The 288,358-nt window shown below is 41.8% G+C and overlaps 7 protein-coding genes and 1 long non-coding RNA gene across 19 annotated transcripts in view; 4 read left to right on the top strand and 4 right to left on the bottom strand.

Moving 5' to 3' along the window:
* The window catches only part of CAST (calpastatin), a 56,560-nt gene extending 12,110 nt beyond the window's left edge, over positions 1–44,450 (top strand). For 2 of the 7 annotated variants that reach the window (XM_081212375.1, XM_081212378.1), the window contains exons 2-33: positions 507–566; positions 5,103–5,174; positions 14,491–14,550; positions 18,336–18,401; positions 19,507–19,557; positions 20,716–20,772; positions 20,862–20,975; positions 21,518–21,619; positions 21,698–21,760; positions 22,086–22,184; positions 23,550–23,630; positions 23,718–23,771; positions 24,438–24,536; positions 24,638–24,733; positions 25,990–26,091; positions 27,215–27,298; positions 28,753–28,800; positions 30,041–30,145; positions 30,694–30,795; positions 31,849–31,950; positions 33,053–33,154; positions 33,567–33,650; positions 34,331–34,378; positions 34,613–34,708; positions 35,398–35,508; positions 36,312–36,413; positions 37,261–37,353; positions 37,942–37,986; positions 38,589–38,678; positions 40,285–40,356; positions 41,620–41,680; positions 43,150–44,450. In XM_081212375.1, coding sequence (XP_081068501.1) covers positions 507–566; positions 5,103–5,174; positions 14,491–14,550; positions 18,336–18,401; positions 19,507–19,557; positions 20,716–20,772; positions 20,862–20,975; positions 21,518–21,619; positions 21,698–21,760; positions 22,086–22,184; positions 23,550–23,630; positions 23,718–23,771; positions 24,438–24,536; positions 24,638–24,733; positions 25,990–26,091; positions 27,215–27,298; positions 28,753–28,800; positions 30,041–30,145; positions 30,694–30,795; positions 31,849–31,950; positions 33,053–33,154; positions 33,567–33,650; positions 34,331–34,378; positions 34,613–34,708; positions 35,398–35,508; positions 36,312–36,413; positions 37,261–37,353; positions 37,942–37,986; positions 38,589–38,678; positions 40,285–40,356; positions 41,620–41,670 — 2,511 coding nt within the window. In that variant the 3' untranslated portion in view covers positions 41,671–41,680; positions 43,150–44,450. Of the gene's footprint in view, positions 1–506; positions 567–5,102; positions 5,175–8,316; positions 8,502–14,490; positions 14,551–18,335; positions 18,402–19,506; positions 19,558–20,715; positions 20,773–20,861; positions 20,976–21,517; positions 21,620–21,697; positions 21,761–22,085; positions 22,185–23,549; positions 23,631–23,717; positions 23,772–24,437; positions 24,537–24,637; positions 24,734–25,989; positions 26,092–27,214; positions 27,299–28,752; positions 28,801–30,040; positions 30,146–30,693; positions 30,796–31,848; positions 31,951–33,052; positions 33,155–33,566; positions 33,651–34,330; positions 34,379–34,612; positions 34,709–35,397; positions 35,509–36,311; positions 36,414–37,260; positions 37,354–37,941; positions 37,987–38,588; positions 38,679–40,284; positions 40,357–41,619; positions 41,681–43,149 lie in introns of those variants that run through there. The other 5 variants (XM_081212377.1, XM_081212376.1, XM_081212379.1 and 2 more) reach the window with 5 other exon arrangements.
* ERAP1 (endoplasmic reticulum aminopeptidase 1) lies at positions 41,511–64,456 on the bottom strand. Of its 3 annotated transcripts, none has more exons than XM_081212374.1 (20): positions 64,326–64,456; positions 62,051–62,614; positions 61,506–61,644; positions 60,928–61,062; positions 59,391–59,511; positions 59,076–59,230; positions 58,830–58,943; positions 56,363–56,494; positions 55,831–55,962; positions 55,605–55,682; positions 53,766–53,923; positions 53,000–53,079; positions 52,509–52,692; positions 50,400–50,556; positions 49,513–49,697; positions 48,245–48,406; positions 46,734–46,874; positions 46,560–46,641; positions 45,559–45,744; positions 41,511–41,647 (listed from the first exon to the last, which is right to left on the bottom strand). In XM_081212374.1, exons 2-19 carry the CDS (start codon positions 62,533–62,535, stop codon positions 45,589–45,591), a joined length of 2,796 nt encoding a protein of 931 aa, XP_081068500.1. In that variant the 5' UTR covers positions 62,536–62,614; positions 64,326–64,456; the 3' UTR covers positions 41,511–41,647; positions 45,559–45,588. The 3 variants fall into 3 exon arrangements, with proteins under 3 accessions (XP_081068500.1, XP_081068498.1, XP_081068499.1); XM_081212372.1 differs by lacking the exon at positions 64,326–64,456 and adding an exon at positions 63,996–64,297; XM_081212373.1 differs by lacking the exon at positions 64,326–64,456 and adding an exon at positions 64,041–64,297.
* A 9,339-nt stretch (positions 64,457–73,795) lies between these two features.
* On the bottom strand, positions 73,796–78,192 carry LOC308597011. Its single transcript, XR_014012796.1, has 2 exons — positions 76,735–78,192; positions 73,796–76,160 (listed from the first exon to the last, which is right to left on the bottom strand). It is a non-coding gene; the product is annotated as an uncharacterized lncRNA (long non-coding RNA).
* Positions 78,193–80,750: 2,558 nt separating this feature from the next.
* Positions 80,751–125,023, top strand: LOC308596963 (leucyl-cystinyl aminopeptidase-like). Of its 3 annotated transcripts, none has more exons than XM_081212351.1 (18): positions 80,751–81,112; positions 90,972–91,818; positions 92,865–93,003; positions 95,596–95,727; positions 97,090–97,210; positions 98,117–98,271; positions 99,819–99,932; positions 102,067–102,198; positions 104,108–104,239; positions 106,074–106,237; positions 107,979–108,067; positions 111,851–112,034; positions 113,360–113,516; positions 114,461–114,645; positions 116,465–116,626; positions 117,452–117,592; positions 118,997–119,078; positions 119,677–125,023. In XM_081212351.1, the coding sequence occupies exons 1-18, from the start codon at positions 81,091–81,093 to the stop codon at positions 119,806–119,808; spliced, it is 3,090 nt and encodes a 1,029-aa protein (XP_081068477.1). In that variant the 5' UTR covers positions 80,751–81,090; the 3' UTR covers positions 119,809–125,023. The 3 variants fall into 3 exon arrangements, with proteins under 3 accessions (XP_081068477.1, XP_081068478.1, XP_081068479.1); XM_081212352.1 differs by lacking the exon at positions 80,751–81,112 and adding an exon at positions 81,231–81,347; XM_081212353.1 differs by lacking the exon at positions 80,751–81,112 and adding an exon at positions 81,428–81,566.
* An 8,230-nt stretch (positions 125,024–133,253) lies between these two features.
* Positions 133,254–157,242, top strand: LOC308596997 (2'-5'-oligoadenylate synthase 1-like). Its single transcript, XM_081212451.1, has 10 exons — positions 133,254–133,297; positions 135,047–135,188; positions 137,156–137,342; positions 137,477–137,667; positions 139,720–139,880; positions 140,071–140,195; positions 140,380–140,569; positions 141,666–141,875; positions 143,440–143,643; positions 157,126–157,242. The coding sequence occupies exons 2-9, from the start codon at positions 135,048–135,050 to the stop codon at positions 143,594–143,596; spliced, it is 1,362 nt and encodes a 453-aa protein (XP_081068577.1). The 5' UTR covers positions 133,254–133,297; position 135,047; the 3' UTR covers positions 143,597–143,643; positions 157,126–157,242.
* On the bottom strand, positions 145,151–179,340 carry LIX1 (limb and CNS expressed 1). The gene is made up of 6 exons (XM_081212436.1): positions 178,659–179,340; positions 167,699–167,862; positions 157,179–157,319; positions 151,193–151,288; positions 149,404–149,481; positions 145,151–147,353 (listed from the first exon to the last, which is right to left on the bottom strand). The coding sequence occupies exons 1-6, from the start codon at positions 178,765–178,767 to the stop codon at positions 147,069–147,071; spliced, it is 873 nt and encodes a 290-aa protein (XP_081068562.1). The 5' UTR covers positions 178,768–179,340; the 3' UTR covers positions 145,151–147,068.
* Positions 179,341–185,222: 5,882 nt separating this feature from the next.
* Positions 185,223–196,646, bottom strand: RIOK2 (RIO kinase 2). Of its 2 annotated transcripts, none has more exons than XM_081212394.1 (10): positions 196,402–196,646; positions 195,576–195,714; positions 194,679–194,795; positions 194,352–194,527; positions 193,135–193,223; positions 190,451–190,642; positions 190,094–190,186; positions 188,586–189,113; positions 187,565–187,661; positions 185,223–185,455 (listed from the first exon to the last, which is right to left on the bottom strand). In XM_081212394.1, the coding sequence occupies exons 1-10, from the start codon at positions 196,465–196,467 to the stop codon at positions 185,294–185,296; spliced, it is 1,659 nt and encodes a 552-aa protein (XP_081068520.1). In that variant the 5' UTR covers positions 196,468–196,646; the 3' UTR covers positions 185,223–185,293. The 2 variants fall into 2 exon arrangements, with proteins under 2 accessions (XP_081068520.1, XP_081068521.1); XM_081212395.1 differs by lacking the exon at positions 196,402–196,646 and adding an exon at positions 196,206–196,353.
* Positions 196,647–196,976: 330 nt separating this feature from the next.
* On the top strand, positions 196,977–265,408 carry LOC308596978 (uncharacterized protein). Its single transcript, XM_081212417.1, has 15 exons — positions 196,977–197,013; positions 203,675–203,749; positions 205,902–206,026; positions 208,288–208,425; positions 209,447–209,496; positions 210,053–210,152; positions 211,187–211,275; positions 218,909–219,023; positions 225,545–225,664; positions 233,664–233,894; positions 249,499–249,657; positions 256,139–256,286; positions 256,479–256,622; positions 257,440–259,295; positions 265,033–265,408. The coding sequence occupies exons 4-14, from the start codon at positions 208,300–208,302 to the stop codon at positions 257,907–257,909; spliced, it is 1,752 nt and encodes a 583-aa protein (XP_081068543.1). The 5' UTR covers positions 196,977–197,013; positions 203,675–203,749; positions 205,902–206,026; positions 208,288–208,299; the 3' UTR covers positions 257,910–259,295; positions 265,033–265,408.
* The last annotated feature ends 22,950 nt before the right edge of the window (positions 265,409–288,358 follow it).

The raw sequence follows: 288,358 nt of genomic DNA, 5'->3' as shown, positions 1-288,358 counted from the left end.
CAGTGATCAGGGATGATGGGGAGTTGTGGCTCAACAATTTTTGGAGACATACAACTGTCATCATTCCTGACCTCTGGCCATGCAGAACTACAATTCCCCATCATCACTGATGTAAGCCTCTAGGGGTCAAGACCAGTGGTTTGTGCAGTGCCTTCACACCATCCCTGCACTCCTTCCTTTTTGGCACACCATGACTGAATAATTTAAAACTAACTACAGTTTCCTGTTATTTCCCACCTAGGAGACTAGGAGTACCAGGATTTTTAGTGAATTTGGATCTTAAACAAATTAAAAACTGTATTTTCAGATCCTGACCTGTTCAAAACATAGTGATCATAGGCTTTGGATTCACATGGTATAGAAAGGGATATTTCTCTGCAAGAAATAGAAGTCCAAAGTTTTAGTGGGTGTGGAGAGAAATAGGTTTGTACTTCATGGGTCACGGCCAATATCTTGGCTGTATCATTTGTTTGCTTTAATTTACAGTTTGTCTTTGTTTCCTACAGCGTGGGCCTAAAAATGCAAGTGGATCATCGGGAGATAAAAAAGGAGCAGAAGCAGTGGAGGTAACTATAAAGCATTATGTTTTTATTACTAGGATTATGTTACAGTAATGAATTTTGACCAAAATTATTGTGCTAGTCAAGGCAGCTAACAAACTCAAAATGCATAAATAATTCCTATTTTTCTGTGTGCAATGACTTCTAATTGCTATTTTATAAAATGTTTACTGGTGAAGGCTCTCACAACGTACTGTTTGCTTAGATTTCATGATTTGAAAATAGCAACAAGTAATATTGCTTTGTTTGCCATAATTTAGAAGATCAAAAGAGCAATGAAGCGCTACATAAATATTTGCAGCCCAATATCTGTAACTGAACCCAGTTGTAATTTCAATAGTGTGGGAAGGAAACATAGTGTGGGGGAGAGCGAGGAAGCTGAGAGGTACAACAGAGCAAACTGCTTTGTTTAATGATTCCTACCTAGAGCACTGTAACAGGATTCTCTCAGTTCAGAAGAGCAGCAATCTGACATTTCAGCCACACCAGCCATCATGTCACCTAAATCTCTGAGACTTCCTGACTAAATGGCAATTTGCTTGTAACGTGATCTCTTCTGCCTTTCATTAGACAGATGAGTAGATATTGTATTGCCTGAAGAACAAGGGCTGCTGTAATGCATCTCCTCTGACTTTGTCAACTCAATCCTTTCATCGTCTAAGTTTTTTTTCTGCTTACCTGCATAAAGCAGGGTGTTGTGCTGTGTTGAATTCCGAGTTCCTGAAGACACAGAAACTGGAAATGCATGAATAACTGTTTATAGACAGTGGGTGGAATTGAATGTAGGGCTATGGCAACATTTCCGTCAGTGTAAGCATTTTAGCTTGCCAAGCAGAAATCCCATTGCACGATTGGAAGTCCTTGTGTGGACTTTTGTTGGCAGTACTCATTAGCTGAGTCCGGCGTAAATAGGTTCTATGTTTCCAGCTAAGTCATGCTCACAGTAGACCTGCAAGCCCACTAATTTCAATGGTTCTACCCGGTGTACGACTTAGGTGGATATGACTATTATGTTGGTATATCATGGATCAGCCATTGTATTGTACTTTCAAAGAAGAAAATCCTGAGAGCTTAATTATGAAAAAAAACTTGACACACTTGCATTTCCATTGTATTGAACATACATAAGTATAAGAAAGTTATCAAACATTACTAGGAATCATTACTGGCCCCAGTCCAGGGAGGAGAGACAACAGTAAGAGGCTACACAGCCACTGGAGACCTTCCACTCCCTGCTCTAAGTTGAGATTAGTGTTCTCGGTTAAGGAATGGGCACATTCAGCATCTTTCTAACTTAGCCATTTCTGTCTACCTTTTCTATCTCCTCATTCTGCACTGTCAAAGTGGATAATCCACTGGTAGGTGGTATGTGCACAGAGTAGCAGTAATATACATGCACTGTAGATACTTCCTTTTCTGTGTCAAGTTTGGAATGCTTTGCCTTGTACACTGCTTACTTTCAAGGAGGAGTTGGGCACTATCTACTTGTCTGAATAACATTGGCAGTGCTATGTTTTTGCCTCCTGAACCAATCTTCTCTGCTTCATGCCAATTTTTACTCCTTGATTTGGAAACTGCACAATTTGTGGTAATGGTGGTGGGAGTAAAAGGGCAAAACAATTCTGGTTGGAACATTTCTATTCCAGGGCCCTTGCTGAAAGGCCAGCACGAGTGCTCCTATTTCAAAAGAAGTTTGAGCCCAATTCTTCTAGGAAGGTGTGCAATCATAATATTATTTCTATGCAATTTGCTATTCTCTTAAAATGTCAAACTTTGAATGAATGACTAGCATCCCAAGCTAACATTTACAGGCAGGAGTGCCAGTTGGCCCTGAGACTGTGCGTGCCCGGGGCCGTGGGTGCCATGCAGTGTGCATGGCCCTGGCACTGAAATTTCTGGGTGCCTAGCCTCTTCATGGGGAATTCTGTGGGTGTTCGGGCACCCAGGTCCCCAGGGAGCTGGCACCTATGTTTGCAGGGTTATGTATCCATGGCATCACTCTCAGCAGTCTCCTGAACAGGGCAACTGGTTCAGCCTGTATGCTTCACTGGCCTGGCATCTTCCCCTCATACTCCCAAAATTGGCTAAATTCTACCCCATTACTAAATTTAGGATTATGGGGAGTCTGCCCCCCCAAAAAATCATAACAGTATTATAGCAGTTAATATACCACCTTTCAGTAGAAATGCACAGAGCGGCTTGCATAAGAGATGTCTTTTTGGAGTTAGCATCTGTTGATTATCAGATAGTTAGTTTATTTTGTTTATATCCCACCATTTCATCCAAGGAACTCAAGGTTGCCTACATGGATCTATCTCCTCATTTAATTCCAATCGCCCTGTGTGGTAGGTTAGGTTGAGACCTTGTCTGGCCCAAGGTTACCCAGCGAGCTTCATATTGTTGTGGCACCATCCATCACATCATTAATAGACACAGTCCTCAAATTGATCATTAACTATAAGATGCTAGGAGAATGGGTGCTACATCATTTCTGTGACGCTGTTTGTAGTGTGTTAGATGTTTTTTTCTGATATATGCAATCTTACAGGGAAGTCCGTGCAGCAATGAATTTTTATATATCTAAATAATTTATGTAATGCATAGTATATGGTCCAGCCAGTGCTAAACACTTGTAAGCTGGGAACCTGCACTGGTTAAAGAGATCATTAATGCCTCTTTGAGTGAGTGGTGCTATCTTTACTGAAGGAGGCCATGGGTGATGTGCTGTCTACAGTCTCACTTGACCAGAGCAGCTTGGAAAATCTCCAATTCAGATTGGAAGCACAAGTCACGGACATGTGTCAGCTGTTTTTGTTACACTCTAAAACATCATCTGGGATGTTTGATGTTGTTTCAGTGTTAGTATATTATTTACTATTCTTGGGAAAAGCTCCAAGCATTGCTGGGTTAAGTAGATTTCTTAAGGCTGTTTCACACTAGGTTTGGATGGAAATTGTTTGGCAGGTATTATTATTATTAATACCCCGCCCATCTGGCTGGGTTTCCTGAGCCATTCTGGGAGGCTTACAGCATATCTAAAAACATAAAACATCAAGCATTAAAAACTTCCTGATACAGGGTTGCCTTGTTATTAATTTGATTTATTCACCCTAAGGTCCCAGGATGGGTCACAACAGTTTGAAATAGAACATTAAAAACAATTTAAAGCAACTTACAACCACAAAAATAGGGGTGTGTCTTAAAAATATGCATCTTAAGGAGACTCTTCATGAGCTAGGCACCAGTGTGAATATCATGGAAATGTTTGGAGAAGGGCAACTCTGTATGTTAACTTGACACCCAGTGTGAAAAACCACCAGCTCAGCCTGGTCTCATTGACATGTTTGAGTTCTTGAATGAGATAGTAATTAAGTGACTCCAAGGTTTTCATGCAGGTTGGATGAGAGTGGGAGAGAAGGGTTTAAAAAATATTGTGATCAGAGGATAAATTGCCTACATGTGTGTCTGCAGATCTGCCTGCCTGTTTTCATATTAAGATGCTGGAACTTTGACAGAGAAGGGCAATTAATTAATTATGTTTGCATTGACTTTTTGCACCATTCTTAGTTTTAATCTTTCAATCCATCCTGTGTTATTAATATAGGAGAAAATATGTATTTATAATAAAAGGCTAAAAGCCAGGAGAAGCTCCTTGTACTTGATTGTCAAGGCAATGTCCTGTTTATAGAGACCTACTTATTTATAGAGCTGGCCCATTTGAGAACATTTCACGTGTAGTATTAACAGTGGTGGACTTTTGGTTCTCTGTGCCCCCCACCACTTGTGTTCCATTCTACGCCACCCTAAAACTGCCTCTGGTATCAACTATTATTTGCCATGATGGCGGGTATCATTTGCTGATGCAATCATTTCCCCTTTAGTTGTAAATTGGAAACCTGCTTCCAACCATGGTTTTCAATCCGTCACCAGAAGTCCCTGCCATGGTTTGCTGATTTTTTCCAATTATGACAAACCCTTGGTTAGTACTGAGAAGGAAATTGAAAGGGGAAGACATAGCTCGTTCACAGTCTTGAATTGAGTCTGTGCACCAGACTCTAAGCTGACTATATGGTGAGCAGAGCACAAATTTTTGCATCCCTTCCCAGGGAAAGTATTTATCCAGGATAACAGCAGAGTTGTTATTCAGGAAGGGACATAGCTCAGTGGTAGAGCGTCTGCTTTGCCTATAGAAGGTCCCATGTTCAATCCCTAGTATCTCCTGGTAGGACTGGGAATGTTCCCTGCCTGGAAAGTCACTATCAGTTGGTGTAGTGATACTTAACTAGAAGGACCAATGGTCTGATTCAGTTTAAGGCAGTTTTCTATGTTCCTATTCATATTCATACTTTCACATAGTACCCAAAGTTTGCTAGTGAGTGAATTAAAGTAATTGCACTTTAGTAAAATGCTGACTGCAAATCAGTATATCATCAACATGGCAAGGAAAAAAGCTCTGAAAATAGGATGCAACATCTATCTTTATTGAAGATTTTCCCTACAGCATTAGTGTTTTACTTTTCAATATTTTTTTTTGTCTTGTAGAAGAAACCTGAAAGTGCTAGCCTTACTGAATCTCCTAAAACACAAACAAGTGGGACATCTTCCATCAGTAAGGTAACTTGAGTGGTTATAGAACTGTTCGTCATATTCCTGGAAGCATGACCGGCAAATGCTTTACTAATTATCTAATCTTGAATGTTTATGCTGGTGTCATCTGTCTTTAAATTGACCGTGGGTTATTATATTGTTGACAGATTGTTGGAAGCTGCCTTTGGAGGGTTTGAACCTAAAATGTGGCTCATACATATTTTAAATTAATAATATAGATGAGTGGTATATCAGTCAACTGAAACTTCAATGTTCTCAGTGATTCAGCCACTTTAAGTGTGCGTTTTAAGGCTATGTGCATTGGATTCATATGAATCCTGAAGTGTAATGAAATGCATCAGATGGATCTTCTGCCTCCTTGAGGTGAATCAGGATCTGTACAAGTCCATCCAACGATGATTTAAAAATGCTGTAGTCAAGTTACTAAAATCAGTGCCCTATTCAACAGAATGAGTAGGAGGGCCTTGTGGATATTTGGCATATCAGAGGCAAAGCAGAATCTCTGGAAGGGAGCACAGAAGCTAAAACAGTGGCCCCTGAAGTGAGTTGTGATGCCTTGACAATACAGGTGTCACCCCTCCCCCACTCCCCACAAAAGGCTACAGACAGGCTTCTGCTGAAAACAAAAGTAATGTCTCTTAAATTTGCCATAATGATGGTGAAGCAATGGGAGAAGGGCGAGCAAACACCAGAGTGGAGATTTTCTGTCAAATTGCCCATGAAACACTAGAGAAGATTAAGCAAGTATTTTTCTTTTTTTCTTTTTTACCCCTTCCAAAACTGTAATGGCTGTCCCTGTGGGAAAATGACAAATTACAGAATGATGTCTGCCGTGAGGATTTATGCCTCTGGAAGGTGTGACCTTACCTGCAAATTTCATCAAAATTCACCCCAAAATAAAAAGGGTTTTAGACATTTCCTTAAAAAATAAAATAAATCAAAGGTATCTAGCACAAAAGTGCCTTGATCTATCTGTCTGTAACTTGGTAGGCTTTATTGACTCTGGAGGGGAAAATATGCCTGCAGATTTAATGCATGCATGCCAGACGAAAAAAATGGTTATAACCATTGCTGAGTTTCCCAATAGCAAAGTGGCCAGCAGGTTGGGAGACAGCGTGGACTTGGACAGACCCTGAGATGAATCGGGCACCTAGAAAGTGCTTTGACGAAAGCTCCAAATCAGGGTCCAAATGAAATCATGTGGTTGACATACACCAATATTGCGTACATGTATAAAATATCTGAATGAAAACTGCAGACTTTAGTGTTAAATTTTGAGGTGCTATGATGGGTTCTGGGTATTTCACAGCACTGTGAGGAAGCTAGCATCATGTTAATCCCTTGAAAATGTCCTGCATTGAGATCATGCATGCATGTGAAGCTATGTTTTACCAACTGGTTTCCAGGCACAGTTCAAAGCCTTGGTAGTACGCCTCCTCCTATGTCTGCTTACCTGTTCACTAAACTCAAGGAGGAAGGTCATAGTGGAAGCACTGTTGGGTGGGCCAAGGAAAGTGGCTTTCTCAGTGACTGCACCAGCATTGTAGAATGGTTTGCCCAATGAGGTTCAAATGGCCTCCTTCTGAGTGTTTTCTTGTAATTCATGAAGACTTTTTTAATTTGCCAGAATGAAGTGATTTCTACTGAAGGCTATGTTCTGTTTTGAGTTTTTATTATCTCTGAGTTGTGCTCCTCTGATTTCAATTAATGTGAGTTGACTTGGTTGGGAGGGGTTGGTGAAGCAGACTGGTAATGCAGAGCTGCCACAATGGCATCACTGCCATTTACCTGGATGGTGTCGGGGCACGGTGGGGGCAAGTCTGGGGTTATGTGGACAAATTGGTGTCAACACCAGTTGGCACTTTCCTAATGGATGAGATTTCCAGAAGTTTAGCTGAGCCATTAATGCAGCTTGTTCAGTGTTTATCTATTTCACATATATTGTGTTATAAGAGGAAATATTTATTTTTAGAGTGGTGGCGAAATACCTGTAGGAAACTATCATATTGGATCTACTTTTTCTGTTATTTTCCACCCTGACTGCTAGCAGCTCTCCAGATTGCGGTTTTTGCCTGCTCTTCTAGCTAGGATTATTTTAAGTGGAATGTCTGGGGTGGACCACGGAAGCTTCTGCACATGACGCATGCACTCTGCAAGTGTGCTATGGTTTGTCCCCATCTATATATTATGCATATAGTAAGGAAAACCTGAAGCACTTCAGCTCCTATAAGCTGATGTTCTTTTTAATTTGTTCCCTGGCTCTAACAGTTTTATGTGCAGCAGTAAAATATTGTCTGATAAAGAGAATGTTACATGTTCTATACAGTGCACACTAAAATGGCTTTATTGCTATATAGAATTCAAAAGCAACATTTTGAAAATATAGTTCTCTTCCTCTCTGTATTCTGGATTAAGAGAAGTTGCCAAACAAATTTCAATATGCAAATAATTTGTTTTTTAAAAATATTCAGAATAGTTTCAAAAGATATGTGGTACATTGTTGTTGATGTTTTCATATAACAGTGTTAACATGCTGAATATTTATTTAGAAATCAAGCTAGAGTCATATTATGAAGAGTTTCAAATATTTTTCTGCCCACAGATTCTTCCTGGTGAATAAACAAGAGCAGTGAAAGGGCTGCCTTAACTGGTTTTTGTAATGCATTTATACGTTATAGAGCGGTCTTCAGGCTATATATCCCCAAACTCAGCCCTCCAGATGTTTTGAGACTACAACTCCCATCATCCCTAGCTAACAGGACCAGTGATCAGGGATAATGGGAGTTGTAGTCCCAGATATCTAGAGGGCTGAGTTTGGGGGGTGCCTGCTATATGCCTTTCCAAATTTGGTTAAACAAAATCCCCTGCCAGTAGGTTATTAGTACTCCCACTTCAAGCTTCCTTGTGCCTTTGGTAAATCAGAAAATTCAGAAGCCTCAATAAAACTTGGTACAGTAATTCATTTTTGTCTACTGTCTTCTCTTAACTACAAGCCACATAAGTAAAACACCCGCGTTTGACTTTGGCAGCAATTCCTGTTCCATTTTGGCAAAGCTAGCTGCTGCCTGTCCCCACCTTCCTTGTGAGGATCTCTCAAGTTTATTTGAATATTCATAGAAGGTGGAGCAACTGAGCCTGCAGACTGAGTGTGTCTGCTTGTGCTGTTCGGATTGGTCGTGCCATCTTCACTGCCATGGGTTTGTTCCAGGGGCTGCGTTAAAACTGAAACCATGGCTAGAACTGATACAAACTGAAATGAAAGCAAGCTTGCGATAAGGATCCCGTGTGTTCTGTTTACTTAGAGCTTGGGAAGGAACATACCAGCTGCCTGGAGTGAGTACTGTTTTTCCGGGATGTTTTTTTGCTACTGTCAGTACTGCGGTCTAACTGTGTTACGTACTTCCTGCTTTCTTTTGCTTCTCCAACCCTGCAGTGCTCTTTACTGCAGAACATGAACTGCTGAATTAGTTAGTGTTGTGCTTAGTAAGTGGGCTGGAGCATTTTATTTCTGGAGTTGCAGAGTTTTACAGCTCTTACTTTTGCTTTCTAGCCCTGAGAAGAATAAGCTTTTCTGCAAGGGGCTGCTGACTATCTGGTGCGTTTTTATCAGAAAGGTTGTTGTGAAAGAAGTGACTTGTAAGATCTCAGCAAAATCTCGAGAGCAAGATCTTCATGGCTATAGATCTAATGATTCATAATCTTTTTTTATTAAAAAAAAAACTGAACTGACTGTCATAAGCTCACAATGGTGTCTTACAAATTTGGTGTGTCATTGCTGACTGTCTATTCAGTGTATATTTGGAACCTGTGTAATTCAGGGTGTGGTGATCTGTACAGGATATCTCTCTCTCTGTTCAGGCATGTCCAGGTAACTATTGTCTCTTCCAACCCAAAGGTGGTGTTTACTTAATATTATATGTATATTATTCCATAACAATGAAGCTGAATGACTAAAGCTGTTGCTAAGCTAACAATAGTAGGGATATGTTTCCGCCCGACCCCCAAAATTATAAACAATTTCCCCCCTTTAATGTTTTAGAAAACAATTATTTTCAGTTATGGGGTTTGGAGTTAATTGGCTAAGTTAAACTTCAGTCCTAAGCATTCTTACCTGGGAATAGGTCCCGCTCAACTCAGTAGAATGTTGAAGCTGAAACTTTCTATATGATGTCTCTGCTCCAGGAAGTGACTTCTTCCATGACGTTGAAGGTTGAAATTGGGAGGCTTGTAATGGCAGGCTTCAGTATGCCCATTTATGTATTATGAACCAACCCCGTCCAAGCTGGGATCTAGCTTATCATGTACTCTACTAATCATTACTACCACTGCTCTTTCACTCAAATCACACCTGGCAATGTGTGTGGCAACAAGGATGGCAAGGCATCCATTGAAATGGCATCATTTTCTGTGGTCTCCACAGTTTCACCACCATCTTTAGCAGTGGAAAAGCTCTCTTGTTTAAGGAAAGGCAGCAGGGAAGAAAACACACTGCTGCCACCTCTTATAATCATAGAACTGTAGAGATGGAAGGGATCCCAAGTGTCATCTAGTCCAGCCTTCTGTAATGCAGTATACCAGAAGGAATCTCCCCCCCCCCCATGTTCAGCCCAGATGCTGAGGTCCAGCTTCTGAGGATTTCCTCACTGCGAGAAGTGAGGTTACAAGGAACCAGGCAGAGGGCCTTCTTGGTAGTGGCCTCCCATCAGATACCAAGGAAATAAACAACTATCTGACTTTTAAAAGACATCTGAAGGCATCCCTGTTTAGGGAAGTTGTAAATGTTTGATGCTATATCGTGTTTTTAATGTTCTGTTGGGAGCCGCCCAGATTGGCTGGGAAGGCCCAGCCAGATGGGTGGGTATAAGTAATACATTATTATTATTACTTTGTTGTTGTTGATGATGATGATGATGCAGGAGTCTGAACTAAATCCATGACCAATGACCACCCAACTTCTGTTTAAAAACTTCCCATGAAGGAAAGCCCACAACCTCATGAGGGAGTCCGTTCTACTGTCGAACACCTCCCACCGTCAGAAAGTACTTCCTGATGTTTAGTCAGAATCTCCCTTCTTGTAACTTGAATCCATCGGTTCAGGTCTTACCTTCTGGAGTAAGAGAAAACAAGTTTGCTCCATCTTCCATGTGACAGCCCTTTGGATATTTGAATATGGCTATCATATCTCTCTTATAAATGTTACGCCCCTGCCCTCCTTCAAAAATGACTTGTTTTAGTTTCCCCCTCATCTTCCTACACCAAGTTATGGGAAATGCCCATTTTCCTGTGAGCCAAATAGCTTCATGAAACTTGGAGGTTTTGGATATGTGCTTTTTGGATAACTAGCTCCAGAGCATGGGTAGAGGGCAAACCCAAAGTTCTTCAGTGACAATTAGGCTATTTCCTCCAGTTATCTTTGTGGTGATGACCTTGACACCACATGGTAGCTGTCATTTGCCTGAATCTTTGCGTGCATGTTGATTATGCACTTTGGGTGTTTAGCAAATAGGATTTGTTAGGGAGTTGATGGCCTGAACTGGGAACCACACTACTTTTATGCTGGGCCATAGTCCATGGTCTGTGTACCACGCTCTTGGGCCCCTCTTCAGACATAGTAGACATATTTAATCTGGGGCATTGCCCCAAAGACTGACAGGCAGTAATCCTCTGAATTGGTCAGGTTTGGTTTAAATAGTAGGAGCCTGATCTTCTCCTGCCTCTTGATCAACACAGTAATACCTTTTGCTTGCTACTCTTTAGGCTCCTACTTCCAGCTCAAGACTCTGATCTCTAGGCAGTGTTCAAAATTAGCCAGGTGCCAGGCACATTTTGCACCTGCTTTTCAACTGCTTCTAATCAAGTGAAGATGCCTGGGTGCCAGGGTGGCACCTAACATCTTCACCATCTGGTGATCATTGAATCTGGACTGTTTTCACACACCAGTACCCCATCCTGTAGAATTCTATATTTTATCTGCACAATTAGAATGAATTTCTGGAACCAAAATGGTTTTTCTGTGCAGCCTGAGCAGGAGCAGTCACCATTAAGAAAAAGAGGTCAGAATAGGCCATTATATATGTGGACTGTCCCTGGATCAAGTGACTTTTCTTCTTTAACTTCTCAAAGCTCTTAAGCAGTGGCGTAGCGTGGGGGGTGCAGGGGGGCCCGGCCGCACCGGGCGCAACATCTGGGGGTTAGGGTTAGGGGGCGCAAATCCATGGGTTAGGGGGCGCAAACCCACAGGTTAGGGGGCGCAAATTACTTGCCTTGCCCCGGGTGCTGATAACCCACGCTACGCCACTGCTCTTAAGCTAGCTCAAGGTTGCCATCTGAACTCACCAGATGTTTAACTGAGAATCAATCACGGTCAGTCCCCCATTTGAAAAATAAGACTTTAGAGCCATCTTGCCAAAAAATGCAACTAGACATTCCATTTTGGCGCCTTCAACCTTGGCGCCTAGCTTATATATCTAAGTATATAATACTGTCTCTAGGAAGCTAAGGTAGAGAGAAACCCCCCAGGTCTAGATTCAGGTCTGACTTATGCCTGCCCTACCTATATTTTGAAGATTCACTGTGAAGCATTTTTTATTCTTTACTACAGCTATTTTAATATTCTATAGTGGTGCTCTGATTGTATCATGAAAATATCCACACTGTGGTTTTGTTCCTGCTGTGTTTTTGAAATCTGAAATTTCTCTCTCTTCCTTTTTCAGTAGAGCCAGATTTATTCAGTGCACCAGGCAGTTCACAAATCTTGTATTATAAACTGGGTGTGCCTCTGGTCAAACACGCTACAATCTCTCCCAAGTTCTGTTTAGCTATGAATCATACAGTTATTACCGGTTACCAGGCAACTCTTTTCATATTTGTTTCCAAGGCCAACATATATATTCACATGGTTCATCAGTGGCAAAACTTTGCTTGTTTATGAACTCAGTGGTAAAAAGCTTTTTATTTTTTAATAGCTGCTTGATAAATATTTGAAAGGAAAATAGCAGAGGAAACAAATAACATTCTGTAGAGTTGCGATGAAGAAAGACATCACTGCCCCATTAGATGTGTACAATGTAAATGTTATTATTGTCTCCTTGCAGTCTTTGTGACAGATTAAATTTCCCTTGGCCCACACTCTTGCCATTTCTTCCTAAGGGTTTTATTACACGTGGTGCTGAAAATCTAAATTGTGATCGTTCTCAGTTTAAATAAAAAGCTCCCTCTAGTTTCATGTTCAGTTTCAAACCTGCTCTGTTTATAGTCCAGTTAAAGAACTGATACATAATCAATATAGCTGCTGATCCCATCTAACCATCCTCCTGTGAGTCTTTACAGGTGTGTGCAAGCGTAAGAGAGATTGTTATGTAGACCACCACACCAGTGGCGTAGCGTGGGGGGTGCAGGGGGGCCCGGCCGCACCGGGCGCAACATCTGGGAGTTAGGGTTAGGGGGCGCAAATCCACGGGTTAGGGGGCGCAAATTACTTGCCTTGCCCTGGGTGCTGACAACCCACGCTACGCCACTGCACCACACACATAGAGGGGAAGGTTTATCCTTTCTCCCCCAGTCATGACTGGGATTAAAATTGTCCTCCTCCATGCTTAAGAAACCTTGGCTTAATATATTGTTCTCCCTGAGTATCTCATCTCCAGTCTAAAGAGTTTGCCATGAGCTGCTGTTCTCTTTCCATGATTACTGCTTTGATCTCAACTCCTCACTGGCTCTTTTTAAATTTTTACTTCACACTTGCCTATGGTCCCTCTGATGTTTATTTGCTGCTCTGGAAGCACAGGGCTGTTTCTCACCCACTTGGGGACTGACAATTTGCTTCCCCAAGTCCTGGAATCCAATTGCCTCAAATCTGGCAGTTTGAGTAGGGTAGGTATGGGACTTGCTTTATAAGGCAAGGGTGGTGGCAGCCTCTTCCAGATGCATGTTTACTCCATGACAATAATGAATGTGACTCATTTTAGGGAGGCTTGGAACAAATACTTGTGCTGTATCCAGGAGGAGGAAGACTCTGTACAAGTAACTTGATTATGTGAAGGTGGCTTACTGTAGAATGAAAGTATGACTTCATTGCCTAGCATTTACTTGTTGGAAAAATATAGGTGGATAATATAGTCAAATTACACAGTGAAAGCCTTTTGGCATGCCATTCAGAAGCTATTGAAGTTGAGTCTGTCACTGAAGACATGTACTTAACAGTAGAATATCTGCTTGCCACATTTTATGCAACGAGGGTGCAAAAGAAAATGGTTTTTCGAATTTGGTAAAACAGAAAATTTAAATAAGGGACCTGTTCCATGTGGCTCCTATGTAAATGTAAAACTCTTAGTTTGGACTTGCCAGAGCCTACAACCACTTATTTCAAATGATAGCTCAGTTGGTAGAGCATGAGCCCCATGTTAGGTAAAAGATTCTGGCACTGCCGGGGTTTGGACTAGATGATGTTCGTGGTTCCTTCCAACTCTACAGTTCTGTAATTCTGAGTTTTAATGTTTTCTTCAGGCCAGCTCTGGAAAGCTTGGATTAAGATGGGATTGTTAGCCTGGTTGTTTTCAATAAATAATTTTGGCAGTATAATGACTCTTAAAGAGATAATTATAAGCACAAATACATATTTGGTTTCAGTACATCATTAACCTTCATATTGAAGAAAGGTGGGAGGAAAGGTTAATATCTTAACATTAATTGGTTTTGTAAGCAGCCTGTAATAATTGCTGTTCTGTGCCCTTTCATTTCTCCTGTGTCCTTGCATTTTTCTTAACTCTAGCAATGTTGGTTTGCCCCTATTAAGAGATTATCAAAACGTAATCCACCCTTGAACAACTCGTTTAGTATTATCAATTTCATTTCATTTCATTCTATTGGTTATCTGTAACCCACTTTTCATTCCAGAAGGAAACCAAACATGGCTAATAAAAAACATCTGTGTCTGATATAAGCACTCCAGGTTATTCTGACTATTCAAGCTTCTACTTGTTTATAGCACATTCCCCCCCCCCCAAAAAAAAACACCTTTGCACTTTAGCTCAGTCCTACCACTAATGAATGAGTATGTTACATCTTGTTTAATCTTGTAATAAGTCTATGGAATTTTGGTTATTTGTGTATTTAAACACAACTCCCCATTCATTATATGCTCTGTGCAATTTGTGGGGAAAAGGATCAGCGTTCACATCTATCAATGAACATCCAAGATCAATGAGAGCTTCGGGATATAGATTTGCAACTTGCTGTATTGGGATGGAATTCTAAAATATATAAAAATAGTTAACTCCTATTGGTGGGCAATTAATTCACATCCTTTTTTTGCACATTGTAGGCTCAGTCTTCTTCCACGGTTTCCTCAAAGGCACCCACTATGAAGCCTTCTGAAACAAAGGTATGTCTTCTGAAAAAGGATAAGTAAGTGTCCATTTATACCAGTCTGATTCTGGGCTGCTTTTACAGCAGCTGTTATTATAAGAAATTGCTATGTGATCTTTTTCCATCTCTGAGCACACAAGTGAGTGCAAGTTGCTGATTGACCCAAGAAGTAGGGTTTAACAAGAGTTTAACACTACTGGTATACTATCAGTGTTAACCCCTATCAAAATGGTTTATGTGAGCAAGTAATAAATGTTAACAGAGCTTAAGAACTGTTGTGGAGAGCAATTCTGTTGTGATCACATATCACTGGCTGTATGGAAATTGCACCACTTATTCAACCAATTCCTACTGATATGGTTTCAGTGCTTGGATTTGAATGGAATGTCCACAGCCAGTTTCTCTAAAACAATAACAGCATAAAGGTGATGCTAATCTTTGTTTTATGTGTCAGGTGAAATTATATGTCTCAATTTGCTCATATGTGCATATCTGATAGGCAATCTTTATTCCTTTGCAATTAATAGTGTTTAGTCATATATGCAACTCCCTAGACAACATTCCTTCTTTCGAGAGAGGATAGTAGTGAGTTGAAATTGTCATTGCTTAAGGTGGGGGGGACTTTCCTAGGTAGGTCAGTAATTGACCATGTAAAATTGCATGTTCTATTTTACCTCCTCATCCCCATAACCTTGATTCCTAAATTTCTCATTTTCTGACTTCATCAAATCCTTCAGTAGGCTAACCACAAAAAAACAAGTCTATCTCATTCTGCCTGTTATGTAATCAGTCCCATTGTTGCAGAATTCAGCCAGGCTCAAATACTGCCTCTACTAGCACACAGAACAATTCACAATAAAATAAAAACTTATAAAGGTTTTTAAAACATCCAATTGCCTCAATCAATTTTTAAAATACAGTAATGAACTCCACATAACTGAGAGACATCAACTGATACATAGTGTGGACTGGGGTTGGGAACCTGAGACCCAGGGCCTCCAGCTCTCTCTGTCTGGAGCTTAAGACTTTCTCCAGGCTACACCTGCCATGGGAGCTTTTGCCTGACTGGAATATGTCCTGAGCTGTGATAGCACCCTTTGCTTGCCTGGATGGGAGAGATGTATGTAGAAAACTTGTGTGTGGTAGGAATATACCGTATTTTTCGCTCTATAAGACACACCCGACTATAAGACGCACCTAGTTTTTAGAGGAGGAAAACAAGAAAAGCCAGCAAGAGCCACAGACACGCTCGCTCGGCATGGGTCTTTAAAGGTAGAGCGGCTCTTGCTGGCTTTTCTGGGAGGTGGGAGAAGGGACTGACTGGCTGCCCTGTTTTTGCACACAATTTAGATCAGACTAGAAATGTTCTGCTCTTCTCTTGTGAACAAAATAAAGGATCAATCTTCCTCTTTCCTATGTGTGAATTGTACCTGTGTGATACCTTTGCTTTGTAGAAGTTGCTTAATGTAGCAAGAAGAGAAGTCACAGAGGAATATTGTGGTGGCTGAGTCAGGCCTTCAAAGCGCCTATTAATAATCATTTCTGCAAAATTTAAATCACCCAGTCACCTTTGAAATTACATGGTAAACTAAAGTTCTGTGCATTCTGCTTAGGGTAGTGTTGCAATTTGGAATGAGGGATATCTGCTTACTTCTTAGATCTCTGTCTTTCATATCTCCGAAACTTGTTGAAACAAAAAAAGGGGTGTGCCTTTTCCTCATATTCCTTTTGCCTTGATCTACCTGATGGGGAGTTGCCTTACTAAAGAGCAGGACTTTAGATTAGGAGGTTATCAATGCTTGTTGGAGAAGAAGTGGTTGAAAATCATTCTTAACTGCTCTAGCTTTCTTGATTGCAGGAAGAGAGAGCATTAATCCTTTTGCTTCCCTATATGTTTCAGTAATTGCTTTTCTGCCTAACCCAGAAGTGGGTCTCTCTTACAGTGAAGTGGTACATAAATGGCATGAAGAAAATGTATAGGAAGCTGCCATTTGCTATTATCAAACAGCAGCTTCCCATGCCATAAAACTACTTTGAAAACTGAAGGGAAACATTGATATGGCAATAGTGGTCTCCTTTTCAAAAGGAAAAAAAAAAGTCATTGATCCTACTGGAAATCTTCTAGTCCCTTAGGTGTACTTAAAAGAGATCTCTTAATCTGAGCCACTATATATATATAATTTTCAGGTATATTTTCCATTTTTATCTTCATGGCTCAGGTACAGAAGCACATAAAATTGTGAGCAGATTTTGTGTTAAAATGGGACCCTTTCTGTCCTCAGACTGCAAGTACCACTGGCCTATTCCCAGTCCTATTCTTCTTCTGTCTTTCCCATGCAACCCATTTCTTTTGTCCATGAGCTGGATTCTTTCTGAATTTTAAACTTGAGTTCCATCCACAATTATATTGACAATCTCTTAGCATTACTTACACAACACAACAAGGGCTGGAAAAATAATAGACTCGGTTTCCAGGACAGCTACTTTGGATAAAGCAAGGGGATCTCTCCCATCCTCTTCAAATGGGTGCTACCCTTTGCAGCAATGCCCACATGGCCTCCGGCGATGAAGAAAGGGTACCCCCAACTCCACCCCACCGCCTCTGCTTCTGTAGCTTTAAGGTGGGATTTGTGCTGGTTGGCTAAGAAGTGAAGGCCATCAGTGCAACTGAGTTCAGAAAGAGGCAGCTTAGTAGAAAAGAGAATGAGGATGGGAATCAACAAGAAGAAGCTGCAAATGCAGCTGAAGGATCATCTATTGAATATATTTTCACAGCTCAGCTCTTGCAATGCATAATATTACATAAAACAATCAGTCAGTATATGCCCGGTTCTCTAACAGTATTATCCTGTTTACCCAGAAGTCCTGTTTAGTTTCCTGGAACATAGTCTCTTTTTAGTAAGTGCACAGAGCATTGCAACCTAATAACTCAAGCCAGTGATGCAGCATAAATGCTGCAGGAAAGGCTATGCTCAATTCAGTTCTATTGTTTTCTTCTCTTGCTTTGATGTGTTTTATGGCTGTAAACCTTCTGTGCAGAATAGGAAGCTGGAAAAGACATTGTTCTAATTGGTACCTAAATTCAGTGTTACTTTTAACGCAAGCGCAACACTTACTTGACCTTCACAACTGTTGGCAGTTGTTAATTTTTTGGATGCTGGTTACCTGTATATTCTGGGGGGAAAGAGAGTTGGGGAGAGGGGAACAGAGGCAGAGCCCTGCCACGTGTTTCCATACCTTTCCAAGACAAGTCTCTCTAGGTCAGTGTGACTTTTAAAGAATATGGCTAAAGCTGCGTAGGAAGCTGACTCAGACAATTAGTCCATCTAGCTCAGTATTGTCAACACAGATCGGCAGTAGCTTTCCAGGATTTTAGGCAGGAGTCTCTTCCAACCCTCTCTACAGATGCCAGTAACTGAATCTGGGAATTTTTGTATGGCAAGGCTGTGTCCTACCAATAAGCCTTTCACCAAAGGGGAAAGTTTTCACCATTACAAGGAATACATGGGTACATATGGTGTTCAGACATGCACCTGCTAATTCCTGTAACGTGCACCTGTGCTGGAAACGAGGGTGGATCACATGTTGGCATGGAAGCTCTTATTACTGAAAATGTCGTGTTTAAAAATTCAACCTTTCGTAAAATAAAACGCTTCCTCAGAAAGCCTTTAAAAAGGGAAAGGCAATTTTCTTTTCAGTGCTTTATGCTCTAAAATGGCCTCCCCTGTTTTTGAAACACATTTCCTTGGCATGCCTTACACAATTTCTTTAAGCACCCTGAGTTTGTGCTCTCAATATTAGGCTTCTTCAAGCCAGCAAAAGGCCAGTGGAGTGGAATCCCACAAAAGAAAACGAAACAAGAAGCAGGTGAAAAGAGATTGGTTTTTGTGTGTGCGTTTGAAAATAACACCAGCTACAGCAGCAGCATGTGCACATTCATCAGTCTTGAACTAATAAACTTCATTTTATGTCTGTCTTTAGTTGCATATAGTCACGCTGCAATCTTTTCCAAAGCATACAGTCCGCCATGGAAATAAACCACCAAACGTAATTTCATTTGTGTCCTTGTTCTTGTGGCGTGACAGTACGCAAACTACTAGCTAGAGATGCGTGGTGGCTAATATCCATGTAGTGGTCGAACTTCACTATTGGAGAACTATATGGATACAGCTATAGCAGACTTGTTTGGGCTACAAGACAAACAGAAAACCTAGGATTTCCTGCTCTTCCTTTGTGTTTATAATGGAGGTCTTGCGTACTTATAAAATGTGTGCCTGTGTGGCTTGTGTGTGTGTATATATATATATATATATATAGGCACTAGAGAATGCTTCAGGTCAAATTTTAGAATGATGGCTAATCCAGAGTAAAACATGTAACACTTGAGTTGAAGTGAGCAATTTACAGCTGTGTTGCTTGTGTTCTTTGAGAGCTTTAAAAAGCGCTTGTTGGTTTAATGATAGTAAAGCTCCCGAGGTCTCACTTGCTATAAATTCTCTCTCCTGACTGGGAATTCTCTCCCCTCTCTTTCCATTCTAATCCACCATTTAAATTGCTCTTCCCACATAATTCCTCAACACTTGGATTTTATAATTCCTTAACTGTCTGCCTGTGTTTATGCTCTGCTTCATTTCATTCTGCTAGCTTCACGGTTAATAAGCAATCTTGTGCCACACAAGAGTTAAGAATTCATTGGTCAATTAAAATACGGCTTTCAAAAAAGCCTCATGGGAGTCATAGTTTTATTTTTTTTTACTCCTTAGCTATCGGTTCAAAATATTGCAATCACTATCAGTAACAGCTCTCAGGGGTTTGTTCTGCTGTAGCCAATGAATGTTCCCGAGGAGGAAAGTCCATTTCATCAACTTTGTTCATGCTGTTTCTGCTTGTAAATATCGTTGCATTCTAAGGAATATCAATTTATTTTTAATATAATAATTGGCTTTTTCGTTTGACATTGTTCATATTGTAGGCAGCCCAAAAAGCCAAAGCAGAAGCTGAAAAAGCTGCACAGTTAGCTAAGGTAAGGTAACATACATTTATCTTTTGAATTGTTGTGCCCTGAACTAATATCTCATAAGCATTTACATATGTGATGAAGCTCGCTTGTTTGACTAATCATTATTTGTTTTAAACAAAAGTTCTGGGTTTCATAATCTATAAGGTTTAATTCAGGGCCTTCTGAATGTGTTATCAGTCTTTTAGGTTGCTTCCAATGGGGTGTTGTAATGCCTATTCTGCAGCTTACAATAACTCTGAAAAAGAAAATAGTGGCTTTCTGACAGTAGCAGCTTGCCCAGTTGACTGTCCCTGACCATTTCCCATTTCCGCACAGTGTCAAAGGAAAGCAGCCTGGAATTAAGTTGCACTGAAATCAGTGGAGATTACACTTAGTTCCTAGATGCATTTTAATAAGAGTAAATGAGCTCTTAGGGAAAAGCAGGATATAAAACAAGAGGAATAAATAGCTTCCATTATGCACTTAATCTGGTATAAACAAAAATGGTTTGTAAACTATGTATCAGAAAATGAGCTTGCATTAGCACAGTGGCTGTTAGTTTTTAGGAACATTGCCTGTGCAAATGCATGTCCACAAGGATGTCAGTAAGGGGGGAAGACAGCAGCACCAGGAGAGCAAATGATGCAAAGACCCTCCCCACACTCGGGGAATTAAGAGTTAGAATACAAGTCCCATAGTTACTGGGCACAAAATGAGTTGCACAGTATCACTTAAAACCATGACGAAACCTGCACATATCACTTCTACCTAGAAATAATGAGGCAGAGGCAGCCCATCCTATGATTCCCGTGAGTGTATTTTGATCCTTCAGGAAGACTTGTCAGATGAAGGAGAGGTGGGCTGCAAGTCAGTGCAGCTTCAGTCGAAGGCTTGCTTGCAGGGTCTGTGCCCGTCCCGGATTCATTCAGATTTTGACATTCAGACGGGGTGTTTACTTCACCAAGCACCCCTAATTTTAATGCAGTTCTGCTCATAGACATGTGATACAAATACAACTTTTGGATTTTTGGACAACGTTCAGGCTTGTATTGTTCCGTCACAGCGAAAATACTTTTGACTATTACTTTCTTCATTGTGCAGACTAGTTTATTTACATTTTATCTGTAACTGTTTGTTTACATTTAAATGTGATCAATTATATTCCTATCTCTTTTCACACAGCCAGATGATTCTCAGTCTAAACGTTCATCAGAAGAGAAGCAAAAAGAGCCTGGAGGGGTAATTTTTATTTTACTTACTAGGAGAGATAATTCTTTACAATGCAAATTTATGTAAGGTCATTCATCTTTTTATGTGTGTACATGTAGGCAAAAAGCCAAAGCAAACCTGTAGTGGAACCTAAGCAGCCAAGTACTGGAAAAGTACCCTCTGGTCAGATTGACAAGACAACAACACAGCTGACATCCAAAGAAGAACCAAAGGTAAAATAGAAGCAGAAAAACCTTCCGAAAGCTTTTGAGTGGCACTCCCAAGGTTAGGTATCTAAAGTGTTTGCCCCAAAGGATGGGACAAAAATTGAATAAAACCCAACTTTAACTGGACCAATGCATGGCTTAATACCATTTTATCATCATAAATAAGTTGAATAAATGATTTGCATTTTTCCTGCTTTTTTCTAGTTATAAATTAATATACTGTAATACATAAATACACTTGGATGTTTTTGTTTTTCTTTGCAGTAAAATAATCACAGAACATTAATATAGTTCCCTGTAAGTGTTGAATAAAATGTGATTTCTTATAGATCTTTTTTTTTTTTTTTTTGCAAGGCTGACTTCATAATGTCTGGCTATATGTGTGCTTTCCCATGTTCAGCTTCCCAGCTGTCATGCAATTGAAACCCCAGAAAGGGAAAACATTATGTCCATGCTGCAACTTAGTTTTGTGTAGGTTGTAGTTGGGCTGCCTTAAAATATTAATGGCAAAGTTTCACCTGGACCTCTCTAATTTTTCTCCACTTAAGGCTAAACCTGATGACAAGTCATTGCCCACCAAGGCAGCTGTTGCAGCTGCTGGCACAGCTGGAGCAGTAGCAGCTGCAGGCTTGACTGTTGCAGCTGCAGAGGTAAGTTTAGTGTTTGGCATTAATTGGATGCAAATGTAATCCTATGCTTAGTTCTCAGAAATGCATTCTTATTTGCAGACTAAAGAAGGCAAATTGCCAGCCCCAGCGCCAGCTGCTGCAGAAAGTAAACCAGCTGAAAAGGTAAGCAACAGTTCATTTGCTGTCTAATTAGATCAGTGATGGCCAAACTTGGCCCTCCAGCTGTTTTGGGACTACAATTCCCATCATCCCTGACCACTGGTCCTGTTAGCTAGGGGTGATGGGAGTTGTAGTCCCAAAACAGCTGGAGGGCCAAGTTTGGCCATCACTGAGTTAGATCATTTCACAGAATCATAGAGTTGGGAGGGACCACAAGTGTCATCTAACCGAACCTCTTGCAATGCAGGAATATTTTTTGCTGAATTTGGGAGGGAAATCTATAAGTTATCTGAAGTGCCATGTACTTCATAAAAATCTTTTTTTCTAGTCTGACATAGATGCTGCCTTAGATGATTTAATTGATACCCTTGGAGGTCCTGAAGAAAACGAGCCACCTACTCCTGAATATACTGGACCAACAGTTTCGGTATAAGATCTCCTGTATTTAAAGAGCCTTATTTATTAGGCCTGTGTTTGTAAGCTTATTTGTTTTGGTAGCAGTAGCCTTTTTTGTATATGAATTTGTACTTCAAATCATTAGTGAACTTGATCTGAATAGTACATTATAGGATTAGACAGATTCATGGAGGACAAGGCTACAAGTGGCTATTAGCCGCTGCTATTTTTTTTAGAAAAAGAGGTGCTGGAGCTCACCATGAATTTCTCCCTTGTTCTCTTAGAATGGTAATGGCACCCACCTGAGAGGTGTTGGAACTGAGTTCTGGTGAGCTCTGGCTGGAAACAAAGCCCTGCTGCTAGCCATGATGTCTTACATTCAACCTCCACTGTTGGGAGGCAGAGGATGCCTAAGAATGAACAACAGCTCTGAGCTTATCCTTAGCAGGGAACTGCAATTTGTTCTAAAATGAAAGCAGAAGCTCTCTTCCTCTCCTTCTCACACACATGGAAAAGTGGTGAAGGAGGCGCATACAAGCCTGAGGCTCATGCCGTCTTATTCGAAAACATCTAAAACACAGTTTAGAATGGATGGATGGTTGCCTGGACTGGACCTCTCCCTTTCTTTTCCTGTTGTTGAGAATTATGTTATCTTCATCCTCACCATAAACTGGGCTCGAAGCCTAGATTGATTGTCGTTGGATCTCTCCATTTTCCAACTTCTAAATTTAGAAAAATACATAATGTGTTTGCAAAAACAGCAAGATTTGTAGAAGTCATTTCAGCAATTTTTTAAAAAGCACCTGAATCAGTTAGGGCCAAACTTGAAAACACATATTGGGATTTAACATGCAGTTGTTGTTGTTGTTTGTTTTTTAAAATACACTAGCAGTAGCTGGCTTGGGACCTGATAATTTTCCAGATTGGGTATAGAGGGGAAGTGTAACTCTTTATTCCCACTGAGGAGGGAATGTGTGAGCTTGAGACTCCTGCAATCTTGTTCATGGTAATCTAAACCAGTCACCCCCATCCTTGTGCTTCCCAGATGTTTTGGATTATAATTCCCATCATCCTCAACCAGCATGGCCAATGGTCAGGCATGACTGGGAGTTCTAATCCAAAACTTCTTGAGGGCACCAGCTTGGGGAAAGCTGATCTAAACTATGGTTCACTGCTTGTGAACCTGCATGGTTTATATTTTTAACCATGTTTTTGAATGAATTGTTGTTGTTTTTTGCAGCAACTAGAAAGTTTAGGTGGTTAACAAATATTAAATATTTGAATGTTATTGCTCTCTGTTTTTTGTAGTAAATCATAATCTTATATGAATGAATTGTATATATTTATACATTAGTCACTGATTTAAAGAGTCAACAATATTTTTTACATGATGCAGGACCCAATGTCTTCCTTATATATAGAAGAGCTGGGTAAACGGGAGAGCACAATTCCTCCAGAGTACAGAAAACTCCTAGAGGTAAGTAGTAAAACCAAAACTGTGCCTTGGATGCTTTCTCTACTGCACGTTAGTTGCAGTACTCATTCACAAAACTTTGTTTTTCAGGGTAAAGGAGATGGCAAAGCAGTTCCCCCGCCAGTGGCAGAAGGAGAATCTCAGGTATGGTTTATTTATTTGTCACAAAGTGTGAAAATGGAAAATTTATTACTGGTTTTTGAAGATATGCCTAGTCCTTTATAAACTTTGCATTGTAATCAATGGATGGTGGTTTTACTCACCCCATCGGTCCCTGAATCAAAGGATCAATATCTGGATCCAGATCATAATCTGATATTTGTCCATTGCTGATGCAGACTGCCACAGGGCAGAATTGCAAACAACTGATAGAGTCAGTTTAGAATAGTCATTCAGAATAGTTTGTAATTCTGCAGTTCCCTTAGCAGATTGTGGGTTGCAGACACAAATCATCTGCAAAATCCTCCTGTTTCTATCCCCATCAAGAGGTAGATTGTCAGCTCTTGACCGGAGATGGCAACCTGTTTTTCTAAAAACTCCAGGGCATAAATATATTTATGTGAGGAGAGTGATTCTCACTCCAGTGTCTGTTCTTCTGCCCCATTTCCCTTTCTGCCGCTACTTCAGGACTGGGAAAATAAGCCACTGTAACTTCCACAGAGTTGCCAAAGTAAGAGGTGGTGTATTTAGCTCAGGATTTGACAACACTACAGCACAGCTCTGCTTCCATAAATGTGCAAATGCCCGCAAACTGTAAGCTGCTGTTGGGCAAATGGTTAAAAGTGTAACCCAGTTTGTGTTTTCATTTAGCCAACAATGACAGATGATGACCTTGCAGATGCTCTGTCATCTGATTTTACTTGCAGTGCTGTAACATCTGCTGGAGAGAAGAAAGACTTGCCAAAAGAGGTACCGATTTTCCTATCTTTTTGAAAGGGCCTCTTTATTAGACACACAATCTGACTCCTGTGAAAAACTCAACACATTTAAATTGTTTCATGTTTTAAAAGAAGCCTGCAGAAGAAGGTGAACTCCTACAAGCGCAGTCTGCAAGTTCGATCAGCAGTTCAGCTCCTCCGAAAGAAAAGAAAGCCAGAGTGGAAGAGGTATAAATTAAGTACTCTGATCCTCTACCCCACTGAAATAACCACACAGAACCTGCTATCCTAAAATAGTATTACAAAGTTATAGAGAGAGAAAGGGTGAGCATGCAAAGACTCCCTGGGCTCCACATAAATTATATATGCTCAAACTGTAATATAAGAGTCAGTGCTAAATCTTGTTGTTTAGTAAAAAGGTATTTAAGCTTTTGAAGACTGGGCTGCAACCTATTGGAGGAAGGTACATTTCTATTAAGAAACCACCTGCCTGCCTGTGTCCCCCTTCTTTACTTCAGCATCCCCCTTTGTCCAATGGCCAAGATGCCTTTAAAATCTGGGGGATGATGATGGTGCGTTTGCGCACAAGATTCCAGGTGTGCACATTCTTGTGGATTGGAAACAGTTATTGATTTAAAAGTTTCACCTTTTTACGAATCAATTACTCATTCTGAAATAACTTCAGTTTGGCTGCTGTTGTGAAATTATTTGGAACAGTACAGATTAGAAGCTTTTGAACCTTTGGGTACGCAGCCTGAATCTGTAGTAAAAAGGTTCCAAACTAAAATATACTGCAAACATGAAATATAGCCCTCATTGTGGTCATAAGTAGCCTTTTAAACAAATGAGGTGGTTTGAGGAAGCCAAACAAACAAAATACGGTACATTTTATTTCTCATATATGCATTAAAAAAAGCCACATTCACCTGCTGCGTCCAGATATTGGAGAATAATAAGCATTAAGTAGCTGGAAATAACACCCAGTCATTTTATTTACCTGAAGTTAGATAGCAGTCCAACAACCTATAGGTGATTTAGTTAAATGGGAATTTATATCAGTGGACTTTCTCCATATAGTGTCATTTTCTTTGTCTGAGTTCACCACTCTTGGACCACAAATAAAATACTTGGATCAAGTTTCAAGACCCAGAGATGGATTTAGTAGTGGCAAAATGCACAAGCCTCAGCCGTTCTGGTTCACTTACATTTTAGCTTCTGCTACAGAAAAGCTAGATTCCTACAGATATGGCGCTTGAAGTGGCTTGACATGTTGCCCAATAGCTGAAGAATACACAGCTTACCCTCCTACACTGCAATGTTTTAGACAGAGTGTCTAGATTACAGTATCCTGCTGTTTAAGGATGCCAGATTCATCAGTGTACTGCCGTAACTGGAGTCCTAATGATCTCAGTATATATTGCATCTATTGTGAGACATATGCTGTTTTTATAGCCCATGGTCATTTTTATCACTTTGCAATGCAGGCAGCCCTTAGTGACAGCGCCTTGGATGCTCTTGTGGATACGCTTGGCATGCCCGAACCGGAACCGGAAGTAGACCTTAGCTCCATTGTGGAAGTGGAAGAGGTATTATTTACACTGCAAAATCTTGCAAAACATGCCAGGAAAAAATACTGCTTTGTCTGCTGCTAGCAGAAACCTTTGAAAGCACTTTGAATTCTATGGTAGTAGTAGCTAGTGGCCTGCTTCTTTTCTGAACTACAATGTAGCTTCATCAATGTGGGAATGTGTGAGAATGACTGGGAAGACTTCTGTTAACAAGCAGTTTTGCAGTACTGTATGACCTTTTTTAAAAAATAAAACACTCCCAAGGCTGCAATCTTGTGCACATCTAATTGGGAATGAGCCCAGCTGGGCAAGGCAAGACTTGCTCCTGAGTAAATATAATAGGATTGGATTGCAAGTGAATCAATTGCTGTATAAATAATTAGTACATGATTGATACCACTTAAAGTCTTGAAACTATGTAGACATGCATAAATTGTGGATGACCTTTGGGGTCCTTTCCAATGCTACAATTCTAGGATTCTGTGCCCCATTGACTTCAATGTGTTAAATGCATAATGAAAATGTTGCTTGTGATAGTAATTCAGCTGAAAAATGCTTACTTTTGGCTGGATTACTCTCTTCAGATGTGTAGCAAAAGCAACAGGAAATATGCAAAAAGTGCTATAAAGGAATACTTTAATTCACAGAAAATGCCCAATGCATTTTAAGTTTTGCCTAGTTATTTCTTCAAGCTTTTATAGTTCCTATAAAAGAAATAAGAGTTCTTTCTTAGTTAATCTTGAGAAACAAAGCTGACAAGGCTAGAAATGTATTGGGCCACTTCAGATAAAATGTGTTTTTTATTAGTACTTTCAGGATCCTCCATCTCGGCCCCCGAATAAATGTTACAGATACAGTACCTATAACAGTTCTTTTGCATCTGTAATATGTATGCATGCTATTTTTTTTAGTTTAGGAAAAAGGAAAAATATAGATTCAAAGATTATGAGTTGCCTGCAGGAGAAATGGGGGTTGGAGGAAGCAGAAATATGCCAAATATGAGGGGTGTGTGTGTATGCATAGAAATATGTTTAAAATTTAACACATTTCTATGGCACAATCACCCTGACTTCCAGCTTGCTTTACAAAATATCCAGCAATGCAATTCAAGTGTTGACACGTTGTGATTCTTTCTATTCAGCCAAAGGCCAAAGAAAGGAAGGAGAAGAAACCTGGTGAACGCGACGATACAATCCCTCCTGAGTACAGATTAAAACCAGAATTGGTAAAGTTCTCATCTCTACTTTTCATTGCATGTGCTATAAAATCCTAGATTTTACCATACTGAGCTCATGTTAAGAAAAATCGAAAAACAACAGCTCTTTCAGCACTCTGTACTCCCTGCTGGCTATGATCCAGCAGCAGCAAGCTAGAGCTAGAAAGCCCCCTCCTCCAATTATTTAAATGTATCTTCTGTTGTCCACCTGCAGATCAGAGTATTGCAAGCGAATGCTTTTGAAGGCAGTTTAGAAACTGCAACTAATGCAGAATCCCATGTGCAGATGGTTGACTGGGACCAGATAGTCTGAATGCATAAAACTGATTCTATCCCAGTTAATTCAGCTATCAGTTTCTGCTATCAATTCACAGTGCTGATTTCTACAGCCTTCTACAGCTTAGGACCCAAATACCTTAGGGCAGAGATTTTCAACCTTTTTAAGTCCACGGCTCCCTTGATAAACTACATTCTTTCTGCAGCACCCTTGTGGGGCTCAGGAGCCCAGTTACGTCACCCCTTGCCTGCAGAGCTGGCAGCCTCTCACCCTTTTTCAAACACCCTCCCTTGTGGAGTGTTCCTTCAGCCGCCGCCTCCTCTCCCCTCTCCTTGGGAGCCCTCGGGGCAGCCATTGCTGCTACCCCTGGTCTCTGAGCTGCCCCTCTGCCCCAAAGAGAGGTGCCTCCTCACACTGCCCCACAAGGGCCTGGGACTTATCAGTCTATTTCCAACAGCAAGGGCTGGTGGACAGGTGGACAGGGCCCCCTTACCTACTTGGTTGTTTACTCCAAGGTTGCCTCAGCTCCTGGCTGACCAGCCCAGAGGCACCATTTTGCCTGGGTAGCTTGTAGCCACGGCTGCTGCAACAAACAGCTGTGCGAGCCTTTGGGAGGCAGAGATGCGAGAGGGCATCAGAGGAGGGAGGGAAGGAAAGAAGGACAGAGGCCACGGTTGCCAGTGGGCCTCCATGGCCATCATCCAAGGATGCCATGGCACACTGGTTGAAAACCACTGCCTTAGAGAGTGCTTTCCCCCATATGAACCTACCTGGACCCTGCAATTGTGTGTGTCTGAGGGAGGTGACGATAGAAGCATCTGATCATTTTCACATCAGAAGAGTGATGATTTCTTAGCTACTCCTTACAGTTATTTTCAAAAGGTAGCCAAGGAAATGTGAAACCAGAAATAATCACTAGTGTATGTAGTTTCTTCTTTTCCTTCAGCCTGAATTATTCTTTTGGCTCTGCATTCTTAGCTAGTCTTATAAGTGGAATTCCAAAATGAAATATGCTCAGTGGAGAAACTCTGGGGATATTTCCCCCCCATTGCGGGGACTATTTGGATCCCTCTGGAGTAAATCTATATATTGAGAATTTAAATAAAACAACAACAATGTAGAGTATCTTAAATTTGGTGCAGTGTAAATGGCAAAGTTAACCATAATTCTGCCTGTTTATTTTTAGGATAAAGATGGGAAGCCCCTGTTGCCAAAGCCTGAAGAAAAACCAAAGGTTCTTAAGTGTTTCTATTAGTTTTACTTTCCTTCACCTGTATTGTAAATAAATGATGAAGCTGAACTTTTACATATTATTTTTCTGTGATTTCGTAATGCCTGAGATGTTTTAGAAGGAAGCATAGTAAACTTCAAAAGGCAGTTTCTAACACAGATGGTTTACTTAATATTTGGGATCAGTGCAAAATGAATATTTGAATTCAGAGGCACATTTTGTGTTGGTTTAAATTGATTCCTCTTTTGCTATTTTAGCATTGTGGCACAAATGCCTATTGCTCAATTACTGAAGACAATTCAGCCATTTATCTTTGTCTCAGTGTTTAAACACTTACTTTGCTTTATGGCAGGAGTATCCAATGCAGTGTCCTTAAGATGTTGTTAGACTACAACTCCCATCATCCTTTGCCATTGGCTATGTTGGCTGCAGCTGATCGGAATTTGAGTCCCAACAACATCTGAAGGGTTCCATGTTGGTGACTCCTGTTTTGCGGTATAATTATGCAGGCATACTCCTGTTTTGTGTTTCATAGATATAAAATAGTTCTAATACAGCTGAGTCAAATCAAAGTTTGGGTGCTTTTTCTGCAAACATTATATACATGCACACATGCTGCAGCAGCCTTTATGCTCCTAACTTTATCAGGTGATCTTTTCTGCCATCTTGTGCAGTGTTAGCTAACCTGTTTAGGGGGTGGACTGAATCCCCAGAGAGAGGAGAGCCAAGATTCCCTCTTTCTTCCTACAATTACAGGTGGTCAGTATCACACTGACCTCCTACTATTTCTGCTGTGTATGCAGATTCAAATCCATTGTAAAAGAAGTGTAAGCATGCCATGGAGGCCCTGTAAGCTGAGTTCCAGCTGCTCAACCACCATTTTCTTCATCTCAAGTTTCCTCTATTGTATTCTAACAACAACAACAAATAATTTATTATTTATGTCCCATCCATCTGGTTGGGTTTCCCAAGCCACTCTGGGTGGCTCCCAACAGAATAGTAAAAACACAATAAAATATCAAACATTAAAAAATTCCCTAAACAGGGCTGTCTCCAGATGTCTTCTAAAAGTCAGATAGTTGTTTATTTCCTTGACATCTGATGGGAGGCCATTCCACAGAGTGGGTGCCACTACCGAGAAGGCCCTCTGATAATTGATAAATTCCACTTCTTATGTCTGTTCTTTATTTTATCAGCAACACAGTTCTGGTCTTCCTCTCATTTTTTGTTTTTGTTTTTACAGCCTCTTAGCGATTCTGACCTAGCTGATGAATTTTCAAAAGATTTTGCCTGTCCCACTCCTCCCGCAGAAATACCCAAGTCATCTACACCTGCTGATGTGCCTAAGGTGAGTTTAACTTTGCCTAGGAAACCTGCTTTAAAATTCAGAATCTTTCATTGCATTGGATGCAGAGAATTAAAGGGGAAATCAGCTTAATTCAGGTATAGCATTTCCGTTCTTCCTCTCCTCCCTCATATTCCTCCCCATGTGTCACTTGTGTACTTAGCGTGAGGGCAAGGTGAAAATGTGGGTTGGGAACATACCAGGGGCCAGGGCTGGTGGTGTGCAAAGCCACACAAGGGCTGAGAGTTATTTGTTGTTTAGTCGTTTAGTCGTGTCCGACTCTTTGTGGCCCCATGGACCAGAGCACGCCAGGCACTCCTGTCTTCCACTGCCTCCCGCAGTTTGGTCAGACTCATGTTTGTAGCTTCGAGAACAAGAGAGATATATCAGCTGCTTAATATAAGGCCATGGGGTGTGCACACAAAAATGGCAGCTCCTGTGAAGTCCACCTACTCATTGGGAACAGAGGTTTAGGTGCTACAATTTTGGCTGTTCTCAAGCTAATATTAGATACCAGTTTTCAAAATCCATTAGTTGCTGTTTTCTTTCAGAAGCCAGAAGCTGCTGAGCCCCCCAAAACTCCCAAAGAAAATGTGGCCACATCCCCTGCAGTTCCTTCAGTGCAACCTTCAGCTCCACCAGGAGTTTCTACAGTGAGTAGCTTCTTATTGATCCAAAGCCAAACCCATATTTTGGGGGCACCAGTCATACCTGTGTATGTCACTCTGTAGCACTGAATGACTCTGTGTCTGCCTCGTGGAAGTTATGTTTTGAGGTGCTACAGAGCACTGTTTGGTCCCCAATGCTTTTTAACAGCTAAACGAACCTGTTGGGAGATTTGAAGCATGATATCTACAGTATACTGATGACACTTGGCTTGATTTCCATGTAACAGGCCTGGATGTGCAAGTCCTGAGCTGTCATCTGGATGCAGTTTTGGGCTAGCCGGGGGCCATTAAACTGGAACTGAATCCTACCAAGACAGATGCCCTGTGGCTTTCAGGTCCAGGAAACTGACCACTTGCCTGTTCTGAAGTCACACTCCCTTTGAAGGAGAAAGTTCATAGTCTAGGGCAGGTTTTCCCAAACTTGGGTCACTAGCTGTTCTTGGACTACAACTCCCCTCATCCCTAGCTAGCAGGACCCAATAGTCAGGGATGATGGGAATTGTAGTCCAAAACCAACTAGTGACCCAGTTTTGGAAAACCCTGAGCTAGGGATACTTAGTGAGGAAGCTGGTAAAATGTGGGTTGAACAAAGTAACTGTTAGGTGGATTTGTAGCTGGTTGACTGACCGAACCCATAGAGTACTCGTTAATGGGGTTCTTCATCATCCTGGAAAAATGTGACTAGTGGGATGGCACATGGTTCTGTCCTGGGCCTGTTGTTGTTCAACATCTTTATAAACAGCTTGAATGAAGGAACTGAGGGGATGTTTATCAAATTTGTGCAGCCCTCTAGCAGCTATGGTGGCTCATGTACCAGAAGTAACATATTTAGCAGTAACTCTGGCAGTATATACTTGATTCTGACCAATCTGACCAGTATATACTTTATTCTGATGTATATTTTGCTTTAGGAGGCTTAGTTTGGTTAACGCTAAATACATCACTTCTGGTAAATGAGCTACCATAGCCACTAGAGGGCTGTGCAAATATGTGTCCTGGGCTTTTTAGACTCATCTTGTTCCTGCTATCTTATTTCAGAAGCCCTCAGCAGCTGAATCCAAAAAGATTTCTACAGAAGAAGTAGTGTCTGCTGCTGCTGCTCCTTCTGTGGCATCTTCAGCTCCCTCAGTAACTTCTCCAGTGAGTAACCAGTTGTGAAGGTCAACAAGTAAAGGTTCAAGTGCCACTTATAGAAAAATTAGAATGGCTGATTTTGCAGGGGTTTCTTAATACATATGCACTGCACATTGCTTCAAACTGTTGGTACAAAATTGTTTGCCATTACTTACTTTTCTTTGGGATATTTAGATTGTAGATTTTCTCTCCCTTTGCTCATTAACTGTTGGATGTGTTTAACTATGAGTGCAGCCTGCTAATGGGAACGTTTAAAGTCCCATTGAACTTAAGAGAACCTTGTGTGAAAGTAGATCTTCATTTTAAGTGGGCCAAGCTAGCAAAGATTCCATGTGGATTTTGCCAGTGCACATAACAGAAAACTAATTTATAATTATGAAAAAGTTCTGCGCTAAGGTACTTAGGCTATCCTAAGCAGACAGTTGCTCAATAGCAGTCCGTGCTGTCAGGCAAAGCCACCCTGTTGACATCAGGGTGACTGCAGCTTCCTTGGATGGTGCTGGGACAGGGGGAATATGATGACAAGGGTAGAGATCTGTCAGTCCAATGGAGAGGGAAAACTGGTCTGGCTCTACTGGTGTGCTTGTGCGGTTCCAACCCAGTCCTGTCCCATGTAAGCTGGTATCAAGAAGGTGGTTCTGGGCTCCACCCAACCACATGGGCCACTCCTGCAGTCAGTTAATCATATTAATACTGCTTTGTAGAATGCTGTCCCCAGGGAAGTTCAGCTGGTGCCTTCACTATACACCTTTGGGTGCCAGGTGAAGACATTCCTCTTTAACCAGGCCTTTGGCTGATTGGCATCCAATGCACTTTAAAATGTGTTGTGGAAGGGGGGAAATTATTGGTTTGTTCTTGTTTGTATTATGCACTTTGTGGTTTTTATATTGTAATTTTATGGTGTGATCTGCCCTAAGATCTATGGGCATAGGATGGTATACAAATAAATAAATAAATAAGTGAATCACCTCCCATAAAACTAATACTTGGGTAGTTAAGTTTTAATAAATGTATTTGTTAGCCGCTCCATCGTTTGCACTCTTAAGAATATTGCTTCAAACATTGTTTTCCAAAGCACTAAGCTGATTTAAAATAATATTATTTCTAGACTTCACAGGTACCTGATGAAGCCCTGGAAGCCTTATCTGGAAGTCTAGGAAAAGTGGAGCCTCACCCAGAAGAAAAGAAGCCTGCTGTCGATAAAGTGAAGGTATGCAAAAGTCCAGGGGGCATATCAAACATCTATCTGTGTGTAACTATCGGGTCCTCTCTTACTCTCTCTTGGGGGAGGGTACCAAATTGTTAAAGAACCATGGATTTCTGGCACTCCTGGGGGTCCGAGCTCATAGGAGGCAGCCATTTCTCACGGCAGGAAACTGGAAGTCCACAGAATGCAAACTGGACTTAAAACTAATTTTTTGGAATACCAGTAAGTAGAGTAAGTGGGCAGTTCCAATAAGCTGTGTTTTAGTTGATTGAAACTTTAATTATACATAAATAAATAAATTGGCGTATACACTTTCATATGCTTCTATGCTACATGTACTATTATGAAACCAAATGACTGGGGACAGTCTCTCTTTATACATGTTGAGAGCTTTCATTTCCCCCTGCTCATCCAGGAGAAAGCAAAACAAGAGGAACGTGAGAAACTTGGAGAAGATGAAGAAACCATTCCTCCTGATTATAGATTAACTGAAGCAAAGGTGATTGATTTTCACTTGTTGCATGATCTTTTAAGTCAAATTAATTGGATGAGTAGCATCTCTAATAATTGTATGTAATTGTACACCTTAGGTACAAGATAGAAAACATTTTGTGTCAATGAGTGAGAGAGGGTGGGGGCGAGTGTGGTGTTCAGTTTTTCAGGAAATTGTTCATAGAATAATCAGCAAAGTCCCAGCCCTACTCTAGTCTATTCTCTTAGCAATAGAGATTGTCTTACTTGGATGAAGCAGGAATTAAATATACAGCCCTAGGCCATGGAGGGCACACCCATGATTGGGGGCAGTGCAGTTGATCCATTCTAATACTCATAAGTCAGCAGACAGCTGCATTTTACTGTAACTGAAGCTCTGCCGTCAACTTCAGAGGCAGCACTGAGTAAATCACACACCATATGAGTCCTGCTTGGAGGTTACAAAAGCATGGAGCAGTGTAGCAAGAACCCCTCTATTCATGATGAGTAGGTCCTATCTAGGACAGGCAGTTGGTTAAAAGTGCAGGAACGTGCTTATCAAAAAACATAGAGTCCAAAAACACTTTCAAGCTTTCTACTGTTCTGATCGGTTAGCATTGCATTTTATACATAATGATACTGTGGCAAATTCGGTCACCTGTCATAGCTCATTTGTAGCAGTTAACCAGTGTCATATTTTCTCTGCAGGATAAAGATGGGAAGCCACTTTTACCAAAACCTCAAGAAAAACCTCAGGTTGGTGAAAAAATGCTTCTAGCAGGCTGTTTTACATTTTTTAAAATAAAGTTTACGAAGCACAAAATTTATTACAACCAGGGACTGGACAAATGGTTGGCATATTCCTTCTACATTTCCAACACAAAACTGAGAAAAAGTAATAAAGTGTTTGGTTTCCAATTAGTTTTCAAGAATAAGACGGAACATTTGTTGTGTTCTAATATATATATATATATATTTATTTATTTCTAGCCCTTGAGTGAAAGCGAACTTATTGATGCTCTGTCAGAAGGGTTTTCTAGTTCTTCAGCACCAACATCAAAGGCTGCCCCAACAGCTGCACCTCAGGTAAGGTGTGTGTGTGTGTGTGTGTGTGTGTGTGTGTGTGTGTGTAAAAAAGACTTTATTTAACTTTTAGACGTAGTGAAAGACAGTTACATACAAAGAATCATAGAACTGTAGAATTGTAAGGGACCTCAAGGGTCATCTAGTCCAACCCCCTGCAATGCAGGGATCTAAACTAAAGCATCCATGACAGATGGCCATCCACCCTCTGTTTAAAAACCTCCAAGGAAGGAGAGTCCACCATCTTCTGAGTCCCTTCCAAACAGGTCTTACTGTCAGAAAGTTCTTGCTGATACTCTGTGTGAGCAATGTACACTCATTCTTGATTTGCTGTTATTTAATTATGCTTGTCAAAACCACCAGTGGTAGATATTTTCACAAAGTGGCTTTGACTATCCTGGAAGGTCTCTTCTCTTCACACCCAATACTTAGGAGGTTGGTGACGCCTGTAAGAAGAAGAAACACACCCGACACTTGGCAGGCTTCTATGAAGGTGTGCTGTAGACGCAGTGCAGAGTGGTTTCAGAATACCGATCTGAACAAACTTTATGGGATGCAGGGCACATGGCAGTGAGCTGACTGTAGCCCAAACTGATATGGACACAGTGTGAAACAGATACTTGGTTCCTGCCACCTGATTATCCTTCACTGTCTTCTGGCACATGTTTATGAACCCATTGTTTTTATTGTAGAAAGCTACAGGTGCTGGCAAACCTGCTGTTGCACCTACTGAAGAAGTTATCTCTTCTGCTTCTGCTTCTGCAGTCCATTCATCGGCTCCTCCGCCACCAGCAGCTACCCCAGTAAGCAGAATAATATTTCCTACCTGCATTAGTTTCTGTGATTGCAGTTTATTTTCCCTTTAAAAACGCTTAGCCTCCTTATCGCTTAAAGGCTTGTTGATTATAGGAATGTAGGAGCTGCCTTATTCCAAGTCAGACCATTGGTCCAGCAAGTTCAGTGTGGTCTACAGTAGCCTTAACCAACTTGGTGCCTTTAAGATGTTTTGGACTACAGTCATGGGAGTTGTGGTCCAAAATCGCTGGAAAGCACCAGGTTGTTGGAGACCAATCTTCAGTGACAGATAGCAACTATCCAGGGATTGAGACAGTCTTTCCTAGCCCTACCTGGAGATGTCAAGGATTGAATCTGAGACCTTGTGCATGTAAAGGTGCAGCCCTGTCCCTCAATTGTATTTTGGAGTTCAAAATGTCTTTGGAAAGATCTGTGCATATAACCATCTTTGGAACAAAAAATGTCATTTTTATATGGGATGCTCTTTTTCCATTTTAAGGTAGAGTGGCTAGCCTCTTAACTGCTTTTAGTAATGTTGAATCATAGTTTGAGGCTAATCAAATTTGTTTTACAGAGAGTTATAAAACAGTTATGGGTTGAGGTACACTGGAAGCCAAAGTTGCTTGCTTGCAGTTGAATGGTTTGGTTTTTTTGCCTGGCTATGCATATTTTGTAACTTTACGAAGTTTTTTGAGCGCTCTGAAGTTACCTTTCTATCATGCTGACTAAAGCAACTCTGATACCTTTGACGTTTTTTATTTCTGAGATTGCATGTGGCATATTTTGTTTTCGCTCTTCTCAAATCTCTTAGGGTAGGAAAGAACTCGATGACGCTGCAGATCTTCTTGCAGATTCATTGGGGCAAAGAGAACCTGACCCGGATGAAAACAAGCCACTTGTTGATAAAATAAAGGTGAGAAAAGTGTTTGTTTCCCCCCCCGCAGTACAGCTGACTTGACATGGTTGTGGGTACCATATTCATCTCCCAAATCTGCATAGGAATCTGAAAGAACTGAGCCGGCTGCTGGTGGTGGTTTTGGTTTGTTTGCTTTGGGGGCTAGGGGTTCAGTCTATGGCTTTCAATGTCACCCCATCACCATTGCTAGCCCACCATACTACCTCCCTTGTCTTTTGCAACACTTGAGGGTAGAGTGAGGGTCTTCAGATTGTACAAGGTATATTTAGCTACGAAAGCAGGGGTCTATGCAGGGTATTTTTGCATTTCAGGAGGTCCCCTTTCATGGAAAGTGTTTCAGTGCTTCAGTTGAACTGAATTTGCTTTCTGTGATTGCGACAAGTATTTTTTTAATTGCCAAAGGACGTATGTAGATATAATAAACCTCTGTTTTTGCAGCGTTCTTTCTGTCTTTGGATTGTTTTTCGTAAAGTGCAGCCTGTTCACAAATAAACAGGGGGAATCATTATTATGTATTCAATTTGTATCAGCCCTTCCTTCTGAGGTAGCCCATGGCAGCAAATATTGCAATGATAAAATGTTAAAAATAAGTTGTTACTACACAAATTGCTATTTTGTGCTTAGTTGTCATAGGAAAGCTCTAATGGACTATGTTACTTTTTACAATATTTGGTGTGATAATTGTGTTCATTTGGGGTTTTGTTTCATGGTTGGTTTTTTTCAAAATTTATGGCAACTTTTTTTTGTATTTTCTACAATTTGAGGTCAAGTTTAGATAGTGTGTTCTTTGGGTTGAGCTTTCCAGAAAAATTAAGAACATGACCTCCTGTTGTTGCTTTTACAGGAAAAGGCTAAATCTGAGCATAGAGACAAACTTGGAGAGAAAGATGAAACAATCCCTCCTGATTATAGGCATCTTCTTGACTCGGATGAGAAGGTAAGCTAATCCTTTCTGAATCCAAATTCATCTATACCAGGGTGGGGGACCTGTGGTCCTCCTGACGGTTTTGAGTCTTATCTCCCACCAGCCCTGACCTTTGGCCATTCTTGTTCGAGGTGATGGGAGATGGAGTCCAGCAACTTCTGGAGAGTCAGCGGTTCCCCACCCTTAATCTATATTGATAGATTTTGCACATATATATTTATCATGTCATGTCATATATCATATCATAGTTCATCTATGCTCTTCATTCGAAGAACCCAGGGTGGTTTACAATATAAAATATATGTTGAGGGCCACATTTTACCATAACAGAAGTGAGGAACCAATGGATCTTATGTAGTCAAGTCCCCATGTTCTTTTAATGTGCCTTATAAAATAAATGTGCCTTATAAAATAAAGTCAGTAAAATAAACAATGATACATTTTATAATGCACATTTTAAAAACTGTCTTTATTTTGAAAAGGTTTAGGCTAACTGGTTTAACGTAAGATGCTTATCTCATTTTATGGGTAATTTTAAATTTTGTAGGATGCAAATCCTTAAATAAATAAATAAATAAATGCTGCTTTTTGTTGTCGAAGGGGAAGCCAACAGGCAAGGATGCTGAGAAACCCAAAGAACAAAAGGTAAGAAGGACCTGCTCTTAGCTAAATGCTATTACTTGGCTGTGGGTTGCATTTACGTAGCTATTTGGAAGAGGGCTGTTCCGCTATAAAGGCTCCCAGAGTGGCTTACATAAAATGAGTATCAAACAAGATAATCCCCACAAGCAGGATTACCAACTAAAAGGCAAAACACAAAAGGAAAGAAGAATGGGAGAGGAGAGGAAAGAAAACTTGAGCACCAATTTTTAAAGTTACAAATTTATTATAATGGCAACTTGAATAAAAACCAAATGAAATGGTTTTTCAGAAAAGCAGATGAAGTAGCCCACCTTTATACGTGTCCCTCTGCTCCACGCTGTTGTTCTAACTCAAATCATTCTACTTGTGGCCAATGAGGGACTAACACAGACCTCAAAAAGAGAGAGCTGTACAATGATAATTCAGGTTCCTTATTTTAATGGCACCTGCTGATTTGGCGGCACTTATAGTAGAAGCTTAAAATTCTTTTTTGGGTGTAGAACCAACAATTTAAACATTGGAAATGGGAGGCTATGTGTAAGTAAGGCGTTTATTTTCCATATCACTTAATACTCACATTTTTAAACTATTATTTTTTATTGGAGAAGCCAGCTGATGACTCGGCAGCTATTGATGCCCTTTCAGGGGACTTTGATAATTGTGGGAAACCTCCTGTTTCTCAGCCTTCAACAAAGGTAAGGACACCCATTTTTAAGATGCTCCTTAAATCACCAAGTAAACATAAGTGAAGGCAAAGATTGCAGCAACTGGTTGTAAATAGGCAACTGACAAATGAGATTCCTGCTTTTTCATTTGCAGTTCAATTGCTCTGGGCAAAATAGTGCTGGTGCCGCTCTGAAGATGCACAATATTGATTAGCCTGGTTAATACATTGGTTTTTAAAAATATAGAGTCACCCCTCCTCGTTTCCTCTTTCTGCATATGACTTTGCTCAAGAGTGACATCTACCTGTAGATGCTCTTGCATTTTCTTTTCTGTCTTGCAGAATTTTACTTTCCCACTGCCTTGTTGTTTCAGGAGTTTGGGCTTTGGCCTCCTTTAGGGAGGAAGACTTTATTACACTTTAAAACTGGTCTGTGTTTCTACAGGCAAAAACTCTTTTGACTCATTCAGCATTGCTGCTTCTGTTGGCAGCCTTGCCCTTAACAGGACTGCCACAAAGAGGTTGTTCTGAGGTTGATTCCACTTGGGTTTATAAGGCTTTGAATGTAATGTAAAGAGTTTCTCTAGAAAAGGGAGACTTTATGCTGCTTTTATCCAAAGATTTCAGAAATAATCAGTTTATTCATTTCATGGAGGTTACCCTTCTTGGAACATTAGCTGGAGTTTCTTAATGGCCAATATAATGAAAGTGTTAAATACCCCTTAATTACATCCATGCAGATAATTGAGCTTTATTGGCAATCATTAACCACTTGAATGTGAATCCTAGAACTCCTCCTGTTGGAAGTTTCCATCTCTCCATTGGACCCCAAAAAATAATGGTTGGCTCCATTTCACATTTCCCTCTACCCTTTTTGGCACATATCTTATGCTTGCTAAAACTGTAAACTCTTGTGACATTTAAAGACCTTTTCTCACAATAAAGCTGTCTCAAGCACGGGCATATTTATGGAGCTGCCTCTCTTACAACTCAAAGGGCCAGTTGTTGTTTTTTTTGTAGAAGGCAGCCTGTTTGTCTCCAACACAATGGTGAATATGCATAATTCCTCCAGGTGTCTTTTTCTGAGCCCATCCATTGAAGCGACTGGAGCTTATTCCAGAGTGTAAGATGAGTTTATCCCATGAACAGTATATATGAAATGGTATCATCTACCTACTCTATATTTTGAACTGGCAGAAAGTCTCATCTTTTTTGGCAGGAATAAAACCAGCTTTGGTGTGATGGGCAATTTTAATTGGGAAACAGTATGCAGGGTACAAGGGGGGGGGGAGAAGAAGTTGCTTCCTCCTCAGACTGTTTTCCCCTTCTGATTACAGCTTCAGTAGTTGTATAAAAGAAAGATGGTGTCTCCTTAAAAGAACCATGGAACTATATGGAACTCAGAGTTTTGCCCTTAGACTGTGGCTAGTTTTAGGGTGTTTACCCCACCTTGCAAACTGCTGCCTGGGTGTGCAGCCTTTCCAGATTATTCATGTCAGCATTCCAGACTCCCAATTGATCCACTTTGTGTGGCTCTCGCGGAAGTAACACTTTCCTCAAAAAATCTTTTACCAAACTCTTCCAGACTCAGGTGTGTTTTAATCCAAATACTCAGGAGGTTTTTCTCTCTGGTATAGGATGAAAAAACAAAAGATGCTGCCACATCAAAACCAGCTAGAAAAGATGAAAAGAAATCCAAATCCAGAAAGGTAAGAAATTGTTGATTAGAAAGATGAAATTTTGCAGAGTGTAGTTAGACCAGCCACGGCCCATTTTATAAATTTCAGGCAGTTCTGAGACACTCTGCACAATTCAACACTTGTCTTCCACATCTACTGCAAGCCAGGAGGCTTGTCCTCCTTTTCCACCATCACTGGAATAGAAATCTTCACAAAGCTGTTGTTGTGCACTCTTGGAAGGATTTGAGAATAGGGGAAGGAATTAAGAGAGGTGGGAACATTGGTAGAATTCTGGGTAGGCATGTTCTGTCTTAAGAGGTATAGTGCACATACCCTCATGGTATATTCCAACCCTCTCACTGTATGTTGTGCGAGTGCCAAACTGAGGACCAAGATTTCTAATACTTCCCCCTAATCTGTGGCATTTTAGCCACAAAACATCTGTTTTGCAGGACCTTAGATCCACTGTTATTTCACTGTAAATGTAAACTGCCTGCTGTCCTTGTGTTAGGCTCTTGTACAGTGATGTACAACATGATTATGCACCCTGTTTCACCTTTAATTGTTAAATCCTAACTGATTAATGATCAGAGCTGTGTTCAAGTGTAAAAAAATTGTGATTGGTGAAAATAAACACCTAATTTGAAGGCCAGTTACACATGCAGTTGTACTCGAGGCTACGCTGAACGATGTATGCCACAAATAGCAATCACAGATCATGTAAGTCATCTTATGACTATAATCACTGCGCAGTGATCATGAATGTAGCCATTCGTTTTAAGTGCCAAACTATGTGTTACATAGGATGTCCAACATTTGTGGCACAGAAGAAGATTGGGATGCTCAACTCTTTCTTCCTCCCTGCATTTTCCCCAATCTAGGATTGTGGGCCTCCTGGTGGTGGTTAGTGTGCATTTGTGTGTAGAAAACGAATACCTGTATTCCCCACTCTCTCTCAAACTGACAGCATCTTTCACAAAGAACTAGTGCTTTAATCAGAAACAATTGAAGGAAGGGAGCGTTCAGCTCCCCTGTGCCACTGTTATGACCAAATGCTGGCTCTCTCCAGGGATGCATGAAAATAAAAACAAAACTTCAGAAAAGCCATTCATGTGTAGTTTTTAGCCCTCTCAAATGTGTGTCTCTCCACTTCCTTATTCATGACAAACACTTTGATTTCAAGCTTTGTTTTACTTAAATGGCTGTGTTTTATTTCAAATATTTATTCACGGTGTTTGCTACGTGACCTCAGCATTCCAGCCAATAACATGGTTGTTGCTTTTTCCTGTTAAGGCAAAGGAGCAGTCTTCCAGCGCAAAATCTGAGAAACAGAAAAAGAGTTAAATGTTACCAGGTAAGAACTGTTAGACTTAATAATGCAAATTTGTGTGCATCCTTTATGCATGAAGAATGAATTGATTTTTCTGAAAATACGTGTTTCCACTCCCTTCCATTGTGCACCCAGCAGAGATTTGTGCATTTTGGTTCCTCCACCTTTGAGTTCTCCCCCAGACCCACTGGCAACACTGCCCTGTAAGAGGGTTAGAAGCTGTTTCAGGTTACAGTTGCCTGTTTAGCTCTAAGGTACCCCATCCCTTATTCCTGGAGTCAGTATAGGCCGAGATAGCTTGTTTGTGAGGCTTCACATCTACCAAACTCCTAATGTGTGGACTGACCCACAATATTTATATACTGCATGTGCAGAGCTGTTTTCTACATAGAATATTCTAAGTGCAGTTCAACCAAGAAACTGACTGACTATTGGTTGGTTGCACTTTAGATTAGTAAAAGCTCTGAGTATGCTTGTGTTTCACACTGCACCTGGCATGCTAAATTGTCTTTCAAACAGTATATTCAAAATTACTTTTGCATTTAGCAAATAGCAAAACGTGAGAAACATGCATCTTTAATGTGAAATATGCATTATATATGGGTAAAGCATCTTTGTAAAGTACCTTTAAAATGCTGGAATGGCTCCAGAAAAAGGACACCAGCATTTATTATTGAAATACTTTTTGAAAAATAAATGCATGAGATTTCACATGCTGTTAAGTAGCAGGAATTCTATCAATTGGTATTAATTTCCCCAAGAGCTCTGAAAATTAAAATACCTGCTCTAAAAAACAAGGGTCTAAAAATGTAAGTTTTATTGCATTTCACGGTCATGTCAAGAGAGTTGAATCTGGATCAAAGTTGGCTTTGGATCCTGCACATCCCTCTCTTTTCCTCTTACTGCTGCAGAGGCTTCCATGGCAGCTCTGAGGGGCTTTGAGACCTCTCTCAGAGAACATCCTATGGGTCCTTGGAAGATCCTTCACCTATTTCATGCTTGTATACAGAATTGCTGCTGTATGCTTCAGTTGCAGCCTCTAGTGCCTCTCCTTTTTTTGAGAGAGAGAGAAGTTTCTTGCTTTGGCAGCACCTGTTTTCTGCTTGAGGCAAGCAACCACCATCAGAGTGAGCAAATTACATTGAATAGGGCAGGCAAGGGGATCTGATACTTGTACAGCCTCACAAACACCAACACACAGGGCTCATCCAAACTTCCTTTTGCAATGTGCTTTCCAGGCACGAGTCTGCACTTTCTAAGTCTGCGCCTGAGTGGGGTTTTTTTGTCCTACTGCTTTCCCAGGAAAATCTGCCAATTACCACTGAATCAGAACAAATTGCAAGGAAGTTTGCATGAGCCCACAGATAGACCATGCTGGTGGTTTCAACTTGCATATTTATTTTTTGTTGGGAACCTGCTGAATTCTGTTTTATGAGATAACGTTTCTTCCCCTTACTGGCTAAATAATGTGCTCTCTTTTCCTCTCTGTCTAGGCTTTTCAGCGCTAATGCAAAAAAGTCTTCGTTTTGCTGGTGGATAGCTGCACTTGAACAAAGAAGAAGAAGAAGAAGCTATTTTGCAGAAGCAAGATAGTCTCCCGGGTGGTTTTTGTATAATGGTATTTGGATATAATGGCATGGGAGGCATGAATCTTACTATTTTCAAGGATGACCTTTTTCCATTTATTTTACTGTCTCTTATTTTGTAATTTTCTTCAGTTATGAGAGGGAACGGATGCTTTATATTTGTAAGAAAAGTATTTCTACGGATTTAATAGCAATGCAAAAAGAAAAAAAAGTCTGCAAATTTTGCACATAATCTACACATAGTGCCTGCAAATCTCAGCAGAGTTCAGAAAAGCTGTGGTTTGGTTTTTGGTTTTTTAGTATAATGAATGCTCTAAATATTCTGGAATATAATGCGTTTTGGCTATCATCTGCCTGCGGGTATTCCTTTTGAAGAATAGTTAGTGAGAAGTGAGTAATCAGTTGCTAAGATTTAAACGTGGGAGAAGAGTAGAAGCGATTGTTTCTCAGTCCTTGGCTTCTAATAACATAGTATTCAATATGAACAGTGCCGCTAGTATTTTCATTTGAAACCTTGAGTTCTGATTGTGACCGCCTGTCAGTGGCTTGCAGAAAGGGCGTAATATTGCATCTGAATTGCTATTGCATAGGGGTACTCCAGAAAGGATGCACATAGGACTCCAATATGTTCCTATAAGTTACACTGGTATAGCTCCCCCCACCCCACCCCCAGAATCCAGATTACACAGCTAGTTTCTGATGTATAAATTCACATCACAGCTGAATACAGAGGTGCTTTGTGAACTAATTTGGATGCAATGCTTGCTCAACTTCCATGTTTTATTCCCCACCCCCCTTTTTGGTATTCCTTGCAGTGAGAAAAGCTATGGCTCCAACAGCAGGTTCTGATATGCTTTGCATTATGAGTAGCAATTTTTTTATTGACTTTTGGAGTAAGGTGCTACTCCTGGTTTGGTCAAGTCTGCTTCCAGGTAGCTAGTTCTCTAGACTACCATGGTCAAATATACAAGCCGCAGCCTGCGAGGAATATCAGCTGTGCAAGCCCTTTTGAACTGCATGGGAGTTACACAGGAGCGTGGCCACTTTCTGCCATCGCTCTTACTTACTTCAAAAGGAGCAAGTGCAGGAGATGTTCCTCTGGGGACATCAGAATTTTGACTGTCCTTGACAATCTAATGTTAATACCGGACTGTTTTTGAAAGTCTGTATTAAGATTGCCTGTCACACTAATAAAGTTTTAGAATGTATTACCTTGTAAATTGTGTTTGTGAACTGTGTCCTTAATACATGGTTATTATTGCCATTGTTAGACAAGAACACTGGCTGTGTCTAGAAGAAGGTACCTTTTACAGGTTTCAACCAAACCGAAATACCTCCTCTATCCCAATGCAGCAGTGCTGCACACTCAGTTATTGGATCAGACCCTTGATACAGGATTGTAGAGTTGGAAGGGGCTACAAGGGGCATCTGGTTCAACCTCCTGCAATGCAGGGATCTTTCACCCAACAGGGGGCTCAAACCCACGACGCTCTTTTCTCGATCGCTGAACTATTGGGTGCTTTAAAATTTCACATATGTTCAGCAGAGCTGGGAATGGGCTCTCGAACATAGTGCAACTTATTTTACTGGATATTGTAGTTTATGGCTGCGTCTGGAAGAATGGCTTCTCATTAAGGGGGCAAGCCTTAGGCTTGCATGCTCCCACTCCCACCCACTGTCTCCTCTGGGGGCAGTCATCAGATCAGAAGTACTTGTTTCAGTTAAATACTGTTCAGTATTATCTGAGACTGTGGTCTGAAACGGACAGCTGCATAAACTGCAGTTAAGAGTTAACCATACCTTATCTGAGTTCAGAAATAATGCAAAAGTGGACCTATGGAATCAAAAGCTCCTGATCCTCTGCAGGTGAAGTAATGGATGTTACTTGCTACAGTATAATTGGCAATATTCCAGCTATGGAAAAGTCAGATTTTCTACATCCCAACACACAGATATCTCTCCTTCCTCCATCCACGCAAGCAAGAGGCATAATCAGTTCTAGGACATGTTTCAGTCACACACAAGCATTTGAGAAGGGAATGGCCTAGGAGGAGTCCCAGACTCTAGTTAGAGAGGCATAAAGACCTGGTCTAAGAGAGGTCCAATTTTCACCACTCCGGTTGTAAATGCATAACTTGACATGCATGCAAGGCCTTAATGCTATTTCCTCCACTTTGGAAGTATATTTCATATTTTCCAACCTCTGTCATTAGAATAAGCTCAAATATATGTACTGATCAGCATTCCAGTTTTTAGAATTTTATAAAAACTTGCGTTTACGAAAGTAGCATTTTTCATATCTTTTCAAGAACTTACCATTCTTCATTCTGAAATCGTGCTTCATGCTTAGATGCTTGTTCTGCTACTGGTGTGTAACCATTCCTTGATTTTTTCAAGGTTCTTATCCATCCACTGAATATTTTCTTCAATGGTTTCTATTGCTTGGTAGACAGCACGGAGCTCTGAAACTTTTTTGCCTTGGGAGTTGAAGAAACTTTTTACCTGTTGAGTAAAAATAAATAAATACCACAATAAATTTTTGTACTATTCCCATTATCTTCAATGGGATTTGAAAAAAGAAAAAACGTTGTAGGAGACTGCATCCTAATCTTCCTGTACCAATGCCACTAACTGTACAGCCTGGATTTAGTCATAAGAGAGTCTCAGTCATGGAGGCATAAAGAAAAGAAACGTGCCTGTCGTTCAAATTGTACATGAATTACAAGTGTTTTCAAATGCCTTTTGCTTCAGATTTACAAATAGATCCAGTGGTACCTCACAAGACGAAAAACGCGCAAGACGAAAGAGTTTTCCGTTTTTTGAGTCGTTCCGCAAGACGAATTTCCCTATGGGCTTGCTTCGCAAGACGAAACGTCTTGCGAGTTCTTGCGAGTTTGTTTCCTTTTTCTTAAAGCCGCTAAGCTGTTAATAGCCGCTAAGCCGCTAATAGCCGCTAAGCCGCTAATAGCCGCTAAGCCGCTAATAGCCATGCTTCGCAAGACGAAAAAACCGCAAGACGAAGAGACTCGCGGAACGGATTAATTTCGTCTTGCGAGGCACCACTGTAATATAAATGGAAGCAGAACAGCATATGAGCAGTTAAGTATCATAAATGTCTCATGCATTTATATGTTGGGTTCCAAGAACCTATAATAATACAACTTGTCAGTTTGCCATGGATGTCCATTTTGCTTTAAACAACAACTGCTGCTGCTGCACTTTGCCTTGAGATGCATGTGTGAAAAGCAATTAATTAAAAAAAAAATGAAATCATGGAGTCTCACGGACATATAATGCAGGTTGCGAGATATGCTTACTTCTTCAAGTTGTTCCTTTGTGGAATATTTATTTGTCAATCCAGTAACCAGGTGTGCAATGGTATTCGAGCCAAGTTCAAACCTATGCAAACAGAAGAAGTGCATGAAGTAAATATATTTATATTAGAAAGAAAATAAACAGGAGTACAAGGAGCGATAATATTTAAAACTTACTTTTTTACAAATGTCTGCCAATTCTGCTTTAGAAACTTCCAGGCTAACTGATAACCCTCAGGGTTCCTTCCAACGGAGAGAACAATATACGGAAGATCCTGCATTTTTATTATGTCATCCTGTAAACCTTGCTCCATTAACCTAAACAAAGAAAAGAAACCTCAGTGTGAGGAAACAAGGAAATAATATTATTACCTTAATAGGAACAGGAAAACCCGAATACGAATAAATGGTACACAGTGTAATGGCTATTTGATTTCATACCCTTAGCTTTCGCTGCAGAGAGATTATTCTTCATTTCCCCCAAGCATCCTCTCATATAGTCAGCATGGAAAGAAGAAAAGGTGCTGAAAGGGGGTACTGTGCCACACGCAGGAATAATAATGATAATAATGATAATGATAATAATAATAATAATAATAATAATAATAATAATAATAATAATAATTTCTATATGTCGCTCATCTGACTGGGTTGCCTCGGCCACTCTGGGTGGCTTCCAACAAATTATAAAACCACAATAAAACATCAAACATAAAAAACCTCCAGATACAGGGCTGCCTTCAGATGTTTATTTCCTTGACATCTGACAAGGCAGGCACAATTACTGAGAAGGCTCTCTGCCTGGTTCCCTGTAACCTCACTTCTTGCAATGAGGGAACCACCAGAAGGCCTTAGATTTTGGGCTGAAAGATGGGGGTATACTGGGCTGAGGCTGTTTCTTCCCTAGTTACAAAATGTGGAAGAGCCTATGGGCCACAGCGAAGTTTGATTGAAAAGCTGAAATGGGGAAAATCTATATCAAAGGGGAAAATTAACTATTCAGATTAATCTCTTCTGTGCTGTGGGGAAGGGTTCTTTCTCTTTGAAATCTTTGGCGAAGACGAGCAGTGGGAGACAGAACGCTCAGAACGCACCCAGACCTAAAAGAATGAAAAAGCTGGCCTGCAGCTGAAGATCAGACACCACTTGTTCACCTTTGTCTCCTGCACCTCACCTAAAAATCTGATCTGCCCTGCCTTACCCCGTTCCAGCTTCTAATTCCATAGGAACAGCCACAATGTGAAACAGCATTTATATGTTTCAAGCCAGTGCAGATGAACAAAATGTGCAATTGGTGTGTGCACTGACCTTTTAACTGTGAGACACTTCGTTCCAATCCAATGTTACAATGTTGTTGTTTTTTGTTGCATTGCAATGGTTAAGAGATGATGAAAATACGGGTGGCTGTGGCCTTGCATTTACAACATCTCTCTTTTAATTTAAAGCCGTTCATGTTTCCAGAGAATACAGTCATACCTCATGTTGCGTCCGCTTCAGGTTACGTCTTTTCAAGTTGCATCCTGCAGCAACCTGGAAGTACCAGAATGGTTACTTCCGGGTTTCGCCACTCGCACAGGCACAAAAGCGCTAAATTGTGCTGCGTGCAGACGCAGCACTTCTGGATGCGAACACTTTGATGTGCCTCCGGGACAGATTATGTCCGCAACTCGAGGTTCCACTGTACTCACCATTCAAGCTTCTCCTTATTTGGGCTTAGGCTGAGAACAGATTCAATTATCCTTTTCTCAGTATTAAATTTGGGCAGCTTGTGTTTGCTGAAAAGGAAGTCCCAGCCTTCGTCCGTCTGTGCTCCAACAGCATATACCGCAAACTTGATGTCATTGGGCAAACTGCAACAAATGGAGGCTTCAGGTTAGTTCTGACATGCGTCTCTTGGTGTTGGTTTCTTATGTGGAATGGACTCTCTCAGGAGGTTGTGGACTCTCCTTCAATGGAGGCTTTTAAGCAGAGGTTGGAGGACCATCTCTTTTGGATGCTTTAGCTGAGATTCCTGCATTGCAGGGGGTTGGACTAGATGCCCCTGTGACGTTAACGTATGAGAGTGCTGGAGGTGAAATAGTTAAACAGGTTAACCAATCAGAACCCAGGGGGTGGAGTCAGAGGGACTATAAAACCAGCTCTGGGAGGGGCAAAGGGGGAGTTCATTGGGAGTTGGATGGTTGGTTGGAGTGGGAGTGAATTGGGATAGAGTCTGTGGGTAGGTTGAGTTAGTGTAGAGAAATAAGCTGAGTCAGGAACAGTTAGGACCTGGGAAGACAATTAAATATCTGAGAGGTGGTTTAGTGAGTGAGAGCAAGTAGCGGAAGATATAGGTCTGGCTAGGCACCCCATGATTGTAATTGACTGAGATCATTTATGAAACCACATGCTTGTTAAACTGCAATAAATAAACAGAAGTTTATGTTCCAATTTAACCCTGACTGGACTCAGTATTTTACCAGGTAGGGCCTGGGTGGTGGCAGCGAGAAATAAAGTGGTGGCACAGAGATCAATAGACGGTGAAACATCCGGGAACCCTGTGTGATTGCCACAGAACCCTTGCAATCCCTCCCAACTCTGCGATTCTATTATTCCATGTCTGGATTCAATTGCAAATTACTACTCAAGTCAGACTGCCTCATCTCAAGAATCACTGAAAAGGCAAATTCACAGGTAATAGCAAATTTCCTCTATCCAGTGATTTCATGCTCTCCCACCCAACTGGACTGAGCAGCCACAACACAGCGACTTCCCTGGTTTTAGTTACAGGTAGGTAGCTGTGTTGGTCTGTCGTAGTCAAAATAAAATTAAAAAAATGACTGGAAGGATTTTTTTTATTTCCCTGGTTTTGCATGCTAAATTGGGGTGGCGTTACAGCATTTAAGTTGCCACGATGCATGTTTTTGCCCTGTGACGCCTGAAGATGCTATGCTGCTTACAAAAGAGAAACACCTACTGGAAATTTCCATCGGAGTCCTTCCACTTTGTATAGAACTCTTTTGCTTTGTCCACACACGGTTGGTACTTTCGTACGCAAGCAAACCCCAGAAGACTGCTCCGAAGTAGTCGCTCAGACACTGTCCCAGCATCGTCCCAAGACTGTTTGTCAATCATGTTTTTCATTAGATTGATTATGTATCCCTAGAGTGATTTCACAAACATACAAAAAAACATACACTTGAAATCAATTTTTTAACCAAATCTGTTAAAAGGTGTATATATAAGCAGAATGGGGAAGGCAATTACACACACACACACACACACACACACACAAAATGTACTTCCATGGCTGAAGGAAGCAGTTGTTTAATAACCAAACTGAAACACAATGGAACAATAAATGATTTAAGTAGGTATCATAATTAACCACCTGAAATTCTGATTATAAAACACATGCACACAGGAGCTAATGTTTCAAGGCAGCTTCATATCTATGTTCCAGAAAAACAACAACCTACATAAATGGGAACCCTGCTCCCTTGCATCATGATGAACTTTTTCTTTAAAAAAAGAAGCATGCATCATATTAAAATAAAATCATAACATATTAACCTTGTCTAATTTCCAATTGCTTTAAACAGGTAGTGTTTGCTGTTTCTTTAAATACTAACAGTTATTGTTTGGCTTCTTTCCATTAATGACATGCTGATCGTACACTCTATATTGTGATGGATGCTGCCCCTACTGACTCTCGCATCCTGTGAGAATCAAAATAATAAAGCAGCTTCCTTTCATTCTACAGTACAACACATATACATTCATAAAATTATTGCCAATAACCTCAGTATGTGAGCTGACAGCCTGCAAGTATTGACGGCTATTTTTCAGTCTTCCCCTTCTTACCTTTAATTGATTATCTATGTCTCTCATGTCCCTCTTCTCCGTAAGTTTGTACAAAGGTATCAGCTCATCCAATCCTTCAAGCACGGGAGTAATTTCAGTTTCACGTTGTAGGTATATTGTTAAATCAAGAGCTTTAGTAATCGACAGCTTTTCGGCACTGTGGGAAACAAAGTGTCAGTAATAACACATTAAAATATTTGTTAAAGGGGCTGAACCATTCAGCGTATAGATTTTTTTTCATTTTTAATACATATTAGCAACACTAATCTTAGTGTTTTCCTTTTTAACAGCTAATGTTATGAATGAAACCTTCCTGAATTTTTCCACCCCGCAATGGCAAATTGTGCAAAAGCAAAACATGGTTTGGAGTGTTGGACTTCTGCAGCTGTCCGCATGTTGTGTTATATGCACTGAGTTCAGGAAAGTGTAGCAATATGATAATACATTAAAACTGCCAGCAGCTGATCCACTGTTGAGTGTATCATGAAGAGACTTCAGCAGCAACGTTGCTTATTATCTGTCTTGCCAGGCTTCTCTGTCTTGCATACTTCCTACTCTATCCTATATTTCCTAGATTTATTCGTGCTTTTTACCAGGTTTTGTGGCCTTCCTGAATTAACCCAGCTTTGCAATCCTGCCCACAAGTCATCAGAACAGTACTGATCTGCATGCATGCGCTCTCTCTCATGAAGGCCAGCCCCCTTCTTAACCAACAATAGTTCCTGTCTCTGGCTATGTATTTTTTTAGTACATTTATACCCCACTATTCTTCCAACATGGAACTGAAGTTGGTATACATGGGGCTCTCAAGACAGTCTCCCATCCAGACACTGACTAGACCCAGCCCTGCTTAGCAAAGCAAGTTGGCTGTATCAGATATCCTCAGCTCTGGGACCTCAACCAAGGGCTGCCGCCAGAATAGGGACCAAATTACATTGCTAAATAGGCACTGTCCCTGTTGCCATTCATTACAATGTGCTGTCTCAGAGATGTACATCAGCTACGTACATTAGCTGACACAACATATTCATTACAAGATGTATACAGTAAGCCTACAACTTGTGCACATTGAACTTGTGTGCATTCAAGCTTTACGCACAAGGAAAAAAAATAGAAAGGGGGCAGAAGAGGGGTGGCGCTCCAGGGAAAATGACTTTGGAAATGCCACCTGCCATTGAACCCAATGCATTTTGACTACACACAATTTCGGCTTTAGGAATGTAACCACCACAAATGTGAGCTTGCTGTATTTCTCCAATATACTCCCCCTCCCCAATGTGGATCAAGGGAAAGCATCAACAGATACTTTGTTGCAGGTATTGTTTCTACTCGGAAGAAATATTTTCGTTATAAAGTAGGATGGGAGCATCCTATAAATCTCTTGTAATGGCTGTGCCAAATATCATGAGGCCAATTTCTAGGGGAAAGGCCGGTGTCTAAGAAGGCTATAAACACGTATGTGCTCATTCCTTATGCTAGCAAAAAGTGTAGTGACATCTGTAAAAGATTGGTTCAAGACGACATTGTGTCAATGGGCAAGAACTAGGAGAGCTATTATATTTTATTGGAACAGGAAGCAGTATTGAATTCTGAGATGATGATGATGATGATGATGATGATGATATAATAATAATAATAATAATAATAATAATAATAATAATAATAATAATAATAATAATAGTTATTATTATTTATACCCCGCCCATCTGGCTGGGCTTCCCCAGCCACTCTGGGCAGCTTCCAAAAAAATATTAAAATACTGTAATACATCAAACATTAAAAGCTTCCCTAAACTGGGCTGCCTTCAGATGTCTTCTAAAAGTCTGGTAGTTGTTGTTCTCTTTGACATCTGGTGGGATATCTCAAGCTCTTATCTTTTCTAACTCTTATCTAGTCTTAGTACTACCACAACTCTCCCATTATTCACGCAGGAATGGCCTAAGCAACGTCACTGGGGAAGTTCTGGATTTCTAATTTTGCAAATGATACAGGAGTGTCTCTCTCATTTTATTATGCGATGAAGTAGTGTTATCTGTATTACTGTTGTATAGAACGAAAATGGCACGTTGCTTACCAAAGAGCTATTTAGTGAGTACTATCATACTTTACCTCACCATCTGGAATACACTATTGATGAGACTTGCTCTGTCATTGCTGCTAATTGCTTTATGGTTTTCTTTCAAAAGATGAATTAGGGCATCCCATCCGTCATCTCCATAGTGCACAATATAATAACCATTCATTCCAACATTAAATTTTATCCACTCCACTTCTTCTGGGAGAATGATGTCATCTACAGACAAAATATATCACAACCTTGTATTTTTCTGCCCAGCAGTACTTGACTCATTTCATTTACAGTTATCAGCCACAGATAAATAACTGACTAGTAATAGTTAAAATTGCTTCAAAACCTAGCCTTAATGTCTACTACACAGCTGCTTTGTGGATAAAAACTTCTGTGTGTCTTACAGGGACTAAAGAAATGGATAGCTTGGAACATCTGTATCTTCTTAATTCTTATAATCTTCCATAATAAAATTATTTAAGCTTGAAAACATAATTGTGCTTCTTACCCATTTGAATTCAGTCAAACATACCTGTTTTAGTTGTCAGCAAAAACTTCTGAACTTCAGTACATTTACTGGTAATATACGTTAATGGAACATGCCACAGATTCCTACAGTAAAATCGATGATGATTAGCTGATTGTTTCAACAGCCTGTATGAACACATATCTAAGCTGACCACTGAGCTGCATGACTGGGAGGATGTAAAGAGGGGTTCTTGTTGAGAGTTCTATGGCTGCAAGGTCTGTTTTCACACACTTAAAAGCAAACCTGCATTTCCAGAGATGGTTAATGATTCCTGCCATACTAACTCTCTACTATGAGTACCTATCTTTACGAAAATGCTTTTGTTTCCTTAAGGCTTTGCCATCACTCACATGTGCTCTCAAAGAAATGTAACAAGTGAAATTCCCTACAGGACAGAATTCAACCAGTCTCCAGTTTAGAGATTGTAACTTTTTCTCACTTAGAAAGTCTAGCATGCCCTCAGCTGATTTATTTGTATGATGTAAAAGAATATTCAATATGATTTTTCAAATTATTATTATTATTATTATTATTATTATTATTATTATTATTATTATTATTATTTATACCCTGCCCATCTGGCTGGGTTACCCCAGCCACTCAGGGCGGTTTCCAACAAAAGATTTAAAAATACATTAAAATGTCAGACATTAAAAACTTCCCTAAATACTAACTAGTTAAGAAATCACAGTGCAATCTGCATTATTTATTTATTTTTATAATTAAATGTTAGCCAGTGGTGGAGCTTCACTTGCTCCTTTGCCATTACCCGGTTGGTGCAGAAGAACTAGAAGCCTTCACATAGTGCTCTTGGTGTACATGGACTTTCTTCCCTTCTAATGTCACAGTTACCACTGGGAATCCTTTCTGCAGTGTCCAAGTGTCCATCATGGTCTTCACATCATGAAGCCCATTTTGGGTCCAGTGCTATAAATCAGGGACAAAAATATGAACTGAGATGCTAGGAGATGCTGCTCATTGGGCAGTAGCAGCAAAGAGATAAAAATTACAAATCTGTCTTATCTGTATGACTTTCCATAGTTAACAATAGTGTGGGGTGACATTTTTGACGTATGGCAGAGAAACATTTAAGAATGAAAGTATATGGTTTCCTGTAACATTAAAATGGTGACAAAAACCAGTTCCATTTTTGCATCAATGCTAACCACACAAAGAATAAAGCTGGTTGGAGGTGGGATCTGATTTCCACTGAAGTACAGGTTTCTAACAATTCAGAAAGATTGCAAGGTTCAGCTATGATAAGAAACCATAGTTTCTGGCTACATCTATGAGTTGCAGAGACCCTTTCCCCTCTTTCACATGTGCAGGATCATGGAGAACTCTCACTTCCGGTTTTAAACTAAGCAGTTCTGCATGACGTCTGAAGCTGATGAACTGTGGTTTGTTTAAAGCAGTAGTGGCCAAACTTGGCTCTCCAGCTGTTTTTGGACTACAACTCCCATCATCCCTAGCTAACAGGAACAGTGGTCAGGGATGATGGGAACTGTAGTCCCAAAACAGCTGGAGAGCCAAGTTTGGCCACCACTGGTTTAAAGTATGGTTTTAGAACAACCTATCTCAAACCAGTGTTCAATCATGTCTTCTTCCTAACCACAGTTTACTGTATTTTTCGCCCTATAGAACGCACTTTCCCCCTCCAAAAATGAAGGGGAAATGTGTGTGCGTCCTATGGGACGAATGCAGGCTTTCGCTGAAGCCTGGAGAGCAAGAGGGGTCGGTGCGCACCGACCCCCTCTCACTCTCCAGGCTTCAGGAAGCTATCCGCAAGCCGTGGGAGAGCTGTGCGAAGTCGCGCAGCTCTCCCACCACTTTGCGGAGAGCTGCCTGGACCCAGAAGCCTGGGGGGCGCTGAGCTCAGTGCCCTCCAGGCTTTGGGCTTTGTGCAGCTCTGCGCAAGCACTGGGAGAGCTGCGCGAAGTTGCGCAGCTCTCCCACCTCTTGCGGAGAGCTGCCTTTTCTGGGGGCTGGGGGGAAAATAATTTCCCCCCCTTATTCCCCCCCCCCCAAAAAAAACAACTAGGTGCGTCCTTTGGGACAAAAAATACGGTAAATAAACTACAGCTCACTGTCTCTGGATTTAACTGAGAATTGCAGATTGCTTAAAATCAGCATAAAAAAATTCCTTCCTGTATTTTTATCAGCATAAAAAAATTCCTTCCTGCATGCACACTTCTTCAGATACACAGATGTGTATCTGAAGAAGTGTGCATGCACACGAAAGCTTATACCAAGAACTAACTTAGTTGGTCTTTAAGGTGCTACAGGAAGGAATTTTTTTATTTGGACTATGGCAGACCAACACGGCTACCCATCTGTAACTTAAAATCAGCAGAAAGAGATTCCAATCTCTTCCTCACAGGCATGAAAGGGAGCCAGAGGCTCATCATAACTTGTTCATGTAGAAGGAAACCATTAATGTAGAGCATGAGGTGCTGATGCTTTCCCCTAAGTAACAGATTCCTTGGTCGCTGAATATCAGCTAAGTGTTATGCACCCTCACTTGTGGAAAGGGTGGCTACTCCCTCTTTAGTAAGAAATTTATAAATTTCTAAACAGAAATACAGTACGCAATAAAACACAAACTCACGGAAGTTGAGACTGTCTCCTGGCTTCTGCTACAAACCCCATCATTTTGTCCTCGACCTGCTTCTTTTGCAGGGCAAACCTAGCAACAAAACTCAGAAATTAGGTACCTAAGGCTTCAAAACACGTGCAACAATACCGCTCAAAGAGCAATTCTGGCTAGCAATGCTTTGATAATTATGACATTGCTCACTAGGTATGCTGGTAGAAAATGTGCAAGAAATACTTACACCTGACAAGCTGTTCCACAAATCTTTGTTTTCTGTGTTCTGATAGCTGAATTGTGACAGATATTTTATAATTCCAGCTCTAAACACTTCTGGGCTGATATAATGCAGTAGCATATTTAGAAGACAAGCACCCTGAAAAGAGGGGAGTGAAACGATAAATTCTACACTTGCTTTTTCAATGTCTGCTTCTTTACATCTAGAGCAAAAAGATGTTCAGGTGCTCTGATTAGGACACTCCTAAGCCCTAATCTTTCATAAAGTTCTCATCTTTGGGTTCTGGCTTTTACATTAGATTTTTGTCCATATGAATTAAAACAAATGCTACAGAACATATTTATTATGTGTTTGATGGTTGAGGGAAGGAGTGCATTTACACAGAATAAAATAAATAGTGTAATGAACTGTGCATAAGGGCAAAAAGATGGGTCGATATCCTCAAAATATTAGGACACATGGAGCCCCTGAGAGCTTATAAGAATCTCATCAGAACTAAGGAAAGAATACATAAATAAGAAAAAATTTAAAATTTTACCTTCTCATAGGAAACACTATCAAACATTTCTAGAATCTGAGATGGATCTTCAACAGGGGTCGATATAGGATGTGAAGAATTTAAGGCATCTACCTCCATAGCAGAGAAATAATTGTTTAAAAAATGATCTTCCTAATAAAAGAAAAACAAAGTATTTGTTTAATAGGGTTTGAAGGTCACTTTTAAAAATTACTTATTGTCATTTTTCAGAGGTTTTACATAAAGTTAACAAAACCAAAGAACTACAATTATCAACTCAGGAGATAACATCACCTTTGTAATAATAACAATTCACACATTATAATGGTAGTCATTTGTATAAATTTGGGGTAGAGGGAGAATGGGTATCATGAAAGACTTAGGAACTGGTCTTCTGTTTTCTGGTGAATTTGTAAAGGCAATTAAGTTCCACCACTCTCTAGCAAGTGTCCTTGTGTTTTACTGTTCTTGCAAGTCTTAACTTGTGTGTTAGCTGTTTTAGTGTGTCATTTAAAAGTATAGCTGAAAAGCTATCAGTGTTTTTACTTAATTTCTATGACAAAATATTTGTACTCTTTATTAATTAATTAGCAGATTGATATCCTGCCTCTCCATCATTTGGCGACTGCTTTTTGATTTTGAAACATAGCATGTACCTAAGCATGCAAGAAGGGACGCGGGTGGCGCTGTGGGTAAAACCTCAGTGCCTAGGGCTTGCCGATCGCATGGTCGGCGGTTCGAATCCCCGCGGCGGGGTGAGTTCCCGTCGTTCGGTCCCAGCTCCTGCCCACCTAGCAGTTCGAAAACACGTCAAAGTGCAAGTAGATAAATAGGTACCGCTTTATAGTGGGAAGGTAAATGGCGTTTCCGTGTGCTGCGCTGGTGCAGGCTCACCAGAGCAGCTTCGTCACGCTGGCCACGTGACCCGAAAGTGTCTCCGGACAGCGCTGGCTCCCGGCCTCTTAAGTGAGATGGGCGCACAACCCTAGAGTCGGACACGACTGGCCCATATGGGCAGGGGTACCTTTACCTTTACCTAAGCATGCAAGTTTGTGAATTAAAAGAAAAATAAATTTTGAAACCCCCCCCCCCAAATTACCTGACTGATTTTCAGAGGGGGTAAACTTGTTAGTCTGTTTCACAAAAAAGGAGGAGTTTTGTGGCACCTTAAAGATTAATACTTATTATACCATAGGCTTTTTTTGTGCTAGAGTTCCCTTTATAACGGGGTCCTCAAACTTTTTAAACAGGGGGCCAGTTCACGGTCCCTCAGACACTGTTGGGGGGAAGGCTATAGTTTGAAAAAAATATGAATGAATTCCTATGCACACTGCACATATTTTATTTGTGGTGCACAAAAAACAGGAAAAACAATACAATATTTAAAATGAAGAATGATTTTAATCAACATAAACTTATAAGTATTTCAATGGGAAGTATGGGCCTGCTTTTGGCTAATGAGATGGTCATTAGATGGATATCTAAATAAGGGAATGTGCAGCGCCGGATATCGCATCGACACAGATGCAGAAAATGATCCAACCCACGGAGGAGGCTCTGAGGCAGTGAACCAGCCCAGCCCAGGCAAGGTAAGCCTTGCCAGCTCCTGGCCTAGAGCGAGTAAGGGAGCGCTGAACAGGGAAGAGGGCCAAGGAGACCCTCACACCCTTTCCCCCGCCTCCTCTGTGCTAGAGGTGGTGGTGGTGCTGCCGCCCTCTGAGGCCATGGACCCGTTAAGACAGCGGTGGATTCTGCAACTGCCGGGTTGGGCCGGGTTCAGGACCCTGGCAGCCGGATCTGGCCCGCGAACCATAGTTTGAGGACCCCTGCTTTATAAGTGCATGAAGTGTTATCCTAAATTGGCAGGAATATACACATACACGTGTAATATATATATAGAGAGAGGAAAAATGTAAGCAGTGAAATCAGGGGAAAATGAAATGTGAAAAATACTCACAGTGACAATTATGTTAAAGTGGATGTAAAACCATTACAGTGATGTATTTTTGTTAAACAATTATAGGCCGTTCACACATCAGCGTTGATGACAGCACACACATCCTGACATTGGCAAGCTAATTGTCACTTGTAGTGGGATAATTACATGTTATCTCAATTCTGGTGACTGAAGTGCTACCCTATTAAGAATGTTATTTCACCTGTCACCTGAAACAAGGTAGCAGCTTTTATCTCAAATTAGCTTGCCAATGCCAGGATGCTTATTTGCCCAAGAGGGACATGTCCTTTATCAGTCTCCCAGCCCTGAAACTCATGCTGCCCCCATGCCCCACCCCATATACATGAATAGCAGTATACGACTTGTGGTCCAGGGTGTCTGGAGTTATGGACAATAATCTTTTCAGGTGATTGTTGCTGGTTTGACTTATTTCCAATAATAATAATAATAATTCTATAATCTTCAGCGAGCAATCAACATTGATTTTAAGAAACATTTTAGTATTATAAAAACTGGAATGTTAATACTCACAACTTTCAGTTCTGGGTGGGTAACATTTACAGACACAAATTCCATAAAATTTGCAAATCCTTCATTGAGCCAGAGATCATTCCACCATTCCATGGTGACTAGATTTCCAAACCACTGCAAGAGAAAACATCTGATAGCAGAGATTTTCAACTGTTTTAAATTAATCCTCTGGTGCCTTCATTACACTGAAGAATCCACTGACTAGCGCAGCTATCAAGTTCATGTATAAAATTAGTGATAACTTACCTGGTGAGCAAGTTCATGGGCTATAACCAAGGTAATTCCAAGTCTACTTGACGCTGAGGATTTTTCAGGATCGTATAACAAAGCAGATTCCCTGTATGTAATCAATCCCCAATTTTCCATTGCACCAGACTGAAAATCAGGAATAGCTGCAAGGTCTGCAAATACATTTTGAAAAAGTTGTCCCTCATACTTGCTCACTCCATTTATAAATTCACAAGTCAACTTTGAAAGTAAACATATACATAGGTATGTTTCGTTTGCATGTATGTGTAACTTAGACCAACATTTCTATCAAAAGTAAAGTAGCGAGTTTACCTTGCTTAGGCAGAGGATATGGAATGCTAAAATATCCCTCATAGAAGTCTAACAGTTTTACTGCTGCATCCAAGGCATAATCCAGTTGGTTGATCACATGTGGTACAGCATATACTGAAACCTAAAATCATCACCAACAACAAAACACAAACATTGATGAATTCTGAACTCCAACTTAAGAAAATATAAAAGATAATTAATTTGTTAACACCTTAAAATGAGAGTAAAGTTGAAAGGTATCCAACATTTGATTTAGCTTTTCCTACCTTCTGTGCATAGGTAAACTCCTGTAAAAACCAATGGCAGAGGATATGTTTCTTAGGAAGACATAGTCCTGATCCATTCAAATTAAAGGACTCCGAAGGTGGATCTTAATTTAGCAAAAAATACACTAACAATGGCAGTGAAAGTATCTAAATCTTATATTTATATAATTTTAACCTTGTCAAACCCTGGAATCAAGAAAATTTTATTTTGTGGAGGTTGCTTGTGGAGATTCTGACTAAGGATCAGGCAGAACTTTCTGACGGTAAGAGCTGTTCAACAGTGGAATGGTCTCCCTCGGGAGGTGATGCTCTCTCCTTCCTTAGAGGTTTTTAAGCATAGGTTGGGTGGCTATCAACTGCAGAAAGTTGAGCTAGATGACCCTCAGGCATGGCCGTGGCCAAGTGGGGGCAGGGGAGCAGTTGGCTCCCCTAGATCAAGTAAAACAATAGAAATACTGACCAATCATATTGGTTCTAACCTGCCCCCCAAGTCCTGCCCCCCTAACAAAGTCGTGCCACTCCCTAACAAAATTCTTGTCTATGCCCATGCTCTCAGGGCACTTTCCAAATCAACAATTCCATGATTCTATAGGGAAGAGCCACTGTGGTGGGTAGAGAGTTGAATTTGGACAGGGACCAAGTTCAAATGTTTGCTTAGAAATGAAGTACACAGGATTACCCTGGGGCAGTGGCTGTATGTATCTCATACTAAGCTACCTCATGGTGTTTTAGCGCAGATAAACTGAAAGTCTAACTAGGAAAGATGAAGTGCCCTGTGACTGCCTTTATTATTATTTTTTAATTTAAAGGGACATTACCTCATTATCCAGATGCTCAGTCTTTTTTGCAACTGCATGTACTCAAGCTTTTTAATTTTTATCCCAGCAGTTTAGAAAATTAAGCATTACTGCTACACATTTCTACCAACAAATGTAAACAGCTGTGCAATGGCTGCTATCCATATAACTGATGCTTAACAAATGGAGCACGACCACTGCAAGTCTAAACTTTTGCTTCTTATAGTATTGTAATAGAAGTTTTGAGAACTACTGAAAAAATATTTCAAATTCTATAGGGTTGGATCCAGAGTTAGTCACAACCAATTTAAGCACCATTGATTTCAATGGATCTACTCTAAGTATGACTAAGTCTAGCTCTAACCCATAATAATTTCTTTAAAACCTTTCTAGGCTCTAATTACTTTAAAAACTGAAACTGCTACAGTTTTAAAATATCAATATGCAACACTTCAGTTGATATGAAAAGTTTACCTTAATTCCACGGGAAGTCATCTTGGAAACGGATTTGAAATCTGAAACAATGAAGGCCACTAGGTAAGTGCTCATCTTTACACTGACATCAAAACGGTCTTCAATGAGCTGCCCTCCAATGTTTACGGATTCCACCTAAAAAATGTAAAAACTATTACATTTCAGCTCTAGCTCTGAAGTACATTCATTACTTCTGGTCTTGCGCGCGCACACACATACACTATATATTATCTCCCTCATAGCTCTTTTAAGGCTTAAATGCTATGATCTCCATTTCACAGTTGCAAACCTACATCTAAGAAGAAGCTAGAAACAGATCAGTTAAGAAGGGCAACCTAGCAGGAGGGAATTGCCCCCTATTTCTAGCCCTACTCAACAGATTTACACTTTTCCAGCACATGAATATATTCATTTTTAAATTCTGCTTTGCTTTCTTATGTGAGCACCAAAAGTGAACACAACATGAGCATAAACTCCTATGAGATGTGGTTTATAGTGTACAACGGTAATGTTTTCTATGTTACTCTGCTTTATTTTGCTCAACTAGGCAGATCAAAGAATACAAAGTATACACCTACAATGGGCATATTGGATAGTGCAAGATGTTTCGGTTCTCTTATGATCTTAATAGAAAATTTAGCTTTGAATGCAGGCTCATCAAAGCAAGGGAAAGCCATACGTGCAGCTGTTGGTTCAAACTGTGTTGCTGCAAGCACCCTGGAATTAAGAAAAAGAATACATGACATATATGCTTTGTTAGTAGTACAGTACATAGTAGTACAGTAAAAATATTCAAAGATGAACATTTCACCTAATGAATAGAAATCAGCTTGCATTTCTTCATTGAAGAAAGAGATATTTAAAAAACTTTTAACAGTGTATTAAGAAGCAGATTCCATTATGCTAATGAAATTTACTTTGATATAAATATGCATATGACTGCAACCTAAAGGTGCTTCCAGACAGGTATTTAATGTGGGATTGGAGCTCCTCACATATGCAAGTTTTTTGCGTGTGTTTTGCAATTCTATATGACACGAACTTTATAAACACAGAAGCAATGAATCATAGGAAACAGGAAGGTCAAAAAGATACATACAAATCTAAATGAAAATAGACTTACCTTACTTCTCCTTCTGGAGTTCTATATGAGCTTTTATAGAATCCATGAAAACTGTCTGAGAGATTAGCAGAATACTCAATGCTAATAATGTACTTGTGCTCAATTTGCAGTGGTTCAGTAGCAACGAGTGCAATCTGTTCACGTGGTGGGTATTCTAAAACAGTCACTTCTTTATCAGCATCAGGGGATCCTGCTGCTCCTTGGATGGTAGCTTTGGTGATCTGGAGATATTTGCTGTGCAGGATGACTGAGCTAGTTTGTTCAATTACCATAATCTCTATTTTGGCCAATCCAGTAAAAGTTAAAGTGGTGAGATTTGGATGAATAAGAAGATCATAATGAACTGGGACGACATGCTTGGGAAGCCTACTTTTATTCCAAGGAAATTGATTACTTCCACCTCCAGTGCATGACTCTGTTGTTTGGCTATTGAGATTACAGCTCAAAAATGGAACAAGACTTAAAATGACTAGCAATAGAAACATTTTCAGCTTCTTCAAGGCAACTGTATAATCTGGAAGCAGCAATCTCAGTGCCAGGTTGTTATTGTATCCAGTGACAAATCTAATAAAGAAACATTATTAAATTAATAGAAAAACCTTTTAAAACCTCTTTGACTACCACCTATGGCTTTCCCTATCAATGCAATCTTTTGTGTCAGAAAAACAACATCAACAGTGCAGAATTCCATGCACTTTGGATTTATAAAGTGGAGACTGAAGGAGCACTTCCATTGCATCATACATGTCTTATTCAACTGCTCTGATCTGCAGAACTTGCCCTTCTACAAATGCCATGGTGATGTCTGTTCTGCATTTGCAAGGAACTGAACTTCTAGTGTGGCGGCACCTATACTTTGATACTCCCTGCCTATTGATAGTAGAGGCAGGTGCCTTTGCTACATTATTTCAGATGTCTAAGAAAAACTTTTCATTTTAGCAAGCCTACCCAGATATGCAACTAGCACTGTGTATACCCTATACTGTACATTTAAGAAACAATAATGGAAAGCACCACTGCACCCCAAATTCTAAGAACTGTAGTTTGCTAAGCTGCTGGGAATTGCAGCTTTGAGGGGTAAACAACAATTCCCAAGATTCTTTGGGGGAAGACATGGGCTATGAATTTGCTTTCAAAGTTTGGTGTGTGCACAGTCTAAGTCATCTTATGTTCGTTAAAAAAAAGTTTTTACAGATTTTCACACAGACCACACAGAGCATTGTGATAATCTGTAAAACTTTCAAAATAAATAAAATATGCACAGCAGGTAGGTGCACAAGTCTAAGGCTTGTTTCTGCAGCCCCATATGCCAAGCACTCAGTCCCAGGGATACACATGGAACCCCTTGGGGCAGGCTAGCAGCCAGTAGTTCTTGGTCTGTCCTCATTTAACTGCCAACTAATTCCACCAAAGCGAGCTTTTAGCACGATGGGGGGTGGGGTGGAGGAGAAGCAACTTTTCCTCAACTCCAGGTAGAGTTTTAATTTTCGGCCATTTTTGTCGTTGCGGCTGCCTACTTATTCCACAGCTCAAGCACCCTGACCACCCCCCCAAGATTCCTGGGAACTGTAGTTTCAAGGTGCTGGGAAAACATGGCACCCTGTGAAGGGGTAAACTACAATTCCCATGATTCCGTGGGGGAGAAAACCTGTGTTGCGGGCTGCGGGCGAATCCCTGGACTGACTATGACGGTGAAAGGTACAGGGGTGGGGTAGGGGCGACGCACGCTGCCAGGCCCCTCCGACACCTTGCCCCCAAACCCGGCCTGGGCCTCCTGCGCTGCGCCTCAAAAAAGGGGGCGAGGCGGCGGCCTGCTGAGGGTGAGCATGCGCAGTGGAGCGTTCTTGCTCCTACTGCGAAAAGAGGTGCGCGCCAAAGCTAGGCCCCTTCGGCGGAGAGGCCTCCGCCTCCCCTGCGCTCCCTTCCCTTATCCCGCGAGCGGTACCTGCTCTGCCGGCTCCCGCAGCGCTGGCACGCCCCCCCCCCGTACCTTTTCGGAGGAAGGGAGCGTGAGGAGGCCTCCGCCGCCGCAGCCCCTGCCTCTTCTTCTCCCTCAGAGCCGGGGGAGCGAAAGCGAAAGCGAATTTCTCCCCTCGCTACGCGTCTCGGTGTCGCGGGGACTTTTGTGGATCTCCGCCTTTTGCGCCCTTTTGCCCAGCGGCAGGAGCCTTTGCACCAGGGCGAGGAAGCGGCGTTTGCAAGCCCCGTTGTATACCGTTAATTTATATAGATTACTAACTACGACGTCGAGGAAGCAAATCTATTTTATCCGCACCTGCTTCTGAAGCATATCGTCCCAACGTTACAACCTTGGCTGGCGGAAGATCAGCTTCCTGCTCGAGCAGGTTTTGAGTTTCAAAAAAAGAAAAGAAAAAGGGGAAATGTACCCAAGCAAAGCGCTTGTTGCTGCTTTTCTCTCTCTCCCCCCCCCCCTTTTTGCGTTCACAGCTGCAGCCTTAAGATAGTCCCTTATTTGTAGAGAGCCTATGATTAGTTTTGTCGTGGTCCAGTGGTGGACGTACAGTATGTTCCTTAAGCAGTAAGCAGTTCCTTGAGCAGTTTGAAATGGTTCAATTGTATTGCATGGTTTTATGATCAGGCTGTTTGCCCTGGATACATTTGGGAGAAAAGTAAGCTATAAGCAGTGTTTTTAGGGAAAAAAGGGAAAGGTTTTGGTACTTACCATGAAGTTGTTACATAATATAACAACAACAACTTATAACAACAACTACTACTACTACTACTACAACTTATTATTTAGACACAAGCTAATACATCATACTGGCTCTTTAGCACCCATTATTTTTAAATTGGCTCTGGCACAATTAAAATGTTAGGGAGTCTGCAAATGGACAAAAGGCTATTTTCCTTCTTCAAACCAAGTTAATGCCGCCCAGAGTGGCTGGGGAAAACCAGCCGGATTGGTGGGGTATAAATAATGAAATAATAATGATAATTATTATTATTATTCCAACATTTGAAGGGGGTAGGCTAAGTGCAGAGAGAGAAACAAAGAGCATTTGAACCGTCTCCGTCCCTCCTAGTGTTTTTCACTGGCACTGGGAGCTGAAATGGGGTGTATCTGCGGTACAGAGCCATAAACTCCTATGCTCCAGCTTCTTGCATGACTGCAAACTCTTTTCAGAAGCTGAGAAGTCAGCAAAGGCTGCTTTGAGACTGTTACTATTTTGTGGGTAGCATTTAAAGTGGATTTGACGTTCTTGCACAACAAATCTGCTCCCCATCTCTCTCCAAAAGCAGATTTTTATTTTTTATTTTTGGTAAGAATGAATCTTCAAAAAGCAGTGAACATAAAAAACTCCTGAAAACTTTGAGCAAACAAATTGGGATGAATGCTCAATGAATAGGACATTTGGAAGCACACTTCCTCTTGTGTGTTGAAATATCTGTCAGGATTCCACAAGATACCCAAACAAGAAATTTATTTATTTATTAAATTTCTATATCACCCTTCATCCAAGAATCACAGGGCGCTTTACAACATAAAAAAACACAAAAATACATAACATGGTAACAAACAAATACAGCTTTCCCGCCCTCGCCTCCACAGTTTAAAAGGTCCCAGATTGTTTAATTAGACAACGGCCAGGAGGAAAAGGAATGTTTTTGTAATGTACTGTAATTCCTTTCTGAGATAGTAATGAGGTGTACATTTGAATAGCCATACAGATTAGTTTCTGTATTGTAGGATATTCACATAGTACATTTCAGCTCGTTGCCACCAGAGGTAGCTCTTTTCCTATTCCTACGATGGAGCCATGAACTTAATGAATTAGGAAGAAAATGTACAGTAGCGTGAAAGAAAAAAACAGCCAGCTATTCTTTCACTTCCTGCTATTGTAACTGAAATAGGCAGTCATATATTACAAGTTAAGGAAATAAATGCATGATTTCAAAAATTAAAGATGCTGCAGTATCAGTAAACTAATTATTAAATGGAAACAGCAGGCTCTTACATTCACAGTTGTTTCCCTCGTCCCAAGTATCTGTTCTTATCCTATAATACTAACACATCATAAGGCTTCCAGGCAAGGACAGTACAGTGTTACCTTGGTTCTCGAACTTAATCCGTTCCGGAAGTCCGTTCCAAAACCAAAACATTCCAAAACCAAGGCATGCTTTCCCATAGAAAGTAATGCAAAACAGATTAATCCATTCCAGGCTGTTGAAAAACCACCCCTAAAATGCTTCCCCCACCACTCCAATCAGTGCAATCTTTCAATCTCTCTCGATCTCTCATCAAAGCGGCTCAGCTGGCGCAACACTAAAAATGGAAGCTCGGGACTCAGGACACATTTGACTTCCAAAAAAATTTCGAGAACCGAAACGCTCACTTCTGGAACCAAGGTACCACTGTATAATATTGGCACCAAATAAATGTTTGATAGCAGTGATGGTGATGAAGTAGGTACATGAATAATTTAAAACTGGTTTTAACTGAGCTGGAATACAGTATCTGCGTAGTGCTAAATCAGAAACCAGAAAAGGGGGATGGAAGAGTTCAAATATTTTAAATTTTACAGTTTTAATCTTAAGATCCAGTCTTATAATGAATGCGCTCGGGGGTGGTGGTGGTCAGGACTGTGACTTAGACCAGGCATAGGCAAACTTGGCCCTCCAGTTGTTTTGGGACTGCAGCTCCTATCATCCCTAGCTAACAGAACCAGTGGTCAGGGATGGTGGGAATTGTAGTCTCAAAACATCTGGAGGGCCAAGTTTGCCTATGCCTGACACTAGCTGATGCATCTGAAGTAGGCTGATACCAGATGGATGGATGGATAGATAGATTATGCTACAAAAATGCATGCTACCCTGTATAGAATGGATGCTGTAGCTGAGATTCCTGTATTGCAGAGACTCTTGGAGTCCCTTCCAACTTTACTATTCTATTATTCTAGTGCTACTACACCCTGCCAAGCAAATGATTGGTGCTTTTGCGGATAGTGGCAGGGGATATATTTGCGTGTAGCAGTAGTCACACAGCCTGCTGTTTCCACAAGGGTCTCTAGATCAAGGCAAGATATGTCATTTGGTGTTTTCATTGTTTTCAAGAGACGTCATTCTCCATCCATTTGTACAATGTGTATGCATCTCTGGGAGGCCAAGATCAGAGATTCTTATAAAGTCAAGGAATATTGTCTTCTTCTGTACGGGTGTTTTTCATTTAAAATGTGTGCAATGAAGTACAGAGATTAAAGTACCTTTTCCAGAGAACTATTTCCTGAAGTGAGAAGGTCAGAACGTTCATGAATTTCAAAGGGGATCACTCATGCACCAAGGCTTCATTAAACATTATTATTCTGAAATAGCTTTATAGTGTGGGCCTGTCAATTACCTGACATTAATCTTTTCCAGGGAAGAAGGCAAAATATGTTCAGAGCTCTCAAGAGCCTTCCATCTGGGAGCTGTCTGTCTGTCTGTCACCACTTGAAAGCAATTATGATTGTTCCAAAGGAATGAGTAGAATCAGAGTACCCTTTGGTTAAACCTTGCAGCCATTTGGACTTGATTACTGATTTAAATACTTTCACCTCTGGCTGTCTGCTTACAGGTTATTTGGAAGGATCAAAAAAGGCTTCTGTGGCAGTAAGGCATTATTAAATTGTAAATCTAGTTAAAATGTTTTAACTTTATAGCATCAGTGTGATAGTAAGCATACTGCCCCGTGCCCATGGTCCTTTTGTAGTTTCTGGGATCTTCAGATAAAACCTTTATATGGAAGCACTTAAAAAAAATACTCTAGAAGAATTGCTGCAATTGCTTTTAAATCAGATGCTATCTCGGAACCTAAATAAGTGGTCGTACCTGAAAGATAATCTCACACCTTGAGATTCACTCGATCACTGTGCTCTGCATGGTCAGGATATCCTTTCTGCACAGTGTAGAAACAAATTTCAATGGGAACAAATGTAAGGCTGTATCCAGTTCTGGGTGCCACAGTTTAAGGATACAGTGGTACCTCGGGTTGCAGATGCTTCAGGTTACAGATGCTTCAACTGACAGACTCCACTAACCCAGAAATAGTACCTCAGGTTAAGAACTTTGCTTCAGGATGAGAACAGAAATCGCGTGGCGGCGGCACGGTGGTAGCAGGAGGCCCCATTAGCTAAAGTGGTACCTCAGGTTAAGAACACTTTCCGGTTAAGAGCAGATCTCCAGAACAAATTAAGTTCTTAACCCGAGGTACCACTGTATTGATAAGCTGGAACTTTTGTAACTTACGGCACCCAAGATGATCAAGGGTCTGAAAACCAAACTTTATGAGGAATGGTTGAGAGAGTTGGGTGTGTTTATCCTAGATAAGAGGAGGCTGAGAGCAGATATGGTAGCCATCTTCAAATATCTAAAGGACTGTCACATGGAAGATGGAGCAAGCTTGTTTTCTCCTGCTGCAGAGGCTAGGCTTCAAGCTACAAGAAAAGGGATTCTGATTCAACATTAGGAGGAACTTTCTGACAGTAGGAGCTGTTTGACAGTGGAACATTCTCCCTCAGGAGATTGTGGACTTTCCATCACTGCAAGTTTTTCAGCAGGGTTTGGATGGCCATCTGTCATGGATGCTTTCGTTGAGATTCCTGCATTGCAGTGGGTTGAATTAGATAATACTTGAGGTCCCTTCCAACTCTGATTCTATGATTTGGGCCTTTATTATTTATTAAATTTATATACCTCCCTTCCTCAAGAGACCACAAGGCAGGTGGCAACATAAAACACAAAATGCATAATAGTAAAAGGGAGGGGGACTACAATAACCCCCCCAATAGATTAACAGCTGAAGGCCTGGTTGAAAGAGGAATATTTTAACATGGCACCTAAAGATATAACGAAGGCGCCAGGCAAATCTCCCTGAGGAGAACATTCCACAAATGGGGAACGACCACAGAAAAGGCCCGTTCTTGTGTTAGCACCCTCTGGACCTCTTTTGGAGGTGGGGGCTTTAGTATTATGGAATCTGCCCTGAGGAATTCCCTTCATTTGAATATGAGAGATAGACACTATCTCGCTTTTCTTTTCAGTTCCTGCTGAATACCTCCATCTTTCAACAAACAGTTTAAGTTGAGATCTTCCCCAGTACAGTCTGCATCTGTATTGGAAATGTTTTTAAGATGTTTTTGTTGCTTTAACTCTTGTTGTTTGCCACCCTTTGGGAGGAAGTGCAGGATATAAATTTAATAAATAAACCCTTTCTAACTGAATGGCCAATGGTGGCAGCTCAGACAAGTTCTAGGAGAGAATGCTATAAATGCCTCCTCATCCACAACCTTGCCTGATAACCTTGAATGACTTGTTGTCTCTCATCCTTCATTCCCTATCAGTGTAATTGAGATAACTGCCGGCTTATTCACAGAAAGTCATTCTGTATTCTTCTGAAGCACAATAAACTAAAGTAACAAAATCTTACCATCTTGAAATTATATCTTGCATTGTTGAAGTACTTCTCACCCGTTAAGATCATTGTGTTAGTGGTGGTTGTGGACAGTTTTGCCCTAGCCACAGCTTATTTATATTCTGAAATATGTCCAACTGAATTGTCTTCAAGGGCAGCTCTGCAGACAATCTGGAAACTTTGGTTAGTATAAAATGTATACTTTGGACACCTCAAATCGGAACTGCTCTGCGACATATCAGAAACATATCACGTGTTTAAATCCTCAAGTTGCATTCTTAATAAAATTTGAAGCAAGTGTAAAATAAGCAGATACATCATAATATTTCTGTGCAAGGTTAATTTTTATATACCATTTCCTTGCACATCTTTCCTGTGCCAGGGTGTTTACAATAAAGATGCAATAAATTTCACGGCTGAAGTGAAGTTTTATTCATTTTCATACCCATTTACTTGTATGTTGTTGTCACTGAGTCGAGTCTGACTCTTCGTGACCCCATGGACCAGAGCACGCCAGGCACTCCTGTCTTCCACTGCCTCCCGCAGTTTGGTCAAACTCATGTTAGTAGCTTCGAGAACAGTAGCACTCAAATGCTTTACTAAAATACAGCAAGTCAGAGCATGTCCCCGAAGGCCTGTTGTCTTGGGAAAAGAAGACAAAACAAAATTGTACTACTTATATTGGTAGAAGTGCTGCTTGGGGGGGAAAATGCCCCTTTTAAGTTTGGTGACAGTAGCTTCAGAAAACAGTTTGTCAAAATGGTTTTTAGAAAACATTCTAAATGGATTGGGTGTGATTTATTTTTCAGAACTTAGGTACTGTGAATTCATGCGAAGCTTTTTGGGGGGGACTGTTTCAGAATATTATAGGGCAACAGTCATTAAGGATCATAGAATTGTAGAGTTGGAAGGGACCCCAAGGGTCATCTATTCCAACCCCCTGCAGGAATCTGAAGCATCCATGGCAGATGGCCATCCAAACTCTGCTTATAAACCTCCAAGGAAGGCTGACTGAATTCACCATGAGAATGAGAAATTGGTGGGGGCAGTAGGTTCAATGGCTTACAGTCAGAAAATGGGTTAAACAGACTGATTTTAAACTTGGTAGTGCAGGAGAGTAAGTTTGAGGATGGGTCCATGTATTATCTGGAGTCAAAGGATAAGAAATGTTGAACTAGTTAAATGTGTGGTGTGACTGGGGGAAATGGAGTGGTGTGCATTTTCTTCTTCTTCCATACACTTTGCTAGGGTGATTTTGGGGAAAATATTTCCCCGTACTATGGCTTTGGGGAAATGGTTTGTTGTGTTGGGTTAAGGGAAACATCTAATTGAAATAATTAAGCAATGTAAAGACTACATTTTGAACCTGGAAATAGCTTGGTTTAAGCAATTAATAATAAAATTGTGTAAGCCACCGAAAGGATGCTTTGAATCTGGAAATGGTATGGTTCTGATCCAAAGGTGTGTGTAGCAGCATGCTGGGTTTTGCAGACACGTGCAGCTGCCCAACAGATGGCCGGCATGGCCAGCTCTGACAATGCCACTTACTTGTCAGAAAGTGGAGCAAAGTACTGGGACCTGCATTTAATCCCCATCGCACTTCCAAACAGATGGTCGGCGCTGTCAAAGCTGACAGAATTGACAGCCTTTTAAGTACTGCAAGTGCAATCCCTATCCAGCAGCTATTTCTTTATTAATTGAACATTTATTAGTCAGCTTTGCAGCTTTAAAAGTACAAACCAAATTTGAAAAAGAGAAACCTTTAGAAAACAGAATTTCAAAACATTGTAAATGAAGACAAACAACAGCAAAATGTTAAGACCAGCAAGGCACAATAAGTTATCAAGGATCATGTGAATACTTGGGAGTGGGGTATGTGGGTTTCTGATTTTCTAAGAACATTTAAGTTCCTGTGCTTATAGTCACTTTGTCCATAATAGGGAAGTGACTGTAGTCTACAGTTTATCCCAAAGCATCATACCTAAGAAGTCCAGCTGCTGCTGTAGGGAACACTTTGACCTGTTGTTATCAATGGGATGATCAAAGAAGCTTAAAGCTAAAGGAAAGGGACCCATGACCATTAGGTCCAGTCGTGACCGACTCTGGGGTTGCGGCGCTCATCTCGCTTTCTTGGCCAAGGGAGCTGGCGTACAGCTTCTGGGTCATGTGGCCAGCATGACTAAGCCGCTTCTGGCGAAACAGAGCAGCGCACGGAAACGTTGTTTACCTTCCTGCTGGAGGAGTACCTATTTACCTACTTGCACTTTGAAATGCTTTCGAACTGCTAGGTTGTCAGGAGCAGGGACCGAACAACGGGAGCTCACCCCATCGCGAGGATTCAAACCGCCGACCTTCTGATCGGCAAGTCCTAGGCTCTGGTTTAACCCACAGCCCCACCCGCGTAGTATGTAGTTTAAAAGAGATACAGAGAAATCATTGGTGGGTCTTTACTGAGATTTCAAAATCCTGAGGGTGGGCAAGATAATATTGTTAGGCATTTCAAGATCATGTTGTTTGGCATAGAATTGTAGAGTTGGAGGGGACCCCATGCAATGCAAGAATCTCAGCTAAAACATCCATGACAGAACTAAAAAACTACCAAGGAAGGGGAGTCTATCACCTCCCATGTGAGACCATTCCTGTTGAGCAGCTCTTACTGTCAGAAAGTTCTTCCTGGTGTTTTGTCAGAACCACCTTTCTTGTAACTTGAATCCATTGTTTTGGGACCTAGTGTCTGAAAACAAGCTTGCTCCATCTTCCATGTGATAGGCCTTTAGATATTTGAAGATGGTTAAGTGCTTTAGGTCTGTATTGTTGGCATCATGCTTTCGAAGCCTATGTTGATAAGAGCTGTTACTTCACAATTATCTGCCTGTACATCAGAAATATGATGTAGATGGTAAATTTAGCTATTTGCAAACAGAAACAATTATTTGCCAGGGCTTTTTACTGTCACAGTATGAATATTGGAAGCCTCCTCTTGGTCTGCAGAGGGCAGCAGAGTGGGGGAGAAGAGGGTAAATTCTGAACATTGGCTATCATCCAGATATTTTACATTCTTTTTGATGGCTGAGAAGAACCCATGAAAAACAGTAGCTTGGTCTACCTTTCATCAAACACCACCGGGTATATTTTCAATGCAAATTTTGAGGATTAGCCGTGATCTTCTTGCTCACTTTTGACTACAGTCGGATTTCAAGCTACCGTGTTGAATTCCATTTCAGTTTCATTCTCTCTTATTTTCCAGTGCTTCTATAACGCATGGTGGTTGTTTTCCTCCTTTGTGAAATGAACGCCAAAAAGAAGCACTCTTTTATCATCTGAGGTACATTGTGCTCATTTGTCGACTGTCAAGAGTTGTCTCCATAAACTACATCCTATTAATTTCTAAAAGCCACGGATCTTATGATCCAAATTCTCTGTTGAATGCAGCCATGTAGTGGTTGTCCCTATGACCGTAATCTGTCATGACTATTTAGTTCTATACAGTTCAGAACAGCATTTTTCAAGGCTACCTGTCAGTTCCTGTAGGATTGTACTGGTGCTTGCAGCAGACGTAAGCTTTCCTACTCTTGCGTTTTCCTCTCCCTGACAAGGGCTGAGCGAGTTTCAGCAGCTTAGCTGCACTCCCTTGCCTAGGAGGGCCTTAGTGAATTGCACTTCCTGGTTGGCAGAGGCCAAATAAAGAACCAGGAGGAAGGCAGGAAATACCACCTAAATAATCTTGTAGATCAGAGCTTTACAAACTGTGTCATGACACCTTGTCATCTGCAGTGTGTAGGTTTGCCCGGGGCTGGGAAGGGGTTAATTTAACCTGCGGTTTGCTAGTAAAACTGAATTACTGTGTAGCAAAATGATGCATATCTAAAACGTGTGTCACCAGCAGGAAAAGTTTGGAAAGCTCTGCTGTAGAGACATTTCTATTTAAAAATTACAATAGTTTCCAATGATCTAGTGAAATTTATGTTGGAAGCAGAACTGTAAGGATGCTATGGGCCTAACTGGATGAATCGTATGCGAGATTATGAATGATTATTAGATGATAGTAACACCATGTAAGTTTTTAACTATTTGGCATGATTTTATTACTATGCAAATAAAGAGCACCCCCAGACAGAAACTGCTGGCACAACATAAAATATTTTTGTATGTATTGTGAGGCTCCACTCAAATTCCTCTCTTCTTTTCCTCTTCCATTTGTTCATTTTTGAATGGTGCTAATTTCCTAATGTCTTGTGTATACTTTGCAATGAGGAAAAACATGATTGGATAAATGTTCTGAAAACTGATGCATATTTGGGATGGTTCTTTTTCTGATGCCAGACTTAAATGTTGAGTTTAGCATATTTTGTAAGCCACTTTGGGAATGGTTATAAAACAGAATATGATAAATAATACCCACTCACACCATGTGGGGAGCCACTTACACAAAATTGCCACAAGATGCTCCACTCATGTGGTTGAACTACAGTACAAGTTGTACAAGCAGTACAAGCTGCCCGTGCAGCCTGCTGCATATATAAATTGGGCCACTAAATAGGTAACAGTTAAATTTCCATTAACCATATATTTACAGAAACCGCTGCCTGGTTTTACTACCAGTTGGTAACGTTAGCATGCAGATTTGCAGCAAGTGACAATTTCTCTCTGCTTTATTCCACAATCTTTAGCCTTCATAAAATATTTGATGTTAAAATTTTATCATCCTAAAATCCCTCTTGGGTTTTAAATAATCCATTTTCTCACTGCTTAGTAGGGATACTGTTACAGTCAGTGTAACTAGAGGAAATATGATGCCAAGAAAGAGTGTGATTGTATGCACACTGGTGCACAGACATAAAGTAGTGCTTCCTGGGAGTTGTATATGGGATGAAGGGTTGCTGTACTCCTTAAATCATTTAAATCAGGAACAGTATTGTTGGGATGCACTGGCAGGTGCCAACATCATTCCAGACATAGTGTACACCCCAACCTCACAACTGCACCAGCAATTGGTCCAGTCTGTACCGTGGGTTGCTATCTGGTCACATATTAGCATGAATTTCCTGTGAAATCAGTCTCCAGAATGGTGAAGATAGCATGGGATTGGTTTACAGACTGAAATGTATAGATTATTTTGATAGGAATAATATTTCTCCTTCCTCCTCAATCTCCGATGTTGTGGCTTTTCGTCGCATCTATTATCATCTCCATGCTCTGTTCAAGCAGGGCAGAATTATCTACACATGCGGTAGGTAGATGGGCAGCCCAGAGAAGAACAAAATCATGTTTGCTCTAACATGTTAATCCTGCAAGCATAGATGGGGTGGTGGTGTCTGGAACCGGCAGTTGCCTTTCCTGGATTGCTAAATGCCAAACCAAGACCAAAGCATTTATGCAAAGTGCCATGAAAGCTCAAAATCCCCCAAATCAGTCCTGAAGCTATAAATGAAGAAGTAATTGTCATTACTGTAGTTACTTCCAAATATTTAGCTACAGCTAAAACGTTTGTGACTTTCTTAAGGCAGATATCCAAAGCGCCATGCTTGCTGTTCTAACTTGCTCATGGCAGTAGCTCTCTTCAACTTCCTTTATCTATTAGAAGCCCTTCATAGCCTGTTCTAGTCAGGAGGGCACCAGAGGGCCACCCTGTGAGGCACAATACTGCTTCTGCCCCCAGGTATGTGTGACATGCTTCCTGTTTCTGCATGAAGGACTTTGGATCCCCGGCACAACATGCTATCTTCACTTGTTTGTAAAGCAAACAAGATCACTGTGAAACTAGTTATCTATTGTATTTGTGTTAACTATCTTCTTGGTGAAATTGTTTGCCTTCCTTGCAATATTTGTTCTTCTACTGTGCTAGTACTACAGATTCTTGTTTCACTCATGGGCATAGCTTCGGGTTGCAAGGGGGCAACTGCCCCTCCTAAATGAAGTAAATAAATAAAAACGCTTAACTAACTGACCAATTGCATTACAGATTACTTGGTTCTGTCTCCACAACATAAAGCCTGCCCACCCTAAAATAAATGCTAGCTACGCCCATGGTTTCACTGTGTATATTTTTTACCATGAACATGAGTTACACATTATACCCTACATAAAAAGTTTCCTTGTCTGTCACTGGTGATCTTGGGGTACTGAAGAAATTCAGAGTTAAAAACTGGCAGCTGATAAGACAAGGTTTGATACAATAGCACCAAACTAATTCGGTATCAATTAACCAGTTCTGTTGTGTACCATCTCATTCTTTTTAAAAAATTTATTTAGATTTTTAGGTTTACAAACAATCATAATCATAGACAGACAATTTCCATAAGTTCCCTTTGACTTCCCTCCTCCCCTTTTGTGGTTCCTTATGTTAACTTTTCCTCTTGCCTCTTCTCTGTTAATCCAGTTCTATTAAATCTTCAATAAAACCATAGTCCAACTTTTAACAACAAGCGTCATTCCAATCCTAAAAACAATTTTAATTGTTTACAATTATTTTTTAAGCAGCCTCACGTTACTACACTGGACTGGCCATTTTCTTGCTCATTTCTTGTGATCCAGTTAAACACCTCTTATAAAAGGATGATCATTGATTATCAGTTGATGGGACACAAGTGGGGAGAATACAACCATACATTGGAAGTCGAACAGAATCCATTCAGGAAGTCCATTCGACTTCCAAAGTTTTCGAAAATCACATTGCGGCTTCTGATTGGCTGCAGGAAGCTCCTGCAGCCAAACAGAAGCCAAGGAAGCCCCGCTGGACGTTCGGGTTCCAAAAGAACATTTGCAAACTGGAATAATTGCTTCCGGGTTTGTAGCGTTTGGGAGCTAGAATGTCCGAGTTCCAGGGCGTTCGGGATCCAAGGTATGACTGTACTGTTGTGTCCTGGTTGCAGGCTTCACATGGACATCTGGTTGGCAATTGTAAGAACAGAATGCTGGACTAGATAGGCCTTCAGCAGGGCTCTTCTTAAGGTTATGATTCATGATTCATCATGATTCATGGATAAGTCTTATCAATGGCTACTAGCCATTATGGCTGTGTATTATCCATGGGGGAGCCCACAGGAGAAGGTCAACGGTTCACTTACATTACAATAAAGAATACATTTAGTAGTAAGCACACTCACATCCTGAGGCTTAGAGTGATCTCTGAGACCGCTCTTATTGAGGATGGATGCCACGCCAGGACAGCACTTTTACGGAAAAGAGCTTTCCTGGTCCAGCAGACAGCTCATCTCCATGCTGCTTGTTCTGATGTAGTGATGCTGCTTCTGTAAATGTTACAAGATTTGGAAACCCTAGAAATACAATGACAATATAAACAGAGGTATTGTGGTACTTGGTGGTGAGTTTGGGGTGTTCCTGGTTTTTGAGAGGTAGGTGGGGACAGTGGCCAAAAACAGAAATGAAAAGTGCTGCATGGTTCTCAGGAAATGGGTAGCAAAAATTGCTTTCTTGGGAAACAGAAACTTACTTGCTACAGGATTGATCAGTTGAAAGTAGAAAGGAAAAGTAGTGTTTTCCTGTATTAGGTTGTTAGAGAAAGCAAAGAAGCAGAGCTGTTGCTCTTTTTTTAGCTATGGATATCTGCAACTACTTCAAGAAGCAGAAGATAGCTAGAAGGCCTCAGACACATACCTGAGGACTGCGCATGGCACCAGAATTTTGGTTCGTCTCAAGAGACCGATGTGGGTATCATCCATAATGCAGTCTGGGACATATTCCCCTTTGCCTTCCTCCTCCCTGCTCTGGCCCTCTTTTCACCACTGAATGCTACATGACATGAACGCAAGCATCCTGGCTTTAATTGCAGCAGAACAGCAAGGGAAGACGGCATATTCAAACCTCAAAAAGGAGTCCTTGATACAGGCCTGTTGCTAAAGCGCACTGCCTAGCTAGAGGTTAATATCTTCCCATTATTTATCATTCATAGCAAGCCTATGATCAAGAGTTGTTTATCTAAAAATTGTTATGTCAGCACAAGTCGTGCTGCACATCTTCCCTGGGGCAAGGAGAAGAGCCATAAAAAATTGGGGCCCTACCATTTTCTCAGGTAAGCAAGGAAACATGCTCACCTTTCATTTGGATGTCATTAAAACCACTCCCGCACACTCCCACAGGTAGACACATCTGTGAGAGGTAAAAGCATATCCAGGAAATTTGTTTTTGAAATGTTAATTAGCCTTTTTGAGCTCCACCTGGTGCCTCTTTCTAGGTGCTCTCACAAAGGCAGCTTTCATTGGACTGAAGGCCCCAAAGTTCAGGAGGAGGTCCTGGTGCCTCAGGTTTGGAGCATATCCCAGATGGATGAACCTTGCAGACATGAGGCATCCCACTCCTGCTTTTAATCAAGAGCTCCTCCACATCTTTTCATCCCCCCGGCAGCTAGGCGTTTCCCAATCTGAGCCAAGAGAAGTATATCTTTACAACCCATTTCTGTCTCTGGGAATTTGTATGACACTTGGTTGTACTCCAAACCTTCCATTTTTCCTGTATGGAATTCTTAAATTCTTCCACTTAGAGTTATGAATGTGTTAGAGCGATAATCAAATGCACCTGCTTAGGCTGCTGTACATAAATTAGTCCTCAACTGCACTGTGATTTATACGCTTTCATATCCTTTTTTACTTTACAATAAACGGAAGTTTCCTTTTGAAAATGTTGCCTGGCTCTGCATTCTTGGTTGCACACCACACTTAGGCACATTCAAAACAGTGCCTATTTGCCTTTCAGCAAAAAGGAAAGAGGGGGGAAAGTCACCCCTCTCTAAGAGGTGGGTGGAAAGGGACAGTTACAGGTAGGTAGCCGTGTTGGTCTGCCACAGTCAAAACAAAAAAAAAAAAAAAGGATTTTTTTATTTTGGAAAGGGACTGTACAACTTGAACAGGAAAACCTGGATATGGGGAACTACATAGAAAGCAGATTCTCCACCAGATGTGTTAAAAGGGGGGCTTCTAACTGAATGCTGGACCCCTACAGAAAGGTATGCAGTCATGGATTTTGCCATGCATGGCTTTTGAAATATTCTCCCCGATTAGCATACTTAGATTTTAAAAAAGAACTTGTATGTCCTTTTTGCATTTTATTCCCCTAACCAGTAGTACAAGGGATACAGGGCACATGCATTACCAAATTTGTACCAAGTACAAAGACTACAATGAAACTGCAAGAGAGCACTCAAAATGGATGGTACAGTAGATCAGATGAAGATGCTTCTAACATCCTGTCATGAACAGGAAAAAGGTGCTAATTGCACAGCAGCTTATTGAGTTTTCTGCAAAAGCATTTGAGGAAAATAAACAGAAGCTGTACAATATAATAACCATTGTGAGTCACATAACCTCGGTCTTCATAACAAGACCAGTATATGAAGCAGTTGACATGATAGACCTCTTACAGCTTTGTGTTGAGACAGAGTATGAATTGTTTGGTGTTGGTTTTTTTAATGGGAACTGGGTCAGGCAACTGTAACAACACAGAATGCATTAATAAAGTTGTGTAGCCAGATTATGAGGGAGATCCTGTAGTGAAGGCTAACACATCTATGAGATTTTCAGTTTTAGCCAAGAAAACAGCATATATTTCTGGCATAGGGCAACTGTCTAATGCATCTATACATGGGGCAATTTCTTGGGGGACTCTCCACTGCAAACACAGCAATAATTTTCACCAATCCAAATTGCCATGCTTGCGAAACGCTCAAAATGCAAGATGATATCCTAGGATCATAACAAATCAAGAACTGAGGTGCCACCAGCAAAATACGCTTTGAGCCACCACACATCATGCACCCACGCATCCAGGTGAGGGTCTTCTACAAGATGGCATTGGATCCCACCTGGCCCAGAGCCCCCTCCAAGTGCATGGCACGGTCAAGCGCACTAATGCTCACCAGCAGCAGCCAAAACATGTATGTGGTGGGGGAATCAAGAACTGGGGGTCTCAATCACAGAACATGCTTTGGGCCACCACAAATCAGACACACAACTGGAAGGATGTAATCTGCGATACAGCATTTTAATCCACCACTCATGGGTGCACCACAGTCAAGTGCATCTAGACACACCAACAATAGCCAAAATTGGGGCAGGGCAAGGAACTGGGGAAATGGGAACCCAAAGTATAGGTCTTGGCCAAAAGATGGATCCTATGACTCAACAGAAGAGGGCAGAGCTTGCATTTGATCTTAATTGGCAATGCCCGTGACATTAACTTGGAGGTGGATTGGGTCAACATGCATAGTCAAATCTTAGCTGAGTATATGGCCAGCTGGTTTTCCATAGCCATTTTTGTTTCTTTTAAAAGCTGCTTGGCCAACACGCATCAGGTTACCATTTGGTGACAAACCATGAAACTACTGCACTGTCATTTCCCTTACGGGTCATCCTCACATTTATTTCCCTCCAAAATGACCAGGTTCCAGTTCGAAAATGATACTGATATCACACCACCTTTACCAGCTGTGGGAGGAAGATAATTTATCAGTTGATGTGGGGAAGAAGCATCGCTTGCCAAATTCCTACTTGCTACGCAGTTGTCACGCAGAGGTGCCCCGTCAGAATTTTTACCCAATAGGAACAGTATGCGGAGAAAATCTTACGCCCTGTTTGATTCAGTGAAACGTGGAAAGGTTAAAGATGGGAGGGGGAAAGCCCTAGAAGCGGCAAATGCATACTCAAAATAATTTTACTCGCCTCCACCCCCGATCTCTTAAAACAGACTATTACTTGTGCTCACAACCAAGGGCTGGGGAAATGGTAGCTCCTGTCTTTATTGCATGTTTATGGCTAGCAACCCGATCCTAAGCGTGTTTACTCTGAGCTCACGTCTACTTGGCTCATAGGGATTTATGCTTGGGTTTAGGATCGCAGCCGGATCCGATTCTAATCCGGTTATGGGTGGGGTGGGCGTGCAAATCAATGGCCATATAGGAAACAACGATGGCGAATTATTCCAGATTAATACACACACCCATACCATAGCTGTCAACGTTTGCCTTTTTTAAAGGCAAATTCCCTTATTCCGAATAGGATTCCTCGCAAGAAAAGGGAAAAGTTGACAGCTATGACACACACGCAACTACAGGAACAGATACTGCAAGTGCTGCGAAACGGCGCGTCGACCTCTCCTCCTGGATGTGGCGCCGATGGCCGTGGAGCAAGGCGCCTAGCCAGACAAGCTGCGAGCTTCCTCTCCCACCGCCTGCTCTTGCAGCCGAGGCGGCAGGCGCTGCTCCGTCTGAAGCAGCCCAGCCCAGGCAGGGGGAGGGATTGCACAAGCCCCGGAGCAGAAAATGGTCGGGCGGGGTTGGTGCGAGAGGCGAAGCTAGCCGGGGACGCCGCCGTGCCGAGAAGAAGGGGAAGCGCAGCAACGCCGGAGACCCTCTTTTTTTTCTTTTCTGTTTTTGGCCTTCGTCGTCATCCGGGCTGTTGTTTTCCCTGCTGTCGACCGATATTATTGCATGCATGCAGCGGATTTAAGCACCGGCCGCCGCAGCCGCCCGGGCAACATGCAGCTGTCTCCCTGCGGGGCGGAGGAAGCGGAGTGAGGAGGAGCCGCAGCGGCGGGTTTCTGCTTTCTTCTTCTTCATTTGCGTGCGTCTTTCTCCTCCTCCCGCCACCCCGCCTTGTTTGGGCTTTTTGCTCGCGGGAAAATGGAGCCTTTCCCCAGTAACGGTGAGTACGACAGCTCCTTCCTCCCCTCTGTCTCTCTGTCTGGCCTTTCGGCTCGCCAGCTGTAACCAGACTCCTCCTCGCCCCTCATGCTGTTGCTGCTGCTGGAGGAGAGCTCCGAGGGTGGCAGAAAGCACCCGGCCCCGAGGCGGCAACAAGAGAGAGGCCGTGCGCCCCGGCGGCTGTGCCGGGAAAGGGAGACTTGCTGCATCCGCGCAAGGCCGCGCGCAGCCTGAAGGTCAGGGGGTCGCCTCCCCAAAAGGAAAGCGCCGGGGTGAAGGAGCCATGCGCGCGCGCCCACCCTCCGCCTCGCCTCCACCCGCAACTTGAAGCTCTGAGCTAAGCGAGTTCGGACGACCCCCGAGGCTCCTGGAAAGGAAAGTTTGGCGGGAGGAAGCCTCCTCGTGGCCTGAAGCGAGGCGCTTCTGAGGCGCACCAGCGCCTCTGGATTGGAAAAGTAGGAGCGCCCAGCTAGGCGACCCTTCCAGGGAGGAAGAGCTTTCAGTGGGGCTGGAGTGGCCTGTCCGTGTGGACAAGAGCCCTTCTTTGGAAGGGTACCTGCGAAGAGCTACAACCTTGGCCTTGGGGCAGCAGCCCCATCTTGAATGAGGCAAACGCTCCCCAACCTGTTGTAACTTGCTCTCTTGGTTTATTGACTTTTCCATTTCCAAAGCTCCTTCGAACTATGCGCCGGTTTGCTCAAATGTCCCCGCTGTGTCGGTTTTGTTTTCAGCCCAAAGGCTCAATGCTAGGATGGAAGATGGCGACAAACTTTAGACATGCTGACTGTTGTTCAGTAGGCCGACAAACTTGACTTTAGTGGGGCTTGTTGTGGGCAGGGGACACCTAGCGAACCACTTCAGTGTCTGGGACAAGAAGCATTGCCTTCTCTACCCATGAACTCTAAATAATTGACCATTATTTTTGTTTAATAAACTTGCATACAGTATCTCCTTTTTTAAAAGTTACTGCTATTTAGAGAAAATCCACAAACCACATCTCGCCTAAACAAAAGGAGAACCAAGACTACTACTTGAGTTTTTAGTGCAAGGATTGTTAGCAGCTGTGGGGGGGGGGGGTGTTATAAAAAGTTAAAACCTTTGAAGCCATTCAGTGTAACTGCAAAATTGTTTGTTTGTTTTACTCCCATACTATTTACATGATGATTGCGGCAGTGAGTCTTGTGGCTCCCTTCAAGACTTAATAAACATGGTGTGAGGTTTCATAGACTAGTTTATTTCAGGAGATGAATGAAGTGTTGCCCTGTGTTACATGTGTATATATATGCATATAGTTGAGGCGGGGGATTGTAAACTGAAGTCAGAAGATAATTGTGTTCTTACTTAGGAGGACAACATTTCATGCACCTAATGAAGTGAAATGTAGTCCATGAAATCTTATGGCATAAAACATTTGTTTGCCTGTAAGGTGTCATAAGATTCGCTCCTGTTTTTACCAACTGTGTTGTTTTTCACATATAAGATTTCATTCCCTGCCAGAATTTAGCTGTAAAATGCAAGGGGTGCTCTCAAATCTCCAAACTACATGACAGTTTGGAGTGGCAAACATTATCTGGCACCATCAAATTGATGATGTCAGGGAAACTTGTTAGGCAGAATGCAAGAGTAACAGTTCACAGGTGTGAAAATGTCTTCAAGCTGTTTAAAATAGATAGAATGCTAATATTATGGAAGAATCTCTGTGATCTTTTCCTACATTTTAAAAAAGCTTTATGAAGCAGTAGCACACACATACCAAAAAAAAAAAAACCCCAACAAAAAAACCCAGAATCAATATTGGAACCTGGGAATTTCCCCCTATATAGAGGCCTTGTGTGTGGCTTTAGTCTGTAAAACTTTGTACTGCTTAAATTGAATTCATGCACGTTGCGCAAAACACTCACAAGAGTTTATCACAAGAAATAAGAGATGCGTGGGACAACATGTTACCTTCATAAAGGCATGATTCCAAATCCAGATTTGCCAGCATAACCAGAGGCAGATGTTGCAAATATGATGCCCTCTGGTTGGATTAAACTCCCATTAATCCTGACCTTTGGCCATGCTGGCTGGGACTGATGGGAGTTGTAGTCCAACAACAGCTGGAGGGCACAGCTTGCTTTCTCTGATCTAGGGACAGGAGCATTTGAAGTGTGGGAAGGACTAATGACCTTCCAGGTGTGGGAAGGACTAATGATACATCCCACCCACCAACCCCACCTCCCCTTAAGTGACTCCAAGGCTGTTTGTTTCTCACTAACTGGGCAAGGCTTTTGGTTTTAAAAACTTGCTGTGGCAGGAAGTGAGAGAGTGGAACTTGCTTAAAGGGGCTGGGGGCCATTTGCAGACGAGAGAGGTGGATGGATTAAAAGTAAACCCTTTCCCCCACCTAACAAATGGTTTCCTGCCTTTGATTAGTGTTTTGAGAAAGTATAGTGAGTAACTATTATTATTATTATTATTATTATTATTATTATTATTATTATTATTATTACATTTCTATAGGATCCTTCATCTAAGGATCACAGGGCAGTTTACAATATAAAAACAGATAGATAGATAGATAGATAGAACAGACAGTACTCCTTTGCTTTGGTATAATTCTTAGTTGCCTGTACATGAGAATGTTCCTCAAGCATTCGTCTGAGACATGTCAAGGTTTCATTTATGGAGCATGTTATTGCATTTTTAACCACTGGCACCTGCAGCAGGTCCTTTTCCTGAGACAGGAGATACTATAGTAAGACCATACAAATGTCCTCCAAAGTGTCCTAAAACCCTTTTCCTTAAATGATATAGATTAGGAAGAAATGGGCTACTGGGCCAATGCCACTTTGGTTCAATTCACATGGTCTCTTATCCTGGGATATTTTATCTTGCGTCTTATTAACCCCGTCCGTTGGATGGCTGCTGCTGCTGCTTCATTTTGTTGCATTTATATATAGCTTTTATGATGAGGCACCCAAGGCAGTTTACAATTTTAAATGTCTAAAACACAGGGTCCCAACTCTATGATTTTTTAAAATGATATAACATTTGTTTGGTAGAGGGAAGGAGACGGGCTCTGATGTTGCCTGTGCCTTCCTGCTCCCTCATCTTTCTTCCTCCTAACAGGTGGTGTCTTTCGGCCCTGTAGGCCTTGTGAATCATGATTGTGTTTTAAAGAATTCATATGTTATAGCAAGCGTCATTCAGGTAGAGTATATTGGCATTTAAATTCTTTGCTTGCTTCTAAGCCACAGCACTTGAACAGGGAAAGGAGACACATAATTTGATCTGCCAAAGCTTACTCTTGTTCTGGCAGAACAGGAAATATAAGTATTTCTGTTTCAGAGGGTAATCACATATTATGTTTGGGGTTTTTTCTTACTCAGTTACATCTGTCTTGTATCCATTTCTGCTATTTCTCCCCGTTAAAACTTAAAAAAACACACCACATCTCAGTGCCCTTCCATCTGGGCTCTAGTCAAACCTCTTCCATTGTTTAAAACCACCATGTTCCTTTCAGTGTCTTTTCATCTTTGCTTTACTCAAACTTCTCCCTTTTTTAAAAAAACCACCACTTTCCCTATCTCAGTGGGGAAGTGCTCTCTCTCTCTCTCTCTCTCTCTCTCTCTCTCTCTCTTTCACACCCCCACCAATGCCTTCCATTAACCTGCCCCCACAAGTCATTTACTGTACTACAGACATGAGTTTCCTTCTTTTTCTTCCTCCTTCCCCTGCCTATAGAATCACAGAAACAGACTGAAGACAAAGTAGTGTAAATGCAGTATAGACAGAAAAATCATTATCAGTCAGATGCAAATGTGTTCCGGTCTCTAGTCAAGATTTATCTTCTTCTCAGTACTGCTTTGTTTTGTTGACTGTGAATCTCAGGGGCCTGAGGAGAACCTCTAGTTTCTGGCTGACTCATGTTGTTGTTTAGTCGTGTCCGACTCTTCGTGACCCCATGGACCAGAGCACGCCAGGCACTCCTGTCTTCCACTGCCTCCCGCAGTTTGGTCAGACTCATGTTTGTAGCTTCGAGAACACTGTCCAACCATCTCGTCCTCTGTCGTCCCTTCTCCTTGTGCCCTCCATCTTTCCCAACATCAGGGTCTTTTCCAGGGAGTCTTCTCTTCTCATGAGGTGGCCAAAGTATTGGAGCCTCAGCTTCACGATCTGTCCTTCCAGTGAGCATTCAGGGCTGATTTCCTTAAAAACATTTAAATACATGATTCCTTATACCTTTTTTTGTAAACGTGCATTGTGTTTGCTAGCACCCAGGCTGTCACAGAAATGGATGGAATTATTTGTTAGTAAGCTATTACTTGACACCAGTAGTATAACCATATGAAACTGAATTTGCCAGAGATAAAATTGCGAGAATGGAATGGCTAAAGTTGGCTAGCTTAAGCCCATAAAGCAATATCCTTTGTACATTACACCTGCAATGTAACCAATTGATCCAAGAGATAATGATTATGTCCAGTCATACCTCGGGTTGAAGTAGCTTAGGGTTGAGCATTTTCGGGTTGCGCTCTGCGGTGACCCGAAAGTGACGGAACACGTTACTTCCAGGTTTCGCCGCATGCGCAGACACTCAAAATGATGTCACGCACATGCGCAGAAGCGGCGAATCGCAACCCACGCAGATGCAGGTTGCGTTCGCTTCAGGATGTGAACAGGGCTGTGGAACGGATCCCGTTCACATCCAGATGTACCACTGTATGGTGTTTTATAGTCTTGTTTTCAGTTCTCAATTTAAGTCTTTTATTTCTTCAGTGTGACTAAGTCTATGTGCATATGTGCATATGTGGTTGTGTTCTTGGTTTACCTTAACCATTATTTGAACTGTGTGCTATTTCCATAAGAAACAGTTTGAGGTGTTCCAACATTTGTTGCTTTGGTTTGGCATCTCTGGAATTGAGAGTTTAATGTGCTAAGACAAGGTATTCGTCAAAGGTAGGTCAAGGAATCATTAGGTTTAAATGGAGGTACTGGAGTAAAAGTTGACTTGCGTTCTTGTAGAAGAGACTTCGATTCTTGTTACAGAATGACAGGTGTTTTCTCATACCACTATGTTCAGAAAACATAATGTTATGCGCAATGTTCAAAACTCCCATTGTTCTAAGGCGCATTTTGCTCTAGGTGCTAAAAAGCAAGCAATTTCTGAGCTCTGGACTCAGCACTGTGCCTAAGATTTCAGATTAAAATCTCCACTCCTAACACTGAGGGTGTGGGAGGAGAAATTCCTGCCTGCTCGACTTCCAAGAAATCACAGCATCAGGCAAGCTGATGGGTTTTGCCTCTCAGCTGGCCTTACAGAAAGGCACCGTTTTGAGGGACCCTCATAAGAATATTAAGGGGGCAGGCAGGGGACGCATGACTTTGTTTTTTGCAGTCTTAAGATGACTAGACCATGTGAAAAATGAACGTAAATTCATTAATTTTCAGCTTTGTGTGCTTGTTATAAAAAAGTGTGCCTAGACATTCCATTGTTGCGCCCATAACCTAGGTTTAAGGTGCCATTTACGTAGCTCCTAGTTTTCATATCTCAGTTTCTAACACTGGTTATGTGGTTGTCGTATCAGATTTAGGGATGTGTTTATACTTAGCCTTTCCCCCCTTCCAGGCAAGCTGATTAAGCTTTAATGAGTACATTGAAAGGATGTGATAAGAGCATGCAACTAAACTAATTTTAATTACTAAATTTTTTAAAGATGCTTTGGAAGAAAGAATTAGAAATAAACTAGGATTGGTATAGGATTGAATGAAAATGAGCATAGCATTTTGGCCATTTTCCACTACATTAGTAGTTTTTATTTCTGTTGACACTTTCTGATGGAATATTAAAGTCAGCCAGGTTAAGAAAGCAGAAGGCCACAATCCAAATCTCATTTGTTAAGACCCTTATCTGCTCTGCTGACATTTGTATGTTACCCTGTTTTGGCTTACCCGGCCGGAAGTGTACTAGTCTTAGTATCACATCATTGAAGAGAGGCTATAATCATATGATAACTCTACGCTGCAATAAAATACTCCCCACAGATTCAAACAATTATTACATTACAGTCAAATACTGACAGAGAGATGAATTGCATACAGGAAAACAACAGGTAATTCTTCAAGGGCAAAGGGGACTCTAGTCTGCTGATGAAACCTTTTACAGAAACACATGACTAACAGGGTGAATTAATTTGAACATTTGATTTAAGTTGCCAAGGGGGCGAAAGACAAATTTAAGTTTAATGTTATAAATACACAGCCATATGATGGGAGTTGATCACATAAGTCCCAACCATGGAAGTGGTAGTCTGCTGCATGTGTGTGTTGATTCTTTGGAAAGACCCATGTGATTGGCCCCCATCATGTTATAAAAAAATGGCTGCCAGACTGCTAGTGCAATCCTTAAAGGAACCACCAATGGAAGATATTGTGGAGAACAAGCAGTTTGTCCTTCAGCACCATTTTGTGTGTGTGTCTTAAAAACTTTATTTTGGGTTTCCTTTTTGACAAGCGTGCAGAAAAGTTGGAGTGTGCATGTTCCTTTTGGAGTCTTATGAAGTCCAGTTTATAAAGAGACCTGGATTCCAAATTGATTTCTAAGATTTCCTGAGTGCAGAGGACAGATAAAGAGAGGGGGAGGATTTTTGACAAGTGCAGCCTTTGGAGAGGTTCTGATTGTACCCTCTGTGTTCCATTTGTTTCATTGAGATACAGCTTTTGACTTTGCCTTCTTGTTAGGTTTTTAGGTTGAATTCCTAAGGATTGTGTTGCTCAACGTATCTCAGCAATTTTGTTCTTTAGAATTTAGTCAAGTGTTTCTGAAATTCTTGCTGTTCACATGCTACTTATATTTGGGAGTTCATAACCCATTTCTCCCCTCCCTCACCAAGGAGGAACAAGTTCATTGAAATAATATGGCTTCTCCTGTCTTCCCTATATTCCTGCAATACCTCACAATTCCACCATTAACTACATGTTCATGGAGTTGTTTCCTAGCGAGAGCAATGAGCAATGTAAATAATTTTAAGTGACCCTGATAGGGATGGAAAGAGCTATGCTTTCATTTTAGAGGAAAAGAGTTGAGTAGGATTTGTACTCATTTGTTCCTTTCACTGGTTAAAATGTTGAAATATTGAAAACTATTTTTAAAGCGCATTAGACTAAAGATGCGGGAAACATGGCCTATGCAGATGTCAGCTGTGGGTAGTTCTCTAGGTAAACGAAAGTTGTACAACAATACAGGATGCAACTAACTTCTTACATCTACTCCCAGTTTTCAGGAACCATGAAAATGTGGGTGAGTCAGTTGCATGTAATTAAATATACAGCTTTAACCACACAGAGTAGCAGTGAACTTGTTAACTTTAAATATGAAAGGCGTGGTTTTTCAATTCACATATGACACGTGTAACTTTTACTTTCTGGCACATCAGAGTTGGAGTTTTGATGTTGCAGACAGTCTCTATTGATCCCCCTCTCCCAGTTCATGTTCATAAGTTAATATATGAAAAGTTTCCCTTAAACTGGTGCAGGGTAACCATCTGCCGGGTATTTCAGCAGAACAAGTTGTTCAGCATACCTTTCTCTGCAAAGGACTTGAACCAAAGTTGCCTGAAGGGTTTTGTAGCAAATCTTTATAAGTAAGCCCAGGTGAGAAACTCTTAAAACAGATGTTAAGTTTCAGAAGCTGCTGTTACTGCAGTTATATGTGGGCATTTCACAGTTCTCCAGTTTTTATCATTTACAGAAACTTGTAGCAACAAAGGATCTAGAAAAACCTGATCAGATTCCCTGTTCGCGTGCAACACAGGTCAATATTAACTAAAGTATAGGAATTTGGACACCAATTAATGTATAGTCCTTTTGCTTCAGCTAGAGGCATGTTCTATGCCATTTCTCCCTTCCTCTAATGCACATCAATGAGAGATGGTATGGTGAGCATTTGCTACTCAGTGTCCTACCGTTTTGAATGTTGATTTAAATGCCTACTATCTTTTAAATGGGTCTTAATAGTCTACCAGTCATTGCCAATGGGTTGGGGGAAAGAAGTGCTATGAAAACATCTGTGATACAGCTATCATAATAGCAGCAATTGTACTGTGCTCTCTAAGGTAGCCTTCACCAAACTAGTGTCCTCCATATGTTTTGGACTACAATTTAAATATTTTTTCTTGGTTTTACTGTTTTATCATTTGTACATCGCTTTGAGGTTTGTTTGTTTGGTTGGTTGGTTGGTTGGTTGGTTTTCTTTTTACAATTAAGCGGTGTAAAAAATTTTGTTAAACAAATAAAGCAATTCCGATCAGCTTCAGGCAGCTAGCTTGGGAAGTACAATTTTCTGCAGCGAAATAATTTGCATAATAATGAAAATAGTGCTGGTTATACTTGGCAAGTTATTGGCATAATGTTGCTTGCTAATGCTTTTTTCCTTTTTTAATGAGTTTGCTTTGAAGGGTAGGGTGGGGGAGAATTTTATTATTGGACTCAAATGGTCTTTATTGAAGCTTTGCTTTAAAAAAAAGTCAGGTGAGGTTTTATATGACATAGTTGTTATAAAGTTGTGTGCCGCCTCAATTGCCTTTGAGCATAGAAAGGCAAGAAAGATGAATAAATGTAAATGTGAGCCATAGTTTGGGAAAGTCTTTAACCAAATGCATATGATGATGATGATGTCAATGATTTAGTTGTGGTGCATGTTATGTTCTGGTAAAAGTCACAGATAGAAGCCAGTGTTATGCTGACTTTGTCGGTCCGACTTGGTAAAAATCCTTATGCATGAACTAACGGAGGCACTTCAATCCTTCTTGGAGGTTTTCGATAAAAGATTGAGCTGGAATCTTGTCACAGGTGCTCAGAGCACAGGCTATTCTGTATTACATGATTTCCATTTCATGGCTTGCTCTGAACTGCTGCTTGTCCAGATTTAAAACAGTTAGTATTACATTAATACTCTTTATAAAAGTCTAGATCTATTGCATTTTAATTAAGGCATTTCTAATACACAGTGTTTGGTGGTGAAAGTATAGCATAAAACTGTTATATGTGGTACAGGTTTCATGTAAGAAGTATTACTTTGTGGTGTTGGTAGTTTCATTCAGGCGCCCCTTGCGTAAGAGCCCCTTGCCAAGTAGATAGCCCCAATTTCCATACTATCATGTGTTGGGTTGAAATAAACGACAGACGAATGACAAGTGTCATATGGGAGGCATCTCTCGAGCAAGTCTCGGGGAGACCCTTTTATTGAATATTACAGCATTGCCACGTATGTGCTTGTTGCTGATTGGTTAACACAAATACATTGCAAGGGTTGCATATAAGACATTAATCATCAATAGATTAAAGGTTGGGAAAAGGAACACAGAGTTGGACAGGCGTGAAGACCTCGTAATTAAACAATTACTAATGATTGATATAGCAAGACTTAAACTATAACTAGTGATCGATATAGCAAAACTTAACAGGGCATAACTATTGTATTCCATAGATGTGGTCAACCATGCTTTAAGAACAGGTCAGGGTATGTTTCATGAACTCAATGTGAACTGAACATTCTAGGAAGGAATGTCTCAGCTCAGAGCAGTTTGCCGGACTCATGTGCAGAAGCAAATGTGCAGAAGCAAAACTTCCCATCAATCATGGCACATTGTTGGCTACAGCTAGCATAGAAATGGACTCATCCACTTGTTAAGTAACTTTTGCTAATTAAATCTTCTGCATAAAGCTGTCCCTGCATGAACACATGTCCACTGTGTTCCTTCATGGGTACCATAATGAGAGACACAACCATCCACATACATGCAAACTATGCTTGAAAAGCCCCAAAGCCCCAACCACCCAACAATTCAAACAGCTGATATGCTTCTTTTGTGTTTCAGATCGAATTCCATTACCTAGGAATATGATTGAAAACAGCATGTTTGAAGAAGAACCTGATGTGGTTGACCTGGCTAAAGAGCCCTGTTTGCATCCCTTGGAGCCTGACGAAGTGGAGTATGAGCCAAGGAGTTCTCGGCTCCTTGTCCGTGGTCTGGGAGATCACGAAATGGATGAGGATGAAGAGGACTATGAATCGTCAGCCAAACTTCTGGGAATGTCTTTTATGAATAGAAGCACAGGCCTGCGTGGTAACACAGTGGGCTACAGGCAGAATTCAGACGGATCGTGTTCTGCACCGTCTGTAAGGACCACAGTGATTTGTGCTGTTGTTCTTGTGATTGCTGTCTCCGTAATAATGGCAATCTACCTTCTTCCCAAATGTACCTTTACCAAAGAAGGCTGTCATAAGCAAAACCACACAATGGACGATATATATCCTTTGGCAACAAACGGAAAGCCCTTTCCATGGGCAAATTTCAGGCTACCAAGTGCTGTTGTGCCAGTACATTATGATATTGTCTTGCAGCCAAACTTAACCACTATGAAGTTTTGGGGTTCAGTCCAGATAACTGTGAAAGTCCTCCAGGTGACCTGGCATATCATTCTTCACAGCTCAAAACTTAACATTACCAAGGTAACTCTTTCTTCATCAGGCTCAAGCCAGCCAAAGCAAGCCGAACTTCGGGAATATCCACTGAATGACCAGATTGCAATTTTTGCCCCCGAGGCTCTCCTTGTAGGACAACAATATAACATCAACATGGAGTATTCCTCTAATTTATCAGAAAGTTACTCTGGCTTTTACCGAATCGCTTATAACAATGACAACAGAAATTCAACAAAAAGGTAAAGTTGGGAAATAATGTATTTCTACCTCATTTGTAATACATTATGGGAGTTGAAGTATAGCAGTATCTGGAAGCTCACAGGATTCTCACTCATAATTTAAGGAACCTGCCACCTCCTCCTTGAATTTTTTCAAGTGATCTACATGAAGTGTACTGCCCAAGACAAAATTATAAACCTAGTTCAAATCTCTTTGTTACCATAAACCTAGTAGATAGATTTGGGCAAGCTACATTCAGTTTTAGACCATGTGCAACATGGAGATGATAACATTGCTTTCCTTAACTGGATTGTTCTAAGAATTACTGAGAGTGTATGCAAAGTGTTTTGAATATTCAAGGCACTCCATAAAATGTTAAGTATGTGTTGAAAAGTTCAAGCATTCTGAACAAGGAAAACTTCTTTTGTAATCTTTTGATGTTGCAGTTGTTGACTGTGCCTTTGGGTCTGGGAATTAAACCTGCTAAAATGTTCTTCAGGAGTAAAAAGGAAAGTGTTCATCCTCTCCACTAGTTTTTGTTCCTTTAGTTAGAATGCAGGCATATATGTAGACTGTAAACTAAGTTTGGTTTTTGTTATCAAGCCTTGATCAAAACCAAATTCTAGAATTCAATCTAGAATTTTTGTTTGAGCCAGATCTTTGTGTAGCTTAATCTGTTGGGATACAGCAGATCTTTTGTAAGGTACATTAAGCTAGGGCTAGTATAAGGAACCTAAAAGGTACAGTGGTAGACATCTCAGAGCTTGTTTACAGGTGGCCTGAGAAACTATTTTTAAGACTCATATGAAATTATGAAGTAATAAATATACATCATAATAAATATGCAAATTCCAAGCAGGAGCTGCATTGCCAAATATTCATGTGATCCTAATGTCATAGTAATAAATTTTGCAATTTTTTTGGTACAGTTTTTGACAGGGTAGCAGTATTACCTTTCCTGAACAAATGCATAGAGCTATACAATTTTCCTTTTAAGTATATTTTTCTCAACAGCTAATGGCTGATAATGATAACAGCAAATGGATTTTCTTTTGATTTTCATCAGGTGGCTTGCAGCAACCCAGTTTGAACCCTTGTCAGCAAGGTCAGCTTTTCCGTGCTTTGATGAACCAGCATTCAAAGCCACTTTCCAAGTCTCTGTCAAGAGAGATAATCAGCATTCTGCTTTGTCAAATATGCCAAAGGTAAAATCCTGCCATATTATTGTTCGTGGGAGATGGGTACCTATGCTGCTATGCTCCACTGGATATATAGCATGGGCACCTCTGGCTGAAGGTGGCCCTCAAGGCCTCTCTTCCCGCCCTTGGAATTATCCTGAGGTCATGCCTTACACTGCCTCTGCTCCTTAAGTGCTTTAAACCTGGCTGGAATGTGACCTTGAACTGTGGTGATGCCTCTTATTCACCTGTATGGAGAGGGAGGGGTGTGTGTGTGTGTGTGTGAGAGAGAGAGAGAGAGAGAGAGACCTCTGACTCTTGCATGGTTGTAATGTAGCCCTACTGTAGAAAGTTAAGAGTTGGAACCACTGTCCTGCCCATGTCTGTCTGTGGCCGACTTACCTGCAACCCCCAGAATGTTGTCTATCAGAGGATCTGTTTCACAAGCTGAAAAAAGCATCGAACCACTGGTATATAATATATGCCTCGGAATACCAGTGGCTGGCAATCACAAGCTGGAGAACACCTTTGTGTTTTCTTTGTGGTATTCCCATAAGCATCTCATTGCCCACTATGGTAACAGAATTCCCGACTAGATGGGACTTTGCTCTTACATTCTTAATAATGTGCTCATGGTTGTTGGCACAAAACAGCTGTTTAGTTCATCACATGACATGGCATTCTGTGCTTTGCCTTTGCTTTTATGATGCAGAAAAATGTGAATATGTTGGCATTGTGTGGCTATAGGGAACTTGGAAACAAAAGAGCCATACAAAAAGTCCTGTTTCCCACAAAGGCCAGCTGGATGCCTCTGAGAAGTCCACAAGCTGGTTATGAAGGCAATAGCCTTCTCCTGCTTGCTCCCAGAATCTGGTGTTGCATTTGGTAACCCTTTCACTTTCCACTGGAAGGTTAAATGCAGTAAGGTCTATGATTTTCCAGCTGGGAAATGTGGTACTTGGTTCTCTGTGCTGTTATGGTAGCTGTGTATTGGTTGCTATTTATGGCGCTGGTTGGGGTGAAATGGAAAGCACGGCAGCACCATTTTGCCCATGTTCTTTAAGATCCAGGAGGCCCAAAAGGTGAAGAACCTGTGGCAGAAAGATGATGTTGGACATCCAATTCTTATCAGGCCCAGCCAGTCCAGCAGCATCTGGAGAGCTGCAGGTTCTCCACCCCTGCTTGAGACAAATGGAGTTGGGGAGGAAGCATCTATGAAATTGATGGAACAGGGAACAGGACTCAGCCATAGCAATCAACAAGTCAGTTAAATCTCAGACAGGTGTTGGTGCTCTCTATATAAAAGGTAAAGGGACCCCTGACCGTTGGGTTCAGTCATGGACGACTCTGGGGTTGCGGCGCTCATCTCGCTTTATTGGGTGAGGGAGCTTCCGGGTCATGTGGCCAGCATGACTAAGCTGCTTCTGGCAAACCAGAACGCTCACGGAAACACCGTTTACCTTCCTGCCGGAGCGGCACCTATTTATCTATTTGCACTTTGACGTGCTTTCAAACTGCAAGGTTGGCAGGAGCTGGGACCAAGCAACGGGAGCTCACCCTGTTGCGGGGATTTGAACCACCGACCTTCTGATCGGCAAGCCCTAGGCTCTGTGGTTTAGACCACAGTGCCACCCGTGTGGTGTTGGTGTTCTCTATATACCCTATACCAAGTTTTTTGTCTTCTGGTTCTGGCCATTTTAAAAAATGTGGTTTGACAAGCAATCCGCAGATAGGATATCTCTCTGCAGTGTGTCTTCTAGGGAGGCCCAACTGATGAGATATGAATCCGGGATTCATTATATTTGTTTTAGTCTGTTAGATATAATGTCTGTGTGTATCAGTAAATTAGCCTCATTCTATGTATATGTGGTGATAGGACTGCCACATCAAAACTGTAGGGGCAAAAGTGGGAGTTGAGCGCGTATGAGTTTTTCCTAATCCTTTGCTTATCTTTTTATCTTTTTTTTTGCAAGCTATTCATGGCCCGTTTGCCACTGCTTCTTGGTCCATTCTGTAGCTTCGGCACAGTTTTTCTTAAAAAATAAGAGCAGCTTGCTTAGGCAGCAGAGGTCATACAAGGAGTGTAATGTCATGGAGTGTAATGTCATGTAGCCATGAAGCTATTCAGGTTTGACTAAAGGATATTATGAAACCACATCAGAGTAAGCTCAGGAAGCATTGCCTTCTGTCCGAATCGACTTTGTGGTGATATCACAGAGCTAAATTAATTGTGTGACATCACTACAGAGCCAAAACTGAGAGAGTGTCCTAACTCTTCTGGTGAACATTTCTCCCCTGTTTCAACTACTTTTCATGGAACAGACGGAAAAAAGGGTGCCTTACCCTGGGGGTGAAGTTTTTCATAAAACATGTTGCCAACTATTTAGTTTCAGTCATCATAATACTAATTGCAAACCATTGGGCAATACAGGCCTAGGGAAATATCGATATGCAACACTTAACATTTTGCATATTAATTCCAGTTCTAGCCTGTATATATTTTGCATCACTCTATTTCTTTTTTACTGTGTCAACACAGGGTAAGCATCTTTGAGCTTTACTCTTGCCCCAGGGCCTCTAGGTTTCTATTAAACACTTACATTTTGTTTGTGTTTCCAGAAAGCAACCAAATCTCTGGCAGATGGATTGGTTCAAGATGAGTTCTATCCAAGTGTGAAAATGAGCACTTACCTAGTAGCTATCATCGTTGGAAACTTGGCAAATCGCACTAAGGAAACAAATGGGATTCAGGTATGCGTTCCGTTAGCTCTTGAGCATAAGCTTTTTCATTCTCAGAATTTTTCAGGAAGTACCCTTTCTGTGAATTGAAGAAAGCTGTGTCCCCTCCCTTCTGCCAGCATACACTGTCTGAAGTAGGTTGTGGTTTTCTGGCCTAGACCCACCAGAACCAGCCAGCTCTGCTGCTGCTTGCTTGTTTCAAATTACTATGAAGGAATCTCAAAGTTCAGCTAAACCAAATAAGCCACATAGGTATATATTTGTGAACTGCCGCAGGTGGGGCAGTGGTATTACAAATAACCTTGCAGAAGGAAGGGTAGCTTCTTCCTTGGGTTGTTTTTCCTGGGTGTGGCCACAAACTCGCTGCTGACCCAAATATGAAGTTTTGTGTGTCGGAGCCATAAACTCATATTTAGCTCTGTAGAGTCTCAGTTGGTAGTAGCAGCCTATGGTGTATAGCATAGTCGTGGAGCTGCACTCCTGACACCTGCTTCACTGCAGCGTATCTGGGAGGCAGCAAGGTCAGGGCTGCGCTGGTACCCTGGTCTCTACTTGGTCCACACATGCAATGCAGGCCTCTACTGCTTTGCCTTGCCTCAGCCCTATCCAGGTAAGCTAATGTGATGCTACTGTCAGGAAGGCAGCTCTGCCTTACCACAGAAGCTGCTACTGCCAATTGTGAAGGCAGCTTTTGATTTCCCGTGTATTCTCTTTTTTTAATCTCTGGAATAATAACCACTTCTGGTGGTAGTTAGTGGTGGCTCATGGGGGGGGGGATAGAAGCACATGCCACCCCCCTGGGCTCATTGAGAAGACGATGGGGATGAGGTCAGGGGTCCTCTAGGAGGCCAGTATCCATCCAGGGGGTGTGCACACCTGTAGGGCAGCCACAACCAGATCAAAGGTTCCCCAAGGACACGCAGCCACATCCCTGTCCCAGTAAACCCAGTACAACCACTGGGAGGATGCCGCTGCCTCCCCCCTCTCTCCCTCCGATCATGAGCCACCAGTGTTGCTGGTGGAGTTACTCAGAAAGTAGCATAAAGCTAAAACATGAACAAGGTTGTATTTACACAGTAGAAGCTGTTCAGAACTTCGGAACTCTTAAGAAATGTCCCGATGTTGTTTGCATTATGTTTTACTGCCTTGTTTAACAAGAAAGCGCTAAGGTGGTTCTCAGCCATAAAACACAGAAATGGGTTCTTTGAGCTGCCTTGCAAATGCTGCCTTTGCCAACTGTTTTAGTAAAACTGTGTTCATAAGAGCAGTTTCCTCACTTAAAAACTATCAGTGAAGCATATGCGTCTCGTGGGATTTTCAGTTACATATTCTTTCCCTCCACCCCCACCCCTTTCCTTTCTTCCACTGTGATAGGTATCTGTCTATTCTATGCCACAAAAGTTGAACCATACTGAATATGCCTTAGACACAGCAGTGGAGCTCCTCAAGTTTTATCAGAAGTATTTTAATATAACATACCCGCTTCAAAAATTAGGTGAGATGCTTTATATTCTTGTGAGTTTGCATCTGTTGTTCATATATTCTTATGAGTTTGTTTTTAACCTGGTTTAACAGTATAAAGGTAGAGGAGAATTAATCACTGTAACATGGGAAAATAATTAATTACATAACTAAAATTAAGCGGAGTCCTTGTTACATTGTTCGAGAAAGTGCATGTTTCCTATGTTCATTGAGATTTGTGGGACTCATTAAATGTACCATATTTTTCGCTCTATAGGACGCACTTTTTTCCCCTCCAAAAATGAAGGGGAAATGTGTGTGCGTCCTATGGAGCGAATGCAGGCTTTCGCTGAAGCCTGGAGAGCGAGAGGGGTCGGATCACACAGACCCTTCTTGCTCTTCAGGCTTCAGGAAGCTATCTGCAAGCCTTCGGAGCCCTTGCGGATAGCAGCCTGCAGCCCGAAGCCCGGGGAGTGCTCCCGGACCTGTTCTGGGGGCTGGGGTCGGGGGAAGCTCGGGTTTCCCCCACCCCAGCCCCGTGGCTAAAAACGAAGCCGCGTGCAGCCTCTCCCGGCTGGAGAGGTTGTGCGTGGCTAAAGAGGAAGCCAAGACAGCCAGTGGGATGGATCCCGCTGGCTGTCTTGGCTTGTTTGCTCTTTGGGGCTGGGGGGGAAAAATATTTTTTTCCCCTTTATTTCCCCCCCCTAAAAACTAGGTGCGCCCTATGGTCCAGTGCGCCCTATGGAGTGAAAAATACGGTATAAACAAAATGGGCATAGGTTTGCAAGTCGCGCCACAATGTTGAGCATGGAACATGGACATGTTCTATGAGCTTAAAGTTTAGCCTGTTTGACTAGGTTTTTTTTAAAATTAAACTTGGTAAGTTTTTTTCATTTTAGTACTGGTTTATTTAAAAACTGGTGCCTTGTTCTTCACCTAGACTTGGTAGCTCTTCCTGACTTTGAAGCTGGAGCAATGGAAAACTGGGGTTTGATCACTTTTCGAGAGACAACACTCCTTCACGAGGACACGACATCGTCAGCCGTGGATAAAAAGAGAGTAACAAGAGTGATTGCTCATGAGCTGGCACACCAGGTGTGAAGGATCTCCCAATTTCTTCCTGTACTTCAGGATTTTCTCTTTTTTTTAAAAAAAAACATTGCAGTTCTGATTCATGCTGCTTACAAGAAAGCTTGCCTTTTCTCATTTTCTGCTAAGATAATTAGGCTGCATCTTTTGCAACGCTAATAGGAAGTAGTTTCACTCTCCCTTCCCCCTGCCTCAAATGAAAATTACTGTGTCTGTGCACTCGTGATGGAGCAATGCTTTTGAGACAGCCCTAGAGTGATCATATTTTCTCACGCTGCAAATTTGTCCAGACAGCATATAAGGAAGACAGAGCAACTGCAAGCTAGTTTTTTTAAAATAAATAAATAGATCTAATTTGACTACACGCTGTAACTCTTTGTACTAGGCGCAATGGAAAAGCATGATGGTATATGAACTGTTGATGTGCATTATCTGCAATTGCCAAGTGGTGGTTGGGGGGGGCAGGGTGGATAAAAAGCAATGTTTTTTTTATTTTAAAAAATCAGATTTTTTAAAATTTAAATTGGGTTTTTAAAATAAAATGCTTTTGGAGGAAAAATCTTTCTAAAGATAATTTTCTATTTAAGTTACATTATAGTCCAAAGGCTATTCATCAGGAAATAAGGATTTGTTTTAAGTTTTTCATGTGTGCTAAAACTCAGCCTAAGTTTTTTTTTATAAAAAAAATCGTTTAACCATATCAGTTAATCAACATGGATACATATGCTATAATGTTATTGTTTCAGTTGTTAAAATTGTTATTAAGGAAATTGTTATTTTTCTCCTTCCAATAAAGTACAACAGAAAAGTTGTCCAAATATAAACAGTTAACTTATTAAACCTCACAATAATTTCATAATTATCTATGTGTTTCTAATAGTATAACCACATCAGTAATTTTTGATATAACTGTAAAAACTACTCTGAAAATTTATTATTCCAAAAATGAAACCTTCATCTGGTTGTAAATATTAAGGTTATACCAGCAAGAATGAGTCTTTCTGTAAAAAAATGATTTAAATCAAGTCTTACTGACTAGTGATTTAAATTCGATTTAAACCAAATCCACCCTGGGGGGGATGTAAAATTTTTGTTCACAAGCACTCTTGCAGTTTAAATTAAAACAATTAAATGAGCAATTTTAAAAATATGTATATACAATATTTATTTACATTCAGATTTGTGTTTTGGGTTAACTGGGTGGTTAGGCCAATTTGCAGCAGCATGCCCCACTGAATGCTGCTGAAATGTTTGTTTCACATTCATGCACGATAAGCTGCCAGTATAAACATCTATGCAGCTGTAATGTGGTTTTCCTGAGCTGAGAAAATGCATGTAGCCCCACATGTCAAGGCAGTATGGGCTGTTTTACTGCTTCCTGTTGATGAAGATGATTGATGAAGACTGTTTGTTTCCCAATATGAAACCTTCCTATCTATCTTGCATAGCTCCTTGAATGCTCTTTAAAATCTTTATTCTTATACGTAAGCCGTGGATTTATCTTTGGGCACGTTATCTAATAATGGGAATATGTATTTCCTTTGCATTCTTAGTGGTTTGGCAATCTGGTAACTATGGAATGGTGGAACGACCTGTGGCTGAATGAAGGATTTGCCACTTTTATGGAAAATTTTGCCTTGAAGAAAGTCTTCCCAGAATTATATACTGTAAGTGCAGTGAATGGTTGTGTGCAAAGTTTTTTTTAACTTGGCATAATCTGCTTTGGACTCGGACTTCGTAGTTATACAGTGGTGCCCCGCAAGACGAATGCCTTGCAAGACGAAAAACTCGCTAGACGAAAGGGTTTTGCGTTTTTTGAGCTGCTTCGCAAGACGAATTTCCCTATGGGCTTGCTTTGCAAGACGAAAACATCTTGCAAGTTTGTTTCCTTTTTCTTAACACCGTTAATACAGTTGCAGCTTGACTTCGAGGAGCAACTCATAGAACGCGGTGTGGTAGCCTTTTTTGAGGTTTTTGAAGACTTTGGTGATTTTTGAAGCTTTTCCAAAACTTTCCCGACACCGTGCTTCGCAAGACGAAAAATTCGCTAGACGAAAAAACTCGCGGAACGAATTAATCTCGTTTTGCGAGGCACCACAGTACTTTGTTTTTAGGGGTTCTATTGTTCGAAGGAAAGAAAAACCCTTGCTTTTGAAGCACTTGTAGTAAAATTCTAGCCATGGTGGAGTTTAACATACAGTGGTACCTTGGGTTAAGTACTTAATTCGTTCTGGAAGTCCGTTCTTAACCTGAAACTGTTCTTAACCTGAAGCACCACTTTAGCTAATGGGGCCTCCTGCTGCTGCCGTGCCGCCAGAGCACGATTTCTGTTCTCATCCTGAAGCAAAGTTCTTAACCCGAGGTACTGTTTCTGGGTTAGCAGAGTCTGTAACCTGAAGCGTATGTAACCTGAGGTACCACTGTATATATGGAATTCAACACACACACACACAGAGTGTTTATTGGATAGCTCAGTTGGTAGAACATGAGACTCTTAATCTCAGGGTTGAGGGTTCGAGACCCACATTAGGCAAAGAATTCCTGCATTTCAGAGGGTTGGACTAGATGACCCTCGTGGTCCCTTCCAACTCTAGGATTATTTTTAAAAGCGTATTTAGGCTCCTTTTTAGGGCCTAACCCATTGAAGGCAACTTCAGTAATACACACCTGGAGTATGAGAGTGTGAGCACAAGTGTGTGACTGGTTGAGAAGAGAGTGTTGTATGTCTGCATCTGGTGCTTGTATGGTGGTAACAATAAGAGAGAGGAATAGGGGCACATGCATTTTTGTTTTCCCCAGCTCATTTTTGCTTGCCTACCCTTGGTACATGCACCCCTGAAGTGTTGGTTAAGTTTGTATCTGGGCCTTGGGGTAAAATAGTTTCCCAACCCCAGTTTTTACAGGCTTATAAACAAGTCAAGAATTGCTTGGAGAAAACTGCACACATTGGTGCCCTGAAGAAATAAAACTTCACCACTTGGTGGTGCCAGATTGCTTTAAAGAATGCACATTTTCTTTGTGGGCGACGGAAAACTTACCAACATGATTTGTACTATTGACTATCTTCTCCTTGACCTTTTCTGCTCTCCTATGAATGGTCACCTGGGGTTGAACTTGGACATTGTGTCCAGGCCTCTGCATCTGAAGTGTTTGCCAATGGACGGTGCATTGAGGAGCAGGCCCTAACAGTTTATGCAGAAATCTTGAGTGCAGAATGAATTATAATAGACAGCCCTTTGGCATTTCATAGCTTACCTGTTTCATTCAGTAAATTGTAAAGTGGAAACATAAAATATAGTCCATATCTTACAGCTGAAGTACACAATCTAAAATCCAAATCAGCTATAGTCCTCATACTGCTATTCTAGCTCTTTATTGCTAACACCTTGTTCAATATTGTTCTGGCTCAGTATTTCAATCTTATGCATCATATGCTGGAAAGCAAGTTTCAACACATTTGGAAATAAATCCCACTGTGTTCAGGGGAGCTTGCTTCCTGGTCATGACATTCAGACCTGCATTGTTGGTGTGACTTGGGGGCGGGTGCTGCTGCATTCAGGTCCTGCTTGCAGTTTTCCATGGGTATCACTTTGTCCACTGTAAGAACAGACTTCTGAACTAGATGGACTGCTGGACAGGGCCAGTTGTAAATCTTCAAAGGCACACCAATATCTAGAAGGGATTGTGTACAAGATAACTATTTCTCCAGATCTCCAGTTCTGATGACAGTACTTACAGACTGGTCAAATTCCTCATGTTAGCATCTACTTGAGTTCACTTAAACTTTTCCCTGTTCTTCAGGATTACTCTTTCCCAAATCTGCAATTCAAGACAATGGAGAAAGATTCCATGAATTCATCTCACCCCATCTCCCTTGCTGTCCAGTCGTCAGAGGAGATCGAGCAAATGTTTGATGCCGTCTCCTATATCAAGGTAACTTCAAAAGTACTGGCAAATGTGCTTCTAATAAAATTAAATGCGCTTGAAAAGTTCGCACAAATATGTTTCAAATCACATTCCTGACGTGGGCAGCAGCAGGTCAGGCCCTGAAAGGTGGGGGGGGGGGGAAGTGTTTGCAGGGCGAGAGGACCATATAATGGAAACCTTTCGCACCAACATGAGCAATTTTTAATCAGAAATTTTAGCTCAACAAGAATTGGTTAGGAACGTTCCCTTTCCTCAGTGGAGGGGGGGGGGGGAAACGGAATGTTGTTTCTCACATGTGTTTGCCCTGAAATATCCATCCATTGTTTCTGAGCATTTTAAGACACGACTAGAAGATCAGATGCACTTCATAGACTTGCTGTCCTTACACTCTGTATCCATTTTCAGAATGTGATGCAGGGGTAGCCTTAAATGCTTTGAATTCCAACCCCCATAAGCCCCAGGCAGCATGGGCAATGGTTGGGATAATGAGAATTGTGCTCCAATATATCTGGAGGGCCGGAAGCTCCCCATCCCTGGGATAGTTCTCAACCTTCATCAGAGTTCAAAACTAACCAGTTAGTTTGAAAACTTTGAGCTATGCATGGTTACTGTTTGTTAACCAGGGTGTCTTACCATATTGTCTTACACTGAACGTAACCGAAAGACTTTATAATCTGAACAAAAAGGAGAGGCATTGCATGCTCTTTTTGTAGTTCATGAAAATCTTTAATAAAAAATATTTTAAAAGCCAAAGAAGAAGAAAGAAGAGAGGGAGGGAGGCCACAAATCTCTGTGCCCCCCCTCAATTCTTTAACTGTGGTTAAAAGGATGACATCTACACTAAGCCATCATTTATAAATATTTAGATTGAATTTTGCTAGTTCCTGTTTTCAGTTAATCCTCATAATTATCCACCATAAAACTCTTTGTTTCTAAACTTCTGTTTTCCCTTTTTGTAAACACTGTTTTGATTCAGAGAAGGAGCTCTTTGCTTAGGTTTAATGCAGTTTTGATAAAATCAGGTGTGTATTCTTTCAAGACTAGATGCAACACTGTTTCTTTTCACAAGGTGGGCTTTTGCAAATAAAAGGCTATTCATACACACCCTTGAATATTTGTAAATGTATAAAAAGGAATTGGTATCTATAGATGATGACTTCGCTAGATATACATAATGGTTTAAATTCACATAATAAATGTGTAGAAAGCAGATGTATGTGAACTGATACTTTTTCATCTGCTATTTCCAATCAGTCCCAGTCATTTGTGGCCAGATCACATCTTGTTCAGATTTGAGGAATAGCTGAGACCAGCTTTTACCCTCCCATCTGTAAGCATGGCCAGAGGTGAAGTTTCGTTCACATCTCGAGCTGTTGATATGGAAGGGAGGGGAATTATAATATTGGGGGCACGTTATCCTTTTTGAGCCTTTATCTTTATATTCAGCCATCTCCAGCTGCTTGTGATCTTGAGGCCCTGCAGACATCTGGAAGAGGGAGAGGAGGAACACATACAAAAGCATGGTGGAAACTAATTATATAACTCCCTGTGGCAGCCACTTCTGTAGCCATTTCTGTATTCCTGGCTTTAACCACATGGAGTTTCTTAATACCACTGCAACTCCTGATGGTCAGTTACTTAGCTCTCCCTTCCTACAGTTCCCACAAACTAGGATTCAGAAACATACTTTCTCCAACTGTGAAGGCAGTGCATAACCATCATGGCTGGTAGCTACTAATGTTTTCTCCATGAATTCGTTCTAATTTTCTTTTAAAGCCATCTATATAGTGGCCCAAGTACCTTTTCCTCAGCAAGGGGGGGGGGGGAGCCAGTTGGTATGCTCTGTTGCAAAGGGAAACTGAAAACATGGCCATTGCATTTCAAATAGGTACGTGATCTATTTTTCTCTTTACAGGGAGCTTCTCTCTTGTCAATGTTGAAAAACTATCTCCACAGTGATATCTTCCAAGCTAGTATTCAGTTATATCTGCATGACCACAGCTATGGGTCCACCCAAAGTGATGACTTGTGGGATAGCATGAATCAGGTAAAACTCTTGGACTAGGGGAGGGGAAGTGAACAAAGGTTTATTGATGTTACTTAGGTTGGCCAACGCTGAACTGTTCTGCAAAGTGTGCCATGATGGATTTTGCTGGGAGCTCATCCACATGTCTGTTTGTCCTGGCTCTTCCCCCTGGGAAAACCCGCTGAATTGGAACAGGCATCCATTGGTTTTTTCTGTGAATTGACATTCTGATTCAGTGATAAACAGCAGGTTTTGCCCGGAAAAGTGATGGAACAAATGGGGGGGGGGACTGCTTTGATCTATGCTTAGGAAGCTTAGGTCAAGTGGGAAATTTCTCAGACTGCTGCTTTCTATGCATAGGACAAGCCCTGTCCCTATCAGTGCCACAGTAATCAGCATGAAACCATAGTAGAATGGCAAATAGCATGTTTATTAATATATATCTTTTAGTAACCCTGCAATTTCAGAGTCAACCTTTTCTAAACATGGGTTCTCTTGTACCTTAACGTGTCAAAAGGCAAGAATGTGAACAGTAGAAAAATTATATCTTTGCCTGCATACATGAATTATTTTTAATTTGATTGTAATTGTTAGCCTCTCTGAAAACCCTTGTTTATTGTTGAAGAGTGTTGTTTAAATTTATTTAAATAAAATGTGTACATGTACATAACATGGTCAAATATTATTCCCATTTTGCAGATAGGAAGCTGAGCCCAGAGGCTCCATATAAGTCAGACAGACCATTGTTACTAGATATAGGTGACTGTTCCCCTGATTAACTTGCAAGAGGGGGGGGAGAGGGACCCAATCTGTGGGTGGAATTTACTCTCAGAACTCTGGGTCTAAGCCAATCACTTAATGTGACTTGGCAGGATTTTCTTTTCCTGACTTGCCCTATTCCCTGCCAATAAACATTCTGTGGCATTTAAAATGTGTCTGTGGGAGGGGGCTTATTATGTGTTTGTATTTTTATGTTGTGAACCACTCTGTGGTCTTTGGATAAAGGGCGGTATGAAAACTTAATAAAGGGCAGTATATGAAAATTTAATAAATAAATAATAAATGCTCAGTGGATGTTCAGCCATTCAAGTATGTGCTTATGAGCACATCTTGAAAGCAGAGGTGTAAATAGAGCATTAAAACAGCTACGAAGTTGATTTTTGCTTGCTCTCTTGTTGGCTTCCACAAGTCTATAGGTAGCCTGCCTAGCTTCTTGCTCCCTCTCTCTTGCGAAAATGATTGCCTCCTTGTTTTAGTTTCCCCCCAAAGACAGTAGATTAGAAGAAGTCATTAGTAATGCTCTGCTTTCGGCCAACAACCAAGAAGCAGCCTGTGGCCTTCAAACAACTTCCCCCTTTAGTCCTTCTTGTTTTCCTCATGAAGAGTTAGCTTAGGCCTTCCTAAGACAGGCCTCTCTCTAGAAAACTGAGCCACATTCCAAATATAATTTCCTGAAATTAAAATTTCAACTCTTAAATGGGAAATTTACTGTGTTGTGACCCAAGATCCATGGATCTTTTCTGTTGTCTCTCAGAAGGGCAAAGAGACCTAAAGATGACCTGCAGTTTAGTGCTTTTTCTCAGTTTCTTGCTTTTCTCAAACGCTTCCACTGCCTAGCTGAAGCGGTGTGGAAAGAGGAAGGTAGAGTTCAGTTCCCGGACTTTTCTCTTCTTAAAAAAAAAAGGAACTTGTATTATAAAACTATCACTGATAAACTTGGCAGTTACAATTCTGTTTAACGACTTAAAACCCGGGTTTCACCAGGGTCCTTGTTTAGTGAATTGATTAGGCAGCTGTTGAAGGTATCCCATAATATATTCTTCCTCAAAAGTTGATTTTTCCTGTGCTTTCCTAGGTGATAAATGACACCCATGTCGATATTAAAAAAATCATGAAGACCTGGACTCTCCAGAAAGGATTTCCTTTGGTGACTGTCAAAAGAGAAGGCAAACTGATCCATCTGCAGCAGGAGCCATTTGTGCACAACGTGGAATCGGAAAATCAGACCGTACCTGCCAGGTTTATTTCTTTTTCCCTTATATTTAAATTTGGGTGATTTAACTCTGCAGACAGTGTTTTAGCTTACGGAGTGAGACTGCCGAATGCTTACTGCTGATGGCAAATAAGTCCACTGAGGTGTGGTGTAAATATCAAGCTGAGTGGTACATGGTCCAGCACATCTGCCCAGGTTGGGAGAGAACAGTTGGAAATGATGGGAACTTTTTTGGAGGGGTAGGTTGGAGAATAGTAGCTCGCTCACCTAGTACACCTCAAATCTGTTTTGAAACACATGGATTAGAGGGGCAGTGACAAGATAGAGATGGAAGGTGGGCCTATAAATTGATAAGGAAGAAGACACTTTTGGACATGAAGGTGGGTTTATACTGTCCACATAGGAATGTCTGGGTTGCTGATGAATCTATTGGACATGAGCTCCACTCTTTGCTGTTCTTTTTACACACGGATTATATCAACATTTTGTGGCAGAAACCTAGTTCAAGGAAGTATATTTTTCGACTAGCCAAGGTTGTTGGCATTGCCAAGAAAGGCAAGGAGATTAAATGGGGGGGATGGCATAAAAGTTTGTGCCATAATATAAAGGTGGAGTATTAAACTGGAGGCGTTTTGTACATTCCAAGTTGCACAAAAGTGCAAATGACTTGTATCCACCCTCCCCACACACTTTTTCTGGTGTAAAATGGAATGTTGGAATTGCTGAACTTCTCCGCAGAGAAATCCGTGAATTCCACCTCCTTTGTTATGCTGGGAAATGTCTTGCATTTAGAATGATGGCCCCAATCCCGCGAAGAGCAGCTGTGGTTGCACATGCAGAGTCGTTTTAAAAAGCTAAAACCCAGCTATCAGGTAAAAAGAGGGAAGGTGGCTACTGTGATTTTTCACATCTCTTTCTTTGCCTGAAACGCAGAATGGCCCAAATATTGTATAGTTGGAGAATTTCTTAACACGTCACTGCTGATTGTGGCAATTGAATGTCTTCGTGAAAAGAACCTTGTGTTATTTGAATGACACTTAAGGCCAATTGCTACTTACAAATATATGCAGAAAAGCAGAATGGGAGGAGAAAATTGATTGATTTTAAGTGTATTACATACCATGAACATAAGAGCTCCTTGTAGATCTGTGGTTTTGTGTGTGCATTTGTACAAAACTGATTTGCTTCTACAAAAGCAAATTGCTTAGTGAACCTGTAAAGCACAAGATTTGTAGGCACAGGTTTGGTCTTGATCTTTATAACTGTACCCTCAACTAATTCTGTTAAGTTTAATAAACAATGCTTCTGCACACAAACATAGAAAGAACTATCAGTACAGTGGTACCTCGGGTTAAGAACTTAATTTGTTCTGGAGGACTGTTCTTAACCTGAAACTGTTCTTAACCTGAAGACCACTTTAGCTAATGGGGCCTCCTGCTGCTGCTGCGCTGCCACTGCACGATTTCTGTTCTCATTCTGAAGCTAAGTTCTTAACCCGAGGTAATATTTCTGGGTTAGCGGAGTCTGTAACCTGAAGTGTATGTAACCAGAGGTACTACTGTATCTGTTTTTTCTTTTAAGCTACAGTGCATAAGCAAACTCGGCCCTCCAGATGTTTTGGAACTACAATTCCCAGAATTCCTGACCACTGGTCCTGTTAGCTAGGGATCATGGGAGTTGTAGTACCAAAACATCTGGAGGGCCGAGTTTGCCTATGCTTGGGACAAGCAATCTTTAACACTGTGTAAACACTTTCTCCTCTTCCAGTTATTTGTGGAGCATTCCTCTTTCTTATACCACCAGCAATGACAGCTTACCCTACAGTTCTCACAATTATTTACTGCAGCAAAAGTCAGGTATGTATGTTTTTGAAGGCTTTTGTCCTCACAGATGGTAAAGTCAACCAATGCACAAATACGTTCTTAATGTGGAATAGTTTTCCCCTGGAGAGTTTCCAGAGCCAAATGATGAGCATCTTTCAGTAGCATCATCGTTGATCTTTGATGGCTAGTGTTGGAACAAAGGTAGGGGGCTTTTTAGGGTTTAATTTCTGTAAAATAAATGATCAGTGTTCAGAGCTTATAGTTAAGAAAGAAAGTGCATATGCCCTCATTCTTTTCGGTCTGCAATACAGTTTATTTACTTCATTTACATAATTTATTTACAGTCAAAACACTTTTGGGGGGGCATGGTTAGGAAAGGGGGGGCATACCAAAATGATTATTTTCTTAGTTGTAACACACTAAGCATTTTAGGATTTTAAACCTCTGAATTAGTACAATTTCTGTAGCAACTAAATTCTGTAGCTTCTGACTGGTTACACCTTGTTAACCAAGAGTGCATGCAATTCAGGTTTTCCTAAAACCATATGCTCCCCAGAAAATTGTTAGGCAAGCGTTTGCATGATGGGCTGAAATAATTTCCATTATTTTCCAAGAGAACATTTTAACTCCATGCTTTCTACTTCCATGCTTTCTGCCTGAAACTGCTGCAGCCAATCAGCAGAAGGCAGATAAGGTTTGTCCATTCTCTCCTGCTCTCTGATTTGTCCAATCTTTCTCCCTCCCTCCATAGTTTCTCCCCAAAATGGCTCCTGGCCACCAGCAAAACACAAACAATTAAGGAAGTGGGCAAACTCTAACTGTTTGGATATCTGAATCAGCAGTTTGTATAGTGACGGTTAGGTATAATTCTTTGTGTTCGGATAACGGTGATTTTGGATAATGAGTGTTCTGATAGCGGGACTTGTGTGTATTTCTGTCCCTCACAGAATACCGTATTTTTCGCTCCATAAGACGCACCAGACCATAAGACGCACCTAGTTTTTGGAGGAGGAAAACAAGAAAAGAAAAAAATTCTGAATCCCAGAAGCCAGAACAGCAAGAGGGATCGCTGTGCAGTGATCCCTCTCGCTGTTCTGGCTTCTGAGATAGCAGCACGAAGCCTCTTCAGGGCAGCGGGATGAAGGCTCCCCCCTGCCCTGGTGAGACTTCATGCGGCTAAGCCAGAAGCTAGAACAACAAGAGGGAGCGCTGCGCAGCGATCCCTCTTGCTGTTCTAGCTTCTGGGATAGCTGCGCAGCCTGCATTCGCTCCATAAGACGCACACACATTTCCCCTTCCTTTTTAGGAGGGAAAAAGTGAGTCTTATAGAGCAAAAAATATGGTAATTTTGGCAATAAAAATTCATCCTAGAATTTTAGCGGTAGTAATCTTTTTACATTTGGATACATTTTGTCCCCCCCAAAATATAATCTAATTTTCAGGTGCATTTTATTTGAATAATGTTCCCTCCCTGACTTTACTAGTGCTCACTTCTGATTTGGCTCTTTATGAGTTGGCGTATGTTAGAGCAAGGAAATGTCTCACCTAGTATTATTAATATTAATATTAATATTATTTTACTTACGGTACTTGTATATGACTTTGGGAACTTGAGAAAGTTGAAGCATAACATGATAAAATTGCAAGAAACAAGTAGTTTAAATTGCGTTAGCTTCTGGTGTCTATAGAAGATAATTTTTAACCAAGATTGCAACTGAAGTTTAGAACATGAGACTTGAAAATATACATTTTCCCAGTTTGGATTAATTATGAGCCAATCCCAAATCTCTTCAAAGGTCAAACACAGCTTAACATTAGTACGACCTTCTTCCCCTCAGACATTAACGTGGTAGCAGCAGTTGAGGAGTCGCTGAAATGGCCTTCATTTGTTAGGTGCCAGGATGCCTGGGAATTGCAGCTTCTTTTAAGTCCTTAGTAAATTGTACTTTCCAAAAATCCTGCCACCAGAGCATATTCTCAGCAGCATCCCAGCACCAGGATTTATGGAAAGTAATTTCTCAAGGCTTATATTTCTTGACAAGGCTTTGGAAACCTTGGAAATCTACGATACCCTAGAAGCAAATTGTCTGGGACTGTGTTCCTGTAGCATCTAGGGGCAAATGAAGACTGAAGTCTTTCTGTACTGCTGCCAGGCAAGGCTTTTGTTTTTGTTGTTCTGGAGGGGGGCAGTCAAGAAGCGTTTGGGTTGGGAAGGCCTCTAGGTCTGCTCTCTTTTCAAGGTGGATGAGGCAGCTCAGGGTGGGTTGGAGAGGAAGTTTTGCATTCCCAGTGACATCAGTAGTCTAGTCAAACCTAGAGTCCAGAATGCGTCTGAGCATAAAATGAACTCAGTGGTCCATCACGATTAGTTGTTTTCTTTAACCAGGTTAGGATGTGAAAAAGCAAAACTAGTTCATCTAAATAGGGGTCTCCCAGCTGCTTTAGGACTGCAGTTCCCATCATCCCTGACCACTGGTCCTGCTAGCTAGGGATGATGGGAGTTGTAGTCCAAAAACAGCTGGAGACCCAAGTTTGGGAAACCTTGATCTAAATGAATAAATGCTGTTAAGCCCAAAAAGGACTTATGTGACTCTCAGCTAATTAGTGAGCTGTTCTCCTTGTGCGCCTCCCTTGAGACGAACAGTTCTTTGATGTGTAGCCTAAACCTACCTTCTGTTTGCCTGGAGGTACATTCTTGGATATAGCAGACCTGCTTCATGGTAGAAATTGGAATTAAGTTTGTAATGGATAGCTTTCTGTAACCTGGCTCCTCTAAAATATAAAAGGATGGGGCAATGGTGCCAACCACAGAGACTCAAGTAATTCACTTCTGGACAGATACATTTCTATAATTGAAAACTGGTTTCCAGAGAAGATGAAAGCAGCGTGTGTTAAAAATATATACATATCCCACTGCCAAAATCCAAGCTGCTGCATAGTTGAGAAGTTAAATATGCTAATGAAAAGCAGTAAACCTATTTTAAGGAGAAAGGGTTTAAACCAATGCCATCCACAACATTTTCTGGAAAAAGCCTGCAAAATTGTACCATTGGTAGGTAAGTCGACTTACAAAATATATCTTTGTACCGGGATTAACTTTAGAAAGCTTTATACAAGGATGGGATTCCTCCCCATTTTTTTATATAGTGTGAGGTGAAATGCAAGACTGGATTCAACACATTAATATGCCTATCAAATGTGCTAAGTTCTCTGCAGTTGATTCTTTTTTTCTGGCCCATGTGGCCATTCAGCAAATAAATAAAACTGAGTACTTCCTGTCACCTCTGTAGGTTGAGAGGGAGTGATCCCATTGGAGGTCTCTGCCAGCATTACTGTTAATAGCCTATCAACACAGTATTAACTTTGGGAATAGAATATGTGCATCAGATCTTGTGATGCATCACATTTCACAGTACGCCACGAATTTTAGTTATTTCCTCTCTTCCCTTTTGCATGGCTGCTGGGAAGATTGCAGGTAGCAGGGCAGTTTGCATAGGTATTTTGCTATGTTGCCGTATGTAGTGGCATGCAATAAAGGCACATTTGTTCAATGAAGGCTTGCCATGCACACTGTCATTGTCTCAGATTGATTGCTGATAGTATTGGCTGCAAGTCAGTTGTAGCTAAGAGGTGATCTGCAGCTGTAACCATTGGCTGGCTCCTACTGCTCCCAGTAAAATTTAGGAAGGCAGAGAGCTTCTTAAATGATGCCAGTGAAGTGTTATTGCCCTGATATACTCCTAGAAATTTGCAAGTGATCTGAAGACTGAATCAGTTCAGTGCTTTCTTACTCTCCTCCCTTTCCCCCTTTCCTAGATGTCGTTGAACTTCCAGGTGAAACGCAGTGGGTGAAATTCAATGTAGACTCAAATGGTTTCTATATTGTACAGTATGCGGAAAAGGACTGGACTGCGCTAATTGACCTGCTGAAGACGGAACCCACTGCTCTGAGTTCCAGAGACCGAGCCAATCTGATCCACAACATTTTTAATCTGGCAGGGTAATTCTTCTAAGTTATTACATTGAACTGTGATATAAAAGGTAAAGGGTAAAGGGGACCCCTGACCATTAGGTCCAGTCGTGGCCGACTCTGGGGTTGCGGCGCTCATCTTGCTTTATTGGCTGAGGGAGCTGGCGTACAGCTTCCGGGTCATGTGGCCAGCATGACTAAGCCGCTTCTTGCGAACCAGAGCAGCGCACGGAAACGCCGTTTACCTTCCCGCTGTAGTGGTACCTATTTATCTACTTGCACTTTGACGTGCTTTCGAACTGCTAGGTTGGCAGGAGCAGGGACCGAGCAACAGGAGCTCACCCCGTCGCGGGGATTCGAACCGCCGACCTTCTCATCGGCAAGCCCTAGGCACTGTGGTTTAACCCACAACGCCATCTGCGTTCCTTGAACATTGATATATCTGTCTTCAAATCCAGAGTCTTAAGAACAAACCTTCTAGGAAAGGGGTGGGGAAGCTTTTCTGGTCCACGGGACATATCTTTATCTCCCCACCGCTGGTAGGCAAGGCTGCTCATCTGTCAGTCACCTGGAAGTCCAGGTTGTTGGGACTTCACTGTGCAGCAGTCTCGACTAGTTAAGAGCCTTTGGTTTCAGCACAATTCCATGCAAACCCCTTCTGATCCAGTAACTGGGTTTTCATGGAAAACCCTGCTAAAAGGAAGGTTTTTTCTTCTTCATTTTAGTAGGTGATGCAGGGTTTAAATCCTTTTGCCTTGGCTTCATGTGCCTGGTTTTTGCTGGGAACGAATGCACACAGCCATTGCAGGATCTAACCCTTCCTTCTGTCCATCTGCTGTCACAAGCGGGCGGATGAGTGTGGTTGGGGGAAATGACCTTGTGGGTCAAACTGGACCGCCTGGTGGGCTAGAGGGATAAAGGAGAACCTTATCTAATCTGGATGTGTTCATTATTTTTTACCTTTTGTTATCCTAGATGTTCACTGTTGTGCATAACAAAACTCTTTAAGTATGAAATTGCAAAGGTTTTAGTTTAGGATCCTTCTGTTAAGGGCGAGAAATGGTGAGTTTGCAAGTAGAGTGAAAGTTGCAGGAATTTAGTCCAGTGTTTGATAGATCTTAACAGCACTTTGGGGGGCTTATCAATAGAATGCTATAATGAATCAAACTTATCATCTGTTATGGAGGTTTTGCCTCCAGAATAAATAAATCTAATAATATGAAGAAATAAAGCAAATCAATTTTATATTTGAAGAATTTATATCCTGTACCACAAACAAGTTCTTCTACATTTGTTTAGACTTATCAGAATACTTGACAGTATCTTCTTCTTGTTGTTTTTGATGCCCCCTTTAGACTAGGAAGGGTGTCTTTGGCCAAAGCCTTTGACCTGATTGAGTACCTAGTGAAAGAAAACAGCACTTCTCCAATCATACAAGCGTTGGACCAAATGAACCGTATCTTCAACCTAGTTGAAAAAAGAGGAATGCAGACCCTTTCAGCGAGAATATTGGTAAGTTACTGAAAGCAGGCAGGTGGTGGAAACTAGATATGAAGTTCATACTAGGGCAAAATAGTTTGTACTACATGGAAGGACTGTTTCTAAATCATACTGTTTTGTTGTGGTTAGTGTTAGAATGTTGGATGGGTTGCTTATGAGCTTTCCATTTAAAAGCATGTTGTATTTTCTAAGTAGACGTAAATGCCATTTGTAACTTCTGAACCCCAACTGCAAAGAGATGGATACCTTAGATAAAATAGAATTATTATTATTATTATTATTATTATTATTATTATTATTATTATTATTATTATGGTCCTCTTAAATTTGTAACCAGCTGTTTTCTGCTCTATAATCATATAGCAAAGGAGGAGAGCTTCTATTCGTGTCCATCCCAAACAAACCATTTAGTTTTTAAGGGGCCACAGAATTTTTGTCTAACATTTCAACCATGCAAAAAGCATACACCTTAACAATAAAATAATTTGGTTCCACATGAATCTGCTGATTATTATTATTCAGTGATAATGTGGAATGTGTGCCTAGCAGAACTGTCACTGTTTCAGCTCATGAACTCTGCAAACCAGACAAATAAAAAAGATTTTACTGAAAGTGGGGTTGGAAAAGTCCATGAAAGTGAGTTAAAGATGGTGTGGCTGGTTTTATGTGCCTTTTAATATAATTCATATAGATTTGAACTAGCCTATTGAGCCGCAGGTCATTCAAAGACTCATTGGGCTCATTTTGGTGCCAGTTGAGAATTGAGCACATGTAAGACAGTGAGGAAATTCTTTTCAGAACTGAATGGCAGACTTGTCAGAATGGAGCGTTAGATACAGGAATGTTGCAAGGAGCTGTGTGATTTGGGGTATGTTTGCAGTTTATAGTCTTCAACCTAGCACAAGCGTATTGTGACAGAGTTTGCATAGTGAAAACTTTTCCTCTTTATTCTCCAGCATAAGATGTTACAACTATTTAAAGACAAGATTAATCAACAGAAATGGACAACTAATGGGACCCTTTCAGAACAAGAGCTGAAGTCAAGTTTGCTGACCTTTGCCTGCACCCATAATTTGGAAAACTGCAGCACGGACGCTACCAAGCTATTTAATGACTGGAAAGATTCCAATGGCACAAAAAGGTAAAACACAGACTTGCTCTTTGGTTCAAGCTGCCTCTTCTGTATTATGGCATTCAGATATAGTTTTTTATTACCTAGTCTCAGTGTAGTCAAGCATCTTGCAGCCTGACGGGTTTAAATAGAAATATGGATCAGCATCTCTTGGAGCTGTGGTTTTGCTCCTTCAGGTGAGCTCCACGATTAAGCATTCTCCAGCTTTATATCAGGGGAAGAGAACCTGATCTGGCTTGTGGGCCAGATTCTCATCTCTTCATCTTCTCACAGACAATATATGAAAATTGGCTGGAGCAGCCTTCATGTCACCCACCTGACATCACTGTGGCATCAGGTGATGATCGTCGGGACTTGAAAGCACCACACAGGGCTTGCAAAGAGCCCTCCGTGGTGCTTTCAAAGTCCTGCTGATCAAGCTTGAAGCCAACACTGATGGGCAATGAATTCAGGCCTGCTTCTGCAGGGATCAGCTATGCAGTCCAACTCCCCATGGATGTCTCTACTGCCTCACTCCTGATGTTTCATAGGCTTCTTTGCAGCGGGTGGAGAAGCTTTGTGGTTCCATGGGCCAGATCCTTATCAGGAAGGATCTGCCACGGGCCAAATTTGACAGATAAGTGGGACCTCCCACCTGCCAATCACATGTCATTTGGATAATAATAATAGGGACACGGGTGGCGCTGTGGGTTAAACCACAGAGCCTAGGACTTGCCGATCAGAAGGTTGGCGGTTCGAATACCCACAATGGGGTGAGCTCCCGTTGCTCGGTCCCTGCTCCTGCCAACCTAGCAGTTTGAAAACACATCAAAGTGCAAGTCGATAAATAGGTACCGCTCTGGCGGGAAGGTAAACGGCGTTTCCGTGCACTGCTCTGGTTTGCCAGAAGTGGCTTAGTCATGCTGGTCACATGACCCGGAAGCTGTATGCCGGCTCCCTCGGCCAATAAAGCGAGATGAGCTCCACAACCCCAAAGTCGGCCACGACTGGACCTAATGGTCAGGGGTCCCTTTACCTTTACTACTACTACTACTACTAATAATAATAATAATAATTTTATTATTTATACCCCACCCGTCTGGCTGAGTTTCCCCAGCCACTGTTGGATCACTTGCACACTTAAAACTCCCAAGGAACGGTGTGGAGATGTGCAAAAGACTTTGCATATCTCCCCACATTTCCTCTTTGAACCCTGCTTGTTGGAGGTTTAAAGGGGCGGAGCACACAGATTTGCAAAGGCTTTAAGGCAGCCTCCACCCTCCCATTTCAGCTTCTGGAGGCTCAGGCCAGGAGCAAGGGAGCTGTCTTAAAGCCCTGTGGAAAAGCGCTGTTTGCAGCAGCCACCTCCCCTTCATTGAAATGTGGGAGAGAGTTACCCCTCACACTACTGCCCACCTGCTCGCAGCAATGGTTAGTGGAGAAGTGGTGAGGAATGGTTGCTTTGCAGAGAGCTGGTCCTTTGCAAAAGTGCTCTTTATAGCAGCTCTGCTTTTCCTTTAAGCGAGTGGGTGGTGATGGGGAGTGTCCCCCCCTCACTTCTGCCACACAAACACACACATACTGACTAAAGGAGAAGTCCAAAGGGTTTTCATCCCTGATAAGCAGTGGCTAAATCCTCCTGCCTTGGCTGCTATATCCTATTCTGTGCTTGGAACAGGGCACACAGCCAGTGTAGGATCCCTGTCCCACTCATCGGACGACTTCAAATTAGCCCCTTGGTTAAGGACTTACTGAAATAAGCCATGGTTCGTATCATGTTAGCTAGTGCTTTGATGTGACTTACTCTTTTTAGGCTGTTCTTATAAAGATTTGCACTTTCTCTCTGTAGCCTGCCAACAGATGTTATGAAGATCATATTCACAGCCGGAGCAAAAACTGAAAGTGGCTGGAACTATCTTTTAAGCATGTATGCATATTTGGTGTCTGAACCAGAAAAGCTCAAAATCCTTGAAGCATTGGCCAGTGCAGATGATGTTAAAAAACTGATATGGTATGAAGCCGCATATATTACACATATAATCATGAAGAAAATCCTAAGAGCAATTTCTATATGTCACTGTTACAGGAAGTCTAAAAAATATGTGCAGCATTTAACACACCTTCCCTTCTTTGACCTTTTGCACTGACAAGAGAGATTTCACTCATTGACTTTAATGTCAGGGCAAGTTTTGACTTGGCAGCAGCTGTATGTGTGTGGGGTGTGTGCGCTTTCTCTCCTTGCTTTATGGACATGTGTTATACATTGCTTCAAAACTTGAGGCTACAAGTTACCTTTTCTTCTGCTGTCCTTCCTTGAAATATTTAGGTATACTTGTAGGAACAAATTTCTAGAATAAAGAGTTTAATGGACTCCTAGAATTGTAGAGTTGGAAGGGACCACCAGGGCCATCTGGACCAACCCCCTGCAATGCAGGAATGTTTTATCCAACATGAGACTCAAACTCACGACCCTTCCAGAAAGTTTTTCAGTTTGCAGTTCGAAAAACATATGCTTCTAATTTTCAGTTGCAAGGTTACTGAGGTGTTTTTATTCGAAGTTTCTGTATTTCACTTATTGTCCAATGAACATAGAAAATTTTCCACCAGTTCCAGCAGTAAAAAACAACACATTCTATAGGACATCCCAGCTAAAGGGTGGTTCAGATTTCTTTGCTGAATGAATGGACAGGTAGTATTTGCATATACAAACATAGACATTTTTAGTTGTGAGGTGGCCCTCATTGGCCCTGCCCCCTTGCAGTATCTGTTATAAATTGTCTAGATCTCTAAAAAGAATGCATATGTGCCTGTAATCTGACTCTGTTTTGCTTCATAGGTTAATGCAAACAAGCCTGGAAGGAAGCATCATCAGATCACAGGATCTTCCAACTGTTATAACCACAGCCAGTCAGAATTTGCCTGGACACTTACTAGCATGGGATTTCGTTAAGGAGAACTGGGATCAGCTTATAAGGAAGTAAGGCTTTCCTTGAGTTCTTGTAATAAAATTCTGTCTTTATCCTTCCTTCTGCTACACAGAGAGAGAGAGAGAGACGTGTACATATAAAACAGGATTTTTACTGGCACTAAATAAGCATGCCGTTCAGGTCTTGCCCTAGTGCCTTGGGTGTCCTTGTCGTTGCTGTTTAGAATAAACACCTACTGAATAAAAGATTTTAGCACTATAGCATGTGCTACGTGGAGACTTGCTGGGTTGCTGAAGCTGTATGCAAATCACGGTAACTCACCAAAAGCACATTTCACTGCTACTTGAGTCTTTTACTTCTTTTGAAACACCTCAAAGCACCTCAAAAACTCAACAAATTTATTGTGGCATAAGCATTCCTGAACTACAGTCCCATTTCACCATACTCATGAAGTTTCAGGCACATGGACATATGGCTGGGGGTGGATCAGAAGGAGAAGAAATGCTGAAAAGTTCAGGCACTTGTGTTGCGGAATTGCGGCTATTTATCATTCTTTGTGCCAGTTTAATTCCTTCAGTGTCCCCGGTATAATTAACCTGTTGTCTCTTGATCTATAAAAAGAGTTGTTCTCAGTGTGTGCTCTCTGGCTTTGTTCCTTGTCCTCTGGAATTGTGAAAAATACTGTACTTATCTGACCAGAGCCTTATTTTACTTGAATACTGAACCACTTTTAGTTTTGGGGTTCACCTGAGCAGGATTCTGCCCGAGCCACCCCAATTGTTGCACGGATCTCAAAGGCAATTCGGGTTGATTTGGATGTTTAAAAGCCTGTGCAAGGCTGCCTTTCATGAAAACCATTGCAGCTATCCTTTGGCAATGTGATAGGACTTGTACCTTCAAAAGAACTGCCATGCCTGCAGGTTTCACCCCATTCTGCCAAAAAAGAAAGTTGTAGAGCATTCATTTTGTAAAAAAAAAAAAGCATAGATAAAGCACCAAAGGTGTCCTGTAAGTCCATAATTAGGTAGGCTTCATCTACTTAGGAGGGGCTACTGTGACTACAAATTTCATCTAATTCTTTCAAAAGATAAAAAGTTATAGCCTTTTTAAAAAAAGCCCCCAAATGGGAGAAGCACAATGCAGAGGTTTTTTTCCTCTTCTTCAAATTAGGTATCAGATTTGGATCCTGAGATTAATCAGGGAGCCTTCAAAGTGCTTTGGGCCAAATCGGACTGTTTTCTGGAGCATGGAATCAAGGTCCAAACGGTGTCTAGCATAGTCAGTGCACACCGTTACTTACTTTGTATGTCTAGTAGTTTAGCATTTCTTTAAATGCTGAATACTTTTAAGAATGTTAAATACTGTAATTCACCATGAGCTTCCAAAATAGGTAAGACATGAAGTGAGTTAAATATGTTTTGAATAAACGTTTGATTCATTCTCGTAAACTTCAGGTTTCACCGTGGATCATACACCATGCAAAGTATTGTGATTGCGACAACTTGTCAGTTCTCAACACAAGAACATCTGCTTGAGGTTTGTTTGAATAAAGTATTCCGAAGAGTGTTGGGGGGTAGGAATTATAAAATAGAAGCTGGAACATTGCATATTGCTCTGTTACTGCTGGCTTTTAGTAGCTGTGTATTCTTGGTACACAGCAATGTGGAAGATGACATTTAAAGTTTGAGTACTGCTGGTGAATTAACTGCCTTTAATCACACAAGTAAAATAAGGAGTGAATTAAGCTTAAGGTTGGAAGGGACCTCAAAAGTCATCTAATCCAACCTCCTGCTAATGCTAATGTTTCTCCATCCCTGATGGATGGCTATCCCAGCCGCTCAAAAGCATCAAAGTCTACCACCTTCTGAGACAGCCTCTTCCGCAGTCCTTCAGGAAGTTATTCCAAATGTTTACGAAAAGGGGAGATTTCAATAAATAGTTTGGATTTTTAAAATTTACTTGGTATGCATTGGTGTAACTAGGACTAAATTAGAACAGGCAAATTGTCCAAGTCCTAAATGAAGGCTCCTCCTTGCCACTAACCCCCTTGTTATGCCACTTGGAAGCACAGGGGTGAAGTTAGGTTTTTTTTTCCTCTCCTTACATATTCCTGTTACGTGCGTTGCTTCTGCAGGTTAAGACATTCTTCGAATCCAAGTCGGAGGAGACTGCTCAGCTACGGTTTGTTCGAGAGGCCATTGAGAGGATTCAGCTGAATATCCAGTGGATAGAGAAGAACTTGGAGACGCTGGAGAAATTGCTATAGTGATCGCATCCACCAGAGTCCATGTTAGCCACTTAGAATGTGGCAGTTCTTGCTCTTTTGTGCAAAAAGGGGCGTGTGCGAAAAGGGACAGTGCAACTTGCTTTGCGCTGCGAGGGTTAGAGTTAGCTCAGGGTACATCTCTTAAGTTGGCACTCTTTGCAGTGCTTGTAGACGAGAGAGAGAGTTGCTAATCTAAGGGAATGTTCGTTCATTGACCAAACATTCATGCAAAACAAAGACAGTAACTTGTCATGGAGCCTCCCTTCCATCATAGGAAAATCCAGTTCTACTTTCTACATATTGAATGAAAGTTGAACAACAGCAACAAAAAAGAGCAGCTAAACGAGAACTCTCCTGTGATCTGTTTTCTCTCTTTGCAGGGTGGTGTCTAATCAGACTTCCTCAATGTCTGTAGCTTCTTGAATGGTAAATATTGTACCTGCTCTGAAGCACGTTTTTTAAAAAAAAAACGATTACAAGCAGCTGCTAAGACACACAATATGGAAGTGAACAACTAAAGTGAAAATGTTGGATTTTGGGAAGCTCTGAGTTTCGTTTTATCAAAGTAATTTCTAGACATTATGCAAATATCAGAAATAATGTAATTATTGGTAGAAATCTCTTATTTTTGTCTGCAACATGGCTGGGTGCTACCAGTGCCACGTAGTGAACAGCTTTTTTTGCAAATAGCTTTGTGAGGGGAGTTTTCAGTGTGCAATTGATCAGAGTAAAACCCCAAAGATTTTGACTCCTATCTCGTTAGGGTACTTATAAAAAAACCAGTTTCCATTGTTGTTTGGCTGACACTATAGAACAAAGTGTTCTGATTGTTCTGGTTGATTTGATGTTTTTTAAATACTGATTTTACTTCATATACTTCTCCCAGAGGATCCTCATTAATACATGCTGTGAAACCTTGTTAATCTCCAATATTTAAGTGCTACAGCGCTCCACTTTTCTATGGTATATTAGCCCAATACTGTAAAGCTCACTTCATTTCCTTGTAAGTTGTCCCGTGATTTAGAAACAGCTGATAATATAACTTCGAAACAAATGAGCCAAACTAAGGGAAATGGCCAAAGGTTGTGCGGTCTCAGTTTTTGAAACGGTTTTGGGCTACTGTGAAGAAAGTCATGATAATTTGTTCAAGAGAAGCATTCAGAACATATCCACCCCATAGTTTTATTTCGCAGAGCTTTCAGTGCATATCCCCTCTGCGTTGATTTCACAATAAATGCAGTGAAATGGTGGCTTTTTCAGATAGGTTGAAATTTGCAACAAGAGGAGATAAATAATTGTATACATTAAGGTAATAAAGATTTAATACTTCTGGGTCTCTAGTAGACTGAAGTAGAAATTCATCAATTTCTGCTTCACTTTCTAAAATGGCCTCAGAGCTTCTCATCTTTCAGTGGGAAACATTACTGTGCATTCATTCTTTGATTGGGAGGAGATAATTATTGTCATGAACTCTGCTTGTTGGTTAGAGCTTGAATGGCTTTGCCTTCCCCCCTCTTTCTGGCCTGTAGTCCACTCCTGCAACTTCACCCCTTTCAATTTTTTTCATATAATAGTACTGATGGTCAAGATTCTGTTGCTTCCCTTTTTGTTTAAGGGCAGGGAGTCACTTGAGGCTGTCCTCTATTTATATATAGATGCGCTTGCTACTGGAAATGTGAAATGTACTTGAAAATATAGTGCACCTGCCCTCTAGAATTAAGACTGTATTGTTTAAATTAAAGCGCTGTTGGATTAAGAGTATTTTTCAATTATTTATTTTTTAAATAATGGGTTTTGGAATGTGTGACATTTTCTATTTAAACAATATTAACCAAACTTGTCTGGACCTAGGATTCAGTCTGTAGGAGAAGCTATAAAAACTCGTCAATCTTCCAGAAAATACTAGTGAGATCAAGGTTTAATGCCAACTGCTGGGTACCATAATTACTTCACTGCAAACTGGAGGGATTAGAATCCTCCCCCCATTTTATTTTATTTTTTGTAAATTCAAGCTGTAAGTGGCAGCTCACAGGTATTGTATCTTGTTTTAACCTAATCTTAATCTGTTTTGTGGTGTCTCTTTCAGGAGAAAAATGCACTGTAGTAATAGAGTATATATTTTCACTAGCTGAATTATATGTGGAGTTAAAGAGTTTTCTACTGTGTTTAAGAGAAATCTAGGGCTAATGTCTAGTTTGGGTGTATTCCTTCTTTATGGTAAATTTTCTGTTCCGTTAAAGTAATTGACTTCAAATTGTGTTCGAGATTCATTTTGTTAAGATTGTTTTTCTAAAAGCAATCACCTCGGTGTAGAAATATAGTTTAGAAATTTGAAAACTGTGTGTGCCCCCCCCCTTGTTATTCAAATACTGAATTTAATTTTAAGCTTTTCTTTGAGGATCTTGTATGAAAAGAATCTGAATGGTATTGATCTTGGTTGTGCTTTTAAATCAAATAGTAATGATTCATGTGCCTTAGAGTATATTGTAATGATTGCACAAGGAATATGTTAATGATATATAAAAGGATGTCTGTTTATTTAAAAACCCTCCATTCACAATATTTTACTGCTACAGAAATGTGTAATTATATGCATACTCGGTGATAGGAAAACCATTCAGAAGTACTTTCTGGTTCTTTTGAGACTGGGAGTCAAGGAACATAATTCACATTTCTGTGGTGCTCCATTGTGCAGCCACAGAGCTTTTACACCATGCAGTGAACTGCCTGTTCTCTTCAGTGTTAGGAAATGTGTTGTGCACATGACACTGGAAACATAGAAGTATGCTTTTTTTGCTATGTATGCATCCAAGCCCTGGATTTGGGGGATTGTAACGAAATAGGCTTCCATCCAAATCGTCTGGCTTAGCCAATTTATAGGTCGCACCTCCAGCTGTTTTGTCTTCGCACAATTTAAGCACAACTTCAATGTTACATAGTTAGACTTATTGCCGCCCCCCTTGGGTAAACGTTATCCAGCTATTTAAAGATAAATACACACATAGAAACATGTATCTACCATGTATGTACCACACACCTAATGTTCACAAATAGAGAGTTTATCTTCTGTACATCTTCTTTAAATGAAAACCAGATGCCCATTGTTCCAGTGATGTTCACCCATTTAGTGTGATGTCTTATAAACATACAGCTGTATTCACCTAGGTTCCTCTTTCAGATTTTGGGGGTTGAGGTTAGCAGAGCATGCAATGTTGCGAAAGGGCTGCCAACCACAGTCCTCCTCTGCCCCCCACGAGTTTAATGAAAGCAGGATGGGGGTTGTGTGTGAAAAGCTTAAGACTCAATTACTTAGAACCAACTGGTGACAGCCATTTATCAGCTTTTTGCGTGTGGTGAGGTGAATGGTACAAAAAAGTCCCATCTCTCCTACCGCCTTCGGATTGCGGCTTCCACATGTCATCAGGCTCAAACATTAGGATTTTATCATGCAGAATTGTACCCTCAGAAACAAAGGGGAAACGTGTGGCACTTATAAACAAGTTTTGACGCAATATCTAAAAAGCATTTGTGTTTTGAGCTCCTGTGCAAACTTCAGTTAATTCTGGAAAATGCTGCACGAATATCCGTACACACTTAAAGCTTCTGAACGGGTGGAGAACTTTGGAGGGGAAAGATGTGCTGCGTTCTTTAGAATTTCCTGAAGTGGTCACAGTAGCTTGAAACACACCAAATGTTCATAGAGAAATCTACATTCAAGTTGTTTATAAGTGCCTTGAAACACCCCGTCTGTGTGTCTTTATCGTTAGATACAATTCAGGAAAGGGAGGGATACACAGAATATAGGATATCTGAAATCTCCTCTAGCTAAAGCAGTGGTACATAGTCTCTCAGAAGCATCAAGCTGCTTATATTTGCAGAATCAGCTTGGCTGAAGTTAATCTCACAAAGCTGCTGCATATACCTGCATTTTAACTGTAAAATCTGTATCTTTCTAGCTGCGTGAGTGAGGCGTGGGGATGTAGGGATGGATATGGCAGGTTTGTAATGGATCCTGTTGCTTAAAAATGTTGCCTCCCCCATTACATCTTGCCATATGTGAAATCAGGCGTGCATTGTAAGGATAATACTCTTAAGGAATGTGGCCTTAATTTTTCCTTACTAGCACCATGCTGCAGGATGCTGACCTTTGAGCTGATTTTGTATTTATATTGCTGTGTATCTTTCACCTGTTCTCCATTAGAACATTCCTCCGCCTGATAGATTGGCTTTCTTAAATCTCTTCTGGAAGATGTTATCTTTCATTGCACTCTGAAATTTAAAAGGTTGCCTCATTTAAGTGTATGCTTTGTATGCATTTCATGAACTGAAACGCCAGTGAATTTTTAGATACGTGTTCCTTAATTTCAGTTTCAAAGGCTTTGCTTAGATGCATAAAATAATTCCTCTTCCACCCCCATGCACACACTTTTTTTTAATGCATGGATAAACTCTGCTTTGTTCTGATGCTCCTAAATGTTTACAATGTTTTATCCTTTGTTTAATGAAATGTTTAAAGTTCTAGCCACCTTAATTTTTTTTTTTTTTTGCCATATTAAGTTCTCAGGTCTTAGCCTTCAATAACTTAAACCTCCTAGAATTGCTGTGTTACTTAAACCTGCTGTTTTGAAGTAGAAATTCAGATCTTTGCACATGACAACATCTCTTTGATCAAAAGCAATGGTCTGGCATCTTTTTTAAGTTAGTCATGGCACCATGTAGCAAATTACTGTAAAAATCTAAAATAGTTACCTTTTTAAAATTGGAATGAATGATGGAGTCTGAAGTCTTTTAATTTGCAAAGTCTTCAGAAAAAGAGAGAGTGGATTTGAGAGTAAATTTGCACCAGATCCATAGTTATATTGATAACAAGAAGTTGGCTTTAATAATGGTAACATCAAAGTATTTCTGGAATATCAACTGCAACAGGAATTTTTTCAAACATTGCATAGTAAAAGAGTAAAAGACCCAAATTATAGAATATTACCTTGAGGAGAAGGATTTTTGAAAATGGTGTGCATATGTACATGTATAAGCGTTATATGCAAATTTTTTGTTTTCCTTAATTTGTAAAGGAGAAATAAAGCCTATTTTCTTATATTTCAAATAAAAATGGTGTGCATATAATGAGCACTGATTGAAGGGCATGTGTACTGCAAACACTGTTGCGTTTTATTTTATTTTTGGTGAAATGAAAATAAAATCTTTTAAATACAAACGTATGTGACTTTCTTCTAGCTTTATCCTAATTCCTCAGGTGTATTTAACAGTATTTCAGCTGAGACTTTGGACTTCTTTCTACATCGTTCAACACATTCTAAACCAGGGAGATCTAACCTGTTTCCCTCCCAGGTATTGGACTCAAATTCTGTCTTCCCAAACCCATCACTTGGCTAGGACTGATGGGAGCTGGAGCTAAGCGATGTCTGGAGTACCACGAGTTATTCACCCATGCTCTACATTCTGCAATATTTAATGGGCTGAAATATTTCAGTTGTTCAGGTGGCAAGGTCCCTCCTCTAAGATGCAAGAGCTGTGGCTTGCTCTAGACTCATAAAGCAAGGCCACAAGGAGTGTGACATCGTGAGCCTTTCTGTGTTCTGGGTGTTGTAGAATCTGTTAAGGACAACTGTACAGCTAGCTGTATTCAGTGATACACCCTAGTCAAAAGGATGAACTGTTTCAACTGAGTGCTGTGTTGAAAACACACATTTTTAAAAAAGCATTGAGAAATTTGCTTTTGAAAGTTATCAAAGGGGAAGATAACATTTCTGAAACTTTCAGGGTAGAGGAGTTTTAGTCTGCTTTGCTTCCTTTCAAAGGTGCCCTATTTTATCTACAAATTGTATCCCCAGTGTTTACACTGCAGTCTTCCTGGGGCTTGTATTTTCTGAAAACCCCATAACATCCTCACTGGGCTTTACTGCATGTTATCTGCTATGTACCTGGCCACTGTGGGTGAGTCCCCACCCCGAATTTTTATTTTATTTTAAAATGCTGAGAGATTTAAAAAAATAAAATAAAAATGACATTCCGAACAAAATCTGAGGATACTGATCTGGGGTGCTCCAAAGCTATTTCCCTCCCCAGCTTGTAGTTTGATTAAAACCCAGGAGAGGATAGCATGAAGTAGCATCACATGGTGCTTTTTGAGATCAGGAAGCGTAGGCCTGAGGCTACAATGTGCTAGGGAAAAAAACACCTTTTAATACAAGAAAGATCCCCTGCCATTAATACCTGAGGGGATCGCCTTTGCCCCATATACCCCTGCCTGATGATTTAATTTCTAAAATAAGGCATTGTTAATGGATCTGCATGCCTGACATCAAGTAGAAACCCACCCTTTAAGGTTGTGCTTCCAGCTTTATGGAATTTTTGCTTTTAGATGGCTATTGAAACCTGACATTTCAAAGCGCGCTTACGCCAAATATTTTATATTGTATGCTTATAAGAAACGTGTGTAATTAGGATTTTTAAAAAGATAGTTAAAGGATACAGTGGTACCTCGGGTTACATACGCTTCAGGTTACAGACTCCGCTAACCCAGAAATAGTGCTTCAGGTTAAGAATGTTGCTTCAGGATGAGAACAGAAATTGTGCTCTGGCGGCGCGGCAGCAGCAGGAGGCCCCATTAGCTAAAGTGGTGCTTCAGGTTAAGAACAGTTTCAGGTTAAATACAGACCTCCAGAACGAATTAAGTACTTAACCCGAGGTACCACTGTATTTCATTTTCACTATATATGTTGTCTTATATTTCTGTTGCACACTTCAGAAATGTTTGTTAGAAAGCCATACAATAAACGCTTAAATAAAAACCGCATGTACCCACAGCCAATCTGCAACAATATATTAGGTCAATCTCACACGCACTCACCGAAAATGTAAAATTCTAAAGAGGCTGGAAAATGGGCCTCTTTTGCAGGTGGTGAAAACCTGGAGGACAATTTTCTGCTTTGCTCTACTTCCTTTCCTCAGGCACATTGTGTGTCATGGCAGCTTTAAGTCAGTAGAATGAAGCTCTAAGCAAGTAGATCCTGTGACCCTCCAGGTGTCATTGGGTGCCAGATTCCCCATTCTCTGGCTAGCATGGCCAGTGATCATGGATGATGGGACTTTTAAGTTCAACAATGTCTGAAGAGCCACAGCTCCCGTCCCCGCCATGCTGATATAAAAAACTGGCGCACTGTAGACTTCCACTTTGAAATCAAAACTTGCAAAGTTTAATAGAAAGGATGGTATTTTTATTTGCTTTCTTGGAAAAGGTCCCCCCCCCCCTTCACACTTTCTTGCATATCCTTGCAAATCATGAAGACATTGGAATGAAGAGGAGTCAAACTCCTGTGTGGTCTTCATGTGAACCATGAAGGAAGAAAAACCACATTTTATAGACTGTCCACCTACCAAGATGTGATAACTGACTCCTTTATTTATCTGCATAGAACTTAAACCCGCATACTTTTGAGGAGGAAAGTATAAATAAATAAAAGTGATCCTGCACTTATATTTCTCTCTCTGAAGTGCTCCCACCTGGGGGTGAAGTTAGCCAACCTCACTTCCACTCAGCCTTCCAAAAAACAGTCTGTCTTCTGCATCATAGCATGGGGAACAGATGATGATGTGTTTAAAACTGGACGACTGATTGGAAAACTTAAAACATGAAATGCTAACGCTGCAGTTATGCTAGTAAATCAGAGATGTAAACAGATCTGCTTTCTGCACAGAGAACCGACTTCAGCTGTCTTACATCTCCAAACCTATTATTCTCTTTCCTGTATGTTTGTGGTTTTCAAATACGACTCAAATATCTGATTAGTGCACCCTAGAGTTAAGCTACTTGGCTTTCTCAAGCTTGCACTATTATTCTTCCAGGGTTTCCCTTCTGAAGTTTGCACATGAGTATGCAATCCATAAAGCAAGGGGGAAGTGGTGCTACAGAGTGGTCGTCTTTTCAATCCATAATGTTATTGAATGTGACCAGGAGATCAGCTACAAATCGTTAACATCTGAATTTCAGCACTCATAAACTAAAAACACAATTGTTCAGTAGCAGTGTTTTCTTCTGCATTCTGCCAACATAGCTTGACAGTGTTTGGTGGCACAACTTATAATATGAACCTTCTTTATTATTTTCCTTTTCACTCAAGAATGAGCACTGAATGAAGCCAGGATCTCGCCCTAATATTTCAGTTTGCATGGGAGAGAGGGGCTTGTCACTCTTGTTGTGGTTGCCAGTTGAGGCCTCTGTAAACCCCTTGATATGGAAATGGCTGCCATTTGTGTGTCTGCCTCATGAGGCAGCTAGAAGTTCTCACTCACACACCTCTGCAGATCTCCTTGATGCAAAGAAAACGGTCCGTAGTAACGACAGCTGCCATACTGAACTAGAATTCTTATTTTTAAAGCAGCTGCTGGCTGTGATCTAGAATTCTCCATGACACTTGTAATCTTGGTCTGGCTGTCAGATGCCCAAGGCAGCACACATGAGATTATCCCACACTTAGCCTTAAACCAACTCTTGTTTGTGTCAATCCCATAAGCAGAACAGGGGTGGGGAGCTTGAACTGAGTCATCTATGCCCCAGCTCTTTTAACACTTGATCCACACCACTGAGACGAGCTTTTTGGCTTCCTGCCATGGCAAAGTACAGAACAGGAATTAAACATGATGGGGTTGCAAGCCCTTCATCATTTTGCCACGTTGGAATATGTAAAGCAGCCGATTTATACGATGCCTGTTGCAATTGTTCTGAGAGAAGACACAATCATATTAATTGAAATTAAGACCGAAAGCTTTCTTACCAATGATCCACAAGTCATACTTAGAAAATGGCATAGAGCAAAAACGTATGAGTAGCTGGAATGGCATAAAATTACATTTTTTAAAAAAAACACATGTCCTGCCCATTTCCCAAGGAGCTCATGGCTGCTTATATGGTTATTCTCCCTTTTTTGTCCTTAGAAGGTAAGTCATTATGCCAATAAAAGCTGAATGAATGAAAGCAATAAGTCTGAGATATGGTAGCTGGGCCAGGGAGCATCAGTGGAGCTTTGAAACCAAGTCCTGCTCCAAGTCTACAATGTCCTGCTTTCCAGATGTTTAAGACTACACATTCTCCCATCCCTGGCCATTGACCATGTTGGTCTAAAGTACATTACAGACCACCTGTTTGTTGAGTATTCACCCTCATTTGCCAGCACAAAGCTTTCACGGAAGTTGTACAGTGCTTGCTCTTTATTGAGCATCCTGATTTGTTAGTGCAGAAGTCATACAAGTAAAGGGGTGGGACATAGAATCAGAACTGTAGAGTTGGAAGGGACCGCAAGAGTTCTCCAATCCAACCCCTTGCAATACAGGAATCGTTTGCCTAATGTGGGGCTTGAACCCATGACCATAAGATAAAGAATCTCCTGCTCTACTGACCGAGGTCTGTAAGAGTATGCAGGTAAGGTAAAGGTAATGGACCCCTGGACGGTTAAGTCCAGTCAAAGGTGACTATGGGGTTGCAGCGCTCATCTTGCTTTCAGGCCAAGGGAGCCAGCGTTTGTCCACAGACAGCTTTCCGGGTCATGTGGCCAGCAGGACTAAATCACTTCTGATGCACCGGAACACCTTTACTGTGCTGGTCCTGGGGGGAGGTCACCGTGAGGCATGGTCCTGGGTTGAGGGTCTGGAGACTGCCCACCAAGGGCGAAGCGGGGTCCAAAGCGAGGAGCCGGGCAAGGTTGGGAACTCTGGAAGAACAGGTCTGGGTGCTGGCAGAAACAGGTTTCCAACGACATTGCTCCCGCAACCTGGGACCGGGCTGACTGGCCTTTATGTTCTCTGAGGCCAGGGGCGGTCCCGGCCCACAGGTGACCCGCTTCTCCTGGCCTTAAGGCAAGCACTCCTCCTGAGAGAACCCAGTTCCCTCTGCCTCTCTGCCCTGAGCCTCTGCAGCTCAGGAGAGGCTGGAGGGTTACTGGACCCAGAGGCCGCCTCACCTTCCCCTGACAGGGCTGGGAGAGGCACACCTGTGGGCACTGTGTCCTCAATCACCTCCAGAGCCAGAATGGAATCACCTGGTGCCTGCTCCTGAGGATCCGGCACAGGTGCAGGCGCTTCAGATCCAAGGCTCTGCCCCGGCTCAGCTGGCCCTGGAGGCGGGGACTCCTGTGCAGGCTGGGATTCCTCTGGTTCAGCCTCTGAATCAGATTCCCAGGCCACCACATTGACAGAAACCAGAGTGCATGGAAGCCCTGTGTACTTTCCCGCCGCAGCAGTACTTATTTATCTACTTGCACTGGCATGCTTTCTTATGGTGAGGCTCTTCTTATGTTCTTACGTTTTCCCATCAATTGCTGGGTTGTACCACACTTTTTATTGCATTTCCCTGTCACTTTCCTAACAGCAAAAACATCTTTTTTAAGCAGACTACACTGGTACCTCGGGTTACAGGCGTTTCAGGTTACAGACTCTGCTAACCCAGAAGTAGTACCTCGGGTTAAGAACTTTGCTTCAGGATGAGAACAGAAATCGCATGATGGTGGCATGGCGGCAGCAGGAGGCCCCATTAGCTAAAGTGGTACCTCAGGTTAAGAACAGCTTCAGGTTAAGAACAGACCTCCAGAACAAATTAAGTTCTTAATCCGAGGTACCACTGTACTTGTGCTAGAATCTGCCTTAATTCTACAAACCAACATTTCTGGTATACAACCTCCCCACAAAATTCTGACTTTCTGGGGGCAACTATAGTCCTAAACGTTGGGAAAGCTCCTTTAGCCTGACCGTTAACAGTAAAGGTAAAGGTACCCCTGCCCGAACGGGCCAGTCTTGACAGACTCTGGGGTTTGTGCGCCCATCTCACATCTATTGGCCGGGGGCCAGCGCTGTCCGGAGACACTTCCGGGTCACGTGGCCAGCGTGACAAAGCTGCATCTGGCGAGCCAGCGCAGCACACGGAACGCCGTTTACCTTCCCGCTGGTAAGCGGTCCCTATTTATCTACTTGCACCCGAAGGTGCTTTCGAACTGCTAGGTTGGCAGGCGCTGGGACCGAGCAGCGGGAGCGCACCCCACCGCGGGGATTCGAACCGCCGACCTTTCGATCGGCAAGCCCTAGGCGCTGAGGCTTTAGCCCACAGCGCCACCCGCGTCCCGTTAACAGTAGTAGTGTGCAAATAATTTTTTCTCTCTGCAACTAAAATAAAGAAGTGCAGCCCTCCCTCTTGATCATAACATGGGGAAATGTGCCCCAGTTCTGGATAATCTGTGTAGCCTGGCCCAGTACATATTTAGCAAGTTTGCAGAAGATTAAATTGTGTATGCTTTTTAAATGCTGCATAAAATTATGGGGCTAGCCTAAATAATTTCCCCTTTGTCTATATGTGCTGCAGGAAGTCTGAGATTCTGTTATACGATCGTACATCTTTTGCTTGACTCCCATTAAAGGGAAGGTTATTTTTCTCTCTGTGTGCTGATATTATCTTTCATTGCACTCTGAAATATAAAACAACGTTGCTTCATCTAACCATACACTTTTGTATGCATTTATGTATCCGGATGTATATGCTAACTCTTGGAGTTTCTGTATCATGTTTCACATGGTTATTTCATTCCACCACATGGTAAACGTTACTGTTATGCATTTAGCTATATTGTGTATTTTTAGGCTTTTTATTTAATTTTTTTTAATAAAAAAAAACATTGGGCAAATTTTTAAACATTGCAGCATTTTTCTTTTATTTAGATGCTGCCAAATTTTGAAAAGAACATTTTGTTTGTGTCACTTTATAGCAATAAAATGGTAGTTAATTCACCCAAAATGTAATCTAGTTATAACCATTTACAATGTCAATGAAACTTCTGGATGTAGTTGAAATGGAATCACCTACATTTAGAGTCTCAAGTGCAACATCCAGCAAGTTCCTTAAATGTTGGTACCGCAAAAAAAAAAAAAAGGATGGAAGAAAAAAATGTTTCGTTATAATTGGCTTAAGACAGGAGTTAACAATCTGTGGCCTTCCAGATGTTCAGATGTTCTGTTGTTGTTGTTCAGTCATTTAGTTGTGTCCGACTCTTTGTGACCCCATGGACCAGAGCACGCCAGGCACTCCTGTCTTCCACTGCCTCCCGCAGCTTGGTCAAACTCATGTTAGTAGCTTTGAGAACACTGTCCATCCATCTCATCCTGTCGTCCCCTTCTCCTTGAGCCCTCAATTTTCCCAACATCAGGGTCTTTTCCAGGGAGTCTTCTCTTCTCATGAGGTGACCAAAGTATTGGAGCCTCAGCTTCAGGACCTGTCCTTCCAGTGAGCACTCAGGGCTGATTTCCTTCAGAATAGATAGGTTTGATCTTCTTGCAGTCCATGGGACTCTCTTCAGAAGACATCTGAAGGCAGCCCTGTTTAGGGAAGTTTTAACTGTTTGATATTTTATCGTGTTTTTGATGTTCTGTTGGGAGCCACCCAGGTGGGGAAACCTGGCCAGATGGGCAGGGTGCGTATGTATGTATGTACTGTATGTAATTGATTGATTGACTGATTGATTGATTGATTGATTGATTGAACCTCTCTATAGCTCAGTTGGTTATAGTGTGGTGGTGATAACGCCAAGGTTGCAGGTTTGATCCCCGTATGGGACAGCTGTGTATTCCTGTATTATAGGGGGGTGGACTGGATGATCCTGAGGTCCCTTCCAACTCTACAATTTTATGATTCTAAGAAATGCTGTGCCAGAAGTTTATTTAGGGGAGAGTGGCCGGTGCTGCAACAATGGCTTAGAACATAAGGTGAAAGGCAGGGGAGTGCCAATTTTTTGTGCCACACAGAGTGCCACTGAAATTTGAAAGCCCGAAGTCCGCCACTGGTTGTGCAGTCATCTTTAGGATGTAATTTCCATTCTGAGTCTGGGAGAGGGGCTGTTCCTGCAGCACAGCAAAAGGCTCCAGGAGAATCGACATTCCCGCTGCTTCTAATACCTGGCTGCAAATTTGTTTCAGTTTTGTTTGTTCTATTTATTTATTGCTTTCTACAGGAAAAAAAGTTTTAAAGCAACTTACAACAAATTAGTAAAGCAAAATATGTACTGTAAAATAACCAAAAGTAATAAAATGGTAGGTAGTACGGTACTAAAAACATCCATTCACCAGGAACTGACTAGGAAAACCCAAAATGTCCCCACCCAAAATGTGGTATACAAAGAACAGGTCAAATATCAAACTATATCAAGATCCAAATGGCTGAACAAACAAGAACACCTTTGCCTGACATTTAAAAGCTGGTAACATTGATTCTAGACAAATAACTTAAATATTGGTGCCCCCCCCCTCCTGCCTCTCTCTCTCTCTCTCTCTCTCTCTCTCTCTCTCTCTCTCTGTGTGTGTGTGCGTGTTACACATCATAATTGCCTCTATTGTGATTTTGGCAGAGAGCAAGTATACAACAGTGCTGGGCCAGAAAAGCTACCCTAGAGAGAAGATTTCAAGCAGAGCTTGTCACATTTGTCACATGGAATGGGTAAGTGTCTATACACTAAGCTATAGTCCTAACCCCACTTGCTTGGGAGTAAACGCCAATGAATTCAATGCACCTTACTTCTGAGCAGACATGGTTAGAACTGCAATATGAATCACCAGCTGTGAAAGTTGGGTAAGACTAAACAATGTAAAAATGGAGAAGTCTAGATTACCCAAGCCCCCCCAAAGGTGTTTTTCATGTTTATGAATAAGAAAATGACAAAAGAGAACATTCTGCTAGCTACACTTAACACAAACCAGGGCTTACAAATCAAGAACAAACTATGGCTTGCAAGTGTAGTTAAGACGCTGGACTGGGTTTCGGGGCTCACATTAAACAACAGTCTATAAACCAAGTGGTGGGGGAAATCAAATATTTGCCAAGAAAGTGTTGTCCAGGTGACCAACAACACTAGCTTTGCAAAGTGGCAGGAACTCCCATAACGAACGAAAGAAAGAAAGAAAGAAAGAAAGAAAGAAAGAAAGAAAGAAAGAAAGAAAAGGTTTTGCATCTGATGCATAATTCTTCTTTGTATTGCTGCAAAGCTTCCAAGAGTATAGAAAGGAGCTGCACCCCGTCTTTTTGCGGCTCCAGGGCTGACCAGAAGCGTGATAACTATCAATTCCCAAAGAGAACAATCAACAGTGGAGGCACAAACCACAATTCCCAGAATTCTAAGCATCTGGGGGTGGTACATACTTGAGAAATGTGCTGTCCTCAAAGGACTGTAACTGGGAAACGAGTACATAAACACACTTGCTACGAAATGCAGACAGGATAGCTTTGCCAAGGTAAGATTATTTTTGGCAGAAAACCCTTCCTTTGTAATTTACCCCTTTATATCGTGTATTTGAAAAACAAACGGGAAAGAAGCAGAAGCACATGGAATAATTTAGTCAGATGATTTAGGGAGTGGCCACCTCGCTGTGTTGCCACAAGCAGAACAGGCTATGATCAACTAGTTTTGAAAGAATTAAGCTGTACGGTACAAATAATCCACTGGCTCCCTGGAGTAATGTGTTTAGGTTGGCATTTAGCTTAAGGTTGGCATATTTCAGACAGTGAAAATCTGGACAGAAAATTGTTGAGCTTATATTGGCAAAGTTTTTGATATTTTCTTTGTTTTTGCCCAAAGTTGTTGAGCTTTTGGGGCAAAATCACAAAAAATGCAGTTTTTGAGATATTTTTATGGAAAACTGGCACTGCCAACATAGGTTGCCATACATCCAGATTTTCCAGGACATTTCCCCAATTTACGCCCGGATGCAGTATTCCAGATGTATGACACTCCTAATTTAGCTATTCTTATAGTTGGACGTGGGTGGCGCTGTGGGTTAAACCACAGAGCCTAGGGCTTGCCGATCAGAAGGTCAGTGGTTCGAATCCCCCAACGGGGTGAGCTCCCGTTGCTTGGTCCCTGCTCATGCGAACCTAGCTGTTCGAAAGCACGTCAAAGTGCAAGTAGATAAATAGGTACCGCTCTGGCGGGAAGGTAAACAGCGTTTCCGTACGCTGCTCTGGTTCACCAGAAGCGGCTTAGTCATGCTGGCCACATGACCCAGTAGCTGTATGCCGGCTTCCTCGGCCAATAAAGTGAGATGAGCGCCGCAACCCCAGAGTCAGCCACGACTGGACCTAATGGTCAGGGGTCCCTTTACCTATACCTTATAGTTGAGATTCTCTCTTTCCCATACCCACCCCCCAGTGTGTGTGTGTGAATAGTTAACTTTTTGTTTTGTCCTTTTAAAGGATGTGGGGCCTAAGACCCAGATCTTACAACTGTGAGAGATGTGGGAATGACTTTGTCAGCCGCACAGCTCTGAGATACCATTTTCAAGCTAAACATCTTGGGAGAGTTCACTGTGAAACTTGTGGCAAGGAGCATGCAAAGGTAGGGTGGAACGTGTCATCTTCCTCCTCCTTTGTCCAAGCAAATAAATGAAAATGTAAGCAAGATACTACACACGTATTAAGCACCTGCCTGGAGACGCTGTGTGTGTAACGTTAGAAATGGCAATATTTACAAACCATCAGAGTATTTTAACCTCACGGGACATTCTATTGCTTTCCTTAAGGAGACCATTCTTGAACAAAACAATTGGGAATTTCCAATATGAAACTGCTAAATTAACAGTTTTTAAATTTATCGCCTGTGACATGAGTTGAGCTGATGAGTTTTTATTCCATCACAATTGTTAATTACAAGTGGATGTTACACTGCTTGGTGAATGGTCACTGTGATTATTTTACATACAGTTGAGCTTTAATGCAAGTATCGCTGTATTTCTTCCATTTCATTACTCTCTGGCCTCACAATTACTATCTGTCTTTGTCTTGTACCTGTATACCTGTATCTCAGACTCAATCAATCAGATTATAACGGTCTTAGACCAGCAGTGTGTATTTCAGACTGTCATTTTCCTGATGAAGTTCCCTCTAGTCTACAAACACCTGTGCCAATATATATTTTAACCTTTGAGGTATCTTATGTTTTTTTTGCTGCAACAGACCAACATGCCACTCCTTCTGGAAATTGTTTTTACCATGTAGGTGTGGTTGCATATGCTAAAACCAAAATGTACCACACATTAAAAACCTAAAAGCCAAAATGGTGGTGTTTGTGTGTGTTTTAACATGTGCACTATTGTAAAACATGTGTATGCAGAAGCTGTTGACAGATCAGGCCATGCCTGCATTGTGGCATGTATCCTTTATAACGTGGGGCTATTACAATACAGTGGTACCTCAGGTTAAGTACTTAATTCGTTCCGGAGGTCCGTTCTTAACCTGAAACTGTTCTTAACCTGAAGCACCACTTTAGCTAAAGGGGCCTCCTGCTGCTGCTGCACCACCGGAGCACGATTTCTGTTCTCATCCTGAAGCAAAGTTCTTAACCAGAGGCACTATTTCTGGGTTAGTGGAGTCTGTAACCTGAAGCGTATGTAACCTGAAGCATATGTAACGCAAGGTACCACTGTAGTTCAATTAGCCTAAGAATTTCTCCTCTCTCCTCCCACTGGGTGCTATTCGAAGGGTTCTCCTTACCTTTTAGAGCAGATTTGGGGAGGATGGGAGAGCCCTCATTGTGCAACTGGGAGTCCTTGCGTTGGCTTCCACTGTTGCACTGCGTTAATTGAATCTCATCAGCTAAAAACCAGATTAAGAAACCAAATCCCACATGCAAGCCTCCATCCTACCATGCCATTCCTGTCCTGTTATGTCCTTTGGCAATTGAAGCCTCCTCTGTGTCTTCTTCCTTGGCATGCCCACTTATGGCATATGACTGAGTCAGCAATGCCCTGTGACCTTTTCAGCCACAAAACAAAGTTCCTGAAAATGAATGGAGAATGAATGGAAACAAAGGTGGTCCCAGGGTATAGTCTGAAGATATTTGTGGCCATTGCCTTGCTAGCCTAGGACTGTGTCTGGATAGATGAACACCTGGGAACTGCATGTATGATATCTTGGTTTCATGTGGGGGAAAATAGCGGTATATAAATGTGAGAAGATAAATTACGATCCATTTATTTGTAAAAACATTTATCTATCACAAGTTCATGTAGCATAACAAGGCAGTGTATGGCAGCATATACAATAAAATAGAAAATATCATAAAAATAGTACAAAATGATTAAAATGTCTGGCTGATCAAAAATGTAAACAGTTGTATACACCTGTCTACATTAAGAAAGACAAACCTAAAACCAGATATCAAGTAAAAAAGGGCATTTAACTTTCTGCTATACCATTTTAAAGACAAGAATACTATCCACGCATACTTCCTTGCTCCCATCTTTAATCTCTTTCCAGGCCCTGCATCTCAGCTCAGTATATATCTCTTCTCTTCTTTATTGACAGACTGATCATGAAATGATACTGACCAGCAATCACAGAAGCTACTGGGATATGACTCGTAAGAGGAGAACAAAATTTGTGGCCACGGAAACACTGACATCCTGTAGGATGTGCCCCAGGCAGTTTGGAACAGCCCATGCCAGGGAATACCATGAGAAGCAAGAGCATCACTTCACTGCCAGCAAAAGAGGTAGCACTGCTGTTTCGAAGTGATCGCATTATCAAGGACCACCCGATTTTAAACCTTACTTTTTAAGAGCTTCTCCTCATCCCTTCCTTTTCAGGCAAAAACTCGTAATTCACCTTGATTTCTCTCTTGTATAGCTCAAATGTCCACTGCGTTTAAACCTGAAAACATATTAGAGTACAAAACACCTGCGGAATTAACGAAATTTGTGGAAGCAAAACTCCGACCAATCTCAAATGCTGTAAGGTGGGGCTGTGCATCAGAAGTTGAAAAGATCATTGAGTTCATTGAAGAAGTGTTTCCATTACCAATTACATATGTCACGAAGGTACTGATGATGCCACATTCTACTTGAGATTGATCACAGTAGTGTTGCACTTCCTGTATCTAGTATTTCACGTCTAAGGACCTTTGCAAACAGTTGTGTGTGTGTTTATACCATAAATGTGCATTAGTTCCCTCTTTGTTGCACACATCCCATTTTCCTCAAGGTTATCCTGCTGTGAAGATATGCTATTTTATAAGAATTGAATATGCAATGTTTTCCTACTTGGGGGGGATATGCAAATCTTCCCTTCAAATACAGCAATTGGCTGAGAAATTTTGGGGCACGAGGCAACACATTTAAATTTAAAAAGGGTGGTATTTGACTAAGTCAGAGTAGGCCCATTGCAATCAATGGACTTTGGTAAGTCAGGATCTTAAGCTGCTTGGGGCTGCTTCATCACTGTTAATCTCTATGTAAGGAAAAAGACATAAGAAGTTAGCCAAGACCTAGTGACTTGCCATGAATATGTCAGCTGAGAATCTGATATGTACATGCATATACTGTATTCAGGGCAAAGTAAACACTCACATTGACATAACACAGCACAGCATACTGTGTTGGTGTGCGTTATCTCTATGGAGGAAAGATGTCATGAGTGAAGCAGCTACTTGGCTTGCAACCCAATACAGTTTATGTTGGGAGCATGGATGGTTCTAAAGGAGGATTAGACAAATTTATGGAGAGCAAGGCTATGTCCTACCTTCACTGACAGAGACAGTTTGTCTCTGAATACCAGTGGCTGGGAATTGCTGAAAGAGTGCTGTGGCATTTGTGTCCAGCTTTCAGGCTTCCCATAGGCATTGTGAGAACAGGATGAGTGAGATGGGTGAGATGGACTCTTGGCCTGATCCAACAGGGTTGTCTAATGTTCTTATGATAGGCCATGTCCCAGGTGAACACCACTTTCAAGAACCTGCATGACTTAATTGTCTTGTCCAGAGGTGGCAGAGGCTATGCCTGGCCCGGGAGGCAGAGTGTCCAACCAGTGGTTGGAGATGATAGGAAGAACCAGAATTAAGGGAGATGACAGTCCACGATGATGATAGTCAGGGGTCTGGATTTCAGGAAAAACAAGAGGGTCAGATAATTAGCATGCAGGACCATGGACAGATCATTGGGAGCAAGCAACTTGTTCTGATGGAGTCCTAGCTCCAGAGGAAGATTTATATCCTTATGGGCCCAGGTTCCATGCTACCTTCAATCCATAAGGAGTAGAGTGAATAACTTTAAAGGACAGCCCTTGGGTTTGGATCCAAGCACTTCTGTGTCCTTCCCTTACTTTCATCTGTTCCATGTATGGGAAAATGGGAGGTGGCTAACATAATGAGACTTCGTTCATTTCGAGGTACGACATGCACAGGAAGTATTATGACCCCATCTGCACTATACATTTAAAGCAGTATCACACCACTTTAATGAGCCATGGTTCCCTCAGGGAATCCTGGGAACTGTAATTTGTTATGGGTGCTGCGAGGCCCCTATTCCCCTCGCAGAGCTATAATTCCATCAGAAGAGGGAGGGAATGCGGAACCATTCTGGTAGTTGTATCTTTGTAAGGGGAACCTCCTAACAATTCTAAGTGCATTTAACAAATTCCAGGATTCCCTGAGGGAAGCCACGGCTGTTCAAACTGCATGATACTCCTTCTAACTGTGTGCTGCTGATGGGGCCTATTTCTAGGTGCTGTGGCACCAGGGTCTCAAGGTCCAGTTCCAGGGTTGAGATCAGGGACTGGGTCTCACTCTTCTGCCCAAGTTGTGGTGGGTAAGACAGACTTAACTGCTCCTCTTCTGTATCAAAGTCCTGTCTGATGCTTGGAACCAGAGTCATCACATTAATGAATATGTGATATGGCCTACATTATGGGAGCCATTCAGAGTCATCTACTCCATAAGCAGTGAAGCAGTGTCCTCCATTTGTGATCCAAAGTGATGCAGATTGCCTGGGTTGAACAGCTGACACATGGCTAGTCTTGCTCTTCCTTGGGAACATTGGTACTAGGTGGGTTAAAGTCAAGGACTAACAACCTTCTGTTAATATCTTACGTAACAGGGCGGTTCATATATAAAAAGAACTGATGTGCAAGATTCATCTGATGTGGACATAGTTCTTTTTAGCAGTGCCTTTCAAAGTTTAGAAGACTGCCAAAGAAAAATTCCCGAAGTACTAGAAGAGTTAGGGAAAAAACTAACTAAACCTTCCTGGATCAACAGGTTTGGACTGAGATTTTTGTTCTCCCTTCATTTCCCCCAATTATTGTAAAGTCATTAGCATGCCACTGATTAACAGTTAAATTCTAACTATGTCTACTCAGAAGTAAGCCCTGTGAAATTCAATAGGGCTTACTCCCAGGTAAGTAGAGGTAGAATTAAAGCCTTATTCTCCCCTTTCTTTTCTACTTAGGGTAATATTGCAGGAAAGGACACCATTTTCCTTAAGGTTCTACTTTAAGTGTTATAAAGATCACCACGGCCACTTGTTTGACATAATGCCTTGTTATGACATGTTTGGGCCTACATTATCAGCAGGTAAGAGCTGGCTGGGGGTGGTGTCTCCCACCCCCTCACTGTCCAATAATACTTATGGAGATCTACCTTTATTGTAATTCAGACTGCAACAATATTTCCATTAGCCCGAAATCTGTCCGATTTGATTTAAGAAATGGAGACCAAGGGAGTGTCATTAGCCTTATCTCTTGTTTGGTGTTAACAGGTTTAAAAGAGAGCTTTTACCGCAAGCTCTACCACTGCAGTGACAGTGATAAAATCCAGCTGTACGCTATGGCCCTGTTGAAGTACCAAGTTGAGTTTGTCAAGGCGTCAACAGAGAGGGTGAAAGATCTCATACGTTTAATGAAGCACTGGTTCAAAACTTCATTTGCAACACCGGGAGAAGAAAACAAGTAGGTTGCTCGTATCCAAACACAACTGAACTCATTTATCATCTCCTTCTCCTCCTCCTGCTGCTGTTGCCATTAAGCCCAGCAGTTCCCAAACTTTGTTCCCCATGAACCACTTGGAAATTGATGAGGGTCTTGGCAGAACACTTAATGGTTTTTCTGCCTGTTGTAGCAATTGTAACGTACTGTGCCGGATGCCGTATGGCCACCTGAATGAAGCTCACAGACCACTGCTGGACCACTGACCATGGTTTGGGAACCCTTTGATTTAAACAATTTATACACAAGAAATGCAATACAATGAAAATAAAAAAATTGGTTAAGGCTATAGTATCACAATTCAGTTTAGAATGCCTGCTGGAACAAAAAATATAAGTGTCTTCAGTAAGTTCAACAGAGAGAGAGCCTGTCTGGGCACACAATGCAGAATGAATAATAATAATAATAGTAGTAGTAGTAATAGTAATAAATTTTATTTATACCCCGCCCTCCCCAGCCAAGACCAGGCTCAGAGAGGCTAACACCAGGTAAAAACAATTGATTAAAATACAACTGATTAAAAACAAGATTAAGTACAACATTAAAATGCAGCCTTGTTTCAGTAGTGACTCCTGATGGATATGAATTGCACATCCAAACCATGGGAGACCACTATCAGTTACTCCTCTGTAAATCTCAGTGATCCTGAACCCAAGTTGTTAAGGGCCTTGCAAAATAACCCAATAATTTTGATCCTGGCCTAGTATTGTATGGGCAGCCAATGCAAGCTTTTGAGTACTGAACCAACGTCAGATCCTTCTGTTTTCCCAATCTGTAGATTTTTGCATTGTTTCAACCCCTTGTGAGTGAGTGACCCACACATTTGCAAAAAGAGAGAGCGTACATACCAGGGGAGAAACAATATTTAATCTATATTTTCCTAGCTACTCCTGGCTTATCATTCTTTGCAAGGCATGGATATTAAATCAAACGGGAGGCCCAAATTGGATTTTGCTACTGTCTCTCCAGCCTTTATTTGATCTACAGCTTTTGTTTTTGACCGTTTCCTGTGGCAGCTCCTTCTGTGCAGCTGCTAAATGTGTGCTGTGTGTGTGTTTAGGTTTCGCAGGCTCCCTTCCTCCTACGCTGTGGAACTCATCACCATCTATGTATGGGAGCTGGCTGGGAAACCAATGTTTTTCAGCTATGTACAGGGAATGAGAGCCATCCTGAAGCTTTTGGTTCAGTATCAAGAAATCTGTGCTGTATGGCACAAACATTACAGACCCAATTTTCCAATTTTCCAAAAGGTGTTTGTAAAGCAAACCAGGTGAGTAAGCCCATTACATACTTGTCTGCCTCTTTAGTACATGCTCCCAGCAGCTGAAATTTAATCTAGAGCTTCCACTGCTAGGAAAAGCTGATTCCACCAACCTCTCCTTCCCAGAGCCGTAGCTAGGTGATATTGTGCCCCTGGCAGAACCGTCCAGATTGCGCCCCCTACTCATGGACATATTCGTTATTCTTTCCACCTCTCCTCCACCCCCCTCCACCCATTCACCCTCTATTTAAAAGCTTTTCTTATGAGGCAATAATCAATATTTTTATTTATAGACATATTTATGGACATTTTTTTGGGCTGGTTTTGAGCGCCCCTCTCGCCTGTGCCTCTGGCAGGGGCCCACCTCACCACCCCCTAGCTATGGCCCTGCTCTTTCCCCATCACCAGTTGACCTCAGTGCATCTCAGTCTCAGTCTCCAGGACCCTCTTCCTCCCCCCCCCATTGTCCTGCCAGTTCATGACATTGAATATTGCTTGCTGGTGCTGTCGGGGGGGGGGGGCTTTCTTGTGGCTTTTTGCTTTTTACAGGGCCTTTGATTCTGTGAAGGCCATTGCTCATAAATCAGCCAGGCTGCCCTGCTGCTTCCTTTGTCTTTTGATGTTTGTTCCCTTACCAGAACAAGAGCAATGTTGTACTTGGTTCTGGAAAATGTCTAGTTCATACTGCTGGGTAATTCTCTCTCCACCCACCCACCCACACAGCTCCAGTTTTGTGTGTGGCTCCTGCCTTCATTCCTGGACTTGCAATTTCCCATGGTTTTGGATCTGTGCTTTCTTCACCCAAGAAATGACATCACTTCCTTTCAGCTGATGCGTTCAGCTGATGAATCATAGAATCGTAGGTTGAGTTGGAAGGGACCCTGATTATCGTCTAGTTCAACTCCCTGCAGGTGCAGGAATATGCAGCTGTCCCATACAGGGATTGAACCTGCAACTTTGGTGTTATCAGCACCGACTGAGCTATCCAATTCAAAGTGTTGGGGCTGACCTTTAAAGCCCTAAATGGCCTTGGCCCAGTATACCTGAAGGAGCGTCTCCACCCCCATCGTTCTGTCCGGACGCTGAGGTCCAGCGCCGAGGGCCTTCTAGCGGTTCCTTCATTGTGAGAAGCAAAGCTACAGGGAACTAGGCAGAGGGCCTTCTCGGTAGTGGCGCCTGCCCTGTGGAACGCTCTCCCATCAGATGTCAAAGCGATAAACATCTACCTGACATTCAGAAGACATCTGAAGGCAGCCCTGTTCAGGGAAGTTTTTAATGTGTGAAATCTTAGTGTAATTTTGGTCTTTGTGGAAGCCGCCCAGAGTGGCTGGGGAAACCCAGCCAGATGGGTGGGGTACAAGTTGTTGTTGTTGTTGTTGTTGTTGTTATTATTATTATTATTATTATTATTATTATTATTATTATTATTATTATTTCCAGCTCAAGAGGTCTTGAAACGATAGGCTCTGTGTGTGAAAACAGCATTACACTTGAATGTACTGTAAAAGAGGCACCTGCCTCTCAGCACTTCCTGTCTTTGTTCATATGGACAACGCCTCTCTTCCTCCTGTAGGCCATTTGTTTTGGATCCTGCGAACCCAACCTTTAATGTGTGCGAGAACAGCAATGCCTGGGACGAAGTAGCTCATGTGGCAAGGCAGAGCCTCCTTAAACCGCTCTTTAATGGCATCCAAGCAAAGGAACCCTGGCTTTTTGCAGAGAACTGGTGAAACCAAATCTGGCCTCGCTTCCAGAAGAATGGGCACCCAGTTTTGAGGTACTGCCATGGGAAAATGCCGGTGTTGAAACTAAATGAAAACTTGAGAAAACGATGAATTGTGCACCTGCTGTGTGCAATGAAACTGCCTCCTCCGTGGGAGGAGCTGTGGGAGAAGGTAATCTGAAGAGGAGAAGGTGCTGAGGTAAAAGGGGGTGCTTAACCCTTCCTACAGCCATCTATTTCCCTGTGCTACCTCTCCTCCCAACTTGTGTTTGCTCCCGTGGGGTTCCAGTCCCATGTTTGCAAGATAACTATAGGTCTCAAACATTGGCAAGGTTAAAAGCAGTTGGTGTGGGAAGTTTCAGAGGGGAGAGCAGCAGGTGGAGGTAAGAGGAAAGATGAGTTCCTCCCTAGAAAACATTTTATCAACCCCACTCAGAGAAAGAGAGAGAGGGCCTTTCAGGCTTCACCAAAAGCAGTCTCTCTTTGGCTATTGACTGAAATATTCAGCAAATACAATTACGGTAATAAAACTATGGTAACTTTCCCTTTCAAAAACAAAAATCAGTGTTGGCCAGGTGTTGGTTTTTTTTTAAAACTTGAAGAAAAAAATGGTTGCAATTTTATGGTTCAGGAGGTCAAGGTTTTAAGAATTGCTGCCAAGATTGGAAAAAGTCAAGAATATTTAGGTTAGAAGTAAATAAGAAATGTGCATGAGTAGGGTTTTTTTGGGGGGGTTACTTCTCCATTGACATTCCATAGCATGTTTAAGCTTAGTGATTTAAGCATTACAGTGGTACCTCAGGTTAAGTACTTAATTCGTTCTGGAGGTCCGTTCTTAACCTGAAACTGTTTTTAACCTGAAGCACCACTTTAGCTAATGGGGCCTCCTGCTGCTGCCGTGCCGCCTGAGCACGATTTCTGTTCTCATCCTGAAGCAAAGTTCTTAACCCGAGGTAATATATCTGGGTTAGCGGAGCCTTTAATCTGAAGCGTATGTAACCTGAAGCGTATGTAACCCAAGGTACCACTGTACTTTCTTTCACATAGACCATAGAGAGAAGCAGCCTATTGTAATATTTGCATACAATACGTGGAATTCTCTCAATAAGCACATTTTTCCTGAAATGTTTTCACAACGGTTTATTTTACAAAATGATTGCCCAAATTCAACACTTGAGTGAGATCAAAGAAGATACAGAAGATTTGAGGCAGTAAAATACTTTTTTAAAATTAATGGTTGATTCTAATTCTCAGTACTATATTTCTTTGCCATTTGCTGCAGCAGACCCATGACTGCTATAGATGAATCTTGAAAGAACGGTCTTGTTTCCTTTTTGCAACACAGTGTTGATAAATCATTGTCAAGGGCTCTTCATAATACATGCAGAGCTTTTTTTCTAGAAAAAGAGGTGCCAGAACTTGGTTTTTTTTTGGGGGGGGACACCCCATTGCACCAATCACCATGCTACCCGCAGCCACCTGTTCCGGCTGGGAAAAAGGCCTGAATATGTGTATCTGATCTGCTTGCAATGGAAATCCCAGTAAGAGTCACAAGTGCATTGTGCTTGATAAGCAGAGCAGTGTTTATCATGACAGTGGAAGAGATAGCTTAGGTTAGAGCCAAGGCAGGCATTGACAACATCCCATAATTTGGTTCAAATTTAGGAAGATCTTCACCAAATGCTGAAAATCATGACCAAAATTGTAAGTCATTATTATTACTGTATTTACTTCCAAAGTACAGTTGAACTTTCTGAAATTGTTGTTGTTGGATCAGGGATGGGAAACCTTCATCTCACTGGCCTAATAGGTTCACCAAGCCTCCCCAATTGGCACATGGGGCCATTTTGACTAAGCCACACCTGCCCATCTTCCATACAATGTCTCATATAATGTCAGGTGTGGGGCAAGTGAGATCTCGCTCAGCTGAAAGGATTTGCAGGCACTGGCGATTTCTCAGAAACCTGGAACCCAGAACTTAAGCTGACAATTTTGTCAGTAAGTTGGTTGGTCCTCAGCTGCAGCAGCAGTACAGTCATACCTTGGTCGCCGAATGCCTTGGAACTCGTACGTTTCGGCTCCTGAACGACTGAAAACTGGAAGTGAGTGTTCTGGTTTCCAAATGATTTTTTGGAAGCTGAACATCTGGTGTGGCTTCTGATTGGCTGCAGGACGCTCCTGCAGCCAATTGGAAGCCGTGCCTTGGTTTTTGAACAGTTCCGGGAGTTGAACGGACTCCTGGAAAGCATTCTGTTTAAGAACCAAGGTACGACTGTACTTCATTCAGTGCTATTAAACCACCCTGAATCATTCCTAAGCTGTTTTTCTCATTTGCTAAGGAAACTAGTATAAGTATGGTGAGCAAAACAAATTAAACATGGTTGTCTGTTTCCCTGCCAAGAAATAAAAGCAATTCATTACATTTACCCTGCAAAAGGGTTTATTTCATCACACATAAATATTATCATTGATGTTGTCAGTTGTTCTTTGATGACATTCTGATGTTCAGAAACGCAGTAGCCCCACATGTCTTACTACTGGGGCATTGAAAACTGAATGTGGCCCTGGGCACAGCCAGCCACTACTTCCAGGTGCTGATCAAGTATATTGTCATCTTTTTCTCATTTGCTGTATTGATACAGTACAATGAGCAAAAATAATGAAAAGTTGAGATCTGTGTTTCCTATCAGAAGCAATGGACTTGCCACTTGCAAATACTGGCCTATCGCAGTGTTATTTTACTCACTACTCATATAAACAAGATAAAAAATCTACACAGGTTTTGCTGTAGCTAATGTATTTTATTATCAGGACTCAAGTTATTTTTCTAGAAGAATGTCCGCATTGGTCATTTTTCAAGTATAACAACTGGCTTTCTGCTTTGTGTCATAGATTTCCCTAAGATTAGAAGCCTATTGCTGTCCCTTCAACCACTACTTTAAATAACAATATATATATATCTATCAACCGGCAGTTTTTGCTTATTGCAGGGACATTTCACTCCTTATTTCTGTACATCTCTCAGATGTATTAATTCAATTCACATACTAAACAATTCTGCCACACTTACTTTGATTATACAACGCTATTAAATGATTGTTGCTGTTCTTTAAGAAGTTACAAACCTAAGCTATATTTTTTTATAAAAATAATAATTCTAAAAATCTGTCTTCATCACACAGAATTTCACACTGTAATGCAGCTTTACTTGTTTCACATGCAGTGAAACAGGAGGCATGTGTTGAGTAATGCTTCTTCACGCATTCTGTGAACTTGCACATGAGCTGTGTGGATTCCACATGCACTTGGAACTCATGCTGCTCACCTTAGGGGGGGGGAATTTGAGAGTTTCTGCTTTGTACATTATACAATCAGCTGAAGGCAAGCTGTTGTTTCACATTGATCTGAATGATCCAGGATTAGCTCATTACAGACCAGCCTTGCTAACCTGTTTCATACAAACGGCGCCCTAGGCTGCCCTAGCGATAGCCACTTAGGGCTAGACTCATACGATCATCATTTGAAGAGGCAGCGGCTTGATCACTGTACAGCTGGCTCAGTGCTAAGCCCAGTATTTCTTTTTTCTCTTTGTAAAACCGCAGCTCTTGTCCAGCTTTCCGGGTTTCTTCCAGCTCTCTAAGGGCCACTTGCAGCTCTTGCGAAATAATGCCCGGAGTTTCTTGCTCCTTCATAAGCCAGTCCAGAGCCATGTGACTTCTCATCCTTTCATCCAAACTGTACTGGGAATAGTAGGAGATCACTTCCTGTTTGCCCATTCAAAAAAAAAAAAAATAAAGTTAGTAACAAATACACCATTGCTTTGTAGTGGGGTAGGAGAGCTGGAGGGGCAGGGGAATCACATCTGACAACCAATGTGTTCCTTTGGTTTCAGATAGTAATGGGTAGATGAGTCTAAAAAGCCTGGGACACATATTTTCATGACCCTGTAGCATAAGGGTAACAGATTTTTTTCAATCTGGGGACACTTTTCAACTTCCTACTAAATAGATGGATTTTGTCAGGGGACTGATTTGTAAATCCGGGGACTGTCCCCGGGAAACGGGGATGTCTGGTAACCTTACTCTAGCAGCTATGGTGGTTTATTTACCAGCAGTAATGTATTTAGTATTAACTCTGGATATGTATACTTGAGTCTGACCAAACTAAGCCTCTTAGAGCACAATATACATCAGGAGGCTTAGTTTGGTCAGAAAAGAGTATACATTTCCAGAGTTAACACTAAATACATTACCTCTGATACTTGCAACGGATTCTAAAATAATGGGTTAGGTTCTGCTCTGGGATCTTTCGCAACTGACATGGACATTTCAGAACAGATATTGGAAACGTGTTTGACCGTGGAAGTTAAACAAATAAATTGTAGTTAAGGTAGCTTGAAGAAATTCTAGTTGTGCAGGAGCCTGGATGTCCAAAAGCAAGGGTTTGCCCTGCGCGAGCTGAACTGCTCTCTTGCCCCATTACTATTTGAAATAATAGAACTTGAAACCCATAGCAAATTTGGTTTTGTTAACCGACTGCTCCATCATTCATTCATGCTTCTCTATGTAACTATCAGCTCATTACTTGGGTTTAAGGACATTTGAAGAGTCCTGCTGGGTCAGACCAAAGGCCCATCTCATCCAGCACTCTGTTCACACAGTGACCAAGCGATGCTCATGTGAAACCCACAAGCAGAACTCTCCCCACCTGCAATTCCTGGCATTGGCATTCAAAGGCATCCTGCCTTTGTCTGTTAGAAGTGAGCATAGTCCTTAATCACTGGGTCATTTAAAAGAGATTAATTTTTCATGTAACTGAATATGCAGGTCTTAACATTTAAAGCAGACAACTCATTACATAATTCCTTTAAATGTTAATTATGCAATTATGAAAGTATATAATTTTTAAAATGCAGTGTTGTTGTTTTTTTAAAAAAAACATTAATATATTTATAAAACTAATTACATAATTCTTAAAAAGAAATAAATTATGGGTTGCATCCAGGGAATTCATCCTGTTATCTCAAGCACTTCCACTTGTGCAATAGGACTTCATCTTCCTCTCTTCTCCCCATGACTCTCTTCCTCCTCAACTGCTCTGGAAGGTTGGGAAAACCATAGAACAGATTTGGGGAGAAGGAAGGACTCAGGATGGGAAGTCCACTGTGTAGATAGAAGTCCTTGTGCTAATGGGACTTTTTGAATACAACCCTAGGTTTACACTTGTCCACTAATGGATCCTTTTAAACCTAGAACATCTGTAATGACATTACAGTCTTTAAAGAGGAATCTTAATTTGTGGGCACACTTAACTTTGGAGATGTTTCAGATTCTTTTTTTAAAAAATATAATTTTTATTAACAGGCCAATCAAATCACATTAATTCCAAATCACATTAATTCCAAATAATACAGCCAGATTTTTTAAATTTTTGTTGGGGGTACCCATACTTCAAGCTCCGAAAGGGGTCCAAACATCACTTTTGCTGCTGCTTTGATTAAACAGTTCTATCCAGTTCTGTCCAGATAGTCTTTTTGTTATTTTTTTCATCTTCTTGTTGTTATCATATATTCCTTTCTTTGTGATCTCTGATAATCTTCATAAGCGGGTGAAAGACAAACATGGAGATGTCTCAGACTCAATGGGACTCACTGAGTGCCTAAATTTTAAAAAATCCCACTGATTTCAATTCCCATCAATGGCACCTAAGAATGGACCATGTCCATAGAACATAAGGAACATACTGGGTAGAGGTGATGTGAGTACAGCTTTGCTGTTGGGGAAACGGGTGCACTATTAGTGCTGTGTTACTCACTTGTCGAGAGCACTTTGTTTCACGCAAAGCTTTGAGGCTTCCATTCCAGTGCAGCAGCTGAAAGACTATCATCAGTTCCTATGGAAGAAAAACCAATGGCTTCTGATTGAACTGCTTCAAAGTAGAATCTCTCTTTCAGTATGTGAAACAATAGTGGGGATTTGCTGGGGGAGAACTGGGTTAGATTCAAATGTGTTTTTCCATCTTGAAAAGCATCATGGAAGGACTGTTTTGGAACCTCGTGTTCCAGCCGTGGAACTAATTCCTCCACCTGCACAGGAACTGTGTGTGAGTTCACAAGGAAGAGCCATTATCAAGTCTTTCTGTATTGCCTTCAAGATGATTGCTCTAATATGTCTGAACTCTTTTGACTTTCTAGAACATTATTGAATGCTTGTATGTGGATTAGAGTGGAACTAAGTCTGAGTCACACTAGATCACTTGCCTTTCAAACAAAAAGTAAAACAAAACAAAAACCCGATGTATGCTGCTCCTAAATTAGTTGGAATACTGACATTTATCAAGAGAGTAGCATTAATAACTAGAGAGTGATTCTAAAGTATGTATTGAGACAATTATTTTGTCTATTACTGGCAATTATTAGTTTACCATTGCCTATCTCTTTGTTATTTTTTTAAATTATAGAACAACTTTTGTAATTGCAGTATTATAAAAGTAAAGTTATTCAGTGCACCATGGAAGTACCTGGAACAATGATTATGCCCCTCTTTCTTTCAAAACGATAAACAACTACCTGACATTCAGAAGACATCTTAAGGCAGCCCTGTTCAGGGAAGTTTTAATGTATGATATTTTAGTGTTTTTTGGTTTCTATGGAAGCCGCCCAGAGTGGCTGGGGAAACCCAGCCAGATGGGCGGGGTACAAATAATAAATTATTATTATTATTATTATTATTATTATTATTATTATTATTATTTCTCTATTATCTTTTATGGTTTTCTCGGTCATTGTCCTAGGCAAAAGGGTGTAGAAAACAATTTGGAAGAGTGGACCCAGATAAGAATTTAGACACTGCCTTCATAGCAATGGGGTTACAATGGGGCATGTGTAAGCATCACCATTTGTCTGAAATGAGACTTAAATTGGAAGGGGTCCATTGTTTCACTTTATGAGCATTCTGTGTTGCAAACATGCTGTCATCTGTTCCAGAAAGGCACAATCTTGCCTCCGCTTGGATATTCTATTGCTATGTCAAACTTCCATGGTCTGCCTTTCATCAGACACAAGAAAAACAACCATCAAAAGCAAAGCTGGTATAGCTATACTTGTAAAGGAAATTTGTTCATGGGGCAGATTTTGAAATATGACTTGAATAATTTTTTGGGAACATCAAGTAGTATCAGCTCAGACTGCTTAGTTAGTTTTCCAGTACACATTTAAATCACTATAAGATGAATAAAGGGTAACTTCTCTCCAACTGGAATCTAATCTGGAAAACAGGGTACAAAGGGAAAAAGCCAAATCAGAATATATGGAAAAAGCATGTGCACATACACAGCCACAAGCCTTATTTAGTTACTCTTGCAAGTTCATTTTTCAATATTCAACTGAACATTTTCAGATGCTGCTTTCTGTCCTACTCTGTATGAATAGCATAAATGTTCATGTTGGAACAAATGGAGGGAGGTACAAAACATAAATGAAGCCATACGTTTAATTGAGGCTGAGATCCTTTTTTTTAGTAAGTCATATACCCACTGAACACAGCATACAGATTGCGCTGCAAACCTTTAAAAAACTGGCTCGTCTGAAAGCATTAAATTGTACCTGAAATTCCAGCATTGTCTTCCCCATATTTGATTCCAGCATATAATGATAGGCTCCAATACTTGTGCCTGGGTCATCAGCATCATTTAAAGTACCCTTTAACAAGACCAAAGGAACTTTCTGAATTACGTAAACACATTCTTAGGTGGGGAAAAATGCAAACCATTTCCACATCCTCAGATTACAAATTGGATGTGTTCAGACATCAGGCTAAACCATAGTTTAGAATGACAGAACAAGTTACAGTGAATCTTGTGCATTCTCCCTTCTGGCATGGCCACAAGGAGGAATTTGGAAAATTTCTCTTCCCGTTTCAATTAACCATAGTTTAGCAAGTTTCTGAAGAATCCTAAATTATGGAACTAAATTATGTTTTAACCAAAGCACAGTTAGCATTAAGCACAGTTTGACAGGTTCAAATGACTGGACAGGTTGCAATTAATCTAAACCAGAAGCTCATGTTTCCAGATTCCTCCTTGTAGTTAAGCCAGAGTTGGGAGAAAGTTGGGAACCTGAGCTTCACTGTAGCTCATTCTCATAATGCTCAACTATGATTTAGCATGTTGCCTGAACTAGGCCATTTTCTACTACAAAAGCCATAATAAAATCACAGTATTTGATGCCTCCCATTACCACCATCATCTGGGAAGTGGAACACAACCATTCACAATAGCCTCTTTTTCTTCCTTCCTTTCGGCTACAGACCAGGGTATAACATTGAGACATAAACATCATCATGGCTAGTTTTAAACCACATATATTTCTACGTGCATCTTCCTAACATAAAACGTGGTTTTCTGAAACGTTCACATCTTCCTTCAATGATGCTGAAAGAGGATTTTCAACAACTGGAATATAAAGAGGTAACTTATAACCACAACTGGGTGGTGTGAGCCAGTTGTGGTAGGTCTGGTTTGAGTTTGCCTCAGAGCAGCAGCAGATCTTAATAACAACAACGAAATCAATCAAATAAGAGATTCTGTTTGGTGTCTTCACCATCTTAGACCAGTTTACAAAGCTATATATTTACTTACTTGCTTAGTAAATCTGTACCTAACATTTTTGCATGTAGTCCTCAAAGCAGTTCACAAAATGAATAAGATACAATGGAAGTGTTAAAAGCCCTACACTTAAAGCAAAACAAAACCAGCCGAGCAGAAACAGGCATATTGTGTAGTTGGCTTTTTTCACCTGCCCTTCTGTCTCTTGGATTCTTTTCCACAGAGCAGCTGGTTTGAGATGGAGATGTTTATGTGGTGATGAAGGGGACAGTCCAGTTGGGACAGTTTAGTTTATTAAAATTTCTCAGACAACATTTTCTAGAAGAGCACTCAAGGCATCTCACAATTAAAATTTCCCTGGTTAAAAACAAAAGCGAGCAAACAACAAATCCATAAAATATTAAATTTGCATGAAGTCATTAAACAAAAAACTAACAGCACATTCCATTCCATCAATGGTCTGGAAGTAAAGGAACATCTTAACCTGGCACCGAAAATATGATAACATGGGCATCCAGACAGCACTTCATAGACATAAGGGCCACTACAGTTGTCTCCACACTTACGTGGGGGTTATATTCTCGGCCCCCACATGCATAACTGAAATTGCATAAAATGGGAGGCACCCCACTTTAATAGGGAGGGCAAGCAGGGAGGAGAGAGAGAGAATCTGAGACATAGGAACTGCTGGGGCTGCTGCCTGGAAGTCACTCTGGGCCACTGCATTGTGCATCTTCCCTTGCTAGGGGCTGCTGCCCCCAGCCTTCCCTCCAATCCCATCATAGCAGGTGAGCAGCCATACTGAAAAGGCCTTCTCCCTTGAAACCTCCATCCCACCTTTTCACAGAGAGGGTCATCAGGGGGTGCCTGAGATGTTGACTCTCAGGGTACAGGCATTCCATCAAGTGTTACAAAGAGGTGCTTGGTCGTCTTTGAAGGCTGTCATTGTCGTTGAGGTTGCAGTTCAATGCAGAATGACTCTTACACTTGGACTAGGTGTGGAGATGAGCGTCTGTCCAATTTTACAGCCAGTCTGAGGTGCAGTCAAGGGTCAAAGAGGAACTCAGACCCACCAAGAACCTGCTCGTCCTTCAAAAGGTTTGGCTCATACTTGCAGAGCAGGTACCCATGGCTCTCCAGATATCATTGGACTCTTAACTCCCACCAGCTGCACTCAGCATGGTTCGGGATGATGTAGCCCAGGCACACCTGTTGGGCCACAGGTTCCCCATACCTATTGTGGATTCAGGTTACTGGAATATATAATATTGCATATTCTCCTTTGGTAGGGCAACCCATTAGCATAGCACAGCCCTGTAGACGTGGAGGACTGAAGCTTTAGACACAGTGGTTTGTTGTTTTCCATTCGGAGGGACAATTTGTGAGTCAAATGCTTATAATTCTTCTCATAATCCTTAACGTTCTAGAGAAGCTATGCAGAGCTGAACACAACTCTGTACACGAGACAGTTTCTTTAGCAGAACTGTCAGCAAATTTATAGCTTTTGAAATGCAGTAACATTAACACACTGCTGCTGAAATATTTATGCTGGCTTTTAAATATCCCAAGGGACATCTGTCTAAAACTCTGCAATTTTAAGCTTTTCGCCTTAGAAAAATTCCATTAAAAATGATGAATTGCATTAAATGAACCTTCTTTTCGAAATCATTTCTGAATAAATCATAGTCCATTTTCCAAAATGTATGTATGGGATTGTCCCTCAAAAGGGCATGAGACTCGTAAAGCTCGAGAAGAAAGGCATCCTTTCATCCACAAACCAGATCTACCCCAGGCCTTCCCCACTGCTCTGCAAATACACCAACATTATAAGCACTCCTCCTCCCACCTCCCCAGAATCTTATAACTTTCAATCAAAGAGGAACAGTTTCAAATTGTGTGTCTCACACTGCTCTTAACCCTCTTCCCAAGACGTTTCAAATCTCCCGTTTGCTTATCAGCAGTTCCTTCTGCACAGATGGGAGGATTTTGTTAAATCTTCTGGAGTCTCAAGCAGCATACGTCTTTCACTGAGCCAGCATTTAAAAAAAGGAAAAAAAAAAACTTTCATGAATTTTGCTCTACTTTTCAGTGGATTAGCAACATGCTTCTCCTGATCTGTATTTCCCCCCTGCTGCCAATGACTAAAAATATTGAATCTGAGCAACTTGTAAGAAGCTGTAACACGCCTGCAATAAGATTACTGATTTTTAACCATTGCAAACGCCTAATCCACATGGACACGTTTTCAGCATGATAATGGGGGATAAACGAGAAATGACTTCCATCCTCTCCCTCTATGTGATATTTCATTTGAAATTCAGTGGGAAATGGGGGAAACTTGGTTTGAATCTAGATTATTATATCATCCAGACTTCTCCAAACTGGTGCCCTCCAATGGCCTTCTGGCTGGGGAAGACAGAAGCTGTATTCCCCAACATCTGGTGAACTACAACCCCAACCTTCCATTACTATTGGCCATGTTACAAGGGGCTGATGGGAGACGGAGTCATTCGGCACCAGAAGGGCCACAGTTTCCCCACTTGCGCTTTAAAGTGCAGAGAGTGATTATATACAGGGATTAATTGCACCTTAGACAGATGTGGGGAAAGTTAAAATAGATGGCATCTCCAGTTTCAAGATGTTCATACGTGCAGATTTAAGAAACTTGAAACCTGGGCTGACATTTACAGAGTATCACGGGACTTTCTGATAGGCTTTTAACTCGGTACATTAATTTCTGATTATTTGCAGAGCAATCCCAAGGCTGTGAATGCACTTAGCTTTTAATAAATCAATAATGTGGGCAAGGTACTGAAAATAAGTTCCTCTCCAATAGAATTAGCTTGCATTTACCTAGTGCTTCTGTGTCTATATAAATACATACAGTAAATACTATGCTACGTGTAGCGCATACAAGGAATCTGTATCCATTAGTAAATGCAGATGTTTCCCTGAAAGAACCCAGTAGCTGAGGACACTCCACAGCATCACCAAGCCAACCCACGCAAACTGAAGCTAACCTCAAATGCAGATGTTAGCAGTCTGATTCGGTTTCAGCATGTATAGCGACAAAAGCTCCTGCCAACTCATTTCCTTGCCAGAGGCAGTAACATAGTAGAGAATAAAGGATTGAAACAGAGATGTGGGAAAGTGAAAGGAAAGACTAGGATACTTTACAGCACTGGTTTAGTCTTGAATACTGTTGCCATATTTCAAAAACCAGGACACCCCGAAAGTTGTTGAGTTTTGTTTTTTGTTTTACAACCCCCCCAGAAAAACCTGTGATTTTTTGATTGACTTGCTTAAGATTCAGATCACATTTTGGAAATTCCTCCTGGACACCAATTCCGCCTTTGAAATCCCAGTAATGGCAGCCCTAGTCTTGAAACCATTGCTAGTTTCCCTTATATTTTATTATTCAGTCCAAGAGTGGATGTGGCCCTCGGGGAAAGTAGCAGGTCGCAAGTAGACTTTTCTGATCTTTTATCCGTAATGACATTGCTCTTAACTGATACTCTAAAGAATGTATGAGTGAGGGTGAAGCGTGCATAACTTTTCCTTTTACTGGATCGATGTACTATTGATTAGGGACGCGGGTGGCACTGTGGGTTAAACCACAGAGCCTAGGGCTTGCTGATCAGAAGGTCGGCGGTTCGAATCCCCGCGACGGGATGAGCTCCCGTTGCTTGGTCCCTGCTCCTGCCAACCTAGCAGTTCGAAAGCACGTCAAAGTGCAAGTAGATAAATAGGTACCGCTCCGGCGGGAAGGTAAACGGCGTTTCTGTGCGCTGCTCTGGTTCGCCAGAAGCAGCTTAGTCATGCTGGCCACCTGACCCGGAAGCTGTATGCCGGCTCCCTCGGCCAATAAAGCGAGATGAGCGCCTCAACCCCAGAGTCGGTCACGACTGGACCTAATGGTTAGGGGTCCCTTTACCTTTACCTTACTATTGATTGGTGAGTCAACTTTCCCAGTTTCATCTTGAAAAGGGGAACTATGTCCAAGCTATATACAATGAGATGCATTTTCCTTTGATACAGGTGCACCACCTCTAGGGGTCCGAGGTGTCTTCAGCCCCCTCAATATTTTGTTTGAAGTGAGGAGTCCAGTCTGCATAGCATGCACGCGACATCTCGCATCACAGCTCCAGCGCCCGGCTCCACCAGAGCGCTCAGTGTAGGAGAAGGACCACTGCTCAGTGGCAGATCATCTGCTTTGCGTACAGAGGGTCCCAATTTCGATCCCAGGCATCTTTAGGTTGGCTGGAGGAGATCCCTGTCTGAATTCCTGGAGAGCTGTTGCCAGCCAGTGTAGATAATATTGAGCTATAATGGAGCAATAGTCTGATTCTGTTTAAGGCAGCTTCCTAGGTTCCACTTTTGCTGAGCCCGCTGCCGAGCATGACTGTATTCTTAGAATCTGAAAAAACTATCCTATCTGATTTGCTTACCCTGGACCTGCTACCCAATTCATCTCTTATCTCCAGTCTTTCTGGAGAGAAGTTGATAATTGTTGGGAAATGTAAGAGTATGTCTTGTTAACTTCTCCTCCAAGCATTATGTGGTTACTAAAAACATTGCCTAATGGATGGGGCCACCATGACCTGCCGTCTATTTGCAACAGGGTCTAAAATATTTTCCATGTTGACCGAAGTTACTCATGGTATGTGCAGCCACGTAGACTAATAGAAGTTTAGGGAAAGGACGGACTCCCTAGTTGCAGGAAATAAAAAGTTTATCCACATTTCTTGGGAGGGAGATCAGCCCAGATTAACCACTTCCCAGGATCCTTGACCTCACCATCAGCCAAGTGGACTCCACATGTGAAGGAAATGAAGGTCAAGAAAAGGCACATGAATCATAGTAGCACTAGCCTATCAATGGAGATACTCTTATCTGGAATCTTACATTAATTATTGTCTTCCTGTTCTGCAGTTTACCATAAATGCAGCCAATGACAGCATACAAAGCCATGGAATTGAACTTACACTGGTGGATGAAACGGCTTCCTGAACGCTCTCCATTATAAATTCCTTTGTGATCCTGCGACAAGGCAACTCATTGAAGAGAGAATTTATTAGCGCCACTTTTGCCGCATCTCGTCTTGCTTCAGCTCTGCTCAGGCAGCACTGAAATAGAAGTAAATGGTTGTAAGAGCTTTGCAGGATGGGTTTGCCTCAACTGGTAAGAGAGAAGCAGCCAAACACCATAGAACGTTTTGTCATTTATAATGTGATGAATTGGAATATTTATACCACCATTCCTGAGAGATGAGTCTTCCTGAATTGGATGCTCCCACCCAAGTTTCTGTTGACTTTCCCCCCTTTTTGATTCTACAACCCTCTTTCTTTTGTACAGGCTCAGATTTCCCCCAAATGTTCTTGTCAGCTCCTCTCAAAAAAGGCTGTAGCACACAGTGGTGTAGTTAGGTAATTTCAGTCTGTGAACTTAATGCAGGGGTTGCCAACATGGTGCCCATGGGCACAATGATACCCTTGAAGTCTGGCACCAATGAAGCCTCTGAGTCCTTCTACCTCATCCCCTCTTGGCATTAAGATGGTGAGGGTGGTTAGTTTTTCTCCCATGACCTGAAGAAAGTCCCCTGGACCAGACAGAAGGGCTGCATTTGGCTTTCAGGCCCAAGGCTCCTCTCCCCTGGTTTACCAGGACCACCTTAACACAGCAACCCATAGAGAGGAGCTCATACTTACTTTGCTTCTCCTGTGTCCTTTCAGCACCTTGTATGAGGTTTGGCTTAGCATGTCATCTGCACCCAGGATTGTGCTTAAGGTATTTCTTCCTTAACCACCACCTGTAACCATAGGTATAACCTTGGCTACAGAATTGAGCCTCACTGAGCTAAAAAAAGCCAGGGAGGAACAAAGCAGGTGTGAGTGAGCTCCTTCACACATAGTTTGACTGACCATGATGTGCCAACAAGGCCCATGTATTGGATGCTTCATATCATCTGTGGGACCCACCTTCTTCTTGGGTTAGAATTCTACTCCTGGCTTCCCAGGCACATGTGGGAACTCTTTGAGTTGTGAGATATGGGATGCTGGAGTAGATTGTCTGATCTATCAGGGCTATTATGTTCTGAAGGGACATTAAACATTTATTGGGTTGTGTTGTGTTTATTATTCCTAGCTTGAAAAGGGTGGGGGAACCTTATGTAAAATTAAATGTCATTTTCCTCTTCAGCAACCATTTTTTAAACTGTATTTTGAGAAGTCCACCTATATCTGCTCATTCCACGAGGAACATAACTCACCAAACTCTTATATTAGTTTCAACCTTCTCTTGTGGGTTAAAATGAATGTTTACTTTTTCAGATTCCAAGACAAAATTCAGACTTGTGTGCTTTTCATAATAAACGTTATAATAGAAACCTATCCAAATAATTTGGATTTAAACAATCTTTGTGAAGATTAAACCTAGTAAAAGGAAAGATAAAAGTAACTATTTATTTTAAGTAAGACCAGCAAAGCTGCAGATCAAAGTCTGAAAGCAAATGGCAAATCTTTGCAGGCCAAGAGATTTACAAATCAGGAATATTTTACTTCTCTTTCTGAAAGTAATAGCAGACAGAAAAGCTTAAGCAAATTGAGAATTATTGTTTAGCTCCTTGACACATGACTTTCTGCTGCAGCCTTCTGTAATTAATTTCCCAAAATATTCCTCTTGCAATATAAATAGTTCATCCTGTGAAAGCAGGACTCATTGGAACTTATGTGAAATGAGCCCTGAAGAGTTTTGTTAAAAGCTCAACCCTTTAATTTTTCTCAGGGCAAAGGTGTCTACAAGGACTGCTCAAAACAAGTGTTAGAAAAAGTATCAAAGTAGCAGAGCAGGCCAGGCAACACATAGCTGTGTCCTCCAATGCCTTGCTGTTTTTTGCCTCGCAGCATCTGCCACCTGAGGCAGACACCTCACCCTGCCAACTGGTAGGGCTAGTCCCGATTGGCTCATGCAATTCACTTTTCATTTATCGGTATATAGTCTCTTGCATTGTAATAATAATAATAAATAATAATTTTTTATTTATACCCCACCCTCCCCAGACAGAGCCGGGCTCAGGGCAGCCAACACCAATAAAATTACAATAAAAACATAATGGGGGGGGGGGAGAACCAATTTAAAATACGGGTTAAAATACAGTTTAAAATGCAGCCTCATTTTAATAGTAGCCCATAGATCAAAACCATAAGGGGAGGGAAACATAAGGGTCAGACTGAGTCCAAACCAAAGGCCAGGTGGAACAGCTCTGTCTTGCAGGCTGCGGAAAGATGTCAAGTCCTGCAGGGCCCTAGTCTCTTGTGACACAGCATTCCACCAAGTCGGGGCCAGTACTGAAAAGGCCCTGGCCCTAGTTGAGGCCAATCTAACCACCTTGAGACCTGGGACCTCCAAAGTGTTGTCATTTGTGGACCTTAAGGTCCTCTGCAGGGCATACCAGGAGAGGCGGTCCCGTAGGTACGTGGGTCCTAGGCCACATAGGGCTTTATTATGTACTCTTTCATAATATGTTCTTCAGACCTTTGCTTCTACCTGACATGCTATTTGGGCAACGGGGTTGCCTTTTCATCTTTCGCCATTTTTTTGTTCCAAAGAGCTTACATGCATCTTAAAACTTTTGCTGTAAACTTCTGGGATCACCCTGACCTAAAATAAATAAGCCCCCAGGATGCTTTTGTTCTGGGATGCTACTTGCCCAATTTGCCTCAGTATTTGCCAGAGCATTCCTTTGTATGTCAAGCTTGGCTCGGTGCCTGCAATGAATGGCATGGCTTGGGAGAAGCCAATCCAAAATCAGTTATGGGATCATTTTGCTGCACTCTGTGCCATTAGGGAGAAATGGAGGGGAAAACTAAGCCTTCTAATTTCTGCAAGGAGAAATGAAGAACGAAAGACCGCAGAAGTGAACTTGTTAGTGCACAAGTTATTATGGGAGTAGATTTGGCAGGAGATATTTTATCAAATGCACACACGTTGAGTAAACAAGCAAAGTAAGGATTTGCTCTCTGGTTTTGAGTGCTTATTTCTCCTCTTCTGTGAGGCCAAGGAAAAAGAAAGATTGGTATGGGGGAGAAGGCACATAGGTGCACAAACTGAAATAATAATAAAAAACCCCAAACCCCATTATCCTTCTGTGTGGTCTGTGGTCACAATCAAGCCATTGGTTTGCCGCTGAGTTTTCAAGCATATCCTTCAACCGGCATTTTAAATTCTGAAGAATAGTTTAAGAGGCAGATTTTTAAATCTGAGGAGAAGAACTGCTGACAGGCTCATCACACATAACCCTCCAATGTAAATTTACACCTTTTAGCTAGTGCTGCTATGCTAGGATAAACATTGCCTACATCACCCAAATCCACTAGAACTGAAGGAGAATTAGCTGGTGCTTAGAGAAGCTGTTGCACAGCAAATGCGGTTTCTCCTAACTCCCTTAAAAAAAATCAACACAACTCAGACAATCTGGATACTTCTCTGTAGAGTCTGAAGGATTCTGAGTGAGCTCTGACAGGATCCTCCTTTTAACTTAATGCCAGCACCTTTTCTGTGAGTTCAGCGTAAGTTGCAAAGACCGCTGGAATGTTTCTTTCTGTGCTGCTATTTAATCGCCTTTCTGATAGACATTCTGATTTGGAAATGCACATGGAGTGGGCAAGGTAAACCGATGGAGGATAGAGAGCTTTCTCATGCAAACTTTCCCCCAAACAGATACACTTTTATGCACATCAACTGGTTGGAGAACCACACCATAAAATCTGGAGAAGTGAAATGCCTGAATGACGGCTGCTTTTCAGTTTGTATGTAAGATCAAAATTGGTAGGTTCTATTAGAATGAAAACCAAATTTACTTTCTCTTCCATCTTTATGCACAGCATCCACCAGTGTCCCAAATTTCATCCTACCCTGAATTTTGAAGTAATCTTTTGCTTCCATATTGGCCAAACTACCAACACCCACCCCCTGTAAATCTCTGGGAGGAAATACTTCCGTTTACCTGCCTGTGGTACGTACACAACCGGGGTGGCAATGGTTGTGCCTCCCACAACTGCCCCACTCCGAAGCCTTGCTTACGAAGGTCACAGTTTTGGATCCAGCGTTGCAGGCATGAGAGGGACAGAACGTGCTTTGAGTGTAATGCTTTGAACAGCCTCAAGTTGTATGTATGTATAAATAAACTGTGTATCATAATGACACCACAGCCTCTGCTGTGCCTCATTTCCAAAGGAAACGTGAACCCTGGGTAACCTGGAACCCTTGGAATCACAGAGGTGTGGAGATTGAGGTGATGTAACAATATGAAGCTGCCTTATCAGAGTCAGAACATTGTTCCATCTAATTCAGTATTACTGCAGAGTTTGGAAACCTGTAGCCCTCCCCTGACATGGTTGGGCTACAACTCCCACCATTCCTGGCCACCGGCTATGATGGCTGGGTCTGAGAGGAACTGGAGTCTACATAAGGTGGGGAAGGGGGAAGAATAGGTGCCAGTAGACAACCATCAGCATGTATGAAATTCTTCACACGCACAGATCCCAGGAACAATCTGAGGACACCACAACCAGAAGATTGTGAATGTATTTGGATTAACTGAAAGAAGGTTTAACCCAAGGATGGAAAAACCAGGCAAATTATGTGGTTAAATGATTTCTAACTCCCCCCTCCCCTCGCTTTTGGCTAAAATTGAAAACTATGTGGTCTGAGTTCTGCAATTTAAAGTCCCTATTTATTTTAATCATTGCAGCAGTTTAAGGATGGAATCTAGAGATTAAAGGAAGGGAATGCAAAATATCACTGGATGGAAACAGAAGGCAGAGACTTGGGGGACAACTGCATGCCTTGTAATAGCCAAGGATGTGGTTTCAGGAAGTTACCTAAGGCTACAATGAAGGAGATGAAAACCATATGCTCATAGACTTGAGGTGATGATTCTCCATGCCCAGTGAATTAAAGATCTCTGTAAATCACAATAAGCCCAGGTAATGAAATTAGGCTCTTGCCAGGGTGGAAATAAATAATGGCATATTCTATATTAGAAACCCTATTGCATATCTCAGAAGTTTGCAGAGCTTTATATAAAAGGAGTTAAAAGTACCTAGTTTAAACATAGTTTGTACACCATTTCCTTTTGCAGTTTTGGATGGCTCTTCAGAAGGCTGAAAGGGGCTAGGTAGTTTGCAAGTGTGGGAGGATGTGTTGCAGGCAAGGAGAAGGAAAACAACTTAATACAAATGAATAATATTGCAATAACATCCTTGCATTGGGCGATAGTAAAAATGAAACACAGGCCCTTTCTAAAGGTTTATATCAATCACTAGGATTGATAGATAATAGGAACTAGGATATAGATAAGAGTCTGCTGCTGCTTACCTGACATGCGTCTGGTCACAGGAACTGTAATCTGCAGTGAGATACCTAAATATCTCTTGCAAGATTTGCCTTGTTTTCAGTACACAGATTTATTATTCCATGATAGCTTCACTGTTCTCTCTATTTCTCAGGTGAGCAGTGCGTTTGTTTTCAAATCATGATGTTTTTCTAATGCACAGCAAGATGTCTGAACCTTGTATATACCGCGAACTGGAGGAAAGCATGGCCCTCCCTCACACAGCCAAACGGGGTGGGGAAAATGCTTCCCCACCCGTCAGCTAATGGCGAATCCACATTTTATGTGATTCTGCATTTGGAATGTAATCGCCTACATAAATGGGGAATTGCTTGCAATGCTAAGTGAGGTGGTATTTATACATCACAAGTCCTTGTAGTCTATGCATAGCTAAAACATGTTTCTGGGGCCCCAGCAAACATTTCCTGGGGGGTGAACCAAGGCACAAAGGCTAGAAGATTCCAATTACACGCCCCTTTCCTCAATGTCACATCCAATGATATATCCTGGGACTCTCCTAATCCTCTGGAGCAGCTTTTAGGGGGCACAATATCTAGACTTAGCCTAAATCATATGTTTCTTTGACATTCAGCACAGGTGCGTTCAAACTTTGACAAAGTACAGGGGATTTATCTTTACGATAGTATTGGTCAAGTGGTGGTTAAGGCATTCCTCCCCCCCAGCTTAATCCCCATATGTAAAAAATACTTTTTAAAAAAAAGTTATATGGATTCATTTGTTGTTAATTAAAGATGTATTAAACCTATTTCACTATATTGAAATGAATAGTTGGGCAGTGACATTCCTATTGGTAAGAAAAGCAAAAACATCTGCTTGCGTTATGAGTGGGTTGACATCAGAGTTCAAGAAAAGGGGAGCCAGAAATTTATCAGATAGGCCTCAAGTTGCCCTGCTTTGCTGCAACTGGAAAGTAAAGTACTGTTTTCATGAATGGCTGTGCTTGTGACATCCTGATACAAAGGACACCAGGAAAATGTGGATATCTTGATGCATACTTCACAAGCACTAAGCCTTCGCGTAGGCCAGAGGATTGCATTATTCCCTGGCAGGGGTGGGGGTGGGTAGCTCAGCTACTCACCTGCCTGTGAAAAATCCATTAAATTTCTGCAAAATTAAAATTGCCCACTGCTCAATACTGAAATTGAGCCACAAACACATTGCTGAGCAATGAGCAAATTGAACAAAAATAAAGGTGCCAATATCTCAGCCAAAGCAAATAATAAGTTTAAAGGTATTTTATTCTCTATTCTAGAAGAAGCCAGATAGGGTTTGTGACTAGTAGGCTAAGGAACCAGTCAAATATGGTTGTTGGCTGATTGTGCACTTTTTATTTTGTGAATTTTATCTTATAGATCCAAGTTATTAAACTTACCAGAATTTTATGGATGGGAAGCATGCCTCTCAGGTAAAGTATTGTTGCATGCATCCCAAACTCTGAGCTGTAGGCAACTTCAGGGGCTCCTGTGCGTTCAGCACAGAGAGCAAGTCCAGCTTCTGTGTCTAACCAGCTTCCAGCTCCAGAGCGGTCTAGACCAGACTAGTTCCTGGCTTGTTGCTGTTCTACCCAGAATATGACACAGCCTCCAGCAAAGGTGAAGGAGGAGAGGCCTATTCCTTCCTAAAAGAGCATCACCTGTTGTCATGGCAACACATCCATATGCAATCAGCTCTTCAGATATGAAGAAGGATGCATAGTAGGCTCAGCTAGTGCCATTAACTTAACAAAGTTAAGCACTTCAGTTGTCCCTTCTACTAGAAACTCCCGTCTTACATATACAAAATCACAAGCTTGGTGGAAACCCAAAGACATCATCCAACGCCATCCCCCCATCCTCCACCAGTATTGTCATGAACTGGCAGTATGATGGGGAGCAGGAAGAGGACCCTGACAGGGGATGCAGCCAGGACTGGGGTGCACCAGGGCAAGCAGGGGATGGGGAGGTAAGTACTCAAAGGGTGGCAGAGGATGGCAAGGGGACCAGGGTCAATGCACAGGAACCAGAGCAGCAGAACCCATCTGCAGAGCCAGAGGGGCCCCTGTTCCCATAAACATGGCAGGCTCTGAGGCATATGAAGCAGCGGGAGTGGTGGTCTAGGAGGCTGAGGCAGGCAAGGCCCACAGCTCAGCTCCTTAGCTGGCTAGGTGGGGCTCTCTAGCTCTGGGAGGAGGGGTGTGATTCCTCAGCTGGACTAGGCTTGGAGCAGGTGAGGGTCACATGCCTCATCCAGCCCAGATGCTGCAATCTGCATGCAAAGTACCAAAGGGAATCAGAGCTGAGGTGCTGTGTCTGCTCAACTGCCCATGTTGATGGATCTTGGTTTGGATGCACCTGGCCCTTTATAGGACTGTGCTTTGAGTTTGACTCTGGACTGTATTCTGACTGCTGGACTTCAGACTTGGCTACTTGGATTGACCCTGGACTGTTTCCTGACCTTTGGACTTTGCTCTTTGCTTGTGTGGCTTGACCATTGGACCTAGACTTTGGACTTGAAATACTGACTTTCTGCCAGGGGTTCGGGACAATTCATTTGGAATCTGTATTAAACATTTCCAGTGCTTGATTCCCTACTCTTTGGAAATTCCTCTCTGCAATTAGACCCATCTGCTCCCTTTTGACGATCTTCTGGGAGGGATCAATTTACAAAAGCTTTTGAGGGACCCATCCAAAGAGAAGATGGGCTCAATCTTATGTAACTTGCCCAATGTTCTCTTGGACAGCTACCACAACTAGAGCTAAGTTGGTATTGATGCACAAGTATTGATAACTGAGGCTGAACATAATGGATGACCCATGTACACAAAAAGCATTAAAAGTGCATTATAAGCTCTTTTGGAATGCACAAGGGAGACATTTATGTGACATGAGTAATAGAAATGATTGCTTATTGACGTATTTGGAAGTGATGGCAAACCAAAGAGAACTATTATGCAGCGGTGATGGCATAGAAGATAGTAAGATGTTTTTATAAAAAGCATACAGCAAATTCACCACACCACATTTAACCACAAATTCTCTCTCACATAATATTTTAAGAAGTAAAATAGGGGGGGGGGAACTAACTTTGGCAGCCCAGTCTCACTAGAAGCATTTAAAAATACCTTGCCAGTTCAAGAAATCCTACCCAGTTTGAATTAAATCTGCTCACTGCACTTCTGAGAGCTTCCTATGCACACCAGCCACTGAAGTTAGACAGACTCTTGACACTGCCTACATTTCCTCAGATGCTGAAAACTTTCTACAGGTTTTCCCAGAAGGGTGGGCAGGATCTGATTTCAGAACTACCGTATTTTTTGCTCTATAAGACTCACTTTTTCCCTCCTAAAAAGTAAGGGGAAATGTGTGTGCGTCTTATGGAGCAAATGCAGGCTGCGCAGCTATCCCAGAAGCCAGAACAGCAAGAGGGATTGCTGCTTTCACTGCGCAGCGATCCCTCTTGCTGTTCTGGCTTCTGAGATTCAGAATATTTTTTTTCTTGTTTTCCTCCTCCAAAAACTAGGTGCATCTTGTGGTCTGGTGCGTCTTATAGAGCAAAAAATACGGTATTTTATCTGTTCTGTTTTTATTGCTTTGTACACCGCTATGGTATTTCATAATGCTAGAACAGTTTATAAATATTCCAGATAAATAAATATTAAAAACAACATACAGAAGGCCTAGAATAAGTAACTGAAGAAAAACGGCAAGGGGCACAGATTTCAAAGGGGACTTCTCTTGTTAAGAGTTTTCTGTTGTTTATAAGAGTGGCATTTTTCTTGAAATAGAATGTAGAATTCTCGTTGCTCCCAATATACAGTAACATGGTGTCATGAACTGGCAATATTTCGGGGAGGAGGAAAAGGATGCTGGTGAGCGGTGCAGCTGGGAGTGGGTCACCCAGGAGCAAGGTGGGGATGGGGAAGGAGAGGTTGTAGTAGTAGTAGTAGTAGTAGTAATAATAATAATTTATTATATCCCGACCATCTGGCCAGGCCTCCCCAGCTACTCTGGGCGGCTTCCAACAGGGTATTAAAAACACAAGAAAACATCAAACATTAAAAACTTCCCTAAATAGGGCTGCCTTCAAATGTCTTCTAAAAGTCTGAAAGTTGTTTATTTCCTTGACATCTGATGGGAGGGTGTTCCACAGGGTGGGCACCACTGCCGAGAAGGCCCTCTGCCTGGTTCCCTGTAACCTTGCTTTTCGCAGTGAGGGAACTGCCAGAAGGCCCTCGGTGCTGGACCTCAGTAGAAAATACTCATGGGTGACAAACGATGATGAGGAAGCAAGGGCTAGTGCACAGGAAGCTGAGTAGTGGGACCTCTCACTAGAGAGGCCCCTGTCCCCATGAACACAGCTGGTCCTAAGACGTAGGGAACAGTGGACAGGGCACTCCAGGAAAGAGAGGAAGGCCAGGGCCTGCAGCCTAGTTCACTAGCTGGCCAGACAGGGAAGGAGGCATGTGATTCCTCACCTGGGGCAATCTGAAAGCAGGTGAGGGTCACATGCCTCATCAAGCCCAGATGCTGCAATCAGCAGACACAGGATAAGAAGGAAGCAGAGCTGAGGTACTGTGTCTGCTCAACTGCCCATGTTGAGGGACCTTGCCTGGGATTCTCCTTGGACCTTCACGGGTTTCTACTTTGAGATTGACTCTAGACTGTATCCTGACTACTTGGACTGACCCCAGACTGTGTTTCCTGGACTTGGCTTGTGTGACTTGGCTTCTGGACTTGGGACTTTGTCTTGGCACACCATCTGCCAGGTAGGCCAGGGGATCAGGACACAGGGTAATTCAGGGTGGAGACAGATAAGAATTTATAAAAGAGTTGGAAATTGTTTTAGGGATGCGTCATTATCTATAGTATACTCTTGTTTTGTCCCACTGATGCATCTCTTGACAGGAGGTTCCTGAAATGTTGGTAGAGGGTGCCCAGACATAATCTGAATGTGTGCATGGTGTGAAGAAAAGCTTCCATTGGTTCCAAACCAACATCATTGGTTGACCCAAAGTTCTAGTGTTATGACAGAGAGAGCAATAGTCATGATGGCAGACTGAATTACTTTCAGCAGAGTCCCTTTTCATTAAAATGCATCAGCGTATATTCTTACCTGAAAGTTACCAAAGCAGCTTCCTCCAGGCAGGGTAACATAACTCACAAACGGAGGCCCAGGAGAATTTAGTGACTCGTAGACCACTGTGCCTTCACTTGAAAACACACCTCTCTGTTTCTGCTTGCTCTCCCAGAATTCCTGAAGCATTGCTACAACATTCACTGCCAAAACAGAGAAATGACAATACATTAGTAATAACCCATGATTCTATATATCTCCATTTGCATGGGAATGAAACTACAACCCTGCATTAAAAAATGATGGATGCCTTTTATAACTTTACATTGATGTCAACATGGGGGGGAAATCTGCAAAGGAAGCCACAGATTAAATTTGGATGTACAATAAATTCATTGTTTTCCAAGGCTGAAGTCTGATGACCTAATCCACAAACCGAAAAGGTCATAGATTTTGGCTGACCAAGACTAGACACAAATGGCCACTTTGTGTTGGCTTCATGGTTAATGAACTAACAATGCATTGCTCCTTTAAACACAGCCCAGTCTCCCTTCCTGGTCTCACTTCTGTTCGAAGAGAAGCAGTGCTGCAATCCTGTCTACAGAGCCCTGCCTAGGATTTATATATAACCCTTTTAAATAACACATTTCTAAGCCTTGTTCAGGTGTTAATAAATATACATCACACATATACAATATCATGAGTGGGAGAAATCAGCCATTGATCTCACCCATGTTGTCCTGACGCCATTCCCATGGTATCCATGTGTTGGAGAAATAAACAGAATGGGTAAACCGATAAACGTGTAGGCTCTCCTCATGACCTGGAAACTTGCACCAACATGCTCCCAACATGTGGTCAGTGGGACAGGGAGACCTGAGGATGTGATGGTTGGGGTAGAGCCAATGGGTGGAACATCACTGCCCATCTCAGGTGATTTATCATGGAATGGGGAGAGAAGTGGCAATATTTTCCCATACGTGTGTGGACTATGAATTCAGCAGCAAATGAGTGGGGCTCCTGCTTCAACAGATAAAGCCAGAGTAGAGAGTAGAGAGCGAGAAGCAATGTGAGCCAGAAGCTTGGAGTAGGGAGCCTGGAGTTATGTGACAGAGAAGCAGAGCAGCAGGCAGAGCACAATGTTTGATGTCTGTTTGAATCCTAGACTGGACCTATGGGAGAAGCAAGACCCTCTTGGGGTGCTAATAATACTGTGAATCCCTCCATCGTAGGCTCAGATTGTATATGTGTGTGTGTAAATAAACCATATATCATAAATACACTGCAGTCTCCTCTGTGTCTCATTTCCAAAAGGAAACACAGACCCTGGGTGAGTGCCTGGAACCCCCTAGAATCTCACACCACTCAGGGATTGGGGGTTGGCGTGCAACCAGTGGCGTAGCGTGGGGGGTGCAGGGGGGCGGGCTACACCGGGCGCAACATCTGGGGGTTAGGGTTAGGGGGCGCAAATCCACGGGTTAGGGGGCGCAAATTACTTGCCTTGCCCCGGGTGCTGACAACCCACGCTATGCCACTGCGTGCAACAAAACATTGACTAAAGTCTATTAAAATCTGTGGCACAAATGGGATGGCTTGCCTCTGGCAAATGGCTGATACAGTTAAAGAGGGCAACCTGAGACAATGCCTTGCATGTTGATGAAAAATGTAGCATGTAAAACTACGGGTGGGGAATTAGGTCCCCAGATGCTGCTGAAAACCAATAAATCTAGCATTATAATTCTTTTTTCCCCAGAAAGGGCTCAATAAGAGCCTTTATTTTGCGTCCTCCTCCAAAGTAGTGATTGGCACTCTAGAAATTCTTTTTTTTTTTAATAGACCAGCTATACTGAAAAGCTGCTTTCTATGAGAATCATAGAATGTAAATATTGAATTGGTCTCTCACTCAAGGACTTCTATGGATGATCTAAGTGGAAAATATAATGGCTCTGTAAAATAATAGGAATAATAAAAACTGATTTGACCGACCTTTCAGAAGGTCATGGAGACCCCTTTCCCCAATTAAACCAAAACTTAAAATGGAAAACAGATGGTTATCTCAATCTGTGATGGTAGAATTAAGCTTTGACACAAACTGAACAAAGGTGAAAACCCAAGCCACAAAGAAATGAATTGTTTTTCCAAATTAAAGTTGTATTCCTCCCTTGAGACCGGCAGACTTTATTAAATGCTTATTTAATGTGCTCTGCTACTTGCTGTTGATGTCTGAAAGTCATCAAAGCAATCTAGTAGATTGAAGCATGATAGGTGACCTGTTGCTTTTACATTCACCAAAAACTTCCCCTGATATTCTCTCCTTATTCTTCCCCGCCCCCTCCCAGCTTTGACTTCTGATAATATCAGAACTGGTAACATGCCTTAAAGAATTATATCTGATGGAGGGGGGGATTCCCTCCAAACCAAAACTAGTTCAGATTTTTAGATTGGGTCTGTTAAAACAGCACCGGGCCCAGATTTACATCCATCACTCCTCTTTCCCTAATAAGGACACACATACATATGCACACAGGTCTCGTAACAATTCCATTTAAAAGCCATTAAGGGAAAACTGATATTTAGGGTTTTTTTTTAAAAAAACAACATGTTAAACCTCAACCGTCTTAAACTATGAGTGTGATAGGAATTGTGGTGCTGATATCAAATTATTATACAAAGGATGTGCATAGGTTACCCATGTCGTGAGCTCAATGTAACAACGAAGAAAGTAAAATGGAAGCCTGGGCAAAGAGAATGGCCAAGGGCCAGAGCACGTCTATGCTGTGAGTCTGTTCCTAGCTGGTCAACAAGTTTGTGCAGTAGAGGCTGGTCTATGGAGGCTGCCCACATCCAGCCTGTCTTCTTCTAACCAGGGCTTTTGTCAGCTGGAACTCACTGGAACTCAGTTCCGGCACCTCTCCATTGCCATTACAGTGGTACCTGAGGTTACATACGCTTCAGGTTACAGACTCCACTAACCCAGAAATAGTACCTCAGGTTAAGAACTTTGCTTCAGGATGAGAACAGAAATCATGCTCTGGCGGCCCGGCAGCAGCTGGAGGCCCCATTAGCTAAAGTGGTACCTCAGGTTAAGAACAGTTCAGGTTAAGAACGGACCTCCAGAACGAATTAAGTTCTTAACCCAAGGCACCACTGTATAAGAGAACAAGGGTCATGGTGAGTTCTGGCACCTCTTTTCCTAGAAAATACTACTGCTTCTAACACATCCACTGTCTGTCAACTTCCTCCCTCCCCCCACCTTAGTCTCAGGGTTGTCCTGAACTCAGCAGGGAAGACGATGGGCACCAAACGTTTTGATGTCCTATTATGTCAGCTGTGGGTATCTATTATATCCAGTATTGGCATGAAACATCACAGCACTAAAATCGGAGAAACCCTTCTGCTTGCTCTTCAAAAGCCAGCCCTGGAGCTTGTGTAGTTGGGCCACATCCACACACATTTAAAGCACAGGGCTTCCCCCAAATAATCCTGGGAACTGTAGTTTGTTAAAGGTGATGGCAACTGCAGCTGTGTGAGGGATAAACTACAGTTCCCAGGATTCTTTGGGGGAGAAGCCATGTGCTTTAAATGTGCTTTGAATGTATGGAGACTTAATCTCCTGCACCCACCTGCGAATGTGTGTCAATAGGAAATATTTTATTTTTTAAAAATGGAAAAAGGAAGTGGTGGGAAGGTGATCACGAGACAACAGGGCATAGGAAATGGTCCACCATGAATGCTCCCCTCCCCACTAAGAGGATCAGTTCCATACAAAGAACATTTGTATTTTTCGATTTAAACAAACAAACTCAGCTTTTGAGCAATAGATACAGTTACGAAGGAAGGCACTAAAACAAGAATGTATCATGCCAAGATTGCAAATAAACAGGACACACAGTGCCCAAAGAACTAGCAGTGCTTTTTATTTTAGAAGAGGATTATCCAAGCAGACGTTTTGCAATCTTCCTGGCAATGTGGAACAGAGCCATAACCCTGGGAATATTTCATTGTCACAAACGATCTGTTTATAAAGAACACACACGGTAAGTATTTCCTGCTTAGTCAGTTTTATACTTTAAAAGGGCTTTCAGAAGAAGAGTTGTTTTAACTAACTTGTCAGACTATTATTAAATAACCATTTGACTGCAGAGAAATATACATTTCATATTTGGGTTTTTTAAGTTGTATTTTTTTTTAAGTAAAAGACTATTTTTTTTGTCGCAAGGCTACTAAAATTGTCTTCTATTTCCTCAATCAATCTATGACACATAATCAGTAAAACCATATCATTTAAACAAATACCATAACTTATAGGCACACCTTCTTACAGCTGCCTCCCATTAGGGGCTATAATTTAACACACACCTCGACTGAAGCCGTCAAAGTTGGGCTCAGTTTGATACATGCAGATTGTTTAAATGTGTAGAATGAGAAAAAGCAACGCCATGGGGCTGAAATAGTTACGTTACATGGATGTAAGAGATATAATATTAATTTGGTTGCCATGTTGCATTTTATAAATCAAAATGCTGTAAAAATGTGCACATGCCTATAACTCTCTCATACTGCTAAGACCATAAGTTGGGCTAATCTGTCATTGATATGTCTCCAAGTTTCATGGGACTCAGCTGGGTCCTGTCCCCTCTTGTCGGCTCCTGTTGGGCTTATCTGGTGGTTAACAGGGAGTGCTCTGAGCAACACACGCCAGCAAGGTCTAAGCTACCAGTTCAACTTCCCACATGCCTTGGAGCAACAGTACACCAGGGGAATTGTGGGAAATGTAAATAGCAACTAGACCAGTTGACCAGTGCTGATCAGAGCACTGGGACAAGAAGAGGAGGAGGAAGAAGTCAAGGGGCAGGGGGTACCCAAGACGGGCCAGAAGTGGGCTCCTACTTGATACTGGGGTTCCAGGAGCTCCCAGCACCACCATGCTGATCTGCATATCATTATGGGACAGCTTTAAGTGGTGTGAGCCTGAAGTTACAAATATACAAAGCAATTGATTGGTGAAGGGTCTGGACAGACTTGCATATGTGGGCCTTGAGACCATAACCACTGTCATAAATTGCCTCACACGTTGCCTCAGTCTCCATGGTACTACTGTATCATGAGTGAGAGAGAGAGAGAGAGAGAGAACTGCCATTTACCCAAAAGACCCTTATTCACCACAACCTAAAATTTCGCATCTATGTGTTCATTACAAGAGTACGACCCTCCATTTGTCTGAATCATCTCTGGTCATATTCTCATCTTTCATTATCGAATCCCTCACTTCATTTCCAAACCATTCTTGCTTAGTTCCATCCCAAGGCCCACCCTTCCCATCTTCACAAGATGAAATATGAACAAGGCACTCCCCAGTTCACAGGTCAATCTCTTAGCCACTCTTAGTTACACAAGCGTTTTGCAAGAGATGCATCCTGAGCATTCTGTGGACAACTCCTGGAGTCCTCAGGTGTCTTTGAAGAGGACTACAGTGGATCTGTGCATTAGAACTGGGTGTACTGCTAAGCTGCTATAAAACGGTGGGAGACAAATTTTAAAGTGATTTAGGGATACTTTTGATGTCTACTCTTTCTCATCCCAAACTGCTTTTAAAAAGTGATCTTTCAGTGTCAGGAGGGCAGTAAAACCCCAACGAGGTACAAGAAGAAAGTGGAACCATTCAGCATCTCCCTATTGGCCCACCCTCGTATGCTTTGCATCTCTCCTCTCATCCCTTTACAGCAGGAATGGGACATCTGTAGCCTTCCAGCTGTTGCTGGACTCTAGCTTCCATCAGCAGCAGTCAGCATTGCCAATGGTCAGGGGTGATGGGCACTGCAGCTCACAACAAATACTGGAAGACGACAGGTTCCATATCCCTGCTATATATCAATATGGATTCAATTCTGAAACACACACCTGCTGCTTACATGTCTAATTTGCTCCTCGAAGAGAGAAGAAGTGGATGCATAGTCATCCTGAGCTTAGAGCAGAGATTCCCAAACTTAGATCTCCAGCTGTTTTTAGATTACAACTCCCATCATCCCTAGCTATCAAGACCACTGGTCAAGGATGATGGGAATTGTAGTCCAAAATTAGCTGAAGACCCAAGTTTGGGAAACACTGGCTTAGAGTATAGTACTGTTTCATCAGATAAGTTTTAGCCCAATAAGAATATGAGAGTACCACTAGAACAGCTGAAACAGTTGCTTGAGATTCCTGATTAATGAAGGCAGTCAAATGAGGACCAGACTTTACTCCTGGGTTGGAGAACCTGTGTCTCAGGATATTGTGGAACAACAACTCCCAACATTCCTGGCCATTTACCATGCTTGCCCGGGCTGTTGGGAGTTGAAGTCCAACAACTTCTGAAGAGCCACAGGTTCTCTAGCCTTGCTTCACTCATTGCCTCTGGACTGATTTCTGAAGCATCCAGTTATGTTTCTACTTTCCTGGCTTTCCCTCTCTGGAGGACTTGAGCTGAGGTCCTGAAGCTTTTCCACTGCCCTCAGCTTGAGGCAGTTATCAGTGATTTATTCCTAGATAATCCTTTGTGTAGCTGTTGAGCATCAGCGTGTGTTTCCACTTCTCCGTGAGGTCTCCTGGTGGTGGCCTTGAGGATCATGTTATTTCAGAAGGGGATCTTGGCTCCCTGCCTGTGCAGGCCTCTTGCCAAAGACAATTTCAAAACTAGCACTAGGACCCCTGAACAAGGAGTTTCATGTGTCCTGAAATTGGCCCAGGTGCTCTCATTTGTGCATTTCAAGTACTGCTCTGATCCCAAGATGATTAATAAAACAATAAATATGAAGAATGATGGTGGCCATGCTTATTCTAGAAAAATCCATAAAGACTGTGGTCATCAGACTGCCATTTGATGAGGCCATGGATATTTGTTTGTGGTTTTTACAGATTATGTAATTGGCCTACAAACAAGGGTAGACCTGGAATTATTGTAAGGCATAATTCCCTTTCAGTTTGCAGAAAGCCAAACCACTGAGAAATTGAAATAGCCTTTGAGTGGAGGGTTCACGAATTTATAGGTTTCTAACCTGTTTTTAATTCAGTTACCTCTGGCTGACCTTGGAACAACCTGAGTCAACCGTAACACATAAGCACGAATAGCTTGAAACACTGGAGGAGCACTCTGTCCATGTGTCCCACCTCCCTGTGACAAATGGATCTGGCCTGTGGCCTGTACAGGCCTCTGAAAGGGCTTTCTGAGTAATGTTTTGGGCCTCTTTCTGCTTGAGGGACTATTTCCTTGCTTCTGTGAGTGAGCCCTTGCAGGGGCAGGTTAGTGTTCCACTCTTGCCCCTTTTTACCTCATCTGGGCTGGTTTTGTGATACAAAATACACAGTACATTTTAGCTGCTCCTCCTTTTTCTGTAAAAAAAATGAGGGAACTGCTCATCAGTTGTATTATGCATTTTCTCTCTCATCTCCAAAGTAATTGGCTCAAATAATTCAGAAAAATGCGAAGATTGTAAAGGGCTGATCGTATAACCGCTTCATGATGAAAATAAGCTAAGGGCTGTATCCATTGCTAGTCAATGCCCTGCACATGTCCTTTTTTTTATTGCTCACATGATGCTATCAGGGCGGTCACACACAACCCTGCATTCCATACTTTTTGTACCTCCCTGCTGAAATCCCATTACATTTTCAAACCACCAATGTTCTGGGCTTTTTAAATATATATATTGGTCCTGCTTTTGTTGTGCTGTGGTCTTCCAGACAGCAATAATGTGGTAGCACTGGGGAACCATCACAGGAGTAATAAAGCAGAATAAACCCACTACTAAAGGACTATTATTGTGTCAACTACGTAGTGCAGAACACACCTGCCATAAAAGCACCCGCTGAGTGCCCCTTCCCACTGAAATTGACGGGCACTACTAATTTTGGTCCATTAATTTCAGTGGGTTTACTCTGAGTAGAACTGAGTTGCATATAGCCCCAAGTCCTTTGAGATTCCACAGAATCCATCTTCCCTTTTACTGTTGTCTAAGGATGCTCATGTCATATCTGTAATGCTGCAGCACTGAACAAGTCTTGGCCTTGTGGACCTTGGTGGTCAGATCATGTAACTGCGGTATTATCTTTCTTTCAAAATAGCACAACAATGTTCTGCTTGCTTCCTTTATGGCTGGGGTTGGGAACTGTGATCGCCAGTTGTCGTTGGATTCCGGCTTCCATGAGCCTCAGACAGCAGGTCAGGGATGATGGGAATTGTAGTCCAACAATATCTGGAGGGACACAGGTTCTCTGTTCCCACTTTAAGGGATTTACAGAGCAATCCTACTGCACAAAGAGTACTCGGAATTAGTTCCATGACTATCAAAGGGACCTATTCCCAGGTGATTAGGATAACATAACAACCTAATAATATGTGGTCTTTAGTGGTGATATTCATAGAACTCACATCTTCTTGTTTCCCTCTGGCTTAGGAGCTAGAGAATGCTATTGACCAAGCAAAGCAAGGCTTCTCAATCTGGTTTCCTGTTTGTAACAACATATCTCCCTTAAACATTGATACTGAAAAGGCATCTGGTATATGTGTTCAGGGCATTTTAAGTTCAAATATTGGCTTGTTCAAGGCAATTTGACATTTCAAGGTCAGCCTTGGTTATAGTGTGGTGGTGATAATGCCAAGGTTGCAGGTTTGATCCTCATATGGTACAGCTGCATATTCCTGCAATGGAATGAGTTGGACTAGATGATCTTCTGTGTCCTTATAAACTCTGTGACTCTATGAAACTCCAGTTTGACTCCCACGTACATTTCCAAAGGGGCAGAAAATATGCAGAAAAGCAGCATACGATACATCTGCCCTGATCATTAAGATAGTGCCATGTTGTGCGTATGTGATTTTACATAAATCTCTATTTCAAGTTTAACTACTGGTTAGAATGACTCCAGGAAAAGAAACAGTTTGGGAAAGCAAAGGGTTGGCAAATACCATAATTGTAGGAACAAGGATTTAATCCATATAGGACCTTATATACTGAAAGTGCTGGGGAAGTGAATGGGAAATATATGCAGCCTTTGGGACTCATGTAGATAATAGGGGGAATAGAATTCTTCTAAATAAATAACATAGCATATGTATAAATACTACTATTACTACTACTGCTACTACTACTAGCCTTCCATATACATTTCTCAAGGTGATGTAGAAAATACAATAAGCACAGCCATTAAAGACAACACAGAAAAGAACAGTAAATTCATGTAAAAAACAAGTCCATACAAACCTATGGCAGACACTTATATTGAAAGTAAGGTTTCTGAAACACTGATTTACTGGAGGTTCATCCTCTTCTGCATTAATGTAGGGACTGATAGCATTCAGCTGGCTAAAGTCTGTTAACAGGATGCAATATATTCAATATATTCTAGTGGAAGAACTATTTTTTTAATGGTTAACCCCACTTTGTGATAAGATTCCATTCAAAATGGTATTCCAGCCCCATGTGCTTTCCTGCTTTATTGTAGCCATTCTTCCAGCCCACAAATCTGTGGGTGGTCACAATAACTTTGTCTGAGAGGCCAGTACATACATTTTCAATCAAAACCTTGTCAGATGATCTTCAGGAATCTGCCACAATGGGAGGGGAGGGGGGGAAGTTCCCCACCTTTTCTAGATCGAATCCTTTGTGCTTGTGGGTTGTATCTGCCTCCACAAGGTTTGTTAACTGCTGCTTAACGTGGGACTGATGCAATGGCATTGAGTTTTCCTTCTGGGTGGCCTCAGGAGCTGTATTTGTGTTTATCTGTCTAACTCTTGATTTCTGTCAAACTATGTATGGAATAACTGATACACAACTTCGCTCTCTCTCGCCAGCTGCTTATTTAAAGTCATTCATTCCATGCTCCTTTTGAAAGAACGCAAAGGGCTGATGAAGTTGCTAACTCTTACCATAGCTCCGGACAAAGAAATTAAGCAGATACTTTCAAAGAGTGTCTCCCCCATAGTGCCGCAGAGTGTAATATAGATAATAATAAACTTTCTCTGTGAAATGTTGCCCAGCAAAGCCAGCCTAGTGATTTTTCTACAATGTGACTCAGTAATTTAGACTAATATTATAGCTGACAGTTTTCACAAATTATGAAAAAGCAATGAACTGAACAAAAAAACATGCTGATGGAGAAGGTGAGACTACACTATTAGTCTGATTCATCACGATAAATTCTGGGGAATTTTCAAGTTGGTTTCCTCTTTAATAAATAAGAATTTTCTCTTAAGCACAGAGCCAAGAGATTTTGGGTTGCATTCTGATGCCCTCTTTTATATGAATTAACACCTTGTCCTATAAAAATCACAGTCTCTGCTTAAAGGCAGCAAATTGAAGCTGTTTTATAATGCAATTGTATGCATGTCTACTCAAAAGTAAGTCCTACCTAGTGCTTACCTGCAGTCAAGTGTGTACAGGATTGCAGTCTGAGACACTGAGAACTTCTTGGAACTTAATTTATGAGACATTAATACAAATTTTATTGAACAAACAGCCTCAGTATTTATAAACAGGATTGTTTTCAGATGCAGTTTGAAGTGCATGTGACTTATAACTAGCATTATTCCTACAAATAAATAGCACATGAGTTACGATGAAAGAACACATGTAAATTTAGTATATAGGTACAATTGTAAACGGTAAACAGTTTAGCATGTTTTCAGGTAAAACTTTATTAAACATATAATCAAACTCTTCTAGGATATGAACTGTGTACATATAGTACATTATTCTGTGATTGCAAATATAGTACTCAACCCCCCCGCCCCCGAATTTTACTGCTACCCAGCATATCTACTCAGTAGTAAGACCCACTGAGTTCATTTGGGCTTACTCCCATGCCAGTGAGAATCGCAGCACTACCTCTTGCAGGAAAAATATATATTGATAAACACCACACACAGAGAGAGAGCAGAGCATTTGATGGGCTGATCTATAACCTGTTACAGGTTTCTGCCTGACTCAAATGCAAAGTCCAGAAACTTTGTTTTGGTACTTACAGTCTTTGAACGCAAGTGCAGGGTCCCTGTGAGGCAGGACTTGGGAGATTATATGCTGTAGAGATTCCAAGGTTCTGTCCATTTTGGGCTGCCTTCTTGCAGACTGCATCCACAAAGTGTCCACCACATGCCTGAATTCTTCCAGCCCTGTCCTGAATTCATGCAGCTCATTGATGAACTGGATTACCAAAGAATCTCCCTCAGCATCTGCCAATCAGACATTGCCCAGATTCAAAAGACCCTTCAGGGGGTCCTCCTCCCCAGCTCACTTATCTTTGTTGTAGGCTGAGCTAATTAGCTGGGGAGGCTGGTTGACAGGCTCCTTCCTCCTTGCTTTTTCCTCTGTTAAACACACCCACCTACTGGCTAGCGGGAGAAGCAAAGCATGCGAAAGACATTCCTCTCTTCATCCTGACATTGACTGAAGCTGCTGAAGCAGACAATGTTGGACTTTCTGCTGACTTAATAAGAATTCACCCCCACTGTTTAAAAAAATAATAATTGAGGAAAAGGGAAATGCGAAGATTAATATGGGATAGCTCGACGATGTCTTACTTTATGTACTGCTTGAAGGGCTGTCTGAGGACAACCCTTTATTTGATGAGTTATCTGGTCCAAGTTCTATTTAAAGATAAAGAAGGGAGAGTAGGAGCCTCAAAGTTTCACAGTAGGGACGTGGGTGGTGCTGTGGTCTAAAACCACTGAGCCTCTTAGGCTTGCTGATCAGAAGGTCAGTGGTTCAAATCCGGGCATTTGCCAGAAGCGGCTTAGTCATGCTGGCCACATGACCTGGTAAAACTGTCTGCGGAAGTGGACAAACGCCGGCTCCCTTGGCCTTTAAAGCGAGATGAGCGCCGCAATCCCAGAGTCGTTTGCAACTGGACTTAATTGTCAGGGGTTGCCGTTTACCTTCCCACTGGAGCGGTACCTATTTATCTACTTGCACTGGTGACTATGGGGTTGCAGCACTCATCTTGCTTCAGGTCGAGATGAGTCCACAGCTTTCCCAGTCATGTGGCCAGCATGACTAATCTACTCGCACTGCGTGCTTTTGAACTGCTAGGTGGGCAGGAGCAGGGACCAAGTGACAGGAGCTCACCCCGTCGCAGGGATTCGAACCGCTGACCTTTCGATCAGCAAGCCCAAGCAGCACAGTGGCTTAACCCATAGCACCACCCGTGTCTCAATCAATGTCATACTCAGACTAAAAAAATGAGTCTACTCTCAATGTGTCATATTTGGATGTCACCCATTATTATAGAGAAGTGAAAAAGCATAGTTAGGGGGTGGATCAAATTCAAAACGTTAGCTTTAATATAATGCTGAAAAACCTACTTCCATGAATGTGATTTCACCCATTTCCACTGTTTTGTGAACTATTACTGTTAGTTCGCATAATGTTATGAGGAAAGTTTTTACTTCTGTTCTAAGGATGAAATCCCATGCACACATAATTCTGAGGTAAGTCTAGTTCAACTCAGTAGGACTTCTGAGTAAGCGAGCAGCACACAGACAGGACCTGAGAAAATTGCTTTAACTGCCTCCAAATTTGAAATTTGTTCCCCAGTAATGTATATGGAGGTTTACACAAGTCCCTGCCCCAAGCATCTTGTAATCTTAAATTTCATTCTTGGGAAAGAGAGCAGAAGGAAAGTGGAAGAAAGGAAGAAGAAAGAGCAATGTGAGCAAATATAGTAGCACGTGCTTACTTAATCATTGGGTTGTAGACTAAGGCAAGGTAAGCAACATCTGGCCCTCCAGATGTTACGGACTACAACTCCCATAATCGCTGAGCACTGGCCATGTAGTCTGGAGATGTTGGAGGTTGTTGTAGTTCAACAGGTGCAACAACATAAATTGTGTAAAGAAATGTATTATAGCCTGCGTGTAGGGTCACTTCCCCTTATGACAGCTAAGACAACACAAAATGGCTGACCATGCCAAGCCATATCCTGTCCAGACTCTGTGGAAGAGTTAGGAAGCACATAAAACTTTAGGGTAGGGGTTTAGGATGCTGGCTTCCTCCATTCCTGACTACTGACTGAGCTGGCTGGGGCCGATAGATACTGCGAGTCCAACAGAACCCTCCACTTGAGTGCTTGGATATATATTTTTTTATTTTTAAAAACACCTCTCAGGGAACAAAAACATTTCAAATAATCCAAAAAAATCAAGAGCCATCTCTCAAATCAGTACAATTACATGGACCAACGGGCCTGTATGAGGCTTCCTGACAGACTCTTACCTTTGTATGGTATTTAAAAAAAAGAAATGAGGAAAGAGCTTCTGCCCATCTTGGCAATGTTCACCTCTCTGTAGGGAGGCTTGGTAACATCTGCAGATGGACTATTTCTTAACCAAGGTAAGGAGGGGGAAAAATGACACCTGTTACTGATTTTCAGTTACAAATATCAGCCAGGGTGGTAGGGCAGCAAACGTAGCTGACAGCTTTTATTCCCATATAGCTGAAAGTCAGGTAATATACACAATACTGTATCAGAAGATACAGAGTCTTTAGCATTTTTGTGACTCTTGTTTGACCAGTTACGAAAACCCTGTTAAGTGCAGCCATTAAAAATGCATTTGAAGGATGTTGATTAAACAATCCTCCGATACCTGCTAAATATGTGAATTTGTTAGGACTGTCTGGGACGTTATTGACTTAACCTCCCTGTTTCCTCAGGTTCCCAGTAAATAAAGTAAACTTTTGTTTGAATATCCACATATGAAATATAAATGGAACACCGTGGAGTCCAGCCTTTGTATAAACTTCATAGTGACCTCTGATGACTTCCGATATTTCAGGAATTCTACCTCTGTTCTTGTTAAGAGATATATCATGGTACAATGTCAGGGCCGAGTTCCTCCCTTAGCCATTTTTATCCCCAGAGAAATGTATGGTAATCTAAACAAAACCGAAGGTTAAGGACAAGTGGTTACTTATGGCTATGCCTTGGAATGACTTTTATTTTTCAAAAATGCCTTAAATACCTTTGTCTTTATCCCAAAATGAAACAAAGTCTGAAGCATGTGAAATCACATTAACTCAGTCTAATCCCTTGCTATACTGCTTTGCTTCTCTATCTCCCCATTATTTATCTAAATGTCCTTTCTGTACATACACAGCTCAGTGCGCAAGAAGAGGATTGTCATAGGCTGAGGCCGCCTCTTCTTTCTTGGTCTACCAAGATGAATTCCTGGGCATCATTATGTTCATCCAATGGAGCCCTCCTTCCCAGGCTCTCAGTGTACTGCCAACTCCTGCTCTTTGAGGGAGCAGCTGATGCATGCAGGGCTTAGAAAACCATGAATTTTCTGGACAAGGGTAAAGGACTCCTGGATGGTTAAGTCCAATCAAAGGCAACTATGGGGCTGCAGTGCTCATTTCACTTTCAGGCTGAGGGAGCCGGCGTTTGTCCAGCTTTCCAGGTCATGTGGCCAGCATGACTAAACCGCTTCTGGCGCAACAGAACACTGTGGTGGAAACCAAGAGAACATGGAAATGTCGTTTACCTTCCCGACGCAGCTGTACCTATTTATCTACTTGCACTGGCGTGCTTTCAAACTGCTAGGTTGACAGGAGCTGGGACAGAGCAACAGGAGCTCACCCTATCATGGGGATTCAAACCACTGACCTTCTGATTGGCAAGCCCAAGAGGCTCAGTGGTTTAGACCACAGCGCCACCCGCATCCCTACCTGGATAATAGCATGCAAACTGTAGGTGCTCAGCCCAGAGGCAGCACATGTGGCTAAGAGAGAGGCATACAAGGCTCTCCACTTCCTGGTATTAAATGTTAATATAAACAGATTCTCTCTTTAAATAAAATAAAAAACTGTCAATCAAGGATTTATATCCAATGTTCTCAGAGGAGAAACCGTGCCCCAAAACTGTGGGGTATTCCCATATTCCATCGCTTTAGCCTTTTGAATATTTTACTCAAAAGCAACCAAGTCTAATGCTTCTCTTGGACTTGCCTAACGAGTTTTGCAGTTCTTTCGATGCTGGTCCATGACCTCAGGTGACACGAAAGCTTAACAAGCAACATACAAATTGCTTCCAGGGTCCAGAACCCTGAGAAAAGGCATGGAAGTAGTCAGTCTTGTTAAAATGTGTGGCAGCTGTTTGCATCAGGGGATGATGCAGATGGAAGTAGGCAGGTAATAAGCATACATGTGCAAACTATCTTCTCTTGTGGAAATCTGTTAAAGGTTACTTTCAAGAACGTTAGCATCATCAACCTTTCAGCCCTTCCCCTAATCTTGAAACAGAAACGCATATACCCTATAGTTTTTTTAATTAAAAAAAAAAAATCCCTGTTCAGACTTTAAAAGCCAACTAGCAAAATCTCTGCAAATATGCTAGGAAGGATGGAAGTGAACAGAGGGCACGTATATTGAAAGGCTGAGTTCAGAGCATCTTTGTTCTGCACGCAAGTCCACAATGTATTTCACAGAACCAGAGTTGGAAGGGACCACAAAGGCCATCTACTTCAATCCCCTGCAATGCAGGAATCTTTGGGGCAATGTGTACCTTCCCATTAGAAACTTAAGCTCTCCCCCATTGTATTGCAGTGCTGTATTTCTCTCCCCACTACAGTAAACGGCAATTCGTCATACAGGTATGTGGGGAAAAGTAAAGGGCAACACTTGCGAGCCACCGTTGATGCCTTCCAGCTGTACAATTCAGTGATTCCATTTTGGCCTGCAACATTCCCATTTAGGTGGGCAATTAAAATTTTCTTAGGCCACTGGGCTTTTAACCTGTTTTCAGTTCTTGCCTGCTAAATGCTCAGGTTTTTTCTTGGTTGCTGTAATATGCTCTCTTCTTGAATTCTTTTAGAAACAGATAAGCTGTAGTGATCATATTATATATGATCTCTGGCTATGTATGGCTGCTTCACCAATGAGAAAACCATTCCCACCCCACATTTTTAAGACTTCAGCTGCTATATTAAATACACTCACAGAAACTATCATAAACTGAACTTCCTGAAGATGATTCAAGCTGTAGTGCAGAATAGAAGGAAACATGAATTTAAAAATATGCTGGCCCCAGCTGGCCCGATTTTCTTTAAATTTCTTATTTATATTTTATTGTTTTTACAGAAACCACACCTTTTTGATTTATTTAAAAAGTCTTTTCCCTCCTTTCTGGAGTTCTTAAACTTATCCCATACAGCTTTAGTTGTAAGTTTTAGATGCCCTCCCTGTGGAACACCCTCCCTTCAGATATCAAGGAGATAAAGAACTACACAACGTTTAGAAGGGAGCTCTGTTTGGAAAGTTTTCAATGTTTGATGTTTTATTATGTTTTAATATATGTTGTAAGCCGCCCAGAGTGGTTGGGGAAACCCAGCCAGATGGGCAGGGTATAAATAATAAAATTATTATTACTACTAACAAAGTAGATTCAGCATAACAAGAGTTTGCTTCTATTTCTGCTAAATAAACATCTTTTATGCACTTTAAACCCACACTTCAGCCAAGTGCTCCTGGCTACTGGGTTTCCAAGGTATTTTGCGAGAGGCTATCTAGCACATTGTTGAATGTACGTGAACAAAATTTATTAGCAGTTGCACAGAGCTGCTTAGAGATCTGAGTGCCAGCCAGGCCTGTGCAACGTCATTTTTATTACTTGTCAGTTTGGGCAGGATTTATGCATGAAACCTTGGAAGTGCCGAGAGAAATTGAGTAAGAGCTTCTAGGTTCAAAGCTCTGCTAGTCATGAAAAACTTGTGGGCCTTTGTTCAAGTTTAGAAATGAAGATACTGTTGAAGGTGCTACATTAATTATTGCAAAGGCTGCAATCCTAAACACAGTTGCCTGGAAGTACCACTGACCTCAATAGGGCTTACCTCTGAGTAAACATATATGGGGTTGCAAAGTTAGGCAGTTGAGCCACAGTGAAGATAACAGAGTGCTCCAATAATGTCTGATTTTAGCCCACAGATTTGCACTAGCCTTATAATCTTTATTGCAGTTTGATCCCATGTTTTGTAAACTTGTGCTCATTTTACGCCTCGTCTAATGGACCCTACTATCTGAAAAGCACGTTTAGGTGGATTGCAGGCTTACATGGGCATCTAAGCAATACAAATCCTATGCACCCAATCGAGGCAGTGTGCTAAACTGAACTCACTGAGCCTTGTGTCTATATGCATAGTATGAGATGGGTTATATTTTCAGTCCAGCCACCTGAAAACTGGGAGTTTGCTGTCCTTAGTTTGCATTCTCTTAGAATTTTATTGCCTGTGGAAATTTTTGGCTTCTGTTTCTGAACAAAGCGGCATAGTAAATTATGAGTGGAGTCCTCTAGAAGCGGGCTTCCTGAAGGCCAAGTGACATAGCCAGCTGGCTCCTGAGGCAAGATCTGGGCCACCGTGCAAGATGGAGCCTCCTGCTCTCAACAAGCAAAGTGAAGCACTCCAGTAAGTGTGAACCATCTCAAGTAAAAAAAAACAACAAAAAACAAAAAAGAAATCTCACTGGGCGCATCTGAACTTGGGGCTGCCTTGAAGGCTTGTCTCAGGCTACAAGAGAAAGAACACAACTTGACATGTTGGTTAAGCAGAAAGCCATCTCTTTCATTGATTTGCAAGGCATGGGGAAAGAAGGAAGATCTTTCTGTAGGATGTCAGCCCCAGAAGCTGGCTGTGTCCAAACTCGACTTGATGTTGTGCATGTGTTCCCGTCGCTGTTTTGTGTAAACGTTTGCTTCTCCTTTCTGCAACCGCCGTCTCAGAGCGGCTTTTTGCTGTTTCGTCAGCTGGCGCTTGATCTTTTGTTTTATCAGCTCCTGCAAGACATTTTCAAAACCCAGACGTTAGGTCTGGCTTGCAAGTCAAGTGACCCTTTGAGAACTCAAAATAGGTTGGATACAAGGAGCGACATGGCACAAAACAAATGCACGGTTTAACGAGCTTTAACAGGCAGCGGCTTTTCTGGAATTAATGAACAATAGTTTCTCAGTCTAAACAACCTGTGCAACGACAGAGGGAAGACACGCAAAAGCAAGCCGGAACATTTTTGGAATCTTGAGAATTTTGAGCTAGTTTGGAAGAATACTACTCCCCCTTGTGGCTGAGACAAGTAATGAATTCCTCACAAACTGCACTGATCTAACTTGGACGTTTGCATGTGTCAGAGAATCAGAGTTGGAAGGGACCACGAGGGTCATCTAGTTCAAACTCCTGCAATGCAGGAATCTTCTGTCCAATGTGGAGCTCAAACCCACGACCCTGAAATTAAGAGTCTTATACTCTACCAACTGAGCTATCCTGAGTTCAATGCATCAATAGAAGCTTTAGGTTGACTACAGAGCTGTGGTTATGCCAACGGAGCACAAATTATCAGAATGCAGGACTTTGGGCGGCTTCAAGGCCCCACTGCCTGCATTTTTCCAACCTGCCTTTCTGTTTCAGTCTTTCCTTTAAAAAAATCTCTTACACAGAAACTGCAAGAAACTGTTTTTGAGTACTGAAAATGATCTGTTTCAATGAGAATTAAGAACAGTGTCTATGTGCAATTAGAATTCTATTATTTTTGAGTTGTTGCTTTCCCCTTTCTGCAGAAATACTTCCCTCCTTTTGGTCAGTCTAGCAGCAACCATTTACTAGGAATTTAAAGAATTTGGAAGACAAAGAATTGTTTTCAGTCCATCCCTTTTGTCAGCAGATTGCTGGGCTCCAGGAGTGGAATGCACTGGCCCATTCAGATTGTACTCTTAGGGTCTGGTATACTATTCCCAGTTGGTAATGAAAAAAGAAGAGAGCAGTGCCTTTGTCAGACAGAGTGCTCTCAGTCTTGGGGGGGGGGTGTCCTGGTGGGTGTCCAAGAAAATAAAGAAGCAGATTCCTCCACCCCCCTCCGATAAGCTGGTGATTCAATCTGACCAATGAAGGCGTAGGACCCTTGTGTTTATATTCATGATTTCTAATTGCAAAATTTAATTTAGCTTGGATGAAGTGGGGGGGGGGTTCAATAGAATTCTCCTGTTACAACTATTTAAAAATGCAAGGCATTTTAGAACCTGTTAACAAATAAAAATATTGCTTGATCGCCTAAGTTAAAAAAGATAATGAAATATGAATCTCCACACCCCATGTTTTCTATAACCTTTCTCCACCCAGTATCCCAAGGTGCTGAGTAACTTATACAAGCCACATAGAGGCACTTTAGGATAAATGAAACCACCACAGCTCAATAAAGACCTATGGAGTATACACATGAAGCATCAACCAAAGCTGCTAATATGCTGTTTGGTGTCTGGGGAAACTCCCCACACCCCTTGATTGTACGTGGTATACCAGCTGCTTGGAAAGCAGAGGTGGCAGTGATTCAAAACTGGGTTACACACAAGAGTGGCTGAAGCACTGGAACCTTGGCATTATGCTTTAAGTGGAGCAAGATAGTATTTAAATTTTTTAAAATATCTTTAACAGCGGAAACTAATGACCTTCAGGGACAATGACAACAGTTCATTATCTTAGGCTTTCAGGAGCCGACAATGGATCTGGATTTGACTAGAAGGTAACAACTTTTGCAAGTTTCAGAATAATTCTAATTGTGCTTTCAAAAATCCCCAGCCATTTACACTTATGAATACAGAGAAAGAACCACCTGATCAGTATCAGGTGAAAGAAGGGTCCTAGCTCAGTGAGAGACATAACAAGTTAACTGAAGGCATAATCCATTGGCCTGCAATGTCCCAATGATCTAAGCAGCAGCCGTGCTGGGGTAGATTTTGAGGGACTGAGCTCTAAGTCTCAGAACATTATATAAAGTAGGAAGGGGATGTTGAACTACAACTTCCACCAGCCCCAAGCTGCAAGGCCAGGGATGATGGGAGCAGCAGTCCAATGAATTTCTGGAGGGCCAGTTTTCTCATTACTTATGTAGGACTTACTGGAGGAATTGTTGAACGACTTCCCATACTGCCTACTGAAGTCATGCTAGTAGTTCTTGTCCTGTGGTCATTGATGTGACATAGGCTTTCCTCATTTCTGCAATACAGAACAGATGCTTGTAGTCAGCCATTTTTAATCCAACTTTTACCAATCAACTCTTCTGCGATGATTCAGTTGCAACATTTACATTTAGAAACAGCAACTATTTCACCCAAACAGATATTGATAATGGACACAATCCACCAGGATATTCATCTACACAAAACTTGCGAGAATGAAATGGGTTTGTTCAACAGACCTTCCAGTCTCAAGGATGTTCGTTTCATATGGCATGAATATTGTTAACCCAAAGGTGCTCTTGAATCTTTATTGCTGGCAAACAGCCACTAAGATTGACACAGGCTCACTCTCTGCCTAGCCTGCCATGCCTTGAGTGACTTCACTTCCAATGAAGGCAGCGTAAGGCCCTGTCAGCCTCCTTTTGCAATCTGGGTTTTCTATGTAAGAAGCCAATAGAAGTCTAATTTCATTAAACAAAATGCAGGCTGGGCAGTGTGGTTAACTACTCAGCTTAGGCAATTTTGTTAGCGAAGGTTTTCCTGGCCAACAGAACTGATGAAGAGGGAACAGTATCTGAAATCAGCAATAAGGAAGGGCCTGATGCAATGAATAATTTGTGCTCCCTCCACTAGCAGAGCAAATCAAGTAGGAGCAAGTTGACACAAGTATAAAATGTATGAGAGATTATAGCTGGTATCATTTTAAAATTTCTCCATGAGGGTCAAAGCATGCCAGTGATGAATCAAGTAATCTATTCAATTAGTCCCTGAATATTACATTGTAACAAAAAGGTCATTACACATGCTACTATTTAAAACGCACCCACTGCTTTGAATCTGATGGGAGAGTTTCGGAAAAGAAATATGCTCAACGCTTGGGGAGCTTCCGTTTTGGAAAGAGGAAAAACAAGCAAAAAACCCAGTATCTGAAGAACCCTGAATGATCAATATAAATTCATACCTGAAAGGCCTGAATTCTCTGTTTAATGTTGACAAGTCAACCAGATCAGGGCATTCATCTTCGCAGTCCTTGTCAGCAGGCTCTTCTCCCTGACCTGTTTGATCTTCAATTTTGGTAGATTTTTCAATTTTCTTTTCATCCTCAGAAAAATCAATTACAGAGCAGCCTGCATTAGCCCTGTCTCGAGCAGCAATAATTTGCCCTTCAGCTTGTTGTAAGGCACAGGCGAACTCCCGCAAATCTAAACTCTGCTCACTTTCATCTGCGCTATCATCATCATCTTCTTCTTCGCTGCTTTGCCCCAAATCTTCGGTGGCATCTTCAACCTCCTCTGTGAAGTCCCCTTCGGTCTTTTGATCTGTGCCGCTACATAGTGTTTCTGCCCCTTCAGAACCTTGTGCACCGGGAGAACACGCAGTTTCATTGCCCTCATCATGAGGGCCAGCTGGGTGAAGAAGCTCATCATCTTCCTGCATTTCTTTGGTGTAACCGCTGGCTGCAATTTCGACATCAAGAGAACATGCCCTCCTGGCAATGCGGGAAAAGAGAAAAGTCAAGCATGAACTGAGTCTCCATTTAATGCAAGTACACTTTTAGAACAAAGTTATCAAAGTAATGCTGGACTTGTGATTTTATACCCATACACTGAAGCACATCCTGATGTGATATACTTTGACAAAAAAATGGCCCCCCCTGCCCCCGTAGAAGAACTGGAATCCTAAGGTGCGATTCTGAAGCAGCTGTAATCCAATAAAAAGATTAGCTGTCTGTTGCAAATAAATTCAGCTCTTTTTTAAAAAAAGGAGGGAAGAGGAGGATCAGATACTGAAAGGGATTAAATAATGACTGGAACGAGGAACAGTGGAAGACATCCTCCAGATCTAGAATTGAGTCTTTATTGAAGAATAAGATATTGAAGAATAAATATGAAAAAAGATGGTAGTTCAGTGGATTGAAACCCATCCATCCTTTCACGATTATCAAACAGCACATGATGCAAAACAATAGCCTCTCTGCCCTACAGCTTAAGAGAGAATCAGAAAATGACATATATATTTAGCATAAGACAGATGCATAAACTAATAGTTTATCTGATCTGTATCTGGCACGAAAGTGACTTTACTTCTACTTTCTCCAGAGACACGTTCGGATGAGAATTGTAATGCGTGACTCAGGCCCTCAAATAGAAATAGTTAATGCATGTTACTGTGATAGTTGCAGAAATCATGGCTGTAAACTTGTGTTTCTATCCACGGAGCCTTGGTTCAGGCTTAACTTCCATGAGGACAAAAGCCTCTCTGGGAACAATCTGAATGCATTTTGAAGAGCAGCGTTTCCCAAACTTGGGTCGCCAGTTGTATTGGGACTACAACTGCCGTCAGTGGTCAGGGATGATGGGAATTGTAGTCCGAAAGCAGCTGGATACCCAAGTTTGGGAAACACAGGTGTAGAGGTAGAATTTGAGGTGCAAAACAACTCTTGGTTTCTAAACATGCCCACAAACTTACCTTACGTCCTTGAAAGTTGGATAGAGTTCACTTTCATAGCTGAAACGTTTCATAAAGAAGTCACGAATGCATTTCACATCTCTGTCAAAGTACCTGAACAAAAGAAGTTTCACAGGTTACTTTAAAAAGGTGCGTTCAATTTACAAACACCCCACTACCATAGGTTCTTCATTACTCAAGCATCAATTCCACTTTTCACGTTTTTGAGCTCTGTTCTGGAATTCGTAAAACATCTTCTCCAGTCAACAGTCTGGTTTGCACGACATGCTAAGCCAGGCTTACCAGGACCCCACAAACCTGCTCAATGTCATCAAATGGCCACAACTTGATAATACACAGAGGCTGCTCATCACATACCATTCAGCATTTGGGTGAGATGTTGACACCATCTGCGGGAAATCAATCATTGTGACTCGATCTTCACTATCCAACATGAGATTGAACTCATTGAAATCACCATGGATCAATCCGTGGTTGGCAAGTTTCACGATTAATTCCATTAGCTCGCTATACAGAGAGGCAGGGTCTTCGAGATGATGGACTTGACATCTACGTGATAAAACAAAGCCACCAGAATATTATGGGTATGATCAAATGGATGCCTCAACTAGGAGGGAAAAACCAATAATATTATGCCAATGTGATACATTGGGTAGTCCACTGAATTTGCATAAGAGAGATCAAATCTAATTCGGCTGAAAATTCACTCACAAAACCTACTCAGTAGCTGGCCATCTGGAAAGCTAGATGAAAGGCCCCCCCAAAAATGCACTTTTATGTAGAAGAGGTGTATTAGGGTTACATGGGGGTATTATTTGTTGATTTCACTGATTTACACAGCATGCCTGAAAAATGTGTGGTCATCACATGGATTAATTATCATGCACCATCACTTCTCAGCAATGACACAATCTACTTGTAAACATTTCTCACATTTTCCTGGCACACTCCTTTGCTGGAAATAAGGCATGTTTGAATCTCTCGGAGAATGAGTAACACAAACACACCTTAAGGCACAAGTGTGCAGCATGGGCTGCACCAAATAAGGCAGTTGTGAAAAGAGAGTTCCCCACACCTTCCTTCTCACTACATCACACAATATGTGTTAAAGATGAATCTCCTGTGCTCATTCTGTTTTACACGTATTGACCTTAATCACATCTCTGTTGGGGGTGGGAGGAGCTGACTCCACAGTAACGTAATTACTGATTGGCCTCCGAGAATAAAAAGTTTGGGAAAGTCAACAATTATGGGTTGGACTCATAGACATCTTCCTCTGTAGAGAGGGGCTCCTTCCATTTGCTCCAATCCAGTGGAAGCTTTCGTTCCCATTGACAAAGGAGAGGAGAGACCATTTTTAGTTATCCTGTTTCTTTCTGCAGCCCCTGTGCCATGTACTATTCAGGAAGGTCCCCAGCTCTCTGAAACAGATTTGGGGCAGGGGACAAGGGGACTGCAGAGGGAATTGAAAAATGTCCCCCTCCAGTGTGTGGAGTTCCATCAAAAACAAGTCAGGATCCAACCCTAGATTTTCACCTAACAAAGCAGTTTCTTCAGCTGATGACTTTGGATGATCATGGCTCACAGATAACAAAAGTCTCCTTTTATGCTATCAAGTCATCCTTTGTCTATTTTGCAATACCTTTCCTATATAATCTTTTAAAATTTAGTACAAGAACCGCTGAACACTTCAAAAGGAATGCTCTTTTTTAATTCATGTTTAATTAATTCAAGTTTTGAAATAGATTTATTTTTGATTAGGCAGCTCATTTCAGATGCCTTACCATATCACATTTATAACGTGACCTTGTTTTTCAGCTGCAGCCAATTTAGTTTTGATCCAGGAAGACAAATGAAGGTCAGATTGGACACAAATGCCTTTAGCTGTGCAAATACACGCAGTCAGCACATTAGTGGGCAAACTTTAGTGATTTGTATTGTTTAAAAAATAAAAAGACAATTTAAAACCAGTGGTATTATAATTTATTGTCTCAGTAATAATACTAGTTATTATAAAAATATGCACTATGCAATAAAATTCCCCCCCCCAAAAAAATAAGATAGCTAGCGCAAACATTTCATAGGCACCTGACTGGTCAGTGTAAGAACAGGATGATTGACTAGGTGGGCCTTTGAGCAGGGCGCTTCTGTGTTCTTACAACGGTACATTTCTGACTTGCTATGCCAACATCTAAATGTGTAGAACAGACATACCAACCACATCCATTTTTGTAGATTGCAAGGCTATGGGTAGAGGTTTATTTAAAGTTTTTAGACATTCCAATTAATCAATCAATTTGAAGGCATGATCTACCATTACAAAGAATTATATTGATGTTGCTGACAGATGTGTTGGAAGACCTGTTTTTTTAAAATACCCAGCCTGGGGTTGGAGGGGGGATGTGGAGAGAGAGGGAGAAGAAAAAAGTAATACCATGCTGCAGTCAGAATTTCTTTGATATTATTTTGCTCAACGAGGAAAGAGCTCAATTTATTTTAAAAAGGAAATTACTTCTAACACGTGTTGCTTTATATGGCCAAAAGAGTTCACCTAGAAGACCCCTTTAAACCAATCTTTTCTGCTTTCCTTAATCATCCAGGGTTTATGGAAATAATTACATGCTTTTTTAAGGAACTGTCTCTTCTGCATGCTTTAGTATGAAATGTAGGGCTCTAGTGAATATTTCCAAGTAATCAGCAATTTCAACACTGTTTAGATTTTGGTAATTCTTAGTTTCATTATTTAAGAAATGGAAGTCAAGGGAAATATACAGGTACAGCTTGCTTCCCAGTTATCAAAAATATAAATAAAGCCCTGTCATGTACAAAGTCAGACCAATGGCTTTTAACGAAAACCAATTACAGTACTGTCAATCCCAGCCTGCAGTGATGTCTAAGGTCTTTCCTACAGGGGTTTTCTTAACTTTGATACCTAAGAAAGTTACTATTACACTGCTGCTGCTTTGTCCAAACATCTACTACTAGCAATCTATAAATCATATTGAACAGAAGCACCCCTGAGAAAATACCTTCATACTTACAAAGGGTAACCATTGACAAGTTCCATTACGACTGCGTGTCTATTGTAGTCATATGGTTTTGGAACAGGAAATTTTCTATCATGCAAAGCCTGGCCAAAAGAAGGAAAAAAAGGTATTTTTAAAAATCAGTGCATGTCCTTCTATTTGAGTTAAGTACATATTAATATTCCAGCGTGTTAATGTACTCACTCGGAGTTTTAATGCTGAGTACTAGTTTATGGCACAAATGAAATAAGATTCATATAAGAGAAACGCACACCAGATAACAATAAAATAAAATAAAATCCATCATATTGTAAGAATGTGATATGGACATAAGAGGCATGCAGGATCAGACTAAAGTTCAGTACAGTGGTACCTCGGGTTACAGATGCTTCAGGTTACAGATGCTTCAGGTTACAGACTCCGCTAACCCAGAAATAGTACCTCGGGCTAAGAACTTTGCTTCAAGATAAGAACAGAAATCATGCTCCGGCGGCACAGCAGCAGCAGGAGGCCCCATTAGCTAAAGTGGTGCTTCAGGTTAAGGACGGACCTCCGGAACGAATTAAGTACTTAACCCGAGGTACCACAGTATTCAGTTTCTCAAAGTGACTGAGCAAACGCTTTGAAGAATCACAAGCAGACCACGAAGGCAACAACTCTCCCTTTCTCTTACCCCTTCAGAATGTTCCACTTAAAACACGGAGGTTCTACTTAGCTATATGGCTAATAGTCACTGACAGCTTTATCTTCCATGTCTACCCCTTTTAAAACCACCTAAACAGACTAGGATTGAGAAGATCTAGGTTCAAAATACCTGCTCAGACATGATGTGGAGATTATCAGAACTAAGCACAGGCTCCCCAATTGTAGTTGCAATATAGACTTATGTACAGACAATGAAGAATGGTGCCAGTTTTAATTTTCACGACTTTTTCTGGTAACCCTTATTACAGAATTCACGTTTTTCACGGCCAACACATACTGAGTTGCCACTAGGCTAGCTGCTGCTTCAGAGATGGTACAGGCGTTAAAAAGAGCCCATGGATAATCTTAGAAATTGGATGGGGACATGTGGAAGTAGTAATCAGTTAAAAATGGGTCGTGCCCATCATCTTGACAAGTGAGAATAAAGTTAGAGGAAACCGGTGTAGACCTTTCTGTAACTTCTGGCTGAAGCCTAGTTATGATGGGCCCAGATTTAGGAGAACTAGGGGGAAAACAACCAACAGTACCTTCATGTAGGCAAATTCCTTCATTGCAGCAAGACGCGAAAGGTATAGCCAGGACATCTTGTTTCTGTGCTTGTGGTAATCACGCTTGTTTTTTAAGTTCCGAAAGGATGTCCTCCCAAGTCTATGCAGCTTCAATGCAAGTTGCTGCTCTTCTTCATTTGCAACAATATAAATATCTTTAAAACAAAGATTCAGTCCAATTAGAAGCAAGGTAAAAAAAATAGCTTTTAACACATTCAAAATTTACACTTTGGTACGTGCCTACTTTTTTTTGATATATCTGCTACATTTCATGACTCTGTCCCCCAACCCGAAGCTTGAAAATACCTGATTCTTTTCCAACGCCCATCTGGTTTCCAACAGAACAGATAACTTGTCGAGAAGAAAGAGTTTTCAAGGCTAAGTAATCATATCCTCCATTAGTTAATCGATAACCTTGGACAGCTGTAGAAGTAAAATAAGTGCATCACATCACACTGTGCTTATCATGATTATGCAGTGTGTCCTTTTAAAACACCAAAAATACTTAAGCAAAGTCAGCAGTCCTCCAAAGAGAAGAAGAGGAGTTTGGATTTGATATCCCGCTTTATCACTACCCGAAGGAGTCTCAAAGCGGCTAACATTCTCCTTTCCCTTCCTCCCCCACAACAAACACTCTGGGAGGTGAGTGAGGCTGAGAGACTTCAGAGAAGCGTGACTAGCCCAAGGTCACCCAGTAGCTGCATGTGGAGGAGCGGAGACACGAACCCGGTTCCGCAGATTACGGGTCTACCGTTCTTAACCACTACACCACACTGGCTCTCCAAAGAGAACTTTCCCCCCAACAATCCCTGTGATCCATATTGTTCAGGCAAGAGGAATTCTATATTCAGAGCAACAACATGTAATTAAATGTTGGTATGAGTTGAAACAACTTATTTAAGGCACCTCGGTTGGCAACCAAATATTGCTTGGATTCCTCTAGTTTTCAACAGGTGATACCCAGTGGTTCCTGTCTGCAGGTAGAACAATTTCTGCCCATGCAATGGGATCTCTCCTTCCTCTCCTTCCCACTACATGTGCTTGGGAGTGTTGGAGAACTATTTGCCGTATGTTTACGAGGGGGCACAGTGGGATGAGAGGAAGGGGAATTTCACTTGTGCAGTGTTGGCTACCAACCAATGGCGGCATTCATAAAAAATGCACTGAAACAACAATGTGGGCAGGCACCCCATTTATACTCACTTTTAGTTCGTTCATAAGCCAAGAGCCTGTGCTTTGCTAATTCTCTCAAAATTTTGTTACATCCCCCATGTTTGAGACTAGCAATGGAGGCAATCAAGCTGGCAGGGACTATTTCATGGTTCTTCATGCCCATTTCCACCTGTAACAGCAAAACATAGAATGATAAATACTCTTTATTTTGATAAGCATAGTTTCCTACATCATGCCTCCTATCATGCCTCCTGTTTTTGAACATATAGCCTCCTTTCTGGTGCTTGCATTTAATACTTTTAAATACTGGCTCATGCCCTCACAGAACAGGTGTTAATATGGATTTTTCAAATATGAAGACATATATGCAGTTCTGAAAAGTTTGGCATCTAAAGGCCAGCCCATGTCTTTCTTCAATTAGATGCAGAGAAGGGACTCATATGATGATTTTAAGATTCAGGCAGATTCAGGTGGGAGCAATTCTGTAGAAAGACCACAGAAAACAAAATAATAAAGTGGGCTTGCACAAGGAAGAAGAGAGGAAACTACTTGGATGAAAAACTACAGTTAAAGCATAAAATTCAGCAAAATAATTAATCGTCTTATTTTTTAAATTTACGTAACATTTCCTTATCTTTGTTGATTGATGGACAAACTCACCCATGTTGAAGGTTAATGTCAATTTGCGTGCTTTCAGAAGCGCACATGAGGTTTGCAAAGACACCCGCGGAAGCCATGATTTCCCAGATCTCTGCCACCCAGACCCGGCCTCAACCTGTTTTTGGCCACCAGGGGCCAAGCCCTGGTCCAGGCCTCTCTTATGAGTCCCTGGAACCGATCGCCAAGTGATCCTTACCGCAGTTAGTACTCTGAAGTGTTCTCGGGAAAGATAGCGAAGCAAAACGACGTTCAGCTTCCCCATGGTTTCGTCCGCCTAAACACCCCCGCCCTCTTGAATGGAAGGTCCCAGCCACGCTCTGGACCCAACCCGCATGTGAGTCGGCCCGCAGCTTTTCTCCTCGTTCCGCTTACGCACACACGCAGTCTCCGTCGGCTGTTGCGCACGCGCAGAAAGGAGCACGCAAACCGCCTCCTGCCATCAGGACGGAGTTAAGTTCTTCGATGTGGGCGTGGTCTCTCTCTCTTTCTTTCTCTCTCTCAGGTCCTTGCAGCTATGTAGACGCTAATCGCGTCTTCTTTCCCCGCATCGTTACCGCTGTACGGCACGTTTATAATTCGAAGTTCTGTAACATAAGTACGCGGGTACCTCAAACTTCCCGAGTTATGTCCCCCCTTTAAATACTCCGTGAATGCTCGTATGTACCTGGCAGGACCCGTTGCCTAGGAAACGCGTCGCGCGGGAGGAACGGGCTGAGGAGAGGGCTTGTTGGCGGTGACCTCTTTCGTTGAGAGAGCCATGGCTTCGCGCGGCGAGCGCCCCGTCCCTTTGCCTCGGGCCGCGGCCAAGGTAGCGTTCGTGGGAGAGTGTTTTGCTTCTTGCCAGGAGTCGGTGGAGCGGGCGGCGACGTCGCTTTCAGTGACGCAAAAGCTGTGACTTTACCCGCCATCCTTGAGACGGCCCGCTCGTCTGAACGATGGGCACGTGTCAAGAGGCAGTCCAGCCCCTGCGCATGGGCTCACAAGCACGGTATAAAAAGGAAAATGAATGGAGAGGGAAAAGGAAAGCAAGCTGCACCTTCACTGGCAACAGACAGGGTTAGATAGGACTCCCTTCTTTCTGTCAGGTTCTTCCTCAGATGCGGGGAATTAGCATCATTATTATCTATTTATACCCCGACCTTTCCCCCCGACAGCGAATGCAGCCTCCCTGGGGCCCTAGGTTTCCTGGCCAGTGGCAGAGATCAGGGGGTGCCTCCCCTCAGCTCTGGTGCCAAACAGGCAGCAGCATGCAGAGCCAGGCAGAGGCCGGGGCCAGGTAGATAATGTGCCCTCCCTTTTTACCCTGGGTATAACTGAAGTTTTATAAAAAGTAAGTATAGAAATAATTTTCACAAAAGTTATGCTGACAAATAATTTTATTTCAAGGCTTGAACCGTATCTGCATATAAAGAAAAAATGGGGAATACCCCCTGCGATTCTGAATATGCTGACCGAGGCCCCCTTTGGAATCAGAGGCCCGGGCCAAGTGGCCCATATGCCCCCCCCCCCTCTGGGCCTGGCAGCATGTGAAGAGAAGCATTCTCTCTGGCGGGTTTTCTTGAATTTCTGAAGCAAGTCAGGTATGGATGGAGTGCTAAACTCAATAGGAAGAGAGGCCCCTTTAGCTTAAAAAGTTATAAATTACCTCCTTCGGTCTTCCGTATGGTGACCTTTGCATCTTAGCTATTTTGTGTCCTCTGGATGCTCCCCCCCCAAAAAAAAAATTCACAGTCAGGATCTGCTATATATGTTTTGTTTGTTATGTATTGTTTGAGAAAATTTCAGTAAAAAAATCTTATTTTTAAATGAAAAAGGTACCCCCCCCCCGCGCAAATGACATGTAGCACCCAGCACACACTCAAATTATGGCTGTTGTTCGTTGTTAAGCATCAAGGCTAAGAGGTGAGCCAAATGAACATGACAAATCTGAGTTGTTCTGGAACCTGCTGTAGGCTATATAATGGTGTGTGTGTATTCATATAATATTTTCATTAGAATAAAAGTGAAAACCCAATCTAGAAAGTTAACTCTTAATTCCTAGATATTCCCTGCTGGCTTCCAGTGCAGAGTTAAACTTGCTGTGCCAGAAATAAGTCCTTTTATGTTCAATGGGACTTACTAACTAGTAAGTTGAAAATAGGGCAGCAAGTGCAAATGATAGGACTGCTTCATTCAAGCTCAAAAATAAACAAAAAGATAGGAGTGCTTCATTCAAGCTCAAAAATAAACAAAAAGAGGGTCTCAACTTCAACCGGTTTGCTTGGCACAGCTATAGTTCCTTCCAGAGAATAGACCCAGTGGCCTGGGATTGTGCGTCCTGAGTGCTTTTGTGCTACGTAATAGAAGATTATTAAATAGCAGAAGGTAGATTATGTAGGATGTGGTCCCCAGAGAATGTGGCTGCTGTTCAAAGTTGCTTCTGTCACACCAGCAGTGCAAGGTTTGCACTAGTCTGCATTCTGTTTGAACTGTGTATCTTGATGCCCGCATTTCTCAGTTGATACTCCTGTTTTCTGGTCACAAAAAATGGAAAGGGGGAGCAGGTTTGTGGTTCCACTGGCAATACTAAAACTGCTTAGTTGCTTCTCAAGGACCATCGTTCAGTGGTCCATACTTTTAAGAACATAGATAGCAGCCTTATACTGACTCAGACCATTGTTCTTCTAGCTTGCGAGGGTTTCAGGCAGGAGTCTTTCCCAGTTTTACCTGGAGATGCAGGGGATAGAATCTGGATTGTTTTGGTTGCTGTTTTCTGAACCTTTTCCAGCTTCACAATATACTTTCTGAGGTGATGTTACTAGATTGTACACACCATTCCAAATGCAGCCACACCAAATCTATGGTGAGGAAGCCTTACAATTCTAGTTGCATCATTGTCCTAGGTTAGGATAATATGGCTTGGCTGGTTCAAGCTCATCCAGTGAGCTTTGTGGCTGAGGGTGATTTGTATTCAAGTCCAGCATTCTAGCCACTCATTTTGGAAAGAGAAATATTGAAGAGTGGGATAAAGCTCTTTTAATAAAAAATGAGAAATAAAATGCATTAATAAAGAACTGAGGCTTGCATTCATAATTCCTATTTTAAAATACTGTTGAAGGTATATTTGGCAATGCAGTTTCTATTTGATTGGTGAAATATAGAAAGTAGTTTGATCAATTCAGTAGTTTTGGGCACAGTGTAAATGCATTTTTTCTGGTGCTACAGTAGGTCAACTTAGAGCTGTTTTTTCTGGCTCAGCTGTCTAATACGTTGAGCCAATATTTTTTGTATTTTCTAGCATTGAAATGAGAACTGCTTCTGCCTTGTTATTTAATAAAATCCTCAAAATAGGTTTGTGTGTTAAATATAACTTGCAGGTGTTGGGCAGTAACATGAATTGTGTACATAACCTTAATTCAGAAAAATATAACACTGAAACACACTTTGGAAGCTATTTAAAAGAATGACATGATTCTAATAACAGACAAGATGCACTTTACCATACTGTTTTCTATTCTTGTAAAAACAAAAATGAAAATAAAACTGACAGTATCATAATGTGACTATACAAATCTATGCTGTGACCACATTTGAAATAATATGTATAATTCTGGTTGCCACACCTCAGTATTGTAGATATCGGGAAAGGTTCAGAAAAGTGCAGGCAAAATGCTCAAGGAGATGGAGATAAAATACAGTGGTACCTCGGTCTACCAACAGTCATGTTAATGAATGATTTGGACAGCAAACTTTGCAAAACTGGAAGTAGATGTTCTGGTTAGCTAATTTTGCCCTGGAAGATGAACAGAAGCTGAACACCGGTGGCGGGAGGCCTCAGTAGGGAAAGCGTTCGCCTCGGTTTAAGAATGGACCTCCAGAACAGATTAAGTTTGTAAACTGAGGTATCACTGTAAAGTATTTCTTCATACAGTGTAAGACAATCCTTGTTTTTCACGGGGGTTCTATTTCAGAGCCCCATGTACGTCAACGGAGCATGTACGCCTGCTCTGCCCTGTTCTATTCCTTTTCGTGACATCTTTATGATGTTTTGGGGCTACTTCTGGGTTCGGTGTAGTTGCGCATTATTCAGACACGCCTAAATCAGGAGTTGCCTCTATAGTTAATGGAACTCACTTATGTAGGAGGTAGTAATGACCACAAACTTTGATGGCTGTAAAAGAGGTTTACACTAATTCATGGAGGACAAGCTACTAGCTACGATGGCTATGTTCTACCTCCACTGCTATTCTGCTTCTAAATACCAGCTGCTGGAAATTGTAAATGGGGCAAAATGCTGTTGTGTTCATGTACAGCTTCCAGGCTTCACACAGGCATCTGGTTGGCCACTGTGAGAACAGGATGCTGGACTAGGTAAGCCATTGGCTTGATCCAGTAGACACATATTTTATGTTTATAGATTGGTAAAGGTAAAGGGACCCCTGACCATTAGGTCCAGTCGTGGCCGACTGTGGGGTTGCGGCGCTCATCTCGCTTAATTGGCCAAGGGAGCCGGCGTACAGCTTCTGGGTCATGTGGCCAGCATGATTAAGCCGCTTTTGGCGAACCAGAGCAGTGCACAGAAACGCCGTTTACCTTCCCGCCAGAGCGGTACCTATTTATCTACTTGCACTTTGACGTGCTTTCGAACTGCTAGGTTGGCAGGAGCTGGGACCGAGTAATGGGAGCTCACCCCGTCGCGGGGATTCAAACCACCGACTTTCTGATCCGCAAGTCCTTGGCTCTGTGGTTGTAGATTGGAGCATGGTGCTAATAACACCAAGGTTGCAAGTTCGATCCCTGTAAGAGACAGCTGCGTATTTCTGCAGTGCAGGGGGCTGGACTAGATGATCCTCAGGACCTCTTCCAACTCTACAATTCTATGATTCTCCTATGATTTGGATGGCTGAGAAGGCTGAGCTTGATGCACCACTGGTCTACACTAGAATGACAGTTCTTTGTTAACAAATCAGGTAGCAGTTTTTACACAGGTTGGGCCAGGAACTACTTCCTGGTCTACCCATGAAATGCAGATAAAAACACTTTCATATTTAAAATGCATAGTTAGTATTAAATGTATATGATAATTAGTCCAGAGAAGACAAGATAGATTAATTGTTCCATAATCAGGCTTCTGTTGACTTACAGCTTTCCATCTTATTATAAATTCTTACTATTTAGTAAGTATAGCAAGTTGCTAGACTCCAGTGGAACAGTAGCATTTTTTCTGAGTTGAATGGATACAGATGCCAAGGACTGTAGCCTAGACTTATGTAAGCTGCAAAACTTGGCATGAACACCAAATATGATTTATAACCTTGTTATTGAAAGTGGCATCCATAACTGATATAAATCAGTTTCTACTGGTTTAGAAATATTTAGTCAGCTTGATATTTAATCACACTAAAACTTGAGTGTTTTGACAATCTGGTTTTGTGAACCTAGGCAAATTTTATTCATAGTATAGTTATCTTTTCATTTAGCTTACTGAGAATAAGCATTTCAATCATTAGTGTACAGCTGTCAATAAAAATCTAAATATGCAAGGTAATGAATTTATTTTATTAAAGTACTGTGAACAGATATATCCACAGTTCATCCAGTAAGGGCACATTTAAACGTATTGGACTCAGGCCACTGAATAACATTTCTGTGTTGATGTCTCATGTGGTCTGCCAGAAGGCATTGAACCTGTGGCACAATCACTGCCAGAGGGCTGCTATCCTGCTTTGCCTCACATGAGACTTTTTTTAAAAAAAATTCTAAGGTGCAGAGCATCTGCAGTCTCTGTATGAGTGGCTTAAAACTCATTTCATAGGTGAAGTGGTAATTAACTTTTGTGTAACTTCTCCAGCGCACAATATGCAGTATACCTTATTTGTACAGGAAATATATTGCATTATCAAAGTCAGATGGTTTGTCAACATGTCAGAAAACCTTTAGCCAACTAATGTGATACCAGATGGCAAAAATTGTAGTAGGAAAATTTCCTGATCCATGATCAAAAGTATGCTGATATAATTAATAGAATTCATGTCTAGAAAAATTACTGTAAACTGCCTCTCTCCCTTCTCTACTCTGGATTTCTTCCATTAGTGATAGAAATTATTGGATACCATTTGATATATTTTTGAAGAAGTGACTTGATTGCCAGTTTTCCAGTATTTATAATTTGGGCATGTGGTTTTGTCATTGATTGGAAATTATGGCAAATTAAGCTCTAATACCTCTTTGAATTGATGATAAGTGATAGAATCTCGGGGTCTTATGGGGCAAATATATAAATGGTTATTAAATCTGTCAAACCAGTCTTCTGCTTCTGTGGAGAAATGGGTATGATTCTTAGGTTACTACTACTACTGCTACTACTACTAATTTTTGTACCACACCCATCTGACTAGCTTACCCCATCCACTCTGGGTGGCTTCCATCAAATTAGAAAACCACAGTAAAACATAAGACATATTGAATGTTGTTTGCGTTTTTGTTGTTACACTTTTACCTTAAGCTGCTCAGAAATTTTATTATATTAAGAAGTATATTTAAAAATAAATTATAAATACTGTAAAGTATTTTGGAATTCTCTATTACAGTAAAAAGAAAGGAGCTGAGAAAGTTACACAATTTTCCCTTGCAAAATATTCCTCTAGAGGGCAGCACTTCACTCTTTAAGATTCTACTGAAGGATGAGGAAAGCATAACCTAAGAAATCCTGTCTGACTTCTGTATGCAGATAGAGAAAATACAGTATATTAAATGCAGTGTCAATGACAGAAAGATACGAAATGCTGTAATGCTATGCTGCTTTCAAAAAACAAAGCAAAACCTGGAATGAGAAGCTAGAATTTATTAGTGACCCCAGGTCTGAAAGTGTGTTGCTTCAAAAAATAGTTGGTTTATCCATGTTCAGACACCATAAAGATGGTGCCCTCTAAGCCCCCTTTACTCAGTTACCCGGGATTGGCGCCATGCCTGGTCCTATTGCTGGGTGTGCCATTGGCTTCACCTGGATGTGAACATGACAGGGCAAGGAACAGCACAGATTAAACCTATGTGTGAGAAATCATGCAGATTATTCTTGATGTGATACAGTATATTATACACAAATTTCTGTATTCATGTAACTTTTCCTTATGGTTTCAACAAAGCAAAAAGTGCGTATTGCATTATTTGACCCTCTGTGTTTTAAGGTCCTATAATAAAATAATTTCTGCTTAGCAGTAAGGGCTTTGTGATTAGGAACCACAGTTACTTGTGTATTGTTCAGAACAGCCTTTGCCAAGATGGTGCCCTCTAGATGTTTTGGGATGCAACCCGCCTTAGCTACTGCCAGCTCCATTTAAGGATAATAAAAAAACTGAGATAGGTACAATCACATTTCACAGCTGGACAGCAGGAGAGGGAAACTGCTGATGAATTATGTTGCCGCTGCAATTTTCTGTTATTGTGTTGACTGCAGAGACAACATGTTCTCCTTTTCTTTATGCCAGCAGTGGTAGGCCTGGTTCTGAGGCTGCCTCTCTTTGACATCCAAAGTGAACTGGTTTTGGCTGCAGTCACATGTCATGGTAAGTGAAGGTTGCTAGCTTACCTTGAATGCACAGGTTGCTCTCCCTTCACTTCTCTCTGCTAGTGAGTGGGAGCATCAGACCATCATCCTTGGCTTACCTTTGCATTTGAAATCGAGAGCATCATTTGTTTCACTCTGGCCAAACCACAATCTGAAGCCACTTAGAACACACCCTGAATGTCGGGCCATACTTTGCAGGTTTGGATAGTGTTGGCGTATGGTACCTCGTAGAGTTGTAGAGTTGGAAGGGATCCTGAGAGTCATCTAGTCCAACCCATGCAATGCAGGAATCCTGCCCACAGCTGTCCCTGGGTGGGCTTGAATCACCAACCTTCTGATTAACATCTGGACATGCTGACCCACTGCGCCACCAAAGGGTATCTTTCTTTGAATTGTACTTATACGACACAAAGCATTGTGGCAGGTAGAATGCTTTATTCCTTATTAAATGTTTTTCATCCTTCCACATCTTGTTCAGCTCTTAATAATATGTGTGGAGATTCTTAAATGTTTTGATGTACAGTAATTGAATAACGACATATTGGACAGTTAGAATCATGTTCAAGCTTCTACCTCTTGTTTAGTCACAATGTTAATAACTTGCCATTCAAACTGTTTCTGGTGCTACCCTTCTATTAAAGTCTTGTCTTTGCTAATGAGCTTTTTATAAATGTTCTTTAAAAACTGAGTTTGTTATGATGTTCAGGGAAGTTGCCACATGCTTTCATATTATAAATACTGTTAAAAGGACAAAGATTTCAGACAATTATCTGTATTCCACAAATCTCCTAGTTTTGTTTTAAATAAGTCTACCAAATAATGTGGTCTATCAGATTTAGTCCCGAGTTCAGATGCACAAGAGAAAAAACAAAGACCAGCACCCTTTCCTATAGCAGGCATTTTCCTGTTCATTGCCAAGTGTACGGTTCACTGTTCGGTCACTGATGTCTGTCATTTTAGCACATTTAAAGCAGTTCTCAGTGCCATTCTTGTTCACAGAAGCTTATTTGGGTGCTTCAGACATTGCCTAGCTCATTATTCCCTGTGAAGGTTAAGGCCTTTTCTGTCAGACCGGAACTATTCACTAATTAGAGACCTTCGTTTGACACTGAATGTGTCATGCCTGCAAGCCTTCCTACTGGGATCAATGGCATTTGTGTTCACTACCATAAGTGTACAATAGATGCAGACCTCAGTGAAGAACTACCTACATAGCTTATGGAAATGAATATGCACCCTTATAAAATGGAGACATTCTCATAACGAGCGAAATAAAATAAAATGCAACAGTTGGTCAAGATTCTTGCAGGGCTTGTCACTAAGCAATCTGAATTATTTTCTGTATTCAAGTTTGTAATCTGTTGTCCTGATCTCCTTTAAATTCTCCATGTCTTAGATCACTGTGCAAATGTCACATTGGTTTGTGTTACTTGCTAAAGCGTGTCAGCATCTGAACAATACTGAATGCTTTGTCCTTTCTTTACAAGGATAATAACTGTTCCTCAGACTCCAGTTCTCAAAATTCAAATCACCGTATTTTTCGCTCTATAGGACGCACTTTTTCCCCTTCAAAAATGAAGGGGAAATGTGTGTGCGTCCTATGGAGCGAAGACGCCATAGCCCCGCGACTCTCTCCCGGCTGGAGAGGTGACGCGCGGCTATGGCAGGAGCCTCTCCGCTGCGCCTTTCCGCTGCTCCCTGACCTGCTCTTTGGGGCTGGTGGTGGGCTTCCCCCCGCCAGCCCCAAAGAGCAGGTCGAAAGGAACCTGAAGCCTGGAGAGCGAGAGGGGTCAGTGCACACCGACCCCTCTCGCTCTCCAGGCTTCCAAGGTAGCCGCCTGAACGCACCTTAAACGGCACCTTCTTTTAGAGCGGGAAAACAAGAGGGGGAAAGTTCTCTCCCTCTCTGTGCAGCGCCTCCTGCTGCTTCACTGAAGGGGCGCTGGGCAGAGAGAGGGAGAATTTTTTTTTCTTGTTCTCCCCCCTCTAAAACAAAGTGCGTCCTATTGTCCGGTGCGTCCTATGGTGCGAAAAATACGGAAAGTTTCCTTAAGCTGGTTAACTTGCTAGTGAAGATTTGAATCTCTCCTGATTATTTTGCCCTGAGAAGTAAACACTTTCATCCCTCTCTTTAACCTCCCTGTAACTAGGAAGAGCCAGGAGCTTCAGACTCTGTAGCTGCCTGTATAAGGGGAGCACTGTTCTCTCAGAGACTGAAACAGCTGGTACCAACTTTGAAGACCAGCAGCTGGAACAGTCATACAAGCAGCTTAAGGTCTCAGATGCTTTATTCCGAGCTCTCCCCTGCTCTCCCCATGAGCCTTTATAAATTGCTACTGCTTTTTTAATAGAAATTTATTATCGTATTGTTATGTATCAGCTTTCATTTATTGTTCTTTGTCTTGAAGACCAATTGTCATTCAGAAAGGTGGGATATGAATATTGTAAATAACATTGGTTTATTTGTTGAATTAACTTGTTCTTATCCTGTATTTTATTCTGTGAACCGCCTTGAGATCGTACGGTGAAGGGCGGTATAGAAATATAATAAACAAGCAAACAAACAAACACATAATAAATGAAATAAATAAATAAAAGGAGCTCAGGGTGGCAAACAACAAGCAATAATAAAAGCTTCTTAAAAACAATACCAGTACAGATGGAGACTGAGAAAGCTCTCAACTTAAAAGTTGTGTTGGAAGAAAAAGGGCTTCAGTAGGCACCAAAAAGATAACCAATAACACTTGTCTAGTATTTTGACCAAACTGCGGGAGGCAGTGGAAGACAGGAGTGCCTGGCGTGCTCTGGTCCATGGGGTCACGAAGAGTCGGACACGACTAAACGACTAAACAACAACAGTATTTAAGGGGAGGAGATTCCAACAGGTAGATGCTAAAGGCCTGATTCCTATATTGTGTGGAACATGAGGCCGTTACCTGCAGAGTGCAGTGATTGAATGGGTATATAGGGGTGAAACAGTCTTTGAGGTGTCCTGGTCCGAAGCTGTATAGGCCTTTATACACCAAGACCAGCATCTTGAACCTAGCCATGTAGATAATAGGTAAATGACTTTAGAGAAATGCTCTACAGCAAGTCCAGAGAGATGTGCCATAGCCCCAGTGCTCCGTGCTCTAGTCTCGTCCAGATTAGACTACTGTAATGCACTGTATGTGGGGCTACCTTTAAAGCTAGGTTGGAAACTTCAGCTGGTCCAGAGTACATCTGCCAGAGCCCTGTTGTATCGGCTCCAATGGTTTCTGGTTCGTATCTACAGCCAGTTTAGAGTAACATTTAAGGCCCTAAACATTGGGTTCAAGCTGTTTCTTGGACTTCCTGCATGTGTACCATCCTGTTTGCATGCTGAGATCTGCACTGGGACCCCCTCCTGGTGTGTCCATCCCCTAGGCCAGTGAGGCTGGTGGCTGCGAGGAAGAGGGCCTTTTCCGAGGTGGCCCCATGGCTTAAGAACTTCCTTGTATCAGACCTGCAACTAGCTTTCATTTTTCAGGGATTCTGGAAAGCTTAAAGACCTGTACTGTATTTTCCAACAGGCCTTCAATGAATCATGGTTAATTGTTTGTAATCTTTTTCTGTTTGTAGGTAATAATAATTGATTGTGGCTATTTTCTAATTATGTTTTATTGGCTTTTCTGATTTTCTGAGGTAATTGGGTGCTTTCTTTTTATCTTTTGCTGTGTCACTTTTTCCTTCATGTTGTTTATTACAATTTTAAACCATTTTGGAAGGGCATTCTCCAGAAAAGCATCCTAGGAATACCTTAAAATAAATAAATAGCAATTATACATCTTCTGATTGAGGAGCCTTCTGTGTTTTTGAGGAATCCAATTTCAAAACCACTACTTTAGGGACATAAAAGGAGAATTAAACGATACTTTGTTAATCTGTAATAGATGAATGCACATCCATAGGCTTTCTCACTCCTTTTTTGTGATCTTGTTAGAAGAGATTATTCTCATTATTCTCAGTTTTCCTATCACGGTGGATGTGGCTACGGCTTGTCTGCTTAGTAAATTGTAGAATGATGTTAACAAAAGAACTCAGTGCAAGATGGGATGAGCATAATATTCTTCATATTGAAGAAACCATAATACATTTATGCTGGTGGGGCTCATTAGTAAAGTTATTTAGCACAATGGTTAATCCAGCCCTGCTCACTGTAGTTGGTAATCCTTCATCGCTGCAGCAGTCATTGTTTCAGATAAACGTTTATCAGGATTCTTTCACTGATCTAAGCAGAAGATTATTACATACAAACAGAATAACTAGCCTGCATTTTGAAACTGAAATGATGTGTGCATATTAAGGTTTACTGTACATATTTTTCAAGAACTGTAGCAAAAAATAGAGACACAAGTCATTTTAAAGAAAACCCTTATTAAATTCAGGAGTACAATTGCTTGAAAGTGCTACCTACACAGTTTTGTCTAATGTTGCCTACTTTTGTTGATGTCTGTGTTTGTGAAGTCCAGTTTTTTTAAAAAAAACCATTAAAATGTGGCTGTGTTTATTTTAAAGGTTGGAAGGCCCATGGCCAAGCTCCCTGCAAGCAGCCTCACGTCTCAGGGTTCAGTATGTCAAGATAATTCACTGTTGAGAGGGGATAAACAGAACAATGAACTTCACACTCCTTTTATGAACAGGAGTGAGCAAAAGGTAAAAAAGAAAAAAGGTTGTATTTGTATACAGTTTTTTGCATAAAAAAGCAACAGGGCTTGATATTTTAGCAAAGTAGTATTTTCAGATGAGTTGTGTTTCAGCTGGGTTCTTAAAACATAGGGTGAGATCCTACTGAGGAGTACTCAGACCCATTGAAATGAATGGTTACTTAAATCTATTTATTTCAGCAGGTCTGCTTTGAGGATTAGATGTCACCCATAATATTATGGGATTGCAGAGATATTTGATGTGCATGGAAGGAGATCCAAGTGCAGATGTTATAAATTATTAGGGTTAGGGCAAAACTTAATTATACTTCTTTTCCAAGTCTTCTCCCTGCAAGAACTTAACACATGAATTGTTCTCTGAGAACCCAGAATTGTATCTGCTTTATAAGGTATTATCATTGACATTAAAGTAACACTGAGGTCTTCAACAAATCTTTTTAGATGGTGCTTTATGATGTTATTTTTTATTTCACCATATATGCCATATTTCTCCAGTTTGTGGCTCACCCTTCATCTTTTATTTCCTCCTATTGGATGAAATCCAATGGTATCTGTAGTGTACAAGTAGAATGGATTTCTGTACTGCAATGGGAATTCCCTTCTTCCTGTATTCTTCCTCTGGAACAGATTTGTATGGGTACAGGGAGGAGACAGCAATTTTTGTTGCATGAGGGGAAGTTGGAATACATGATGTTGAACTTTGATGATTAAGTTTAAACTTATTTTATATAAATCTTTCCCTTTGGGATGAAATAATGGTCTTTATAAACTGTTAACACATGCTTGTGATAATAGTTATTTGTGATGCAGTCAAGATTACATTTATATAGCTTTGAAATCTTAGTTTACAATACTAGTTGAAATAATGTTTTTGGGTGTAAAATGTTTCTATTTATACGTGACAAATGTTTATATATAAATGAATATAAACTACTGTTTGTGTAACTTAAAAATACTATTTACAAGTCCTAATAGTATATTTAACCATAGTATTTTTTACTTTTTCTTAGAAACTGCAAGAGGAAAATCTAAGATTAAAGTATGAATTAGAAGATTTAAGGTACTGAAAGAAATTGATAACAAAGCCCTAGATTTATGAAAACAGCTTTTGTTTTATCTGTGAGGTCATGTATTGAAAGCCAAGGATGACAAAATTATGGCAGAGGATACTGAGAAATTTATAGAAGGAAAATTAGTTATTCAGTTCTTGTGTGAGCCCATAATGTTAGAAATCGGCTTGAATCTCCCTGATCTATGATTTATATAGCTGCTCATTTCTTTGCCAGCATGTATTTGAGGACAAAAGTAGTTAGTATTTGTGTATTCAGAGTTGCTTCCCGCATGGAGATGGTGAGAAATGAACGGATACTTCAGAAACATTTAAGGCTTTTCAAGGCAATAAGTTATTTGTAGTACAATAAAACAGATAGAAGGCAATTTTCAGAACAATAACAGGGTTTTGGAATAATTGGCTAAAAGCAGGAGACAAAAAGAAATCTCTTTTCTGCATTTAACATCATTTCCAGTTGTTCCAATAAATTGTACTTATTAAATATCAATGTAGCATTATGTGTTTGTTCGACATTCTTTACAAGGAAATACATTTTATTTCTTAGAAGCCAATATGAGCAGCTCATAAAGGAAGGGAAGAACGAATGCTTTGAGGAAAGACGTGTTAATTTTTTGAAGGCTCAAGTACTACAGCTAGAAAGGCAGGTAAAGTGGTATACAAAACTCACCTCAGTACTTTTTGAAAGTTATCAGCATATATATGAGACTGTGAAAAGGGCTTCCCCCCCCCTCAAAAATAGGTGTTCAGATTTCCTGGAGCTGTGTGTGTGTGTGGGCGGGGGGGGGGTTCACTTCACATTCTTTTTCCTAACCTACCAACATACGTTGATAATTTGATTGAGGGCGTGGTTGGTAGTCGGATGAGAGAGGGAGTAGTTGAGAGTTTCTTAACTTTTTGTAAAATACACCTTGTTAAAATGCATATTAGAAAGTAAGTGCAAAGCTCTAATTGAGGGGAGTGCACATTTTAAAGGGGTATTTGGGTCAAATGCACGAACTTAAAAGGTTTGCATGCAGTGCGGGCGTGAGATTAAAAGGAGGGTATGTAAACAGGACCCACCACTAAGGAAGTTCAAGTGGAGTTGCATAGGAATTGATTAAAGAAGGCAGAGATGAATGTGCCTGCATAGCAATTCTGTTCCAATATTGACAATTTTAGGGGAAAATCCCCCGTATTTGAGGATACCCATCTTTGGGTCCTTGTCCACATGGTTTCCCTCTGCTAGGGGTGTGCTGTAATCTGGGCGATTATTGTTTTGCATGGAATATTTCATTAGTTCACTTGATTTGTTTCTACTGAAGCTAGACCCAGACATTATGGAGATTTCAGCCTGAAATAGATACCGGGTGCATATATAGAAGGTTCAGTATGTAGAATTGGGCAAAGTAGACCAGAAGGTTATATGAAGCATTGAACACAAAAAGTCGAACCCAAAGAAACCAAGTGAAAGACACATAAATCACCAAGGGCAAAAACAGAGCGCAGGCACACAGTTGCAGATAGTCCTCCACTCTCCCACTGTACAGTCAACACACACCTTCCATTTAAACATCATTTTTCTTTTGCCAGATGTCACCATAATGTAACTTCATTTTTTTAAAAAAGTAAGATTTTAACAAAGAAGAAAGAGAAACTGAGGTGATTTTAGGAATAATTTTGTGTATGACTTCTTCCACAGGTGCTGCTGCTTACAGAAGGATTAAGTTCTCGAGCTGCTCTTATGTTGCAGTCAAACAATTCTTTAGAAGCACTTACTGACAAGCTTAGGTAAGCAGTAGAGAGACATTTGATATTGTGAATGAAATTGATCCAGAAGGAGATAACCTGAATAAAATGGTGACCAGCATCTGTGTTGTGTTGAGGATTAGAGGATTATGGGGTCCTGTTTATGTATGTGTGTGTGTGTATGCATATATATATATATATATATATATATATAGTAAACTTACATATCATTCTTGAAAGCTGCCAAAAATACTCAGAGAAATTGTATCTCTTACTGCACAGATCCTTAAACTTGTGTCAAAAGTGACCCACAGAATTGAGGTACGTGGTCACGGTTCCTTCAGTGTTTTGATGACAATTGAGTCCTTATCATGCCCTCCTGCCCCAGTTTCCCTTTTGCCTTTCTTCATATTTTCCCCCTTTGCTAAAAGTCTGGGAAAGAATGGGGCTTACTGAGGGAAAAGTGGGGCTGGGAGGTCCGGTCCACTAAGTGGTCAGCATGCAAAATAAGGAGTAGGGTGTGGGGATGAATGGAGAAAACAATGATCTATGAATAAGAACTTAAATGCGGGTTGTCAAGTTTCATTACTGCAAATCCTAAAATGATATGTAGTAAAAACCTTTTGTAATAAATGGGACAATTTATTCAGTTTTGCTTGTTCTTTGGATGGCTGAGAGGCTTGCCATTTAAGCACAACTCACGTATTTGATTTCTGTGAGCATTATCTGACAAAGGTATGAGTGAAAGGAGAACAATGCACACTGTGAGGGAATGATTAGCTGCTTGTGCGTAAAAGCGTACTCCCTCAGAGTTTGTGCGGCTCCACAAACCTCTGTGCGTGACAGAGCTCCTCAGACATGTCTGCTCTAGTCACTCGTAGAGTCTGACAGTGGCTGCCGGCGGAAGCGCTTCCAGCAAAGAAGCTCCTTGACGGAAACGCGTCTCCTGGATTCACGGCGTGACAGTTTCCGGCGAGGCGTGGGTCTCCCCACGGGCGCCTCAGATACCTCCCCACTGTTCTCACTGGAAGCGTCTCTGAGCCCTCCCTCCTGCTCGCATTCCCTCAGAGATTCACTCCTCCCCCTGCTGGTTCCTGCCTCAGCTGTTGAGTCTCTTTCTTCCTCCCTGAGCCCCTCCGCCTGTTCCTCCGATGGCAGTTCCCTGACATCCACCTCCCCTCCAGGGCCCCCCTCACCCCCTCCCATTTCCTCTCCTCTGGGAGATGAAGGGTAAAAACCCCGAAAAGAATCTTCTTCATCTTCAGACGTCTCGAACAATTCCCTCCATCGATCGCCGTCCTGGCTCGCTGAATCCTCCTCCTCCTCGGAATCTGTGAACCCCTCCAACTCCTCTTCTTCGTCGGTGGTGGCAAAGTATTTCCTCCGGAACCTCGCTACGGGCTGAGGTTTACGTGGGAACCTCTGATGAAAAGTTTCTATTAAAACTTCGTCATTGACATCCTCTGCCCTAACCCAGGTGTTTTCCGACTCCGGTTCCCCTTCCCACATTACCAAATACTCTACTTGATCTCCCTTCCACCTGGAATCGAGGATCTCCGCAACCTGGTAGCTGTGTTCCTTCTCCTCCATTGCTGGCCCCCTAGTGACCCTCCCTTCTCTGTCTCCTTTATACGGTGACAGCAACGACCTGTGGAAAACTGGGTGCAGCTTCATGTGGTTCGGTAACCGGAGTCTGAAAGCCACTGGGTTGACCTGCTGCGTGACTTCAAATGGACCCAGCCTTTTGGGTCTTAACTTCTTACAACCCCCTTTGAATGGTAACCCTTTGGTTGACAGCCACACCTGGTCCCCCACCCTAATGGTTTCACCTTCCCTTCTGTTTTTGTCTGCCTGCCTCTTATATTCCTCCTTAGCCCTGTTTAAGTTAAGTTGGAGCTGGCGATGGATCGCTTCCATTTCTTCAACGAACTGTTCTGCAGCTGGAACGCTCCAGTTCTCCCCTTCCCCCCCTGGGAAGGCTCGGGGATGGCACCCGTGATTAGCCAAAAAGGGGCTCATTCCCGTGGACACGTTCTCTGCATTGTTGTAGGCAAATTCTGCCAACGCCAGCTTCTCCACCCAATCATTTTCTCTGTCATTCACATAACACCTCAAATACTGCTGGAGGACACCATTAGCTCTTTCCGCCTGCCCGTTGGTTTCTGGATGACGGGCAGTTGAGAAATTAACTTCAACATGCAGTAAGCTCATGAGCTTCCTCCAGAACCTGGAAGTAAATTGTTTCCCTCGGTCTGAAACCACCCTCAAGGGGGCGCCATGCAACCTAAACACATTTTCTACAAACAATTTAGCGGTTTCTTCTGCTGTGACCGCATGTGAGCAGGCTATGAAATGGGCCATTTTAGTTAACAGATCTACCACAACCATGATGGCTGTTTTCCCTCTAGACCTCGGCAGATCAGTCATGAAATCTATTGCCACTGTTTCCCATGGTCTTTCAGGTGTGGGTAGTGGTTCTAATAAACCTGCCGGTGCCCGCCTCTCCCCCTTGGCTCGTTGGCATTGGTCACACCCTCTCACATACTCCCGCACATCTTCCCTGACCTTGGGCCACCAAAATTCCCTGGTAACCAGCCACATGGTTTTGTGTTGCCCAGAATGCCCTGCTGTGGGGCTATCGTGCAGTTGCTTGAGTACCTTCTCCCTTAATTCCCCTTCAGGTATATATAACGCTCCCTTGTAGTACAACGCCCCGTTTCTCTCCTCAAAACCCCCGGGTTTGTCTCCCTCCCTCCTGAGACACCTGAGTTTGTCCTGGGCGTATTCATCATGCACTGTTTCCTCTACCAATTCCCTTTGCCCCACCAATACCGCCCCACACACCCAGCGGTCTTCTGGAATGACATGTGTCTCTTCGGGTGCCCCCTCCCCCTCCAAATATTCGGGTTTGCGTGAGAGAGCGTCCGCCCTAACGTTCTCTGGGCCTGGCACGTAACATATCTCAAAGTTAAATTTGGAGAACTCCTGGGCCCATCTCAACTGCCGTTGGTTGAGCACTCGCGCAGTTCTCCAGTACTCTAGATTCTTATGGTCCGTGCACACTTGCACCTTATGTTGTGCCCCAATTAGCAGGTGCCTCCATCTCCGGAAAGCCTCATGAATAGCAAGAAGCTCCCGGTCGTACACCGTGTAGTTCCTCTCGGATTTGTTCAGCTTTCGCGAAAAGAAGGCACACGGTCGCCACTCTGACTCCTCCTTCTCCGGCTGCAGAAGAAGCACCGCCCCTATGGCTCTGTCAGATGCGTCTGTTTCGACCCTCAGCCTTTTTTGTAAATCCACATGCAGAAGTTGTTCTTCAGAGGCGAAGGCCCTTTTCAGTTCCTCAAACGCTCGTCCCGCCTCCGCCGTCCAAACAAACTTCTTTTTACTGCTGAGACAGTCCGTAATGGGCGCCGTCAGGTGGGCGAAGTTTCGGATGAACTTACGATAAAAGTTCCCAAACCCTAGGAACCTCTGCACATCCTTCTTGGTTTTGGGTGTTTTCCATTCCAGCACTGCCTGAACCTTGCCGGGATCCATGGCCATTCCCTTGTCTGACAGGAGGTACCCCAGGAATTCCACCTCCTTGGTATGAAACTGACACTTCTCCAGTTTCACCCACAGCCTGTTGGCTCGCAGCCTGCTCAACACTTCTCTGACGTCTCTCACATGTTGCTCCTCATTCTCCGAATACACCAACACATCATCTAGGAAGGCGACGCAATTCTTGTAGAGCAAAGGACCCAGTACGTGGTTCATAAACGCTTGAAAACACGCTGAGCCTGCTTGTAATCCAAAAGGCATAACGAGATATTCAAATGCCCCCAAAGGTGTGAACATGGTGGTTTTCCATTCATCCCCTTTCCTTATACGTATCAGGTTGTACGCCCCCCTTAGATCCAGCTTTGTAAAAATCTTTCCCTTCCGCACCCTGGTCAAAATATCATCAATCCTGGGCATAGGGAAAGCCACTGGTTCTGTCACTGCATTTAACAGCCTAAAATCACATACAAGTCTCGGCTTGTTCGTGTGTTTTTTATCCACAAAGAACACTGGGCTACCTCCCGCTGCTTTGGACTCTCTGATGAAGCCTCTCTTCAGGTTCTTGTCAATGAACTCTCGCAACTCCTGCATTTCTCTGTCTGACATGGCATACAACTTGCCTACAGGAAGCTGTGCTCCAGGGAGTAAATTGATCTGGCAATCAAAGGGCCTATGCGGGGGTAGTTGGTCAGCTTCCTTCTCGCTGAACACGTCGCTGAGATCTGCATACTGTGGTGGTACCTTCACCTTCTCCATTACTTCAGTCCCTGCTAGGGTGGCTTGGGCCCCTGCTGAACCCTTTTCCCCTTTGCAGTGTTCTAAGCAATGTGCCGAACCAAAGGAAACCACTCTTTGATGCCAGCCCACCAGCGGATCATGTAGCGCTAGCCAGCTCATCCCCAAAATAATGGGAGCGCCTCCCAAGGTGGCCACATTAAATGCTATCAGTTCTGTGTGCCTTGCCACCCTCATTATCATTGGGACGGTCTGCAAGCTGACTCCTCCTCCCAACAACTCCCTGCCATCGATCGTGGTCACCTGCAGGGGGTTGCTTAAAGGGATAGTCTGTATCTGGTGTTCAGCAGCAAACTCCTTGCTCATAAAATTGCAGGAGCTGCCTGAGTCCAACAGCGCCTTTATTTTTAGGGGGTGTCCATTTTGCAGCTCTAGCGACACTTCAATCACTAGAGCAGGTTGAGGTGCTTCTGGCACGGGCACTTTCACTGCTCTTTGGCCTGGCTGCAGTGCCCCGACTGTGGCAACCAGGCGTTGGCTTTTACCTGCTCTGTTTCTCCCTGCTCTCCTCCCTCAACAGCTCCCACCATCCCTTGCCATTCCTTCCTCTGGGGGCAGACTCTGGCAAAGTGGCCTGGCTGTTGGCAGAGGTAGCATTTCCGGGCGCCCTTTCCCTCCTTCTTAACCCCCTCACTGGGTTTTGAAAATGCGCGCGCGCGCGCTGTTCCGATTTCCATCGGCTCTGCAGGCGGGAAAGCTGGCTCAGGAATGTCTGGAATGCGGAACTCCTTCCAACGTTCCCCTCTCCCTTCCCGCCTCTCCAAGGCTCTTGCCTCCTGGCGCGCTCCTATGGTCAGCGCAGATTTGGTCAGCTGATCCATAGACACCGCCCTGGGGCTCCGGGACAGTTCATCTTTCACAGCCGAAGAAAGACCTTCTTCAAATAACATCTGAATGGGTGCCGCCGATAAATCCCAACCCAATCTGTGTACCAGCATGGTAAATTCAGTCCAGTACTCACGGACAGATCGGCTTCCCTGCTTGCAAGCCATTAGCTGCCTGCGCACCACCCCTTCCTCAATATCGCTGGAAAACATGATATCCATTGCACGAAAGAACTTCATCGTGTCCTTTAGGACGTCATTGTGCGTTGCCATTAGGGGTCGAACCCAGTCCCGCGCCCCCTTCTCAAGGTGCCCAATTACGAAGGCAACTCGCGATTCCTCATCAGGGAACTCATCAAACTGCACATTAAGGGCATATTGCATCTCTGTCCTAAAGGCATGGTAATCCTTGGGGTCCCCCCCAAACTTCTGCACCAATCCTGGTACCTTTCTGGGGAACTGAGTGACTCTCCCCTTTTGGTCTGCATCCTGCGCCCTCCTCTCCTCAAGCCTCGCCGTCTGCAATGCAAGTTGGACTTCCAACGCTCGGTATCTTTCTTCCAAGCTTGGACCAGTCCCAACCCCTGCTCTTCCGGTGCCGGCTGGGTCGCTCATGATGCTTTCTCCTGCACAGGCAGCGTACAGAGACTGTCAGACTGCTGTGAGGGAATGATTAGCTGCTTGTGCGTAAAAGCGTACTCCCTCAGAGTTTGTGCGGCTCCACAAACCTCTGTGCGTGACAGAGCTCCTCAGACATGTCTGCTCTAGTCACTCGTAGAGTCTGACAGTGGCTGCCGGCGGAAGCGCTTCCAGCAAAGAAGCTCCTTGACGGAAACGCGTCTCCTGGATTCACGGCGTGACAGTTTCCGGCGAGGCGTGGGTCTCCCCACGGGCGCCTCAGATACCTCCCCACTGTTCTCACTGGAAGCGTCTCTGAGCCCTCCCTCCTGCTCGCATTCCCTCAGAGATTCACTCCTCCCCCTGCTGGTTCCTGCCTCAGCTGTTGAGTCTCTTTCTTCCTCCCTGAGCCCCTCCGCCTGTTCCTCCGATGGCAGTTCCCTGACACACACAATGGGAATTATTTGAAGCTTCTATTCTATTTTTTATATTTTTGAATATAGTCTGAGAGTAAACCTTTGGCTGCAGGAAATTCCAGATCCTGAGCCCACTTGCTGAGAAGGCTCTGTCTTGTGCCCTCATTCACCTACATTTTAAAATAAAGGGGGTGCAGAGCAGGGCTTTGATGGACATGAGCAGGCAGGTTCATATTGGTGAAGGTGGTCCTTAAGTTACCAAGATCCCTAGCTTTTTAGGGCTGTTTCCCTACGCTGCATTAAAAAAATTAATTGGAGAGGGGAGAGAAAAGAAGAAAATGAGTTTTAGGTGTGTTGCAGGGTGTTGTGTTTAAAAATAAATAACTGGTGAATAATTTTCTTAGTGTATTTCATGTTTCCAAAACTTGTTTTGCTGCAGTTACAAAAAAAGAAACATTAATAATAATAACAGCAACAAAAACATCATTCTGAAATGCAGAAAGCGAGGATTGGGATGCCCAGGACTGTATTTTCGTGGTGCACTGTAGTTTTTTAAATCTCCTATTGCTCCCTTAAAAGCTGCACTTGAAGTTTAGGGGGTGAGAATCCTCCAGATTAATTTACTATGCAGTAAATTATTGCATTTCTTGTGTTGGTATTTGTGTGTGTGAGGTGGGGGGAACGCAGTCCATTGGTGGTGGTAAATTGCTGCCTCTCTTAGTTGTGTGTAGAAGTACTGCCCACATCTCTTTGCATCTTGGCCAAGGGAACTATTCTTCAAGATACTGGGGTATTTTTATTTCCAATTAGTATAGGTATGCTAGCATATAGTGGTAAAATATGCTTGGCACTAAAGGAAAATACATTTCTTAACTATTGCAAAGGCTCAAGGAGATAACTTAAATAGCAGTGAGGTATGTTTTGAAAAGGGACGTGGGTGGCGCTGTGGGTTAAACCACAGAGCCTGGGACTTGCTGATCACAAGGTCGGCGGTTCAAATCCCCGCGACGGGGTGAGCTCCCGTTGCTTGGTCCCTGCTCCTGCCAACCTAGCAGTTTGAAAGCACGTCAAAGTGCAAGTAGATAAATAGGTACCGCTCCGGTGGGAAGGTAAACGGTGTTTCCGTGCGCTGTTTTGGTTCTCCAGAAGTGGCTTAGTCATGCTGGCCACATGACCCAGAAGCTGTACGCTGGTTCTCTCGGCCAATAAAGCGAGATGAGCGCCGCAACCCCAGATTTGGCCACGACTGGACCTAATGGTCAGGGGTCTCTTTACCTTTATGTTTTGAAAGCATGCTTTCATAATTGGTATTCACTGGCTATATAAATATGCTCTTTGAATTCTTTGTTAGTGCCTATTTCACTTGCAAAATCAGCACTATTATAAAAAGCATGCAAATAATGAATACAATCCGTGTTTTTCTTTACGGTATTAAAAAGTGAAAAATGTGACTATAATAATGCATTGTACTTTACACAGTTTTTTTCTCAGCGCTGAAGGAACTGCAACTGAAGTAACCATTCCACGTCCAGAACTTCTTCATTTAATCGAGATATGTGAAGCAATGAGAGTAAAACTTCAAAGAAACCAGCAGGTAAGTTATGACAACATCAGGTTTATATTTGTATATTGTTAATGATTTTTTAAATGTGTGATTTCCTACCTTTCCCTCTTCCAGCTAGAATTCCCCTTCCTCTCTTCCTCCCTGAAGCTCCCTGTTGTTCTGGAGGGTTGCCTGACCCTCTGGAGCAGATGAAGGGTGGTATAGTACTACTACTATTACTACTACTACTATTACTACTACTGATAATAATTAATCAAGAGTGAGCTGTAAAATCTCAAAGGCAGGCTGCCTCGTAACAGTGGAGGGAGGACATAGCCAATGTGGTTAGCAGCCACTGACAGCCTTACCCTCCGTAAATTTGTCTTTTACCATTTCAAGCTGCTTAAAAGGTTTTTATATTATTTTACATTAAGCAGTCTATAAATAAATATTCTGTTTCCTTTACCTTGCCTTTTTTGCCAAACTAAAACAGCTGAATGCTGAAATTTTTTCTCTAGTTGCTTGATCATTTCAGTTGCCCTTTACTGCATTTCTGAGCATGTAGCCCATAATCCAGCACACCTATAGGGGATTATCTTGTATAATGTCCTTGCAAGCGAGGAAATACAAAAAGAAATCTATTCATTTTGTAGTGTCCTCTTTGTGGGCTTCCCATAGGCATCTGTTTGGACATTGTTCCCAGACTACCAGACTATGGTTTGATCCAGAGGGCTGAAAATTAGTTGGCAAATAAATATTTTTTGTTGGGTGGATTGGGATCAATCACTATCTCATCCTAGGCTACTGTGGTTGTTTTGAGGATGAAATTGGATAGCTCCCATATACACAGCTCCAAGAAACACCGTTGGTGTGGAACCTGTGGCTCTCCAGGAATTGTTGGATCACAACTCCCATCAGCTCCAGCCAGCATGGCCTATGGTCAGGGATGATTGGAGCTGTAACCAATAAGAGTCACAAGTTCCCAGCCCCTGTCTTAAAGGAAGGGATAGAAATGTGGTAAAGAAAAGTGAAATAAAGAATACAGAAGGGAAAAAAGGAAATATTTTTAATATAAATCTTAATTAGATAGCCTTATGAAATGGTTTTGGAGAGAGCCCATTTTTGTTCCTTGCTTACATTGTGCTTTTTCCTGTTAAAAGTTTTATAGTTTATCATAGTACAACACATAAACTTTAGCCTTTCTAGCCTGACAAATTTTCATTTCTCTGCTGTCAATCAAGCAGGAACAACTGTTGTTGTTTTCAAAAAGAAAATCTAGATTTCTTTCAGGAAACCCAGCTCAGTTTACTCTTGTCCTATACTGGAAATCACTTTTTCATAGTCTGTGTCAAAGTAATTGAATTCTTCAAGAAGCAGCAGGAAATGCCTGGTGGTTCTTGTGTAGGTTAATTTGGTGTAATATCACTTCTCGGTGTATTAGAATCTCTCATATCTCAAATGCACCCCAAAAACTCAATTAGAAAAAGAAAATGGAGACTGTAGATGTTAGTGAGCCTATAGGAAAGGGTGAGAACTGAAATAAATTAAATTCTATAAAATCATTTTACAGAAGCCAGTCTTTCTTCAGAAGTATGGAATGGAAAATGATTAAGGTGATACACATTTTTAGCTTATGTATAATAGAGAGATACAGAGAACTCCAGCCTAATTAAGTGTAGACTAGGATAACTGTGCTTTGAATGTTAAATTTAGGTGTTTTTTTAAAAAAATGTAGCTATACATAAAAGAAGAGGCTAGATTATGGACTAATTTGTATATAATTGTTCTTGTGATGTACATATATGTAGTTCCATGTGCTGAAAACAGAGAATCTTTATCTTGGTTATTAGACAGGTATTCAAACCCGAGCTCAGAGGAACGTCTGGTACAGATGTAACAGAATGTCAGCAACACAGGACGGGGGGGGGGGGGGAGACGACGACTGGTGTACAGAATGCAGTATTAGGAGTGAAAGCCTGTGGCTGGTTAGGTCTGAACAAGCAGAGAGCTTCTGAAGACTTCTTTCCTCTCCTCTCTTGACCCAAGTGGTGAATGGAAAGGGGTGCAGTGACAGTGGCATAGCCGCAGTTGCAACCGGAGGTGGGCAGTCTTGAAGGTGGCAACTGGAACCTCATTTGGGTACTAGATCCCAGGAAGGTTTGAAACTAGTTCCTATGAAAAATTAAGCAGGCAGTTTGTTCCTGTATTGTGGGCAGGTGTCTGGGTGGGGTGTTGTTTAAAGAATAAAAGTAAAAAATCAATTGGATAAGCCCAAGCCCCTGGGCTGGCTGAAAGTGCATCTTTGGGTTTCACCTTCATCTCCCAGCTTTTCTGCAGTTTTCCCCAACCCTCATAACTAGCGCTTGGCAATATCCTTGCCTTTCTGGGGTACAGAAAACCTCTTGATTTTTGTTGCAGTGAGCTCTGGTTATCTTGCTTGTCACCCATAGCTGAACTTCTTTGAGGCCTGTTCATCCATAATGTATTTTTCTCCTTTATAGCAGCATTTGTTTACTGCCACTTTGCCTGAACTTTTAAATCAGGTATAATCATTTTCTACATGCTGTTATTATTCAGGCATTTTCATGACTGAAGTTTTTGTTTTTCATAAAATCAAAGAACAAAAAAGTCATCATGGACATCAGTGGACCTAGCGACAGTAGCAAAGATGATTAGTAGGTAACAAATTATCCTAATGAGTTTTAAAGTAAATACCACTTTATTAAATGAGTCTACAAAGAAAAAGTACTACAAAAACACAGCATGCCATATTTCCTATCACATAATAGGGCTGATATCCAACATTAGCCATGCTTAGAGTAAACCCATTGATACCAATGGACTTATGATGTTAGTCTATTTATTTCATTAGATTTACAGAGAATATGACTCAGTTGGAAATATTAGGTTTGGAAATACTCAAACCTACAATGGTGTGTTTGGGTGGGGGGAAATTTTTAAATTAAAATAATAATGAAGTGATCAAAATTGTTAGTTACAAAAAGTACACTTTGCCATGAATTTAGGAAGTTGAGCCAACCATCTTTTAAATCTTTTATTTTATTTTCTACAGTAATAGTATATCAGATATATTATTTTGTCTTTCTTTATCCCTTTGAAGCAGCATGGCTGTTGCCATGGTTACAGTTCTGGGTTGACAATGTGGTTGTCTTCAAGGTTTGAGTTTCACTTGCCCTGATGCATACTGGCTAGCATAATGACTGTCAGGCAGTCACATAGCAACTAATTCCAGTTCCGCAGGCAGAAGCAAAATAAAACACAATAGAAGCATATGTTCCACTTACATTGGCCAGGTAAACGCAGCTTGAGAAACCAATGCTCCATATGCCTACCCACAGCAGCAATAGTTTTTTCCCCTTGGAATAAGCACTTGGGCAGTGGAATTTGGTGATTTTTATATTTAAGAAGCAATCCAATAAGCTTTGGACTTGTTCAGGAACTTCTGACTATAAAGGGCCAGACCAGATGATACCTATTCCTGGATCTGTTCCGTGTTCTCATGAAGTTCCTGCCTTGCTTCTGATAACCCCAGACATCTACCCAAGGGTATAGCATTTGGTAGGACTTGTGTGCAGGCCTGTTTTATGCATTCAATACTCCTGATGCATTGGCCGATCTGTAGCGGGCCTGGGTCACAACCTTTTCTGGCTGCCATTGGAACTGGGCAATATATTGGTAAATTGTCTGAAAGCAGTATGGCATTCAGGTTTGCGATACCGGTTTCAGACAATCTGAGCTGGAAATACATTGCACCAGCTCAAATTGCATGCAGATGGCAAAGGGGGTAAGCAGGCAGGCAGGCAGAAGGAGCATGAGAAGAGAAGGTTCCAGGCGAGCACCATCTCAGACTCCATCCTGCCTGCCTGCATCTTTTTAGGAAGCCCCACCCTGTTCTTCTGGCTCCTGTGAGCTGGAGAGGCATCAGGGCTTGCTTAGCTAAGGTGGGGAGGAAGAAGCAGCCAAGATGCATTCCAGACATCATGATATATCAACGTATTGTGGTATTTAGCTGCTGATATATCACAATGTTGAAAACCAGGTATCGCCCAGCCCTAGCTGCCAATGGCTAGATGCTTTAATTCAAAAGAAGCTGGACAGCTGATTTCAGATCCACAAAACCATGCCTCAATGTCAGGTCCATTTCAGAAAAAAAGATTACTATTGTGTTCTGAACAATGTGTTTGTCTTTTAAAAAAACCAAAAAATCAAAAATGGTTCAAGAAGCCATTGAGGCTTCATCCCCACTCTCTTGGTGTATATGGATAGCCTGGTACACATGAGTGACTCATTAATATGTATCTCATAGGAGGGGCCTGGCTTCTTATGAGAGCTGCTGTTGTACCATGTCCTACATTACAGTTGTTAATTCAAACCTGATTTGCTCCATATTGAGAAATGTACAGTTGCATATGGTACTCCTAATACAGTGGTACCTCGCAAGACGAAAAACGCGCAAGACAAAAGAGTTTTCCGTTTTTTGAGTCGTTCTGCAAGACGAATTTCCCTATGGGCTTGCTTCGCAAGACGAAACGTCTTGCGAGTTCTTGCGAGTTTGTTTCCTTTTTCTTAAAGCCGCTAAGCCGTTAATAGCCGCTAAGCCGCTAATAGCCACTAAGCCGCTAATAGCCATGCTTTGCAAGACGAAAAAACCGCAAGACGAAGAGACTCGCGGAACGGATTAATTTCGTCTTGCGAGGCACCACTGTATAGTCAGTGGGCAGCAGGTTAAATGAGGGGGGCAGGTGCAAGAATTAGAATGCTTAAATTGCCCTTGTAGCATCGTCATTAGTAAGTCTCTGTGATCTTAGGATTTGACTGCCCTTGTAATAAATATTCTCTTATTTTTGCAATAAAGGTTCTTGCATTGATTATTTTCATGAACTAGGGCAAGTATATATATATTGAGATTAACACAGTTTCCATTGGGAATTTTATCTACACTTTTGTTTTTGCTTTTATTAAGTTGCAGTGTTGTGGCCACTTTGACCCAATTTTAAATTCTAAATCATTGCATTATTATTATGACCTTTTGGGGTTGCACATGTTACAGCACAAATATTGCCATTACATCTTGTGGTTGTGTTGTTTTGCTTGGTATCTTGCTCTTTGGCATCCAACCAGGACCAACTGTGCATCTTCTTTGCCACAGTAAAACAGCCTACTCAAAGTCATGCATCCCAGCAAGGCACAGTGGAACCTACTTTAGCATCTAGGGCCAGCTGAAGGTGAAATCATAAATTAGCATATCCCATTTGTGATTTCACCTTCTGTTGGCAACAGGTGCTGTAGAAGTGTTAGGGTTCCATTTTTTATTGAAAACATCTGAGACCCTAAGAGCTTTCACTGGGCATCCAAACCTGTTGTTTATTTAGTGAGAAACATAATATATTCCATGTTGTGATATCCTAAGTGAGTGAGCTGCAATAAGATATGATCGTTAAGGCTGGAGGCACCAACTGTATCGCTTGTAATCCTTGTGAGAATCATGAACTATAAGTTGATCCTAGCCTGTTTCAATAAACCATAGTTTACACTACTAACAGTTAAGCCGTCTCTTGGCTTTGGCCTTGTAGTTTATTTGGGGAGCCTTGCACAGTAAACATTTAAGAGCCTCTGAGCTACTCCAGACTTGAACAAGTTAAGGGCTTCATGGAATAGCAACAGAATAATAAGCCACTTGTTCCATGAACGCCTTTCTCCTTTATCAGTTCAGTATCCAAAGATTTCTTTTTGAATGGGGATAAGAAAAATAGGGATTTGTGACAACTGCTTCTTCTTCTTCTTTTACTATTTTCAGGGAAGGGCTACAGCTTAATAGTAGAGCATATGTTTCACATGTAGAAGGTCCCATAGTCGATCCCTGGCATTTCCAACTAGTAGGGGAAGTGACTCCTGTCTGAAACATGGGGGAGTTGCCCAGTCAGCATAGACAATATTGAGCTAGCTAGATGGATGAATGATCTGATTCAGTATAAGGGAACTTCCTGTGTTCCTGTTACTGAGAACTTCTGCAACAAGATGGCTAAGATATGGAGCTATGTATTGGTAGTTCCTGGTTCCTATCTTGTTTATGCTATGAACTCACTACTAGATTTTAAAAATAGACATCTTTGGAATTTCTTGGTAAAAACTTCCTCAGATGCTAGACTGCATGTTATTAAACTAAATCTTAAGTTCTATAAGGGCATTTTACAAAGTTTGGTTGAAGTCTCTGTCCCCTGGGCTATCCCTCAACAGCTGGTCAGTCTAGGGTTTGTTAGGCTACTGTAATTCTTTTGGTGACAACCTTACACAAAAAGGGAATCCTATCCATAGGAATTCCACCTCTCCAGTGCTCTGTCAGAAGCTTAGAAATTGGCTAGATCTGATTATTGAAAGTAACAGACAAATGAGAAAGTACTTTGATTTCTTGAAGGTAAGAACTATTTATTAAAATGTACATTTTTGTAAATTGAGATGAACTAAACTTTGGGAGGGTTTAGCTATGAAACACAAACTTAATCAATGTAACTGTTTTAAAAAAAATATTTCCTACCATCCCTCTTTTTCAGATTTCTGATCTGTCAAAACTTGCATTGCCTTGGACTATGGGAGGGAACCTTGTTACACAGCCAATTACCCTTTTGGACGTCTGCTATGGCAAAATAGAAAATTTAAATCTTAGATATGTGGTAAGGACTTAATGAATTGAAATACAAGGAAGAATGCTTCATTTCTTCCCCGACTTTTACTTTGACTGTCTTTTTTTATTCCTTAAAATATTAAAATTAATCAGCATGAGTATGAATCATTTGCCCCTCTTGCTTTCAGACTGGTTAATGACTAAAATCCCATATGATTAAAAGTATACTTGAGGGGATATTGATTTCCATCAAGGGATGCTCAATTAAAGGCAGAGCTATTTGCCTTTACAGAAGAACATTTTGACTAGAACAAAAAAAAAGTGACTTATGCAAGTATAACTCTTTTTTTTACATTATTACTGCACAAGACATATCTAAGTGCAAAAGAATATACAAAAAGATAATCTGCTTTTAGATATCCCAGTCAGAACTTTGTTGTGATGCCAGCATGAATATGCTGGATACCACGTGACATGAGGAGGGTAAGTTAGGCATCTTGTTCAAGAGCATTTCTCAGCGTAGCTCTGGGGCAGCAAGTGCGATGATAAACTTCTATACTGGCTTGGCACCAAATCAATGTCTGTATATTGACAGTCTTTTGTTTTCTGAATTATTGACCACAGTTTTGCCTGATAAGATTTTTGTGTGCTCTTGTGTACAATGGGATGTTAAGTATGATGTGTTGGATTCAACCATATTTGCCATGCCATATTTCATCAGCCACCACTGAGCAATGGTTTCATAAAGGAACACTACCACCACTGGCTGAGGACAAAGACATGCTTGGCAGAAGTATAAATAAAGAACTGGTGCAAGTCAAATCAGAAGATGAGAAAATATTAAGAGACACAAAGTGACTCTTTTCTGCATCCCTCTAATTCTCCGCAGTGAAGACATTCACAATTTTTGTATCTCTATACAGTGGTACCTCGGGTTACATATGCTTCAGGTTACATACGTTTCAGGTTACAGACTCCGCTAACCCAGAAATAGTACCTCTGGTTAAGAACTTTGCTTCAGGATGAGAACAGAAATCGTGCTCCGGTGGCCGGGTGGCAGCAGGAGGCCCCATCATCTGAAGTGGTGCTTCAGGTTAAGAACCGTTTCAGGTTAAAAATGGACCTCCGGAATGAATTAAGTACTTAACCCGAGGTACCACTGTACATTTTATGTCTAAATTTAAACAGATTTTGGAAATGTATCTCTAGGTTGTGAATACTGTTTAATAGCAAAATAAGAAAAACCTGATGGATGAGGTAGAATCCTCCATTTTAATATGGTATGGGCTTGTTTGGAGGCAACACTAAACCATAATTATATGTTATGCAGATGTGTTTGCTTGAGTCTCAGGCTTTTCCACACTCCCTCCTGGGTGACCATGTGAAGGTTTCAAGCCTCTGCTCCCTGTTTAACATCAACTATGGTTTAATGAAACACTGGAATCATGAACTATCATTTCATCCTGGCCTGTTATAAGTAAACTGTAGTTTATACTAACAAGAGTTTATTCTCTATGGGCATAAAGATAAATCACAGGAAGTGGATGCTTCCAATCTCCACTCTGTGGCTGTGCCAGAGGGGGAGAGGGAAGGGTGGAATATGCAAACTTGACATTATAAATGAACTGGACCAAATATAAGATGTTTCAGGGATCTGGTTTAACTTCATGATTCAGAGCAGGAATACATATTTGTGAACAGGAGAAGCAAAAATTTATTCAAATTTGACAGAAAGCTCTTCTTTTCATGAGCTTGTTTTTTTTTGGTGTGAACTGTCCAGATAATACCAGGCATTCTAAGTTCTAGGGATGCAAGGGTGGAAATAAAAGTATATATGATGGCTGACATGTAAAAGAAGAAAAGGGCATTTCTAACCTCTGTTGCGTGTCAAGGGTGTGACCTTCTGAATCTGGACTGAAACAAATTGGCAATGACAGCTCCTGATTTTCACTGATCTCACTTGAAAAACATTGCAAATTGTATCTCGGCAGAAGTGGCTCTTGTGATGAATTATTCATGAAGCTAACTTCATCACATAGAACACCTGCTGAAAAGCGCTTGCGTTGCATATTAACATACATGTATTAAGCTTTGCAATTAAAGCCCCGGTATCAGAAGCCCGTTTGCTATGACAGTTGTTATAATGCGCCATGCTAAAGGCAATGACAAATACGGCTTTACCTTCTTGGAGCATTTCATAATTTTAATTGGTTCTGGGGAAAGGTCACCTTTCAGCAACACAAAGGGAGCTGCATTCAGTCTTTTTCCAAAGCATATCAATAATTCTCAGACTTCCCCTTTCATTTTAGTCTCCGTGTCCTGCAAATCTGGCTGGTGCATGGTACTTGCTTAAGTAGAACTCTGAAGATAATGTGCAGTCTTTAGACCAACAGTAGAAACTCAGTAATAATGAACACATGTACTTGAATTTAAATCCTTTTAATTTAAATGGAACTTGTTTCCATGTAAATACAGTGGTACCTCAGGTTACATACGCTTCAGGTTATATACACTTCAGGTTACAGACCCCACTAATCCAGAAATTGTGCTTCAGGTTAAGAACTTTGCTTCAGGATGAGAACAGAAAGCGTGCTGTGGCGGCGCAGCGGCAGCAGGAGGCCCCATTAGCTAAAGTAGTGCTTCAGGTTAAGAACAGTTTCAGGTTAAGAACGGACCTCCGGAACGAATTAAATACTTAACCTGAGGTACCAATGTATTAGGCTATTTTGGTGCATGCTGGAGTTCCAGTCAAGAAGCATATTCAGTTCTTCATTGTGGTCTCTGTGTAGCCCCTCATATGTAGTTCCATGTTTGCACATAATGGAATGAAACCTTCTCCAGCTCTCAGAAGGACAGAAGGCAGCAAATGTTCTTAAAGAGGGAAAATATTTTCTCTAGCCTGAGTAATTTATTTTCCATGTACAGTCGTGCCTATTTTTCACAATAAATATCACACACACTTCCCTTTTCTTGAGATAACGTGCAACAAGCAAAAGGCAAATTCATGCAGGCACTTGTGTAAAAAATAAAACTTGCTTAATTTCTCTAATGAAGGCTGCAGTGAGAATTGGCTATTGGAAACATTTGGCATGAAAGAGCAGCTTTTAACATGGAAACTCTTAGATCTTTGTTTGAAATCATATAGTGAGAAACTTCAAAAAAGAAGCCTTCAACTAGAGTGAAATACGCTCAGATAGGTGAGCCAACACTAGATGTTATTTAGAAGCTCTTGAAAAAGCTTTTGTGATGCTAATGAAAGCTGATTTGATTGGGTAACCTTTCCTCCTTGTTCTTTGTAGATCAAGCGTGGTTCTGCTTATTATGCACCATTGTTGCTTTTTTCTATCAGTTGAAGGTCAAATCTATTTGCTCATCCTTCTCCACTTAACCAGAGCTGGAACCCTGCGAATGGAGACATACTAAGTTAGAACTATTTGGGAAGGACTTTGTGCTTTATTACTATTTTATTAACAATGTTGAATGAAGGAACTAGAATAAAATGCAGAGCCTTCAGCATCCTTTCCAACTCTACAATTCTATGACGTGTTTCAGAGGACAGTGAGATAATTTCTAACATTGCCTAGGTTTCTAGAAAGTACAGCCCCTCATGCTTAGGGTGAGTCGCAACAATAAAAAAAACCAAAGATATTATTTAAAATATAAAATTCTAGATTATCCTGATTCTAACTGGAAATGATTAAATCGGGGTGGTTGCTGTGGTGTCCACCTTCTAGAAGTTGCAGCATTCCAGCTCTCATCTGCCCCATCCATCCTGCTAAAGGTAAGGGATGATGGGAGTTGTAGTCCCTATTGAGGACACAACCTTGGTTACCCTTGGCTTAAACAAACATGTTTGTGATTTGAGGACCCAATCCCCGCTTGGGGAATGAAGACACGTGGACACAGCATATTAGGTTAATGGGCAAGAAAAGGCCACAGCTTTATTGATTACAGCATGTGAGAAGGTATTGGCTTAGGCATTGGACCACAAGAAATTTTACTCCACCTACTCGGAGAGGGGTGAGTCTGCTGAGGGGTTAACCACCAGTAGGGGAAGCCTGTTGATGCAAATACAACTATAAGCTCTCCCCTGATGTCACCGAGGGTCATGCCATGGCCCCCCGCCACACAGGGCATCGGACAGGATCCACAACTGCCGGATTCCTTTACCGGAATACGCATAAGTGAAGGGGTAGGCGATGGCCACACCTTGCTCTTCCATACACCAACAACACATTCCAATGCCTAACTGCCAAATACCAAAAAAGTTGTGACGATTGCTACGAGGTAGGCGAAAAGAATATTGAGGACACAACCTTGGTTACCCTTGGCTTAAACAAACATGTTTCACACTGCTTTTGCAGAATGCCTTGGTTCATTTTCTTTATTTAACTACTAAATCATGCACTTTGTCAGAGAGCCTGGAGATGGCTTCCAGGTGCTATCTCAACCACAAAACATAACTTTAGCTGTAGCAATGCATAACATACCATCAGACCATCATCTGTTTTTGACTTTGATGGACCTCAGGGAGGAATGGAATGTATGCACACATGTACATTTTGGAATTGAAGATCAGTCAGCGAACCTCCCCCCCTTTTTTTTGGTAGTGAGAATTTTTTCTTTGTAGGCTTCTCATTCTAACTTGCTGAGCCTAGCAATTGAATCATAGAAGTGTAGAGTTGGAAGGGATTCCAAGGGTCATTTAGTCCAATGCCCTGCAATGCAAGGATCTGTTGCCCAACATGGGGCTCAAACCCACGACCTTGAGATCAAGAGTCTCATGCTGTACTGACTGAGGAGAACAGGGGAGGAGGCAGCCTCTTAGCAGCCATATATCTCAACCTCTAGACTGTAAAGCCAGGTGCACTCAGACATGAACATACTGAAATCAGTAATATAGTGAGAACTTGGCTTCAGCCTCCAAGCATCAATAAATACATCAGGTGTTTGCTTAATACTTATGTTCTTACTTGAAACTACAAGGGCAGCTTGACATATCTGGATAGGTATGGTTGCAAGGTTTTTAGCTGAGGCAATTAGAATAAGATCCACTATTTGGCTATTGATTCAAAACCTAAAATGTATTTGTGTATATCGTATTGTTGTTTTATTGCTATGGCCCGATGGCTGACGCAAATAAAGGTTTCACTGTTCGTTTGGTATGCACAATCCCGACTAGAGAAAGAAAAGCATTCACTGAAAACCATAGAGAATGGAAGGACACCATGAAAAATATGATCATATCAAGAATATTTATGAAAATCAAGGATACTTGAGCAAAATAATAATAGAAGTGTCAGATACTTAGTCTTCAAATTAGTGTAAAGCTTATATATACTGTAATGCTTTCAAAAATACTAACAGTGTTTTTTAAAATACAGAAATATAGTACAAAGTACTCTTTTCCATTACAGATTGCAAAGTCTGGAACAATCTTTCCCTGTTGAGGTGTTTTACAGAAGTTACTAAATAACTGAGTGCTCTTTAAATGGGACACTGTTGGTTGTCAAGTACTTGGAATTTTAAAAGCATTAGAGAACAGAAAAAAACCTAAATTCAGATATCAGATTGTGATGTTCAAGCTGTGTACTAGAAAACCTCAAAGTTCCTTAGAGGGCTTATCAGGGGTTCCTTAGTGAGGTTCCTTAGTGAGGTCTTTAATGACAGATAAGCTTCCATACTAGACAGCTTGCTTATCACTGTAATCATCCACTGGGTAGTGTGGGATGTGCTATAGCAGTGTTTCCCAACCTTTTTTGGGCAAAGGCACACTTGTTTGATGAAAAAAATCTCGAGGCACACCACCATTACAGCCCCGTGACGTCAGCGCGCAGCGTCACGCCGGGAGGGATGCATGAAAGTGTAAGTTTTAATTTTTTCCCCTCCCCCTTGCCGGGGAACCTCCAAGCTTTGGGGGTGGGGGGGGAGGAGGCAGGAAGGAGAGGCAGGAAGGAGAGCGCGGCTTGGCTGGGTGAGCTTTGGCAGGGGCAGGGAATGAGAGCCGCGAGGCAGGCGCTGTGGACGGAGGCACTGCCCGCCGAGCTCGCAGGCAGCCAGGCAGGCAGATGGCGAGAGCCCCGCGCTGGGCGGCCTCGCCGCCACCGCCCCGCCTCTCGCCGTCCGACTCTCCCGCCTCCCTCCAGGCAACATCTCGCGGCACACCAGGCAACATCTCGCGGCACACTAGTGTGCCGCGGAACAGTGGTTGGGAAACACTGTGCTATAGAATGCATGCTTAGTTTGCACCCAGTGACAATGACCTGGTCAGTGTTTACACATGCACTGACTGCACACCCTAAGTAAGCTACAGGATCCTATGCAACACACACAGGTTCCTCTGTTACCTATTGTGTTGATGATCAGCTGTTGTGACTCATTAGCTGTCCAGAAGTGAACAGAGAGTCTTTGCCTACAGTTCAAGTTTTGACTCTGCATCTAAAATTGAGCCTTCCTCACATCTCTGACGCTTTCCCATCAGCACACACTCCTTTTTGCTTCTATTTCTTCTCAGATCTGGGTAGCAGTTGCCAGGAGAAAAGGACTGAGGGTGGACAAAAGCTAGCTTTCATCCTGCCTTCATATCTTCTGGAAAGAGCTGAGATAAAATGAGGTTTACAGTTGTGTTCAGGAATTACTTCAATTTCAGTGGAGCCAATTTATGTATGACTTTACAGAACTTAAGCTTGAATTTGTATTTCTAAACTCAATTGGTACTTATATGCAGTTCAGAGATGATGTGTCAGAGGGTTACCAAACCTAGCATGTAATTTGTTCTCTCCCTGTGAGTTTCTGTTGGTTGTTCTTCTGCTCAGGAGCGCCATGCAAAGAGATATGCTCACTCACTTCCAGAGGGATGGAAAATTATATATAGGCAACCTCAGGATGTTGTAAATGCTTTGTACTCTTATCTGCAAGGGACTAGAGTAACTGGGATGAGCTACTTTTTAATTCTGTAGAACCTGAGGTTTTTGCTGGTTTCCCTTTGGAAGCAAAACGACTATAACTACTTCCTTTCTGCTTGTAAGTGCATGCACACACACACCTGTGTGCAAAGTATCCATGAATTAAAAACCTATTTTTCATTTGAAGTTGTTGCTTATATGAAGTTTAGAACAACATCAGCTGCGAAATGCATAATCATATGTAACAGTTAGAAGCATCAGATAAGTGCTGAATGAAAATGAAGTATTCAAAGTTGTACATAAAAGATGAGAGAAACAGCTTATATTGTAGCATTCAAGATGCTGTGTGTATTATGAAGAAATTTGCATGAACACTTGCATCCAAATGTTTTTGTCTTGCAAATTCTTTTAAATATGTGAATATTCTCAGAATGTATACCAGTCTTATTTGGGTGTGTTATTTGGCAGTACAACTGCACATTCTTCTTTACATTTATACATTTATACATTTGTGCATTTATACATTTTAATCTTTTTATGCTAATTGCTTCAAAATGAGTGCTTGATCTTAGCAATGACTTCTTAGTCTATACTAAATGAAAACATGCTGTTCAATAAATGGCAAACACAGCTGGCTAAAGGTTTAAACAGGAAAAGGACACAGGATTCTGTGGTAGGTAGAAGATAAACATTGGCTTGTTTATGGTTTTCTAATACTCTGTTTAGAAGTTTGATTCCCTCACCCTCTCCAAAAAATCCTTTTTACTACTCTAGCTCTGAGCTGTTCTTTTGGAAAAACAATCAGCCCTGTTTGGAGGGTAGCTTTGATCTCTGTTTTCTTATTTGTTTTAAGAAGCTAGAATTCTGGCAATTTGTTGTGTTTCATGCTTTGTCAGATCATGCCCCCTCAACACATGTTTTCCACAGATGGCTTGGAAGGGCAGGGGGAACGGCAGAGGAATGCCTGGGCTTTGACGTCTCCACTACAGTTCCCAAGTGATTGTTTTGGAAATGTCAGCCTACCCACTGTGGTGCCTTGCAGGTACCTAGTGAGGGCGTGTGGCCTTTCACCTGGCATGCTTAACTTGTTTTGATTTCCTCAATGTTTACCGTTTCTCGTCTTAACCTTTCTTGTTTTCGCAGAGCGCTCTTGAAGGAAAACTTAGCAAGCTGCGGAGACACCTGCTTGCCATGAGGCAAAATCTGGGTTTTGTTCTTGCCCCAGGACAGATGTCCTCTGAGGCAGCTCAGCACATCCTACCAACTGCTGTTTATGCTCGGCTGATAAATCATGCAACTCAGTGTCAGCAGTCTGTGGAGGAATGTTGCAATGATTTGCTCACTTTGACGCTTCTGGTACCTTCAGCACCTTGGGTGAGTGTTGTGCTTGGCAGGCTGGAGAGGGATTGTTTCGGAACAATTTTAAATGCTAGCCAAAATGCTACGTTCTCCTAGTTATGTATAATCAAGTTCTAGTCTGCCTCTGGCTCTTGTTCATACTTCATTCCTGTTTATTCGATGGAGGGGAAAAGTGTCGTCCCCTCCCCATTCTTTTCAGGCAGAAAATGATATAAATTGGCTGGTATCTTGTAGTCATCATCAATTCATAATATTGCATGGGCATCTTTTGCAGATGTACACTATGTACAGAACTATTTGATGACAAGCAAGTGTGTCCAAATATATTCTTCACTTAAACCTGTTCTTACTTGTGTACCCTGGGAGCCACTGCAGGATTATTCCTACTCACACCAGAGTCTCTCCAGAAAGTGGGAGAACAAAGTGTGAGCTTCTCATAATTCCTCAGTGATGCAGGAAGGAGCTAGGCTCCATCAGATTCCATATTGGCAGTATGATGTGGAAAGAGGTCTCTCTCTCATATTTGATGTTGAACAAAGGATCCCTATCTGTAGAACTGGAGAACAGCCTCCAGTTAGAGAATTCGATACCAAACAACCTACCATCAGTCAATGTTTTTTTTACTGAACACAGAAAGTTAAACCAGCATCAAAGAGAATAAGCTGGTGCTCCACCTTTCCCTACAGCTGCTGCTAAAGTTCACCTATATTTCCTGTATGATTCCAAATGGAGAGTCCTTCTGATGTCATGGTGCCCATTTGTTTACTGTTGGAATGCTAAAGCAGGAAAATGAGAATGCACAGAAATGAAATTAATTTTTTGCCTCTGTCTTCACAGCAGAAGATTTAGGGCAGACCCCTGTACCTGAACTAACGTCCTTAGAAAGGGTGTCTGAGGAACTGAGGCAAATAGTTGTGATAAGAGATGACGTTTCAGGCCTTATTGACAAACTGAAAACTGACAAATCACTTCCACCTGAGAGTTCTTAAAGAACTCAGATGGCCAGAAATTTCTCATTTAACAATACAGTGGTACCTTGGGTTACAGACACTTCAGGTTACAGATGCCTCAGGTTGCAGATTCTGCTAACCCTGAAGCAGTACCTCAGGTTAAGAACTTTGCTTCAGGATGAGAACAGAAATCGCGTGGTGGCGGCGTGAGGCCTCATTAGCCAAAGGTTAATAACAGTTTCAGGTTAAGAACGGACCTCCAGAACGAATTAAGTTCTTAACCCAAGGTACCACTGTATGTAACTTGTTCCTAAGATGAGCTGCTATAATGGAGAATTGGAAAATGGCCAATATAACATTATTATTATTTATTTTAAAAAAAGGGATCCAGAGGAGAACCAGGACATTTACAGGCTGCTTAGCTTAATGCCTCTTTTGGGTGAAAAAATGGTGGAAACAGTGGTTAAAGATATGATTATAAGGCATATAAAAGAAGAGAGCTCTTCTGAAACAGAGCTACCATGCTTTCTACAAGGGTAGGTTTGACCTCAGCAATCTTTTAGAGTTCTTTCAGAGGCAACAAGCATGTTGATAGAGGAGATCCAGTTGACATTGCTTACAGAGACTTTCAAAAAGCTTTGTTAAAATTGGATCAGACCAACGGCCCGTCTAGTTCATTGGTGGCACAGGTGCCAACCAGATGCCATCAGAAGCCCGCAAGTGAGACCTGAGTGCAGCAGCCCTCTTGTTACCAGAACCCAACTGATGATTTCCATTTCCAAGTTCCCCAAGCCCATGTGCTTGGATTTTTTTTATTCTACTCCATTGACAGTGATTGGACTAGATCTGCTCAGGGATCCTCCTTGCTGGGAATTCGACACCATTTTTAGGCTAAACATTTTGAGAAGATGAGGCACGGGTTGTGTCCTCTCAATGATATCTGTGTTGCTGAACATGTGGCAGCATATTCAAAACTTGCTGTAGGCGAGAATTCTGAATGAATATACAGGAAATTTTGAGCATTCTTGCCTCGATGCCCGCCTGCTGTGATTTATGGAAACATGGAAACCTTTCTTATCATTGTCAAATTATATTTTTTTTAGAAAATGGTGTATGAATTGCAGAAAACTTCCTTAAAAAACAAAAATAAAACAGCAACAGTAGCAACCACCCCCACAACCACCTCCACCCTCTGGCAACACCTCTAGAACGGTTTTGCGCTTCTATCAAAGATCAAACATTGGAATGGTCTCAACACTTCGAAAAACTCAAATGTACATCTAAACTGACAAAGTGCTTCCAACAGCTTCTTCCCTTGAAGGAATGGGATGCCACTGAAAGGAGTAGCTTGAGCAGGAAAAAAAATAGGAAATTTAATTGTTTCACCTTTTTATAGAGAGATTGATGGGAGGAGAAAGCCAATTGTGGCTCAGGAAAAGGGGATGATAGGGAACTTTCAAGCCTGAGAATTTTTCGGCAAGATTCTCTTTGGTCCTCAAGCCAGTTGAGACCAAATGAGCATATTGGTAAGCGATTTTCCTTTCCTCCACCAAGGCAATAGAGTGTGGCATTATATTAGATTATTATCTTTGGGCATTGTTTAAAGTGTATTATAATGCAGTCTAATTAGCCATGTGAGAATTGGGTGCCTAACAAATGAAGAAAACTAAAAAAAGGCTTTAATAATCTCATTTGAAATTAATTTTCCCCATTTATACTTACTTTATCTTTATTGTGGCTGAGGCTTTATTAGCAACTTCATAGCTAAGCTACTATTATTTGCATTTTAAGTAGAATTAAAGTCACACTGCTTCTGTTTTTAATTTGTTTTTTGATTGAATCTTAAATAATGAAGGCTGCAGTGTCGGAAGCCTTTACGATTGGGCCCACTCCCAAGTAGCCATGGTTTGGATTGTATTACAGATCTAATATCTTCCTTTAAGGAAAGAACAGAAATGTCCCTTGGATATTAAATAATCACAGCAAATTTGGATTGACAATGTAACCTACTTTATTGTTTGCAAACACTATGGAGGCCATATCCAGTAAGTTATAAGGAAGCAAATAAACAATAAATGGGAAGAGCAGTTACAGTCCTTTGTACACACTTTAGAAACCACAAATTGTCTAACTCTGGAAGCTTGTAGCAGTAATCTGTAGGCTCAAGACTCTAACACACCCATGGATCCAGAGTTAAATGTGTATAAGAAGACGGATGGAAGCCGAGTTCTTTGCCCCCTCCTCCCCAAGAACCACCCTCCCCAAATGCTCTACTGGGGTTAAGGGAGCCTATTGAATGGGGTGGGTTGAGGGGGCCTTGAAAACTAGCCTTTCATGAGTTGAAAGCTTTGGAAAGGAGGAGATGGGGAAGTATATGGGGGTGGTGTTTCTCTGTATGCAGTTACTTTTTTGGTATAAGATCAACTTTATATTTCGTTTTTGAATAACCTTAACATTATTTTGAAAAAAAGATGTTTATTATTCTTTCAGAAGCAAATAGCATAAAAAAGCTTATATGATATATAAATCTTGCCTATCTTCTATATTATATATAATTTTTCTGTCGTTTATTCCGAGGTTGTATTTTGAATCAGCTGACCTAGCAAATAAAACGTATTAATGAATCATTAAGAGAGATGCAGGCCTAATTATCTCTAATTTGTTTTCTGAATGCAATATCCGCCTTATATGAGAACATGAGCACCTAACCTCCTCTAGAGAGCTGCGAACAGATATTTATGGTGTTAGTAAGCAAGGACATTTAGTGCCTTAGGTTAGTGAGATACTGGTAAGTGGGTGGCTATGATGAATTATTTAGTAGTCTCTTTATGGCTTCTTCCATGGAGATGGAGACAAAAGGGGTTTCCTGAAGTCTCATGAATAAGCGTGTACACCGGGGAGTGCAAGAATCAAAGGGAAAGGAATTAGCAGCTGACAGCTGATGCTTTTGGCCACTAGTTTGATGTGGAGATTTAGCAAAATTCCTTGAGTTCTATTGGGTCTTCCAGGAAATTCACCAGTTTGGTTAAATTGTGCTATAAAATATCTTTTCGTTATGTAATTTATCTACGGAATCAAGCTGGCTAAGGAAAATGAACTCAACTGTTAATCAGAGTATATGAATTTTGTATTTTTATTGCTGGAATTTCTAGAAACATTTGCAGTACCTCCTCTGCCTGGGTGTATTAGATGTCGAGTCTTAAAGGTCACACGTGAGCAAGCAACAGAGAGATTGTAAATGACATTTGTGGATTGTGAGCAAAGAACTTTTACTCAGAGTAGACTCATTGAAATTAATGGACCTTAGGTACTTATGGGCTTTTAATTTCAACAGATCTACTCTGAGTAAAACTTAGCTGACTACAACCCGTATTATAAAAAATTGTACATAACATACACATTTTAAAATCTAGCTTCCCAGTTCTCAAAGGTGACACGTGCAGTTTGTGAAACAAATAAACTCTTTTTTTCTTTTTTTGCCTTTCTAATATTTACTTTTTTCAAATCTGAAAGCAGATTATAAATGTCAACTAACAAGCATTTATTTATACAGTGCAGCAGATCCCCAGAAAAAGACTCTTAACCCCTAACACTTTCTTCTGTATCACATCTCATTCTGTCTGCATCTTAGAAATTGTCAACCTGCCCAGTATTTGTTGCAGACCCCCCCCCCCCACAGATGAATCTCTCATTCATTACAGTAATTCAAACACACTAACATTCTAATGCCAAATCCTAGGCTCTGATTAGACAACTTTCAGCCTAGGTGGAAACTTTGGGCTCACATGCCTGGACGGTTAAGTACAGTCGAATTCAACTACGGGATGCGGCTCTCATCTCTGCTTTCAGGCAGAGGGAGCCAGAATTTGTCTACAGTTTTTCCAGGTCATGTGGCCAGCATGACTACAGTGCTTCTGGTGCAACAGAACACCTTGATGGAAGCCAGAGTGGATGGAAATGCAGTTTACCTTTGCGCCCTAACGGTACCTATTTATCTACTTGCGCTGGTATGCTTTCGAACTGCTAGGTTGGCAGGAGCTGGGGCAAAGCAATGGGAGCTCATCCTGTCATGTGGATTCAAACTGCTGACCTTACGATCAGCAAGCCCAAGAGGCTTGGTGGTTTAGACCAACACAACAGGTACTGCGGTGTGAAAGGAATGTTAGAAAACAGAACAGAAATGCTAGCACTATAATCAGGCAAACTATCACAATGTTCCCCATGTCTGAATGCACCCTGAGGATAACTGAATTGGGATCTGAAAGGATGCTTAAACCTGTGAAACAAGAAATGTTCTAGGATTCAATAAATGAAGGGCTCTTTTTACAACATGGATTTTGGAACAGCAAGAAGCAATGGCACTGTTGTTACCCAGATCTCTAGCAATTCTTCTGTTAATGCTTCCTGAAGAATTGCAGCCTCAACCTAATGAATAGAATTCCTATGTGCCAGCCAGTATTTCTGGACACCTCCAGAGGCAATTTTGCCTTAGATGATACATGAAAGAATTGTGTTTTCACTTTCAGGGAAGTAATATATCATGCGTATCTATCAAAAGCAGCATGAGCATTTTAACATGAGAACTGTACCGTAAAATAATGTTCTATCAATCTCCCTCCCACCTGCAAGTTATTACTGGTCTTAGCATGGATGCCGTTTCCATGCAGTTTCCTCCTCCTTATTGGCCTCATGGGAGAATGTTGGTTTTAGTTTACTCTACAATCAGACATATATATGTTTTTTAAATCTATAGAATATATATATTAGGTTTTTCCAATAAAAACTAGGTTCAGATGGTGCAAACAGATTAGAATGTGTAATCTACTGCTACAAGCAATCCCGGGAGTCCAAAATAAGGAATATTTAAAATGGAAGTTTCCTGAAATATACATATTTAAATCCAGATCACTGGGTTGAAACAATTTCAATGGGAAAATGGTTATATTTGATGGATTTGTTTGATTATTCATAAAAGAGCCTTAAATATGATGGCTGATCCTCAAGGTTGCTAACAGAAACCCATGGTACTATTACCAATTAATATCAGTTGTATGCTCACAAAATAACCTGTTGTATTTGTTTTAAAACCACACAGTTGTAATGCACATGTTCACACTGATTGCTGCGATCTGTTGTCAGATTAGTATTCCAGCTCATTTTGTTTGAGCATCAATTTAGGCATGATCAAGCTGTGCTAATACCAGTGCTACAAGCATATACCAATGCTACAACAACAAAAGAAACGGCATGGTACTATCTTAATTGCTTTTCATCTAGGTTAGAAGTGGTGATTGACCAATGAGATTATTTTTAACCAAATAAATGTCTTTCAATTGATTAAAATATTAATTTGTTTTTAGAATTTCATCATTTGACTTTCTGTGAAAAATTAGGCGCAATCTAATAACCTTTTTAAAAAAGTGGCTAAAATAAATCCAGCAATCAGTTGATAATTTAAAAGACTGCAATATGTCCCAAAGCAATTGAAAACCCCCAAGCTCCATTGGTGAGTTGGTCTTGCAGGCCACTCAAAGTAGCAGATTCCATTGTTCCTGCTCTATTAACGTACAACAGGAGTCCTAGATGAACGGTCAGGGTCAAATATTAGCAACATTAAATCTGAATTTGTAGAGGAAGCAGATCTCTAACTTCAAGTTCTCTATGTCTCTCACACTCTCATGGTTGGTGTGTGTGTGTGCGTGTTAGAGCAGGCTGTTACCACCTACATTATCAACTAGCAGAAGTGGTTGCTTGTCTGTCATGTAGATGCTACTTGCTTTGGTCTGTAGATGGCAGTAACTTGCCACCGTAATGGCTTGTACCGGCTTTCCTATTTAACTGGTGATTTAAATGCTTTGACTGATAAAACATATAAATTAAACCAACTCATACGGCCAGTGTCTTCCAAGAGACAAGTGTACCGGACTTGGATACGGGAGGCCCAAATTCAAATTTCTGCTCAGCCCTGCTTGGCGACAAGTTGCAGGCTGTGATCTATCAGCTTCAGTTCTTTATCTTTAAAAAATAATGGCAACACTGACTTTCTTCAAAAGGGTTTTCTAAGATAAGATCTATTAAGCACTCTGACGTTTTGTGGACGAGGAGCTCCTCTTGAGGGAAGATGGAGAAGCGGTGCGCTGAACCTCCCAGGTCACTGCTTTAAAAACCTGACTTTTCTATAGATAATTTTCAGCACTTCAACCAGCTACATTTCATGGTGTATCTATGTCAGAGCTTTCGACCACGTTTTATGTTCTGTTGAAGTGGAGTTTCACTGTTATCGTTTCACTTCTTATCTCATTCCTGCACTTTGTTCCTCACTGTTCCGAGAGGTGCTTTTGTAAAGCACCGTACTCTAATTTTATCAATTTTAATATGCTCCTGGATCACATGACAGCTATAAGTGGGCTCACACTGCCTACCAGAAGCATTTGGGTAAAAAGTAGATTTGATCATTGCGTTCTGTGGAAGCACTACTCTGCAAGACCCAGACAGAAGGGAGAAGACAAGCCCCAAACTGAGTATGATGGGATGATTAGCTGCTTGTGCGTAAAATCGTGCTCCCTCAGAGTTTGTGCGGCTCCACAAACCTCTGTGTGTGACAGAGCTCCTCAGACATGTCTGCTCTAGTCACTAGTAGAGTCTGACAGTGGCTGCCTGCGGAAGCGCTTCCAGCAAAGAAGCTCCTTAACGGAAACGCGTCTCCTGGATTCACGGCGTGACAGTTTCCGGCGAGGCGTGGGTCTCCCCATGGGCGCCTCAGATACCTCCCCACTGTTCTCGCTGGAAGCGTCTCTGAGCCCTCCCTCCTGCTCGCATTCCCTCAGAGATCCACTCCTCCCCCTGCTGGTTCCTGCTTCAGCTGTTGAGTCTCTTTCTTCCTCCCTGAGCCCCTCCACCTGTTCCTCCGATGGCAGTTCCCTGACATCCACCTCCCCTCCAGGGCCCCCCTCACCCCCTCCCATTTCCTCTCCTCTGGGAGGTGAAGGGTTAAAACCCCGAAAAGAATCTTCTTCATCTTCAGACGTCTCGAACAATTCCCTCCATCGATCGCCGTCTTGGCTCGCTGAATCCTCCTCCTCCTCGGAATCTGTGAACCCCTCCAACTCCTCTTCTTCGTCGGTGGTGGCAAAGTATTTCCTCCGGAACCTCGCTACGGGCTGAGGTTTACGTGGGAACCTCTGATGAAAAGTTTCTATTAAAACTTCGTCATTGACATCCTCTGCCCTAACCCAGGTGTTTTCCGACTCCGGTTCCCCTTCCCACATTACCAAATACTCTACTTGATCTCCCTTCCACCTGGAATCGAGGATCTCCGCAACATGGTAGCTGTGTTCCTTCTCCTCCATTGCTGGCCCCCTAGTGACCCTCCCTTCTCTGTCTCCTTTATACGGTGACAGCAACGACCTGTGGAAAACTGGGTGCAGCTTCATGTGGTTCGGTAACCGGAGTCTGAAAGCCACTGGGTTGACCTGCTGCGTGACTTCAAATGGGCCCAGCCTTTTGGGTCTTAACTTCTTACAACCCCCTTTGAATGGTAACCCTTGGGTTGACAGCCACACCTGGTCCCCCACCCTAATGCTTTCACCTTCCCTTCTGTTTTTGTCTGCCTGCCTCTTATATTCCTCCTTAGCCCTGTTTAAGTTAAGTTGGAGCTGGCGATGGATCGCTTCCATTTCTTCCACGAACTGTTCTGCAGCTGGAACGCTCCAGTTCTCCCCTTCCCCCCCTGGGAAGGCTCGGGGATGGCACCCGTGATTAGCCAAAAAGGGGCTCATCCCCGTGGACACGTTCTCTGCATTGTTGTAGGCAAATTCTGCCAACGCCAGCTTCTCCACCCAATCATTTTCTCTGTCATTCACATAACACCTCAAATATTGCTGGAGGACACCATTAGCTCTTTCCGCCTGCCCGTTGGTTTCTGGATGACGGGCAGTTGAGAAATTAACCTCTACATGCAGTAAGCTCATGAGCTTCCTCCAGAACCTGGAAGTAAATTGTTTCCCTCGGTCTGAAACCACCCTCAAGGGGGCGCCATGCAACCTAAACACATTTTCTACAAACAATTTAGCGGTTTCTTCTGCTGTGACCGCATGTGAGCAGGCTATAAAATGGGCCATTTTAGTTAACAGGTCTACCACAACCATGATGGCTGTTTTCCCTCTAGACCTTGGCAGATCAGTCATGAAATCTATTGCCACTGTTTCCCATGGTCTTTCAGGTGTGGGTAGTGGTTCTAATAAACCTGCCGGTGCCCGCCTCTCCCCCTTGGCTCGTTGGCATTGGTCACACCCTCTCACATACTCCCGCACATCTTCCCTGACCTTGGGCCACCAAAATTCCCTGGTAACCAGCCACATGGTTTTGTGTTGCCCAAAATGCCCTGCTGTGGGGCTATCGTGCAGTTGCTTGAGTACCTTCTCCCTTAATTCCCCTTCAGGTATATATAACGCTCCCTTGTAGTACAACGCCCCGTTTCTCTCCTCAAAACCCCCGGGTTTGTCTCCCTCCCTCCTGAGACCCCTGAGTTTGTCCTGGGCGTATTCATCATGCACCGTTCCCTCTACCAATTCCCTTTGCCCCACCAATGCCGCCCCACACACCCAGCGGTCCTCTGGAATGACATGGGTCTCTTCGGGTGCCCCCTCCCCCTCCAAATATTCGGGTTTGCGTGAGAGAGCGTCCGCCCTAACGTTCTCTGGGCCTGGCACGTAACATATCTCAAAGTTAAATTTGGAGAACTCCTGGGCCCATCTCAACTGCCGTTGGTTGAGCACTCGCGCAGTTCTCCAATACTCTAGATTCTTATGGTCCGTGCACACTTGCACCTTATGTTGTGCACCAATTAGCAGGTGCCTCCATCTCCGGAAAGCCTCATGAATAGCAAGAAGTTCCCGGTCGTACACCGTGTAGTTCCTCTCGGATTTGTTCAGCTTTCGCGAAAAGAAGGCACACGGTCGCCACTCTGACTCCTCCTTCCCCGGCTGCAGAAGAAGCACCGCCCCTATGGCTCTGTCAGATGCGTCTGTTTCGACCCTCAGCTTCTTTTGTAAATCCACATGCAGAAGTTGTTCTTCAGAGGCGAATGCCCTTTTCAGTTCCTCAAACGCTCGCTCCGCCTCCGCCGTCCAAACAAACTTCTTTTTACTGCTGAGACAGTCCGTAATGGGCGCCGTCAGGTGGGCGAAGTTTCGGATGAACTTACGATAAAAGTTCCCAAACCCTAGGAACCTCTGCACATCCTTCTTGGTTTTGGGTGTTTTCCATTCCAGCACTGCCTGAACCTTGCCGGGATCCATGGCCAATCCCTTGTCTGACAGGCGGTACCCCAGGAATTCCACCTCCTTGGTATGAAACTGACACTTCTCCAGTTTCACCCACAGCCTGTTGGCTTGCAGCCTGCTCAACACTTCTCTGACGTCTCTCACATGTTGCTCCTCATTCTCCGAATACACCAACACATCATCTAGGAAGGCAACGCAATTCTTGTAGAGCAAAGGACCCAGTACGTGGTTCATAAAAGATTGAAAACACGCTGAGCCTGCTTGTAATCCAAAAGGCATAACGAGATATTCAAATGCCCCCAAAGGGGTGAACATGGTGGTTTTCCATTCATCCCCTTTCCTTATACGTATCAGGTTGTACGCCCCCCTTAGATCCAGCTTTGTAAAAATCTTTCCCTTCCGCACCCTGGTCAAAATATCATCAATCCTGGGCATAGGGAAAGCCACTGGTTCTGTCACTGCATTTAACCGCCTGAAATCACATACAAGTCTCGGCTTGTCCGTGTGCTTTTTATCCACAAAAAACACTGGGCTACCTCCCGCTGCTTTGGACTCTCTGATGAAGCCTCTCTTCAGGTTCTTGTCAATGAACTCTCGCAACTCCTGCATTTCTCTGTCTGACATGGCATACAACTTGCCTACAGGAAGCTGTGCTCCAGGGAGTAAATTGATCTGGCAATCAAAGGGCCTATCCGGGGGTAGTTGGTCAGCTTCCTTCTCGCTGAACACGTCGCTGAGATCTGCATACTGTGGTGGTACCTTCACCTTCTCCATTACTTCAGTCCCTGCTAGGGTGGCTTGGGCCCCTGCTGAACCCTTTTCCCCTTTGCAGTGTTCTAAGCAATGTGCCGAACCAAAGGAAACCACTCTTTGATGCCAGCCCACCAGCGGATCATGTAGCGCTAGCCAGCTCATTCCCAAAATAATGGGAGCGCCTCCCAAGGTGGCCACATTAAACGCTATCAGTTCTGTGTGCCTTGCCACCCTCATTATCATTGGGACGGTCTGCAAGCTGACTCCTCCTCCCAACAACTCCCTGCCATCGATCGTGGTCACCTGCAGGGGGTTGCTTAAAGGGATAGTCTGTATCTGGTGTTCAGCAGCAAACTCCTTGCTCATAAAATTGCAGGAGCTGCCTGAGTCCAACAGCGCCTTTATTTTTAGGGGGTGTCCATTTTGCAGCTCTAGCGACACTTCAATCACTAGAGCAGGTTGAGGAGCTTCTGGCATGGGCACTTTCACTGCTCTTTGGCCTGGCTGCAGTGCCCCGACTGTGGCAACCAGGCGTTGGCTTTTACCTGCTCTGTTTCTCCCTGCTCTCCTCCCTCAACAGCTCCCACCATCCCTTGCCATTCCTTCCTCTGGGGGCAGACTCTGGCAAAGTGGCCTGGCTGTTGGCAGAGATAGCATTTCCGGGCGCCCTTTCCCTCCTTCTTAGCCCCCTCACTGGGCTTTGAAAATGCGCGCGCGCGCGCTGTTCCGATTTCCATCGGCTCTGCCGGCGGGAAAGCTGGCTCAGGAATGTCTGGAATGCGGAACTCCTTCCAACGTTCCCCTCTCCCTTCCCGCCTCTCCAAGGCTCTTGCCTCCTGGCGCGCTCCTATGGTCAGCGCAGATTTGGTCAGCTGATCCATAGACACCGCCCTGGGGCTCCGGGACAGTTCATCTTTCACAGCCGAAGAAAGACCTTCTTCAAATAGCATCTGAATGGGTGCCGCCGATAAATCCCAACCCAATCTGTGAACCAGCATGGTAAATTCAGTCCAGTACTCACGGACAGATCGGCTTCCCTGCTTGCAAGCCATTAGCTGTCTGCGCACCACCCCTTCCTCAATATCGCTGGAAAACATGATATCCATTGCACGAAAGAACTTCATCGTGTCCTTTAGGACGTCATTGTGCGTTGCCATTAGGGGTCGAACCCAGTCCCGTGCCCCCTTCTCAAGGTGCCCAATTACGAAAGCAACTCGCGATTCCTCATCAGGGAACTCATCAAACTGCACATTAAGGGCATATTGCATCTCTGTCCTAAAGGCATGGTAATCCTTGGGGTCCCCCCCAAACTTCTGCACCAATCCTGGTACCTTTCTGGGGAACTGAGTGGCTCTCCCCTTCTGGTCTGCATCCTGAGCCCTCCTCTCCTCAAGCCTCGCCGTCTGCAACGCAAGTTGGACTTCCAACGCTCGGTATCTTTCTTCCAAGCTTGGACCAGTCCCAACCCCTGCTCCTCCGGTTCCGGCTGGGTCGCTCATGATGCTTTCTCCTGCACAGGCAGCGTACAGAGACTGTCAGACTGCTATGATGGGATGATTAGCTGCTTGTGCGTAAAATCGTGCTCCCTCAGAGTTTGTGCGGCTCCACAAACCTCTGTGTGTGACAGAGCTCCTCAGACATGTCTGCTCTAGTCACTAGTAGAGTCTGACAGTGGCTGCCTGCGGAAGCGCTTCCAGCAAAGAAGCTCCTTAACGGAAACGCGTCTCCTGGATTCACGGCGTGACAGTTTCCGGCGAGGCGTGGGTCTCCCCATGGGCGCCTCAGATACCTCCCCACTGTTCTCGCTGGAAGCGTCTCTGAGCCCTCCCTCCTGCTCGCATTCCCTCAGAGATCCACTCCTCCCCCTGCTGGTTCCTGCTTCAGCTGTTGAGTCTCTTTCTTCCTCCCTGAGCCCCTCCACCTGTTCCTCCGATGGCAGTTCCCTGACACTGAGCATAGGAAGCTGCCCACCATCTTAATGACTCTTGTTTTTTCTGTCTTGGCAGAAATATCGCCTACATTCCCCCCACCTGAGATCTCAAACTTTCATCTGTTTAAGCTTCATTCCTGAGAAGCAGCATTATGATGAAAAATGATGCCCATTGCTTTTTTTACCTGTAAGGGGAAACGTAGGACTTAACATCTTCCAGTGAATCCATTGTGTTGGGTGTAGGATGCAAAGCATAAAATAGCATTTAATTTGTATCAAGAAAATGCACAGCAAGTCCTTGAAAGTTCAGGTAGATCATTGTTACCTATTAGTGAAGTGTCTGTCAGGATGATGGACTGGGAGACAATGCCTGTTACCTTCTGCTTGCTGTTGTGTATGAAAAACAAATTTCAACCTGGTTTTCTCAGGGAACAATTGCTCCTGTTCCTCCCTTGTCTTGCACCAGTGGCAGGTGTATCCTTATCTGTATACTGTCCCCTAGAGGGAATTTAGAGAGAGCAAGAATTATTATTATTTAAATGAGAATGTCATCATCAGCATCATAAACTTTTATTGCACTAACCAAAGGCCATGGTATCACACATAAACATCAACAGTCACTATACATACAGTAAAACCACAGTCAAATCTATGAAAATTCTTCGTTATATTTTATAAGTTACAAAGTCATTGGTATCGCTTAGCAGCCATTTCACCCTCTTCCCTTTCTTTTCAATCTTGTGAAGGGAATCCTCAGCCTTCTACACACACACACACACACACACACACACACTGGCAACAGGTTCCACAGATTCCATAGGAGTCCTTTAAATGCTAAGATCTTGCTTGTTGTTCCACTGTTACACCTTGTTGATGACTTCAAGATCAGCAATGTTTTGTGATCATTTTAATAGGTTTGATAACTATTATTTTTTACGTCTCTTGGATGCATACTGTTGTTTATCCATAATGCTGCTTGTATAAAGATGCCAAGAAGTGCTTGCTCAATTTCACACATGGGTAATTGTGGATTGTGAATGCAATCCATTACCCAATTAATACAGCTAAAATGGCAAAAGGAAATGGATTCAAAGGTGCTTTTGATGTGTATTTCGGAAAATGTATTATACTGTTTCTTTCCCATGCACTAGAATCCAGTGCTGCGGGGGGAAAGTAAAGCTAAATCTAATAATGTTCTTCTACTTGTGGCAATAACTTGCACAATCTCTTTCTCACACCTTCCTGCACCCCCTTCTGCTTTTGAGAGTCCCTCGGTGGGGCAGGGAAGCATCTCTGACAGTTTTCAATTGGTGTCTTCTGTTAGTGGAAACACACCAATTAGATTCCTCCCCATATCCCTCAATTTTCTCGCCATCTGTACCCAGTTTATTCTTTGCTCTTTTATAGTTTTACTCCCAATTATTACTTAACATTCAGATCCTTATCGTCCAAGTTCCATTGCATTTGATGAACACCCTTCATGAGAGGCTAGTCCTGACTGGGGCTTTCTATTTTTATCACAGAGATCAACAACATTAATCAAGTTGAAAAGATTTATAGTAAATTAGTCTGTTCATAGAGGTTTTGACCTCTGCTTCATGGCACCTAAATCCCTGGCTGAAAATATTTTCTCCACAGCCTGCTGTGTGGTTTCTCTTATTAATTGTACACTTTCAAAATGTTTTGTGGCACTAAGTGTAGCCATAAACTTCAAATGAAGCAGAGAAGAAATTCCATCATTCTGAACCTGACAGGGGATTATACCTTCTTTTGTAGTGTCTTTTATTTTAACCTTGTGTGTGTAGCTTTCAATATAGAAAACAAAATCCTATGTTGAAGGCTATGTGACAATAGACAATTGTGGGTTGTTGTTGTTTTGAAAGCTCTGTTTAAATTATAATTTGGTATTTATTGGCATAGAATTCTAATTACTGCTTGATTTCAGGTGATAGATCTTAAAATGTACCTCCCTAAGAAGCTTGCAAAACTTGTGTCATGGTGTATTGTCTACTACACAACTCCATCATCATTGAGCATCGTTGTAATTGGTGGACGGTGACTAAAATGCTAGCGACATTGTGACAGATGCTATTTACCGTATTTTCCGCTCTATAAGACGCACCAGACCACAAGGCACACCTAGTTTTTGGAGGAGGAAAACAAGAAAAAAAATATTTTGAATCTCAGAAGCCAGAACAGCAAGAGGGATCGATGCACAGTGAAAGCAGCAATCCCTCTTGCTGTTCTGGCTTCTGTGATAGCTGCACAGCCTGCATTCGCTCCATAAGATGCACACACATTTCCCCTTGCTTTTTAGAAGGGAGTCTTATAGAGCAAAAAATACAGTACTCTGTTGCCTCCTCTTTGTTCTTGATGTGCTTTTGGTGTCACTGCTAGGGAAGCACAGGATCCGAGCAAGCTACCCTTCTGTAACCTCTGGCATAGTGGCAGCCATCTTAACCATGTTACAGGATCATGTGTAAATTAAGTGGTTTTCAGCTTCATCAGCATGAAGCAAGATGGAATAGTACCATCATCACACATGCTGCAGCTATGGTAGAATCGCCTAGCAGTTAAATTTACGCTTTGAGGGTTTTCTGTTGATACCTGTGATTGGGGCCAGAAATTGAATGGCTCCTTTAAACTATCCTTGGGTAAAGTGCTCCTTTTACTACTACTCCCCCCCCCCCAATGTTTTTCAGGAAATCCTGGAGAATTCCTTGAGCCAGGAGTTCACTGTGGAGAATGTGCTTGCGACGCTTCCAGCCTTCCCCAAGGGTGCCCCTCAGCAACGTGCTAAAAGGGCAGCAGAAGCCCTGGTAAAGGCTCAAAATTATTCCAGGCAAATGGCAATGCAACAGGTGAGGAAATGGGGGGGGGGGTTATTTCAGTTTAACATCCTCTCCCTCCGCCCTTCTTTTTAACGGATTTGACCTACTTTGCAGTCACTGGTCAATTTTCCCTTGTACAAACCTTATCGCACAGCTAATGTATAAAGGTTAGAATTCTTTTGTTGAGTGGCTGTGCAGGCATTAGTCTCACTTCCTGCTGGCAAGGCCACTTTTTGTGGGTTTGTACAATGGGAGCTTATGAATGCTTCTATTCATGGCCAGCTCCTGAGGCACACAGAAAAATAGCCAGCCATTCCTTTAAAACAGAAACTTAAATATGATTTGGAGGTTTTCTCGTTCTTTCTTCCCACTTCAGGAACCAAAGAGCTGTATTAAAACAAGCAGGAAGGAGCTTGAAAACTTCCATGGAACAAAAGGCAAAAGTTCACAAGGAAGTATCTTACGTTTCCCAACGTGAAGACAATTCCTGTTCTTACATATATATATATATATTTCAGAAAACTTAGCTTAACATGTCAAGTTCTGCTAAATCATAATAGGCTAATAACAGTGTTTCTTTCCCAGGAACTTAAAAAAGCGTTTATGTAGAAGTTTGGTAGGAGGACAAATGTTTTCTTTAAAATTTCCCATTTTCCAAGTAATGGATCTCCAGTTATGATTTTGCCCTTTCACGTGTTCTATTCTGATTTTTAAATGCTGCTCAGGCTAGAATTTAGACTTCTCAATCTAGAACTTATCCCTTTGGGTCTCTACCAGATGTCTGACAATTTAATGGACCTCTTTGAGGCAGGGTTCTATTAGTGGGTCTTCTTTGATTGTCTGGCTTAAGGCTGCTCCAGATCATTAGTGGGAATCTATCCAAAATACAGGCTACAATCCAAAAGACTAACATGTACATATTGCAGGAGCTGTGTGGGCAGCTTGAGCTTTGGCTGATTCTGTTGTACTTCATTCTGCTGAAGAGACAAGCTGCTTGTCTCTTTAGCAGCAGGATCTGCTGTGGTAATGCTAGCAAACAAAGCTCCAGCAATAAGTATACTTCTCCAATCTGTGTATAGCCATTCATTTTTTTTCTTTGACAAGTGAAGCTTTAATTAAGTATGACTCAATCAGTGCTGACAAAACTTTTGGGGTGTGTATGTGTGAAAGGAAGTTCTGCAAACTGCGTTCTAGTTCCATGTCAGAAAGAAATGTTACACTCTAGCTGATGGAAGCATTTAACACTTGAGTGTGAGAGACCATTCTTTTTTAAAAAAAATTGGGAAGGCTCTTAATTTTTGAATTAGATTTTTAATTTCTATTAGATTTTCACAACATAATTTCAGACTTCAAATTTGTTATACATTTCTCTAATACTCTGACTTCCCATAGCCAATCAGAAGCCACCCTTCCTGCAGCCAATCAGAAGCTGCGCTTTGGTTTTCAAACGTTTTAGAAGTCGAACGGACTTCCGGAACGGATTCCATTCGACTTCCAAGGCATGACTGTATTCCTCTGTTACATCACACATTTCATCTAATATATATTCCTCTAGTTCATATATTATTATTATTTCTTCCCATTGCTCACATTTCAAATGCTGCCCACAATTTCGTTTAGTTGTTATATATTTTTTTCAAAGAAGCAAAAAATTCCACTCTTCCATAAATTGTCCATCATGTTGATCTCTTATTCTTGCTGTTAGCTCTGCATAGCCCATTGATTTTAGGAGCTATTCTTCTTTGTTGGGCTTCTTTCTTCTTTCCAGTTTTGTTCATGGGAAGGCTTGTTCTTAATGGCATAAGTAGATCAAGGAATTTCAGTCCTCTCTATTTAAGTTAATTAAGGTTAGTAGTCTTCATTTGTGTTGAACAGGGAGAACCATAAGCCAATTTTAGAGCTCATGCGATGTAAGAAAGGTCTTAAGTTCAGTCCTTGGCATTTCCAGATAAAAGAGTAGGATTGAGAAGAATCTCTGCCTGACAACCTGGAAAACTACTTCCTGTCTCGGGAGAAACAGTTACTGAGGTAGATAGAACAGTGCTCTGACTTGGTATAAGGCAAATCCTTGTAGTCTTCAAGGAAGACAAGTTTTGATTAATGGGGATGCCATGTTTCTTTGAGTATAGGAAGAAAGCAGGGTAGGAATATTTAAAACTATGCTGAAGTAGCTGGAGTCTCATAAAGCATTAGCTTGTCAGACCTTGCCTGAACAAGTCGAGTCATTGGCTTGTTACTTAGTTAACCTTTGTAATACTACAACAGCTTCTAATAATTTCATTTGCACATCACATTTGCTTTTTCTGTTACACCCTACATTCTACACAAAGATTCAATAAATCCCATCCTACACAAGATGAACTGAGGCCAAGAGTGACCAAAAATGCAGCAGGTCCATAACTAGAGAGAGAACTTTGGACAAAGCACCCACAATTTTAAACCCAGCTCTCTAGCCACTGAGTTGCCTGAGAGCATTAAGCTGCAGTTATTACAGCACTATGTAATAACTGGAAAGATTTAATGCAAGTGACAGCTAGCTGGACCCAAAGAACTCTGAGTGGAAGCTTACACAGTGTTATGGAGGGTAGGTTCTACTGCTTATCGTTAGCGTCTGCTTGTGCAAGAGGTTGCTCATGTAGACCATCTTCTGGTTTAATTTCATTTCTGCCCCCGCAACACTATAGTGAGACATAAACAGCCAGAGTCTACTGAGAAGAAGACACCTGGTGGAGCAGTAGCTTTAAGGGCCAGCCTGCTCCCTTGGGATTTCTAGCAGAACAGCCAATCTGCTGCTCTTTGTTCATTTTCAATCAGCTCATCTTGGAACGATTTGATCTTGTGCCTGGGAAAGTACATTAGGTCACTAAGATGATCTGGCAGCTAGCTCAGTACTTCTTGCTACAGATGGCCAAAAATATTGGAAGTTAAAATTATCTAAGGCCCATTTCATAATATTTATGTTTCTGTGGGCTATTGGATTCCCTCGGGGGGCAAGGAAGTGACCATTTAATGAGTTTCCTCAAAAATATGCCTTTGTTGTACTTCACTTATCTCCTGCTACTTGATGTTGCAGTAATAGTGTAAAGGTAGCAAACCACAGAAAAAGTAAAACATTCATATTTTCCCAGTACATTCATTATCTGGGGGGCAAGGACTTTGTTAATCTTGTGCCTTGTGCATCATGAAAAGCATTATCAGTGAAAACATGGCCAAAGATTAATGCATGAAAAATGTCATGCAATAATTTTTCTTTAAAAAAGTATAAATTTGTTTTTGTTGTAGTTCTTGGCTCTCTTTCCCCTCAGCTGTACAAACTGGAGCATGAAACGGGGAAGTGTTGCAAAGATTATTTCTTAGAATAGAAACAGATTCTTGCTGCATAAGCCTGTTTTGCAACCTGTAAAGCAGTCTATAAAGGGTGCCATTTAAAAACTTCATATAAACGTTGTATTCACTGATTATTATTTTTTACTAGAAAAATACTCAGAACTTCTTTCTATATTTCATTATTTTGTTGTTTTTCTTAACAATATTGCAATGTTTGAGGATCAGAGACATTTGTCAAAGATACAACTAACTCTTTTAAGAGTTTGATTACTATCACTGCCTACTAGCTCATGAGATATTCACCCTAGAGCAGTGTTTCCCAACCACTGTTCCGCGGCACACTAGTGTGCCGCGAGATGTTGCCTGGTGTGCCGCGGGAAAAATTTAAGAATTCCATTTTTTTTTAAGTCAAATTTTCGATTGGGGCGCCGTCACTAGATGACCCCTGGGGTTCCCTCCCGCTCTGCGCCTCCCTCCTCCTCCTCCTCCTCCGGGGAGGCCCTTCCTGGCTCTCGGCCAAGGCTTGGCGGCTGCCACTCACTCGCTCGCAAACCCGTCCCTCCATCCCTGCACCCGGCCTCTCCCCCTCCGTCCCCGGCGCGGGAGCTGCCGGGATCCGTAGTCCCCTCGCCCTTGGGCTCCGCGCCCGCGCGGGGTGCGCAAACTACGTTTCCCAGCGTGGCCTGGTGGGCCGGGCGTTTTGTTTGAAGCGCTCTTCTCCCGGCCATGGAATGAGCGCGGCGGCGGCGGCCGGGCGGGCAGGGGCTCTTCCGCGCAGACCCCGCGCAGCCTGCCTGCGCCCCCGCCGAGATTGGGCGGCAGGATGGTGCCCGGGGATCCCCGTGGAGGCGGAGCGTCAGAGGCGGAGGCTGCCCCCCAGGTAGGGCTGCGTCGGGGTTTTTTTTATTTTTGCAATGCTGCATCTGCGCCGGAGGGGACGCATCGGACCGCGGGGAGACCCCTTGGCGGGCGTGCAAGGCAATGCATGCGTGCATGCGTTGCATGGAGTGCAGTGCAATGCAATGGCAACGCGGCGCCCTGCATGCATGCATGCAACTTCCACCGGCGCTCCGGACTTGGCAGGTGAGGGGGGGCCCCAGTGGGCGGCAGAGGGAGCCGGGAGGGCGAAGGGGAGCCGGGGGGGGAGCAGCGCTGCTCCCCGAGCCGAGCCCGGGGGGAAACTTCGGCGTCGTTGCGCCGGGTGTTGGAAGCGGAGGCTGGCGGGGGCCCCTCACCTGCAAAACCTGGTCGCCTCTCATATATTTCGTGCATTGCATTCATCGCCCGCTTTCTCCTCCAAGGAGCTCCCGGGGGCGCGCGTGGTTCTCTCCGTGTTATCCTCGCAACAACAGCCCTGCGAGGTGGGTCAGGCGAGTGGCCCAAGGGAGCACCCAGGGATTGTCCTGGCCAGGTGGGGTGATTTGAACCCTGCTCTCTGCCCGGTCTTCGTCCTCATTTAGCCCCCACATGTGCATGACTGTGCATGACTGAGGTTTTCCCCCCTCGTCTTGGCTATGGTGTGAGTCTGTCCTGTTAATTAATGGGGTTCTGCCTTCGGAGAAGATGAGCCAGCCCTCAAGGAGGTGATTATGTAATTTGCTAGCAATTCATGTCCCTCCCGGCGTGACGCTGCGCGCTGACGTCACGGGGCTGTAATGGTGGTGTGCCTCGAGATTTTTTTCATGAAACAAGTGTGCCTTTGCCCAAAAAAGGTTGGGAAACACTGCCCTAGAGGATATACTTCTGTGATGTGGCTACAGGAAATGAGAGAAGGTGACTGTGGGTATCTCCAAAACATACCTAGCAGTTCAGAGACATGTCCTTGGTCTGAAGGAAGAATACTGAGCAGTTGGCAAGTAGGGTGGATTGTTGGGAAGATTAGTAGTAAATTGCCCTTTCCCTTGGTGTCCTCCACATTCTCAATAAGGAACTTCAAACGGTATGGATGGTTTTTTGACAGTTCCTCTCTTTACTTTCTTAATAGCGGACTCTTTGCATTTGCCCCTTCTGTGGGCCGGGAGAATAAATCTCATCTGCACAATTCATAATGTATATTCTTTCATTGTGGACATTTTGTGCTATAGGAAAAAAAATTCCCAGCAATGTGTGTTTGGCACATACTTGTAGGAATTGAGTCTTTGATGTCTCTACCAATTTTCCCACTCAATTTCATTGATTGTGCTGTTCAGAAACAGTCACAGCCATCAGGTGTGCTTTGCATGGTCAAACACAGTATGCGGTGCTTACACTTCACAGAATAGAAATTCCCAGCCTGTTGTGGCAATGTGGTCTCGTTCATCAGTGTCCTTACTATTCAGTGTTTCTATTACAGGTGGACAATCAACAGGTGGTTCTGCTTTAGCAAAATCATCAGAAAATAAAAAGTCTGCATTTTTGTGCGTGTGTGCACGGGGGAGAGAGAGAGAGAAAAAAGGAATTGGGAATGTTGAATACCCCAAGACCTTTCCCTCATCCTGCTACAGTTTTCTTCACTTTCAGTTGCATTCTGTAAAACTCCAAATTTCCTCAGGACTGCAAATACTTAAACTACCTCCAGTGGAGACACAAGAGCTGTATTCTGTGCAAGTTATCAGCATGTCAAAGCCTGCAAGCTGGGCAGCGATTTCCTGTCCCACTCCACCCCCAATTGCTTTCAACCGGCCTTTGCAGCTGTGCGGTTGACATCAGCTTGATCTGCAGTTATCCGCTATAAAGCTTTCCATTGTATGTGCATTAATGTTGCCCACCTGCTAAGTGAATCAGATCAAGACACTTAAAGCTACTAGGCAGGGAGACAGAGCAGAGGATGGTTAGTTGGGAGGAGAACATGCTGTGGCACCACCAGTAAGAGCTGCTTGACTGCTTTTATTTTCCTTTCTAGTAGGACTCCTTTTCTATAGCACAGTAGTATTAGAAAGCACAGCAAATGGCTGAAGCCATGGTTTATTATTTCAGATGTCGTATCAACCGCAATTGGCACAAGTCCAAACCAGGATTGAAACCATGCTTCTGCATTCTGGTTTGCTAGTCAGCCACTGATGGTGTTTGTCAGGTAGATGCCAAGAAAGAAGAATGGTTAAGGTTTGCATGGGTTCATGCGACATCTCATGACATCTGATTGAGCCAATATGCATTAGGCTCATTGATGCCTAATATTGCATTTTGTTGCTTTCCCCCCTCCTAGATACTTGCTTTGCAAGCTGAACTTAACTTCCACAGAAATTTGTATAATCTTCAAGTTAAGTACACCGAAGCTGTCTTTGATGGGATAAAGCAAGCATACCACACATTTCAAGATAATGTTGCCATGGTTCTATGTTCACCATTACAAGGTAAATACATGTCTGTAATAGCAGCATAAACAAAAACAATTTCAAAATACTGACAGGCATGAAATACAAATGTTTAGTGTTTCAAACACCTGAAAACAATTCAAATGCAAGATTTTCTCTCTCTCTTGCTGCTTCATACTTTTAATACCGGTCTCCAGGGAGCAATTGATAATTTTCCACTTTCTCTTGCAGATGTTTTTTCTTCTTATACAAAACTTAAAGCAGAAGCTTCAGAGGCAGCTTTGAGAGACTTCCTCACTGCTTTTAGGAACAATGCAGAACAGATCCAATATGCAGTTGAAACTTTGGCTCCACCAGTGAATCAGCAGCACGAAGGTAAGAACCTTACTTGTACAATTTGGATTGGTAAAGGATGTACTTGATAGGCTTGTCTTGGTGTCTTCTCTCTTTTTTTAAAAAAAAAGGCACGGGAAGAGAGCCACTCTTAGATATCTTGCATCACTGATTTATCCTTAATTTTCAGCATTAGGTCAAATAGAAAATAGCTGATCTAGTACATTCAACCTAGTTCAAGACTTGAGCAGTAATGAGATTTTGTAAAAAATAAAATAAAAATGAAGTTCCTCCTTTGGTTGGTTCCTGATTTTATCCTTTACTCCAATGAATGTATCTTATATGGTGCGTTTGAATGTGAATGTATAGTTTATTATGTTGTGAGCCAGTATCCTCAAAGTTAAAGTATCAGTCACAGTTTGGAAATTGTAAGGCTCACCTTGACTCAGGTGTTATTGGACTACAACTCCCATAATCCCATACCATGTTTGCTGATGAGTTGGAAGAATCCAACAACATCTGGAGGGCCACAGATTCCCCATCTTTGTTGCAAGGGATATCCAATATCCCGCCAATGGAAGCTCAAATTTTGCACATGCCAGAAGCACATTTGGGGCTTTATTTGATAATGAAAGGCATCTATAACCTGTTGATTTTCTAATAGCTGAGAGGGCTCTCTAGTAATGTTCTAGCTTGCCATTTTTTCCTAGCTTCATGATAAATAGCACATTGAGAAGATACAGTTGATCACTGAAATGCATTAAATACTATGTTATCACAAACAGTTACGCCTTACTATTGTTTAGGTTGAATGAATGGTGCAGTATAACTCCCTACCTTCTTTTAATTTACCCTTAAGGTGATGAGGCCTTGTCAAAGTTTGGAAAAGAGTTCTTCCTGTCTTTGGAATGTTCCCTCAAAGTCTGTGGAGAGCAACGGGATAAGGCAGCCAGTGAAATGGAAACCTTGCAAACGGAACTAGACCAGGCCTTCGAAACTCTTCGGAATTTAAGGGACCAAAAAGCGAAGAAAGCGGGAGCCAGCCAGCGTTTTCCAAAGCAGGAAGATGACAGAGCAGATGGAATAGAAGAAAGGGGCTTGAATGTACTTCCAAAACACAAGCCTGAGCCTGAATCAACACCCACATTTCCTGTAGACAGCCATAGCCTCTTGTTAAAACATGCTTCTGTTACAGAGAGGGAATTTGTCAACCCATCTTCCAAGCAGAAAATAGAAAGCTCTGATGGTGTAAATGTTCAGCAGAAGGGGAAGCTCCTACACCGGAGCAAGAGTATGAAAAACATGGATAGGCCACCATGGCAAAGTTAGACATAGCTCTTTGGGCCTGTGGCAGCCTTAGCTTTGTCAACAACTCTTAACTAAATTCTGTGGGAGTGAAGTTGTGACTATGTGGTGTATCAGTGGGATGTAAGCTTATTTTCCTCTGGGAGTTGATTTTATACTCTTTAGTGGCTCCTGAGAGCCATTTTATACATGTCAAATTTCATTCCCTAGAACTGTTTCCTGTTTAGAAAATGGAAAACATTTGGCCTGTTGAAGCAGCTTCCACATAATGTTAAAAGACATGGGAACATGCTGAAAAATCGCATATCTCTGAAGAGACAGAATGTCAAAGCTGGAATGTGTGCATAGAGAGAAGATGAACGCCATTGTTGCATCACAACTCTAAAATTAATCCTGCACCTCTTCTGTCACTTTTTGCAGTGCTTTATAAACTAAGAAGTGTACTTATCCCTGACTGTCATTGGGTCAGGGCTTTATATGTATGCAAGACAATGTAAGCTAGATAATGGCTTTGAAGGTAACTGAATGCCCATCAATACCCCTCTTTTTCCCTCACTTTCCTTCTTGTGATGCAGGCACATGTAACAGATGGAGAATAGCACTGTGGGACTTCCATCAGCTAAATAATCAGGACATTTGGTTTTCAGGTTGTCAGTCCAGAGGGTGTCTTAGGGAAAGACATTTACTGGTTTTTTTTTTAATTTTTGGTGGTTCCCTATTAGTGCTGAAGCAATAACCCAGGTAGTTGCTAAGCAGATGTACCCCAAGCATCCACTGGAATTTAATGGAAGAGACTTTGAATCTATCTCATCACGATTTTACGTTGTCCTTTTCCTACACAGATGCTTTGGCTTGAAAACAATCCTTGAAGCAGGCTTGTGATTTGTGGCATTCCACAAAGCCAAGTCTGGTTCTCCGTAAATGGTCTCAGCTATCTGGGAAACTTAATTGTTCTCCTTGGCTTGCTACCCCTGCTAAAAGCAATACTCTGGGCCTCATGCTTACGAGGCTAATAAAACTGCCCAAAATGATAGCATGAGGATCAAGGACAGTATTCAAAATGTTTATGACTTGTGAATGGTTTTGACGACCCCCTTGTTTTGTTTGAGAATGATGCAAAATATTATGCTCTGTAGTATTTTTAAAAATGTATTTAAATTATATTTTATCCCCCCCCAAATCAACTATCAGTTGAAATGCCGAATATGAAATGTTTCTTTGTTCTCGTTAATAAATGACAGAAATAGAACGCAACCTTTGTTTTGTTGTTCAGCCAGGTTCAATGGTGGAATGATTTTTTCCTGTTTCCTTCATTTTCTAAGAGTATCTCTTCCAAATGCTTCCAAATGTATAAGGACTAAAATAAGCGTGTGTCAATTTGCTTGTGACTCTTTCCACGGTCCTTCTAAGGTAAGGGGCCTTGATAGCTACAGAATTCTCTTAAAGAGAGTCAATATGAATTTCCAAGTATTATTAAGTTAGCGCTCATCAAATCCTTAGGTTTTAAAATTATCATAGTTATTATCATATTTAATAATGAATATGCTCAAAATGATTCACATAAATAAGAACACTGAGCTTAAAATCCCAGAAAATAGGCAAGAGTTAAGACTTATTTTAATATTTAAGAATATTAAATCAGAGCATGGCTCTCTAAAAGCAACAATAAAAACTACTATGAAAGTCTGGGAATAAAAACGATTTAACCTTCTGTCAAAGTGATTGAGAAGGTGTTATTCTGCAAAGGTGGTACCACCATTGGAAATACCCTCTCTCCAGCTGCTACCCACCTAACATCTGCTAGTGTAGGCAGACAGAGGATGGCACCTGATACAGATCTTTAAATTTTGCACAGGTTCATATGGAAGAAGGCCGTCTTTCTGGTAGCCAAACTGTTTAGGGCTTTAAAGTTCCAAAGCATTAAAAGAAATAATCTTTGTATATCACATACTCATTTGGGGCAGGGGGTTAATAAATGATTGATAATGATAAGACTTCTGTTGACCAAAAAAACCATTTGGATTACTTTGGAACACTTCATGTCACCCTATTTGATCCAGAACTATGATCACATTCCCCAAGCCCATTTACTGAAATAGAATAGCTGTACTACGTGCAGAGTGACAGGAGAGTAATGTTCTGATGGACATGCCAGGATAAAATCCATATCATGCAAGGAAAATGAATAGTTTACCATCTCAGTGCAACCATTTTATAAATGAAGAAAGTCAGAGCAGAGCAGATCTTGAACTAGTCTTTCTTTCTTTCTTTCTTTCTTTCTTTCTTTCTTTCTTTCTTTCTTTCTCTCTCGGGGGTGGGAAGAGGGAGAGAGAGAGAGAGAAAGAAAGAAAGAAAGAAAGAAAGAAAGAAAGAAAGAAAGAGAAGACAAAGTGCAAGTGGAGGGAGAATAATTTCCCTTCCTCTTTTGGAAGCGTGATCTTTCCCTTCATCCTTTTGTCGTGCTTGTCTCCAAAGGCACCAGATGTAGCAGATTGATCAGCAGGATGGCTACCAGCAGCACAAGTGACAGCATGATTGGTTGCCTATTCCTTTTTAAGGTGATCTTGGCCTTGCTCACAAGCAGTTATGGGGCTGAAATTCATTAGTATGTTTGAAGGAGACTCTTCTGTCAGCTTGCTGGGAGGGGAGAATGGAGTCCCACTGCCAGCAGCTCTTGCTTCATTTCAAAAAATATATATTTGATCTCCTAAATTCTGCTGGTTTTCCGTGCATAATTTATGAGACTCGTTTATTCTGCGCTTTCACATGTAAATAGCCATCCACCCACTGTGTCCTCTGAATTGCATTTTAATTACGTTAGGCTTGTGGTCCCCCCTGATTTTTAAACTAGCATGTGATACATGTTCAGATGGAAATTAATGATTTTAACTACTCATGACTAAGACTATAGTTGCTGTAATGTTATTGGGTATTTTAAGCAAGGAGGAGGAAAAGTAGTTTCAAAAAGAAAGAAAAGAGATGCTAGTTTGCTGATCGCAAAGTCATTTTATGTAATATTACAAATCATTGAGATTTAATTAATCTGTATATTGGAAACATGTGTTTGGACTCCCAACATTTAGTTTATAATAACCTTAACATAATTAATTTTCAAAGCGTGCAAACGGCTTTCTTTGAAAATGATCTGCAGCATCCATATTAATAATAAAACAAACCATGCTTTGCTATTGAATTAGGCATTTCCTTTGAAGTGAGTCCAGAGAAACGATATGCCGTCCTCAGTCATGTTAATTCTCTGATCCAAGGCTTATGGAAATATAGTGCAATTAGCTACATGCTAACAACCACCTTGCTGCACTTCCCAAAATACCAGTTCATGAAAGGCTCACCCAGAAGTCTGGAGCAGCACATTTCACTAGTGTGGCGGTCCTGTTTTGCAAATTAGTTGGCATTGTAACTATGGACCCTTTGGTTTTTCCTAGTCTTATCCCATTATCTATAGGGCTTCAGAGCAGACTAGTATAAACAGAATTCAATATTTTGAAGCATTGATGGTTTTCTTTGTGACAATGCACTTGTGTCTTGGTAGTAGTAATGTAATATATATATGGCACTGCCCCCAGTTCAGATAATGATGATTCTGTACATCCTTACCATCCCAGGGATGCTGAGATTCAGCAGCTGAGCATCTCTTGGCCCTCACTTTAGAATATCTAGCCGCCTTCTCTTGGCCAAGGCGCTTCATCCAGCCTTTGCTCTGGGAGCAGAGCACAGCTGTGCATTCTGAGGGCAAGGTCTTTAACCTCATGTGAATGGCCTGTGACATCACGTTGTACCTTAGGCAGCTGTGCCAAACATCGAGATGGAGAAGAGTTAAGCAACAGCCTTGTCTGAAAGAGATAACAGAACCAGTTTAAGCCAGCTATGCCTCTCTGAAGGAATAACCCAAACATCACGAACCTCCTTCTTGCTTCTTTTACACAGAGAAGCTTCCAGAACCTTCTTGAATTAGAATAGGAGAGATCTCTACACATCAGGTCAATACTTTCTGTACTAAGAAATGCAAACTGACACCCCCCCCCATTTATTAGGTGCAGGAAGTATTGATATGCAAAATACGTATATAAAAAACTTTGCATGTGCACCTTCCTTCTACAAAAATAAATCCTAGCCTTGTGTTGCTAGACCTGCAATTCACCAGCAGAAAACAGAGTTACCACCTGCTTCTATGACTAGCAGAAAGACATCCTGACAACTCAACCTTCTTAAACTAAATGTAGCCCTTCACATTATAAAACAAAATGCTACCTATGAAACCTGACACAGTTAAGGGAAAAAAGCAGGCTTTTATGCTTGTAGTCTATAACTTGTGGCCTTGCATAGAGAAAACTTGGTGTGTTACAGTAGGGTAAGCCGGAAAGGAATGTGTGGCTGTTATGCAGAAGTACTAGAGTCAAAATTCTTAAGTGACCACTAGAATCCAGGGCATTATCATGTTATTCTTTGTCTATAGCACTACAGAGCTGACCATAGAGTTCTTGTACTCCCCACCCCCCATTCCTCTCATGGCAATTATCCATTTGCTGGTTTAAAGGGAAAGACAAAGTCAGTTGGCTTCATTGTCCCAGAGATTAGTCAATATTGCTGGCCGCTAGGCTCCATTGCCCCTCTCATATTTTCCCAATATTGAGTAGCTGCTACAACTCCACATTTATTCTGAGCCCTGCAGTGGCATGCCATGATCTCAGGTGGGTTTGGGTGTCTCCTGGTAGAGAATCAGGAGATGGCTGGAAGCAGATTGCTGTTAGAGAGAACCTATAAGCTGAAATTGGAAATAGAACCATTGGTCAAGACTCATGTGTGTGCATCTCCATTCCATTAATAAAAATGACTGTAATTTTGTGATCAGAATTATCCTTTTTTTACCACTGATTTATCTGAGTCAAGATTAGTTAGGTCTGCATAATACAAATTCAATACAGAGCTGTATGTGCTTGATTACATGCTAATGATGTGTAAAGAAGTTCCTCTCTCGATTATATTTTCTAATTATTTCCTTCTATCAGTTTATCTACTACCAGAACTTCTATCAAAGTCTCTCTCTCTCTCATTCTAACTCATTCTTCTTCCACTTTGAATATAACATTCCTCTCAGTTGTATAACTATAGAAATTACTAATTTACTGTTGATTTAATAAATCTACAATGCCTTTATGCTATTCCCTTCAACATTTCAAATATGTAATCTCAGTGGTCTTTACACCAGTAGTCAAAATAAAAAAATTCCTTCCAGTAGCACCTTAAAGACCAACTAAGTTAGTTCTTGGTATGAGCTTTCGTGTGCATGCACACTTCTTCAGATACACTCCAGTGTATCTGAAGAAGTGTGCATGCACACGAAAGCTCATACCAAGAACTAACTTAGTTGGTCTTTAAGGTGCTACTGGAAGGAATTTTTTTATTTTGACTATGGCAGACCAACACGGCTACCTATCTACTACTTTACACCAGTACTGAGCCTAATATAATTTTCTGCCATAATCTGAGTATATTCTGAATTTTTTTTACTGGAGACTTCCCAGTTTATATCTGCTTCTACATTCACTCAGTTCTAATGACATTATATTGCCCTCTTCCTCTACAGTGGTTCACTGTTGTTTTCCACATCTACTTTAAGCTCACACCCCTTACATTTCAAGGCTTGCCATATCTTCATGCCTTCATGCCTTCATGCCTTCATTGTCTCTACCTATGGATGTGAATGTTTCTCAAGGAGGTATGCCTTATTGACCCTTGTTAAAACCACCTGAATGCATGAAGGCTATATTCAGATTAAGTTGTTTCATTACATATCCATTCCCTGAACCATCATCTTTAAAACGTTGCTAATAAATCCTCCTGACATAAAAACCAGTTGCATTTGAAGCTGATTTGGGGTTAAAGGTTGTCACGTTACAGTAGTTCAAGGCTCTTGGTAATGCAGCCCTCGACTACTATATTTTCTGCAATCTTAGTAGGACACCCTTCTCCCAAGCACTTTTCGAACTTAGCTGAAAGGTCCCTATGAACATCTTCCATTAGCCATGATTTACAGGTGCCCTTGTACCCTACAGCAGCAAGTTCAGTAAGTTTATTCCAGAATTTGATAGCTTGGATAAAGATAACAAAAGAAAACAGCTGCTGTCTGCTTGTAAGAAATATATTCCTTCTCGGCTAAGACCCAAGTTTCAGCTAGAAAAAAACATTTTTATTTTTTTTGGCAATGTTTTATTCCCATTCAATAAAAAAAGGTAATGACAGACACATAGTGAACCAAGTTGTGAATGTGTTGTGGTGATATGTAGTGTGTATTAGATCAAAATTATAAATTATAAAGAATCTCAGTGGTGCCTCGCAAGACGAAATTAATTCGTTCCGTGAGTTTTTTCGTCTAGCGAATTTTTCATCTTGCGAAGCACAGTGTCGGAAAAGTTTTGGAAAAGCTTCAAAAATCACCAAAAACCTCAAAAAAGGCTACCACACCGCGTTCTATGAGTTGCTCCTCGAAGTCAAATCACTACTGTATTAACGGTGTTAAGAAAAAGGAAACAAACTTGCAAGACGTTTTTGTCTTGCGAAGCAAGCCCATAGGGAAATTCGTCTTGCGAAGCAGCTCAAAAACCGCAAAACCCTTTCGTCTAGCGAGTTTTTTTGTCTTGCAAGGCATTCATCTTGTGGGGCACCATTGTATAAAGCTGGAAAGGACCACCAAGTCATGGAATCCAGTCCCATGGCCTCCACACCAGTTCTCTGCAGTTTAGACCACATCATTCAGTTCACTGGGAGAAAGAAAGAACAATGAAAGTGCACCCATGTCAGTGTACCTGGATGCACAGTTACCACCATGAGAAAATGAGGCAAACCACTCATTATAGAGCAAAGTCGATATAAAACCAAAATGGCTGATGGGGGAGGATGTTAGGTATAATACATGGGATTTCTTGTCCATAATGTATACAATTTTGCTAGAAGTGCAGTACAGCAGTGGATAGTATCAGCATCAACTGTGAGAGTTACTGTAGGCCAGGATTCTTTGGTAGTAAGAAACCATTTTGCTTATTTGATTGGACCGGCAAACAGTGGGAAAGCCATCTCAAGTAGAACATGCATGACATTCGAGACAAGGAATGCATTTTTTTCTTTTCAGAAAGCCACTGTCTGAATCAACAAGAAGTGAACATGAGATGCAGATGGGTCCCTAAAGTCATTAATTGAGCAATAGTAGGTTGTGCATTACTTTATTAAAATATAGCAGCTCTTAAAAAATTGTTCATTAATTTACTCATCGTATTTAGGAGCAGTGACATGTCTGTCTGCTGAGATTTCTTTAAGTTGACAGTTCTCAGGCGCTCCCCATAGATCAGCCTTCGTGGTTGGATTTTTAAATGGACTTAATTAATTCCACCCTATTATGAGAAAAACAGAGAAAGGATCTCTTGTGGGATAATTCTTGACCTCGGGCAATAGTGGAAGAATGCAACTTTTTGTACAATCATATCAAATAAATATAGTGTGAAATTTCATTGTTGGAGCTCTTATATTCTGTTATCTTCAGAAAATACCTAAAATGACCTATTTTTGACTAGGATATGATCTGCTGAAGCACTGTTATTGCACTAATTGCTGGGCCCAAATATGAAAAACCACAATTGGTATTTTCTAAATCTTTTCTCACGCTAAAGAACATATAATGTAGCTTACCTTCACAGGTTGCGGAAAGAGATTACCCTGGAATTGGATCACACGGTCCAGGTGCTTGGTCACAGAACCGCTATCTGCCACCTGAAAAATCCTGCCTGGTTTTTGGGACACCATCAAGCCCCATACTCAAACAGGGCCCATTCTTTGACTACCATCACTGTTACCTTGGCTGAGCAAGGTTCAGTTTTGTTAATCCTCACCCATCTGAGCTTAATAGCAAGGCACAACCATTGCTGCCTCAGTTTGGATTATTATGAGGAACAATATGCAGGCAAGAAATTCAAGGTTGCAAGTTAAGGCGCCTATTTTTGTAACTTTTGGCTTTAAAATGTAGGCAGATGCATTGCACTAAGGATTAGTTTTAATGTCTTACTAGTGCATTGTCCAACAGTGCCCCACTACTTTGCTTATGAAAGATGCACATGTAGATTGCATGTCCACGAGAGAATTCACTAACTTGCACAAATGTTATAAAATGAGACACTGTGGGCAACTGAAACAAAGAAAATCAGTGCAGCCTGAAAGCAATGTAAGCCCCTTTTTCTGACAGATTGAAAACAAGAAGCCATAATTGCCAACGTGGCTCACAAGGACAGTTTTCTTTGATCTATGTAATTTGCAGTCATGACCAAATATGCAAAGGGACCAATCCTTTTAAATAAAAGATCTTATAAATGTGGGTCGTTAGTTCTGAAAAATGCAAAAATATTTAAAAATATATATTACTTAAAGCATATTCTAGGCACAAGGTTAACAGTAAGGCAACTCTGATTTCATTTTACTTTTATAAGACTCAATTGGTGCCATTCACTTTCTTTATCAGAATGAGTTGAGTACATGAATCCAGTACCTTGATTTTTTATAGGCTTCCCCAGCTAAACAATTTCTTTCTTCTGAAGTAGACCCATTTTCATCTCCCCCTCCCCTCCCCCTCTCATGGGTGCGTGTTAATAATAATAATAAAATATAAAAGTACACACACACACAAAATTCAGTAACACCAGGATTTAAAAAATAGTCACCATTGCTATGCATGCAAATGTCTTCGAGAAATTGTGATAACATCCACTGTTTTGTTGTGTTTACCTATTATGGTATACATAATAATGTTTGCCTATTATCGCATACAAAAACATATATTTGGCATTCATGATGGGATTTGTTGTTCACTATTTACTCATTGTCACAGGAAATACTATTTTCATTCAAATTCTGAAATATACCTTGTCCCATTCTTCTGCCAAAGAAGGCTCCCAGAACAGCTTAGATCACCAAAACATTTTAATTTTTTAAAAATGCATGTCCTAACACAAAAGGAAAATATATTGGTAGGGAGGATGACATTGAACAAACTCAGATACAAGTTCTTCTCTTGACCTGCCAGGGTGGAAAATTAACCAAAATGACTGTACCAAAAATTTATGGCCTCTCAGCTGTGTGGATGGAGTGGCTTTTAACTACATGGCAGATGAAGGGCCTTAACTGAAGATCTTAAGGCATGGGGAAGTTGGAACGAGAGGAGGCAGGTTGGGCATCCGTCAGGAAGCAGGCTATAGACAAGAAATGAAATGAAATGGTCTAATGAATTTCATTTATTAGGGTGCATTTGCATGGGTGGAAGCTTGAAAGTTGCCTCACTGGAGTCAAGGCACGAGGGCAATGCTTCTCTCACCATTCATTCAGTTACTTGATGTTTCACTTTCAGATATTTGAAAATCGAAAGTTTACCTCAAGTCTGGCAAAAATAAAAGCATGAACAGTGGGTGGGTGAAAAGTGAACCTTGTTCTTCAGTCTAATTCGGCAAACAAATTACTCCCTACATTTTTAGTTTACACTTAAAAACAAAGTTCACAGAAGCATAATCTCAGCCTTTTCACCTATCAATTACCGTATTTTTTGCTCTATAAGACTCACTTTTTCCCTCCTAAAAAGTAAGGGGAAATGTGTGTGCGTCTTATGGAGTGAATGCAGGCTGCACAGCTATCCCAGAAGCCAGAACAGCAAGAGGGATTGCTGCTTTCACTGTGCAGCGATCCCTCTTGCTGTTCTAGCTTCTGAGATTCAGAATATTTTTTTTTCTTGTTTTCCTCCTCCAAAAACTCCTCTTGTGGTCTGGTGCGTCTTATAGAGCGAAAAATATGGTAACCCTTTCCTAGGAGGCTAAAGGACTATTTAGACCAGGGGTTGGCAAACTTTTTCAGCAGGGGGCCGGTCCATTGTCCCTTAGAACTTGTGGGGGGCCAGACTATATTTTGAAAAACGGAAGAATGAATTTTCATGCCCCACAAATAACCCAGAGATGCATTTTAAATAAAAGCACACATTCTACTCATGTAAAAACACGCTGATTCCCGGACCGTCTGCAGGCTGGATTTAGAAGGCGATTGGGCTGGATCCGGCCCCCGGGCCTTAGTTTGCCTACCTATGATTTAGACCTTGTGGGATGGGACTGTAGACGCTCAATCTGCCCCCACCACATTCATGCCTTCAGGAGAAAGTCTGAACAAGCCTACAGGCATCCAAACCATCCGCAGGCAGGCTTCGTCCTTCTCATCGCAGACCATGGTTATTGAACACAACCATGAATCCAGTTGATTATGTTCCTGCTCCTTTCTGTTTATCTGTTCATATGAACAGCTCAAGAAGCTAGGGATAGTTTGGGGAATAGCGCTTCTCTTACAGATCCTGCATCTGGAATGCTCTTTGATAATCTGCTAGCATAAAACACAAAGAGAAATACAATACATTTGAAAACAATACCTCCCAAATTGCCACACGTCCTTATTACGTTCTCTGACTTCTTTTCATTTTTCACTGACATTGGTTTAATTACTCCTAACAATGTTATCGCCGTTTTTAATTTGTTCTTTCATATTGCACTTACAGCTCAATTAATTCCAGTGACTTTGTTCCCCCTCTATTGTGTGCTTTAGATGTGTTTTGAAAGGTTAGACCTTGTCATGTTTTCTGAAAGGCTTTTGTGGTTGTGGGATATCAGCTAATTGCAGGACACACAACATGCAGTGACACAACAGTAAATGGAGGATGCAGGTTCTAAATTACCTTTAGTGAATACAATTGCTCTCTTTTATGTCAGATAAATATTTTATGCTGAAAGAGATCTGGAATATGGATTATTTTATTAAAGTGACTGGGAAGGATCAATCTGCTGTTGTGTGATTTCTATCCTACTAAGTTCAGTCAGCGTTTGCCTCCTATTTACTCTTTGATTTCCCCATGCTTTGGCTGACAACGTTTTACGATTTATGTTTATATTTATAGCTGGGATGAGGAACCAAAATGTGTCCCTCCAGGGCTTTCTCTTCCTAGCCATGCCTTCTCCTCAGGCCATGCCACTCACCAGCCTGGCTGCACATTCCTTGAGTGTCTTTGCTTGGCTGGAATGTATTCTCAAACCTTTTGCTTATTGAGATGTGGTTTTTGTGTGGCTGGAATGTAGCCTACTGTCCAATGGTAAAAGTAAAGTCTGTTGCCCCACCCACTTTTGCCTCTGGGCCCCGCCCACTCCTGACATGGAAGGTTCCCTGTAAAATAACGTGGCATTTGAGCTGAAGATATTTCCACCCCTCTTATTTATAGTATATTCTACTCCATAGCTGGGGAACCTGTGGCTTTCCAGATGTCTTGTCCCCACAGCCACAGCCAGCCTACACAATGGCCAGGGACAATGAGCACTGGAGTCTGGCAACATCTGCTCTGCTCAAGAGCTCAGGCCAGGTAATTTTATCCAATGAACAAAATTACTCTGACAGGCTCTTTATTGTTCCTTGCAGCTGCCTCCTGTTAGCACTTCGATTTCTCCCTACTTTGCCTGACTTCATTTTACAATTTTAGTTGGTATTCATAGCTGGAGTGGGAACAGAAACTCCAGGTGAAAATATGGTGTGGGTTATTTTGAGTCAAATGACGGTGACATCTACAGTCTGTAGACATCTATAGACATCTACAGACTTCAGGGAATCTGACGCCCCTCCCTCATGGCTGGCTGCCAGAAATGGGAAAACAAGAAGTTCTTACCAAGATATTTTGTTCAATATTCACAGAGAGAGACGTAGGATATCGCCTCTTGGATAATGGCATTGCTCCAAGTAAAGTCCTACCCCCTCCATCTCTCCTATTAAACGTCATTCCTATGTTGGCTAACCTGTGCTTTCTGCCTCTGAGCTTTCTGTTCTACTACCCTCAATGTCCACCGGGACCTGGAGGGGGGGGTCTGGCATGCTTTCCAAAGACACTGAGTCTGTCAGCTGTCTCTCCCCTGGTGCTGCTTCTTCCCCCTTCTCCTCTCCCAATATTTCCTCAGCTTCTCCCCTCTGCAGCCTCTGAACTGTGACCTTCTGCAAACCACTGCTGTAAATCTATACTGTCTTCCTCTTCCACCATTCCTCCTCAGTCCAGCCCCTGACAGGTAGCAACTAAATTGAAAATGAAGCAAGAAGATACTTCAGCCCTGCTTCCTTGGTCACTGCTAGTGGCATGGATTTGGGGGAAGGGTTTAACAACACGACATCTTCTACAGGAGATAATTATAGGGAGGGTTGTTAATTCTACAATTCTCCTTTTTTCACACCAACAGGTAACATTAATTTTAACAGAACGAGCTCTCTTTATTTGAGGCATCCACCTGCCAAGTAGCAACACTTATTGGATGACTGTCACCTTTGAGCTGCATAGTGAGAGATAATCTTAGTATCTTCCTGATTATTGAAGTGTCTGGCAAGAAGGATCCCCTTTTTGAGAAAAATAAATATTACTGGAGCAAGGGGTGCCAACTTGAATAAAATACTTTGTGTGTCAAGTAAGCCCTGTCCTGCATAATTGATCACATGATGCAGTGCACAGACACCATTTGAATCAACTTTGGGGTCCCAGCCCCCTCAAATATTTTATTGAGGGGCCAAAGACCCCTCGGCCCCTAGGAGTTGGCTCCTCCTATGTGCTAGAGAGTTAAATCTAAAAGAGTCTGCTGTGACAATACAGATCAGGGTAGGCATCGTCGTGCCCTCCAGATATTGTTGGACTATAACTCCCATCATCCCTGGCCATTGGCCATTCTGACAGCAGATCTGTCCTAGCATCTGTGAGTCAGGGGATCAAACCCCTTTAAAAACAAACAAACAAAAAGCTTAATACTCTACTGATGAAGTACATGGGGAAAGAACCATGCAATGATAACAGATCGTATTCCCCTTCAGAAATGCAAGGTGTTGAATGGTTCTGTTTTCCAGACGGGGTAATCTATGAAATGTTTTCTCTCTGTTAATGTGGAGTTGGGAAGAGACAGCAAGTCTGCTTCTTTCCACAAGAGCACCACTGTGCTCCATGGTCATTATGCCGTCCTGCACTCAAATAGATTTGACCTCTTCATGTCTGAAGACCACTTATTCCGGAGCACATTAACTTGGCATCAGAGATTCTGCTCTGGTACCTGAATGCTAATGCCAGCCAATCTATTCTGGAGCGTAAACTGTAAATGTAGCATCTTAAGTTGCTTGGGAAAGGGGTCCTTTTCCCCTTCGGAGTTTTAAGGACAATGGGTTGAAAAATTATTTCAGCTCTTCACTGTGGTGTTTTGTAATAGAGAAACTCCTGTTTTCCATCTTATGAGTCAATGCCCTGCTCTTCCTCAAAAGAACAGATGTTGGGAAGTAGCTTAGGTCTGGCAAAAGACCCCATAGCCAGCTGTTTCATTGCCTATAATTACAGCCGTAATAAATGAATCATTTCCTTTGGAAGGCAAGTGTTGGGGGCTGATCACACCATTATGAGCATTAGGAGTTCTGGAAATCTTCCAGTGGTGTCTACTTTTGGAAAGAGGACTGAGAATTTTGAAAAGAAGGAGGGTGGTTATAAAAAAAATATGATGATTTTTAAAATTTATTTTAAGAATGATAAAATCTCTGTACAAATTAGTTGGGTTTATTTGTTTTGCCAAGGATAAGGTATGCAATATGGACTAGATGCTACTGTGACATTAGTTTCTTGTTCTTCCTGAACAAAAGGGATATTTAACTGTTCATTGCAGGCTACATTATGATATAGTCATTGCTCTTCAGCAAACTCTAAGCTGCACCTCACTTTATAGGACTGAATATAACATAGCAGAAAGAGTTCTCACCCAAATTCTTTATTGTCCCCAACACAAATAACAATTAGAGCAGATGTAAGCATTACTGGTTGTGCCGGCTGGGGAGAAAGGAGTTGAGGTCCAACATTATCTGGAGTTGAATCCATCTGTTCAGGTATACATTGGTGCATGGATGTAATTGCATAAATTCTGTATTTTAGGGAAGATGCATGTCTTCAATTCTGGAAAAATGAAGTATGTATGAATAGGGAACAAATGAATGGGAGAACAATAGACAAAGTTGGATGAGTCTGAATGGGGACCCCACAAGAAAACCAAAACAGTATTGCTTCTCTCAATTGATTTTGCTTGAGGTCATTATTAAGTTTTCTAGAGTAAGAAGTGACTAGATGGGTGATATCATCTATATATAAAGCTAAAAATAATGTTAAATGCTCAGTTCCAGTGTAGATCAATATGTATATGCTTGAATTTGGGAGATTTGGGTTCAATTTCACGTCTCCCATGGACTTATTCTACAGCCTTGAGCAAATCACCCTTTTTTAGTACTGAAAACATCAACTGGTGATAATCTCTATGGCACAGGGATGTTACAAAGCTCCAGTGAGCACATAGTTCAAAATATAGCAGTGTTTTCAGCCTTGAGATTCTGACCCACAATAATCCTGCTTAAAAAACAATTCAGTGTTTCATGTTTAAAAATTTAAACTAAGTGTTTTATATGCACTTGCTTGCTAAAGGTTTATTCCCATCTATTCTGTTTCATTTATAATTCTGAAGCTAGCATTTCTTTCATTTTTCAAACACTTCCCGCAGTCACAGTCTGGTAAGAAATCTCCTATGTTAACACCTCTGTTAATCACCTCGGCAGTGCTCTGTAAATTCTAATCTGCCATGGTTTATCTAATTCCTTTGTTACTATGGAATGGTATTGATCAAGGGCTTATTTGTGTGTGTTCTTTCTTTTGCTTGAATAATGTGGGTAATTTGATTTTGAGTTCCGACAGAGAGTTTTTCGATTTATGGATTTTCTATCAGGTAAAGCTAATGCCAAATATTCAAAACAACAAGCTTCCTATCTTCCAAACTGAGAGTAAAAATGAATTTGAGTTTCTGTTTGTTTGGGCCCAAGAATGCTGCATTTTAGATCTGTGGCAACAGATTTTTGAGCCGGAGGAAAAAAAGCAACATTTTACACTGTTGCTATAAAATTTACAACTAACATAATCGCTCATGTTCTAAACTTATATATTTTAAGCACCTGATAAATGTGGCGGTTCTTAGTCCAGTGCCTGGTAATTATTGAGCGACACATCTACTGTCATGATATAAATTCCACATGGTTGAAGGTCTTGTGTTTATTTCTCATGAAATTGGCTTGCTTTGGTGGGCAGATGTACTGGAGACCCATATTCACATATTTGGCTGCTATTCCACCACTGAGGTTTCAAATTCCCCATACTGACATTACTAAAAGCCAGAGCTTTGCAAGGATCATAAAGGTTGGTCTCGCTCTTGATGGGCTTCAGCATAGATTTGGCTCACCTCCACAACTGCACTCTTCTGAGGCCTAAGAAGGAAATGCAACTTTTGTGTGAGCAATTCTATAACTGTTGCAGAATACGGGGCCGATTCACACTTCTCAGCAGTGAGGTGGGTGTGGAGGAACTTCTCTGTAGCCGCTTCCCATGTCAACGTAGTAATGGAGGAATGACTTGGGAAGGACCACCACAATGTGCAAGTCACATTCGCGCTGCAGGACATTAGGCTCCAGCATGTTACTGGAGTGGGGTGGGAACAAGTCAAAGGAAATTACTCCCATATGCATACCTTCTAACTTTTATTTGATGAAATAGGGACATTCTCTTCCACATCAGGAAGCTTCTCCCACATTTGATCTCACCACACACATTGATGTCATATACATATACAGTACGTTTCCGAGCACAATTCAAAGTGTTGGTGCTGACCTTTAAAGCCCTAAACGGCCTCGGTCCAATATATCTGAAGGAGCGTCTCCACCCCCCATCGTTCTACCTGGACACTGAGGTCCAGTGCTGAGGGCCTTCTGGTGGATCCCTCACTGTGAGAAGCCAAGTTACAGGGAACCAGGCAGAGGGTCATTTTGGTAGTGGCACCTGCCCTGTGGAACACGCTCCCACCAAAGAGAACAACAACTACCAGACTTTTAGAAGACATCTGAAGGCAGCCCTGTTTAGGGAAGCTTTTAATGTTTGATGCATTAGAGTGGCTGGGGAGGCCTGGCCAGATGGGCAGGGTATAAATAATAAATTATTATTATTATTATTATTATTATTATTATTATTATTATTATTATTATTATTTACACATCTACATTGGTCACCTTGAGCCAGTGACTGCCTCTCCACTGCAGTGGCAGAGCAACCCCCGACGGCGCTTGGGAAATCTTAAATTGTTGAGCTTCTTTTATGGCAGCTGGCCACCAACTTCAGGGATGGGAAATGGCTCCACCCCCTGAAACGCCCAGCAACTGCCGTGATTCCTCAAGCTTCCCTGCAGCCCAGAATCCCAACCCCCTACACAGCAGCCACTGTGTGGCAGTACAGACCCCTGTGGCACCCTATCCCCCCAGTGCCCAGTGCAGACCACCATCCCCTGCCGCTGGCTAGCTACGCTACTGCTCCACTGAACCTGACCTACAGGACTGTTGTAAAGAAAAAATGTGCGAGGGAAAGGATCAGGTACAACACCTTCCGAGGATAAATGGAATGAAATAAAATTCAAGCTGTAGCTGCCTTGAGCCCCTGTCAGGAAAAAAGGGATAAAATGAATGAATGAATGAAGAGAGAAACTTTGAGAATAATCAGGAACATAGGTAAAGGTAAAGGGACCCCTGACCGTTAGGTCCAGTCGTGACCGACTCTGGGGTTGCGGCGCTCATCTCACTTTATTGGCCAAGGGAGCCAGCGTACAGCTTCCGGGTCATGTGGCCAGCATGACTAAGCCACTTCTGGCGAACCAGAGCAGCGCACGGAAACGCCGTTTACCTTCCTGCCGGAGCAGTACCTATTTATCTACTTGCACATATCAGAGCGTAAATCCTATTGAACTCAGTGGGACTTAGATCTGAATAAAAATCCTTAGGGTTGCAAAGTAAGGCTGCAGAGTCTTTACCCAGTTACCTGGGAGTAAGCTCCATTGATTATGGCGGGACTTACTTCTGAGTAGACAATATAATAAGGCTCAGTTTACTAATAAGGGAATAAACGCCCCACACATTTCCTAAAAACTGGCTGGCTGCTGAAGCATTGCAACGAAAGAATTTAAATTGGATTGGTTACATTTTCCTTCAAAATTATAGGAAGGGCTTCGTATGACAGCTTTACCATTTCTTTCCTTTGGTGTACGGAGATTTTATTTTCAGACACTTACCTTATTCATTTATTTATTTCAGTACACCCACCCACCCACCCACCCACGCACTTGATTGTAGGGGGGAAAAAAACTTAAAGCAGTTTAGCAAAAACAACAACAAGCCACAAACCCCTTATAGATGCTTATCTGGGAATAAGAACATAGTAAGAGTGTTGGAACAAAGGCCCGTCTAGTCTGGGAACTGTTTCTCACTGTGGACAACCAGATGTCAATGGGAAGAAGCCCACAAGCAGTTCCCCTGTGATGGGTCTTCAGATGTATGTTGGAACTTAATAGGATTTACTTGTGGAATAGCCATGTTTAGGGTTGAATTCTAAGTTATGAGTTGCTTATTCTTATTCACATACTCTATGATTTACTTTATTTTTTAAAGATGATCATTTACTTAGCTCATCAAGAAAGGTTGTCATTGATCAGTCAAAAGTTGGTTGCCAAATTGGTAACAGGGTAGTCTAAGACATTCCAAGACACACACATGTCAAGTGATTGTCGGACTGAATTAGTCAACCACAATGAGGAAATATTACATTAAGATAAATGATTTAGAGTTTTTGTTTGTTTGTTTGAAGGGAAAAAAATATGCCTTTGACATTATTTTTCAAACCAATAAACTGCTTAATGACCAAAACAGTTTGAATCATGGCTTATTTCATGGTGTGTCTTTTCAAACAGAGTTCATTATTCAAAGAGTGACTCTGTCCTGCCGTTATCCATAGGGTGTCTGTTTGGATATCTTAATTTCCCTGTAGCTTGAATTATTTTGTATCTCATCATCTCTGGAAAAGAACTGTAGAACTAATCTTGATGCCTGTCAAATAACTGGATTTTTCTGACAATTGCATATTTTGCCAATATATTTTAACACAAAGGAGTAATTGCATGGCTTAGGCAAAGATACAGTTGTTGGTGAACTATGAACCTCATCCTTCATTTCCTAAAAACATTCCTTATTCTTTATGCATAATTAAACAGTACAAAAGATTGAATTCCTCCCCCCTGCCCACACAAATAATCCTGTTATTCTTTCTGGAAATATATACTGTATGCCGAATCAACATGCAAAAAGATTGGATCTGTAATTTGCTTTTAGGAAGTGAAAGATAGAGCCATGTCATATGAATTAAATATTGAGGCGCCTGTCAGTCCACTGTCCAAAATATGGCTCTCTTTTTTAAAAATCCCATTTCCTATGGCATAAGGACAGCAAATGGAAGATAAATAATTGAAAGTTTGTGAGCTTTGTTTTCTTTTTAACACGTTTTTATGGCCTTTGTGACATTTGCTTGTTTTAAATCTCAGATGCTGACAAATGGGGGGCAAATTTCATTCTCTTATCCCTGCATGGTCCTAATTCCATGTTTACTGAGATAATGGGAGACCCAGAGGTGGGAAAGATGGATGCTTATTCCTGTCCACGTAGACCAATTTGATTTAGGCATCATGGTTCTAGACCAGGGGTAGGCAACCTAAGGCCCGTGGGCCGGATGCGGCCCAATCGCCTTCTCAATCCGGCTCGCGGACGGTCCAGGAATCAGGGTGTTTTTACAGGAGTAGAATGTGTCTTTTTATTTAAAATGGATCTCTGGGTTATCTGTGGTGCCTGCCTGGTGTTTTTACATGAGTAGAATGTGTGTTGTTATTTAATATGCATCTCTGGGTTATTTGTGGGGCATAGGAATTTGTTCATTTCACCCCCCCCCCAAAAAAAGTATAGTCCGGCCCACCACATGGTCTGAGGGATGGTGGATCGGCCCACAGCTGAAAAAGCTTGCTGACCCCTGCTGTAGACCTTAATATGGCTCCACTAGCGGTGTTTTTGAGCTCGAGCTACACACACACACACACACACACACACACACAGGCTTTCAGTTATGCATTCAAACTGTTCAGGGGGAATCATTTGCAAGTGGAAACAAGGGCTTAGAGAAAGGGTTGAGGTGAGTTTCCTGCCTGCATGTTCTTCCCACTCAGCTCATGCATTAGCACTGTGAGATGCAAATGAGGATGGATGGGATGTTTTTAATGTCTTTCCTCTTGGTTTTAATGTTATCTATGGAGGTAAAGGTAAAGGACCCCTGGATGGTTAAGTCCAGTCAAAGGCGACTATGGAGTTGCGGCGCTGATATCACTTTCAGGCCCAGGGAGCTGGCGTTTGTCCACAGACAGCTTTCCGGGTCATGTGGCCAGCATGACTAAACCGCTTCTGGCGCAATGGAACACTGTGACGGAAACCAGAGCGCATGGAAACACAATTTAACTTCCCGCCACAGCAGTACCTATTTATCTACTTGCACTGGTATGCTTTCAAACTCCTAGGTTGGCATGAGCTGGGACAGAGCAACGGGAGCTCACCCCATTGCGGGGATTCGAACCACCGACCTTCTGATCAGCAAGCCCAAGAGGCTTAGTGGTTTAGTGATTATCTATGTAGGGTTTGGTTGTAAGTTGCTTTAGTTTGCCCTGGGCAAGATAAAGTGACTGACAAATTTAATAATAAATAAATAAACAAACAAACCTTGTGTTTCTCTGAAGATCTAAAATAGTGTTATAGTAGACTAGAACCTGGGAGACCAGGAGTCAAATTACTACTTGGTCATGAAGCTCACTGAGTCCTCTTAGGCCAATCACTGCCTCTTAATATAACTTATATCACAGGATGTAAGAAAGTTAGGATAAATTGGGGAGCGGGAGTGTTGTGTATGCCACTTTGAATTCCTTGGAACAATGGTGAGATAGGAAAGTAGTACTAAATAACATTCCTAGAGTAGTTTAACAATCAATTCCACTCCCCTGGGTGTTGTACCTATGGGAGGGGAATAGTGGTGGTCTAACAACTTTCTGGACCCTAAATAGACTACAGCTCCCAGAATTCTTTGGCGGAGAAGTCACGACTGCTTCAAGTGGTATCATAGTACTTTAAACATAGGGTGTGAATGTCGCCCAAATCTGGCTCTGAAATGTTGTAGCGATTAAATGCATGTACAATAACTAAAAGGTAACCTTGCACATTCATTATTATCCCTTCATCCTCTCCCTCTCCTATGGCATTTCTGGCAGATTCTGGCAGCAGGTTTTCGCAAGCAATTATTTATTAGAAGCTGCCATTCCCTGAGCAGCTTGGAAATAAGAAGTAAGGATGGCGTTCGGAATTGTGCAGCAAATGGGGTTCAGTGAATATCCCATAATAGAATGTTGGCTACATCAATAATTGATAGCAAGGCTGCCGTTCTCTTTGGCTCCAATTAGCAGGGCAGTTTTAGAGACTTGGAATGTTCATATACTGACAGCATCAGTTTCATAATCAGTGTTTGGGGGAAAAATCACTCTTAATTTATTATCTTTAACTGCTTCTAATGGTTTTTAACTGTTTTCCCTGATAATTTTTATATTTCCTGCAAGCTGCTTAGAGGTTTTTATCACGATATATCGATTCTGTTCAATAAATAAAACAGAAGGTCACCCTAAATGCCTAGGCGAATAATGTTTTCACTCGATGGCATAAAACTCTTCTGCTGTCTGAGCTTGTAGGGATCGTTTTCAACAGTTGCGGGGCCACCACTAAGAAAGCTCTGCTGCTTTCATTCCCCCTCTGCATCCCTTCTGTGAAATGGTAAAGGTAATTAGTTATCAAGCAGAATTTTTGTGGAGATAAATCAAGGGTTATAAAGCATTTCCAGTGCTTCAGGTATAATGTGAGTTCTATATCAACCCCAAAACACCAGAAATAGGCCATTTTAAGGCCTATTTGCAGTGCAAATTAGAGATTTGAGATTCCTTGCCTCTTCCTCACCCAAAAGGAAAGTAGTGCCCAACCTGGTGATAACAGAATAAATGAGACAAAGAGGGAGCTGCTGCCCAAGATAGGAAAATAGGTGGTAAGGGAACACCTAGCTATTTTAAATGAAGTCAAATCTCAAGGGCCTGATAAGCTGCACCCAAGGGTACTAAAGGAGCTTGTAGATGTAATCTCAGAGCCTCTGTCTCTAATATTTGAGAATTCTTGGCGGACAGGTGAGGTCCCTGAGATGGGAGGCAGGCAAATGTCCCCATTTTCAAAAAGGGGGAGGAGGGAGAAGACCCAGGTAACTACTGACTGTTGAGCTTTATGTTGATACCAGGAAAGTTCCTAGAACAGATAATTAAACAGTCAGTCTGTGAGCACTTAGAAAAGGATGCTGTAAAACCCAGCATGGGTTTGTCAAAAACAAGTCATGCTAGACAATTCTCTCTCTCTCTCTCTCTCTCTCTCTCTCTCTCTCTCTCTCTCTCCCCTTCTGTCTCTTTTGATGCAGTTAAAAGCTTGGTAGATCAGGGGATGCTGTGGACACTACTGTAGGTTGCATCAATAAAAGTCTAGTGATAGTACCGCTCTATTCTGTCTTGGGCAGACTACAGCCAGAGTCCTGTGTTCAGTTTTGGGCAATTTAAGAAGGATATTGAAAGCTGGAATGTGTGCAGATGATCAGGGGTCTGGAAACCAAGATTGGTGAGGATTATTTGGAGGAGTTGGATTTGTTTAGCATGGAAAACAGGAGACTGAGAGGAGATATGGTAGCCATTTTCAAATTTCTAAAGGGCTGTCACATAGAAGATGGAGGAAGCTTGTTTTCTCCTGCTCTGGAGGGTAGGACATGAATGGCTTCAAGTTACAAGAAAGGAGATTCTGACTAAACAAGAACTTCCTGATGGAAAGAGCTGTTCGACGGTGGAACAGACTACAGTGGTGGACTCTCCATCACTGGAGGTTTTTAAGCAGAGGTTGCATAGCCGTCTGTCATGTATAATTTAGCTGAGAGCCCGGCAATGCAGGGGGTTCAACTAGATGACCCTGGTGGTCTCTTACAGCTCACAATTCTATGAGTCTGTGATTCTAAATCCCTGCTAAAATTCATATGTTCCACCATTCTTCGGTTCTCGATGGCTATTATAAACAGTTGTTGATGCTTCATTTCAACTATATAGGTGCACAGTCAGGACCTTGACAACTTTTAGTAACAGTTTAATATTGAACCAGTGACCTAATTTCATATCTTTCCCCCCAATGCATGGGCCTATGGCCGCAATAAAAACTTCTTCTCTTTCCCCCCAATTCTAAACCTTTGAGTCACCCATACTCATAGAAAACCTGTTTAGGTTATTACAGCTGACCTTTCTATCTGTTTGTAAAGAATAATTGATTCATTTAAATCAACAGAAGTTTGCTTTACAGTGTGAGAAATCAATACACACAGGGCTGAATGTGATGCTTTCTCACAAACATAAAAACCCTAGGTGAGTATCAAGTAAACCTTTTTTAAAAAAAGCTGCATTATTTTTGTTAGAAATCAATGGGATGCTGAAACGGGTGAATCAAATACACAAATTGATTTCAATCTGTGAAACTGGAACTGAGAATAATATTGTCAGGCATAGCATTTCAGAAAGAGATCCATGAATATTTAGGATGTTGTGGGCACAGCTACCCTAGCATGATCAGGAAGTCGTCTCACAGTGCAATCCCATCTCTGTTCAGAAGTAAACCCTAGTGAGTTCTGAAAACGTATATAGAATTGCAGAATGTATTCAGCCTAGATAAATACAAATAAAAAAAACAACACACACGTTGTCATAGATTTGGAGGAGACTCCCCTGAACCCTAGAAATTAATAAATGATAGGATTTTTATTATTTGGGATGTGAAGATATGCAAGCTGCAGAGGAATTCCTGGGCTAGTCTATGTAAAACAATCTAGCCAAGGTAGGGCCATTAAGAAACAATACGTTAAGGGCCATTGGCAATGAAAGAGAACTGTCCTGCTCCCTGGCCCTGAGGTGTGAACAGAGACTGAGAATTTGGAAGGTTGCCAGTGTAACTGGGTGTGAGGTGACAGGAAAAGAATGTTTTTAGCAAAGTATCTTAAAAAAAAGAAGGAGGGAGAGAAAAAAGACTGGGATCCATCTTGGGCAGGTGGGCTGAAGGCTGACTGGGAGAGATGCCTTTGACTCCAGGGCTTCACTGCTGTGAGGGACAAGCCCCTCTTGAAATGACCATGCTGTAAAAACTGGACTCTCTCCATGTGCACTGAAGGTGTAAATAGGTGAATAAACCGTACTCCTTAAAGCTACGACAGCCTCCGCCATGCCTCAGTTCTCCAAAGGAACACCGACCCAAGTTCCTTGATCAGCAGACAACTTGTTAAACAAATGTGGTGTGTGTGTGTATTTTTGCTGATTCCCACTTTATACCCCTGAACTTTCCCCCAAATCTGCAAGGGGACTAGCATGGTACAGTAGATTGAAGTTGAGGCTGCATGAGGAAGCAGGGCTGGGAGATACACAAAAATGGGCTTTGCTTCCCTGGATCAAACTGCCTTCCATGAATGGGGCAACCCCACGGATGCTTCACTGAGATTATAGCATTTCATGATAAAGTCATTTTTTAATATTTGAATATATGGATAAATCAAATAATTTTTTGATTAAGCATTAGCTTTTGTTTCGTGAAGGAAATGCTCATTCCGTTAAGCACATCCCTGATATTCACAGCTCTTCTGGTTTAGCAAATGGGTGTTTCCGTAATGTGGCCTGCTGCACTCTCTGTGCATTAATACAGAAATCCAGAGTTCTTATATCAAAGGAATAAATAAGCAAAACTCGGTGGCAATTATTAAAATTTCATGCTCACAAATTGGTGCTTAGATGACAGCTGAAAAAGCTGACATCTGTTTGCGCTTACATTGGAATCCATTCCTACATATTATTTTCTTGCAGATGGTTGGGCCTATAAACAGCATTTGAAAAAGGCACATCATGCAGCAATTTGCATTTTTATTTTATGGTAGCTTGACAAAGAAGCCAAGTGTTTCTAAGCATGATATAAAATTATGTTCTCATTATCTGTGAATAATTCACCATTGTTATTCCCTCCTAAAAATCAGCAACAAATTCTAATTAGTGTTTGCCAAAATTTTTGATTTATTTTCAGTTGATATTAGCATAGCACTAGTATCAAATTGGTGTGGGATCAGAATGAGCCCTAAAGTCACTAAATTGTTTTCTTTATGTGCTGCTGACAGAGTTAGGGCAGATTCAGTTTTAACAGCAACACTTATATTGCAACATATCAAAGCTCTAGTCTGATAAGAGCATATAACTAAAATAGTATAATGAAATGAGAACATCAGTTTGAGAAATTTGTGTGGAGATAACCTGGATTCCCAAACTAAGCAAACAGTACCCCCAGGATGTCACTAAGAAAAACTGATGAACCCCTCACCTTCTGGAGTTTGCTAGATGGATGAAGTTTTCATTTCTGTTTTTACAGAAAACTGTGCTTGTTGACAGAATAATCAAACACTGTGCTACCACAAATTACATAGGTGATAGTGAACATTGTGGCCAGTCCTACCATTGGGCAGAATGAGACAGATGTCTCAGGCAACAGATACTGAAGGACATGGACCTACAACAAGGTGTTGTTATGTCAGCCCGGCAACCAGCCCTGTACTTCCCAAAGCTAGCCTGGTAGCCTAGGGCGTGTCTATCTCAATATGACTTTGTATTTGTATGCACAGTAGCTATGAAAACACCCCAATCTTTATTATCTGGAATTAATCAGCATGTGAACATGTATAATTCTTTTTTCACCAAAACCTTTAGTTTAGAAACTAGGATCTGAAATCCGTTAAAAAGAACCCCTTGATAAATCTAGGGCAATTTCCTTTTCTTTTTGCATGTATGGTGCAGAGTCTGTCATTTCCATTCATGATAGCCGTGACTTACTCTGAAATAAGTCATTCTGAACCAAGGATTGGCTCCCCAGCAAATGCGTGGCATAGGATTACAATCTTGGAGATGCCTTGTCCTGAATACAAATAGTCATTTTAATTCTCCAATATCAGAGAGAAAGGCAGCTGCTTTCATATTTTCATGCCCTACATCCTGCACATTTAACAAAGTTGCTGCTTTTGTGCTGAAGTTACCATTCCCTTCTCAGACTTATTTTTTTGTCCATGATATTTATTGGGTGGGTGCTGTGAGGTGGGAGATGCGGACACCCAGACTGCCAATGTCATAGTTTTTAAATCTCAAAGGACTGTAGAGCCCTAAGGATTCAGAGATGTCTAAAGCTTTGTCAAACAGGGGCTTTTCTCTGGGTAATATATACTGAAAATGAAAAGCTGCTCAAGGCTTCAGGGTGCTAAGGATGGGCTCCTTTTAAACGAGGGCATGTCATCAGCACTATTTTTTAAAAAAATGAATCATAAAAGTGAGTGCTTTGGCCCTCTCTGCCACTTCAGAGGACTTGACACGAGCTGGTTTTGTAGTTAAAATCACCTTTAGCCGAGTTGAAAGAGCACAGAGGTGCATTAGAAATTCAGCAAGCAGCTTGGGGGAGAAAAATCCTTTCAATATGTATAGATTTCATTTTATCCCCCATAAAAAAAGAAGAGAAGAAACCCACTTTGAGTGACTATCAAAGACATGGTTCAAAGAAAAGGATGAGAGTAGATGGGTCATTTGGCTATAACCAGTAAATATTTCTATATGAAATATAAATGGCATTAGGCAACCTGATGCTAAAAGCAAGCATCCATTTGCAAATGTTCTACATGGCAGACACATTTCGGGGATGATTGCTGAGTATATTTAAAATTTCCTCATTCTTAAGAGCAACATAGCTTCTCACTGTAGTTTCTGCTTTGCACATGGAACTGTTTCATGGAAAGCATATCTGATTGTAAGTGACCACCTGCTATTATTATGGAAGAACCCATTCAAAGCAGAAGAAAATTGACCCTTCCACCCTATACTAGTTACAACATTGTCTTACATCAAATGTAACTAAGGGACTCTATGATCTGAAAAGAGACATTGCACGTTCTTTTGTAATTCAAGAAAATCTTGAATAAGAATTTAATAATAGTAGCAACAACAACAATCCCAATAAAACAATAAGATGCCCAGCACATTTTGGTTGATGACACAAATGCCCTCAGGGGCGCAAGTTGAAGATCTGATAAAGATCCCTCTTCCTCGGTGCCATTTTGAGACTTTTCCTCCTCTTTTGCCTGCCCAAAAACTCATTGCCACAATCGGGATACCTAGATTAAAAAAAGAAAAGCCAAGTATCTAGAAATACTGCCTGATTAAATTCTGAAGTATCATAAAAGCCACATCTGTTGCTACCATTCCGTGATGCAATATTACTAGGGGAAGATGGCTAGAATAGAAATAATGAACCTAGATTAAAGGCAAACTATTCATCACATACTTCAAGCAACCTGATATTAAAAATCTAATATGAATCCTCCCTGGCAGTTATATATACACACATAAACACGCCTGTGGTACTTCTTACCCTGTTCTAGCTCTGCTTAGACCCACTTTACGTTTTGTAAAGGGATCCTGGAACAAAACCCTGAATGTTCTGCGTAAAATGCCATAGGTGTTTCTGAATGTTCTTAGAGTGCTCTCCAGCAGCTACTGGGGAAAGATGGGGCCACATCTTCCAAGTATCCTTAAGGGGCACAATTCCACTTATACATGAACAGCAGAGAAGCACATGTGTTTTGTGCTCACAGCTCCATGGACAATAGTCAACAAATAGTTGTGTGCCCCCTAAATCTGTCTTCCCTAATCCTCCGGAGCAGATTGGGGTGTGCTGTGGGAATGCGCGGGGGAAGAGAAGTCCCAAAGCACAAGGGGAAGTCATTCTGTTCCTGCAATTATTCGGTTGAATACTTCCTCATGTTTTTCGATAGTATGTGACTGACCCCTTCTCTGTTGGTCTCTTGAGTTTCTCTTAGTCTTTTTCTCTGAATTTGGTTACTCACATCTGCTGTGAAGGTTAGGAAGAGGGATAAATAACAGCTATAGCACTGAATTTCTGGTTGATTTTGAAATTATTGATCCAGGCACCACATGTAAAACGAGAATTTCCCCTCAAAGTTCTGAATTGAAGCCATTCTGTCCCACCTTTAACTCGCTGACCTTTCCGTGCTCAAATCACTTGGATATACTTCACTAGAGGGATTTCATACATGGACCTGCCACTGGTGTGTTAGAGAAAGGAGGCCTCTTGCCTAGAATAAGTAGCAATAAACAGTGGCGGAGCAAGTTGATTGGATGCCCAGGGTGGCGAGGGGGGGAACAAGTGGTGTACGGGGCCGGGGCCAACGGTGCGCAGGGGTGGGGCCAGCTGCAGCAGTGCTCCGAGGAGTCTGCCTGCCTCCTCCCCCTCAGCTGCCCTATAGCTGGGAGGGAGGCAGCAGACAGACCTTTTGGGCAGCAGAGCCTGCACGCCCAAGCTACCACGTCTCTCCCAGGAGACGTGTGGCTCAGGAGTACTGCAGGCCCCACACAGTGAGTGCGGCCAGGGATTTGTCACCCCCCTCAGTAGTGGCACCCAGGGTGGATCGCCCATTCTGCACCCCCGTCGCTCCGCCCCTGGCAATAACACAGCACCTTTTTCTTTGTGCACAAGCAAGTGTTGAACATGCCTACATAAATATAAAAAAATACAGTCACACCTCAGGTTACAGATGCCTCAGGTTGCGTTTTTTTTGGGTTACGGACCCACTGAAACCTGGAAGTACCAGAATGGGTTATTTCTGGGTTTCGGCGGTCGCGCATGCACATCATCACTAAATTGCACTTTACGCATATGCAGAAGTGCCAAATCGCAACCTGTGCATATGCAGATGTGCTGCTGCGAGTTGCGAACGCTGCGGGTTGCGAACGTGCATCCCTCACAGATCACGTTTGCAACCCGAGCATCCACTGTATGCCATTTCTTTAGAGGGCAGGAAGAAAGTTATAAAAATGTAATAGAGTAATCTGAGGACCACAACATTCTACAAGGTTTTCATAGGGCGCTAACTGCAGTTGGTAGACAGCTAAATACGAAATAACCCCAAACGCAATTCCTAGAATGTTTGTTTTTTCCATAATGGTTAAGAAATAACTCTGGCTTCTATCCAGCTAAATGACTGCATATGTGGATGACTTCTATGAGCCAACATATCTTTCTCTCCTTCCTCCCCCCTACACCGCCACCCCCAATCTGCTCTGGGGTGCTGGTGGAACCCCCAGAACAGATGTGTGGGGCACACAGGGAGGGAGAAGAGTGGGGAAAGTTTCATTGGTACTCACAGAAGTCGTCCTGCACACACAATGATTTCGTCGGATGCGACCTTTTATCTGAACTCTTTGTTTTCGTTCTCTGTCATGGCGCTTTTATGCTGAATTAATCTCGATGCCCTGACATTTGCCTCCAATTCAAATGAGAGATGCTGAGAGCCACGAGTGCTTCTCACTGTGCAAACATGGCAGTTTGTGAGAGTGACATTTCTTCTGAGTTTAGGTACGCATAGCTGTTAGCGATACGGATAAATGAGAGAGACGTGGTTACCTTTAGGCATTTTTTTAAAAAAATGTAATTTTGTTAAAAGCCAAGCCATATTAGTAAGGGAAGTATAATTGGTGATGAGTTTATTTCTCTTCTTGACTCACTAAACACAGTCTCTGTGATGGGGGGGGGAAAGGAGGAAGAACTGGAAAAATAATAAAAAAATACTAAAAACAATCAGCAGGACAGAAGAAACTGCAAGACAGCAATACAAAGCAACTAATCACCTTCCAGTAATATACCAACAATAGCATACTTCATTAAAGAGGGGGCATGGTGGAGATGGGAGAGTTTCAGAGGCTAGGCATAACCACTAATCTCGTCTTTCTAACAACTTGGAGGGTGACTCATGACATGCCCTCTACTGCAAGGGTGCCTGGGGAGGCTTCAGAGGCATTCCCTGGCTCCTATTCCCCTATGAAATTAGGTTTTATTCTGTTGTAGTACCCAACAGAATAGGCTGCAGTGTGTGGTTGCTTGCGGTTGGTGATTTCTCTGATGTGTGGGGTTTCTCAGGTTTCCATTGCCCCCCAAATGTTGATGACCTTCCTTTATTCTTCTGTTTAATAGAGTACTCTTATTCTAGGTCTATTATTATTAAGAGCATAGCACAAGAAAGCTGAACTGTATATAGTCCAATATGTTTTAGACTGGGACAGACTGGGACCCATATTAACACCAATGATACTTTGACCCCCTTTAAAAAAAATTAATTAGACAGACCTGAAATAATTAGAGTATTTTATTAAGACTCCGAAAGAACTCTCACTGGGTATTTAGTTCAGAAGTGAATTGTGTTTCATTTAAGTCTGGTTAAGAAATGCTATTTGAAAAGACGTATCAAGTTGGAGCACTTGGCAAAGGTTTTTTCTTAATATCATGGATGCCCCAAATGCCTGAGGTATTTTGACGCATGCAGAGCTTATCTGTGCCTATATGACATCCTTATAATGCTGCCCAGGAGAGATAAGCAGTTTTTATTTACTGCAGATTGAGCTGTGTTTTGTATTAAGGCTATATTAGGCAGAGTTGGCATTTGCAAAATCAGATATGACAGAGCTTAAACCTTGAGGGAGCTTGTCCTTAAAAGATGAAATGGATCTGTTTGCTCTTCCCGCAAGCGGAGTGTTGCTTTTGCACAAATGTAGTTTGCATGCCTCTCTCTCTCTCTTTCTCTCTGTGTGTATTTATGATAATTAGAATTACTTTTGTATAGTAATTCTAATGGCCGTGATGTTCGGAGAAATGGTCAAAAGGATAGGCACCAGCGGCGTAAGAAGTAACTATCTGCATTCAATCGGATTCTAGCCAAAGGATAACCGAAATGATCTCCTCCATTTCAAGGAGAAAGGAAATTCCAATAAGCTGTATCATTGCTGTACATCTTTAGAAACTAGTCCGGTGCTTACTTAACCTTTCTACCCAGGTGCAAGGCTGGATTTTGCCTGCTCAAGATTCCTCTCAAAAGACAAAGAAGACAGGTTCAGACACTGGACAAATAACAACAACTCAGTCTTGTTTATATGCATGACAGTATCCCAACCCACAAGAAAAACCTTTGACAAGCTGCTTCCATCCAGATGTTTTGAACTACAGCTCCCAGCAGCCCCAACTTTGAAAGCTGTAGTTTGTCAGCCTGGCAAAAGCTGCACTAGAATAACTTATCGAGAAGCAATTATGTCCTGTAGAGTTGGCTTTATTTATTTAGAACTTTTCTATACCATCCTTCATGAAAAATTCAAGGGCAGTTTACCACACACATACCGTCTCATTAAGATCGATATGCTCTGACCCAATACCTTAAAAACAAATACATCTGGTAAGGCAGATAAATGCTAGGAATGACAAAATGGGGA

Source organism: Podarcis bocagei, assembly GCF_964188305.1.
Source record: "Podarcis bocagei genome assembly, chromosome: 11".
Taxonomy (NCBI): domain Eukaryota; kingdom Metazoa; phylum Chordata; class Lepidosauria; order Squamata; family Lacertidae; genus Podarcis; species Podarcis bocagei.
The sequence above is the reverse complement of the archived record's forward strand: the minus strand, read 5'-3'. Positions and strand labels throughout refer to the sequence as shown.

Coding starts and splice junctions, on each gene's coding strand:
- LOC308596997 (XM_081212451.1), top strand. CDS start 135,048: ATGTGGGGCCTAAGACCCAGATCTTACAACTGTGAGAGATGTGGGAAT. Junction 135,189..137,155: donor GTGGCAAGGAGCATGCAAAG/GTAGGGTGGAAC, acceptor CTTTATTGACAG/ACTGATCATGAAATGATACT. Junction 141,876..143,439: donor GTGTTTGTAAAGCAAACCAG/GTGAGTAAGCCC, acceptor TTCCTCCTGTAG/GCCATTTGTTTTGGATCCTG.
- LIX1 (XM_081212436.1), bottom strand. CDS start 178,767: ATGCAGTCTGCAAGAAGGCAGCCCAAAATGGACAGAACCTTGGAATCT. Junction 167,863..178,658: donor TGCACTTGCGTTCAAAGACT/GTAAGTACCAAA, acceptor CTGTTTTGGCAG/TGAATGTTGTAGCAATGCTT. Junction 147,354..149,403: donor AAACAAAGTGCTCTCGACAA/GTGAGTAACACA, acceptor ATGGGCAAACAG/GAAGTGATCTCCTACTATTC.
- LOC308596963 (XM_081212351.1), top strand. CDS start 81,091: ATGGAGCCTTTCCCCAGTAACG. Junction 97,211..98,116: donor ATACCCGCTTCAAAAATTAG/GTGAGATGCTTT, acceptor TTCTTCACCTAG/ACTTGGTAGCTCTTCCTGAC. Junction 106,238..107,978: donor AATCAGACCGTACCTGCCAG/GTTTATTTCTTT, acceptor CTCCTCTTCCAG/TTATTTGTGGAGCATTCCTC.
- RIOK2 (XM_081212394.1), bottom strand. CDS start 196,467: ATGGGGAAGCTGAACGTCGTTTTGCTTCGCTATCTTTCCCGAGAACAC. Junction 193,224..194,351: donor AGGAATTTGCCTACATGAAG/GTACTGTTGGTT, acceptor TCTTTTGGCCAG/GCTTTGCATGATAGAAAATT. Junction 190,643..193,134: donor CTTGTCAATGGTTACCCTTT/GTAAGTATGAAG, acceptor TTTATCACGTAG/ATGTCAAGTCCATCATCTCG.
- LOC308596978 (XM_081212417.1), top strand. CDS start 208,300: ATGGCCAAGCTCCCTGCAAGCAGCCTCACGTCTCAGGGTTCAGTATGT. Junction 208,426..209,446: donor TGAACAGGAGTGAGCAAAAG/GTAAAAAAGAAA, acceptor ACTTTTTCTTAG/AAACTGCAAGAGGAAAATCT. Junction 219,024..225,544: donor AACTTCAAAGAAACCAGCAG/GTAAGTTATGAC, acceptor CCTCTTTTTCAG/ATTTCTGATCTGTCAAAACT.
- ERAP1 (XM_081212374.1), bottom strand. CDS start 62,535: ATGTTTCTATTGCTAGTCATTTTAAGTCTTGTTCCATTTTTGAGCTGT. Junction 53,924..55,604: donor AGGAGACAGTCTCAACTTCC/GTGAGTTTGTGT, acceptor CCTGATTTATAG/CACTGGACCCAAAATGGGCT. Junction 46,642..46,733: donor TGGCAGACATTTGTAAAAAA/GTAAGTTTTAAA, acceptor CTGTTTGCATAG/GTTTGAACTTGGCTCGAATA.